Genomic DNA, 288,358 nt, shown 5'->3' on the forward strand with positions numbered 1-288,358 from the left:
TGAAAGTTCCAACCATCTAATTCTGCAGGGTTACTCTGGCTGGGCCAGCTGCTCCCTTGAAACATCTGAGGGGCCACCTTAAGTCACCTTTTTAGCATAAACTCAGATATAGTTGAGAAGAGCTCACTATAAATAACAAAAGACACTCCTTTATTTCAGGAAATTCCAAGGGTGTTAGGAATTCTGTGCAAAGACCAAATCTACAGTATATTTTTGTGATATTAAAAATTATATGCTTGGTCCTCATCCCAGTCTCCTGGCATACAACTCCTAAAATCCTTGGAATATTTAAAGTGATAAGTGTTTTTTGTATGCTAATGATTGACTGATGGTTGGAAGCCCCTAGTTGGTTAGCTTCTGGATGGGGGCAGGTCAGCAGAAAGACTGAAGCCTGATTAGAGGGTTGGGACTTCCCAATCACACACTCATCCCACTCTCAACTTTGGGGGTAGAGAAGCACTGAGGGTAGCTGAAGTTGATCACCAATGGTCAACTATCTAATCAATCATGCCCATGTAATGAAGCTTTCATAAAACCCGAAAGAACAGGGTTCAGATGAACTTTCGGATAGCTGAATATGTAGAGCTTCCTGGAGGGTGACATCCCAGGGAGGGCATAGAAGCTCCATGCTCTTTCTTCTATGCCTCACCCTACTCATCTTCTTCATCTGTACCCTTTTAATATTCTTTATAATGAACTGATAAGCATAAGTGTTTTCCTGAGTTCTATGAGCCCCTCTAGCAAGTTAATCAAACCCAAAGAGGGAGTTGTGGGAACCCCAATTTATAGCAGTTGGTCAGAAGCACAGGTAGTAATACAACCTAGGGCTTGTGATTGTCATCAGAAGTGGGGACAGTCTTGTGGACTGAGCCCTCAACCTGTGGGATCTGACACAATGTGCCCAACACTATCTCCAAATAATACTAGAATTGAACTGAATTAGAGGACACCCAGCTGGTATCCACTGTGGATGTATATTGTAAGAGTATAGTAGCAGAAACTACAAACAATTTTTTATTACATCACAGGCACCTATCTCAAAGAGCTGTTATGAGGATTAAAGAGTTCATAAGAGTGATACACTTAGCCCAGTGCCTGACAAAAGTAAGTGCTCAATAAATGTTAGCCATTGTTAACAAAAAGAATCAAATGCTGTAAAATGTTTGAAGAGATTTATTCTGAGTCAAATATGAGTGACCCATGTCCTGTGACCAACCCTCAGGAGGTCCTGAGAACATGTGCCTGAGGAGGTCGGCCTACAATTTGGCTTTATACATGTTAGGGAGACATGAGACATCAGTCAGTACATGTAAGATGTACATTGGTTTGGTTCAGAAAGGCACGACTTGAAGCAAGGGCTTCCAGGTCATAGGTAGATTCAAACATTCTCTGATTGGCAATTGGTTGAAAGAGTTAAGTTATTGTCTAAAGACTTAGAATCAATAGAAAGAAATGTCTGGATTAAGAAAAGGGTGGTGAAGACCAAGGTTTTATCACTTAGCCTCCACCATAGCAGGTTTCAGAGCAAACAGATTGTAAATGTTTCTTATTAGACTTAAAGAGTCTGTTCTATCAGTCTTCACGTCTGTGTTGATGATAATGCTGGTCAGCTTTTCCTGAATTCCAAAAGGAGGGTAAAATGAGGCTGACCTCATTTTACCTCATGTCTGACCCCCTCCCCACTCTCACTCCCATGATGGCCTGAACTAGTTTTTCAGATTAAGCTTGGAATGTCCTTGGCCAAGAGGACCAGTCCATTCAGACGGTCAGGGGCTTAGAATTTTATTTTTAGTTTATGTCATTAATATTATTATTGAAAATAAGGTGGAAGTACTGAGGAATTTAGATTCTACTCCATAGTCAGTGATCAAACATGCTTAAGGAGCTGTAATAAGCTGTCCTTAGGGAAAAGTATTTGCACAGCACATAAAAGACAAATAGTCAGGATAGGAAGCTTCTATTTATTGAACACCTACTGTATGTAGCACATGCTGAAATTACGCACACATTTTCTCATTTAATCTTCGAAAGGAATATATTAAGTACATTTTACAAATGAATCTGACAAGTGATTTCTTACATTTCCGGTTTAAACTTATATCTATCTGACTGGAAGAAACCAGTGGGAGGTTTTTTGTGTGTGCGTGTGTGATAGGAAGACAGGTTACAAAGATTTGTTTGTATGAAAGAGGAGAAAGACGCAAATGATGGAGAGGCAATGGGAAAGAAACTAGGGTGGTTTCCATGTGTTGCCCCGTGTTGCATGTCTTCTTTGTGTGTGTGACAGTCTGCTTCAGTACACTACCTTATTTTATACCTGTATCTTTCATGGTACCTGCCTCATAATAGATCACAATAGCTAACATTCATTACTAATAGTGTGCTCAACATTGCTCTAAGAGCTCAGTCTGTGAGCTCATTTAACTCACAACAGCCTTCCAAGTGGGTGCTATTAATATAATCTCCACTTTACTAGAGAGGAAACTAAGGCACTAAGGTGTTGAGTAGTGATCATCGTCCAAGCTGGGATATGAACATGGCGGTTTGGTTCCCTATTCTGCCTTTTACTATGACACCCACTGCCTTCCAACTCCATTTCAACAAATACTCACTAAATTAAATGATAGCTCTACTTTCTGATGTCTTGATTTTTACCTTGCTTAATATTTGTAACTAAAATAATGGAGCCTATGGGAATCAGCAAAATCAAGACTGCTGTTTTCTCCTCTGAAAGGAAGAATAAGATGATTGTATCTCCTGAAGATATTATGCAGGAAAGAGGCTCTCTCCTTCAGTACCTGCTCCCTACTTCTAGGATTTGGTTTGAGACCCTGGGTATTGGCACTGGTTTTTATTGGGATGGGGATGACTGGGAATAGGTTGAGGGCAAGGGTGGGGAAGTCAAGAGTCAGTTTGGACTTGGTTAAGTTTGAGATATCTTTTAGTCATCTAAGTGGACTTATTAAGTGGGTAGCCTGGAACTCAGGGGGCTAGAGATATACATTTGAGATAACAGGCTATTTTTTTTAAAATTTAATTTAATTTAATTTAATTTTATTTTATTTTTTATTATTATACTTTGAGTTCTAGGGTACATGTGCATAACGTGCAGGTTTGTTACATATGTATACTTGTGCCATGTTGGTGTGCTGCAGCCATCAACTCGTCAGCACCCATCAACTCGTCATTTACATCAGGTATAACTCCCAATGCAATCCTTCCCCCCTCCCCCCTCCCCATGATAGGCCCCGGTGTGTGATGTTCCCCTTCCCGAGTCCAGGCAACCTTAGAGGGCTTATAAGGGAGTCATGAGTATTCCAACATTTTGAGATAAGGTACAGGCAGAGGGGGTGGCAGAGGAAACAAAAGAATATGTATGACTACTAAGTGAACATAGTAGGAAAACGAAGGCGTAAAGCAGCTAATAAAAATTGTATACTGTTTCAGTTTACAAACTTAGGTACGTACAGATGAGAAGATAAAGCAGCATTAGCTGATCTATATCAATAAAAAAGGTGACTATCTCACAGCATCTTCCAATGTAGGAGAGAAGAACTATTGAGATATTACAATTGCCCTAAGTAATAATGAACCTATATGTAGTAAGAAACAATATATGAATAGAGTTAGCTAAATAAATATTCTGCTAAACTATTAGGCTGGGATCAAAAGAGAACAAACAAATAAGGAAGCAAAGCTCCCAAACAGTTCATAACTGCTAGTCCTTCTTTGATGAAATTTAAGCCAAATTCACTCTTGTGTCAGTTCTTTTTTTCTTTTATTGGGGGACTAGAAATACAAGACTTATAATGCAATAGTGCATAATCACCAACCCTTCAAAACCCTTTCAGGAGAAAGCTAATGTATGCTGGGCTTAATACCTAGGTGATGGGTTGATGGGTGCAGCAACCACCATGGCACATGTTTACCTATGTAACAAACCTGCACATCCTGCACATGTATCCTGGAACTTAAAATAACATGAAATAAGACAATATTCCAGGAGGAAAATATCCTTTTCAGACTTAAAAATTTTGTGACTCATCTTGACCTAATATTTAGTAAAAGAGAAAGACCACCTATTGTAGGTTCTTGTCTTCAACACATTCTATATCACCTTTTTCTTATATTTGGAGCAAGAATGAATTTGAGAATAGACACAAAAAAAGCCCAGAGGCCAGGCGCAGTGGCTCATGCCTGTAATCCCAGCACTTGGGAGGCCACGGCGGGCAGATCACCTGAGGTCAGGAGTTCGAGATCAGCCTGACCAACAGGGTGAAACCCCATCTGCACTAAAAATACAAAAATTAGCTGGGTGTGGTGGCAGGCGCCTGTAATCCTTACTCAGGAGACTGAGGCAGAAGAGTTGCTGGAACCTGGGAGGCAGAGGTTGCAGTGAGCCAAGATCACACCATAGCACTCCAGCCTGGAGTATGGCTCTGTCTCAAAAAAAAAAAAAAAAAAAAAAAAAAAGCCCAGAAATTAATTCTTGTATAATGGTGAATGCATTTTTTGAGATCAGATAACATCAGGCACATTCAGGGTGGTATCACCATAAACAAATGGATTTTCCACAAGGGTGCCCAGATTACACAATGTCTTTTCAACGAATGCTCTGGGAAAAATATCCGCATGCAGAAGAATGAAGTTGAACCTTTACTGTACACCATATACCAAAAAAACTCAAAATGGACTAAAGAACTAAATGTAAGAGCTAAAACTATGAAACTCTTAGATGAAAACAGATGAAAAGCTTTATGACATTGTATTTGGCGATGATTTATTGGCTATGACACCATAAGCACAGGCAACAACAGCAACAAAAAAGCATAAACTGGGACTTCTCATCACAATTATAAATTTTGTGTATCAAAGGACACTATCAAGAGTGAAAAGACAACTCACAAAATGAGAGAAAATATTTGCAAATCACATATCTGATAATGGATTCATATTCAGAATATATAAAGAACCCCTACAACTTAATAGCAGGAAAACTCAGACAACCCTATTCAAACATGGGCAAAGGACCTGAATGGACATTTCTCTAAAGAAGATATACAAATGGTCAGTAAGCACATGAAAAGATGTTCAACATCACTAGTCAGAAGAAAAATGCAAATCAAAACTACGATATCACTTCACACCCATTAAAATGGCTGTTATCAACAAAATAAAACAGAAAATAATGAGTGTTGGTGAGGACGTGGAGAAATTGAATTCTTGTGAAGAATTTTACATGCTAAAGGTCATGTAAAATGGTGCAGCCACTGTGGAAGACAGTTAGACAGTTCCTCAAAAAATTAAACTTAGAATTATCATATGATCTAGTAATTCCACTTCTGAGTGCACATGCCCCAAAATTGAAAGCAGGGACTCAGATACTTGTGAACCATGTTCATAACAGCATTATTCACAGTAGTCAAAATGTGGAAACAATTCAATGTCCATCAAAAAATAAATAAGGTGGCTCACACCTGTAATCCCAGTATTTTGGGAGGTGGAGGTGGGAGGCTTGCTTGAGGCCAGGAGTTCAAGACCAGGCTTGGCAGCATAGAGAGACTCTGTACAAAAACAAATAAAAAATTATCTGGTTATGATGGTGTGTACCTGTAGTTCCAGCCACTCAGAAGGCAGGGGCTGGAGGAGTCTGAAGCTGCAGTGAGCTATATAAATAGGTAAACAAGATGTGGTATACACAAAATGGATGGAAATTCTGAACTATGCTGCAATATAAGTGAAGCTTGAAAATACTATGCTAAGTGAAATAATCTAGAACCAAAAGGATATTGTATGATTCTGCTTATGTGAAATATCTGGAATAGGCAAATTCATACGACAGAAAGTAAAATAGAGGTTACCAGGGCCTGGGGATAGGAGAGAAGGGGTAGTTAGTATTTCAAGGGTACAGAGCTCCTGTGTGGAATCACGAAGAAGTTCTGGAGACGGATGGGGGTGATGAATGCAGAACACTGAGAATGTACTTAGTGCCAATGAAGTGTATACACTTAAAAATGGTTAACACGGTAAATTTTACCACAATAAAAAAATACCAATCCCAAAAAAGAAATAATAGTTTTGAGAATCTTTGATCACCACTGGCCAGCAAGTTTCTTCTCTTTGTTCTATTGCAGAACTAGCTCTCTTCTGAACTTAGTGACTGCCTCAGCGAAGGGGAAAGACATCTATTACAACCTTCTTTGTTTGTCAGCCTTCCCTCGATAACATGTGCCAGAGTAAAGCAATCTTCACATTTAATCATAGGCCCCTCAGTGGCTTCTAGAGAGAGCCTTGCTGAAAGAGTCAGCTTTGTGAGTAGTTACTACCTGCAGATTTTGTGTTCCACTACCCTGTCCACTTCATAGGAATGTTGTTAAGTAATTCCTAACACACAGCGGATACCTACAGCGTTCCAGTATTAACCTTGACACCTGATGCGGACTACATATTTCTACTTTTTTCAGCTTCTGTTTGTGTAGCTGAATCAAAGCTAAGACATGATTGTCCTCCTGGGATGGCTAGATGTCCTTATCACTTGTTAGTAGAGAACAATAAGTTGATGTATACTTGTGTATGTGTAAGCACATGTGTATATGTGTGCATAGAGACACACACAGGCACACACATGGTCTTAGAGTTCTTCGTCTACTTTTCCAAGCGTGCTTTCTTTTTTTTTTTTTTTTTTTTTTTGAGACGGAGTCTTGCTGTGTCTCCCAGGCTGGAGTGCAGTGGCGCGATCTCGGCTCACTGCAAGCTCCGCCTCCCGGGTTCACGCCATTCTCCCGCCTCAGCCTCCCAAGTAGCTGGGACTACAGGCGCCCGCCACCACGCCCAGCTAGTTTTTTGTATTTTTAGTAGAGATGGGGTTTCACCATGTTAGCCAGGATAGTCTCGATCTCCTGTCCTCATGATCCACCCGCCTCGGCCTCCCACAGTGCTGGGATTACAGGCTTGAGCCACCGCGCCCGGCCCCAAGCGTGCTTTCATAGATCTTGCCATGTATTTTAGTGTATCTCTGAGAAGTAGGTTGAAGCAGAAAATTTCCCCTCATTTAAGTCTGTGAAAAACAAAATCACTGATGAAAAATTATATGAGTTAATACTGACACAAGCTCTATGATTTGTTTACTTTGGGAATCATGTTCATCGGATGAAATTATTGTGCATAATTCATAGGATTTCTGGTGATTTTATATTGATGACCCTGAACATTTTCTAGCCGTAATTCCTTATTTTGAAGATCTGGAAAGCAAAAACTTCTTGAGTTTCTAATATTAAAAATGAGTTTTATGCTATCATCATCTAAAATTAACTATACTCTTGAGGAAAGCATTTTCTAAAAGTCACTGTATTTCTAAAATCCTGTCTTTTTCAAATGCATAAGCATCTCAGGTGAATGTCAAGTCAGTATACATTGCCAGGCCTGCCTCAGTAGTCTGGGTGCTCAGATCTTGGCTTACATTTGGGCCAATCTAGGGCAGGTCTGGAGAAGCTCCAGGGTTGTGAACTCAGTTAACACCCCCACCCCCCCAGAAATGTTTGCTGTAGGAAACAGTTCTCGAACACGAACTGCTAGGTTCAGGTTCTGCCCCATCTCTTTCTCTTCCACCAGAACAGCTCTGCTTATACATGCTTCACACATTGGATTTCCATCTCCTTTTTCAAAAGTTTGAAAATGATTTCCCTCAAGTAATCCCGGTTTGGAGTAGCTCCAGAACTGACCTAATGCTCTGGACAGTCTTTGAATCAGAGATGACATGAGGACAGCATCACAGGTCTGGGTTTCAGCAATAGTAGAACACAGCATTTTCTGAAGATACCGATGATTAAAAACATGTAATTTGTAATTGGCCTTGAAGATGCCTGTACTGAAGATATTTTCTCCCTTCCCACCTTCTAGTATTCTAAGACTGAAAGAAAATCAAATCTAATCCAGTAACAGAAATATGATTTACTGAACAAAAAAGGGCAATAAAACTCAAAATGTATTATTAGAACATAAAAAGAGTGCTTACTATTATGCTTAGAATATAAAACAAGTACTTTTGGTCTGTTTTTAATTAATAAAGGAAATGAGGGTTATGTGAGGTTGACATCAAAAAGGATAATCTGTCTTCCAGATTCTAAATTATATACCTCTGTTATTCTGACGCACTGTAACCTTTTCTATAGTTTAGATATTGTGTAGAATTAAATCTACTTTGGCCAAAAAAAGAGAAAAAACCCAACATCTAAAAGCAGATGTCATTAGAATGTCTATCTTAGCCAAAGTAACATCCCAACAAGTTACACTCACAAATGCTTAGCTTTCAGAAAGGATAGTTTTCAAAGGTAAGTTGTGAAATGTACAGCAAAGTCACTAAATGAGATAATTCATTGTATGGAATTATTATTTATAAAGCAGATTAAAGTTAAAAATGTTTTCCCAAGACTTAACTTTAGAATAACATACCGACCTTCTTCTGAATAAAATCAGATTATTTTTATGTAAAAGTACATTTGTATTTTTGTTTGAGCCTGCAACTTTTGCTTTCTTATAGCTTCAGGGATTGAATTTATTTTTTGATTGTCTTAATACATTCTCCTGTGTGTTTAAAAATCAGCTCTATTGAGCTATAACCTGCATGCAAAAAAAAAAAAAAACCCGTGATTTTAAACAGGCTAATTTGTTTAGTTTTGACAAATTTGTTTACCTATATAGCCACCACACCATCATGTTACACTTAGCATATCTATTTTTGATATTCATCCATGTTGTTTGTTGTTTATTGTTGTGGTATTCCGTTGCACGGATATAATGCAATTTGTTTATTCATTTACTGGTTGATAGACATTTGTGCTATCTCCAGTTTGGCTATTATGACTAAAACTGCTAAAACTGCTATGAACATATTAATACAATTCTTCAGGTGGATATATGTTTTCATTTATCTTGGATGAATACCAAGGAGTGAGATTTTTGCGTTGTATGTTAAATATGTGGGTTTTTAATAAGAGACTGACAAACTATTTTACCATTTTAAATTCCTACAAGCCCTGTATGAAAGTTCCAGTTGCTCTATATCCTGGCCAACATTTGGTGCTTGTTACTGACAGTCTTTTAAATTTCAGCTATTCTATTGGTTGTGTCGTGACAGCACGCTGTATTTTTTTTTTTTTTTTAGACAGAGTCTCGCTCTGTTGCCCAGGCTGGAATGCAATGGTGAGATCTTGGCTCGCTGCAACCTCTGTCTCCCGGATTCAAGCAGTTCTCTGCCTCAGCTTCCTGAGTAGCTGGGATTATAGGTGCCTGCCACTACGCCCGGCTAATTTTTGTATTTTTAGTAGAGACGGGGTTTCACCATATTTGCCAGGCTGGTCTTGAACTCCTGACATCGTGATCCACCCATCTTGGCCTCCCAAAGTGTTGGGATTACAGGCGTGAGCCACTGCACCCGGGCCAGTGTATGTTTTAATTTGTCTTTTCCTAGTGACTAACGGTGTTGATCATCTCTTCATATGCTTATTTCTCTCTTGTATATCTTCTTTGGTAAAGTGTCTGTTTAAAATTTTGCCCAATTAAAAAATAGTGTTTTCTTCTTTTTATTTAGTTGTAAGAGTTTTTAGACATTCTTTATATATTCGACATATATAAACACATATTTTTAACAGCTTTATTAAGATACAGTTCACATACCATAGTTAACCCCTTAAAATATATAATTACATGGATTAGTATATTCACAGAGTTGTGCAAATATCACCACAATCTAATTTAGAATATTTTCGTCACCCCCAAAAGAAACTCACACCCATTAGTAGTCAGTCACTCCCCATTCTCTCCCCACCTCGAGCACTACACAGCCACTCATCTACTTTCTGTCTATATCGATTTGCCTATTTTGGACATTTCATATAAATGAATAATAGAATATGTACTCTTGTGACTGGTTTCTTTCACTTATTAGGATTCATCCATGTTGTATAAGGTTGCATAGTATTCCATTGTATGGATATATTACCTTTTAACTATTTCATCAATTGATGGATTTGGGTCATTTACATTTTTTGGCTATTATAAGTAGTGCTGCAATGAACATTCATATATAGACTTGTAGACATGTTTTAAATGTCTCTTGGGTGTATGCGCATATGTTTGGCAAATATTTTCTCCCCATCTGTGTATCCCATTCTGATTTTCTTTTCTTTTCTTTTCTTTTTTTTTTTTGAGACGGAGTCTCGCTCTGTCGCCCAGGCTGGAGTGCAGTGGCGGGATCTCGGCTCACTGCAAGCTCCGCCTCCTGGGTTTACGCCATTCTCCTGCCTCAGCCTCCTGAGTAACAGGGACTACAGGCGCCCGCCACCACGCCTGGCCAATTTTTTGTATTTTTAGTAGAGACGGGGTTTCACCGTGTTAGCCAGGATGGTCTCGATCTCCTGACCTCGTGATCCACCTGCCTCGGCCTCCCAAAGTGCTGGGATTACAGGCGTGAGCCACGGTGCCCGGCCCCCATTCTGATTTTCTTAATGGTATCTTCTTAACAGATTTACATTTTGATGAAGTCCAGTCCAACAATTCTATGATTCATGCTTTTAGTGTCTTATCTAGGAAACTTTCGTCTAACTCAAGATCACAAAGAATTTATCTTCCTCTAGAAGTTTCATAATTTTAGCTTTTGTATTTAAGTCTATAATCCATTTTGAAACAATTTTTGTACATACTATGAGGTAAGAATCAAGTTCATATGGATATCTAATATATGAATATCTAATATCCCCATTGCTTTTTGAAAGGACGATCATGTCACCATTTAAACCTTGAAACATTTGGCAAAAATCAATTGACTATGTATATGTGGGTCTTTTTTCTACTATTATTTCTGTTTTCTTGATCTATATGTCTATTCTCACACCCAGCGCAACTTTGTCTTGATTACTGTAGCTTTATAAAAATCACTCCAGAAATCAGGTAGTGTAAATTTAAGTCCTCCAACTTTTTTTTTTTTTTCAAAATTGTTTTGCCTACTTGATGTCCTTTGCATTTCCATATAAGTGTAGAACCAGCCTGTCAATTTCTACAATATGTTGCTGAGATTTTTAGTGCAATTGCACTGAGTCAATAAATCTTGGGGGAGAATTGACATCTTAATGATATTGAGTCTTCTGATTCATGAACATAGAGTATCTCTCAATTTTCATTGCATCTTTAATTTCTTTCCAGCAACATTTTGTAGTTTTCAGTGTACAGGTTTTGCCCATATTTTATTAAATATGAGTATTTTATATTTTTGATATTTAAAAAATTTCCATTCTTATCACTAGATAGAATATGATTGATTTTTGCATAATGGCCATGTATCTTCTAACCTTACATTTACCTTTTCTAGTTTTTTGCGAATTCCTTGTTTTCTACACAGCCACTCTATCTGCAAATAAAGTTCTACTTATTTTTTCCCCAATGTGTATTTCTTTCATTTATTTTTGTCGTGTTGCCCTGGGTGGAATCTCCAGTATGATGTTCAATAAAGGTGTGAGAGCAGATATTCTTACCTTGTTTTTAATTTTAGGGGGAGAGCATTAAATCCTACACACTGAGTATGATGTTAACTATAGGTTTTTTGTTGATGCTCTTTATTAGGTTGAGAAAACTCCCTTCTATTCCTGGATTACTGAGAACGTTTATGGCTTGGTGTTGAATTTTGTCAGATGCTCCTTCCACACCTATTGAGATGATTGTTTTTCCTTTTTATGCTGTAAATACAGTGAATTACACTACAAATGGCCCCTGCCTTATGATGACTTGACTTTATAATCTTTCAACTTTATGATGGTGCAAAAGCAATACACATTCAATAGCAACCATATTTTGATCAAAATATTTTTTGATCAACCATAATTCTGATGTATTTTTGGGCTAGCAATATGCAGTACAATACTCTTGTGATGTTGCAAAGCAGCAGTGAGCCACAGCTTCCAGTCAGCCACGTGATCACGAGGGTAAACAACTGATACTCCACAGTGTACTGTGTTGCCAGCATTCAACACTTCCTTATAAAATAGGATTTATGTGCAATGTTTTTGCCCAACTGTGGGCTAATTAAGTGTTTTCAGCATGTTTAAGTTAGGTTAGGCTAGGCTATGATGTTCAGTAGGTACACTAAATGCATCTTTGACATGGTATTTTAAACTTGTGATGGGTTTATTGGGCTGTAACCCCTGGGAAGAAGCATCTGTAACTGATTTTTGAATGCTTAAAAAGCTTGCACACCTAGGATAAATCTCACTGGGTCGTGATGTATTTTCCTTTTGATACATGGTTCAAATTGATTTCCTAAATTTTGTTAATAATTTTTGTATCTGTGTTTATGAGCAACATCAATGTGTAGATTTGTTTCTTGTAATGTCATTGTCTGGTTTTGGTATCAGGTTAACGCTGGCTTTACAGGCTGAAGAGGGAAGTGTTTTCTCCTCTTCAATTTTATAGATGAGTTTGTGTAGAATGGGTACAGTTATCTTCCTTAAATGTTTGGTAGAATTCACCAGTGAAATTGTTTGGGCTGGGAATTTTCTTTTTGGGAAGATTTTTAACTAGAAATGTAATTTCCATTGATAATAGAAATTTAGGTTATCTATTTCTTCTTGAGTGCGTGTTGGTAGTTTGAGTCAAGAAATATGTCATTTTCATCTAAGTTGACAAATTTACTGGCATAAAGTTCATAATATTTCCTTATAGGCTCTGTAATGATGTGCCTCTCTCAGTCCTGGTGTTAGTAATTTGTATCACTTTTCTCCTTTCTTTGATCTATCTTGGTAGAGGTTTATCAATTTTAGTAATCTTTTAAAAAATAGATTCTGATTTCACTGATTTACTCTCTTTTGTTTTCTGTGCCATTGTTATTATTTCCTCTTTCCTGCTTGGTTTGGGTTTAATTTTGTTTTAATTTCTTAAGATGGAAGCTTAGATAAGATTCAATCCTTTATTTTTTCTAATATAAGCATTTAATACTATACATTTTCTTATATTCACTGCTTTTGCTGCAAGCTACAAGTTTTGATATGTTGTATTCACCTTTAGCTCATATTTTATAATTTAGTTTTAACCACATCTGGGCTAATGTATTGTCAACTTTCCAGTAATTTGGGGGATTTTTGAGATACATTTGATTTACTGATTTCTAGTTTAATTCTTTTGTAGTCAAATAAAATACTTTATTTGCAATTCTTTTACATCTAAGAGTTGACTTATGGCCCACAGTATGGTCCCTCTTCATGAATGTACCATGTGTTAGGAAAAAGGTGTGTATTCTGCTATTGTTGAATAGAATGTGAACTAGAGCAGAGGACAATGTTCACATATTGAATGTCCTAATATATTCTCCCACTGATAGGAAGACATGAAATCTGTTCTAAGGTTACGTTTTCATGTCAACATAATCACTGCACTTTAATAGTATCCTTTTCAAAGTTCTTTTTTAGTTTGCACAGATTTGAAAAATCTCATTCCCCATCCATTCTTTTCTACCAGGCTATGAAATGTATATTGGTCTTATATTTTCTAGTCATATACTTCAAGGCGAAGCTTGAGATACTGTCAACTATTCTCACGTGGGATGTGATCCAGGCTAGATAAGAGCATGAATTTCAGGCTGAACATGGTGGCTCACGCCTATAATCCCAGTACTTTGGGAGGCCTAGGTAGGAAGATTCCTCCAGCCCAGGAGTTCAAGACCAGCCTGGGAAACAGTGAGACTCCCTAACTCTCCAACAAACAAACAAACAAACAAACAAACAAACAAAGACAGGGTGTATGCCTGTTGTCCTAGCTATTCAGGAGGCTGAGGTGGGAGAATCACTTGAGCCCAGGAGGTTTGAGGCTGCAGTGAGCCATGTTCACACCACTGCACTTCAGTCCGGGCAATAGAGCAAGACCCTGTCTCAAAAAACAATAAAAAAAAGATGATGGATTTTGGAGTCAGATAAGCCTATGTTTATATCCTCATTCTGCTACTTAAGATGCATGTGTTCATGGGCACATGGTCTTTATTTGTATTTTTTATGAGGCTTTTGTGAACATTAAGATAGTAGTGAAATACCTGTGCATGGCATGAATCAATAATATATGGCCCTGCTAATATTTTTGTTGTGTGTCATATGAGGGAATACTGGGAAAGGTCCACATACATTTTCCTTCTGAAAACTTCTGGTAATGCGTAAATTCCTTTATTAGCCATTTATCCATACATATCAAGCACTGCCCTCACTGAGCTTTATATTACAGTGTGGATACCTCCTAAGAGTTTATTCTTAGTTCCTAATCCTTTTCAGTGCATCTGTTTGTTGGTAGCTGCTCTCAGTGACAGGAGAAATCAGGCAACATGGTAACAAGCACCTAGGAATGTGGGGTCCTAGAAAAGGAAGTGAATTCTACAAAAGGAGAGCCGACTAGGATTGGTCCTATCACTCCTATTGGAGGTAGTCATGTCCACAAGCCAGCAAATACCTGTGCCATATACCATGAGGTTAAGCACCAGGAAGACACTTAGAAATACACTTTCAAAAAATCAAAATAGTAAGACAATAGAAAAAGAAGGCATAATTTATTATGTCTATTATGACTAATGTTTAATAAGACTTATAAGAAAATTATTAGGATCATTTAACATATATATTCTGGAATTAGAAGCAAAAAAAGTGAGAACATAGCTGAGCCCCCAAAACATGCAAATTATATTTTTATTCAACAAATATCTGTTGTCCCAACTTGTGCCAGGCACCCTGTTAGGCAGTGAGGAATGAGAGTGACTGTGACAAACGTGGTTCCTATTCCTAGTGGGGAAGGAATAGAAATAATACTATCAGAGGTATGATGACAGAAGTGCAGGAGCCGAGAGAGTCAGAAAGGCATCTAAACCCAGGCTTCCCTGAAATGACCTGAAGCATGAGATGTGGAGGATTAAGGATTTCAGGAAGAAGGAGCAACCTGTGAAGAGGTTTTGTCAACTCTGACCCCTCCAGAAACATTTAGCCACAAGAAAAATCCATAATTTAGTGGAGACTGTCTAAAACATTAGTGTTACCCAAATTCAGCTCAAGATGAATCAAATGCAGGATGACAACGTACCCCATTTCACAATTTTCCAAAGAAAATACTGATAATGATGAAAAGAATGACAGCAGTTCAGGCTTGTTGATGCATTTTATTGTGAGATGGGGGGAGTCTGGTAAAAAACTAGAAAATGACCATGATGTAACAAGGAACTTAAAAATGAAGAGTCAGATCTGTAACTTACATACATGAATACAGGAACAAATTGGCACAAAATGTTAAACATTGTTCCCAACACTGTTTATAGAAGGTAATCCTAATTTGGCTTACTAAGGAAATGAGAGTTTTATGGTTAGGCTAATTTCTTAATAAAACTGCAGAGCATCATGCTATTAGTCACACAGTGAATTTCAAAATTTAAGTTTTATATTAAAAACTGGGTAAAGGTAAAATGACTTGATTGTAGTTGTAAAACTAATACATTCCCATTTAAGTTCTGTTCTACAGTCCAAGGCAAGTATAAATGTTAACATAACACTGTTAAATCAAATCTCAATGCAGGAGAACCAATTGCATCTCTACTTTAAATCTTATCAACTTTCCAAATTTTCATACTAAAATATATTATTGTATTAATACAAACTACAGTATTATACACTACACTGTGTAATAAATAAAGAAATATAAAAATAAGACACATAAATATAAAAGTTTTCTAAAACTAAAAGTACATATGTCAGTAAGAAGGGTATTAATACTGCCAGGTTTGAAGACATACAGTACAAAAATGTTGCACAGATCTATAAACTAAAAGAAATAAAATAATACTGATAGGTAAAAATCAGCTAATGTTGTTAATAAATTGGGTCCATAATAACTAACATTTGGAAACAGTTATGAGTCAAATAACAATGGCATGTCCATGTCTGAAATGCAAGTACATGGATAACGCAGATTAGAAAATTTCCCTTTCGTTTCTGTAGAGAAATTCTGAAAGTCAATTAACATAAAATCAATACTGAGGAACTGAAGGGATGAAATATCCCAGTGTTTCAGTTTCTCTGACAGAGTCAGTGGTTTTAAGTTTTATTTGGGAATTTTGATACAACAAACAAATCAACAAATGCTAGTTATTGTAGGCCACACATTGGATGAAGGCGGGTTAGAGCCTTGAAAATACTGAGAAATGGCACTTACAGCACACAGGTCTTGCTTAAGGCCAAAGGAGATACAAAGCTTCATGTCATATCCTTCATATGTTACCACATATTCAAACACAATCACAAACACTGATTCTGACGATTTTGCTGTCCTTACCAGATTAACACTGTTAGTCCCTGCAATCAGAACTCAATGGCAATCTTTTGAACTCCATTTTAAACCACATGAGTAAGAAACTTCAGTTCTTCTATCAGCTGCTTTCTTAAGGCTAACAATACACTTTAAATGATAATACGCTCTACTAAGACATCTAAATATTAGAAATTACTACCTTCTAGATTGAATTTATAAAAGGTAGTTAGCACGGGTTGGAACTACATTATACTTCTCTGTGAAGGGAATTTTGTAGTGCAGAAGTTCTCACATTTTAAAAAACATAATAAAATACTGAAGCGGATTTAGCATATGTTTACCAATAAAAAATTATAAAATTTCTCCCAATTGTACAGCTTAAGAATAAACCAACATAAGAGTGATAATTAATACTGATAAAACAATGCCAGATGCATATCTAATTAATCAGCTTCCTTTAACCTCTTATATCGTTGCTCTCTGAGTCATTAAGGTTTTCTAATCTGCTGCATGTTACAAACTTGTTCCTAACTTTGAAAACTGCATGAAAAATTACTAGGTCTGAGGTTCAGGCACACCCGGATTTATTTTGTGTGTGTGTGTGTGTGTGTTTTTTTTTTGTATTTTGTATTTTTTTAGTTTTTACTTTACACAGTAGTGAACAGGAATCACAGGATACAGGTTACTGTGTTTCCATGAAAAGCAAGGATAATATTGAACAAAATTCATTATCAATTAGAATTTATTTTCCTTCTAGAAAAACGATTAGGCTTCATTTGTCTTTTCTTCAGATACTTGCTCACTACTCTCGCTTACTTTTTGTCCTAAGCTGCTTGCTTGACTTTCAGCCCTGTCATCCTTCATCAGACCTTCAGGTTTTGCTGCTTCTCCCTCATTCTCTGCATCTTCTACCTCTTCTTCTTCCACTTCTTCTTCCTCCTCCTCCTCTTCCTCATCCCCTTGTGGTTTTTCACATTCTTTTTCTTCCTGCAATTCTTCCATCTCTTTATCCTCCTCCTCTTCCTCTTTTTCACTGTCTTCATCGTCTTCCCTTGTCAAACTCTCTCTCTCGTCCGAGTCGCCCTGTGAGGGAGATGCCCTGGCACCCACATGCTCATTCGAGAGGATTTCAGGCCCTGCCTCTTCCTGCTCTGTGCTGTCACGTTCTTCCGCTTCTCTCTTACAGTAGGAGTAGCGATGATTCATGTGTTGAGAATAAGACCCAGAGTGTGAGAAGCGCTTTCCACATTTGTCACATTGATAGGGCTTTTCTCCAGAATGTAATCGCATGTGTTCAATCAAATGATGTTTGTGTTTAAATGCCTTTTTACAGATTCCACACTCATGAGGTCTTTTACCTGCAAAATAAGAATTCTGTTAAATAAAATGGTGGTATTCAGCAAATAAAATCCTTATATGGTTTTTGGGGTACTTCAGGTTGTAGAAAGGGGAGGGTTGTTAGTTTCATTTTTAAAATATTTCCAGGTCCCAAACTCTTTGTAATATAATACTGCAATTTGGTTTGTTCTTTGCATTAAAAAAGTAGTGCTCTACACTCTGCTGTGCAGTTGATTAGGTCAATGGGAGCTACATGAGATTGAAATGCCAAAAATACAAGCATCATGACAGTGAGGTGGAAAATGGGCCAAGTGCAGCTGGGAGAAGATGTCTGGTAGTGAGTGAGCACGGTGAGGGCAGGCAGGGACAGACGTGCTGCTCACCTTGTGTTCTTCATTATCACTACCAGTAAGGTCCCTAAAAAGTCATTTTTTTTTTCCTAGTCACAAGCTCTGCCCCCAATGAAATTTTAATGTTTACTATATACTTTTTATATATGATAAAACTCATAAATATACAGTGTATATGCTGAGCTTCTTTAGAAAACCACAGCCATTGTAGTATCTCAGATTTTTTTGCCCCCTAAGAAACAAGTTTTGGCCCGTGAGGGCAATACTGCCCCTCCTGAGAACGCATGGGCTAGAGGAGTATTGCTGCGCAGACACGAAAAGGACTGGCAACAACAGATCACAGTCAGGACTGAGAATGTCCAATGCCAGAGCTATCAAGCAGGTAACACTAACAAATGCAGAAATGATTTTTAATTTTAGAAACAGTGTAGTTTTTCATATATATTTTTCACTTTGATAATTGCTAATATTCAACTTTGCCTGAAGAGGAAGGGGATTTTCTAACTTTTCTTAGATCTCTGAGAACCAGAGGACTGAGTTACAAGGGGCTGGTTTTGAGAGGTGTGACTTTCTGTTATGTAACACTAGTTTTTAGCTCCAAGAACCTCCCAAGTGTCACTGTATAAATCCACAGATTGAAGAAGGAAAAAACAATTTTATCTTTTCTCACAAGAGTAAAAAATACACTGAAACAGTTTAAGAATATGAAAGATAAATATGGATACTGTAGTCATAATGGCTGGTAGTGGGGGCAGGGAAGAGCGGGTAGGGGATTAAAGAGCTTAGGATGAATCCAGCCCCTTCTACAGCAACCCATGTTAGAGAGACACAGGAGTGTGCTGGAGCCAGTTTGTACTGGCTGGAGAGTCTATTGCTAAATTTTCAGGAATTCTGCAAGCTGATTGACATCACATTCAAGTTTGAAATCCACCATGATTGGAGTATTTATGCCGCAAAAAGCTGCAAACACCACAAATCAGGGCTTCCTCACCCTTCAGAAAACCAGGTGTTAAAATTTATCAGTACTTCACTGATGGAAGGAATGAAATAGGCCGGGAGTTGGCAACTATTTTCCGTAAAGGGTAGTGAGTATTAAAAGGCTCTGCAGGCCAAATGGTCTGTGTAGCAGCTTCTCAATCCTGCCATTGTAGAACAGCATGAAAGGTGACATAGACAAAATGTAAATGAATGGGCGATGCTGTCTTCCAACTCATTTTATTTAGGGACGCTGATATTTGACTTTCACATAATTTTCATCAGTCATAAATAGTCTTTTCATCTTTTTCAATCATTTAAAAATGTAAAAACAAAAACAAAAATGACCATTCTTACCTCACAGGCCTTAGAAAAACATGGGTATGCTCGTCTTTGGCCTGTGTGCTATAGTTGCCATCCCTGAGTCAATCTAAGGAGGCACATTTTGTGGCAGAATTACAGGATCTCAGAATTACAGGATCTTAGAATCTTCTAGTCCAACCTCTTAGGCAGAACTTCTTACTTAAAACAAAAGATCTTGACTTGCCAGGACAGCTTGCTGCACACTTATGAAGAAGCAGCTTTTTCTTTTATGAAGCCAGATCCTGTCTTCCTATGACTTTAGCCCACTGGTCTCATATTTTTTATTAATGGGTACTATGTACTGTTTTTATTAATATAGCATAAGTTTGCATTAAATGAATGTGGACGTAATAAATGCTGTGTCAGCTTAAAGGAATTAAGTCATGGGAAAAAAAAACACAACAAAAAAAATCAGATGAAGCAAAAAACCAAATGGCCCAGACCTTAAGTACTAGGTAGAAGTGGGCAAACAGGTGAAAATGGCCAGATCAGAGAAGTAAAAAATAAGAAAATTAACTCTGGGTTGAGCGTGGTGGCTCATGCCTGTAATCCCAGCACTTTGGGAGGCCGAGGTGGGTAGATGGCTTGAGCTCATTAGTTCAAGACTAGCCTGGGCAACATGGCAAAACCTGTCTATATAAAAATTGGCCGGGTGCAGTCGTATGTGCCTATAGTCCCAGCTACCGAGGAGGCTGAGATGAAAGGATGGCTTGAGCCCAGGAGACGGAGGTTGCAGTGAGCCGAGATCAAGATTGCGTGCCACTGCATTCCAGCCTGGGTGACTAGAGCCAGACCTTGTCTCAAAATAAAATAAAAAAATAAAAAAAAAAAAAGAAGAAGAAAGAAAATTCTAAAACTTATTTTTTTAATTTTGCATCTTCCAGTATATCATATCATGGACACTTTTGAATATGTTTGTGTTCACTGACATACCTGTGTGTTCATATTTATGTCTCAATAACGAACTACTCTTTTGGAATATCTTATCACACAAGTCACAAGCATACATTCCATTTTCTGTCTTCCGCATTTTCTTTTTGGGTGGTGTAGAATCAGAGTCATTCTGATCCTCTACATTTGATACTCCTTCTGAGCTAGTATCTTGTCTTTCATCCTAGAGGAAGAAAGGTGTGAGAAAATTTAATTTAACATTAAAAGATAAACAAGAGATATACATAAAAGTATGAGATAAAGAACTACTTTAACTTATACTTTTATACTTTCAAGGACTTGACCAAAGCAAGTACACTGATCCTCACTGCACATGCGCCCCAAGGGTGGGGCCAGATCACAGGTGGAGGTGACAAGGACAAGAGTGAGGTTGGGGATAACACGGTCAAAACTATAGCAAAGACATATACTCAACTGGTACTGGAAAGAAAGCAAGGACACCCAAAAGAAAACATGTAAAATATATAGTAACAGAGTTTATCTGGTTTCAAGTAAATGATTACTTTACGAGAAATTTGCAGGTTTTAACTTATTAGTTTGCTCATTAATCACTCATTACTAACCGCATCAGTTGCCTTCATTTTTTCATTCTGGGTTTCACTAAGCAAAAGTTAACATTCTATTTTTAAAACCTGGTCTTTCAATTGTATCCTCCAGACCTTCAGGGTTCTTTAACCTCCACGGTCTCTTTGAAAAGAGAGGTGTGCTCTACCACTTGTCTAAGGAGCAAGATGGAAAAACAATGCAGGAGGGTCTTTTTAACAGAAATAATTGCTAGTCAAAATGAACCTTTAGAATTCCAGGGCGATGAAAAGGAACTCCAGGCAGTCTCATGGAGATAATTTTGGGCAGCACGTTCTTATGTAAGCCGAATAACCCTGCAGGGAGCCTGTTGTGGAACTGGGTCCCCTAAGATCTTTCTACCTTATCTAGAGTGTTCCATGCCATTGCCTCAAACCTACAAATTTTCTAAAAGTTGAAGGTTTTTCACAATATTTCCTATGGCTTTATGAGGCAAGAGAAGTGCAGCCATTTGTTCTTGTCACTTGTGAGTGGCCCCAGTGCTGAAGTAACTTGACTCTCACTGCTATTTGATCTAGTCACGTGACATGTGATTCTATATGAAATGCTAAGGATGGCTCTTTTTCTATTCAAAGGCATTCAAAGTGTTCTGTACACTAAAAATTTAGAGGAATTCAATGATCATGTAAGAAATTTTTTTCAAGAGTTATCACAAATACAGGAAACCCAATCAGTAGCAATATTTAAGGGAAAACAAAAGCAGCAAATACACGTTTGAGCAGGATATTGAAATTATTATACTTACAGAAAACATTTGCATAAAATACCAAATTTGTCTCTAGTATTCATTTGATTCCATCAGAAATTGATGGAAAAAATGGGAAAACATCAACATTAGTGACATGGAAAAAGTCTGGACAATGAGGCATACAATAGCTCTATCCAAAACTATTGTGGATTTTGGGGTAAGACCAGTTCAAGGGTTGTTCCTGGACAGAATAAACACTGTTCTCGTAAACACTAGTGATAGTTAAGGAGGAAAATGCATACATATTTTTAAGTTCACAGCCACACTTCCTCATATACATTATGACTGAACACTGTTTATGCACAGTTCATAAAATGATCAGTAAATTCACAAGGTGCATTCTTTGCATACTTCATTCCTGTTTAATTAAAACCTTTTATAAACAGATGTATTAGTATATAAAAGTGATAGATAAGTTTGCCTGGTATGAACCTGTGAATGGGAACATATTTTCATTTATTAATGACCATAATCAAGGCAGAAACTATTACTAATTTCAGGAATTTAGCTATACAAACAGAAACCCAATTAGCGAGTATTTCAATTTTGTTTTTTTATTTCTAACTTCAAACAGGTTTTTAGCTGAGACTTACAAATCATCTTTCACAATAGCATAGCATTTCAAACTTCAAGCTGGTAACAATACCCTGGATTAGCAAACAACCAACTGAAGACATCACGCCAGAAAAGTTAAAGCAGACACTGATCCTTTTAAAAATGACCTAGTTGGCTCTACAGGACTGATATTTATTAGATAAACTTAATTGAAATTAATCAAATAGCATTTTACTAGCCAGGTTCAGGATTGGGGGTTTTTACCTGATTTCCATTTGGCTGGATCACTTTCAAGGGTGGTTCTTGGACTGCAGGGCTGACTGTAGTTGAGTATGTGTATGCCACCTGGGGAATCAGAATCGTTTGCTTATTGGCAGCTAGTGCTCGTAAGCATGGAACACTGTTCTGGTCAGCAATGGCCACGATTGTGGGTAACTGGGCAGTGACTGTAGGTATAGCGATATTTATGGGGTTGGCACTTGGTGGGATTACATTTACAACTGGTTCTGAGTCTGTAACACAACTGTCCTTTTGTGGCTCCTTTTTTGCGCAAGACAAGTTCAAGGGTTCTTCCTGGACAGAATAAACACTGTTCTGGTAAACACTAGTGATAGTTGACCTTTCTAATAATTCTCCCTGTTGCTTTGGTAGTGAAAGATCAAGAGGTTCTACTTGTGGCTCTTCTTGTGCACCCTCAGCTGTGTACAAGTAACCCTGTGTATTTCTGGATGAGGAAAGGTTTAGAGGTGATGGGGATGGTGTACTACTTCTGGAACCATTGGTGGTTGATCCCACTGGTAAAACTGGGGAGTTAGTCATCTTCAAAGGACTTTGTAGGTTTACTGTGCTGTCCTGGGGTTCATTTGCATTTGCAGATTGAGGCTGATCATTGTTCTTGGCAGGGATATTTACTTTGCCTGGTTCAGGAGAAGATGGTTCAGAAGACTGCACTGAAATCTGTCCAGCTTGCATCTTTTCAAACCACTTTTTTACTACATCCAGTGGTAGGTTTACTGAATCAGCAATTTTTGAGAGCTCTTCTGCACTTGGTTGTGCATTCAAAGCATAATATGCTTTTAGGAGAGACAAGAGGTTCTTTAAAGGTGGCTGACTGGGAGACAAATTGCCATCTCCAGTAGCTGATGAAACAGAGGACTCAGGTTTCTCAGCTTCTGCTGCAGGGAGTGGAGGAGGCTGAGTAGGCTGCTTTAGGTCATAGTGCTTTAATTCTGGAAGTGCATTAATATCTCCTGGACAATCATCACACAGAAGACAAGTGCTATCATTCACCCCCGCTTCAAAGCTTTTGTCCTTCTCAGACTTAACAGTAAGATCTTCTGGTAGCTTTTCACTTTTACAACTGTTTGTAGCAACTGGATTTTCTTTTTTTAAATTTTGAGGAACAACTTGAAGTTGGCTAGGCTGCTCAAGACTATAGTTGATGATAATTTTGGTTGTTCCATCTTGATCAACCAAAGGAAGACTGATGGCTGAAATAACAGAATGGCCACTTTGTTGTATGGGTGAAGCATTGATTGTTTCTTGTTCTTTGGATGCAAGATTGGCTTGATTATTCTCCAACACTTGTCGTATTACATTACCATCTACTGCCACTTTAAGTACATTCTGAATATCACTTAAATTGATACTTATGGGAGACACCAAACCAACTGTTGGCAGAACAACAGCTTGCACCACGCCCTGAGGAGAACTGGTTGCCTGTAATGGGCCACCACCAGTGAAAACCCCATTTTGTAAAGGGGTTGAACAGTTGATTCCTGAAGCAACCACTATGGGTTTGAATTCATAATCCACAGGTTCAGTTTTAATTTGGTTAACAGAAAGCTGTTCCTGAAGGGGTTTATTCTCTATCTTTTGCCGTATCTGTGGTCGTGTGGGACTGCCTGGTGACGCTGAAAGAGACGGTGAAGAACACTGAGATGTCTTGAGTCCTGTTCTTGGTCGCCCATTCACAGGTATCAAGCTGATACATTTCTTACTGCTTATGTGTGAGCTATAGGAGCCAGAATGGGAAAAGCGTTTCTTGCAGTTTGGGCATTCATATGGCTTCTCTCCTAAACAAACAAAAAATTACATTCACTGAATTATTACATATAAATTTTTATGTATCCTCATTTCCCTAAAACAAGCGATATCGATTTTAAAAAGAAGACTGCCATGTATGCTTGTGAGAGAATTTTATTTAGAATCATCCTTTTAGCTTCAAAACCTATATAAATGTGATGAACGCTAGTAACTTAGTCTGAGGTACATGTTCTGCTAACCAATCATGGAATCTTCGCAGCATATGTGTATAATATTTCTGCCAACCTTTGTAACTTCAAATAATTCTCAAGTACCAAAAGTAATTACATTCTACTCTTTCAAGTATGTTTTTTCTTATTCCATTTCACCAACCTATATCATTTTCTATATTTTACTTTATTCAACCATCTGTAGGAGAAACATTAAAGAAAAATAAGTAAAATGTTCCTTATGACTTAACAAGTATGAATATCTATCTTTGATTAATAAAAATTCCTGTACCCATAGGGCTTTCTTGAAAATAGTTTTTCCCTAATGGGAGGAAAACTTTAAATATAAGATATTCTATAAGCATTGGCTTATTAAACTGGAATGTATATACCCCCAGGATAAACACTGTAGTGGGTATCAAAGCATCTTGGAGTTTCAATTTTAGTGACGGTGGGTATGATAAAACTCAAGCTGCTTCGCTAGACTCTGTGGGGTACAAGGCATTTATTCTCCTTGGCTGTTAGGGATACTTTGGTAGAAAATTTTGAAAGTACTGAGCTAAATGGAATATTTTCCTACAAACCTAATGTTTCCTTTGAGTTTTAAGTTATAGTTACAGTTCGCTAACTTATAATTTAAAGGTTACAGACTATAAGCTCTAGTAAAGCAGAAGCCTCTGAGGCTTGTTTGCCATTTATCCCTTGCACCCATCAAAGCACAGGTTGCAAAGATGCTCATTAAACCTTTTTTGGATGAATGAATGCCTAATTGTTGAATGATGAGATGTGATGAGATGTGATGTCTACTAAGTATGAAAATAAAACTCTCCACCTCCTGTTCTTTTTAAGAATTAAAATGAAAGCAGTGAGGAAGTCAACTTAAGCCCTACTAACAATAGCTTCAATAGTAACTTCAATGCTAAAATGTGTTCAAAATGTGAGTTATATTTTCTAATAAATATGATTATTTGAAGAATCAAAAATAAGAATTGGAAGAGATTTAAGAAGCCCTGTAGTACAGCCTCCTTTTCAATGAAGAGTTCATTTCATATCATTCCTGACACTAGCTCATCTCTGCTTGAGCTTCTTTAATAAAAGGGGAGTTAGGACCTGCTGGACAGCCCTGCACAGGAGGGTCCTGTCTGGTTCTGCTGAGGTCCATGGATTTGGGTTCCAATCCTGGCTCTATCACATACTATTTTCTTAAGCTTTCCAAGCCTTAGTTTTTCAATGTGCAAATGCAGATACATTCTCATTGGACTGTCATAGGGGTCATATGAGATTATATAGCAAACCTCTTAGTATGCTCTCAACAAATGCTAGTCACTTTTTAAAAAGGCAATTCTACTAAGAGACAGGCTGAGTTTCAGCCAAAGTCGGCTTGCTATGATGCCTAGTTCCCTATCCTAGTTTGTCCTTCTGATGCCACACAGAACAAGTGTAACTTTTCTTCTCAAGTCAAACCTTCAAATGGATCAAGAGCTGCTTTATGTATTCTTAAACTTCTCTTATGTAGGTTAAATATAGCTAGGTCCTTCAAACATTCTGCACAGGATGTGGTTTTTAGAACCCTTACCTGTTTGTTAACCCACCTCTGGAGATTCTCCAATTTATCAATATTTTTCCAATGCGATGCCTGGAATAGGATTCAACTCTCAAAATACATCAGACAAAAGTTTCCAGTGGGGGTAAAACAAGGAATATAGTATATCTCTATTTTAACACTTTTAATTACTTGATAACATTTTTACATGAACTACATGCTTATTTTCCTTCTAGAGACACAGACTTCTAGATAATACAGACTATTTCATTTTTTAAAACAGGGAGACAGAGAAGAATGGTAGGTAAGGGAATGACTATGGGTCAGGATGACTACATCACAGCCCTAGCTTTGCCATGTACTACCTGAGTGACCCTAGACAAGTTAATTAAGTCCTCTGAGCCTCAATTTTCTCATCAGTAAAAAGAAGAAAATAATAAAATCTACTGCACAGGTTTATCCTGTGCACTATATGAATGAATGCATACAAATAACTAACATGTGGCTGTACATAGCTAAGGGTCCAATAAGTGCTAGTTATCATTATTATTGTTAAAAATTATCTTGATATTTTATCATTGACAGAAAGGAAGTTTATACAACAATTATTCTAAAGCCAAAGCAACTATATTTGTTATAAAACTCCTTGTTTCTAGCTTCATAGCTTTATAGTTTATAGCTTAGGCATATCACCTAATTTATCTATTGAGGTTAGGGTTTACAAGTAGTTTAGCCTGAAGGTTACATCAGGAAGTTTTACTACTCAACGTTCGGTATGCTATGTATAATGACTTTTTTTTTTTTTTTTTTTTTTTTTTTAAATGGCTGAGGTGGGTGTTTGGCTGCATCTGATATAAAAATTTTCCAGGCAAAAATTACTAAGACCACGGAAAATTATTTTTGGGGGTGGATCACAGCCATGTGCAGGTGTTCTTTTGTCTCTAATCTGAGTGGAGGTCTGGTGGCCTTTTCCTCATGAGAGCTCAATTCCTACGTGAAGAATCAACTAATTATCAACACACATGGTTCGGCATAGGGTCATGATCAAAATATTTTGGGTACCAGTATTTAGCAACAATATAGGAAATTTTAGGGGGTATAATTTTGGATCCTGATTCTTAACATCTTTTAAAAGTCATGTGAAAAGAAAGTTATGGAGGTTTCCTAAAGGATATTCAGCTCATCCATTATTAGATACTCCAAACAGAACTTTTCAAACTAATTGTGGTGAACGACCGATTGGTTTTGTTTGGTTCTTTTTTAAGTTTCCAATCTACTGTGGACCAATATTTTATAAAATATAGTAAAATGTCTCAAAGTCTTGGTATAATAAATGCTAAATGCTTACTCTCATTTTCTGTACTTATCTCTTCAAGAATGAGTAACACATGGTTTGCAGACTGGTACCAATCCTGAGCTGACACTTTGGGTAGCCTTTGCTCAAAAATCTTCTCTTGGAATAAACCAGACCATCAGAGAGCTGTGTACTTGAACTGTATCTACGTGGTCACCCTGGAGCAATGCTTTTCCTAAATTGCACTTTGGTGATCTATGACTGGCTTCTATTGAATAATCTGATTTAAAAAAGAAACCCTATCAAATTCTCTGCTGTGTTATTTTAAGAATATTTCTGAGGATTACATAACTTCTGTTTTGTTCTTTTCTCTTTATGTTGTTCCAAGGAATAACATTTTCTATGGACTTGGTATCAGGAAGGAGTAGTCCTTTTTCTAGCAACTGATCTTTTTTTTTACTTACAGACACCCTGGGTCTTGGTTACTGATTGTCATTTTCTTACTTCCTAAACCTTAGAGCTTAATTTGTGGTCTACTTCCAGCATACGTATGGCATTTCTCAGCATTCATTTATTCCCCCACAATTTACTTCATGTTAGTCTTTCTTAATTTTTCTTACATATTTTTAAATTAAAATTACTTGCTATGGTAAAGGTATACAAGCTTCACATTCGATGTTTCAAAAGCAAGACAGAAATAAGTACATAATGAGGGGACAGTGCAGAGTACAGTGGGAGCTTTGTGTTCCATGATCTGGCCTAAATTTGCATTAGCTTTTGAGCAGTAGCAGCATACATTCAGCTCATATTAAGCTCTGGGCCATTCAAATTTACTACTTGATTGAGACTGATTTTTAAATACCAATGCTTAACTTTCAACTTCTTATTTCTAGACCAGTATCTCAATCCTTGTTCTGATTTATACTTCCCAACTTTGTATTATTTATAGATCTGATAAATTTTCCTCTATGACTGCACTATGACAAAATGAATATGACTCATTATATACATGAATCTTACTGTTAGCTTTATTTTCCTTCTTCTGCCCTGATTTCGACATTTAAAAATCCCTCTTGAAATTAGCTATATCTCTATTAACAACTTTAAATCATCTCTGGTAAGAAGGTAGGTTGTTAAAATATATTATTATTGATAAAAACTGTTCAATAGCATAGGAGCTAAGAAATAGGATATTGTGGCGGGCTGCAAAAGACAACCTCTACTTTTTAGAAACATTAATCAATGTGTGAAAATAAATGTTTTGGTAAGGATCTTGGTTTGAGCATTTTCAAGTGGTAACTTCAGCACATTTAACACTGAGGGTTAGCTTTAATGAGAAATACAGTAAAACTTTTAGAAATCTAGTTCCAAAATAAAACATAAATATCACCAACTATGCTTCACAAAGCTATCCAACTATACTTTTTTTGTAAGAAGATGTTTGTAAAATGTAAATGTCAATACATAATTTTCACAAAATAAGCAATGTGTGAGCACCCATAATTTCCCATTCATGGTTAATAATTTTTGCATTAAAATTATTTAAATCTAAAATAACATATCAAAATTTATTAGACGAACAGATTTCATAAGGCATCGTGGGATGCTAAAGAGTTTTCCTTTTGTGCTTTTGTTCAAGTAGAGTCTCCAAAGAAATGTAAATATAGCTCTCTGTTTACTCTGAGTTTCTAAAATAGACACAACACTTTCATCACATAATAGTATTAACCTTGTAAGTAATATAGAGAATGACATGGAATAGACAGGTGAAGATGGTGGGTGAGCACATTTTTCTTTTAGATTCTCATTAATGCTGTAATCCTTTCACCCCCTCTCATTGCCTCCATATCATCTCTCCAATATTTTCTAATCTTGAGTTCCATTTCTACTTCTCTCAAATAAAGGACATCCTTCACTTCTCTATTTTCTTGTGCAAATCGTATCTCTATACTCTTTTCCATTCCCCTGTTAATTGTGCAAAAGAGGCAATGACATTTACATTCATCAGAAAGTTAACGTGTTTTCAGGTTGTACTTACTAAAACATGCTATATTATCTTCTCATTAGGAAATGTGGAGTATGTCATACTATATTAATTTGATATACTTTAGTCAAAGGTTAAGACTCTAATAAAACAGAAAATAAACATACAATTTCTCTCTATTAGTGTATGCCAAAAGAAATGCAAGGAGTTTCTGATCATGTACATAGATCACATGTTACGATATTTATTTATTACCACATATGCTGATATTCAGGGTGTAGAAAGAAAAAAAATATTTACCACTGTGAATTCTTAAGTGCTCTTTTAGGTGGTGTTTGTATTTGAAAGCTTTTCCACACTCAGTGCACTTGAATTTACGATTACACCCAGACTGCGTCACATGTCTCTGTAAGAAAAGAATTGGTATTTTATTTGTAAAGCAAAAGATTTTTAGACTAAAGAACATCCAATCTGCTAAGAGTAACATTTTTGTGAGCCTGATGGTTGTTTTGTTCCTTAAAGACCTCAAATTGCAGCAGTCACAAAAATCTACCTCTTGAAATTACTAGCAGTTGTAGCAGTCACAAAAATGTAACTCTTGAAATTATTACCAAAAAGGATAGTGACAGTGGGGACAGAATTTGATACAGAAAAATATCAACTTTCTAAAGTATCAGAGTTCATCCTTTATTAAGCAATATTCAAAATTAGCAAAAATAAAGTAATATATACTTTGCTAGGAACTAGAGGTTAATTTGTTTGCATTCCAATTTATAGATATAGAAATCACATCCACAGATACTGAATAACCTGTTTAAAACTCACTCAATAGAACAAGGTCCTGAAGAGAAGACGGGCTTTTCCCTGTACTTTATCCTGTCTTTTCCATTTGATATTTCCAAAAATGTACTTTGATGATTAAAAAGATACTTCTAGTTTTTTCAGCCAAATGGGATTATAATAGCTTTCTGTCTGGTTTATCAAATTCCCATTTTCACATATTTCAAATGTATTCTTCATACCTAGATTAATCTTACAAAAGCATTGCTTGAATTGAATTCTATCAACTCCTGCTCATAAACCGCTGAAGGATCCCCATTAACCCCTCAATAAAGATTCCGAGTCTATAGATTCCAAGATTTTAGTCCCTGAGTTTCCAAGATGATTTTTCACCAGTTTTTTACGACAAGTCCATGTCTCAGTCATTTGTGAGCCATGGTTTCCTGCACACATATTGCTCCTCTTTATCTTTTGGCTTTGGCTTACATAATTCCTTACTTCTTCACTGTGCTTTCCCATAATTTTGACTACTAAGATTCTACCCATCCTTTAACGGCTTAACTCAACTACTGCTTCATGCTCTCCCAACTGGAATCTCCCTTCCTTTGCCTTTTATACAGGAAGGAAAGAGAATTAGTACTTACTTTGAATCAAGTCCCACTTCATTAAAACCCATTACTTAAAATACCAAATATATGGTGACAACTCCCAAATTTGTATCTCTAAACCTCTCCCCTTAACTCCAGACTTTTACAACCTACTGCTTCTTTGATATTGCCAGTTGGAAGGTGATAGAGATATGAAACTTTACATGATTAACACCAAACTCTTAATTTCCCTCCTATAAGCCAGCTCCTTCTCTAGTATTTCCCATCTCTGTGAATAGCACTCTCATTTATTTGGTTATAGCTTAGGCCTTAAACTTTGGAGTTATTCTTGATTACCCTCTTACTCATGTACCCTCACCCAATCCATCAGCAAGCATATGAACATATTCTGAAGCCAACAATCTTATTTATCTGTCTGCCACCAAACTCTCTGGCCTAGATTACAGCAAAAGCCTCTAAATGTTCTCCCTGCTTCCGTTCTTGTCTCTCTTATCTATCATCCAACAGTCAGTGTTCCCCTAAAAATAAAAATTAAAAATTCCAGGATCCTTGACAGGCTTCCCCACTGCACTTGAGAATACAATCCAAAGTCTTTATCTTGGCCTACAAATCGGCCTATAATATGTAGCCCCCAGCGCCTCTCTGTCCTTACCTTTCTCCCTTTCACACTGGCCTCTGCTGTTCTCAGGGTGTGCCCGGCAGGTTCTGGCCTCAAGGCTTTCTTACGTTTCACTGTTTCCTCTGACTGGAATACCCTTCTCCAATATTCCATGACTGGCTCCTTAACTGTATTCAGATGTCCCATTCTCAGAAAAGTCTCCCTTCTCTGTGAAACCTAGCAGCTTTCATCATTTTCTATCCTCTTATCCTGCTGTATTTTTCTTCATAGTACATATTATTTTATTTCTGTTTTATATAATCTACTAATGTATGGTCCCTACTATCAGGGACTTTCTTTTTCACTACTGTGCCTTTAACACCCAGAAGAGGGCCTCACATATAAAAGAAATGCAAATGTTTGTTGAATAAATAAGTTAGTAAGACTTGAAAATGCTTGTTAGTCACAGTATGATTCTCAAGGGCCAACAAAATACACATTCTACCTTTTAGTTTGCTACCTTGCAAACTAAATTGTTTCCAAGACCTGTTATATTTCCTCACATTACTGGTCCCCATATTTATCACAGCTCCTTCCTGACCTTAGTCTGACCCACAGTTTATATGTAAATCCTACCACGTTTGCACCCACTGGAAAAATCATCATAGAATTGGTTTTCATGCTCATTAAATATTTTGGAGTTTGTTTTTATAATGGCATCTTCTGCTTTCACCACCAGTTCAATCTGTCCTCTCCTTTTATGATGGCCCTTGGAGTAGAGGGAATATGGTAGCAGCAGCTCAGGATGGGTCTGCTTCCTGAATGTCACGTGAGTAGGCTCTTTCCCAAGCCTTGTCTACACTGTGGCCACATCAGAGCGCTAAGGTATAAGACATACTCTTCTGCTGGTCTGTGTCTGATAAGATTCATTAATAGGGGCACTTAGAAGGAGACGGTGTTTGCCTTCAGTCATCCCTTCTCTGTATTAATTTCATCCTTCTCTTGGAGCTTTTACCTGTTTCAAGTGCTCCTTCATGGGCTTATGGACCATTAACCTATAAAATCTTGGTTCTATTCTCCCTGATTGCCACCCTCTTCTTATTATCTTGTTATCATGAGTACTGTTGCCAAAGTACTAAGGAAATAGGTTGACTCTGCTCAGTCATTCTTTTTCTGTTACAATTTTTTGTTGTTGTTTGTTTGGCCTAGCCATCACCTTAGCAAATGGTCTAACTTGTTCTCTATGGGATATGTGACACATATTAGGTACATCCATAGGACAGAGTTCAGGTATATAGATATACATCATTCTTTGATGTAAGAAACTGGAAATGTGCCCTAACCCCAACATATACGCTCACAAACCCTATGTGGTTGAAAATTTATTTAATTTTTAAAGTTACAATTAAGGCAATATTAATTTCATTGTTGATGGTTGCTAGTTATGAGGACCTTGTAAAAGAAGAACAACTGATAAAAGCTTTCTTGACTTTAATCCTAAATATAGAACCAGCAATTTAAATGTAACTTACAGTTACAAAACAGTCTTGGTTTATACTCTACAAACTGTGGCACAGTGACATAGAAATAGAATAAACCATATAAAAATTGAGTTTTCAGAATAAAAAAATCTAAACTTCAGATTTTTAGAGGAGGCAACTCCCTTTACTATGGCAGAAAAAAGAAAAAAAAACCAAAAAAAAAAAAACCAAAAAAAAAAAACCCCACAGCAGTTTATACTGAGAATACATAGTAACTGGTTCAAAGAAAATTAAACTTTTAAATTTGACTTTCTTGTTAATTTGGTTAGTAAAATGTGGTTTATATAGTCAGCATTTATTTTTCCTACACTGAACATTTTAATAGAATGCAATTTAAAATCTTCTAAACTTAAAGAATTATCTGTTATGGCATAAGCAAAATAATTAAGTCAAGATGGAAAGGGTCTTATCTGAAAAAAATACTGAGTTACCTCTAAAATAACGTTCATATGTGGTTTTTAATCTCAGGAATGACCGGATAACTCAAATAAATAATCATTTTCACTTTCATAAGGCTGCAGATATAGCACTGTTTAGTACATTCTTTTAATGTTTAAATATATTAAAATCCTTGCCTTCCATTGAGGGCTGAGTTGTCAAAATCTGGAAAGTTAGTGAACTCTCAGTCATTGCACTTACTTGATCTCTTCCTGATTTATGTGATGTCATGTGACGTTCAAGTTGGGTTCTGTATGCAAAGGTGTAACTGCACAGGGAGCAACTAAAGTTATCTTCGTTCTTTTCATGACGATATTTAATGTGTTCTTTTAGAGAGGTAAAGCGTTTATAGCCTCTATCACAATATGGACAGGTGAGTAACTGTGAAAATGCATCTGGTGTTCCTGTAAAAGAAAGATCATATATTTTAAACTTAAAACATTCAGAATATATTACCAAAGTTTCCACTGACTCCCTATGCTATGTTCCAGATATTGTGCTGCCCATTTCATATTTGATCCTCAAAACAATACAATGATACCTCTATTTTGTAAGAGAGAGAACACTGGTGCCCAGGAAGGCTAAATAACTTAAAAGAAAAGTCACAGAGCCAGAAAATGATGAAGTCAGGGTTCAGATACGGGCTGTCTGACCTTCAAGTCCCATATTTTTCCCTAAACCATAATTCTTCCCTTTTGTCATGTGATTAGCCAGAAAATAAAACAAAAGTAAAATTAGAATGTAGGTTGCCCTTTGTAAGTGTATACAGATTAAAGGGGAATTGTGCTCTACAACAGGGTCTACTGGTAACAATGGTATGTATCATTATTTATCTAAGGTTTATTCCTCTGATTTTGAAAATGAAACTACCAACTCATTATCATCAAAGAGGAAACAGTACACAGACTGTTTCCAAGAGCCCCTTGCAGGTAGGTGTGGCCACAGGACTGAGTTCAGACCAAAAAGGAAGTGTGTAAGGTGGGGAAGGAAAGACTGATGGGGGCCAGATCTAGGCCTGCTACATAAACACATCCCATGCATGACCCTGCTTATAACTTCCCCTACTGAAATACACTGGCAAATATGCTATATAACTGTGTATGTATGAATATATATAGCTTTTAGAAAACAAAGGCATTCTGAATAGAGTTTACTGAATGAACTTTATTTTTACACTTGGAGCTGTCTAAGCCTGATAATCCTAAAATGTAGTGTTTTGCCAATTAATACTATTTAACTAAGAGTAGTTTTCCATATTTGATATTTCTTCAATGAAATAAGTTACTAAGTGATATCTTTTTGTAAATATCATCTCTATTTTCATTTTGAATTCACTATAGAAAAACAAACCACCAAAGATAATTTCATAAAATCTCCAAGTGCTTTCTAAACATATACTCCTTTATTAAGTCCATATAAATCAAATGTCTTGCTCAAGGACCAGCTTGCAAATAATAGACGGAGCACCTGAATGTTAAACAGTTGGTCAAACATGTTGAGAGAGGGGCTTCAAGATGGCTCAATAGAGGCATCTAGTACTCACCTTCTCTACAAGGAAAAACCAAAATAATGAGTAGATAATCACACTTCACATAGATCATCTAAGAGAGAACACTGGAATTCAACAGAAAAGTGACAGGAAACACCTCGAGTAAGGAAGAAGGAAGTGAAGCAACCTGCAAAGGCTCTCCAATGCAGGGAAAGAGTAAGTGAGAGACCCCCAGGGGTCCACATTCCCACCATGGACTCCTGCAGTCCTAGCCATGGGAGATTCCTTGACCATTGTGGGCTCTGAGACTAACACAGGGAGGTACCTGGAGGCCACATGACAATGCTGCTCCGGAGAGGGAGCTTATGCTGAATCTGTATATCCCCTGAGTTCTAAGTAGCTACAGCACAGCACTATTTTGAGAGCCCAACCCCCAGCAGACTACATCTTGTTCTGGGACCCAACAGCTCCTTCATCTTCACATGCCTGGAGCCCCTCTGACATACCTCCCTTCACAGCCACCACTGACGCTGGTTGCAGCTGCTAAGGCTGAAGTGCAAACCATTGAAAGTGACCATATTTCCCCCCAGCAGAGGAGCTGCAGACATTTTTACATGCCCCGAGGACAGACTTCCCAACAGACTGCTGCCACTGTGAGCTTCCACCGCTGGGGACAAAGTGCTAGCCACTGGCAGTGACCCCAATTTCCTCAGCAGTTGAGCGGCCATGAATTTATAAGGGACCTGAGGACAGGCTACCCCATCACAGCCGCTGTCTGGGGCTAAAGCACACATTTCCCAGCTCCCTCCCTATGGCTGCTGCCACTGAGAGCAACCTTGCCCTCCCCAGTAGGAAGGCTACAGTGCAAACACTGATGTCCTTACCTGAGCACTCTGCTGGTGGCCTGGGATCATCCTGCCCCTACCATGATAGCCAGTGCCTACATACACCACCAAGAGGCCTGAGGACAGGTCCATCTGGCCCAGCTTACCTCCTCCCCAGTTTCCGAGCATGCTATTCAGGGACCTGGGGGATCACCCAGCCCAGTCCAACACTGTTGCCACCTGAACACTCCTCCTGGAGGCCTGAGGTTGGGTCCACCCAACTTGCTACTATCACCACAGCTGGCATGCTCCTGCATGCACCACCAGTAGGCTTGGGGACTGACTCACCCAGCCCATTGCAGTCACTGCCAACACCAGCGTGAATCACTAGGGAACCAGGGGGTTATCCTGCCACTGCTACTGCCATTGACCAAGTGACATCCACTGCCCAGGAGCCTGAGAACCTGCCTACCTGCCCAGCTTAGCACTGCCACTAGCAGCACCCAAGCAAGCCACCTGGAGGTCCAAGGATCAGCCCACCTGGACTTGCTAACACAAGGTGTCAGTGAGCCACCCTGTGGTCTAAGGACAGGTACCATAGGCCCGTTACTACCACGACTAGGACCCAAGGAATGTTCCACCTGGCATCCCTGTCCCAGCCAAACTTCACCTCAGCCTCCACTAACAATTGCACCATAAGCCAAGAAGGAAATCACAGACCCTACTCACACTACTTATAATCAGATATATTACACAGAAATTACACTACCACATATACCCAGAATCAAAGCCAAAGTGCCCTACTCAACCAACGAAAGCAAATCCAAAAAACTAGAATAACTGACTATTATACCAGATGTGTAGATATCAAGGTAAGAACATAAGAAACATGAAAAAGGAAAGAAAATGACAGCTCTAAATATACAGTAATTATCCAGCAACAGATTCTAATCAAAATAAATTTATGAAATCCTGGGAAAAGATTCAAAATAATGATCTTATAAAAGCTAAGTGAAAGAAAACACAGAAAAGCAACACAAGAAAACACAGAAAAGCGACACAAAGTAACCACAAAAACAAATCAGGATATGAATGAGAAATTTACCAAAGAGGTAAGTTTCATAAAAAAGAACTAAACAAATTATGGAATAGAAGAATTCATTGAATGAAAGACAAAAGATATCTGAAAGCTTCAGCAATAGACTAGGTCAGGCAGAAGAAGAATTTTAGAACTTGAAGACAGGTCTTTTAAAATAACCTAGTAAGACAAAAAGAGAATAAAAAAAATGAACAAAACCTGCATGACAGTAAGAAACTATAAAGCAACCAAATACTCCAATTTTTGATGTGTTATAAGGCAAAGAGGAAACAAAAGGGATAGAAAACCTATTTAATGAAATAATAGCCAAAAATTTCCCAAGTCTAGCAAAGGATTTAGACATCCAGATACAGAAAGCTCAGTGAATCCCCAAACAGATACAATTCAAAAAGATTTTCTCCATGGCACATTATATTCACTGTCAAAAGTAAAAGACAAAGAGAGATTCTAAAAACAAGAGAAAAGTGTCTGATCACTTGTAAGGGAACCTCCATATGACTAACAGCAGTTTAGCAGCAGAAACTTTATAGGTTAGGAGAGAAAGAAATGATACATTTGTTCAAAGTATTGAAAGAAAAAAACCCTGCCAGCCAAGAATCTCATACCCAGAAAAATTATCCTTCATAAATGAAAGAGAAATAAAGTCTTTCCTAAACAAGTAAAAGCTGAGAGAATTCATGACCACTAGACTGGCCCTACAAGAAATGTTTAAGGGAGTCTTATCCCTGGAAGTGACAGGAAAATATCTACCATAATGAAAACACATGAAAATATAAAACCCACTGGTAGAGCAAGTACAAATAAGAAAGAGAAAGAACTCAAATGTTACCACTACAGAAAACTACCAAACCACAATAATAATCAGTAAGAAAGGAACAAATGATATACAAAACAACCAGAAACAAAAATAAAATGACAGAAATAGGCTCTAACATATCAATAATAATAACCTAAATGGATTAAACTTTCCGCTTAAAAGATTGGCTGAATGGATAAAAACTATAAACCAGCTATGTACTGCCTACAAGAAATTCATCTCATCTGTAAAGATACATATAGAGTGAAAGTAAAGGGACAGAAAAAGATGTCCATGCAAATGGAAACCATAGTGAGCAATAGTAGCCATAATGAGATAAACTCCTAAATCCAGTAAACAAAACAGTATAAGGGGACAAAAGAAGGTCATTAAATAATGACAAAAGAATCAATTCAGTAAGAAGATATAACAATTCTTAACATATATGCACCCAACACTGAAGCACCTGCTTATATAAAGAAAATATTATTAGATCTAAAGGGAGAGAGACTCTAATACAATAATAGTTAGGGACTTCAACACCCCTATCAGCATTAGACAGATCATGTAGAAAGACACTTAACAAAGAAACACTGAATTTATACTGCATTTTATACCAAATGGACCTGAGACATTTACAGAACATTTCAACCAACTAAAGGATACACATTCTTCTCATCAACATACAGAACATACTCTAGACTGTATGTTGGGACACATGACAAGTCTCAAACAAATTTTTAAAAACCAAAATCATATCAAGTAGCTTTTAGACCACAAAGTAAAACAACTATAGATTTTAATAATACGAGGAACTTTGGAAATTCTACACACACATGAAAATTAAACAACATGCTTCTGAATAACCACTGGGTCAAGGAAGAAATAAGGAGGAAATTTTAAAATTTCTTTAAATGAAATTAAAATTAAAATTTATTTAAATGAAAATGAAAATCAAAACAGAACCATACCAAAACCTATGAAATACAGCAAAACCACTACTAAGAGGAAGTATATAGCAATAAATACCTACATCAAAAAATAGAAACATTTCAAATAAATAATCTAACAATGTGCCTCAAGAACCTAGAAAAGCAAGAACAAAGCAAACCTTAAATTAGTAGAAGGAAAGAAATAATAACAATCAGAACAAAATAAATGAAATGGAGACTAAAAAACAACACAAAGAACAAAACAAAAAGTTGGTTTTTTGAAAAGGTAACAAAACTGATAAACCACTAGCTAGACTAGAAAAGAACAGAGAAGATGCAAATAAAAAATGAAAAAGACGACTTACAAATGAAACCACAGAAATACAAAAGAGACAATTATGAACAACTATACATGAAAGAACTGAAAAACCTAGAGGATATGGATATTCTGGACACAGACAGCCTACCAAGATTAAATTTGAAAGAAACAGAAAACCTGAACAGACCAATAATGAGTAATGAGATTGAATCCATAATGAGTATCTCCCAACAAAGTGAAGTCCAGGACTGGAGGGGTTCACTGCTGAATTCTACCAAACCATCAAACAAGAACTAACACTAGTTCTCCTCAAACTATTCCAAAAAATTGAAGAGGAGGGAATTCCCCCTAATTCATTCTGTAAGTCCAGCACTATCTTGATACCAAAACCAGAGAAAGATGAAACAAAAAAGGAAAACTATCCAGGTTAATATCCCTGATGACAATAGACACAAAATCCTCAACTAAATATTCACGAACTAAATCTAACAGCACGTCAAAAAGATAATGCAATATGATCAAGTGGGATTTATCCCATGGATGCAAAGATGGTTCACCTCCATATACTAAAGGCCATATATGACAGAACCACAGCTAACTTCATACTGCATGGAACAAGCTGACAGACTTCCCTCTAAGAAGTGTAATCAGAAAAGGATTTCCATTCCTTCACCACTCCTACTCAATACAGTATTGAAAGTCTTAGCCAGAGCAATTGGGCAAGAGAAAGAAATAAAAGGCATCCAATTTGGAAAAGATGTCTAACAGTCTCTCTTTGCAGACTGTATGATCTAATATCTAGAAAAACCTAAAGACATGACCAAAAACCTCTGCAATCTGCTAAATAAATTGAAAGCTGCAGGATACAAAAATCAACATAAAAAATCTGCAGTGTTTCCGTACACCAATAATGAACTAGACGAGAAATAAATCAAGAAGACCATCTCATTTATAGTAGCTACAAAAAAGTAAAATACTTAGGGATAAATTTACCCAAGGAGGTGAAAGACCTCTTCAAGGAAAACTACAAAATATTGATGAAAGAAACTGAAGAAGACACAAGTAAATGGAAAGATCAGAATTAATTAAAATTCTGATCTCATGGATCAGAATTAATTAAAATGATCATATTGCCCAGAGCAATCTACAGATTCAATCCAATCCCTATCAAAATATCTATGTCATTTGTCACAGAAGTAGAAAAAACAAACCTAAAATTTTTATGTAACCACAAAAGAACAATATAGCCAAAGCAATCCTGAGCAGAAAGAACAAAGCTGGAGACATTGCACTACCTGACATCAAAATATAATACAAGGTACAGTAACCAAAACAGCATGGCATTAGTATAAAACAGATACACAGACCAGTGGAAGAGAATAGAGAACCCAGAATGAAATCCACATTATTAACAGCCATTTGATTTCGACAAAGGCACCAAAAACTTACACTGGGAAAAGGACATACTCTCCAATAAATGGTGCTGGGAAAACTGATTATTAACATGTGAAGAATGAAACTGGACTCCCATCTCCACCACATACAAAAATCAACTCAAGACCAATGAAAGACTTAAACATAAGACACAACACCATAAAACTACTAGAAGAAAACACACAGAAAACACTCAGGACATTGGGGTAGGCAAAGATTTTATTGCTAAGACCTCCAAAGCAAGGCAACAAAAACATTTGACAAATGGGACTATATTAAACTAAAAAGCTTTTGCACAGCAAAGGAAACAACAGAGTGAATATCTGCAAACTACTCATCTGACAAGGGACTAATATGAAGAATATATAAACTACTCAACAGATTAAGAAAACTCAAATAATCCTATTGAAAAGCAGGCAAAGGACATGAATAAACATTTCTCAAAAGAAGACATACAAATGGCCACAGATATATGAAAAAATGCTCACCATCACTAATCATTAGAGAAATGCAAATCAAAACCACAATAATATATCATTTCATCCCAGTTAGAATTGCTATTAAAGACAAAAACTAATGAATGCCAGTGAAGATGTGGAGAAAAGGGAACTCTTATATATTATTGGTGGGAATGAAAATTAGGACAGTCATTGTGAAAACAGTATGGAGATTTCACAAAAAAACTAAAAATAGAACTATTATATGATCCAGCAATTCTGCTACTGGATATTTATCCAAGGGAAGTCAGTATATCAAAGAGATGCCTGGATCTCCATGCTTATTACAGTGCTATTCACAACAGCAAAGATATGGAATCAACCTCAGTGTCCATCAATGGATGAAGAAAATATGGCATATATGCACAATTTAATACTATTTGGTTATAAAAAGGAATAAATATGTAAACAAATGTTGTGGATATGACAGAATACTTCAAATGCTTTATTAGCATTGAATTAGATTACACTAAATATCTGAAAGTAATGAATAACAAAATCAACTAATTCTATAATTCAAACTGTTTACTAATTCAGAATGGTAGTTCCTCAATTTTTAGATTGTACTGTGTGGACTTGACGAACTTTAAAAGGTTTAACCTTTATTAGAACCACATAATGGATCATTTCTTCAGATTTCATTGTTTCCTTTCAGTGAGGCTTTTTGAAAGCCTTTAGTCACTAAAAATTTTACATAAATACATATATATTTTTAAATTTTGTATTTCCCTTTCATTTCTTTGATAACCTACTTTCTTCTGGTGAACAATAACATAGTCTTTTCCTCCAAAACTGTAACACAGCCTATTTCTTCTCAGGAGAGTCTGAACACATTTTTATTGTATTTTCCACACTCTGTACACTGACTATTCATATCCGAGTGGAATAAGGCAGATTCAGAAAAACCACTGTCTCCAAATTAGTATGTTCTTGTACAAAGCAGGCAACCATATTTTTATTTGCTACAAGAAGAGTGAGAAAGAATCAAAGGGCAGTAAGGGTTATTCTATTTCTCGCTTCTACTGCCTACTGCCATGTAAGTAAATGGAATTTGATGTCCAGATACTGTTCTAAGCATTTCATATGCAGTGGCATTACTACCACAATACATGAGCAGCTAATAATTTATTACTGTGTGGTCACCATAGTGTTCCATTAATGAAACAGACTGCTCTCTATAGGCATCTGTAATAAAGTCTGGTCCTCAAGAATGTTCCCAATAGTAGAGCAAGTTCCATAGTAGAATGGTAGAAACAACAATCCTTTAAACAGGGAAAGAAACACAGTTGTTAAGATCCATTTACCATTTTCATCATGACCACTGGCTTCTGGTGTACCCTGCCTCTGGTCCTCTTCAGGTGCCTCAGGAAAAATGACAGCAGTGTCTTGTTGTTGCAGAAACTCTTCAACATTAGGATCATGGTTTTGCTCATTTTCTGCATCTGACTCGCATTCATCATCTTTTACTAAAAAAAAAAAGCATACTTTTAACAAAGCAATCTCACCACTAAGTTATTACAAAGGTTTTCTAAATAAGAAATTATTTATGTTGAGAGAACATGTGATTGTTCTTGAATCTGCAGAAAATATTTCTTGAAAATTAAAAATGAATTCCACTCATTTTGTAATCTACTAAGATAGCTCTTTGCTTTACAAGTTTAAAGTGTTATAAATGTGTGAAATTCTCACAGTATCCCTTTTAAATGTTAAAGTCATACTTCTATTGCATGTTACTAATAAAACACAGAGAAGGCAATATAGTTGACTGAATTATTTCCCAATTAATGATAAAGCAAGAAAAAAACTTTAGTTCTCAAAGGTCACCTTCTTAGCAACCTATCATATCACAATATTTATTTCAAGTTGGACAATAGACAGCCCCTTATCTGTGGCTTCATTTTCCATGATTTCAGTCACCTGTGATCAGCTGCAATCTGAAATCAGGTGAACACAGTACAAGAATAATAATCTGAGAGAGAGCGAGGGAGACTACATTCATATACCTTTTATTACAGCATATTGTTATAACCATATTTTATTATTAGTTTTTGTTGCAATCTCTGTATAAAATTTATAAATTAAACTTTATCATAGGTATGTATGTATAGGAAACAGTATAGTGTATGTAAGTATTTATTTCAGACACTTGATGGGGGGTCTTGGAATTTATCCCCCATAGATAATGGTAGGGGGGGGACTGTACTTTAAATCTGAATCATTCTCATATAAACCATTCTGACATTCAGTTCAGTTATACGATTTCTTAGAACATAGTTTTTAATAATTACCTATAGTTAGAAGGATTTCTAATAAGCATCAAAGGGTATCAAATCTATGAAAACTGTTTCTTAGCTAAACTAGTATTCATATAAAACAAGGCTATTCTTTCTCTATTTCTGCCTCAGTAAATGTTTAACTGTGGGATTAAGGCAGAGGCAATTTTTCTTGAATTAGAAAGGCTTATGCTTTGAGAAGGTAGCCCCAAGTGCTGCCAAGTTTCTAAAGCAGTATTGCTGTACTACGGTTTTCCTCCATTTCCTCCACTGGCTCCAGAGGAGGGCCTCTACTCCATGCTGGTAACTGCAATGCCTTAGTATGGCTCCCAAATGCCGCAGGGATGACTTCTTTATAGACTCTGACTGAACTGTCAGGTCTAAATTTGTAAAACAGCACTTCCCAGCAGGCTGACATTTGGCCAAATTAAAATGGGGATGTATGGGCATCTGTTTGTTTGATGGTTATTAAAACAATCTTGCTAAATCTCCTGCACCGTAGTGGTAACTGAACTCATCAGGGTGACTGCTGTTTAAAACCTGAGAACCAATGACAGTAACAAATGGTGACTGTAATTTTTTTCCCTACTTCTCAATAGCTATCAATTATTTAACATTTGCTACATACCAAGAACTGCATTATTTAGTTCATGTCAGTAGTTACCAAACTGGGATTACTGGATCCAGAGGTAAGTGAAGACTTTTAAAAGGTAAGCTGAACTGTTGGTTTTAAAGGAATCAACTCCCAGATCCTCAAATTCCATGTAAACTCTTTTCTAGCATCCTTGAAAGTTCTTCTCCCTGCTCTCCCTTTTTCACAGTATCCCTTGTTCTTTCTTAAAAGAAAAAAAGAGAAAAGGCATATTCCTCTATCCATCCATGACATGATTATGGTACACTGCTTGGAGTGTCAAGTCCTCCTGGGTGCCAAAGGAGTAAAGTTCAAAATACTGATTAGGGAAAGCCTTCTTTACTGACAAATACAGGCAACATAGAATCACTATAGGTTTTCTGGTCTTCCCTGTTTACATGAATTTCTATTAGGCATAAAGCACAACTGAAATGGGGGTATACTGGTCCTGGTTGGGACGCCGAAATTAACTATATAATATGACCAGAGGGAGTGAGGGTAATCTTCCCTTAATGACCCTAACTATTATTTAAAAATTCATTGCTCTTCAGGAGACCGATAAGAGCAAAGCAAATAATATTCTCAAACATCATTCCTAGGATTTGTCATTAGGTAGAACAATAAGCAGTTCTGAAGAGCTAAAGCAGAACAAATCAGTGGCATTCTTTTCAAAGCAACTTCAATTTTTTAAATTTAAACTAGATAAAAGTCATAAATGAAATTAACATATTATGTGATTTCTTACAGATTCCATGTTGAGTTGCTAAGAGTTAAAATTATTTTTATCAAATTATATAAAATATTTATTTCAATTAAGCAATCTCCATCTTATATTTTCTACATCCTAATAAAAACTATAAGTGTGCTAGCTGTTGGAATGAGTTTTTAAATAGTATACACTTTTCAGAACTGCATGATCTGTATTTTATATATGAATTTTGCTACTTCAATAAATTCTAGCTTTCCTATACATTGATTAGGTTTAAAGGTACACAGTTGGAGATGAAGATTTTTTTTAACATAGAAATTAGATTAGATCTATATAATCTTAATCTTGACTTTACTACTTAGTATTAGTATAAGATGTATTTACTTATACATTATGTTTTCTTCATTACTGATAATTTCTTTTTTTCTTTTTTGAGACTGAGTTTCACTCTTGTCGCCCAGGCTGGAGTGAAATGGCGCAATCTTGGCTCACTGCAACCTCCACCTCCTTGGTCCAAGCAATTTTCCTGCCTCAGCCTCCCAAGTAGCTGGGATTACAAGCGTGCACCACCACATCTGGCTAATTTTTGTATTTTAAATATATCCTTCATACACTTCCTTATTGATGAGATTTTATAAAATTCCTCAAAATATGTATTGTCACACTGAGTTCAAAAAATGAAAAAATGCTTTTTTTCCTGACTGAAAGTAAGTCTGAATTGTCTGGCTGGTGTGATGTTGATAACTGGTTTTGCTGGGTAGATTATTGGAAATTTTCCAGAAATTGGGTGAACTAATAAGGTATTGCTCAAAATACAGTTCATATAATAAAAGTGTTTTTCATGAAAAATATACTGGTAAAAGATACTTAAATTAACCATATTTCAGTTTCCTAAATCATTTCTGAATACATTAAACAAAGTGACTGTGAGAAAAAAAATTTTTAAAGCCCAAAACAGATATCATTAGTCCTTTGATAAATAACTATTGGTAAAGTCTTTCTGGTATATGTCCCAGAAAATGAGGGAATAGATGATTGTAATGACTGGGAAATAAATCTTTTTGCAAATTAGATGGCTTTAAATTTTGGTTTTCAACAAAATTGAAGAAATAGTTAATCAAAGTATAAGCTGACAGGACATTAAAATATTTTCATTGACAAATAACTTTTGACATTATGTCTGAAGACATATAAAAACTGAGCAATTCAGTTATAACAAAATTTTATTTCATCTTTTAATTTGAGAATAAAGGTACCTCAATGCTAAAAAAATAGAAACCAAATGATGAACACTTTTCCTTCTAGAAATAATATTAAGCTATTACAATTACTATTTATGAAGTAATTTTAAAAATTAGCTCCTTTAATCTCATTTCTAGTAACGTTTTTCTTTAATAATTAAAATTTAAAATATACTTATGTTGTGATCAACTATGAACTACTAACAATTAAATGATAAATCCCTGAATTTTCTAAAAAACTAAGATCCTTGTGGTCCCTGGAAATTAAAAAGAAATTTTAATTTATACACATATTTTTCTTGTAAAGAAATACGACAGTTGATCAAAAATACCTTCAAACAGGAAATATATGTTGGCATAAAATTCTATAGTGTATATAGATAGAATGGAAATATGAGCTCAAAAAGTAAACATTATGACCTAACATTTCTTACTCTTAAAGAACATTTTCATATTTTTTAAAAAACGATAATAGGTATTAATATACTACGGGTTTCATATGTAATAGTGATGTTAAAATGTCAATGTTTTACTATGCCAGAAATTAAATTGTAACTACTGACATTTAAAATGAAAAATTTTATATGTCCATTAAGAAATTTGTGAGGCAGTATATAATCAGTTTACATCCTATAAAATTTATATACAGTACCTCTTAGGTTGTTGTAAGAATTAAACTAATTAATACATTAATGTACTTATTAGGAGGGTACCTGGTATGTAGTAAGTACTATGGAATTGTTAGCTATTTACACCTTAAAGAAGTCTTGCAAAGTGAACATAATTTTGCAATTAAAATTTTTCTCAATAAAAAAATTAGGGTCAGTAAAAGTTTTCTGAGATCACAGAGAGAAAATGTATTACTGTTAGAGCAGACAAGTTGGTATTAGGTGTCAGGTATAAAATCTGAGCTCTTTCTATTAAACTACACTCTATCTCCATGAACCCACATTTACCAGGCTCAATTTCAAACTGAGACCAGAATTTCTGCAGCTTTTTAAAATTTAAAGTGTTGGGAAATGCACATCTTGAAAAGGTCAATTATAAATGTCCTGGTCTTTAGATGATAAACGTATACATTTAAATATTAGGGAGCAAATATACAGAGCATAAAAGGGTAATTGGGTTTTCTTTAAATATGACAAAACTCAAAATTGACAATCAAAGTATAGAATTAAATGACTATATACGTGTATTTGAGAGAGCAAATATTTAATATAAACACTAAATATTTTTAAATCAATCAATCAATCAATTTTTCCATCCTGAATAAAGTGTCCTCAGGCTTCCTCTTATCTTTATCCTCCATGTTTGAAACTTTCTAAAATTATCAACTATATAAACAAAAAAAGGGATGCTCAGAAGGAACAAAGGATGTTTTAAATGAATTTCTTACTCTGAATACTAACTTCAGACTATAGTTCCTTAACTTCATGAGCTGCAAAATGAAGTCTGCTATAACAAAGATGCGACAACGTTCTGAACTAATGATGGCGACCGCTGTACAATGTTTTTACTCATTTTGTCAGCATATTATTCCCTAGAAGTCAAGAAAGTAACAAAAACAAAGGCATGATGTAATTTTACAGTTTAACTGCTCAAAAGTCTCAAAAGTTAAATTTCCTTTTAAAGCTACACTCACTGGAGCTTTAATGGAAGTTTGCTTACTCCTAACTCCCCATGTTCCAGGTGAATAATGCAGCAGGGATCATCATTGTGTACATGGGGGAGATTTTACATTCCAGCAGCAACTTTCGTTAAACACAAAATTTGAGAAGGTTACTCTGCCTTTCAGATGCAATTTTTTTTGAGGAAATTTACATACTATTCAGTACTTCAAACTGAAAGAATTTATTTATTTTTATAGTGAAGAACAGCCTGACAGATAAAATACTGTAAACCTGTATCTTTTTGGATAGCATTTTACCTAGAAGGGGAAGTAGTCTTCTGTAACTCTGGTAATATAAGTCATCAAAGTTTAACAACACTAGGTAAAAGTAAATAGTGTACTCTTATGTTTATTAACATTACTGTATTACTACTAACAAATGTCCGGCTTAAATATTTTACATATTCTATAGTTTAGCATTGCAAATATATGATAACAAGCATATCTGAAAACATTATTCATGCAAGTTACACAGAACCAAGTTAGGGGCAAAACATAAAATCGTAGGCTATAGGCACCACAAACTATCACATACTCCATTATTATTTAATTAACCTGGAATTCACTTTTAATAACAGCACAAAGATTTACTGTTTTACAGAAATGACTGACAAGTATAGGAGTGCTATTGTTTATATTATGAATAAAAATCTAATCTTGACACTTTTAGGCCATGAACCGTACCTCATCTTACCTAATGAAAGATAAAATTTGTAAGCCTTTATGGAATATTCCTAAAATGCACAGCAAAGTAAAAAACAAATCTATAGATGATAACTCACAGAAGAGAAGGAAAAAGAAAATGTAATGTAAACTATATGACAGAAATATCTAATTTATGGTTGAATATACAAAGTACAATTATACTACGTTTAAGTATAATATTGTGAGGAAATGTTTTAATAATCTGGAATTCATTTTTGAAGTTTACATTTTAACAGTTCTGGCTCTTTTACGGAACACAATAAAAAGTGACTGGTATTATTACACATAAGATCTGATTTAATTTTTCCACTTACTCTTTTGTTTCTTAAATCTGATCTGAATCCATTACAGAGGAATAACCTTAAGTCTCAGGGAGTATGTACTTTTTAGTCACCTAAAAGCAAATTTCCTTGTTTACGATAATTCAACTTCATTTTACCCTTTTTCAATCACAGAAAATTTAAGAAACATTTTTGATTCTCGTTTGCCGCGACATGTTCACTCAACTCATTAATATTCATGATTCTCATCTGATTTATAGATAATCCATATTTGCTTTTTCTATTTTCTTCTGCTTTTTGTCTTGTGGGCAATTCAAAGCAGACCCAGGTAACTAATAATGAAACTCAAAAGTTAGATCTGCATTTCTCTAACTTTGGTCAAAAACTTGACAGAAGTTCAAATCATCTTTCAAACACTTATTTTTTGGATTATCTGTAGGTTATACTTGTCATTCTTATAGAACAGAAAAATCTGCTACGTAATATGAATCTGTAAGTTACTCTGTATTTAAGGAATATTTACTTCTTTTTATGTAGTGCATCACACGCCTAAGTATTTAAACATTTAAGGAAGGTAAGATAAAAGAGAAGGAAACGGACTAAATTCAGGACTCACAAATGCGAAATCAGTGACACAAAAGACCTTCTTTTAAAGGCTATGGTATGAAAGTAAGCTGCAGCAGAGTACCTGTACATCCTGCTTCATCTGCCTGAGCTTCAGGCCCCAGGATTTCTTGCCCTTCCTTTCCTGCTGAAATCAAAGAAGAAGAAATTAAAATAGATCTATAGTGTTCCTAATACATGAATGTTCCTAATACATGATCTATAGTGTTCCTAATACATGAAATAGATCTATAGTGTTCCTAATAAATGAAAGACACATGTTTAAAGTTTTGGATATCCCAATTACTCTGATCTGATCATTACACATTGTATACATGTATCAAAATATCACATGTACTCCCCAAAAATATACAGCTATTATATATCAATAAAAAATTAAAAAAATAAATCCAGGTATCACAAACATTTTAACTTTCCAAAATCTGAAAAGGAAACTTTCAGTACAGATTATATTTAATTTGAATTTTTTCCTTTTATGAATATGGTAATGTGTCCTTGAAAAGTAAAGCTGTTTAAATAAATTAAGTAGACAGTCTTATCACAAAAATAGAGAAGTAAAAGCAGTACAGATTTAGATATTCTGGAATTATACATATTTTAGGATTATAAGCAAATTGGAATTTTAGTATTATTTTGGTAAAAGAGCTCTACCTATAGATGGTAGAATTATATATTTTTATTTCTTCTCTAAAGCACAAATTCTATGTTCTAGGCACTGTGCTAGTAACTTACTTCTTTTAAGCTTTGTAACAACATATTTTATAAGTTAAAAAACTTGAGGCTTGGAGAAGTTAAATAACTTGCCCATAGACACACAACTATTAGGTGGTAGAAATCAAATACAAATGCAGGTCTGATTGACTTCAAAGCCCACTTTCCATCACACTCTTGCTCATTTAACTAGGGTACCAGAAAACTAGAAAGAAGACTGGACCAAACGTTGCTGTGCCCAAAGTAAACACCTAAGGCATTATGCTTTTTCTTTCACTTTATTCATTATTCTACTACATATGTTGATATGTAGTAATCAACAATATAGTGCTACTAACAAATATTTTTAGATATCTGTCATCTTCCCTTGCTACTTCTACATTTATAGTGGGCTATCTGTAGCATTTCATACAGCATAGGTTCAGAATAAACATTTTGTATGATAAACAAATGCATACTTTCTGAACAAGATGTTTTATATTTTCAGGTACATTTTATTTATTATAATAGTGTATTAAGAACACGTGCATATATGAAAGGCATGAAGAAGTTAAAAACTGTTCTTTTTCTAACTAGTAGCAGAGTATATGTCATAATTATGATCAGAATACTTATACGGTCACACCAAAATAGTGTAGTTATCTGCACCCTAATCAAATTGCACTGAATATGTCCGTCAAAAGTCTTGATTTAAATTTCTTTTAGGTTTGGTTGTTAAATTGAGAAATAGAGCACTAATCAAGTAAAATCTTTGCATCACATTATAGCATGTATTTCCTTTAAGTGCCTTGGGTTATCAGGTGGATTTATTCAGCAGATTTTCTTTACTCATTAACTTTCATACTAGTACTTAAAGATGATCATATAGGAAAAACAGTCAAAATATGCACAAACCTCTTTAGATCAATGTAAAAAACACTGTTTTAAGTAGATAATGATGAGATTAACTTCTGCTGAAGTCTCATTTTATACTTTCCATCAGCAAAATGACAGTTTAAAGATTCTTGGTAAAGTGCTTACAAAGCTGTAGGATAAACATTAATGTTTGCTAAGTGTCTGCAAACCTCTAGCACCCCCTTTTTCTCCCTTCAATGTGTCTCCTTAAACTAAAATAATAAACAGTATGCCAACTGGGTAATTATATGATGGTAATATAGTTATTGATTATTGTATACTTATGTTCCTTATTCTTCTAAAATGAAAATCAAAACAGCCAGAGTTACTACCTGATAAGATGGAATATGACATTGATATTAAAGGTTAAAATGACATTTTTAGACATTGCTAATTTTTCTACTTATAACTATTTTAGGAACTGCAATTTGATTAATTTATTTGTTTCTTCATTTCTTCATCCACCTTGGGATAAATTCTAGGCTCTTTTTTTAAAAAAATTATTAATTTATTATATTATTATTATTATTATTATAATACTTTGAGTTCTAGGGTACATGTGCATAACGTGCAGGTTTGTTACATATGTATACTTGTGCCATGTTGGTGTGCTGCACCCATCAAGTCGTCAGCACCCATCAACTCATCATTTACATCAGGTATAACTCCCAATGCAATCCTCCCCCCTCCCCATGATAGGCTCCGGTGTGTGATGTTCCCCTTCCCGAGTCCAAGTGATCTCATTGTTCAGTTCCCACCTATGAGTGAGAACATGCGGTGTTTGGTTTTCTGTTCTTGCGATAGTTTGCTAAGAATGATGGTTTCCAGCTGCATCCATGTCCCTACAAAGGACACAAACTCATCCTTTTTTATGGCTGCATAGTATTCCATGGTGTATATGTGCCACATTTTCTTAATCCAGTCTGTCACTGATGGACATTTGGGTTGATTCCAAGTCTTTGCTATTGTGAATAGTGCCGCAATAAACATACGTGTGCATGTGTCTTTATAGCAGCATGATTTATAATCCTTTGGGTATATACCCAGTAATGGGATGGCTGGGTCATATGGCACATCTAGTTCTAGATCCTTGAGGAATCGCCATACTGTTTTCCATAATGGTTGAACTAGTTTACAATCCCACCAACAGTGTAAAAGTGTTCCTATTTCTCCACATCCTCTCCAGCACCTGCTGTTTCCTGACTTTTTAATGATCGCCATTCTAACTGGTGTGAGATGGTATCTCATTGTGGTTTTGATTTGCATTTCTCTGATGGCCAGTGATGATGAGCATTTTTTCATGTGTCTCTTGGCTGTATGAATGTCTTCTTTTGAGAAATGTCTGTTCATATCCTTTGCCCACTTTTTGATGGGGTTGTTTTTTTCTTGTAAATTTGTTTGAGTTCTTTGTAGGTTCTGGATATTAGCCCTTTGTCAGATGAGTAGATTGCAAAAATTTTCTCCCATTCTGTAGGTTGCCTGTTCACTCTGATGGTAGTTTCTTTTGCTGTGCAGAATTTCTTTAGTTTAATGAGATCCCATTTGTCAATTTTGGCTTTTGTTGCCATTGCTTTTGGTGTTTTAGACATGAAGTCTTTGCCCATGCCTATGTCCTGAATGGTACTACCTAGGTTTTCCTCTAGGACTTTTATGGTATTAGGTCTAACATTTAAGTCTCTAATCCATCTTGAATTAATTTTTGTATAAGGAGTAAGGAAAGGATCCAGTTTCAGCTTTCTACTTATAGCTAGCCAATTTTCCCAGCACCATTTATTAAATAAGGAATCCTTTCCCCATTTCTTGTTTCTCTCAGGTTTGTCAAAGATCAGATGGCTGTAGATGTGTGGTATTATTTCAGAGGACTCTGTTCTGTTCTATTGGTCTATATCTCTGTTTTGGTACCAGTACCATGCTGTTTTGGTTACTGTAGCCTCGTAGTATAGTTTGAAGTCAGGTAGCGTGATGCCTCCAGCTTTGTTCTTTTGACTTAGGATTGTCTTGGAGATGCGGGCTCTTTTTTGGTTCCATATGAACTTTAAAGCAGTTTTTTCCAATTCTGTGAAGAAACTCATTGGTAGCTTGATGGGGATGGCATTGAATCTATAAATGACCTTGGGCAGTATGGCCATTTTCACGATATTGATTCTTCCTATCCATGAGCATGGTATGTTCTTCCATTGGTTTGTGTCCTCTTTTATTTCACTGAGCAGTGGTTTGTAGTTCTCCTTGAAGAGGTCCTTTACATCCCTTGTAAGTTGGATTCCTAGGTATTTTATTCTCTTTGAAGCAATTGTGAATGGAAGTTCATTCATGATTTGGCTCTCTGTTTGTCTGTTACTGGTGTATAAGAATGCTTGTGATTTTTGCACATTTATTTTGTATCCTGAGACTTTGCTGAAGTTGCTTATCAGCTTAAGGAGATTTTGGGCTGAGACAATGGGGTTTTCTAAATATACAATCATGTCATCTGCAAAGAGGGACAATTTGACTTCTTCTTTTCCTAACTGAATCCCCTTGATTTCTTTCTCTTGCCTGATTGCCCTAGCCAGAACTTCCAACACTATGTTGAATAGGAGTGGTGAGAGAGGGCATCCCTGTCTTGTGCCAGTTTTCAAAGGGAATGCTTCCAGTTTTTGCCCATTCAGTATGATATTGGCTGTGGGTTTGTCATAAATAGCTCTTATTATTTTGAGGTATGTTCCATCAATACCAAATTTATTGAGCGTTTTTAGCATGAAGGGCTGTTGAATTTTGTCAAAAGCCTTTTCTGCATCTATTGAGATAATCATGTGGTTCTTGTCTTTGGTTCTGTTTGCGAATGTTGAACCAGCCTTGCATCCCAGGGATGAAGCCCACTTGATCATGGTGGATAAGCTTTTTGATGTGTTGCTGAATCCGGTTTGCCAGTATTTTATTGAGGATTTTTGCATCGATGTTCATCAGGGATATTAGCCTAAAATTCTCTTTTTTTGTTGTGTCTCTGCCAGGCTTTGGTATCAGGATGATGTTGGCCTCATAAAATGAGTTAGGGAGGATTCCCTCTTTTTCTATTGTTTGGAATAGTTTCAGAAGGAATGGTACCAGCTCCTCCTTGTACCTCTGGTAGAATTCGGCTGTGAATCCATCTGGTCCTGGACTTTTTTTCATTGGTAGGCTATTAATTATTGCCTCAATTTCAGAGCCTGCTATTGGTCTATTCAGGGATTCAACTTTTTCCTGGTTTAGTCTTGGAAGAGTATAAGTGTCCAGGAAATTATCCATTTCTTCTAGATTTTCCAGTTTATTTGCACAGAGGTGTTTATAGTATTCTCTGATGGTAGTTTGTATTTCTGTGGGGTCGGTGGTGATATCCCCTTTATCATTTTTTATTGCGTCAATTTCATTCTATTTTCTTTTCTTCTTTATTAGTCTTGCTAGCGGTCTGTCAATTTTGTTGATCTTTTCAAAAAACCAACTCCTGGATTCATTGATTTTTTTGGAGGGTTTTTTGTGTTTCTATCTCCTTCAGTTCTGCTCTGATCTTAGTTATTTCTTGCCTTCTGCTAGCTTTCAAATGTGTTTGCTCTTGCTTCTCTAGTTCTTTTAACTGCGATGTTAGAGTGTCAATTTTAGATCTTTCCTGCTTTCTCTTGTGGGCATTTAGTGCTGTAAATTTCCCTCTACACACTGCTTTAAATGTGTCCCAGAGATTCTGGTATGTTGTATCTTTGTTCTCATTGGTTTCAAAGAACATCTTTATTTCTGCCTTCATTTCGTTATGTACCCAGTAGTCATTCAGGAGCAGGTTGTTCAGTTTCCATGTAGTTGAGCGGTTTTGATTGAGTTTCTTAGTCCTGAGTTCTAGTTTGATTGCACTGTGGTCTGAGAGACAGTTTGTTATAATTTCTGTTCTTGTACATTTGCTGAGGAGTTCTTTACTTCCAATTAGGTGGTCAATTTTGGAGTAAGTGCGATGTGGTGCTGAGAAGAATGTATATTCTGTTGATTTGGAGTGGAGAGTTCTATAGATGTCTATTAGGTCTGCTTGCTGCAGAGATGAGTTCAATTCCTGGATATCCTTGTTAACTTTCTGTCTCGTTGATCTGTCTAATGTTGACAGTGGAGTGTTGAAGTCTCCCATGATTATTGTATGGGAGTCTAAGTCTCTTTGTAAGTCTCTAAGGACTTGCTTTATGAATCTGGGTGCTCCTGTATTGGGTGCATATATATTTAGGATAGTTAGCTCTTCCTGTTGAATTGATCCCTTTGCCATTATGTAATGGCCGTCTTTGTCTCTTTTGATCTTTGATGGTTTAAAGTCTGTTTTATCAGAGACTAGTATTGCAACCACTGCTTTTTTTTGTTCTCCATTTGCTTGGTAAATCTTCCTCCATCCCTTTATTTTGAGCCTATGTATGTCTCTGCATGTGAGATGGGTCTCCTGAATACAGCAGACTGATGGGTCTTGACTCCTTATCCAGTTTGCCAGTCTGTGTCTTTTAATTGGAGCATTTAGCCCATTTACATTTAAGGTTAATATTGTTATGTGTGAACTTGATCCTGCCATTACAATATTAACTGGTTATTTTGCTCGTTAGTTGATGCAGTTTCTTCCTAGCCTTGATGGTCTTTACATTTTGGCATGTTTTTGCAATGGCTGGTCCCGGTTGTTCCTTTCCATGTTTAGTGCTTCCTTCAGGGTCTCTTGTAAGGCAGGCCTAGTGGTGACAAAATCTCTAAGCATTTGCTTATCTGTAAAGGATTTTATTTCTCCTTCACTTATGAAACTTAGTTTGGCTGGATATGAAATTCTGGGTTTAAAATTCTTTTCTTTAAGAATGTTGAATATTGGCCCCCACTCTCTTCTGGCTTGTAGAGTTTCTGCCCAGAGATCTGCTGTTAGTCTGATGGGCTTCCCTTTGTGGGTAACCCGACCTTTCTCTCTGGCTGCCCTTAAGATTTTTTCCTTCATTTCAACTTTGGTGAATCTGGCAATTATGTGTCTTGGAGTTGCTCTTCTCGAGGAGTATCTTTGTGGCGTTCTCTGTATTTCCTGGATTTGAATGTTGGCCTGCCCTACTAGGTTGGGGAAGTTCTCCTGGATGATATCCTGAAGAGTGTTTTCCAACTTGGTTCCATTTTCCCCCTCACTTTCAGGCACCCCAATCAGACGTAGATTTGGTCTTTTTACATAATCCCATACTTCTTGCAGGCTTTGTTCATTTCTTTTTCTTCTTTTTTCTTTTGGTTTCTCTTCTCGCTTCATTTCATTCATTTGATCCTCAATTGCTGATACTCTCTCTTCCAGTTGATCGAGTCGGTTACTGAAGCTTGTGCATTTGTCACATATTTCTCGTGTCATGGTTTTCATCTCTTTCATTTTGTTTATGACCTTCTCTGCATTAATTACTCTAGCCATCAATACTTCCACTTTTTTTTCAAGATTTTTAGTTTCTTTGCACTGGGTATGTAATTCCTCCTTTAGCTCTGAGAAGTTTGATGGACTGAAGCTTTCTTCTCTCATCTCGTCAAAGTCATTCTCCGTCCAGCTTTGATCCGTTGCTGGCGATGAGTTGCGCTCCTTTGCCTGGGAAGATGTGCTCTTATTTTTTGAATTTCCAGCTTTTCTGCCCTGCTTTTTCCCCATCTTTGTGGTTTTATCTGCCTCTGGTCTTTGATGATGGTGACGTACTGATGGGGTTTTGGTGTAGGTGTCCTTCCTGTTTGATAGTTTTCGTTCTAACAGTCAGGACCCTCAGCTGTAGGTCTGTTGGAGATTGCCTGAGGTCCACTCCAGACCCTGTTTGCCTGGGTATCAGCAGCAGAAGCTGCAGAAGATAGAATATTGCTGAAGAGCGAGTGTACCTGTCTGATTCTTGCTTTGGAAGCTTCCTCTCAGGGGTGTACTCCACCCTGTGAGGTGTGGGGTGTCAGACTGCCCCTAGTGGGAGATGTCTCCCAGTTAGGCTACTCAGGGGTCAGGGACCCACTTGAGCAGGCAGTCTGTTCCTTCTCAGATCTCAACCTCCGTGTTGGGAGATCCACTGCTCTCTTCAAAGCTGTCAGACAGAGTCGTTTGCGTCTGCAGAGGTTTCTGCTGCGTTTGTTATTGTTTACTATGCCCTGTCCCCAGAGGTGGAGTCTACAGAGACAGGCAGGTTTCCTTGAGCTGCTGTGAGCTCCACCCAGTTCGAGCTTCCCAGCGGCTTTGTTTACCTACTTAAGCCTCAGCAATGGTGGGCGCCCCTCCCCCAGCCTCGCTGCTGCCTTGCTGGTAGATCACAGACTGCTGTGCTAGCAATGAGGGATGCTCCGTGGGCGTGGGACCCTCCCGGCCAGGTGTGGGATATAATCTCCTGGTGTGCCCGTTTCCTTAAAGCGCAGTATTGGGGTGGGAGTTACCCGATTTTCCAGGAGTGTGTCTCAGTTCCCCTGGCTAGGAAAAGGGATTCCCTTCCCCCTTGCGCTTCCCCGGTGAGGCGATGCCTCGCCCTGCTTCAGCTCTAGCTGGTCGGGCTGCAGCAGCTGACCAGCACCGATTGTCTGGCACTCCCTAGTGAGATGAACCCAGTACCTCAGTTGAAAATGCAGAAATCACCGGTCTCCTGTGTCGCTCGCGCTGGGAGTTGGAGACTGGAGCTGTTCCTGTTCGGCCATCTTGCTCCGCCCCCCAATTCTAGACTCTTTAGATGAGTATTTAACATACTTCAGAATCTACTCCAAGACCTACTTTCCACAATTTAAAAACTACAAGTCTATTTTTTCCCGTCATTATTGAGGCTGGAGTTTTGGTTGAACAACTAAGACCATGGTGCCTAATGAAAACAGAAAACATTCTAATGCTGGCCTTCAGCACTGCAAAAAAATGCTGCCTCGGTATAGGCTCGTTTCTGCATCATCCGTGGACTAGCATGAGTGTGTCTGCAAACAGGCTGTGCTAAGTATTTTTCAAGCAGCAGTATCTCTCATGTGTTCTCATCTTACTTCTGATGTAGGAATTAAAAGGGGAGTAAAGTAACAAAATCAACTTGTATGTATTTTTTTCCTGTAAGACTTAATAATGTCAACAGATTATGACTGGTTAACCTAAATGCAATTTTAAAAAGAACACTAGAATGCTCCTAAGGTTTTTGTTTTTAGTATAAATTCTAAAGCAAATATATAAGTGAGAAAAATGCCTGAGTAATAAGACTTTGTTTTTACAAAATGCAAAATAATGGAAAAAGTTGGCCTAAAAAACAAGTCATGAAATAACTACTCAGCAATAAAAAAGAACGAACTATTGATACAAGCAACAGCTCAGATGAATTTCCAAGAATTGAAAAAAAGCCAGTCTAAAAGGTTACATACTGTATGATTTCATTTATGTAACTTTCTTCAAATAATACAATTGTAAAGATGGAGATGAGTGGTTGCCAGGGGTAAGGAATGGGGCAAGGTAGAGGGACGGGGTGAATATGTAATGGGAAATGAGAGCCTGGTAGTGACAGAACTGCTTTGTATCTTGAGTGTATCAATGTCAATATGCTTGTTGTGACATTATATTATGTTACCATTGGAGGAAACTGGGTAAAGGCTACACAGGATTTCTCTGTATTATTGTGAATCTATCATTAGGTCAAAATAAAAAGTTTAATTTAAAAATAAGTCAAAGGCAAATATTGCAAATTCAGACCAAAAGAACTTATGGCTTGTTCTTTTTAGTCATAAGATGAAATTCCTAGTAAATAAAAACAAGAATGGAAAATGTGATTAATTCCAATAAAAATCCAGAAGACTTTCTATCATTTGCAGGATAGCATAGTTTAAGCTAAAGGACTGGTTATTTAGCATATGTGTTAAATTCAAAAACTTGTGTTTTTTGAAATTCACACCCATGTGTTTCTAACCATTTCAAATGTGTTCATGGGAATATCTTATAGCAATCTCTAAGAAGGCACAGTAATTACCTAACTGAATCAGATTTCCCTTTCCTGGTTTGCCTACTCCTCTTTGATACACATTCACACATGCCAGGCACATTTTACCTGTATAAATACTCCTTGACTTATGATGAGGTTACATCTTGATAAATCCATTATAAATGGAAAATATCATGTCAAAATGCATTTAATACACTGGTCCTACTGAACAACATAGTCCAGCCTAGTCTACCTTAAAGGTACTCAGGACAATTACGGTATCCTACAGTTGGGCAAAATCATCTAACATGAAGCCCATTTTATAATAAAGTATTAAAATCTCATATAATTTATTGAACAGTATATTGAAAATGAGAAAGGATTTCATAGGTCCTTGGAGTGTGGTTTCTACTGAATACACATTTCTTTCACATCACTGTAAAGTGAAAAGCCTTAAGTTGAAGTTGTAAGTTGGGGACCTTCTCTATACCTTTTCTCAAGTTGTTCCCTCTGCCTAGAAAGCCATTACCCAGTCCAAATGAGTAACTTCCACAGATTTTTTAAAGGCCAATTCACATCTCTCTCATTCTGTAAGTCGTTGCTGGGCCAGCTTTCTGCTATTCCCACCCTACTGTTTCTGCTAAGAGAAAACTATCAAAAAAGAGAATGCCAACAGATTCCTGAATTCAAACCTAAATGTGTTCAAACTTTAGAGATGAAATGTTTCACTGTATACTTTTCTAGATAGTTTCATTTTCCCACTCCTGTATCTTCTAATTTATAATATGTATGTGAATATTTGTGGTATAACTGTCTAGCAAAGTTAAAATGAATATAACTCACAATCTCCATAAATACCCATTACCTTAGATAACGATTAAAAATATATACCTGAGGTCAGATCCAGCTAAGATGGAGAATGTACAAACCGTTTATGTCTGCTACTGATTCTAGCTAATAAAACCTGGGGATAATGAAGGGAACAGTTATTTAAAGACTCTAAAGGGTAAGTCACAGCAGGTGGACTGGAGAAGATGACATGACAAGAATTCAGAGTAGCACAGGGTGATTCCCCTTACCTTTTTCTTCTTTTTTCAAAAGGTACCCCTGGCCCGGATTCAAGGGAGCTTAAAACCTGAAGGTGGGCCCTCGGGCATGGCAGTGAAGTTTAGGTTCAAGGAGCAGGAAAAGGCTTAAAGAAGAGAAAAACTGCCCTTTTCTCCTTTATTCTCTTGCATCCTAACCTTCAAGGTAGTAGCAGAAATAATGATGACTGCAAGAATTTAAAACTTTGAGGGAGGGAAAACTTCCTCTCCAGTAGGAGGAGCTGTGGCCCTAAGAGTATAATATAACCTCCACTGCGCTTTCTCTGTCTTCTTTCAGCTCTTCCACAGGCACAGATGCAGGAAGTATGTGGCAAAGTAGGGTAAATGAAGTCCCAAAGTTTTGGCTAGAGGACTGAAAAGCAGTCTCTAGGAACTCGAAGTACTGAGATTACGAAAGAGAGAGGCTCAGGAAAGTGACCTCATAAGGCTGTTTATGAACTCTTGGGTTTATGCTCAAACTTCTCATATGTGAATCTGATCACAGATTGTGAGAAACTAAGTATGGACAGACCATTACCCATGTTCTAGATTGGACCTTAGGTGGTACATGAAGGACAGATCTGAACAGCATTTCAAAGGCTTTGAAAAGTGAACCAGTTGTGGAATCACAACCTATATACTGGCTGGAGATTGCATCCTGAATACAACTGGATAAATTGCCTGTTAAGCAAAAAATATCAAAATTCTCTATAGGATTTAAATAAGACCAAGTATTAGTCTTATTTAACTTATTAGCCTCATAATATAATACTCGAAATATCCAGGATACAATCTCAAATTACTTGGCATGTGAAGAATCAGAAAAAGTCTCAAGTCACACAGGAAAAGATGATCAGAAAATGGCAACACTGGGAAGAAAAAGATGTTGAAATTATTAAACTAAGACATTAAGACAACAATTATAAAAATGCTCCAAGAAGTAAGGGTAAACACTGTTGAAAAGAATGAAAAGACAGACTGTCTCAGCAAACGGAAGATATTTAAATAAAAATTAAAAGAAAATTTTAGAACTATTAACATAAAGTAACCAAAATTTAAAAATCACTTGATGGGCTTCATAGTAAAATGGAGATGAGAGAGCAAAGACTGGTGAACTTGACAGTACATCAATGGAAACTATCCACTTTGAATAAGACAGAGTAAAAATATTTCTTAAAAAATAAAGAGTCTCAGGATATGCAGGACAATAATAAAATATCTAACTTTGATGTCACTGGAGTCCCAGAAGGAAAAGAAAGTTGTAGTAAAGAAAAAAACTGAGTAATGTTTAAAAATTTCCCAAATTTAGTGAAAGACATAAACCAACAGATTTAAGAACTGAACCTCAAATGGTAACCTCCTAACCCCCCAAATCTAGGCTCGAACCCATCAATCAAACACTAGACTCAAACCCATCAATCAAACTAGTTTTAAAAAATATTAAAAAGAGCCAGATGAAATAATATATAATTATAGGGGATCAATTATTTAAATCATAGATTTCATAAGAAAGTGGAACATGTTTAAAACAAAAAATATCTGTCAGCTCAAAATTCTAAATCCAATGAGAATATTCTTAAAAAATGAAGGTAATATATGAAGACATTCTCAGATAACAAGTATAGTTCATTGCCAGCAGATCTGTTCTAGGAAAACTGTCATAAAGAAGGTGAAATGAGGAACACTTGGAATGTCAGAAATAAAAGAAGAGAAATGATGTAGTGCATATAACATCTATAAAATAAAGGAGGGAGAATAACAAAACTTACATGAAAGAGTTATACATTCCACTTGGCATGGTAAAAGACTGATTCTAAACAGACTGAAAAGTTAGTATGTACATTCTAATCCATAGAGCAACCACTAAAAGAAATCTATACAGAGATACACAGTCAAAACTAAAATAAATTAAAATGGAATACTAAAAAATATTCAAATGATCCAAAACAAGGCAAAAAAAGAGGACCAGAAGAGTGAAAATACAGACAGAAAAACAGAAAACAAATAATAAAATGATAAACCCAAATCCAAACATCAAACATTTTACGAAATATAAATGGCCTAAACAAAAATTAAGGGCAGAGATTATCAGAATAGACCAAAAATAATAAAAACAATCTCCACTAATATCCTCTCTACAAAAATTACTTCAAATATAATGACATAGTTTAAAAGTAAAAGGATAAAAAATGAAATATTATATCATTAACCAGAAGAAAGCTAGCGTGATTACATTAATATCGAAGTAGACTTCAGCGATAAGAAAATTATCAGAGATCAAGAAAAACATTGCATATTGATAAGAGGGTCAATTTGCCAAGAAAACAGAGTGATCTTAAATGTGGATGTATTTAACAACAGAGCTTTAAAATAAGCAAAGCAAAAATGAACAGAACAAAAAGTAGAGACAAATCTACAATATTCTTGCAGACTTCTGTACTCCTCTTGCATTAACTGACAGAACAAGTAGACAAAAAATTAGCAAGGATACAGAAGAACTAGGCAACATTAACAACTAGATCCAAATAATTAACACTCACCCCAATGACGGAATTCACATTCTTTTCAAATGTACACAGAATATTCATGTAGATACACCACTTCCAAGATTATAAAACAAAACAAATGTTAAAGGATTGAAATTCTATAAAGTATGTTCTATGATCATAATGACCAGATGTCAACAGGAAAAAGATAAGAAAATCTCCAAACACTTGGAAATTAATAAAACCATTTAGAGAGAATCTATGGATCCAAAAGGGAAATAAAAAACACATCAAAATTTGTGGAATGTTCCTAAAACATTGTATAGAGGGGAATTTATAGCATTAAATGCTTGTGCTATAAAAGAAGGTCTCAGATCAAAATTCTAAACTGTGTATTAAAAGAACAGTAAACAAGGAGCAAAATAAACCCAAAGCTAGCAGAAAGAAGTAATACAAATCAGAAATCAATAAAATTAAAAAGAAAAAAAAATGAGACAAAAAGCTGGTTCTTTGTAAAGATCAATGCAATGGACAAAACTTTAGTAGGACTGGTAAGCAAAAAAAGAAGCCACAAATTGCTACTATTGGGAATGAAAAGACAATACCACTGTAGAACCAGCAGATATTAGAAGAGTATAAAGGAATGTATATTCTTTTTAGAAGGGTATAAAGGGTATAAAGGAACAACTGTGCAAACATAAAACTAAATAACTGAAATAAGTAAAATCCTTGAAAATCAGACACTAAACACATCCAAGATGAATACAAAACCTGAATATTCCTGTAAATATTACAGAAAACCAAACACCGCATGTTCTCACTCATAGGTGGGAACTGAACAATGAGATCACTTGGACTCGGGAAGGGGAACATCACACACCGGGGCCTATCATGGGGAGGGGGGAGGGGGGAGGGATTGCATTGGGAGTTATACCTGATGTAAATGACGAGTTGATGGGTGCAGCACACCAACATGGCACAAGTATACATATGTAACAAACCCGCACGTTATGCACATGTACCCTACAACTTAAAGTATAATAATAATAAATTAATTAAAAAAAAAAAATCTTCCTCCCAAACAAAACAAAACTCCAGGCCCAACTTGTTTCACTTGCAAATTTTACCACATATTTAAAGAAGAAGTAACACCAATTTAAATATTTTTTTCAAGGCCAGGATTACTCTAATACCAAAACCATAGGACAATAGTACAAAGAAAGTAAAAGAAAAAGAAAAAAAGTTATAGACTAACATCACTTATGAACATTGACACAAAAATCTTCAACAAAATATTAGCAACATACAAAAAGAAAATGATCAAGTGGGGCTTTTCAGAGAATAAAGCCTGATTCAATATTTGAAATTGATTAGTGCATTCCTCCATATTCACAGATTAAAGAAGTAAAACCATATGATCATTTCAATTGATGCATAAAAAGCATTTGAAAAAAAATCAACATTTATTCATGATGAAAACTTGCAGCGAACCAAGAATAGAAGGGAAGTTACTCAATTTGATAAAGCGTATCTACACGAAACCTACAGTTAACATTATATTTAAAGGAGAAAGACTATGCTTTCTTCTCAAGATTAAAAAAAGCCAAGAATGTCCATTATTACCACTCTTGATGTCTTGCAATAAGTCAATAAAAGAATTATAGGCATACACATTAGAAAGGAAGAAATAAAAATGGCCCTATTTGCAAAAAACAAGACTGTCTACATAGGCAATGAACTGGAAACCAAATTAAAAGAAAAAAACTTCAAGCCATTCACAGTCCTTATTTCCAAAAAAGAAATACGTAGGTGTAAATTTAACAAACTATGTACAATATCTGTATTCTGAAATTATCAAACACTGATGTAAGAAAAAGAAAATCTAAATAAATGTAAACACACACCATGTTCATTAATTGGAAGACTCCTCAACATTTTAAGGAAGATGTCAGTTCTCTCCAAATTGATCTGCATATTTAACACAAATCAAGTCAAAATTTCAGCATGATTATTTTTTAATATAAATAAGATTATCTAAAATTTATATGAAAAGCCAAAGGCACTACAATAGCCAAAATGATTTTGAAAAATAAAATTAGAGAATAACATTCCCCAATTTTAAGACTATCAAGCTATAGTAATCAGGATTACATGGTATTGGCAAAAGAATGGATGTATTGATCAACAGAACAAAGTCCAGAAACTGACCCACATAATAGACAATTAATTTCTGACAAAAATGCAAAATATATTCAATAGAGAAAGAACAGTCTTTTCAACAAGCAGTATTGGTACTACTGGACATCCAGATTGAAGAAATGAAACTTCACCTCAATCTAACGTCTTACAAAAAAATTAGGTAAAAATAGAACAAGCCCTAATAAAAAGGTGAAGAAAACAAAGAGAAAATCTTGATGATCTGGAGTTAAGCAGAGTTCTTGTACATGACACCAAGCATGATGAAAATCATGATCCATACAAAGAAAAAGTGATAAACTAAATCTCATTTAAAACTTCCGTTCTGTGAAAGACTAGGATAAGAGAATGAAAAGACAAGCTACAGTAGTTTTTACTACAACTCTAAGGAACTCTCAAAACTTAATAAAATAAGTAACTAGAAAATACACAAAGCAGACACGTCACTGAAGAGGACATAATATAACAAACACATGATAAAATGTTTAACTTCATTAGCCATTAGGGGAATGCAAATGAAAACCAAACCTATTATGAAAACACACCTATTAGAATGGCTAAAGTAAAAAAAAAATCTGATAAAACCAAATGCCTGTGGCCGTGTAGAGAAAGTGGATCATCTCTTATTTATTATTGGTGGGATGGTACAACCACTCTGGAAAAGTTTGGCAGTTTCTTAAAACATTAAATATATACAATATATTATGCAACAATCACACTTCTACATATTTACCCTAGAGAAATGAAAACTTAACTTCACCCCCAAAACCTGTATTCATAATCTCTGTAAGTTGGAAACAACCCAAATGTCCTTCCACTAGTGAATAGATAAACTGTGGCACGCCCATACAATGAAATACTACTCATTAAAAAAAAGGATCAACCTGCTGATACATGCAACAACCTGAATACATCTGAGTGAAATAGAAATGTTTCATATTGTATGCTGAGTGAAACAGAATTATGTTTCATGTTGTACGATTTCATTTTTATAACATTCTCAAGAAGAGAAAATGATAGCAAAAGATCACGGTTGCCAGGGTTTGTGGTAGAAGGAAAATGTGACTAAAAAGGGGTAGCACGATAGTGCTCTGTTCTGTGCCCTGTCATGGTTGCTACATGAATACACTTGTGTGTGTGTGTGTGTATTAAAGCTCAAATAAATGAACATCAAGTCAATTTTATAGTATGTTAATTAAAAAAGATTTTCTGAGATCTTAACACTCAGAAAAAAAGAAATTTACTTTTCTAGTTCTAGGTGCTAATTTTGTAAGAAGAAATCCAGAAGAATAGGAGCGTTTACAGATTTTTAAAACTGTTTTAATGTTTTGGTCTCAGTTATTTGAGAGACAAACTGGTAATAATACACAACAATGTTTTTGTAATCAATCAATCCACAAGTAGTACAGAAATCAGATCCAGAAATCTTATGAGTAGTTTTACTTTAGCAATAAAAAGAAATAAGGAGGCAGTGGATAAGGGCAAAAGCTTTAGAGTCAATTATTCCTAGGTAAAGACACTGGCTCTACTGGGTCTGTGAGTAGACTTGGGGGAGTGATACAACTCAGTTAGTCCTTAGTTTCCACATGTATACAACTAGAACATTACATCACAGGATTGTTGTGAATACTGAACTCTCGTTTAGCCCAAAGCCTAGCAGAGTGCAAATGCTCAATAAGTAATGGCCATTATTAGGGATTCTATAAATATACAAATTGTTTGAGACTCTTAAAATTATCTTTATTACATGTAGAATTTGAAGATCATCTTGTCTAAAACATTTTGACCTCAAATTAATTCATTACATTTTAAGAGCAGGGTATAAGTGGATTGACAATTACAGGAATGATTTAATTAATTAACTAATCCATTCATCCAATTCACTATTTGAGGATCCATGAGTCAGAAATTCTGCAGATGCTGAAATACAAAATTGTAAAGACCACTAATACCAAAGAACAAAGCTTAGGGGGAGAGAAACACAGAGAATTACAACATCATTGCAAGTGCTGCAACAGAGATGTATGTCAATGGATTACATGATAACCTAATTACCATCTTTTTTTTCCTCTACGTTGTTCTGAAGGAACTTATTTAACAGTGACATTTCTTATACAACAGTGATAATGAGTAAAATAATCTAAGGAAATAACATTCATTTTCAGTCATCCGTGTACCCTCATTATCATTCCTTTTCTCTCAGCCAGCAAGAAAAAAATATTCATTTACCTAAAATACTAAGAATAACCAGCCCACATACAGTATAGATTTGCTAAACATTTTGACCCTAGTTAAGTAAAATATCCAAAGTCCTGAATCATCTGAGTGACTTATGATAGTACAGAAGTTAATGGCATAGCTTACAGACTCAGACCGCCTGGTTGAAATTACAGATGATACTTACTATCAGTGACTCTGGTAAATACCTAATGTCTTTTGTACTTATTTTTTTCTCATCTATAAAATGGGGCTAAGTAACCTGCTGCATTACAGTACTGCAATGATTAGATTAATATATAAAACACAATTTAGAACATTACTTGACACAAATAAACTGCTCAGTAAAGTTATGATTATTATTAGCCAGTGGTTTATGAACTTGTGTGATTTTTTTCATGTAGTGGTCTGCAGAACAAGGGATCCAAGAAGATGTCCACATCCTAGTACTCTGAGACCCTGTGACCCTGTGACTATATTACTTTAAATGGTGAAATGAACTTTGCAGATGTGATTAAAATTATGGACCCCAAGGTGGGGAGATTATCCTGGATTATTTGGGTGGGCCAGTTAATCACATGAGCTCTTAAAAGTGAAAGAGAGGGAGGCAGGAGTGGAGACACCATATGAAAGAAATAGGACTTGACCTGTTTTCCTGGCTTTAAAGATAGAGAAAACAAGTCACAAGCCAAGGAATGCAGGTACCCTCTAGAAGCTGGGAATGGCCTTCAGCCAGCAAGGAAATGGGGTCCTTGTATGACCAAAGGATCTGACTATGCCACCATCTGAGGAAGAAAATGAATCTTCCCCATGAACTTACAGAAAGGAATACAACACTTAGATTTTAGCCCAGTGAGACCTGGGATGGACTCACGACCCACAGAGATGAAAGAAAATAAATTTGTGTCATTTAAATCTTAAGTGTGTTGTCATTTGTTATGACAGCAACAGAAAACTAATACAAGTGGTTAAATATTTTTACAGCAGAGAGAAGAATGAAGATAACAGCAATCTACCAGCTAGCTGCAGGTAAGATTGCCCTGTTGAGGTCAATATTGTTTCTTTTTGCTGTTTTAGTTTCATCAGACACTATGAATCTGAAAATCACCAATAATGTAATTACTGGATTCTAGCCTTATTTGAAGCCATGGAAATTACAAATAATATATGATATGGTAACTTCTCTTAAGATGTTTCTATATGGATGGGCATTGATACTGGCAGAATTACCTCTGCACTGCTCTATTTTATGTATGGATATATTTAACGTATATATATTTTTCTGTTGGACCTGTAAGAAAAAAAGAATAGCATGCTTTGGAATCAAATAGACCTGGGTTTGAATCTTGGCTTTTCCATTACTTAATGTACCATGTTGGCAACATATTTAATCTTTCTGAGCCTCATTTTCCTTATTTTTAAAAAGGAGCCAACATCTATCTCACAGAGCTATTCTAAATATGAAAATAAATAATGTATGGGAAAGCAATTAACATTAGGTCTATACAGGTACACTCAGTAATATTATTCTTACCAAATATGTGAAATGTGGGATTGCCACCGACTGTTGTGTAAGCCTTCCCAGTCCTCTAGTGTTTTAGAGAGGCATATTCTCTCAAACCCCAACCAGGCCTGAACAGAAAAGCCTAATGAAAGCAGAATTAGCCTGATTTATCCTTGCCCCTGAAGTTCAAGGTATCGTGACCAGATCTGAAATGGGCAGAAGTAAGCTGGCGCTCTGCAACATGGAGACAGATCAGGAAAAGTATAAAAAACTTTCCCGAGTCCTTTGGGGCAAGGTATCTGACATTCTATTAGGCTAAGGAATGGGACAAGAGTCAGAGATCTAGGAATGATCCTCTAACCTACTATGCATTTTGTAAGCTGAATTATTATTATATTCCAATATTTTCCCTTTTGTTCTATTACTGCTTATTAAAATATTTTTGAAAATTCCAACTTTTTTCAGATAACATATACTAACAAAGCCCAAGGAAAGGATTTTACTTCATTTTGATCAGAAATTTTCAAAATATCTCAATTTCAAAAATTTTAGACTTACAGAAAAGCTGTAAACAATAGAGTTCTTGTATACCCTTTAACCAGTCTCCCCTAAAGAGAACATGACATAATCACAGCAGTATTATGAAAGATATAAAATTAACATTATGCAATGCTATTAACTTATCTAGGGACCTTATTTGTCCTTTTCCAGTTTCCCCACTAATAATCCTTTTTTTTTTTTTTTTCTGGCCCAGAAGCCAATTTAGTATGCTACACTGTTATCATGTGTCCATAACCTCCTGTAACCTCTACCAAAATTTGATAATCCAATCTGTTTGTCTTTGACAAGTTGCTTCTGTCTTTATTTGTATTTTATGACCTTGACATTGACACTTTTGAAGAGAACTGGGCACTTATTGTGTCATATGCCCCTCAACTTGGATTTCTCTGATGTTTTCTAATTATTAGATTGAGGTGATGTATTTTGAGCCAAAATACGACTAAGGCAATAGGTGCCCAGTATACCACATTAGGGGCACATGGTATGTCACTATGTTATTACTGGTGATATTCTCATCTGTAATTGATCATCTCGTTAAGGTGGTGCCTGCCAGGTTTTTTTTTCCACACCAGTTACGATATTTCTCTTAGCAGTTATTAATTATCTTCGGGAAAATATTTCAAAATTATGCAAAAGCTCTTTTTTCCCATTACACTTTCACCCACTTACTTTAATATCCACTGATGGTTCTTTTAAACAATTATTACCACAATATTTGCCTAATAGTGAGTCTCCATCTCCATATTTACTTACTAATTTATAATTGGATTTCTACTATAAGGAAGACCTGTCCTTTCCCTCCCAGGTATTTAAGTATTTATATCAGTACAGATGGATGGATATTTCTTTTATTTTCTGGATTTTAATAATGCTATCATTATTTATTTTGCTGCTAAAATTGTTCCAGAATTGGCTATTGGGAACTCCTTCAAGTTGGCTCCTGTGTTTTTTTGATATGCTCTCATCATTCATTCATTTAGTCATTTTTTGAGATGGAGTCTTGCTAAGTTGCCCAGGCTGGTCTCAAACTCCTGGTCTCAAGCGATCCTCCTGCCTCAGCCTCCCGAGTAGTTGGGATTACAAAGCCTCCTGAGTAGCAGGGATTGCAGGTGCATGCCACTGCACCTGAAATTTATTTATTTATGGGTACTTACTATTCCAGGCTCATCTTCTCTTTTCCCTGCCCTAGATATAGAATCAGCCATTTCTCCAAGGAGGCTTAGTACTTTCTACTGGAGAATGGTGTTTGAATCCTAGATCTGGGTATTATATATGTTCACTACTACTGGGTGTCACGGCTTTCATGTCTTGTTAGTAGGCAGGGCTTGGAAACACATGTATGTACACTAACACCCGTTCTATATTTTCATATTTATCTGTTTTTATATATATTCAGATCCATGAGTTCATACTGATACCTCCAATTCCAATTGAACACCATAGCCTTTACACTAGCCTTTTCTCTTACAGTGAGAAACCTGGGTCTTATTGTCTTAAACATATTTACTTACTTGTTATATCTCAGTATACACTTAAGTAGTTTCAGAACAACCCAAATCTCTATGACAAACAAATTTAACAACTGGAAGGAGAATGGAAACAGGGTAGTCGGCACAGGGAGTGACACTTCCCTGAGTACGCCTTTTTGTAGAGCTTATTTATATAACTATGGCAATGTTTCCTATTCCCCCCAAAAATAATTTAAATCATCAGCAGATAGGGAGAATGAAAAATACAATACCAACAGTAATAAAACTATTATGAATGAAGTATGGAAAAAAGAATTTACCTAAGTAACTTTGGAAAATATTTTAAATGACTACATATTATAAGGCTAATGACCAAAAGACCTATACACACTGTACTCTAGGTAGCAAATTTGTTTGATTGGTTTTTTAAAGACGACAGAATATACACCAAGGTTCAACACTGTAGGGAAAGCCTAAACTCCGTCTTGAGTGCCACCTCTGAACACTCAGATACTCAGAAATACTTAAATATTCATACAGTATGTTTAGTGCAAATGGAAGTGTTCCCTTATAAACAGAGCTAAAAAATAAAACAACACTCAGGGGTCATCTGGCCCATTGTTTTCATTTTACATATGTACAAGTGGAACTCAAGAGATGGTACAGTGAAGACTAGAAGCCATGTGCTTAACTTTTTCTAAACCATACACCACCTCTGGCTGAAAATGATTCCAAAGAGTAGGTTCAACTGAATCTTGAAGGATGAATACAATTTGCTTCAAGGCTTAGTGATTGATATATTCTTTACATGTATTACTTATAGTATTTTATTATAATTTACGCCCAAGAAAGCATTATTACTATGTGCTATATGATCAGAGTTTTAAACATTTTTAACATAAAGAAGTTTAATTGTCTTGGCAGTTTTGTAAACATGTAAATTTCCAGAGAGTTTTAAAAACTACATGTGAGAAAAATGTTTTTAAATCGCTGTTAACTTGGGACAGTTTTAAAACTCACCAATTTCAAAATATTCAGAAATAGCTAACATACTAAACAATATCTCACATTATCAGATTAGTTTTATATATGTTTTAAAAACTGAAAGCATATTCATCAATTTCAAAATATTAAGAAATAACTAACATATTAAACAACATTTCACATTATCAGATTAGTTTTATATATGTTTTAAAAACTGAAAGCACAAGGAAGCCTTTAAGACAGGTGTTTCAAAAGTTATACTTAAAAAGTTTAACTGACACAAGCATGAGAGTTTCTGGCTGAACCACAAGATCTTGTAAGATTAATACAGACATTTTGGGACATTGCCAACTTACACTTTCTTCTCTACAGAAAATAAAGTTGATAGTATTTTAAGACAATAAGACTTACTGTATAAATTTTATTTTTGATAACAAACATGTCCTAGTTTAATATTTACAATAAAATACTTTTTTTCCATATAATTCTTCTTTTAAGAACTTAATCCTAATTTGGAGTTTCATTCACAGATAATAGCTTTTTGAAGGTACTTACTACATACTTAAAATTTCAATAGCATATTATATTTCCTAATATAATTTAGATCTTTGACTACATTATGTTACAGATCTATGAATATCAGAATATTAATGTGTTATGTCACATTTTTTATCTGCATAGGTTAAACCATTCTTGCATCCCAGGAATAAGTCCCAGTTGATCATGGCGTATGATATTTTAAATTTCCTACTGAATTCAGTTTACTATTATCTTGTTGAGGATTTTTGCATCTACCTTCAACAGAGATATATACTGGCCTATAATTTTCCTGTGTTCTTATTTGAATTTGATATCACAACAATCCTGGTCTTATGGAATGAGTTTGGCAGTATTCCTCCATCTTCAAATTTCTAGAAAAGTTTGAGAACTGATTCTACAAGTTGACCACTTGTCATTAATTCTTCCTTAAATGATTAGTACAATTAACCAGTGAAGCCAGCTCATCTCGACTTTTCTTTGTTGGGAGATTTTTGATTACAGATTCAATCTCCTTACTTGGTCTATTAATATTTTCTCTTTCTTCATGGTATATCTTGGTAGGTTGTATGTTTCTATTCATTTATCCATTTCTTTAGGATTATCCAATTTGTTAGTGTGTAACTGTCCATAATAGTCTCCTATCATCCTCTGTCTTTGTTTAGTATCAGTTGTAGTGTACCTTTTTCCTTTTAAATATGTATATTTTTAAAATTTTAGATTTGGGGGGCACATGTGCAGGTTTATCACATGGATATAGTATATAATAGTGAGGTTTGGGCTTCTAGTGTACCCATAATCCAAACTGAACAGCTGTACCCAACAGGTAATTGTAAAAATCCTAATTCCCCTTTTACCTTCCCCGCTTTTGGAGTCCCCAACGTCTGATATTTACATCTTTACATCTATATGTACCCACTGTTTAGCTCCTACTTACAAGTGAGAATGTGCAGTATTTGATTTTCTGTTACCGAGTTATTTCACTTAGTATAACGGCCTCCAGCTCCATCCATGTTTCTACAAAGGACATAATTTCATTTGTTTTTATGACTGCATAGTATTTCATGGTATATATGGACCACATTTTCTTTATCCCATTATCCACTGATATACACTTAGGTTGATTCCATGACTCTGCTATTGTGAGTAGTTCTGTGACAAACATACGAAAAGGTGTCTTTCTTATATAACGATTTCTTTCCCTTTGGGTAGATGCCCAGTAGTGGCATTGCTGAATAGAATGGTAGTTCCCTTTTCAGTTCTTTCAGGAATCTCCGAACTGTTTTCCACAGGGGTTGTATTAATTTGCATTCCCACCAACAGAGTATAAGAATACCCTTCTCTCTGCATCCACGCCAACATCTATTTTCTGACTTTTAATCATAGCCATTCTGACTGGTATAAGATGGTATCTCATTGTGGCTTCAATTTGCACTTCTCTGAAGATTAGTGATATTAAGCATTTTTAAAATGTTTGTTGGCAATTTTATGTCTTCTTTTAAGAAATGTCTATACATGTCCTTTGACCAGTATTTAATGGGGTTGTTTTTCTCTTGCTGAGTTATTTGGGTTCATTGTAGATTCTGGATATTAGTTCTCTGTCGGAGGTATGACTTGCAAATGTTTTCTCCCATTCTGTAGGTTGTCTGCTTACTCTGTTATTTCTTTTGCTGTGAAAAAGCTTTTTGGTTTAATTAAGTACCACTTGTGTATTTTTGTTCTTGTTTTATTTTATTTTGGGGTCTTAGTCATAAATTCTTTGCCTATGCCAATGTCCAGAATAGTTTTTCCTAGGTCTTCTTTCAGGATTTTGAGTTTCACATCTTACATTTACGGGTCTTTAATCCATCTTGAGTTAATTCTTGAATATGATGAGACACAGAGGTCCAGTTTCATTCTTCTGCATGTGGTTAGTCAATTTTCCAGCACCACTTACTGAATAGGATGTCCTTTCCTCATTGTTTATTTTTGTTGAATCTGTTGAAAGTCAGTTGGTTGTAGGTATGTCACTTTATGAGTTCTTTATTCTATTCCTCTGATCTATGCGTCCATCTTTATCATGGTATCATGATATCAGTATCATGCTGTTCAGCCTTGTAGTATAATTTGAAGTCAGGTAATGTGATGTTTCTGGCTTTGTTCTTTATGCTTAAGATTGCTTTGGCTATTCAGGCTCTTTTTTTGGTCCATATGAACTTCAGGATTTTTTTTCTAATTCTGTGAAGAATGACATTGGTAATTAGGGATTGCTTTGAATCTGCAGATTCCTTTGGGCATTATGGTCATTTTTAATAATATTGAGTCTTCCAATCCATAAGCATGAGATGCTTTTCCATTTGTGTAATCTTCCTGTAGATCTTTCACCTCTTTGGTTCAATGTGTTCCTAGCTATTTTATTTTTGTGTGTGACTACTGTAAATGGGATGGAGTTCATGATTTGCTTCTCAGATTCAGTAACAGTATACAGAAAATGCTACTGGTTTGTGTATATTCATTCTGTATCCTAAAACTTTACTGAAGTTGTTTATCAAGTCTACGAGTCTTTAGGATTTTCTAGGTATGGGGGCTTGTCATTAGTGACCAGAGATAATTTGATTTTCTCTTTTCCAATTTGGATGTCTTTTGTTTCTTTCTCTTGCCCAACTGCTCTGTCTAGGACTTCCAGTACTATGTTGAATAGTAGTGGTGTGAGTAGGCATTCTTGCCTTGTTCCAGTTCTTAGGATGAATGCTTTCAGCCTTCCCCCATTCAATATGATGTTGGCTGTGAGTTTGTCATATATGACTCTTATTATTTTTAGGTATGTTCCTTTAGTGCCTAGTTTTTGAGGGTTTTTAACATAAAGGGATGTTGAATTTTACCAACAGCCTCTTCTGCATCTATTGATTGACATGATCATATCGTTTTTCTTTTTAATTCTGAATATGTGGTGAATCACATTTACTGACTTGTAAATGTTGAACATCTTTGCATCCCTGGAATAAAATACACTTGATTGTGATACATTTTGTTTTTGATGTGCTGATAAATCTGGTTTGCCAGTATTTTGTTGATGATTTTTACATTTATATTCATCAGGGAGATAACCAGTATCACAGAATGAGTTAGGGAGGTATCCCTCCCTCCTTGGTATTCTGGAATAGCTTCTGTAAGACTGGTAATCTGCTCTCCTTTGTAGATATGGCAAAACTGTCCTGTAAATCTCTCTGGTCCTGGGCTTTTTTGTTGTTGGAAGGTTTTTACTATTGATTCAATTTCCTTACTCATAATTGGTCTGTTCAGGATTTCTATTTCTTCCTGATTCAATCTTGGTAGGTTGTGTGTTCCCGGAATTTACCTATTTCTTCTAGGTTACCTAGTTTGTGCACATAGAGATGCTCATAGTAACCCCTGATGAGCTTTTGTATTTCTGTTGTATCAGCAATACTGCCACCTTTATCATTTCTGATTGTGCTTATTTGAATTTTCTCTTTTTCCTTCATTAAACTAGCTAGTGGTCTACCAATTTTGTTTATCCATTCAAAGAACAAACTCTTCACTATGTTGACGCTTTTTATCACTTTTTTTGGTCTCAATCTCATTTAGTCATTCTCTTTGTTATTTCTTTTCTTCTGCTAGTCCCTTTGAGTCTGTAGTTGTCTTTTGCCATTAGGAGGGTCTCTGGTAGGCAGCAGATGGTTGAGTCCTTCTTCTTTTATCCAGTTTGCTAGTCTTTATCTTTTAAATGGAATATTTAGGCAATTTATGTTCAAGGTTAATATTAATGTGTGTGTTTTTTTCCCATCATAGTTTTGTTAGCTAGTTGCCTTGGAGTCTCAGTTGTGTAACTGCTTTATTGGATCTTTGAGGTTTCTACTTACCTGTGCTTTTATGATGGCAAGTATTATCCTTTTACTGCCATGTTCAGAATTCCTTTGAGCATTTCTTGTAAGATGGTGTAGTGGTGATGAATTCTCTCTATGTGTGCTTATCTGGGAAAGACTATTTCTCCTTCATTTATGAAGCTTAGTTTGGCAGGATATAAAATTCTTGGCTGACATTTTTTCAAGGTGCCCAAAAATAGGCCTCTAATCTCTTCTGTTTTACAACATTTCTGCTGAGAAGTCTACCATCAAGATGATGAGCTTCCTTCATAGTTGATTTGACACTTGTCTCTAGCTGTCTTTAAGATTTTTCTTTCACATTGACCTTGAATAGCCTAATGACTATATGCCTTGGTCATGTTAATGTTGTACAGTATTTTTGAGGTACTCTCTGAATTTATTGTATCTTGATATCTACATCCCTGGAAGATTGGGAGATTTTCCTATATTATTCCCTCAAATATTTTTCCAAGCTTTTTACTTTTTCCTCTTCTCCATCAAGAATGCCTGTAAGTCGTAGGTTTGGTAGCTTTACATTATCCCACATTTCTTGAAGGCTTTGTTCATTAAAAAATTATTTTTTTCTTTGTCTGATTGGGTTAATTTGAAGACTAGTCTTCAAGCTCTGAAATCTTTCTTCTGGTTGGTCTAGTCTATTGTTAAGGCTTTCAACAGTGTTTTGATGTTCCTTCAGCAAATTTATCATTTTCAGATGTTCCATTTGCTTTTTAAAAATATATATATCTATGTTATCTTTCATTTGTTAGATTGTTTCTCTAGTTGGTTTGGTTTTCAACTTTCTCTTGGATCTCACTGGGCTTCTTTACAGTCCATATCTTAAATTCTTTATCTGTCACTTCAAAGTTTTCATTTTCATTAGGATTCACTGCTAGAGAGCCAATGTGGTCCTTCAGGGATGTCACAACATTCTATTTCTTCATGGTGCTGGACTTCTTGTGCTGGTTCCTTCTCACGTGTAGAAACACTTATTTTTGGATTGATCTTAATTTGGGTGGGATTATTTTTCTTTGCCTCTTGAGGGTGTGACTCTTGCGTATGTTGGGTTGTGTCCTTTGGCTTTGCTTATGTGCTTTTAGGGGGCCAAGGCTCTGTATAAATTCCTTGGTTATAGATAGCCTTAGTGTAGTCGTTTTCTCAAATGTTAATTGTTTGTAGTTTGTAGTAGTGGAGCACTGTATGTGTAGAAAGGTTCACTGTCTCCTAAAGAGACGCAAAGTTGGAGGTCTTTTGGGGGAAGATTATCTCTTTCCTTAGCACTGTGTACTTGTCAGCAGGAATTATATTGGGTTGTGCAGTTCACCCTACAGGCCAGCAGGTGATGCCTGCAGGGAAGAGCTGTCTAAGTGCTGTGCAATGATATCAACAGTTGTTGTGACAGGCCATGAAGTTTGACCTCCTGGACAGTAGGTGATGCTGGCAGGTGAGAGGCAGCTGCAGTGATGACAGTGGGATTTTTACTTGGCCTTTGTTGATAGGAAATACGAGGGTGTCCCTGGTGATGGGTGGGGGTGTGGAGCTCTCAGTGGTCCCATTCCATGCTCCGCTCCCAAGGCTGGCTAGAGGGGGCAAAGCTGGGTGGGACTGTGTCCGGTAAGCCTGTGATCAAGCTCTCTGAGGCAGATGGGACCTTGGTAGGGCTGTTGGGGCAGTTCTCAGGCAGCTGTAACAACACTCTAGGGAGGGGTGGAGGCATCTCTCCTGTGCCATAAGAGTTGGTTCAGGGTAAGAGGGCTGGCCCTGGGTTTTCATTCCAGCAGATGGCCATGGGGCCCACCCAGCTTCTACACCCCTGACTGGTGGGTCTCCCTCCAGTGTCCACCCTGGCAGCCGGCCCAATTGGTTATGCAAATCCCAAACCACCTGTGTCCAGACTGCCATGCCATTCCAGGCATTCCAGAATGCAAGGCTTCCTGCAACAGAAACCAAGGCTATGAGGCTACACCCTTCCTAGTCTGTTCTCACGAAGGGAGGAGTGCCCAGCTTCTCTACCACCTGAAAAACCCGCACCACACTCTTCTCTGTGTTCTGACAGTGGGGGTTCCTCCCCTGCTTAAGATCAGGCCACAGATCTCATCCCCATATTCCTGGGTGGTATGCTTGAGTCCTGGCAAACTGAGACCAAGCCAGTGGATCTGTCCTCTGGCTCCTTAGGATCAACCACTGGCAGTGATGGGAGGAGTGAAGTGTTCCCAGGTAGCAATAAACCACTCAGGTGGGGCAACGGAGGCTATGCTGTGGGTCCTACTCCACAGCAATGGCCAGGCAGGCAATCTTAGGAGGGACTGGCAGGCATGGTCATGTGTGGTTTAGATTCACCTCAGTCCTGCAGGAATGGTGGTGGATCCTGAATTGGGCATGTGAGCATTCATGGGCCCCACTCTATCCCGGCCTGGCAGACAGCAGATGTAGCTGCTTGGGCCTCCCTCCCTGTAAAATTCTTTTTCCATATTGCACCAGACTTATTTATAAATTACATTAATGATGTTCTTCTCATAACTTCCATGATAAGGTTCAAATTCCTTGACACAGTACACAAATCACTTCATATTTTTTCCCTTGTTTACTTCTCTGATCTCATTTTCTGTGACCACTTTGCTCAAGTGTCTGTGGTTTCATGTGTGTTGCCTCTTTTGCCTGAAACACCTTATATTCACTCTACTTTGCCTAATTAACCTCCATTGGTCCTTAAGAACTAAAGACCAATTCTGTTTCACTCAGAACTCTTCTAGGACTTCCCCTTCCTTCTCTAATTCGGATGCCCCTCCTTGATGCTGCCACATAATGTATACCTGAATAAAACTACAATGTATGTGTGACTTATTTATCTCTCTTTTCCATTAAGCCCTATATGCATCATTCATGCAGAGAGTCTTATCCACAGTTGCAACCAATTTCTACAGAGGTTGCTGAATGGACAAATGAACACTATAAAATGAGAGGGCTGATCTACATTATTTTCAAAGTCCCTTGTTAACCATTAGATTTGTCATATTGTAGAAATCTTAACTTCTGCCAATCTGTGCCTATTATCTGAGCTTTTATCTATACTTCCACATTTCATTATCCAGATGATATCCTGACCTGCATGCCTGACCCACTTTTCCAGATTTTAGTTTTGATATCTTATCTAGATGACCTCTTTGAACTTGAACTCTTGCTAGGAAGCTTCTCCTTTGACTGGTCTTGGATTTGAGTTATTGCATGCACTTGTTTACCTTTTCTGCATGTTCTTGTTCCTGATCCCCAACCTCTCGAATTAATACTATGCCACTTCCATATCTTATTTTTGTATCACTGGTGCTTACCCTGGCAAGACAGGCTAAATAATTTAATTAGTTTATTAGGAAAAGTAGAAAGAAGAAATTTTAGAGCTAGAATAAAAGACTAAGTCCAATTTCTCCATTTGATAGGTGAGGAAGAAGATTAAACTTTCATTGTTTACTCATTAAAAGTGCAGCAAGTAGAGGGTCTCCTTACTTTCACTGCTCCTTCCACTCAGCCATGCTTTGAGTAAAAGTAAACATATAAAGTGAAAAAAAACCCCACCTTACTTAAAGGATTCTGATGTATGTATAAAGAGGCTTACAAGCACTAAAAATACCTCCATGATTTATATGTGTTTGGGATTTTTGCACATTTAATTATAATTTCACTATATCAATATAATATTTATTGGTTTCTAAGTACAGTATTCATTTGGGGTTACAATAAAAAATTAAAGGTAGGTTCAATTATATCAACAATATTTGGAAAGTTTGATCCTGGTTAGTAAATTCTACTAAATTTCAATAAATTATATGCATTGTAAATATGGTCAAAATAACTTTCTTACTCTGCTTCGTAATCTACTTTTTAGTAAGTAGGACACCTAATATTTATTGATAGCCAAATTTACTATTGATTTAAAACTTTTCATCCAATTTATCTTTTCCATTAATATATAGTTTAAAAACTAATCATGAGAATACAATATTACCAAAAAAATCAGACTTACTGTCATCCTCCCAGCAGTTCTTAGCATTCCCTTCTCTTTCACTGCTCCTCCCTGGTAACACTGTCTGGTCTGTTGGCAGGTCATCCTCTGGTACACCTTCACAATCAGCTGCATCTGTAACACTTTCTTCTTCCACAATATGGAGTTTGTCTTCATCATCTGAATCTGAATTTGTTTCTACCACAGTATTATAATTTGTAACTGTAATACAAACAAGAAACAAATAATCAAAACCAACTAGTAAAAAAATCAGTTTTTACATCTCACAAAAATAAAAGTAAAAAAGATACTTAAAACAGATTGTAATTCAATAATGTTCTTTTAAACAATAATATGTAAACAACTAATTTATTTGACAACACACATATATAACACTAGATATTACATGACCAAACTGATGAATAGTAGCAACCCTTATTGAACACTTACTATATGTAGACCTGCTTTATAAATACTAACCCATTAAATTCTTACAACAATCTTATAACAGCCTTATGAAATAAGAGTTGTACCACTTACTATTTATATCCTTGTTTTATAGGTAAGAAAATCAAGGCAGAGAGAGACAGTAACTTGTCCAAGATCACAGCCAGGAAGTGGCAGAGCCAGGATTTTAACACCAACGGTCTGATTCCATATTTCGTGCTCTTAAACTCTATATTAAACCTCCCCTCCAATGATAATGAGCTTACAGCATACAATATTGCTTATGTACCATTAGGGCTTTGAATCCTTAAAGGATTGCAACTTAAGAAAAGAGGCCATCTTTCCTAACAAAATAGCATTACATCATCAAGTTTACCACAAGTATTTTTAAGTCCTCAATAGACCCATGCATGACATTATTAATCCCACACTGACTTTAGAAAGAATCAACCAATTTAGTCAATTTCTACGTAATTAAGTTTGTCATTCTGGAAAACTGACATTTGGAAGTTTTCAAATGAGCACCTTTTTCTACAATTTTTAATGAATTTCAATAAAATATAACATCAGCATTTTAAAGATATATAATTATTCTGAATGAGTTCTCCAGTTCACAGAACCAAGACTATAAGCTGAGAATAAAATTCTCTAAAATAAATAATCTAGCATAATCAATGTTTTCCTTTAGAGTCCTTGTAATAATCACTCTAACAGGATGAATATTTAGTACTTCATTGGGTATGGTCACTAGAATGTCTCTTTTAAACTACTTTCAGGGTGATTCTTATTTGCTAAGAAAAGATTCGGAAGAAGGGAGAAAAAGAAGCTTAAATTATTTAGATAACTAAGCAGTAATTATTATCATTATTCTTTCTATTGCTTTCCTAAATTTTCCAACAATTCTTGAAAAACAATCACCTAAATGCTTAAATAATATGTATACATATCCCTCTCCTCCCCGCGCCGCTCCCACACTCCTGATAACACGAAGGAAGAAATACAATTAAAAATACGGGTAGGTATTTAAAGGTGAAAACAAATAACCAAAACTCCAAAACTGCTTTTATAGACTTTAGGAAGACTCCTTGTCCAAGAGTATCAGAGGTCACCACTGTGCTCACATGTTAGGAGTTCTTCAGTATCTTGTGTCAGAAGAAAAATGTCAAGTTTTGTTATGTCATTAATATTTTAGTGTGAATATACTTTTCCAGATCTTCTCCCAAGAGTAAATGGTTTTCTCTCTTATTGTACTAAAATAATACATGTAAAATCATTCAACGCAAAACATGTAAAATAAGTAAAGGCAGCCCTATTTTTCCTTCCTCTATCCACTCCATAAAGGTAAAAACAATGGCAAATTTTATTAATTATTTCAATGCACTAAGTAGGCATGATGTAAATCATTTTATATACCTTTTCTTACTTAGTTGCAACACAAACCTCATCTTATCTTACATTTAATATAAATCCAGCATCACCTATATACAAATTTGTGTATATATAATTCAAAATACACATGATCACATCACACTGCTTTGCCACTTATATTTTGCCACTTTATAACATGTCTTGGAAGACTTTCTATGTCAGTACAGACAGTCCCTGACTAATTATGGTTTGATTTACAATGTTTTGACTTTATGATGGTGCAACACTATTCTGTTTTTCACCCTCGGTACAGCATTCAATAAATGACATGAGAAATTCAACATCATATTAAAACATAGGTTTCATGTTAGATGATTTGCCCAACTGTAAGCTGTAAGTGTTCCAGGCATATTTAAGGCAGGCTAAGCTCAGCTATGATGTTCGATATGTTACGTATATTAAATGCATTTTCAATTTCACAGTATTTTCAACTTACGATGAATTTATCAGGACATAACACCATCATAATTCATAAGCTGAGGGGCATCTGTGTATAAACTTTCTTATCTCCCTCTGGATAGTTACACAGCATTCTATTGTACAGATATACTTTAACCTATGATCTACTGATAAATTTTTTGCCTGTGTTAAGCACTAGCAAAAATGTCATAATTTTTCTTGTAAACATGTATAATTTTGGCCATTCCTTAAATATACTTATTAGATTTGTAGGGGTGAAACTATTGAGTCAAAGGGAAGACTTATGAAGTAGTTATTGTTAAACTGCCTTCCGGAATGGTTTTATGTTTCCATAAATATTACCTGAGAAGGTCTATTCAGTATATCCATATAATAAAGAAAAAAGTCACTTTAATATAGTAATGGGAAAGTAAGTGTTAAGATGGAAACAGTCATACTATCCGCAGCCACACTATAAGCAGAGTGAAGTCTGTGTGTGGGTAAGGGAAATGATTTTAAAAGCCGGGTTCACAGCTGATTATAAGAGTTTCCTGACTATAAGAGTTTCCTGATGGGCCTCTAACTCATAGTAACAGGCAGATACACACACACACACTTGGAATGGAGATGCTTACTGGCAAATGATGCACAATGTTATTAACTTTCATTTTTACTTTCAGGACTTATTAGCAACCTACTTGTTAAAGTCATTTTAAGTTGGCATGTATATATGACAAGCTAAAATTAGAACATGGTAAGTATTTGCCGAGGATTACTCAATTCTATACTCCACTGAGAGCTGGCTATCATGTAAGGTCTGGCTCACTGCAAGGCTCTCAAATATGCTTGACCAGTGAAATTGCATGCCTAGATAGCTGACATTCCTGCTGTTTTGCGAAGGGAGGCTTCTGGACATCTTTGGTATCTTGAGTTAGCCATGGTTTTATGCTGGTGCCATTCTTACCTTTTAATGATGCAATATTGCAGTTTAGCATTATATTATCAATTTTGTTAGCTGTAGGTTCTCTGGTTGACCTTGGATTGCACATTTAACACATTTATATCTAGAGTATTTTGGGCTTGAAAATTTCCCCCAAATTAGGCTTTAAGACATATATGCATTCTGGTTCAAATGCTTGCTTGCATGGTTCATATTTTTCTACTGAGTTCTTTTTAACCAGAGATACTGGGTGTTCTATTCTGCCTGAGTCAACCATAGCTCAAAGCATTGTTAAAGATTGCCTATCACTTTCTGGGACTCTAGCAAAACTCCTTACTGTCCCCTGTATAAGCTGCCATTGTAAGATGGAAGATTATGTCATATATCCAAAACACAGGGATTGTATATATTTTATAACTGTCTCGTGAATTTTCCCAGAGCATGTTTGATGTGTGTCTTTTGCTTCTGTCACTCAGCTGAGGAAAAAAACAGTAAAAACTGTTGATACTGATGACTGAAACTTAAATTAATAGTCAAGCTTACTTGTATTTCTGAATCTATCATTTTGTTTGTGGATCTACACAGCTTATTTAAAAAATGGCCCACCACCAAAAGCATACAGAGTAATGCAGGCCCTTGATAAATTCTAGTAGCCAGTGAGGGCTTCAGTTATCTAAATGTTCTGTCCAATTATCTCTATACCCCTGAACTGTTTAACCTGTGGCTGAAAATACAGTATAGCTTATCTGAAGACAGGTGATCATCACATCTTAATTCTGATTTTAATTAAAGTATCAAGAAAGCAAGGGTAAAAAATATAGTAAACAGAGTTTTAAAAATCTTTAAACATGACTTTAGATAATATGAATTTAAACTTCAATAGAACATGGTAACATTTTCAATGCATTCTTATCGTCATCAGAATGTAGTTGACTTCTTGATGGTGGTAGTTGTTGGTATTATTTGCTAATATTTAATGTCAGACACAACAGTACCCACTGCATACAGTGGTTGTGGAGATATTATGATTTTTAAATGTATTATGCTTAGATCAGTGTCTGGTACACAGTAAGAACTAGAGAAGTGTTTTCTGCTACTACTATTATCTTGGTAAATCTTTACAGCAGCTCCTAAGAAGTATTATTATATATCCCTCTGATAGACAAAGAAAAATAGAGTACCTAAGTAGCCTGTCTGAGGTTATGTAGCTACTAAGTAGAAGAGTGAAAGCCAGGTTGGGTAGATTCCACAGCCTACATACTTTGTCATGGGCAAAGGCTCCTGACTGAAAATTGTTGCACTGATGATAAATATTCTTAAATTTTTGTGTGTATACCTATTTTGGGGTACTGAAATTCCACACTTAACAATTTACCACTGCAGATATTTACAAATGACTAAACAATGCTAACCATTAGAATCTCATAATATGTGAACAGTATATTACAGCATAACATCCTCCTTATAGTCAATAAATCTTTTTTTTTTATTATACTTTAAGTTCTGGGGTACATGTGCAGAACATGCCGGTTACATAGGTACACACATACCATGGTGGTTTGCTGCACCCATCAACCCGTCACCTACATTAGGTATTTCTCCTAATGCTATCCTCCCCTAGCCCCCCATCCCACCAACATGCTCCGGTATGTGATACTCCCCTATGTCCATGTGTTCTCACTGTTCAGCTCCCACTTATGAGTGAGAACATGTGGTGTTTGGTTTTCTGTTCTTGTGATAGTTTGCTGAGAATGATGGTTTCCAGCTTCACCCATGTCCCTGCAAAGGACATGAACTCATCCTTTTTTAGGGCTGCATAGTATTCCATGGTGTGTATATGCCACATTTTCTTTATCCAGTCTATTACTGATGGACATTTGGGTTGGTTCCAAGTCTTTGCTATTGTAAATAGTGCTGCAATAAACATATGTATGCATGTGTCTTTATAGTAGAATGATTTATAATCCTTTGAGTATATACCCAGTAATGGGATTGCTGGGTCAAATGGTATTTCTAATTTTAGATCCTTGAGGAATCACCACACTGTCTTCCACAATGGTTGAACTAATTTAGACTCCCACCAACAGTGTAAAAGCATTCCTAGTTCTGCACATCCTCTCCAGCATCTGTTGTTTCCTGACATTTTAATGACCACCATTCTAACTGGCATGAGATGGTATCTCATTGTGGTTTTGATTTGCATTTCTCTAATAACCAGTGATGATGAGCATTTTTTCATATATCTGTTGGCTGCATAAATGTCTTCTTTTGAAAAGTGTCTGTTCATATCCTTTGCCCACTTTTTCATGGGTTTTTTTTCTTGTAAATTTGTTTAAGTTCTTTGTAGATTCTGGATATTAGCCCTTTGTCAGATGGATAGACTGCAAAAATTTTCTCCCATTCTGTAGGTTGCCTGCTCACTCTGATGATAGTTTCTTCTGCTGTGCAGAAGCTCTTTAGTTTAATTAGATCCCATTTGTCAATTTTGGCTTTTGTTGTCATTGCTTTTGGTGTTTTAGATATGAAGTCTTTGCCCATGCCTATGACCTGAATGGTATTGCCCAGGTTTTCTTCTAGGATTTTTATGGTTTTAGGTCTTATGTTTCAGTCTTTGATCCATCTTGAGTTAATTTTTGTATAAAGTGTAAGAAATGGGTCCAGTTTCAGTTTTCTGCATGTGGCTAGCCAGTTTTCCCAACAACATTTATTAAACAGGGAATCTTTTCCCCATTTCTTGTTTGTGTCAGGTTTGTCACAGATCAGATGCTTGTAGATGTGTGGTGTTATTTCTGAGGTGTTATTTCTGGTTATTTCTGGTTATTTAGTTCTGGTGTTATTTCTGTTCTGTTCCATTGGTCTATATATCTGTTTTGATACCAGTACCATACTGTTTTGGTTACTGTAGCCTGGTAGTATAGTTTGAAGTCAGGTAGTGTGATGCCTCCAGCTTTGTTCTTCTTGCCCAGGATTGTCTTGGCTATATGGGCTCTTTTTTGGTTCCATATGCTTAGTTTTTTCCAATTCTGTGAAGAAAGTCAGTGGTAGCTTGATGGGGATAGCATTGAATCTATAAATTACTTTGGGCAGTATGGCCATTTTCATGATATTGATTCTTCCTATCCATGAGCATGGGATGTTTTTCCATTTGTTGTGTCCTCTCTTATTTCCTTGAGAAGTGGTTTGTAGTTCTCTTTGAAGAGGTCCTTCACATCCCTTGTAAGTTGTATTCCTAGGTACTTTATTCTCTTCATAGCAATTGTGAATGGGAGTTCACTCATGATTTGGCTGTTTGTCTGTTATTGGTGTATAGGAATACTTGTGATTTTTGCACTTTGATTTTGTATCCTGAGACTTTGCTGAAGTTGTTTACCAGCTTAAGGAGATCTTGGGCTGAGACAATGGGGTTTTCTAAATACACAGTCATGTCATCTGCAAAGAGAGACAGTTTGACGTCCTCTCTTCCTATTTGAATACCTTTTATTTCTTTCTCTTGTCTGACTGCCCTGGCCAGAACTTCCAATACGATGTTAAATAGGAGTGGTGAGAGAGAGGGCATCCTTGTCTTGTGCCAGTTTTCAAAGGGAATACTTGCAGTTTTTGCCCATTCAGTAAGATACTGGCTGTGGGTTTGTCATAAATAGCTCTTATTATTTTGAGATATGTTCCACCAATACCTAGCTTGTGGAGAGTTTTTAGCATAAAGTGGTGTTGAATTTTATTGAAGACTTTTTCTGCATCTATTGAGATAATAATGTGATTCTTGTGATTGGTTCTGTTTATATGATGGATTATGTTTATTGATTTGTGTATGTTGAACTAGTCTTGCATTCCAGGTATGAAGCCGACTTGATCGTGGTGGATAAGTTTTTTGATGTCCTGCTGGATTTGGTTTGCCAGTATTTTATTGAGGATTTTCGCATCAATGTTAGGGATACTGGCTCGAAATTTTCTTTTTTTTGTTGTGTCTCTGCCAGGTTTTGGTATCAGGATGATGCTGGACTCATAAAATGAGTTAGGGAGGATTCCCTCTTTTTCTATTGTTTGGAATAGTTTCAGAAGGAATGGTACCAGCTCCTCTTTGTACCTCTGGTAGAATTCGGCCATGAATCTGTCTGGTCCTGGATTTTTTTTTTTTTTTTTTTTTTTTTTTTTTTTTTTTTACTGGGAAGCTATTAATTACTGCCTCAATTTTAGAACTTGTTATTGGTCCATTCAGGGATTCTACTTCTTCTGGGTTTAGACTTGGGAGGGTGTATGTGGCCAGGAATTTATCCATTTCTTCTAGATTTTTTACTTTATTTGCAAGGTCAATACATCTTTACAAGAACGGTCACGTATTTATCTTTAGCACATGATTGTATGCATTACCTGTATCAACTATAGTAATTAAAGTCTCACATAAATATCTGTTTCTTAAGTAATGTATAATCATAAAAAGCATTAGATAACTTATATGAGTATGGTTCCAAAACAAACCAATACATTCTCAATTTATTATTCATTGGGATGAAAGCAAGATCACCTAAATGCTTCACAAAGAATCTCGCTATAATCATTTACTGTAACTTGGAATAGCAGGATAGGCCCATGTAGAGGAAGAAACTTCGGGAAGTGGGGAAGGAGGATGGAAAAGATTAACTTTGAGGTCTTCAATTCTTGTCCAATGATAACTGGCATGTGTTGGTTAAAGCCACGGGCTAAGGCTACATTTTTACCTATTTTTGGTTGTGCAAAGGCTTTTCTTTCCAGAGGACACTCTTATTATGTTACGCCATTAATATATGCTTAACTATATCCCACTTATTGCCATCAAGCCACTAAGCACACACTCATTTGCATGTTAGAAAAGAAAGAGAAAATCTTTCTTAGAAAAGAAGACTAATCCTTAAAAACTAAAAGACTACTTTTAACAAACTGGTTCCACATATAACAGATTAGCATATTGTCATAATTTAAGAAACACCAGAAAAATATACACTTTGACTTGTGTTCTACAGAGCCAAAGACTGTACTCATATTGAGTATTAGAATATTTTACACGCTACCACAATGCTGAGAACACCACAAATTCAGGCATGAATGCTGAGCAATGCGAAGATATGGGTGGAGACACTGACCAAGTGTTTCCATCTATTATTCTTTAACATTGATTGGGACTAAAATAACATCACACACACACACACACACACACACACACACAAATATTTTATCCTGAACACAGTCACTGGCATACTGCCTTCTACATAGTAGGTATAGAATTATTTGCTAAACTGAACATGGGACCACACTTCTTTCTTTTCTCAGTGAGGAAACAAGTCAATATGCTTAAGTGTTAGCAATAATTCAGGAAAATGAAAACAAAACTGCAGTCATAACCAGACCAGGAAAATAGGCACACAAAATGGAAAGGAGAGGTCATGTGATAATTCATAGGATCAGAGAAAACTTCTGCATATAATACTACTCCAGGAAAGAGGAGCTTAAGTTGTCTATAAATACTAAGCATGTACTGTAAATTTTTGTTAATCTGGCTTTTGACCAAACTGATAATGTAAGATTACAGTCTATATATATATTTTACTGTATAATGAAGGATATAATGTAATATACAAATGTAACATGTTATATAATAATGTACAATGTGTATATTATCTAATTTTAAATACTCTAAAAATAGGTATCATAATGGTTTTAGAGTACCCCAAGTACCATGAACATGTTAGATTTTAGTAATTCTAATGATTCAGTAAATTTTGGGTGAAATTTTAAAATCCTTCTCTAGGTAAATATTCATAAACTCTTTTTATATTTTCAAAATATCTTTTAAAACATAACTCCAATAAAATCAATTATTCTAAATTTTACCCCTGCAAAAGGGTTGGTGGTTTTTAATATCTTCAGATACACGCTATTAATAGAATGAAAACTGATAGGCAAAGGCAGGGAAAGGGCTGTCACTGCTCACAGAAGCCTAGTTCTTATTATCTCCTGTCTCTTATTATATAAAAGTTAATAAGGATTCGCAGGATTTGTCTTTGATACTCTCTCAGTTTTTGTTCTGGCCTCTCTCCCTTCCTCCCCAGATCCTGTATCTATCTGCCCCCAACAAGAGCCATCCTCCCAGATTACCTTTCCCTTTTCTTGCCTTATCTAAACTCCCATCCACTCAATGAGCTAATTTCAGCCAGTGTTAATACAACTCACAGACAGATGAAACACTGAAAAAGTAAAGTCCTCAGGAGATTAAATTAAATTCAGTCCCCAAAAAGATGATACCTTTTTACATTGAGGAAAGTATTTGGATTAAAATATTTCACACTAAATTACCTATAACTAATATTTCCTTCATAAGTAAAGTCTGCTTTTATAAAAGGATGATTTTTAATTCATAGAAACTGTTACTTATGGAAGATAGGACGTATGACAAAATCTAAGAAGAATGTGAAGACAAAATCAAAAATACAAATGCGAAAAATACTTAATCAAAAAACAGAGAAGCCATGTAATTGATATATCAGTCCAAAAGCCCAAACTTTAAAGAATCAAGAAAACAGATAAATCACCAGCCTACATTAATCCTAGAGAAAAAATTAAGTGGCATGAATGTTCAATATTAAAATGCAAATGGAGTTAACTACAACTATAAAGAAATTTAGGAAACTTACTTTATAAATATTTTGTACAAACCTAAGCCACCTAGATGAAAACCCTTTCTAGGATAATGTAAATAATTATCACTATATTATAGAACTTGGAAAATTATTTAAGAGACATAGACAGACACATCATAGAATAAATTTAGGAAGATACTAGTTAACCACCCCGAACTGCCAGGTATTTTCACAGGTAAATGTCTCCAGATCTTTAAAGGACTGTTAATTTTGTAACTTTTTAAAGAGAGAGGGAAATGAAAAGTCTAAATTCTAGGAAGTTAACATAATAATAATTAAAATCTGAGAAAGGATACACATGCATGTGCACACACACACAGAGGCATGCACGCACGCGCGCACACACACGCTCAGTCCTAAATAAAATATGCAATGGTCTTAAAGAAAATATTAAAACAATGAAGCAAATATTACTTAACATGAGAAAATATGAGCATTTACTATATTAACATAAAGGAGAAACGACATTTAGAGATACAGAAAGGCATTTGAAAAAAATTCACCATTCCCTTGCTGATACTTATGCATGAAAAGAAAACTGAAGTTAGTATAATAAATATAAACATAAAAAACATAATAATAAATTATTATGAATCAGAGGCATTTGTAAGATAAAGATGTTTAGTTTCATCATTATTAGTTAACAATATTTTAAAAGAATAAACCAATTTTTAAAAAGAATAAAGGAGAAAGTATAAATATTAGAAAGGAGAAGCAAAATTATTTGCAGAATAACATTTATAGAAAATTCAGGAAAAATCAATGAAAAAGCTATTAGCAGTAAGAACATTTGGTAAATGGTTACTTACAAATTTAAAAGAAAAAAATCAGTATCTTTCCAACAGAAAAAAATCAACAGCTTTCCAATGTATCAACAGTAACCAGCTAAAAACATGAAAGAGGAAATAATTCTATTACTAGCAACGCAAATGAAACACATGAAGAAAAAGCTTAAAATAAAACATGGAGGACCTACATGAAAAAAACTAGCATTCTACGTAAAAGTCATCAAATATTTGAATAAATGAAAAGCTATATCTTAGTTATGGATAGAATGATTTTGTATAATAAATATGTCAATTCTACCTAAAATTTTCTATAAATTCAATGCAATTTTGATCCAAATGCTACACACGGTATCTTGGATTCTAAATCTAAATGACTTAGATCAACACATCTACAGTTTATATAGAGAAGTAGGAGCACCGTCTCTGGAACCCAACTGGCTGGCTCAAATCCCAGCTTCACTGCTTACTAGCCTTGTCACCTTGGGGATGTTATATATTCTTCTAATGTCTCAGTTTCCTCATTGCCAAGATTGAAATAATAATAGTATATCCCTGACATGGTTCTCACAATGATGAAAGTAAGTATATATGCAAAACACTTAGTAATACGGCACATATATTCTTGATACATACTGTTGGTATTATTATCTGAGAAAATAAACACATTAAAATATTCAGGAAAATTCAGAAAAATAATAGTAATGGTGGTGGTAGGAAAACATGAACTAGATATAACAGAGTATAAACTTTATCTTGAAGCTATAGAAATGGAAACAGATTTGTACTGTTACAGGGATGGGCAGACAATCAATGGATTTGAACATGATACAAAATAGACCCTAAACAAATAGGAGTCTTGCAAATTAGTGGGGGGAAAGATGCATTATTTAATAAAAATCATTTGGAAAAAAAATCAGATCCCCATGACTTTCATCAAAATGAAACCCACATGAATCAGACTTTAACTCAGAAAAAAACTGAAACCATAAAAGTATTAGAAGAAAATATAGGCAAATCCTTTTACAAACCTAGAATAAGGAAGGCTGTTAAAAGCATGACATGAAACCCACAACTACACACAGAAAAAAATCAAGTGAAAAGACAAACGACAAATTGTGAAAAATATGTGCAACACATATGACTAAAGGCTGACATCTTTATTACAGAATTCTTAAACACTCATAAAAGATGAACCACCCACTAAGAATATGCATAGGCAATTCACACACACAAAGATGAATGCCCAATAAACATGTAAAAAGATGCTCAACCTCAGTAACAGAAGAAATATCCATTTTAATCCTATATTTTTATAATCACTTCTCGCATGCACTCTCAACTTTCTTGCTCTCTCTGGCTTCAAAATCTCTATTCTGGCTAACCTCTTACCTTGATTAAACTCCACCATTCCTAATTCTATACCTCAGTCCCTCTATACTTCAAAGTTTTTTGAAAAAGTTGCCTACATGTGTCTCTAATTTGTTTCTTCCTATTTTATCTTAAATTAGTCCAATTACAACACTCCACCAAAACTGTTCTTGTCATGACTGTGAGCACTGCTAAATCCAATGACAATTATCAGTCCTCATTTGACTTGACCTTCTAGCAGCATTTGACATAATTCATTACTCTCTCCTTTTCAAAACAATCTCTTCTCTTGACTCTATCAGTTTTCCTCTTAACTCACCAACTGCTTCTTTTCCGTTTCTTTCCTCCATTTCCTCAATCTGTCTCATGGCTCCAAATACCATTTGTTGACTCCCAGTTTTATATCCCAGCCCGACTTCTCCTATGAATCCCAGACTTACATACCAAATTGTCTACTTGATATCTCCACTTGGATTTCTAATGGGAATTTTTTTTACCATAGCCAAATCCAATTCCTGGTCTCTCAGTCTTCTCTATTTCGGTAAATGGCAACTCCATTCTTCCAGTTGTTCAGTCCAAAAGTCTCAGTGAGTTTTGACTCCTCTTTTTCTCTCATATTCCATGCATCTAATCTGGAAGGAAATACTTACAAAAATATATTCAAGATCTGACCACTTACTCACTACCAATTCCCTGCCACTAACTACCTGGTGGTACCATCATCTCTTACTTCGAATACTGTCACTGGCTCCTATCTTGTCTCCCTGCTGCCACCTTTCTCTTCCTGGAGTCAGTTCTCAACACAGCAGACAAAGAAAACCTTCTAAAACATCAGTGGAATCTTGTTGAACCATCTAATGGCTTCCCATCCTGTTCACCGTAATCCAAGGCCCTTCATGGGCTGACTCTCCTCACCTGTCTCTCTCAGACTTTGCCTTCTACTTTACCCCTGGTTCACTGCATTCCACGTACACTGGCCTCTTGTTTCTAGGCTTTTGTGCTTCATATCACTCTACCTGTAATATTCTTTATGCACTGCCCAATTCCACCTCCTCAGGGAGGTCTCCTATGACTGCCCTATTTAAATACCACCACCCCACCCCATTGCACTCCCTACTCTCTCCCTCAATTTATTTCTTTTAAAAATACTTGTCACTATAATACACAACAATGCAAGTTCCATTTGGACAGGAATTTTTTCTGTTTTGATCATAACTGTTCCCCTCATCTAGAACACTGGCTGTAGATACTAATCCCTAGATAAATGATACTTAGTAAACTGGCAAAAAACATCCCAGTAACACCTGGCATATGCAAGGTTTAAATAAAAGAGTACACTCTTACATGCTGTGTTAATTTGGCAATATTTATCAAAATTTAAAATGTCAACTTGTTGATCTAACAATTTCTTGGTACCCTACAAATTAACACATGTATGCAAATACACATACATGTGTTTATCTGAAAGCTTGTTTTTAACTATAAAAAAACCTTAATAGTCACCTAAGATATATTGTTTGGTACTGATAAAGTTTTCCAACATAGTTTCATTCCATTCTTGCAGAAAATACAGTAGATGCAGTATAGTATCCATACTACACATGCACCTTAACATCAATTCACAATGTCTAGGACATACAAAGGAGGAAATCAGGTACCAAAAGAGCGACCTGTTTTTCTGCCTTATTCCTTTGATATTATTTGAATGTTTATGTTACTTTAAAAAATTTTAAGATATATTTTAAATGTGCAAAGAAAAAGCCAAATAATGTTCAGCATAATGTTGCCAGTGGCAAACTTTAGAAAACTGAACTGGGATTGGGCAAAACATTTGCTGGCTCTCTATGTATGTATGTATGTATGCATGTATGTGTATATATTTCTATATATGTATGCATATTTTAGACACAGGGTCTCACTCTGTCACCCAGGCTGGAGTGTGGTGGCATGACGGTAGCTCATTGCAGCTGTGTACTGCTAGGCTCAAGCGATCCTCCTGCCTTAGCCTCTCAAGTAGCTGGGACTAAAGGCCTGTGCCACCACACCCAGGTAATTTAAAGAATTTTTTTTTTTTAAATAGAGACAGGGTCTCACTATATTGTCTATGGTGGTCTTGAGCTCCCGGTCTCAAGCAATCCTCTGGCCTGGTCTTCCAAAGTGTTAGGATTACTGGTATGTGCCACTGCACCCAGTTCTCTTCCTTAACATTTTTATGTTATTTGAATTTGGTATCACAGTGAATGGGAAGTACAATTAAAAACACTAATCAGGATACTGAAATAAAATGTAAAGAATAATGAAAAGTAAAAAGGACATTTATTAGTTGATGAATACTATGTTGTAAATAAACATCTGTGGATTTTGAAATAAAATGATTTTTATTTTACGTTTCATGGGACAATAAGATCTATTTTCTTAATTTTGAAAGATAGCAGTCTATTTAAAGTATGAAAAACATTTACCTTTCCTACTCATGGCTACATAATATATAAAATGAAAAGGAAGGTAATACTTGCTGAACACCAGGACAAGTGACTTCTCCTTCCAGCTAGCACTGAGGGAAGCCGCTCTCATATTGCACAGACGCCAGGAGGGAGGCCTTGTGGAAAGCGCACGCTTTCACTTGTCAAGGGCAATAAGCGTCCCCAAAGTACAGGTTATAGTATCTCACATACACCCAAACATACAGTCAATTATTTAAATAGTTTCAACCACAGGAGTTGGCATGATTTTCAGTTTTTCTCATTTTATGAAAAAATTTTAAGAAATATTTTGACATTTACTAATCCCAGAAGGCAATTTTCCTTTGGTCGGCTTTGGGCTCATCGATTAGTAGCAGAACTGGTTGTGAAAAATAAGATGAAGGAAGAGGGCAAGAATTATATTCTAATTCATTTCATTTGGTTCTCCAAGATTCCTTCAAACTAGTGATGCTGTATGTGTCATTTAAAACTCCTGACCATGGGAAGGGAATCATAGGAAAAGTGAAAAGAAAAAGATCATGAACCCCAAGGATGTAGTTTGAGGACGGATCTTCCCTTACTTCCATGGGAATGACAACATACAGTAATCTAAGTAAGGCTTATTGGTCCCAAACTAGGAGACTTCCTTCCAGGAAGCTTTCCTGAGAGCCAAATTTCTTTTGTTTTCTGTTTGTTTGTTTGTTTATTTTTATTTTTATTTATTTATTTTTTTGAGAGCCAAATTTCAACACGGGGTACTAATTCCCTGAGTCTAGTCTTGTAAAGAAAGTCTTTCTACTCTCCTTCATTGGAAAGACATGAAAGAACAAGGGGGATAATTAATGAAATTTTAATTGGAATTTATTTCCTGATGAAGTATTAAAAACAAACAATTTATAGGTAACTAGAGTTTAGTTTTATTTAGCTCTTGTAAGCATTATAATATGTTACAAGCTTGTGAGTTGTCAAATTAGAATGAATAATTTAGTTCCTTTGACTTAAGTGCTTCGGAAGATAGGAGAATGAAGACATTTAATATCTATAGTCTCCACCTCTAAGATGTGTAATCTTTGCAAATATGAGTAATATACATGAAGTATTATACAAATGTCACAGTACATAATTAAATGCTAAATTAAAAGTGATGTAGAAAATAAATACTATAAGAGTCCTTACCTAATTATGTTAATCTCTCTTTTATGCCTTGCTAATGAGCCACAGAGGTAAAATTAAGTACTTTGTTTCTTTTCGATTTGAAATATATTGTTGGGAAGTTAAATAAATTTAAACTGTAGTACCAAAAAAATCCTGATGTTTTGTTTTACCTATGTTACCTGAGTAGCAGTGTGAATTATAATCATCTCTGGATATAACTTCTTCCAGAAAATAAATAACATCCAATAAACCAGAAGATCATGCAAACTCTCATTTTCTTATATAAATTTTTTTCTTGGAGAATAAGTGGGCTTTGTGATGAAAGAAGTGGACATTCTTGGAAAAACACACAAATAGCAAATTTAATACCATATATAAAAATGAACTGGGAAATAGGTATTTTAAACATACTTTAAAGAAATTATGACCTGTCACATTTCTACTACTGATAAATAGAAAAGCTTACAATCAATGCTCCTCGTGTACTTCTGCACCCTGCTCCAACCCTGATCCACAAAGTGCTTATTACATATTCAGTGTTTTATATGCACTGAATCCATTAATCCTTACAGGAGCCACTTGAAGTAAGAATTATTATTATCCTTATTTTATAGACAATGAAATTAAGACTTAGATTACATAACTTAACAAAGGTTGACCAGTTAGTACTGGTAGCCAGGATTGTACCCTAGGCCATATGGCTCTGGACATGCTCTGAACATGTTACTGTACTAGCTCTCCAAAGACAGCAGAAGAGTAGAGCCCATAAATGAAAAAAAAAAAAGGCCTCACAAACAAAAACAAAAACAAAACAAAACAAAAAAAACAGAATAAAAGTTGGTTCCCAATGAATTATTAAAGACTTCACTGACAAGTACTTAATCAAATCTTTCTGAACTTCTCAGAATCTAAGACGATAAAATTTAAAGTACCCCTATTATTCTCCTTTACTTCAGAATGAAAATGAAGGACATACATAATAATCACAAAACCTCAGGTCAAGAGATTGTTTTGTTCTCTTGATTTGAAATTTCTGATGGATCTCCACTGCATATGCTATAAATTCCAAACTCCCATGCATGGCAAATAAGGGTCTCCTGACTGCATACATTATCGCTTAAACAACCTCTTCATCTTCACTTGCTACTGTTCTGCAAAGTATATTCAATTTTCCAGACATCCTGAACCTTCATGCTTCTGCTATGTATTCTTCCTCTTCTCTAGGGCCAAATTCCTACTCATCTTTTGGAACTCATATCCCATCTATCATCAACAATCCTCTCCAGGCACCAATGCCACTAGTTTGTTTCCGCCTGTAAATTTCCTCCTCCGGACTACAATATCCATGTCATTGGTCCCTTGTTTCCATTTACCAAACAGTAGCCAGAGTGATCTTTCAAAAATGTAAAGCAAAATGTATCACTCTCCTTCTTAAAACCTTTCAATGGCTTTCCATTGTTCCATCATTCCTGCAAGGCCCCACATTTTTGGGCCTGCACCTTTTCCACTATTCTATTCATTCTCGCTAAATGACCTGTTTGTTCTTCGTAAATGGCAAGCCTTCTCTACTCCATGCCCTTGCACTTGCCTTTCCCTCTGCCTGGGATTGTTTCCAACTCCACATGGCTGGCTATTTATTTTCCACTCTAGTGTCATAGTTCCAAAGATGACTTCCATGATCACCTAAACTAACATGTTCTATCCTTTACTCTTTCACATCATCCTATTTATTTCCTTCAAAGCATCCATCGCAGTCTGTAATTATCTTGTTTAGTTACTTGTTTACTTTCTTCTACTCTGTATTAGTATTCTATTGTTGATGTAACAAATTAACATATTTCTAAGAGGCTTAAAATAGCATACATTTATTATTTCACAATTAGATGCCCAATACGGGTCTCACTGGACTAAAATCAAGATGTTGGCAGAACTGTGTTCTTTCTGGAGACTCTAGGGGAGAATCCACTTTCCTGCCTTTTCCAGCTTGTAGAGGCTGCTGCATTCCTTGGCCCATGGCCCCTTCCATCTTCAAAGCCAGAAATGGCCAGTTCAAACTTTCTCATGTCGCATTATTCTGACACTTGACCCTTCCTCAAACTCCAGCTTCCACTTTTAAGGAACATTGCATTTTGCCTAGCCAGGTAACCCAACGTAATCTCCCTATTTTAAGGTCAGTTAATTAGTGACCTTAATTCCTTTGCTACTTAATACTCCTTTCTCAAGTAATGTAACATATTCACAGGTTTTAGGGATTAGACATGCATATTTGGGAGGTCATTATTCTACCTACCACACTCCCCCACTAAAATGTAAGCTCCATGAGGGCAAGGACATAATTTTGTTCCCTCCAGTAGTCTAAGTTCCAAGCTTTATAGGGCATAACAAAGGCATATAAGATATCTGTTGAACTAATGAACAAACTAAAACACTGCTACTTTAGTGATGCTCTTCTTGACCTTTCCCGACTCTTGTTCTTTGTGCTTTTGTATTACGTTTTATTCCTCTACAATAGTGACCATATCCCATCATGTTTACATTATGTTCACATCTATCATTAGGTCTTTGGTCAAGTGTTCAGTGTTCTGATCATGTGTCAGTAAAGAATTAAGTGCTATGAAAAATGTATTGACTCAATGAATTTTAAAATGAAAGGGACATAAAGTTTCAAAAAGTTTATGTTAATGATTTGGTAATTGTTTTTATGGCTTCCTAATCAAATGTGGAGTATTCAGATAATGTGTCAATAAAGGGTTATCCTGCTGTGAAACACGTGTTTATTTAATGAATTTTAAGCCTGGTAAGGATCTGAAGATAAGTCTCAGCTTCGTCTTTTATACTTGAGGGAACTGAAACCCAAAGAGGCTAAGTAATTTATCTAGTTATACAAAAATTGTGAGCCGGCATTAATTCCAGTTAACTCTCTATAAAACCTACTTCCTAAGGTTACCATGAAGATTCCGTGAATGCATTTAAAAGCACATAAACACAGTGCCCAGCACATAGCAGTGCTCTATAGTGGGGGCACAGATGCTTTATTGGCATGATCATTATTCTAAACATTACGTATTTCCTACTTATCAACAACAAAAATAACTTACGCAAAATAGTTAATAATTGCTGAATCAAAGAATGATTTTAAAAGTAACACGGTTAAACAATTTTTAACATGCTAATTGTTTTCCTACTTTTATTTTTATAGAAAAAAGTAAGTAAAGAAAAATAAATAAAGAAGGGCATGCATATTACACTGAATATTACATTGATCTCTATCATGGAGTCTTCCCTAACTTATTCGAACTGAAAGCAATTTCTTTCCTCCATTATTGTCTTTCCAGCAAGGTCAAAACCATTTTTATAATAATACTAAGGCATTACTTGCCCTTTTCACTTCCTTGGCATTTGCACTGATGCTACAAAGACAATGGTAGGTCAAACTATTGGCATCTTAGCACTTACCAAGGCAGCAGCAACAAACTATATCGTTGCAGCCCTCACTGCCACTCATTTCCAGTTAAAATATTTGCCAGTTTCACTTAAGTACATCCTTGAAGTAGTAGTAAAAATTACTTTAATAAGTTTTGGCCTTTTAGTATACGCATTTTTAGTGTTCTGTACAACAAAATGGGATGTATACACCAAACATTTCTGCTGGACATCAAAGTATAACAGCTGTCTTATGGAAAATCACTCCTGGAATTAAGTTGCTAGCCGAACTATCTGCTTTCTTCATGGTACATCAATTTAACTTGAAAGAATAACGAACTGACAAACAATGGTTTGAGTCTTTGGCAGATATTTTTTCAAAAATAAAACAAATAAGCCTGTCATTTAAAGGAAAACAAATTGGCCAAATTTGTTGCCAATAAAATTTGAGTTTCAGATGTAAATGAGAATTTTGGAAAACATGTTAACTGCAGTTGAGTTGAGTTTTGCAATTTCCTAATTTTGAAGACCCTTCTGAAGAGACTGGTGCTGCTATTAGTGATTTTTTGGTTGGGCAAAATGGAATGTGTCAACATTTGGAAGATCTGGACAATTCAGTGAACCAATACCTTCCAAATAACTAATGCATGATGTTGCAAATTAATAAGTGGGTAAAAGGTCCACTCAAAGTTCAAGAGAGCATTGATTTTTTAATGTAACAAACTATAAAATTCATTGATATGGTTTCATATTTTACATCACAACTAAACTTTAAGAAACTGCTACTTGATGAGTTTTGGCATAGTAATCACAGAATATCCACAATTATCTAAAAAGGCTAATTCCAACTATGTATCTTCGTGAGGTTAGGTTTTAATGCAGTTCAACACATTGCAACAGCTGGAATGTAGAAGCAGATATGAGAATTCAACTGCCTTCTATTAACCCATACATAAAGAGATTTGTAAACATGTAAAACAATGCCACTCTTTTTTAAACAATACAGTTTTGCCTCAAAGATATTTTATGTTAACATATAATAACTTTATTAAGAATGAATATTTAAAATTTTTCTATTTTTAATGCTGTAAATATCAATAAACATAGCCCACACAATCAAAAGCACTTTGGGGCCATAAATGACTTTTAAATGAAGGGTTCCTGAGACAAGCATCTTTTGAGAATTACAAAATTTAATAAGGTTAGCCACTAATCAAATGTATCTATTCACCCTGAATTTTTTTTTAAAAAATTTGAGACAGGGTATTGCACTCTGTTGCTCACGATGGAGTGCAGTGGCATGATCACAGTTCATTGCGGCCTGAACCTTCCAGGCTCAAGTGATCCTCCTTCCTCAGCGTCCTGAGTAGCTGGGACCACAGACACACAACACCACACCTGGCTAATTTTTAAATTTTCTGTAGAGACGGGGTTTTGCCACGTTGCCCAGGCTAGTCTCAAACTCCTGGGCTTAAGCAATCCACCTGCCTTGGCCTCCCAAAGTGCTGGGATTATAGGTGTGAGCCACCATGTCTATCCTTAAATTAGTTAATTAAATTTCTAAATAAAATAAAAAATTAAATTGCTCATTTATACAGCATACATTTCAAGTGGTCAAATAACCACAGGTAGCCAGTGGCTATTAGGTAAAATAGAGAATATTTCTTTCAGCCAAGAAAGTTCTACTAGACAGTGTTGGTCTATACTATATTCTGAAGGTAGTTATTAGCATTTACTAAGTATCACTGGTAATATTCTTTCAGTATTTTATCATACCTGTGTTAACTCCTTAAAAAGAACATATGCTTTTTGAGGACAGGAACCAGAATATTGATATCTGTATCCACATACACATGATATTTCAATATATTCCTGTCCAAATTTACAACCACTGAGTCTCCACCTTTTCCGTTCTTATGTGTTTAAAATAAACTATTTTGTCAACAAATTAATGTTTATGTTGCTTCACTTCACGTTTTCATGAAGATTTAAAGACAATCCTTTTATCTGTTAGTTATACTACATAGGTCTTAGTTATAATTAAGAATTTTCAAGTTTTCCTGAGTTCCGTACATGTGATTGAAAGTAATGTTTTCATTAAAGTATTAAAATTATTCCATTAGATTATATCCATAAATAATAAGATAATTAAATTTATCTTGAATGAATTAGTAGCACCTAGGTTCAGAGGATTTTATTTTCCGTATGGCCTTGTAGGGTTTCTAACTTTTTGGGATGCCAAAATACTAGGCATGTCCTGTAGTGATCTATCTGCCCTCTATTACTCCTCAAACAATAGAGATTTATAGTATAAAGAATGATTGCTTCTTGGCCTTTTGGCTAAGATCAAGTGTACAGTATAATGAATGCTGCTTCTTATTTCCAGTTTAGTTCAAGGCAATGCTCCCTGGCAGGCAAGGCCACATTTATAGGAAGGAAAATAACAGGAGAGGTATGTGGGCTGGTCAGGTACTTTTCTGGTCAACAACCAAGAAATGTACCTGGAACTAGGTGAGAGATTAGCTGCTTACATACACACCCAAGCTCTGTGCCAATTTAGGGTTGTGGATCAACCCCTCCACATCCCCCAAAAGATTCCTTTTGGAAACAGAAGAAAACTTTTTCTTTTAAACTTTTGTTCTGGGTGAAAGAACCAAAAACATGATCCATAAAACAAATATACTCTTTTTACTGATTTAAGCAGTACTGATTGGGCCTTACAAAATCACCCCTCCATGCAAAAGACTGTATACTGTAAGCTGAATCATAGGATTTTATTTCTTCAATGAAAATAAATAAAAATAACTGCATTTAAATGAAGTAATTTTTGTAAATTGTAAACTTTATATTATACTAGCTTCTAAACCCTGTTTTCAGTTTTGTCTTGCTTTGTAAGTTCATTCTAAACAATTTTGTTTCTGTAGCTAAAAAGGCTTATAATCTAAATATATTTCCATAGACTGATTTATTTCCTATATAAATTATGTGTGTAAATGTGTAGCAATTTATTTCCAAAGTAATATTAATCTTAAGCTAAGCCTAAAAATTTTACATTGTATTAGCAGTGGTAGAAATTGTTTTTATTAAAGTAAATTCAAAGTTCTTAGTTCAAATAGGTTTACATTTTAACATGGCAAAATTAGGAAATTTAGATAAAAGCCATATTACTAAGTAATTATTAAACTGAAAACAGACAATTTTTAATAAGTTCTAGTCATGTCTGCAGGTAGTGGCAGTCTAAGATGCAAAGTTTAAAGGCAGTGTTTGGTTTGCAAAAGGAAGCAGTTTCTTGTATTTTCCCCACATATAATGAAAGAATAATAACTACTCATAAGATTTTTTAAAGACAGAATGAGCAATTTACATAAACTGCCTATCTCAGTAACTGATTAAGAGATGACCCTATAAACCTCCCCATAGTTTCCCCAGTACACAAACACACAGTTTACCCTGAATTCATTCTAACAGTCTATGCCTTAACCAGTAGGAAATCTTACATTGCATACGATTACAAACATCATTTAGAAGTTTAATAAGAAATTTAAAAGACTTATATTTCAAAATCATATGCAATTATATACAAAGAACATAAAAAACAGAATGTCAGAATCTTAAATGAATCCTTCCCTCAAGTAAGAGTTCTGCCTATGGCTGGGCGCGGTGGCTCACGCCTGTAATCCCAGCACTTTGGGAGGCTGAGGCGGATGGATCACCTGAGGTCAGGAGTTCAAGACCAGCCTGGACAACATGGTGAAACCTTGTCTCTACTAAAAATATAAAAATTAGCCAGGCGTGGTGGCAGGCATCTGTAATCCCAGCTACTCGGGAGGCTGAGGCAGGAGAACTGCTTGAACCCAGGAGGCAGAGGTTGCAGTGAGCAGAGACTGTGCCATTGCACTCCAGTCTGAGGGACAAGAGTGAGACTTCATCTCAAAAAAAAAAAAAAAAAAAAAGAGTTCTGCCTATAAGTATTCCTAACAGATTCACTGGCTTTTTTTTTTTTTTTAACTTTTAAATTCAGGGGTACATGTGCAGGTTTGTTACAAGTTAAATTTGTGTCATGAGGGTTTGTTGTACAGATTATTTCATCACCAAGGTATTAAGCCCATTAGTTAATTTTTCTGATCCTCTCCCTCCACCCTCCACCCTCCACCCACTGTTAAGCCCCAGTGTCTGTTGTTCCCCTCTATGTGCCCATGCTTTCATCCTTTAGTTCCTACTTATACGTGAGAACATGCAGCATGCCTGTGTTAGTTTGCTAAGGATAATGGCCTCTGAAACCCTACAAGCCAGAAGAGATTGGGAGTCAATATTCAACATTCTTAAAGAAATTCTAACCCAGAATTTCACATTTAGCCAAACTAAGCTTCGTAAGTGAAGGAGAAGTAAGATCCTTTTCAGACAAGCAAATGCTGAGAGAATTTGTTACCACCACATCTGCCTTACAAGAGCTCCTAAAGGAAACATTAAATAGGGAAAGGAAAGGCCGTTACCAGATACTACAAAACCATACTGAAGTACACAGACCAGTGGCACTATAAAATCAACCACATAAACAAGTCTGCAAAGTAACTAGCTAACATCATCATGACAGCATCAAATCCATACATATCACTATTAACCTTAAATGTAAATGGGCTCAATGCCCCAATTAAAAGACATAGGATGGCAAGCTGGATAAAGAACCAACAAGACCCATTGGTATGCTGTATTCAAGAGATCCATCTCACATGCAATGACACACATAGGCTCAAAATAAAAGGAATAAGGAAAATCTACCAAGCAAATGGAAAAAAAAAAAAAAAAAAGCAGGGGTTGCAATTCTAGTTTCCGATAAAACAGACTTTAAACCAAACAAAGATGTAAAAAAGACAAAGAAGGGCATTACATAACGGTAAAGGGTTAAATTAAACACGATCAAACTATCCTAAATATGTATGTGCCCAACACAGGAGCACCCAGACTCATAAAGTAACTTCTTAAGAGACCTTCAAAGAGACTGTGACTCTCACAAAATCACAGTGGGAAACTTAACATTCTACTCACAATATGAGATCACTGAGACAGAAAATTAAAAAAGATATTCAGGACCTGAACTCAGCACTGGGTCAAATGGACCTGATAGATATTTACAGAACTCTCCACCCAAAAACAACAGAATGTACATTCTTTTCATTGCCACGTGGCACTTTCTCTCTAAAACTGCTCACATAATTGGATGTAAAACCCTCCTCAGCAAATGTAAAAGAACTGAAATCATAACAGTCTCTTGGACCACACTGCAATCAAATTCAAAATCAAGACTAAGAAATTCACTCACTCATACAATTACATGGAAATTGAATAACCTACTCCTGAATGACTTTTGGGTAAATAATGAAATTAAGGATGAAATCAAGAAATTCTTTAAAACTAATGGGAACAAAGAGACAATGTACCAGAATCTCTGGGATGCAGCTAAGGCAGTGTTAAGAGGGAGATTTATAGCACCAAATGCCCAGATCAAAAAGATAGAGAGATCTCAAGTTAACAACCTGACATCACAACTAAACTAGATAATCAAGAGCAAACAAATCCCAAAGCTAGCAAAAGACAAGAAATAACGAAAATCAGAGCTGAACTGAAGGAGACAGAGACAAGAAAAACCATTTAAAAGATCAACAAATCCAGGAGCTAGCTTTTTGAGAAAAATTAATAAAACAGACTGCTAGCTAGACAAATAAAGAAGACAAGACCAAAAATTCAAATAAACACAATCGGAAACAACAACAAGGGGGATATTACCACTGACCTCACAGAAATACAACCAACCATTAGAGATTCATTGCCTTTTTTGTTGTTGTTGTTTTTGAGACGGAGTCTTGCTCAGTCGCCCAGGCTGGAGTGCAGTGGTGCAATCTCCGCTCGCTGCAAGCTCTGCCTCCCGGGTTCACACCATTCTCCCGCCTCAGACTCCTGAGTAGCTGGGACTCCAGGCGCCCGCCACCATGCCTGGCTAATTTTTTTTTTTTTTTTTTTTTGTATTTTTAGTAGAGATGGGGTTTCACCGTGTTAGCCAGGATGGTCTCAATCTCCTGACCTCATGACCAACCTGCCTCGGCCTCCCAAAGTGCTGGGATTACATGCATGAGCCACCGCGCCTGGCTGAGATTCATTGCCTTTTAAATCAATCAGTTCAAGCCCTATATGTCTTAGATGGAGGAAGGGGAGGAAGAAATACAAGGGAGGTGGCAGGGAGAGAAAGAGAGAGAGATATAATATAGTTTGAGCCCTGGTATCAACCAGGGGTCACTGAAGCTATCACTTTTTATACTTTTCCGTCCTTCCCTTTTTTGGCTTATACCTGCTGAGTTGGGGTTCCAAAACAAATGATTAATTTTGAATAATTCACAAATTATGGGTAAGAATATGGCAATTGGAAGAAAGGCTTTACTTCCACCATGCCTGGTAGAATTCTTTGGTAAGTGGTGGATTTACCATTTATACCCAGGATACTGACTCTAGAGCTTGTGCCCTTTATCACAATGCTGTAGTAAATGCCAGCACTATTACACATCTTTGAAATTTAACAATGCAATTTTGTTCTGAATTACGACAAGCTTGCACACACCTATATGCATCCGGGTTTTTCTTTAAACATTATTTTGATATCTTGTAAAGAGAACCCAAGAAGTAAGAGAGACTACAATGATGCAAATGGTATTTTCCTATTCTTAATAATTTAGATAAAAAAGATAATTTAAGAAGAAATTATTTCTTTTCCTACAAACCTGTCTTCTATATTCATGGGAAGAGGTATACAACTCAAAATCTACTGCTTCAGTTATACAGAAAAACAACACCCTGAAATTGTATTTTACATATGTCTCTGATCCAGACCAATGGGAAGTACCATCCAAAGCATGACTATGGAAACAGAACTATGGATCTATGTTACATAATCCTGCCTTTTTGAGAATAGAGGCTCACCTATGAGAGGTGTTTGTTTAGGTAGAGGGTAAATCAACTCAAACTAGAGATTTCTGTTGTAGAAGGCACTATACAATCTGGCACTAGATTTTCCAGGCATCCATCCAATTACTCACAAACAGGATATGGGTGGGATTAGCTTGTGCACTAGGAACAGTTAGATCACAGGATGTGCCCAGTTGGAAAACCTAAACAACATTAGAGTTCTCTGTACTACTCTAGGGTCATAAAGTTAGACTGACTCTATAATCTGAATGTCCTATTATTCTACAGACTTCAGAGTAAGTTACTGATATAAAACTGTCCTTTAAGAAAAAAGTGTCTGAGAAGACCAAAATGAACTAGAAGTCAATGAATATCTATCTACAGGAAGCTCTCTAAACTGTCTTCTTTTCTCCAAGTATCTCTTAACTAAGAATAGCTGTCAACCTGAGTCATGGGGATGGGGTGAGGGTAGGGGGCAGAGTAATGTTTTCTCTAGTCACATACTTTGTGTTCAACTTATAGCTTGAATCTTCAGATTGGCAACAAGTGCAACATTGGCAAATCTTACAATTCCTTTGCAATTCACACGTTACAAAGCACTTTCACCAGAACATCCTTAGAACAGTATACTGTGACATTGGTAGAGTTGATATTATCATCACCTTTTAAGGAAAAGATATAGGAAGCTTAGTAAAGTTAAGCCAACTATTCAAACTCACACAGAGAGTAACTGGAAGAAAAGGATTAAAAACAGGTCTCTAGAGTTCTCTCCAAAGTACCATGGTACTCCAGAAATAAATTATTGCAGCCTTCTTTGAATATATCATCACACTTTATTTTTATAAAACCTTTGGGCTATTTCATACGTATGCATATACAACTGATACTTTCAAACAATTATACCATCCTTTCATAAACATTTGTACTCCAATTTTTTAATAAATGAGGTCAGGTCTAGAAAAATATACCCTTAAGTACCACCAAAATATAGACTGCTACACAAGAATTTCTCAGACTTGATTTTCAGGGGAAAATCAAGACAAAAATTAGATTTCAAGCCAAATAGTTTAAAAACTTTAAAATGGGTGTAATTTACATAATTCAAAATTTATGGGTGACTAATGCTACAGATCACAACTGAATAAATGGGTCCAGTGATGAATTAGTCTAGGAAGTGTTTCATGTTGAGAAATGTGGTTAATTTTGGATTTTTTATAAAGAATTTATCAGATTTATTGTAGAACATATACATAGTAATTTTTACTTTTATTTCTCTAAACTTTGTTGTCTATGAGGCCTGATTTTCTCTGCCACAGTTTTCAACTACATTCTTTTTAGAAACATTACCTGCTGGCTGGTTAGGGAAAATTGAATTGCGATTATTAAAATGCATTTTAGTAAATCTTGAGAATACTTGAGAAAACTACCAAATGACAATGCTCTGAATCCATGAGAACTAGCAGTGGAAACTCATTAAGTAATGGTTTACTCAAAATTTTAAAAATGCTTTCCTAAATTTCTTTTTATTCTCAAATGAAAAGGTTGTCTAACTCAAATTCAATTGATTCAAATTCATGGTTTTCTGGTGTTTGTATTTAAAATTAGTGAAGATTTAATGAAATACCAAATACACACCTCTTCTTTTTATGGATATATTGGCTAGCCCAAATTTCTTCAGGAGTTCTAACATTCCTCCCAGAGTAACAACTGCTGAGTGTTAACCCGCCAAATATTTTCCAATGTTCTGTAAGAGTTTTTTTTCCCATTTTATAAAAAAACTTGATTGTATTATAGGATAGCTTGAAATGGAAGGCTGATGCTCCACGTAAGGACCGTACTCTGTCTACACTGACTGTTTTGTTTATAGCCTATACTAAGGTTATTCTTATTAAGCATAAAATGTTGATTCATCAGGCTGAAAATGTAAAATAAGGCAATAAAATATCAAGATTTGGTAAACCACTTAAAAGAGAAAAACCTATGTAATATATTATACCAACAAACCACATGTCAAAACAGAAATTCTCACCTAAGGAAAATAAGGTGCATCTGAGCAGCATAAATGATCTAACACTAGTTTAGCAAACCATGAGCTGTCAAGTTCCAATAACCTATTATTCATACCTCTTTAATCACTTCCAAAGAGTTGATTATAAATAGCCTCATACATTTTTAAATAAGGTCTTTCTGAAATGAAACAAAGAAGGTAGTAAATATTTTTGTACATAAGGGACTCAAATCCTAATGTAAAACAGAACTGTGTATTACTCAAATATTCAATATAAAGAAAAGTAACAAAACCTTTTCTTAACTATGTCAAGTATGCACTATATGTAGATTCAATGGAATAGCTAAATTGCAGCACCTTTAAATATAGCAGCTTAAATAAAATATCACCCCCAGTAAGTTTCACTCATATTACTAAGCCTTTGGGCATTATTCATGATATAGTAAAATATAATAATCAATTTGTTGATCTAGCTGGAACAATGTTATGCAAAGTCATGATGAAGCAAACTATCACAAGAACAGAAAACCAAACACTGCATGTTCTCACTCATAGGTGGGAACTGAACAATGAGATCACTTAGACTCGGGAAGGGGAACATCACACACCGGGGCCTATCATGGGGAGGGGGAGGGGGGAGGGATTGCATTGCGAGTTATACCTGATGTAAATGACGAGTTGATGGGTGCTGACGAGTTGATGGGTGCAGCACACCAACATGGCACAAGTATACATATGTAACAAACCTGCACGTTATGCAGATGTACCCTAGAATTTAAAGTATAATAATAATAATAATAATAATAATAATTAAATAAATAAATAAATACATTTTAACCTGGGGGAAAAAAAAAATTTATAGTCTGATGGCGGCATTGGTTTGCAGTAACTCCACAAAGCTGATAGTATAAAGGCATTTCTTCAAAGTGAATTTACATAAACACATATTAGAGAAAATGTAAAATGTTGTAATGAAAAGGAAGAACATTTTTCAAAACAATTAAATTAAAATTGAGTATAATGGGGTAAAGTACTGTTTAGTAGGCAAGGGTCAAAAACAAGCTGAAATCAACCAGACAAAAGAAAAACAACAACAACAACAAAAACAAAAAGCAAATATTTGGCTTTGTATGAAGTGTACTTTCTAAAAATTGATTATTACAGAATCTCTAAGAAACATATAAACTATCCTTATTATTCCGGAGTTGTTTTTTACCATTACAGCATCTTAATGATTATCTGTTGAAATTAGAGTAGCATACTCCTAAAATTTCTCTTTTAAGAACTCGGCCTGAAGAACAACTGATACCAAGTAACTACAATTACAGTTGCTTTTAACTGACTATTTAAAAATTTCTAATGAAGGTTTCAAACTAAAAATCCTGAAGTTTTCTGGATAAACAAACTTCTTATAAGGCCAACTTTCTTCATTTTTTCCTACAACTGTCTGCTTATAGATAACTCAAGAGATAATACATTTGGGAAGAGGTAAATTAGAGGTTTTGACTAATTGCTTAAACACTGATCCTCATGCATTTACATTATATAGTAACAAAACCTTTTGGGAGTATACCTATTGCATAAACCTTTGTTACTGGAATAATCTGAAAATAGGAAAGAAGTTGGACACATGGATAGTATTAATAAGTTTCACAATCTTTTAAAAAATTATATGCAAGTCCCAATTTCTACTTAATCATTTCCTTCACCTGGATGTAGAAGTGTTTACTTAAAAACATTATTTACTGCACATAAAAAATTAGTCACCTCTGTTCTGTTTTCCATAAGACATACTTTTTAAACAAAAGTTTTTAGTTAATTGTGATAAATTAAATATCTTCTGACAAGGTGAGTATAATAGAAAATGGCTGACCATAGACAAAACCACGACACTAATTTCTGCCCACATTCCAGAAGAGCTGCATGAAGATCCTTGGGGGTAGAAACTGATTTATTAATTTTCTTAACTATATAGTGCCTGACATATGACAAAAGCTCAATACATGTTTTGAGTAAATCAATCACTGCACCAACTCAAATCACAGTATTTCCCCCCTCCCCGCTGATTTCAGGTGACTGCCTCTGATCCCCTTAGACACAAAACATTGACCCTGATTAAACCTGTGTTTGCTTTGATCCATAGATACACATTTGAACTACTGGCCATCCTTTCTGGAGGGGGTTTTGTTACTCTGGCCTACAGTTCTTTATCCTTCCCCCCCCCCCCACCCCACCCCCACTGACCAGCATGTATTAAAATCAGAAGACTTCTGAAATGTATGCACTGTTATCCATATCAAGCACTTCTAATTTTACACTCCTATGCCACAGTCATCAATATTTTATTGGATGAATTATCACATGAAAAAGTACACACACACACACACACACACACACACACACCATGGAATACTATGCAGCCATAAAAAAGAATGAAATCACGTCCTTTGCAGCAGCATGAATGCAGCTGGAGTCCGTTATCCTAAGCAAATTAACACTGGCACAGAAAACCAAATACATGTTCTAAGCATTGAACACACACAGATATAAAGACTGGAACAACAGACACTGGGGACAACCAAAGGGGGAACAAAAGAGAAGGAGTAAGGGCTGGAAAGGTACCTATTGGGTACTATGCTCAGTATTTGGGTGACAGGATCTTCTGTACCCCAAACCTTAGCATCACACAATATATCCACATAGCAAACCTACACATGTACCCCCGACTCTAAAATGAAAGCTGAAATTATAAAATTATTAAAAAGGAAATACAGATTTTTTGAAAAGTACATTTCTGATATGAAAGCTATGTTCTTCCAAGGCCATACATCTAATGATGCTACTGCACCATCTTTAATGCTGCTTTTCAACAGTAAAACCAGGCAAGGGTCTTCGGGAGAGATGATAATCTGAAGACTCTGTCTCTAACTTAGTTCTCTTTTAAGAATGAATATAAAATTATCCTTAGGGCCAATATTCTACAACCTTAAACATGTACTGTACATTTCACAATATGAAGATTCCTGAACATTTTCTTTGGTCCACACGTCAAAACTAAGGTAACTGAGATGATAATTCCCACTTTCTATTTCATAGCTTCAGAACTTCATTCACATGTGAAGAACTATAATTAAGATCCTCTGCTACTACCACACCCTATGCCAAGCACTTTGCTTTTCCCATACTCTCTGGAGTGACTTACAGGGCTTCAAGACAAGAAGGCTTTGCCCTATTCAAAACATCTGTTCGAAAGATTGGTCTTCTGACTTTAATACATGCTGGTCAGTGGGGGAGGGGGGGGGAAGGATAAAGAACTGTAGGCCAGAGTAACAAAACCCCCTCCAGAAAGGATGGCCAGTAGTTCAAATGTGTATCTATGGATCAAAGCAAACACAGGTTTAATCAGGGTCAATGTTTGTGTCTAAGGGGATCAGAGGCAGTCACCTGAAATCAGCGGGGAGGGGGGAAATACTGTGATTTGAGTTGGTGCAGTGATTGATTTACTCAAAACATGTATTGAGCTTTTGTCATATGTCAGGCACTATATAGTTAAGAAAATTAATAAATCAGTTTCTATCCCCAAGGATCTCACTAGTAGGGTAGACAGACATGTAAGTAAATTATAATACAATATGGTAGTTTTAATTGACAGAAACAACTTCAATCCAGGTAGAGAACAAAGAGAGAAAAGGATTGACTTTCTCAAGGATGGACACTGGAGATAGGTTTCTAGAAATGGAAAGGCTTTAGCAGGGAGACAATGTCTAAGCTTTTTTTTTTTTCTCCTAAGCTGGGTTTTAACGGGTAAACCAATCAGATAAAAAGAGAGATGAAGGTCATCTTAGAAAGAGAAAAGATAACTGCTCCCTCCATGCAAATTCCACCAAGCTATCCTTAAATTAGCAGCAGAAGCCTGACAGCCTTAAGTTTGCAAGATATCAAATTTTGCTAGATAGCAGATGGTTGAATTCAGGTGAAGGCTACATCTAAATTGTAAGAATGTATTTATTTAATCAATACAACTTGAAACCATTGGTAGATTAATACCACATGGTTGTCCCAACTCATGCATGTGTAGCCCCTCTCATAAGTCACAACCCACACCCATACTCTTTCGAGGTACCCTGGCATAAAAGGACAATACTCCTCCATGCCATGGAGGGTGCATCTGCTAGAACCCATTGACACAATTGCCTATCCCCCATCTGGTAAGGTTCTCCCAACCATCCATGCAGCTTTCCCTACCTGGAGTGGCTGGAGCTAAAACCAGTCATTCTCCCCTAGGCTTCTCCCTAAATTGGTACAAGGTTGGCAAGAAATAGGATTTTGTTTTATCATCTGATGAGTTTATGTTCTTCAGCAAATGACTGGAGGAAAAAGTGCCTGCTCTTAGCTTTATTTTTAGAACAAGAAAATTGGTCCCCAGCCAATGAAAAATAAGAGGTACAGAGTCAAGAAACAGGCGGGACTGTTGATGAGATGTTTTGAGAAATCTCACTATCTATGGAATGAAGGAAGAGAAAGAACAGTGAAGAAGTCATCAAAGATATGATGAGACTGTGACAAGCATGACTTGTTGGAAACTAAAAGATGTGAGTTTTTTACAAAAAGGCAAGTGAGGTAGCCAGAATTCTAAGATGACGGACCTCCAATGACCCATGGTCTTCTATCATCCCCTTCCCTTGAGTACAGGCAGGATCTGAGAATATGATGGAATATTACTACTGTGATTATGTTATCTGGCAAATGTGAAGTGATTCTGCATATGTAATTAAGGTACTCAATCAGCTGATTTTGTGTTTACCAAAGGAGATTATCCTGGGCAAGCCTGATTTAATCAGGTGAACCCTTAAAAGAGGATTTAGGCCTTCCCTGAATTCAGAAAGGCAAAGCAGTATACTCTCTCTATTCTGCCACTTTTGAAAAAGTGAAGAGTCATATTGTGAACTGCCTGTGGAGAGAAGCAGCCTTCCTACAAAAGGAAGGGAATGAATTCTGTCAAGAACTTGAATGAGCTTGGAAGAGGACCCTGAGCTAGATATGAGAATGTAGCCTGGCTGGTACCTTGACTGCTGACTTAAGCAGAAGAGCCAGCTAAGCAGTACCTGGACTCCTGACCCATGGAAACACAAGATAATAAATACGTGTTGTTTAAATCACTAAATTTATTGTCATTTGTTACGCAGCAATAGAAGGTTAATCCATTAAGGAAGGTCCCAGCTTTTCTAAGAGTAAAGAAGAATCGGGATTTAATTTTTAGGTTGTCAGGTCCTGGCACATGTGTTATAGGACTTAAAAGTGGCTGTATTTTCAGCAAAGGTCATCGAAGTAGAAATTTAGTAGTATACATTAGAACAAAGAGGAGGTAGGAGAAAATGTAATTAAATTATTAAGAGATCTCATCTTCATCTAGGATATTCCAGATACTGAGGCTGGGACAACAGACAGGCTAATTCCAGACATATTACTTCGGAGGCATGAGGCCAACATACAGCCTGCTCTACTCAGCTCTGGTTACCCAGACTACAAGCCACTTGATGGCAGATATCATGCCTAACTTATTCATCCAGTCTGTATCCTCAGCTCTCAGCCAGTACCTGGCACAGTTTACGCACTTCTTGAATGAATAATAAATGCCTTGTTTTCACCCTGGGCAAGATGGAGCAGCAGTTCAAAATATCTAAAGTTTTATGAGGAAAAATTAGTAGAATCAGTAACACTTCATGATTCCTCAAAAATATCCAACTTAACTCATGGTTAAAGTACAAATAATTTGAGATGTTACAACAGAGGCAGTGATCTAGTCATCATTAAGCTAACTACAAAATGGCGAATGAGTGCCCACTATGTGGCAGATGTGAGAATACGATTCCTGCAACCGATGTCTCTGTACTCACTCATTCTAGCTGTTCTCTTAGCCATTTGCCACACATTAGCCATAGTAATTAATATTTTAGTAAAACAAACCATCTTATATCATTCCACTATTCAAAACCTTTTAATGATTTTTTTCATTACACTGAGGATAAAATCCAAATCCTTAACTTGGCTGTCCATAATCTGGGTTCTACCTCCCTCTCCAGCTTTACTGCTGCCATGAACCTTATTCCCCCAGGGCATTTATGCATGTTAAAGCCCCTGCCTACAGCACTGTCTACCACCAGCTCATTGTTCAGATCTCCACTTAAGTTTATATCTAAATGTCATTTCTTTTTTTTTTTTTTTTTTTTTTTTGAGGCGGAGTGTAGCTCTGTCGCCCAGGCTGGAGTGCAGTGGCCGGATCTCAGCTCACTGCAAGCTCCGCCTCCCGGGTTCACGCCATTCTCCGGCCTCAGCCTCCCGAGTAGCTGGGACTACAGGCGCCCGCCTCCTCGCCCGGCTAGTTTTTTGTATTTTTTAGTAGAAACGGGGTTTCACCGTGTTAACCAGGATGGTCTCGATCTCTTGACCTCGTGATCCGCCCGTCTCGGCCTCCCAAAGTGCTGGGATTACAGGCTTGAGCCACCGCGCCCGGCCCTAAATGTCATTTCTTTACAGATCTCTCAATGTAAGTGACCTCTTCTGTACAGCACTTATCACATAGCTTGAAGTTACCGGATTACTTTTTAATATCCATCTCTGGCATTATACTGGAAACTCCATGAGGTCACGGATTATGTCTATTTTGCTCAGAGAAACATTACCAGTACTAAGAATACAGGTTGAGTATACCTTATCCAAAATCTTTGAGAGAAGTGGTGTTTGGATATCAGATTTTTTTTTGTAATAATGTGTACATTATACTTACTGGTTCAGCATCCCTAGTCTGAAAATCTGAAATCTAAAAATGTTCCACTGAGCATTTCCTTTGAGCATCATATTGGCATTCAAAAAGTTTCAGATTTTGGAGCATTTCAGAATTGGGACGCTCAACTTGTATACACATTTTTGTTGAACAGATAAAAGTAAAGGCCTAGGAGACTACTCAATAACAAAGGATGAAACCTATTGCTACCACCAGTCAGAACACAGAGTCCCAGTTAGTAACATGATGTGACTCTAGAACACAACTCCTAACCTCAGTAGGGTACAGAGAGAGGCAAGCAATCAAGGAAACTAACACCTCTACCACCCCATCAAAACACACAACAAAATAAACCTTAACATCAAAACCAAAGTAGTTCTGTTTTTATTATTTTTTAAATATTGAGCTACAAGTTAAAATTTAAGAATTCTTAAGAATTCTACTGCTAAGAAAATACAGGTTTTAAAAACCACTGATTTAAAATCCTTTATGACCTGGCTCCTGCCTTCTTCGGCAGCTCAATGGCCCTGCCTATATCCCTCCATCCACTCTGTCCAACCGAATCTACATTCTGGCCTTGGACAATGACTTCTTCCAACTCACCTTAGATTTTTCTTTTTTTGTCACTGGACATTTGTTCATGTTCCCCTCACAGGAATCCTCCTGCTCTTGTCTGCTGCTTGCCTCTGTTTAGCCATGCCTTCCTCTCAGAGGTGGCACCAGCATCCCTACATGGGAAGGTTTAGGGTGACACTCCTGAGGGAGTGCATGCTGGATATTTGACTTTCAGGTGTATTCCCATAGCAAACACACACTGTTACTTTGTTTCATTTGGTGTAATTTAGGAGACTGAAGAAGATTATCCGGCACTAAAATTTCCTAATTCCCTCCTTGGTGCCGAGGTTGCTTCTACTAAAAAAGTTTGCTTGACACACCTATCCTAGAAGAGACTAGGTACCCTATACGCCTGTATTTACCTGTATTCAAGAACTTATACTATATTAGGGTTGTCTGTCAACCTATCTTTCCCACTAGACAATAAGCAGGCTGAGAGAACAGACGGTCTTTTCATGATTGTAGTCCAGAAATCCAGCAAAATGCCTGGAACATAGTAGATGTTCAATATTTTTTTGACTGAGTCAAGCACTTTATGAAACCCTATTATGTTCAAAGTACCATATTAGGTGTTCAGAATGAGGAACAGAGAGCCTGGTTAAAAACATGAAACGCAAAATATTTAAAATAGCTTAAAATAAACAAAATATCAGCAAATATGGAAGACAGTAAATATTAGAAACTTCTATTAACCAGCATTCCTACAAATCTAAATTTCTAAGGAGAATACCTTATATATCACCAAAGAAGCACTAAATACATTATAATATATTTTTCTTATGGTATGAATTTTTACTGAATAAAGAGTACTTAATGTTGTTAAGAGAGTATGTGATAAGCCACTCATTAACCAGAATACTCAATTTCCTCTAGATACTCTCAGGATCCAGAACAAAAAGAATGATCCGGATCAGATGACTACATCAACCTTAACCTCACATCTCACAGGGCAGTTTTAGTTGTGATTTTTAAAATTTCAGAGGAGGAGGAGGAGTACATCCTTGAAGAGGAAAGATGATGCACTAGGACAAGAAGTGGGAACAGACACCATGCTAAGAATGTTACCATGAGGAGACCGGCATGAAAGAACAAGAATAAGTGAGATTTGGAGAACTCTAAATGTTTAGGCTGAGTTTAGTTTAGATTTGATAACCAACTGGGGACTATAAGTCCTAGCCTGGGGATGGAAAATATATAAATATTGTTTAAATAAATTGTTGGCACATTGTAGGTCCTCAAAGGTCTGCTAAATAAATAAGTTCATGACTAAATGTATTTGAAGAGTGAAAGACTGAGGCATGGTTCTCAGCATGGATGCTGATGTGGTAAACCAGGTATAAAAAGATGAGAGCCAGGCACTACGGTAGCAGCTGTAGAACTGGACAATAATGGTGTTGTAAGTATTCTAACAGCTCAAGTTTTTGCACTGAAGCTCATTTCATTAATCAGAGTAATGCTACCAATAAAAACTTTGGGGGCTTTATGGTATAATCAAGAAGATGTTTGATGAAAGCATTTAAGTTTTTAAATATGTGCCCATGTTGTTGAGTTATTGGATTAAATACAAAATGTGCAACTGAATTTATTCCTTCTATGCACTTCTAGTTTTCTCTCTGGTGCTATAAAACAAGACTTAGGTATACTGTATTATCTTTATAAGGCATTTTGATATCTTTAGTCTAATGGCATATTTTAAAATTCGCTTCAATATCTAATAGGAAAAATGACTAAAGAGGTGAGGATTCACATTCCACATTTTACACAAAAACCTACATAATAGTCTTGCATCACACTGATTAAAATGGAAGACCAGAAATTGTCTTCCATTTTAATCATTTAGTTCAAGACCATTATGTAGGTAATTGTGACCTTATGACAAGACTGGAAAATATACATCAGCACATCATCATCTGAGGGTAAGAAACAAATTAGTATTTTATTCCGCTTTGCATTAAAGTAGTAAGCCATAAAAAATGAAAATGCTTAACATTTAATTATATCAATTTTAGCTTAGAAGTCTACAGCACACAAAAAAATTAGGAACTCGCTTATAAATACATTTAGAACTAAATTGTCTTTCCTAAAATATGAAGTATTAAATCATAATCAAGAACACCAAAAATAGTCACAATAGTCTTTGTAACTATATGTTAGTATTAAACAATACTTCATATTTGAAATCTGAAAAAGAATCACTTCTTAGATAATCACACTTCTACACAGGGCATAACTGTAACTTTGAAAATAATTTCAAATGTTTCAACCATTTTTATACTAGGAAAGATAAGAAGACTAATAAGACACTAGTATTTACATCTAAGATTATTACAAATAATTCCAGTCTCAACCGTTAGATATCCCATGTTCTAATGCTCTCTTAAATTTTTGGACGTCAACCTGCACAGCTTTTAAAACACTGGAGAAATTCTGAGTAACTTTTTTGTTATCGTTTACAATGAAAGAGAAATCAACCATTTTTGCCAAGAATCAACTAGAAAGTATTATGAAACAAAATAACCAATCAATATAAGTGTTTCTAGATTACCCTTTAGAAGGCAAAAAAGACAAATATCCCAAATACAGATTTTTGCTTTCGAATGAAATTTTTCCTTTATATATATTTAGAACAGTCCTTTCAAACTGTATTTATAAAACTGATAAAGGTATGTTAAAGCAGGGCAAATGGTAAAAGTCTATGTATGCCAGAAATCAATTACATAACTGAAAAAATCTGATAATTTAAACAAGTCCAACAAGATGTTATTTTTTAAATTATAATTTTTAGAAGTATAATCTTTTACTTGAGAAAAATTAGAAAACGAAAATGGTCGAAAAGACTTTAAAATATATGTGATCCCATCACCCACAGACAACGGCTTCTCCCAAAACCTTACCACCACACACACAGGATCGAAAGAGATATTTTTCTATACTAGTGATTAGTAGTAGTAGTAGCAATAGTTGTAGCAGCATCAACAGCAGCAGCTAGAATTCTTAGGCAATCATCCTTGCTTAATGTATAAAGGGGCTATATCTTTCACCAGCACTGTACTGTCTTTGCACAAAAATCCTGTTCTTTCTCTGTTGAACAGTTAATTCTATTGAAAACACAGACTTTGTATTTCAAAGGGAAACTTTAAAGGCATGGCATTCTACCATCAGCAGTGCCTAGCAGATCAAAGTTCTTTGTAACGTAAGGAAGATGGAGGTGGGCAAAGTGGATTGTAAAATGATTTTGAACAAGAAACAATTTACAACTGATAAAACTGGACTGAATGAAGTCGATGATTCCTCGTTCTCAATAAGCTTCTGTGAATGAGTCTGATCCCTTCATGTTAAGTTTTAGTTTCAATCTCTAATCAATGATTAAGTTTTACAAAGTATGAACAATGCTTTTATCATTCTTTGAGATTTGTGTGTTCTATTTAATATCAAAAATATGGTTTATAATGCTATTTATAACCAAGTGAGGACTGAATTTTACCTTGCTGAGGGAATCTGCAAAATAGAAAGAAGACAGTTATGACAGGTAAAGGGTTTAGCAGAAATATCATGAAGTGTCCACTATGATGCTACATAGAACAGGATATCATGATCAGACATTCTGTAATGAGTAATCATAGGTAGAAATGTGAAAATATCAACTCACAACCTCTAAAATCACTGAGTCATTAACGCAGATACAGAATTAGAGATTTCGCCTTAGTTGAGAAGTAAATTTCATAACTAAAATTAGAACTACAACCAGCTGCATGTAGTAGCCCCTCTAATTTTCAAACTTATTTTTAAGTATTTATGTTTTTATAGGAGCTACATAGGATAGGTATGCATTTGTTATGCTCCAATTAACCTTTTAACAAAACAACTGAGAGAAAACACCTGACAATCTCATGAGGACAAATTTATAAAACTGTAATCCAGTGTATACATACAAACCAAAAATTTCGGCAAACACCACGATGCATTTAATTTTTTTCATTAAATTACATTTTTAGTAAAGTTATTATTACCAGTTGAGAAGAGAGAAAAAACAAGTAACACGCACAATTAAAGCTCAACTATTATGTGCCATGCACTATGTTTAGTGCTTTTACATATTAACTCATTGAATTCTGAAAATGGCAATAATGTTTTATTAACTCCATGTTATATATGAAAAAACTAAGGTCAGAGAGATTAAGCAACTTGCAAAAGATTGTACCTAGGATTAAAAAGGGTAAAAGGATATGATAAGTCAAAAATGATTCTGAATTTGCTAGTGCTTGGATGTGCCAGCAAGGAGGAGAAGGCAATCTGGAAGGGGCGGTATTTGCAGGGCTCATAGAAAGAGAGGGGCTTGTGGCCATGGACAAGCTTAATGCAAGAGCAGGCGACCAACAAAGTTGTTTATGGTCAGTTAGAAACACAGATTGGCAGAAAGACCAATAAATTTTACCTTTTTGTTTAAGAATATCAAGTTAGTAGATAAGAAATTATACAAATGTTCAGCCTGTCAACGAAATTAAATTGTACTAAATCTCAGTCTTAAAGACACAGACTGTATCTATAGTCTTAATAATCAACATTTTTTATGAGTAGTCTTATTCAGAGATCATACTTTTCTCTTTCAAAATTTTTGCCCTGAAGGAAAACCACTAAATGCCTCTTGGTGGACTCTGCTATCAGTGAGCTCACCAGCCTGTATCAGCTTAATTCTTATCTTTCGTATGTGTTTGTCCCATTCCTTTTTCTTTTGACAAATCTGTTCAGTTCCTTTGTCCAACAGGTTGTGCTTTCTATTTCTACACCACTACCAGTCTATGACCCAGTGTTTCTCTTCCTATCTGCAATGACACACTCCCTTCCTTTTTCACTGAAGCTTGTCAAAAGCAATTTCTCCCATCATCTACACAATACCTAAAATTCCACCTCCTGTGAAAAGTTTCCCTAAGCTAAAGAAAAAAATGTATTTTCTGCTAGACTATTCTGGCAGATAGAAGGGCTTAGTACCTAAGAAGCCCAAAATGCACTTACCACTTTATCAGTATAATCCTTGATTTATGCTACTTGTTTAGTTGCTTGCAGATCCTTCTATATGTCTACACTAATGTTGTATGTTTTAGGCATCTGGTGAACAGATATCTACTTAACTTCATTTTTACAGTTAATACCTTGCAACAATGTCATGCAAATGAGGTGCAGACCTAATGCTTCTAATGCTGATTTTCCATATAACCTAAGTATATAATCAATCTTGTGATTTTGGATTAAGATAAATGAAAATCATTTTGTCCATAGATTCTATGGCATTTAAAAATTTCTAAATATATGAGTCTTTAAAAATTGTCTGTTTGCCAGACAAGCAATTGCAGGGTAAGTCAGCTGGCTTTAAATAGGGCCTCTCTCACTTAGTTATATTTCCAGGATGCAGGAGAGTTTTACCACTTTCGCTAGACGAAGAGCAATACTCCCCACTTAAATCTTCAGCCAGATGCTTTCTGGTATCTGTTGGTATTCTTTACACATCCAGGAGAAACTTTCTGAAAAGCTTATTACACTTTGGACTGAAACCAAGGAAATAAAAAACTAAGCCAATGAGTTCATAGAATTGGCTGTTCTTATAACAGTCTTATAAGACTGCTTACAAGCAGTCTTAAAGAGGTGTATTTTACCAATTTTGAAACAAATTCTACAAGTGACATCATAATTTAAAAATTAGTATGCATGTCTTCTTTTGAGAAATGTCTGTTCATATCCTTTGCCCACTGTTTAATGGGGTAGTTTTTTTCTTGTAAATTTGTTTGAGTTCTTTGTAGGTTCTGGATATTAGCCCTTTGTCAGATGAGTAGATTGCAAAAATTTTCTCCCATTCTGTAGGTTGCCTGTTCACTCTGATGGTAGTTTCTTTTGCTGTGCAGAAGCTCTTTAGTTTAATGAGATCCCATTTGTCAATTTTGGCTTTTGCTGCCATTGCTTTTGGTGTTTTAGACATGAAGTATTTGCCCATGCCTATGTCCTGAATGGTACTACCTAGGTTTTCCTCTAGGGTTTTTATGGTATTAGGTCTAACATTTAAGTCTCTAATCCATCTTGAATTAATTTTCATATGGCACATATACACCATGGAATACTATGCAGCCATAAAAAAGGATGAGTTTATGTCCTTTGTAGGGACATGGATGCAGCTGGAAACCATCATTCTTAGCAAACTATCACAAGAACAGAAAACCAAACACCGCATGTTCTCACTCATAGGTGGGAACTGAACAATGAGATCACTTGGACTCGGGAAGGGGAACATCACACACCGGGGCCTATCATGGGGAGGGGGGAGGGGGGAGGGATTGCATTGGGAGTTATACCTGATGTAAATGACGAGTTGATGGGTGCTGACGAGTTGATGGGTGCAGCACAGCAACATGGCACAAGTATACATATGTAACAAACCTGCACGTTATGCACATGTACCCTAGAACTTAAAGTATAATAATAATAAAAAAAAAGAGAGGAGAAAAAAAAATAAAAATAAAAATTAGTATTCTCTTATCTAGTTTTTAAAAGTTCTCTATTATATGTGTAAAAAAGAGAGGAAAACAGACATTTTGTAAAAGTGGGACATACTTTCACTAAATCTGCAAAGAAATAAGGAATGTTGTAAATATTTCTCCCTATCCTTTTTACAATTGCGCTCCTGAAAAAATGTTTTAGTCTATATCGGGTGGTGTAAACATAATGAATTCTGGTTGAGATTGTGAAATGGAATTACAAATTTTCAAAAAATAATCTTATACCAACACATTCAAGTTTGCAAGAATGCTTATGAACTTAAGCAATTCCCTACCCAACCCCAGTTATTCCACAGTTTATTAGAATAAAAGGTAACTCTCACATGAAATGATGTAAAAAATTTGGTTTTAGTTGGATTGTGGAGTAAATAAAATAAGCAAAACTTTAGCAAGAAAGAGACCTAGAAAAAGAGCCTAGGTTAGGGTATCAATTTTAGTTCTTTCCTGCTTTCTCTTGCGGGCATTTAGTGCTAAAAATTTTTCTCCTAACACTGCTTTAGCTGTGTCCCAGAGATTCTGCTACGGTGTGTCTTTGTTTTCACTGGTTTCAAAAAACTTATTTATTTCTGCTTAATTTAATTATATACCCAGTAGTCATTCAGGAGCAGATTGTTCAGTTTCCATGCAGTTGTGAGGTTTTGAGTGAGTTTCTTAATCTTGAGTTCTAATTTGATTGCACTGTGGTCTGAGAGACTGTTATAACTTCCATTCTTTTGCATTTGCAGAGGAGTGTTTTACTTCCAATTACGTGGTTGATTTTAGAATAAGTGCATCACAATTAAAACAACTAGAGAAGCAAGAGCAAACAAATTCAAAAGCTGGCAGAAGACAAGAAAGAACTAAGATCACAGCAGAACTGAAAAAGATAGAGACATGAAAAACCTTTTAAAATATCAATGAATCTAGGAGCTGGTTTTTTGAAAAGATTAACAAAATACATAGACCACTAGCCAGACTAATAGAGAAGAATCGAAAAGACACAATAAAAAACGATAAAGGGGATATCACCACTGATCCCACAGCAATACAAACTACCGTCAGAAAAAACTATACACACCTCTATGCAAATAAACTAGAAAATCTAGAAAAAAATGAATAAATTCCTGGACACATATACCCTCCCAAGACTAAACCAGGAAGATGTCAAATCCCTGAATAGACCAATAACAAGTTCTAAAACTGAGGCAGTAATTAATAGCCTACCAACCAATAAAAGCCCAGGACCAGACAGATTTACAGCTGAATTCCATCAGAGGTACAAAAAGGAGCTGCTGCCATTCCTTCTGAAACTATCTCAAACAACAGAAAAAGAGGGACTCCTCCATAACTCATTTTATGAGGCCAGCATCATCCTGATACCAAAACCTGGCAGATACACAACAGAAAAAGAGAATTTCAGGCCAATATCCCTGATGAACATTGAGGCAAAAATCCTCAATAAAATACTGGCAAACTGAATCCAGCAGCACATCAAAAAGCTTATCCACCACTATTAGGTCGACTTCATACCTGGATGCAAGGCTGGTTCAACATATGCAAATCAATCAACATAATACATCACATAAACAGAATCAATGACAAAAATGACATGATTATCTCAACAGATGCGGAAAAGGCCTTCGATAAAATTCAACACTCCTTTATGTCAAAAACTCTCCACAAACTAGGTATTGATGGAACGCATCTCAAAATAATAAGAGTCATTTATGACAAACCCACAGCCAATATCATGCTGAATGGGCAAAAAATAGAAGCATTCCCTTTGAAAACTGGCACAAGACAAGGATACCCTCTCTCACCACTCCTATTCAACATAGTATTGGAAGTCTGGCTTGGGCAATCAGGCAAGAGAAAGAAATAAAAGGTATTCAAATAGGAACAGAGGAAGTCAAATTGTCTCTGTTTGCAGATAACATGATTGCATATTTAGAAAACCTCATCATCTCAGCCCCAAATCTCCTTAAGCTGATGATCAACTTCAGCAAAGTCTCAGGATACAAAATCAAAGTGCAAAAATCACCAGCATTCCTATACACTAATAATAGACAGCCAAATCATGAATGAACTCCCATTCACAATTGCTATGAAGAGAATAAAGTACCTAGGAATACAACCTACAAGGAATGTGAAGGACCTCTTCAAGGAGAACTACAAACCACTGCTCAAGGAAATAACAGAGGACACAAACAAATGGAAAAACATTCCATGCTCATGGATAGGAAGAATCAATATCATGAAAATGGCCATACTGCCCAAAGTAATTTACAGATTCAACGTTATCCCCATCAAGCTACCATTGACTTTCTTCACAGAATTAGAAAAAACTACTTTAAATTTCACATGGAACCAAAAAAGAGCCCATATAGCCAAGACAATCCTAAGCAAAAAGAACAAAGCTGAAGGCATCACACTACCTGACTTCAAACTATACTACAAGATTACAGTAACCAAAACAGCATGGTACTGGCATTAAAATAGATATATAGACCAATGGAACAGAACAGAGGCCTTAGAAATAACACTACACATCTACAGCCATCTGATCTTCGACAAACCCGACAAAGACAAGCAATGGGGAAAGGATTCCCTATTTAATAAATGGCTTTGGGAAAACTGGCTAGCCATAGGCAGAAAGCTGAAACTGGACCCCTTTCTTACACCTCATACAAAAATTAACTCAAGATAGGTTAAACACTTAAACATAAGACCTAAAACCATAAAAAACTCTAGAAGAAAAACTAGGCAATACCATTCAGGACATAGACATAAGCAAAGACTTCATGAACAAAACACCAAAAGCAATGGCAACAAAAGCCAAAATTGACAAATGAATCTAATTAAACTAAAGAGCTTCTGCACAGCAAAACACACTATCATCAGAATGAACAGGCAACCTAGAGAATGAGAGAAAATTTTTGCAATCTATCCATCTGACAATAGGCTAATATCCAGAATCTACAAAGAATTTAAACAAATTTACAAGAAAAAAAAAAACCCCATCAAAAAGTGGGCAAAGGATATGAACAGCTACTTCTCAAAAGAAGACATTTATGCAGCCTACAAACATAAGAAAAAAAAACCTCATCATCACTGGTCATTGGAGAAATGCAAATCAAAGCCACAATGAGGTATCATCTGATGCTAGTTAGAATGGCAATCATTAAAAAGTCAGGAAACAACAGATGCTAGAGAGGATGTACAGAACTAGGAATGCTTTTACACTGTTGGTGGGAGTGTAAATTAGTTCAACCATTGTGGAAGACAGTGTGGCAATTCCTCAAGGATCTAGAACTAGAAATACCATTTGACCCAGCAATCCCATTATTGAGTATATACCCAAAGGATTATAAATCATTCTACTATAAAGACACATGCACATGTATGTTTACTGCAGCACTGTTCACAATAGCAAAAACTTAGAACCAACCCAAATGTTCATCAATGATAGACTGGATAAAGAAAATGTGGCACATGTACATTGTGGAATACTATGCAGCCATAAACAGGATGAGTTCATGTCCTTTGCACGGACATGGATGAAGTTGGAAGCCATCATTGTCAGCAAGCTAACACAGGAAGAGAAAACCAAACACCACATGTTCTCACTCATAAGTGGGAGGTGAACAATGAGAACACACGGATACAGCGAGGTGAACATCACACACCGGGGCCTGCTGAGGTGTGGGAGGCTAGGTGGGGGATAGCATTAGGAGAAATACCTAATGTAGATGACGGGTTGATGGGTGCAACAAACCACCATGACACATGTATACCTATGTAACAAACCAGCAGGTTTTGCACATGTACCCCAGAACTTAAATTAAAAAAAAGAGCCTAGGTGTAATAGAAACACCTTCCACTTTAAATAGGTGCATATTAAGTAGTTATCAAATAAAACTAGTAAACTGACAGATCTGTGTAAAAACCACAATGTTTTGGGTTTATACATTTCTAAATTTTAATTTCCAAAATCTTTAAAAAAATAAAGTTTATAAGCACTATAAAGGCAAGAAACAATTACCACTTTAGAAATAATACTAGGAAAGAATAATTACTAAATAATGAAGTACTGTACTGAATATAAAGCATCAGGCTTTATGGGTAAAGAAACACTTCTCTGGGTTAAGCCCAGCACATAGTAGGTAATTCAGACATACAATTTTGTAATACCAATTGTTTTTACTTCTCAAACTGTATATTACATATTGATTTGGTAAAGTCTATTGGAAGTCTGACCACCTTTGACACTTCTATAAGAAAATTTTAACAAGCTCCTTTTTTTCCCTCTCCAATGTTTTGGTAAATTACTAAATAACATACATGCACACACAACTGCTTTCAAATTAGGTTAATTTTTCACAATTTTTTTAATGTCTGTAAGTCATCATTTAAAAAATAATTCCCATTTTGGCTAATCTGGGAAAAGGAATTAATAACCAAAGAAACAAGAAATTTCTGCTTCCTGTTAATTCTCATCTGCAGAACAGGCTAGAAAATTTGTGCGACTCAGTGCAAAATAAAAATTCAGGGCCTCTTGTGTGAAACTGATTAAGAATTTCAAGATGGCAGTAGTAGAACATTAAAAAAGCTGAGCCTTGTGTGACTGTACAGGTTGCACACCCATGAAGCCAGCCTGCTCTTTTCTCCGTGACCTTGACTTTGGTTCACACCATGACCCAGTCCAGTCTCCTGTCAAACACTTATTTCCTCTGAAGTCATCCATCTCTGCCTTCTCTGTCTTAGCCACCACATGGCTTACATTCATGCTCTAATCATGCTACTATCTTCAGATTGAAAAAAATAAAAAGGAGAGATGCAGTTTGAACAAGACAAAAGGCAAGATCCAACCCACAGTTTAATGCAATATCTCCCAATGATCTTTGCATTATTTTAATTGTAACTTAATCTTTACAAGAAAAGAATAGGATATATAAAATGCCTGGGTTAGTGATTATTATGTGAAAATAAGCAGTGTTTAAAGTACAACTAAACATGTATCTTTTTTTTTTTTTTTTCAGTAAAGGTGAAAACAAATTCCCTCAAGTAGAAGGTATGCATTTTGCTTCTAACCAGAGTATCCAAGTCAGTTAACATATTTTTAAAATGATTTCAAAGCTACAAAGTTGGTAAGTTTTTCAGTAAATGAATACTTGCATAGGCAAATGCTACATACAGGCAGGTAAAGAATGTACAAAGCAGGTAAGCAGAGGCTTACATTAATTATTAACAAAAAACTATTCATTTATTCTTTCTAAAACAAGAAAAAGAATCACTGTAATAGAGCACAGACTTTAAGAGTTAAAAAAATGGCTACGGAAAAGGGTACACAGCAATCAGAGAAGGATTATACTGATATATAATCTTCAACTCTAATTGCAATCATAAATTTGTTGCTTCAAGTACATTGTCCCTGCTCTTAAAAAGAATGTGTTCTACTATTTTTTAAATTTCCAAAAGGATAATAAACTGAATCTTTATAACTTTGTGAAAATTTAATATACTAAATATAGACTAGTCTATTCACAGTCAACATGTACATAGTTTACTCCTTAAAGACTATGTGAATTTCCAGCAGCAATCTGCCTTTCACATTTTCTGCATCTGTTTTAAAATGTTATTTTTATTATTTCAGAAATAAAATATGACTTCTGCAGACTTAACAGTTTACCATATAATCAGCATTATCAATGTGTTTTTATTTAAGGCAAAAGTATAAGAGATGTTAAGAAGTACCTAGTTTTAAACTATTTCTTGGAAATGTTTACAATCAATTTATAAAAGGAAAGCTGAATATATGATATACATAATATACTAGTAATCACTCTTTAATATCCACAATATTGGGCATCTTTTAAAGCAGGCAGTGTAAACCAAAATCTGTAAGAATGTTGATTCTATTATTTTGTCCAAGCTAGCAGATAATTAGGATGAAGACTCTTACGTTTAAAAATGAACTTTTTACATACTAGTCTCATCTCTTTAAAGATCATTATTCCATCTAAGAATTGAATATGCTGACACTCTAAATGTTTTAAAAATAATTCTTTAGTTTTGTCAAATGTTTTAAGCTGCCAGAAAACTGAGTATTAGATAACCCATCATTACACACATGTACACAAGATTCTGATTACAAGAGAATGTAGGGTAAGTGTTTAATACAGGTAAGAATTTGAAAATTTTTTACCAAGTCCTCATACTACAACAATAACTATTAATAACAATAACTATATTAACTATAAAGGTTACTGTTTATTAAGTATCAGGTTGTATACTTAGTTCTTTACATTCTAATCCTTACAACAATTCTGAAACTTAGTATTACTATTTCTATTTTATACAGAAAGAAATAAAATCATCCTCCAAAATCCAGCTTTTCATTTCTGTTTACCTAAGGTTACATAGTTAGTAGAATAATAAAACCAATATTTGAATTCAAGCGGTTTAATTCCAAAGCCTGCACCTTTTCTATGGTAAGCCTCTCCTACATTATATTTACTATATATATATATATATATATACACTTCTATAACATTATTATATTTGTACTGAATTTCTTTCCAAATAATTTATTGGGATTTCTGACAGCTAATAACAAATAGAGCCCCAAAAGATTGTATTAAGAAAAATTGCAGAATGCTTTTTCCAAGTTTGGCTTTATACATCCAATTCTCCTTGCTCCCAATTTTGATCTGCAAGAAGCTTCCTCTGGCAGAAAAAAGATAAAGTGAGATGGCAGTTGTGGCACTTCCGGTGTCAAATCAAGCATTTCAGGAGTCAGGAAAGTTTAATCTCCAACAGACTCAGGACTGAGCATTTTATCTTCGCTTCATTATAAACCAAAGTCTTCATAAAAGGTCACTAAACAGCAATCATGAACAAACAGTAATAAAGTTCCAATTAAAAACACACACACACACACACACACACACACACACACACACACACAGAGCAATTGTTTCAAAGCTGGAAGAAACTTCAGCAGTCACTAGTAGTTCAATACTTATTTCACAGGTGAGAAAACTGAAAGCCAGAGAAGTAAACTACTGTCCAGGGTCCCGCCAGTGATAAATTAAAATTTTTCTTAATGCTTAATCAGGGGCTGTGTCCACTCAGTCAGGCTTCCTTTCAAACTAAACTCATCATTTCAGGAATGCTTTCTCCTCCCACACATATAGATCTTCTTCTTGATCATCAATTTTTTTTTTCTAGGAAGGATTGTTATTCTTTAGCCACTTGAGATAATACTCTGGAGTAATCTTAGACAAACATTTATTTTACACCTTCTTTATCATTTAATCAGGAGGCAAATCCTACAAACATTTATTTTACATCTTCTTTATCATTTAATCAGGAGGCAAATCCTACAGCTAACAAAACCCTTACATTTATACTTTCTTTTCTGTTCTTACTGGATGGTAACCATACCATCTCCAACCTACACTTTTCCCACGTCCTCCTCGTTGGCCTTTCTTCCTATCTGGTCTTTCATCTTTCCTGTTCAACAACAACAACAACAACAACAACAACAACAAAATCCTGACTTTTGGTTGCCTTCTGAAAGCTGAAACTTTCATCTGGTATTCAAGGCACTGCTCTACCTAGGTACAAACTCCCTCGCCAGGTTTTAGGGTTTCTTCTTCTTGTATTTTCTCTAACCTCTATTCTGGCTTTAGTCATTCTTGGAAGAAACCTGTCCTCCATTTTTTTTTTTTTTTTTTGTCTCTGTGCAATTAACCAAGCTTAATTATTATTTTAAAATAGCATCTCCAATGCCCATTATGGCTGGAGTTATATCTGTAAGACTGCACCAAACTGTATTCTAAAGGCATTTGGTTAAAAATATATCAGAAAAATTACCATATAAAAACCTAAAAACCTAGCACGATGCTAAAATTGCAGTAAAATTGATGGGATAACAAAGTAGTGTAGTCTCTTCTGCCATAACACTTATTTTGAAAATGCAAATTTGTTTCAATGCAGTTGGTTTATTAGAGAACTATGTGAGCATAAAGAGAATTTCACCTCTGCTTATGCATGATTTTATCTGTGAGAAACACTAGGTGAACAGAGAAAATTGCTGCCAGCTTAACTAAGTCACATAAGAATAAACAAAAAGCACACTGTGTTTCTGTTATGAGCCACACCCACCACATGCAATGTTACAACTTTCCTTCAGATTTCAGATAATCCTCCTTCCACCACTTCACAATAACTTGGAGATCACAATCCCATACCTACTTCCACAAGTAAACATCAGCGTTTGTTCAAGGTAAAGTGTCACATGTAGAATAGTGGTTATGTATTTCTTTATCATTTAACATATGTAAAACTGTGCTGCACTTATTAGTTTTTTAAAAAATATGTCACTGACAAAATTATTGTGGGCTGTACTCCAACCCCATTTTCCTCACAAGCCCTGTGATTTTTATTGCCCAATCTAATTCTGGGTAATTAGCTAAAGGAAACAATTTAGGCAAATGCAAGAAGTTATGCACAAATATATCATCTACTATATTATTAATAACAGTAAAACAAAACAGCTGGGACAAAACAATTTATGAATAATGATACATCAGCAAGATGGTCTATTATTAGTCATTTTAAAAGGCTATAATGAAACATGAAGAAATGTATGTCATAATTGAGAAACAAAATTTATATTATGACTCTATTTAAATCAGTTATGCATACAGTCAAGACAAAATTCATATGAAATTTGAAAATAATCATTTGGTAGTTTTATGTATTTAAAAATTATTTTAAAAAGAAGTTACTTTAACAAAAGCTATGATAGTAGGCTGAATTAGTATTTGTGCCATGCTTTTTGAAGATATAAACTTACAAAACATAAAACAAGGATCCTGAAGAGTTCAGTCTCTGTACTGCCTTTGCAACTCTTCTGGAAATTTAAATTATTTTATAAGTTTTTCTGTAAAAAGTTCCTATTGTACTAAATGACTACTTTTAATGATAAAATATTCTTTTAAAAAGCATCCACATCATAGCATACTCAAATAGTAATCATATTTAAATTCAAATAACATTTATTTTTTGAGTATTCCATACTTAAAAAAATAGAATAAATGGTCAAAGCTAAGGATCTGTGCAAAAAAGAAGGTTCTACATATATAATGATATCAATGTATACAGTCATATTTCTAATACCTTTAGCTCCATGCATGTCATTTACTGGAATATTTGAATGCTTATTCAATGATCCTGGGAGCTCCCCAAAATCCCTGAACTATGTTAAAATTTTGTGGTGGCTATTTTTAAATTCCACTCATTTATTAACTCATCAGTAATAACCAAGTGTATAATATGGGCCAAACACTATATTTCTATGTGCTGAGGATATACCAGTGAACAAAGGAAACAAAAAGCCTTTATATTCTAGTAGAAGGCGGCAAAAAATAAATGAAAAAAGTAGGTAAAATATATGGGATGGTAGATGGTAATAGGTCTTCAAGAAAAGAAACATAAAGCAGGAAGGAGAATTGGTGTGAAGTAGGGGAAATCTGCAATTTTAGATCAAGTGGCTAAAGAAAGCTTCGTTAAACTGACATTTGAGTAAAAATCTCAAGTAATGAGAGAATGATCCCTGTAGATATACAGGGAAAGAGTATTACAAAGAACAGCCAGTGCAAAGGCTCTAAAGCAAGAACTTGCCTGGCATGTTCTAAGAACAGCAAAGAAGCCAGTGTGGATGACTAGAGCAAAGTGGCTGTGAGCAGGCAGGCAGGAGTGGTTGGCAGTGGCTGTCTGGGAATGACAACCCAGAGTACAGAGCTTGGTAGGCTATTTTAAGAACTTTAGTTTTTATTCTGGTTGAGATGAAAAGTCAATGTAGGATTTTCATCAAAAGAGTGACATAATATGGCTTATATTTAAATATAACTACTTTACCTGCTATATTAAGAATGGACTGAAGTAAGTCAACAGAAGAAACAGGAGGCTTTTTGCATCAATACAGGTGGGAGATGAAGGTGATTTAGATCACGGTTGTAGGAGTAGAGATGGTGAGCAATAACTGAATCTCAGAAATATTTTTGGGACAGAAACAAGATAGTATTTTGGTAACAGAAATGTGAAGAATTATCATATGTGGAATGAAAGGACAGGAATCCTTGGTGATACCAAGGCTGATAAAAAGACAGCAGATGGGAAAAACTGCCGGAGGTAGTTTTGGTGGGGGGAAGATGAGGAATTCAGTTTACTATATCATATTCTAAGAAGACTAAAGGGGCCGGGCACGTTGGCTCACACCTGTAATCCCAGCACTTTGGGAGGCTGTGGCAGGCAGATCACCTGAGGTCAGGAGGTCAAAACCAGCATGGACAACATGGTGAAATCCCATTTCTACTAAACTTACAAAAATTAGCCGAGTGTGCTGGCACACACCTCTAATCCCCACTACATGGGAGGCTGAGGCAGGAGAATCACTTGAACCCAGGAAGAGGAGGTTGCAGTGAGCCAAGATCGTGCCACTGTACTCACTGCAGCCTGGGAAACAGAGCAAAACTCCCTATCAAAAAAAAAAAAAAAAAAGGCCTAAAGGACTTCTGATCATTAGCAAATGGATGATCATATAAAGCCATGGTACTATATGAAGTCACTAAGGGAGTGAATGTGCAGTTTTAAAGTCCCCAAAATTCCAAATGTTGGAGCATTTCCAATTTAGAGATGGGGGAGGCAAGAAGAAATCAGCAAGAGATTGAAAAAGCAGCAGCCAGAGGGGTGGGAGAAAAAAACCAGGAGAGTGTAATATCGTACCTAAAAGGCCAAACAAGGAGTGTTAAACACCATTGCCTGGTCAAATAAGAGAAAGACTGAGATGATCATCTGATTGGCAGCATGGTAGTCATTACGAAGTGCAATTCTGGTGAAATGGCAGGGGTTATAGGAGCTGAATTCAGACAGCACAGGCAACTACATACTTCAGAGATACTGGCTGTAAATGAAAGACATGGGGTAGTAACTAAAGGAGGAACTGGGAGTAAGATTTTTTTTCAAGATGGGGAAAAAAACCCAACATTATTTTTATGTTGGTAAAAAAGATCCAGTAGTGAGGAAAAATGATGCAGAGAGAGAAGGCAGAATTGCCCCAATTTTTTGAGACTCACTAATTCTCCCATTAAAAATAATTTCAATATTTATCCAAAATTTAGAACCATAGTATCTCATACAATAATATTAATAAAATATAATACAAAGAAGCCAAAAGTATAAATGTTGAAAAAAACAATGAATAATATAATTTTTAACAGCTGCCCTTCCCAACACATTAACAGGTACGCATGTTTTCTTTTGCCTTACTTGCCTTAATTAAGTGGTGTCTTCTAAAACCAAGATTATATTTTAATATTTTTCACTTGCTCTGATTTCTGGTTGCTGTGTAACATATTCACAAAAAACAAAATCTACTTTCACATTCACATAGTTCTTTGAAATAGATTACTAAGTCCACATTTTGTTCTTATACTTTCAAATCTAGACTTTAGAAAGCTAAACTATTAGCTGAATATCCAGTAGAGAAAAAAAGCTTTCTTATTCAGTCGACTTTGCTAAAATTATATAAATACACTCCCAACTTAAAAAATAATATCTATCCACAAGCATTGTATCTGCTTGTAGAATAACACATGCATCCAGGAAAAACTGTACTTTAAACCATGGATTGGGGTTTAAAAAAACGGCCAGTCAGTAAACACATAGACTTTGAGGGCTACATAAAAGCTCTGTTGCATATTCTCCTTCTTTACAATCCTAATCCCTTACAATCCTTTTAGAAATTTAACAATTTTAAAACGTAAAAACAATTCTTAGGTCATAGGCCATACAAAAACAGTTTGAGGGCTGGATTTGGCCCATGGGCTATAATTTGTTGACTCCTGCTTTAAACGGTTGTACAAAAGATTAAATATGATCCAGGTGAGTCAAATTTCAGGATTGAAGGTGGACACACTGAAAATTATTTATATTCTGCAGAAAGTAGATATATGCCTGTCAAAAAATAGGAAGGAATTTCTACTTGAAATAGCATATTCGAAACATTCTGTATCTAAAAAAGCAATTGAGCTGTCCTTTTACTGAAAGCCACTGTATTGATAAAACAGCCACTATCTCTGGTTACATAATCAACCCAACTGATACACTTTTCGGGATTATCTCTTAAATACTGTATCAGTAAATACTGAAATAAAGGGAAAGCAGTTAACTTGTTTTAATTTCCCCTCTTTAATTTACTGCATTAAAAAAAAAAAAACAACCCCAAGACGAAGCTTCTGGGGAGGCTGAGGCAAAGAATTGCTTGAACCCAGGAGACGGAGGTTGCAGTGAGCCGAGATCGCACCACTGCACTCCAGCCTGGGCGACAGAGCAAGACTCCATCTCTACAAAATAATAATAATAATAATAATAATAATAAATAAAAGTTTTAAGTTAGGAGAGCTCAAGCTATTTTATTAACTTCTTCTGGACTGTTACATACTCATAAAGGCAATGGATCCTTCCTCCAGAAAAAGAAATATATCCAAACTTTTGCTTTAATTTCAGAGAGATCCAGACTCCCTGAAGCCTATCCATGGATCCTGAGCGAAGATACTCTTAAAAGCACAAAAACTTCATTCCTTCAGGTAATTTCACATCAGGTTTCTAAAAAGATAAAAACCTACATAGCTATCACATGGTGGTGAGTAAAGTAAAATTATATTCGTAGATAATCTAAACATCAAGACAATAATACATGCTCTTATGACTGGTGGATTTTTCAGTAATTCAAAGCTTCTTTAATGAAGTTTTTCTCTCTCTCCTCACATCAGCTTGTGATTTCTGCTACAGTCTGGCCAGTTTCTCACTCTGCCAATACATGCTGTATTTTTTTCTGCATCAATTCTCATGAGATGTTACCCTTGCCTGCAGTGTTCTTGCCGTACATGTTCAAATCCTACCTATTTGTCAGGACCCAAATTAAATTCTACCACTTCCATCATTTCTTTTTTGATACTGTAGCCCACAGTTTATTTTAGTGGGATTCACTGCTTTTATAAACACTACTAAAACAGCGAGTCATATAATAATTTGTGTTATCACACTGTTTTTGTATGTTCTGAGTATCTCCACAATGGTGCCAGTAACAAAAGGTAGGAATACTTCTCACTATCATCTTAGGCTATAGTACTATTATACATGACATATTTCATAAGTAATTATTAAATAAATGAATTAACTTAAATGGCTTCTGAAAATACTGATTTGGTTGCTCAATGTAAACCTGAATTAGAGGCAAAAATTTAAAAGAAAAAACAACTCAATGTATATTTACAGTGTTGTGCAACAACAAAAAACCTCAGTGAAATGCAATTGAGCATTTAATTTTTAAAACTGTATTATCTGTTAAGTGACAATGCCCAAAGCTAGAGAAAACTCTATAAACTGAAGTACATGATCATGATTACTTAGCTGTTCCTCTCCACCCCATGGACATGATGGGATAAGAATAAACTGCCTTGATTTTAGTTCCAGTTTTGTGGTCTAAATATAGCACTGAATCATAACTGGCTGGCATAAAAGTCTATTTAATGTTCCAGTAGGTCTTAGGCATTTGTTTCATTCAGTGCTAGACTTATTAGTTATTTTCATATAAAATTTTCCAAGAGTATAACTAGTCCCAGGCAGCATTGAAAAGTGGTGAAGTCCCTCCTTTACAGCTCCTACATCACTCTTTTGGCATCACATTGCTTTAAAATCAGGTGTGTTCAACCTGCTCTCTGATGCTGAGGGTTCCCCCTGTGGCACCCTGCCTAGGTTTGTGCTCAGGTCAGACCTCATCCCTAGCTTTCTTTTCTTTCCCCTGCCCAAATCTCATGAATATTTACTTCAGTCCATTAAAGTCTTACTAAATAAGTAGGTTATTTCCTATAAACAAACTCATTTTAAGGTGTGTTTATTGTGCCAATTAAAGGAAAGACTATAATGTTGGAAAAACAATGTTTTTAAGTTTGAAGGCATTTCACCAATGCCTTTCATATCATCAACCTAGGAAGTGCTACTCTTCTTGCATAAAGTTAGCACTAGTTTAGAGGAATTATATTCTATAAATAAAAAGAAAAAAAAAGCATGAGTTGTGACAAAACCACTCCTAACACATTTAGGAAAAGTATCTCGTGAGATTCAGAGGTGAAGAGCAGTGAGAATAGACAAGATGTGCAGTTATCCATATGTAGAACTATTTGTTAGCACACTGTTGTTAATGAAGGTAAAGTTATTCATTAATTCAGTTAATAAAACAGTTAATTAGCTGTATAAAGCAGATCTGTGCAATGTTTCACAGGTGACTTAACTGTATCAGAAATTGAATTCGTTAATCCCCTCTATTACTAAAGCATGAGCAACAATCTACTTCCTCTCTAGTATTTGGACTTAATGAAGGGCACTGCCATTAACCCCTGCCCAAGTCAGGACCCAGGAGTTATCTCTGGTGTATCTGATTCTTCATCCCCTCATCCAATTAATTCCCACATCCTATAAGTTCTAACTTGTAAATATCTTACTATATGCCCACTTCTCTTCATCCTCATTGTCACCACACTAGTCAAGCCCCAGTATCTCTTTCCTAGATTTACTGTGAAGTTTACTAAATTCACACCCTTCTATCCTTCATGATGCAGATTCAGTAATCTCAGAAAAATGCAAATCTGTGGTACATGCATACGACGGAACATTACACAACTATGTGAACAATTAGCAATCATAGTCAACAATACGGACAAATCTCATAATCATAATGCTTCTTTCACCCAAGTGAGTACACATTGTATGCCCCTATTTATATAAAGTATAATGTAGGCAATACCCTCCATATACAGTGAGAAGTAAGGCAAGAGGTCTCCTTGGTGGGCAAGAGACAGGACTGACTGGAAGGAAAATGAAGGGGAACTTTTAGGATGCTGGTATTGTTATTTTTCTTCATCTGGGTGTTCATCACGAATTTTCACGTCTGTGAAAATTCATAAAGCAGTATGCTCACACTTCCAGATGTATTAGGCATTAATAAAAAATTTTAGAAAAAATACAAATCTGATGGTCAATGTCTTCCCACTGTTCTCAAGCTAAAGCCCAAAGGCTAATATCTAATACTGACTTGCAAGATATTTCACCATACAGTGTCATCTTTCCCTCTCTCCAAGTCTTTTATCTTGAATGTGTTTTGTTCTTCTTCTTCCTTTATGACTCTCATATCTGCTGTGCCCTCAGCTCAAAACACCACCTCGCCTTCTCATTTGGTTTAAATCTAATGTGCCTCAGATTCAGTTAAAATGTCATTTGTGCAACCTGAAATAGATTGTAGTTTTGTTTTCTGACCCCAGACTGGGTTCTCATCACCTCCATCTTCCCACCATCACTCCTCTTTAGCTGTGAGGGCAGGCAATGTGTTTTGTTTACCACTCTATTCTCACAGTTCTCTATAGATTTGATGACTGAATATACTTACTTATATCCCATACAAGGACATGGCAGGTAGCTGTGGCAAAGTTTCAAAGTCTAACTACTCCAGTATAAATGATTAGATTGCTGAGAGTGTTTGATATGCAAACTTAAAGGAAATAAAAATTAAACATTAAATTGTTTATACATAAAAAGATATAAGCCATCCATATATCTTTCAAGCACAGGGAGAAGTCACTTTTAATGGTTCTTAAATGTATTTGAAAGTTCTATTTTAAAAAATAATCTATGGCAATAAAACTCTTGAAACAAAATCATAAACTTTTAGTCACTGTCTACACACAGATGTTGAATTATTTTTAACGTCATGAAAACCAAGAACCCAGTACTGTTTTAACGAATTGAGTGAGGTCAACTAATTGCTTCAGTTTCTTTTAATGAGAAGTCACAAAAATACTTAATATCTGTCTACCTCAACTTTTTTGAAAAAAACTATTTTACAAATATTTGCAAACATTCCTAAGAAGATTTTAAGTTTTTCTAAATTAAACATAAAATAATTGGATGAATACAAAGTAAAAATATAACTTTTTATTTGTTAGAATTATCCATGGAAAATAACACAGGTGGCCTATTAAGTGGCATTCACAAACTGTTCTTCCTGGATAAAAAAGCAAAATCTGGTCACTTTTTATAATGGCAGAAAAGCATAGAGTGATAATTACCTTGAGTGAAAATGTCCAAAGGAATAAAAACAAAACCAAAACTATAATGTTTCAGAAGCCAGTATCATTTTCTATAATGAGTTTTATACTATGCATTTTAGAATCTTTAAGCATAATTTAATTTAAATAAAAAATATAAATAGTACAGCTGGGCATGGTGGCTCATGCCTGACAGTCTCAGCTCTTTGGGAGACCAAGGTGGGAGGATCGCTTGAGCTCAGGAGTTTGAGACCAGCCTGGGCAACATGACGAGACCCCTGTCTCAACAAAAAACACAGAAAAATTAGCTCAGCATCTTGGTGCACACCTGTGGTTCCGGCTACTTGGGAGGCTGAGACAGGAGGATGGCTTGAGCCTCAGAGGTTGAGGTTCCAGTGAGCTGTGGTTGTGCCACTGCACTCTAGGCTGGGTGACAGAGTGAGACCTTGTCTCAAAAAAAAAAAAAAAAAAATATATATATATATATATATGGATATATAATATCTATATAAAAGTATAGTAACATATTTTACATTTATATATATGTAGTGTTCCAAGTTGCCTTACTTTTTTTCTACTCCTTTCAGAAAATAATTGTCTTGTTTATCATCCTCTAAATTGCTTTTTATTCTAATATTCAATTTATGGCATAAATGCACTAGATTTTAAACTAGACAGATTTTACTGGTTAGTACCAAGAAAAGAAAAAGAAAAATGGTATTTCTTTTAATTTGACAAAAAGGTATTAGTTTTGCTAATTGTATTACAGAACTTGCTTACTTACCATTTCTAAAGTCCTACTATAACATTAAAAGCATCTTAAGATCAAAAAGACCTAAGAACGCCCTATCACTGAAAAACAACATGAAGTGTACACAGGCTACTGGAGAATTTCTTTAACTAGGGTTCAGAACCAAAACTGTCCCAATAATGCCCAGTGTAATGTTTATTAAGGCAATTACCTACTTTTTTAATATTCTAGAAATACAAAAATAACATTATTCACCTATTTTCTTGAGTTTTAGTTTTGGAGACAGAATTTGAAAAGAGAAAAAGGGATTTAAATTATAATGGATAATTCGTTTTCTTTTTAATCTATCTTCAAGAACTTATCACATAGTCTCGTACTTTATTGGAAGGCCATTTTAATGTTAACTAGTAGAGTTCACTCAAAGGGCAGAACAGAAGAAACCATTAGCAAACTGACGCTCCCATTTAGGCTGGTATTTTCAAGTTTAATTAATTGAAGGTAAATGTATTTTTCTTTTAAAAATCAGTATGAATTTTAAAGAAATAAACTTTTCACAAGTATTACTTTTCAAACGAATGAAGATAAGTTACTTAAATTCTTTAAACTTCAGTTTATCAGTAAAATGAACACATTAGACTAGATCACAGTGGTTGCTGACCAATTTTTTTGTTATGAAATCCTCTGAGAATATGGTGAAAATTATGGACATTCTCCCCAGTAAAAACACATGTATACAAAATATGACTGTAATTTTAGGGGATTCGCAGAATCTCTGAAATCCATCCAAGGATCCCCAGGTAAAAAGGGTACTAGATTATATTTCAGGTCTTTTGTAGCTTTAAATTATGGTTTCAGAAATAAGGCAAAAGCCTTTAAACAAAAGGAAGTCAGTCTTGAGAATAAAAGTGAAAACGCAGACACAACTCATTAGTTTACTCATTGCTGTTGAAGACATTAGCTAAGAAAGGCTGAACACCTTACTTATATATAGATGTGTTAATCTGACAAAATAATTCATACCTGAGACATTAGAGGTTAGGCAAAATCAGATTCTTACATAAACCCAGGATATTTCTAGACATGAAAATGTGTGACATTCACAGCTTTCAAATGACAGTAAATTGTCTTCCTCATCCCAACTCCACCATCACCACCAGCTCCAATTCCTTCCCTCTTGGAGTGAGGAAATAATATTATATACTGAAAGCTATATTTGAGACCTTTCAGGTGACTGTTTTGGGAGAGGGGCAATATTTTCAGATTCTGACATTTCTTATTTAAAAATAATTATTGGATCACACATACACACACAAAAACTTACCTGTAGTTCTTGTTCTCTGAAGGAAATGCAGTAATTGAAAACATCCCCACACTCTTGGGTACATTCTCCTAAGCGTGAATGGATTTGGAATGCGCCATAGCTTAACTTTGGAACTGCTAAATTATGCCACTCTGCATTGGCAGTTGGCATCCACCTGCCTACATAAATAATAATGTAAACCCGTCACCTAAAGTCATGCACCTTGTGAAGGAAAAGTATTCTCTGGAGGGAGAGGGAGGTGGTGCAATGACTATCTTTCGAGACAAATAGTCTCTCTTCTGTAGCGCTTAAGGAGGGCAGATCCACACTACTAAGGAGGTGATTATATGCTTCAAAAATAGTGCTAAAATTAATACATTAAAAATGTTAAAGAATGAAAACGGAAAGATGTTCCTCTGTAAAAGAAGCTCTTAGGAGGCCAACTGTTGAACTGGTCAGGATCCAATGGTCAACACCAGAGCAAAGAATTACAAGTACTTAAATACTTGTAACAAAGTAGGCCTAATCCTGGCATTCAGTAGCCTTGTATTTTGTGTTAATGCTTGACTACCAGAGATTTATGTGACAGATGCAATGGAAACCAATGGTAGGAAAATACCTTGAAATGGCCAAAACCCTGAAAACTGCTATGGTTACTGTCAAGGGAGAATTAGTTTTCAAGAGAAATGATAGCAGCAATGTGCTGTTAGATGATCTACATTTTATAAATTCAAGTAATCATTCAAATTATAAAATTTCGTAAACCTTACACGTTAAGGTAATAATTTAGATTTAAAATGTTTAAATATGTATGGACTAAATCCTTGTCATCTGACCCCTCTTCTGTCTTAAACGTACTAGATCATTAGGAAGAAATGGGCTACAGATATTTTCTACTTTACAGGCTGATTTTTGGAGGGTTGTTAAAATCCTGTGCAGAGGAAGACATGCTCTATTTTCTAGTCCTCCAAGATCAGGCAGCCTGATGATGTCTTCTTCTCAAGTTAAACCAGAGAAGGTTGTCAGATAAAACACAGGACACCCAGTCAAATTTGAATTTCAAATAAGCAGTAACTTTTTTGGTAAAAGTTTGCCCCAAATATAACATGGGACATAATTACACTAAGCTATTATTTGTTATTTACTTGAAATTCAAATTACACTGGACATCCTGTTTTGTTTTGTTTTTTTCCTTCTGCTGAATTTGGAAACTCTAAACAAGGGGAGTTCGCAGGGTCATCCAGTGGATTTTAGCATGTATGAGGCTAAAATGAGAATTCCACTCATTGTCTAGATCTGAACTGTGGAATATGGTAACTACTAGCCACGTGTGGCTATTGAGCACTTGAACTGTGGCTAGTCCAACATAAGATGTGCTATGAGTATAAAATACACAGACTTGGAATGCTGAGTATGAAAAAAATCTTATAAAACATTCTATTAATTATATGTTGAAATAATATTTTTGTATCTATTGGGTGAAATAAAATGTAATGAAAACTAATTTTGCCTCTATTTTCTTAAATGGCCATTAAGAACTTAAAATTACATATGCGGCTTCTATTTATGGCTCAAATTATCTTTGTACCATATAGTGCTGGTCCAGATGCCTCCAACGGCTAGAATTTCTTTGTTGTCCCATTTCTAAAAAAAATCAGTATTGGTAAACACATAAGACTGCTTCTCTCACCTCCCTCCAGCTATCAGAGTAGGTAAAGAGCATGATCATGCCAGGTGAACAAAATTTCTAGTAGGGACTAGCATGAAGTGGCTAGGAACACTTCAAAAACAAAAACAAAATGTGGCATACTGATACCGATGAAAGACAAATCAGAAACCTGATCTTTGACAAATCATTCTTACATGATTAAAAAAAAGAAATAAACTCTAATATGGGTATGTGTATATGTACACATGAAAATCAAATCTTCTCCCACATATTAGTTTCAATGGAAGAAGCCCTCAGTACCATTATTTTGGGTTTTCCCTCCTACACATGATCAAAATCAGAGAACAATAGTTGATTTTGTCACCTACTATGAATTGAGATGGATAAGTTATTAATAAGAATTATTAGGAAACGATCTTATTTTTGATACTTAGTTACAGAGGGCAAAATCTCATAGATCTCATAGGTCCCCATTTTATTTATACATCCTACAAAGAAGTATGTTTGGGGAGATTACAAGTATTTTAGTTAGAATAAATCTTTAGTTTGGTTAAGACATAATAACCTGTTTAGTTATTTCTATAACCCACCTTACAATTTTCATTAGGTTGGAGATTTAATTCCAAGTGTTTTCTCAACTGGCTAAAAGAGATAACACATTTGTCCATTCTATTCTACGCTGTTATAAAGGCTAAGATATTTAGCATGCTCTTGCAAATAAAAATTCAAAAAAACTGTACGTATATATAGGTTATCTCTATACACCCAATAATCTATATTTCTTTTCTAATAAAACCTACATGATAATCTGTTTTGAAGATTTAAATCTTTTAAGTTTACCTGCAGTTATAATAACCAAGACTAGTTCTAACTCCTCAATCATTTACATACAAAAAAAGTAAATTGGTTCTCAAGGTTTTTCAAAAAGGTCCAGTTTGCATTTTTTCCTCATTCTAACAGCAAACACACAAGTATTTTTTCTCTTTAATATCTTTTATTATACAGATATAGGAAGAACAACGGTCTTGAAAAGACAAAAAAATTATCCTGCATCAGAGGCAGAGTTCCTAGACAAAAATCAGCAGATTACTCCCCAATTTAATGGTCCATAAGTTGTTCACATTTTGTAGAACTAAAGTCTTCAGGATCACTTTAAGAGCTTTAAGAAAAGATGAATGAAATGAAATGGACATATTTAATTTCTTCATCAGTACTTTAAGTCTTCATTGTTAATACTATAGAATACTGGGAATTACAATCTAAAATGTTTTACTAGACATTTAGTCTCTTGTTGTTCAAAGTATTCTTGTCTAAGACTGATCTAATGCTAATATTAATGACATTTTTGAAATCAGCATGCTTTTGTTCTTCCCCATAGTCAATTAATGATATCCAAATGACATTTTAATTTAAGACTGGTCATTCTGAGAGACATCTATAGATTATATAAGTGAACAATAAGGTTTTCTGATGTTAGAATTTGGAAGTAAAGCACAGACATTAATTTGTTTATCCTTCATAAGGTTTCCCTGATAGAACCAACATATTTATTCTTCATTTCCTGAAGACAGGAAGAAGTTGTAAGATGAAAAAGAAATTGCCAATTTTAAGTAATTTTTTCAAGTTTTAAGTAATCTTTTTCAATTAAGATCTGACATAAAAAATTTTATGATTACATACCTTTTAAAGATTAGACGGCCTTTGCTTCCACACTTTCTGAAGTGTAATACAGAATACAAAATGGTTTGAGGGGCTTTCCCTGAAGTAAAGATAAGATACAGCTTCAAAAAGATCATGAAAAGTAATTCTTCAAAGCTGGTTCTATCAACTGAAACTATTATGTCACTAGAGGGCCTAAATGGTGTCATTGTTTCAAAATTCTTAATCCATATCTCAAGACATACAAAAAAATTCTTGATTAACCCCAGCAGTTATTAACTGAATACAAAGGCAGACTAAACTAGAAACAGGTTTTATTATGACTGGGATTTTTTTTTTTAAAGTAAAACAAAACAAAAATATCCATACCTCCACAGGGCATGCTTCACTTCTAAATAACAAAAAGCACCTCTTGATGAATGTGTGATGTCCTATCCACAGGTAGCTGTCTGGGTCTCCCTTCTGTGAGAACATCTGAAGGTCTCACACCCTCGATGGAGCATTCCAAAACCAGTCTTAGGTTAGGAGCCTGGGCCCACGAGTGCGCACTCACTACACAGTGCTTACCTTTAGAGAACAAGGTGGCTGACACAAACTGATCAAGTTCTCACACCCCACACCTCCAAGAACACTGAAAAAGACCTGCAGATCTTTCTTGGTGCAGGAGGGACCTCTTTATATTCCTCTTGCGGTGGAAGTTTAAGGTTGTCCTGAGGGAGGAGAGAAGAGTAGAAGATTATACTGAGATCATACTATTAGGATCAAGCTTATCTTTCCATATTACAAAATGAAGTTTTGAGAACAGAAATTAGATGAAATCATGAGTATGCTTAAAATCACATTCTCTTCATTCACAAAAATATCTCCTCTAAATACTGCATGTTTCAAATATTACTCCTTAGACCCAAAACCTTAAGTGACTAGTTCAATGTCTACCCCCATCACTGGGAAGTTGAGAAGTTGAAAAAAATACAGAAAAACTGTAGGCTGCCAAATGATCATAGTTATAAATTCCGTTTAAAAAAATATATACAGCTAAACTCATTAAAAAGCAATGAGTTAGAGCCAGCGGAAATTCTGTCCTCCCTTTGTATTTCCAAGATAATGGCATATGCTATTTCCTAACAACTAACAGAAAAGTAGCCCTTTGAATTGTGTTAAATGCCACAGAATCAATAAATTACTCTACTATAATCCATACATTAATTTAGTATGAATCAACAGTAGAATCAATCTACTAGAATATAAAACTCCATGAGGAAAGGAAGTCTGGCTTTGTTTTTTGACACACTATCTGTAGTACCTTAAATAGGTCCTGGTACATAATAAGCATTTAAAAAATTTTTGATTATTAAGAAGAATATTAACCAATCAGTCAATATTCTTAAGGTGAAACTTACATAAAATGAAACAAAAGGCTACAAATGTTCTGAGGAGCTTGAAAATATGTTATACAAAATAATACTAATATAAATGTTTGATTATATATTAAATAACTGTTAGGAATACAATATTTTAAAATGCCATATCCTAAAATGTGAATGAGAAAATACTATAAATAAATTATTATAATCCAAACTCCTTGAAAGGAATGGAATGCTTTAAGATCAGGAAATCATGCAGAGTACTTTAAAATATATTATTAAATACCAAATATCAGAAGAAGAATATTAATACAGATGAAAAGTAATACACCTTCTTAATGCTTTAGTATTAACAGTTTTTGTCCACAGAGTGTAGAGCAATATAAATCAAGTGATAAAATGGTTGTCTATAGATATAATTCTGCCTAAGTAAATCATTACCATAATATTAAATTGAAATCAGAAGATGCTATTCTATAAGTATGATTTTCTTACGTATTTTAATATGTACATTTTGTCTAACTGCAATAAACAGAATCTTATTCATTTGTTTTCCTTTAACTTAAACTATTATTAAAAACACAGAGACTTATTTCCTTTAAATGTTTTCCAACTGTTTCCAAATCTGATAAATTAGGGAGAAAAAGAAGAAACGCTGGTAGGGTGTGGTGGCTCACGCCTGTAATTCCAGCACTTTGAGAGGCCAAGGCGGGTGGATTACAAGGTCAGGAGTTCAAGACCAGCCTGGGCAACATGGTGAACCCTATCTCTACTAAACATACAAAAATTAGATGGGCGTGGTGGCAAGCACCTGTAATCCCAGCTACTTGGGAGGCTAAGGCAGGAGAATTGCTTGAACCCGGGAGGCGGAGGTTGCAGTGAGCCGAGATTGTGCCACTGCATTCCAGCCTGGGTGACAGAGCAAGACTCCATCTCAAAAAAAAAAAAAAAGAAGAAATGCTAAAATCAACATCAGATGAATGGTACTGATGAAGGACTGAATGTGTATATTTTAAAAAATCTAATATGTAAGGCCAATAGAATCAGAAGAAACAGCTATTTATAAAGTACTTGATTCCATTTGACCCCAAAATCTGAAAATGTAGAATTAAAACTCAAAACATACTGGACAATGTGTATGGTGCATTTCATTTCAGAGTAGAAGATATCATTTGCTATACGGTCAAAACCACAGTAAGAAAACAGGTAGTAAACTTGGGATGTATGTCCACCCTTCATCACTAAAATAATGCTTTAATGGACAGATTATGGTTTGATTACAGGCAGTAAAAACCTTTCCACATTTCACACATAATTCAATTTTATATCTTGTCTTGGGGAATCAGGTTTAAATTTGAAAAAAAGAGATTTAAAACAAAACTTTAGGCTAAAGAAATAAGTGTACACAAAACTCACTTAATTTAAAAACAATTTTCCTATTTTCAACATCCTGTAAACCTCTGAACTAACTCTCGGGGGAAGGGGTGAAAACGGTTACCAAGTACTAAGTGCAGATAATATGACAAAAAGAGCTAAAACGGGGTAAAGGCCAACACAAAGTTGAAAATCCTACTGAAAGGAAAAGACTGCTAGCTGGTTGAATCTCCCAGGCCAACAAGGGCGAAAAGGGAAAACAAACTCCCAAGACAGAGGAACTGACTAGAAACTTATTCATGCTGTGGATAACGGATCCCTTGCCTCATTTCCACCTCAGAGGATGAAGTCTAAGTTTACCACATTCAGAGATTTCATGCTGAATTTTTCATTTCACCTGCAAATACACACTACTAAGCCATACTAACATCTCACTTTAAGTTCCCTACAAAACTTCCCTGAGCAATCTACTTTCCTTCTTTAATGCTGGCCAGTGTTTCTCATGCAATCTGTAGTGAAGGACTGTTTTCTCCCCACTGGGGACCCATGTTCATGGACTACCATTATGACTATACTCAGCTCACTCAACATAAAACTCTCCAGGCAACTGAGTTAAAACTACTGGCCTGCACTTCAACCAGGGAGACAGGTGATGTGTCTGAATGACAGAAATATGACATGACTGTAAGAGTTTCTAAACCAATACAGAAATTGAGAGTAAGCATTTAGTCATGGATTGATTAACAAACCAGCACCAGTTCACAGCCCATTCTTCAAGGAGCACTGGTGTAGGCCAGGCGCAGTGGCTTAAGCCTGTAATCCCATCACTTTGGGAGGCCAAGGCAAGTGAATCACTTGAACTCAGGAATTCCAGACCAGCGTGGGAAACATGGAGAAACCCCGTCTCTTCTAAAAGTACAAAAATTAGTCAGGAGTGGTGGAACATGCCTGTAATTCCAGCTACCTAGGTAGCTGAGGCAGGACAATCACTTGAATACAGGAGGTGGTGAGGTTGCAGTGAGCTGAAATGACGCTACTGCACTCCAGCCTGGGCGACAGAGTGAAACTCTATCTAAAAAAAAAAAAAAAAAAAAGCACTAATCTAGGTTACAGGAGTAGGATCTTATGATACTCTTCCTTTATATTTTTTATTGAATCTAATTTCCAGTTTTAATTCTCATGTGCCCTTAGAAACTACTCACTAATAAACTATCAGTGACTTATTCCAGTATATTCCTTTTACCAGTTCTTTCTACAACACTGTACAATAGAATTTTTGGCAATGGTAAAATTGTTCTATAGCTTCATTGTTCGAAAAGGTAAACATTAGCCATATATGACTACTGCCCATTTGGAATGTGGCTAGTGTGACTAAAGTACTGAATTTATAATTTTACCTAAACAGATATAAATTTAAATTGCACATCAGGCTGGTGGCTACCATACTGAACAGTACCAGTGCAGTGCTAAAGTGTTACATTATTGTCATGTAACCTTTTAAAAATTTAGCATTTAAAGAAAAATCACTTATTTCCTTCAATTCTAACAGAAATATTTTAATTGTGACTATCACTTTCCATATGTACATCTAGTTATGTACATACTTGTAATCATGGCATATAAATTTACTATTTTATTTTCACTTATATCAAACATTTCTCCTTATTTCTGGAACTACACTATCTAAACTTGTGGTCATTAGTCCCATTTATCTATTTAAATTTAAATAATTAACATTAAATTAAAAATTCAGTTTCTCAGTTGCCTTAGCCACATTTTAAGGGCTCAGTAGCCACATGTGGCAAATGGCTACCATATTGGACAGTGCAATCATAGAATATTTCTATCACCACAAAGCTCTCCCGAACAGTGTTGTTCTATAGTCTCCAAAAATAATCATTTAAATGTAATATTTTATGTTGCCGTGCTATAATTAGTCTTTAAGCTGGGAATTTTCTATATATATATATGAGAGATTGATAATTAGCATAGTATTTCCTAATATGTTGTTATGATATTTCTAAACATTATTGTGACTCTCAGCATGTATTCCTGCATTATTTCCCAAAAGGGTCTGTTAGTACTGCTTACTTGCAAATATTAGATTTCTCTTTTTAAAAACTGATGTCCTTTAATACAATGAAAAAAACCCCATATTTATTTTTCATATGTCTTTATTTTCATATACTTAATCTGTCACATTCATTTCTCATTTATGTTTCAGAATCTTGATATCTAAACTTGCATATTTACAACAATATATAACTTATAGCCATTATCACTTTCCCTATAATTTTTAATGTAGTTTCCACAATTTTCTATTATCCTTTTAATCATAATATTTTGGTCCAACACAAATTTTTAATATTCAAGTATCTTCTGGGTGAGTTCTACTAATTCTTCAAATACGAGATGTAAAGGTATTCTCTCTGCTACCTTTTCTAATTCCTATGGATGATTTTTGTGTAATTAGTTTTGAGGTGTATCACTGAATAGTACTATCCAACACCGCTGAACAAATATCCTTTAAGTGCCCCTCTCTTAGGAAAGAATATTCTGTCACACATTTAGTTATTATGTATGTTAACAGATGGGACAAATTTTGTATTCCTCATAGTCCTCCAGTAATCTATGTTTTACAAAATGAAAACAAGCTGATTTTTTCAGTATTCCTCTTAAGAAAACAGTTATATTAATTCAGGGAAGTATGAGTAGAAGAAAAGAATGAACGTAGATAGCATGTTCTACTCAAAAATTAAGAAAATAATTTGCTGGTCTATCACCTATTCAGGATTTCTTAACTCACAAAATGTTAAATGTTTGAAACTAGTAAAGGGGCTGGTTTCACATATGTATTGACATTGGCAGAAACCAAGGTGGCATGCAAGCAGAAGCAGAGAAACTGAGGTCTGAGTCAGCCACAGGGATTTGCATAAGTCATGGGATGCAGGCCATGTCTCTCCACTCTCACTGGCCATGAAGTCAGGCTTCAAATGAAAATAACACCTCTTTTTTTTTTTTTTTGAGACAGAGTCTCACTGTCGCCCAGTCTGGAGTGCAGTGGCACAATCTCATCTCACTGCAACCCCTGCCACCTGGGGTCAAGTGACTCTTCTGTCTCAGCCTCCCGAGTAGCTGAAACTACAGGCGTGCACCACCTACACCCAGCTAATTTCTCTATTTTTAGTAGAGATAGGGTTTTACCATGTTGGCCAGGCTGGTCTTGAACTCCTGATCTCAATGATCTGACCTCCTTGGCCTCCCAAAGTGCTGGGATTACAAGCGTGAGCCACTGGACCCAGCCAGAAAATTTATACTTAAATCTCCAAAGGACAGAGAGGTCTCTTCTGCAATCTGGGTAACACACCTATTCCTGCATCATTGTCACGGTTTTAGACACTCTTGCTTTAAAACTGATATTTAGTAGGACAAGACTTCTCATTACAGAATCACTATAAAATAAATCACTAGAAATTTTGGAAGTTAGAGATTCAACCCAAAAATCTGTAAATTACTTTTAGTCAAATAATTTGCCAATATTCCTGATTTAGAAAGTTTCTCTCCTTTTATTTGAATCTTAAAATTGTTTCAAATACACTGAATGTTAACTTATTTTCCAAAGATCTAATATCTCCCTCAAATGTATTGCTAGATATTACATCTTGTTTGTTGCAGTTCGGAATGGGATATTTACCCAGAATGATTTTCACATGATATAAAGATACAGTATATTTGGTACTTTATTAAATTTTTATTATTTAATAAATGATTTTAGAGCTGACTACTGTAGATTTTTCTAGGTAATCAATCATGTCATCTACAAATGAAATATTTTAGTTTTATTTCTTTTTCAGATTTTGTTCATTACAAGTATTAAATAAAAATGGGGTTAGTGATGATGGGTGGACAAATTAGTAACAAAAATGGTGATTGTTTTGTTCCTGAATTTAAGTTTGTTACCATTCATTCTACAGCTTTGGTTAGATGATACTATTCAGCTTGTTGATTTAATGAAGTATCGTGTCCTTTGAAGTTCAACTCATCACTCACAGTTAGTTCATCACAAAATTATGTATTTGACCAAATAAAACTGGGAAAAGGTCTCCAACTCCTTTAGGACCAACACTGTATATATGTTGACTACATAAAATTATCCTAATACTGACAATTTTCATTAAAATAAAATAAGAAATATCTTTATTCTGTGAAAGTCCTCAGAGTCATATGTAAAATGGGTACTCAAGGTGCTATGTGGTCCCTGTAGTATCTCAAGTTACCTTTGGAATATTACACTAGGTATTTTAACAGATGATATTTAAGACACCAGGCTTCTTTCCAGTATACATTGTTTCAGGTATATCAAAAAGGTGTAATTTATGAAGGAAATTTCTTCTTATAGAAGAATTTCCACTAATAAATGTGTAAGGGGTGGCAGATTTAAAAATTCATTCTCTTGCAAACCCTAATGACAGAATTGATTCAAAGAACAGTTAGTAACTTTTCCCACAGGAGAAAAGATTGGTAGAAAACTCTCAATAGAGAGATTGGGCTGGCACCACCGCCCAATTTTAGCATTCATAAAAGTATGACAAGCAGACATATGCTCCTTGATGTGATGCAGTATAAAGAAACAGTTCCATGTGTGAAGTATTCCTGCATGCCTTCCATCCTCAACACCTAAACCAAAGTCGAACCTGAAACTAATTAAGTCTTTCAAGCCAACTTTTAATTCACAGGAAATTCAGAGGCTACAGGAATAAGTTAGAAGCCAACAGAGAAATTCAGAATGGAGGATATTCTACAGGATAGTTTACCCAGTTTTGTCATTAACACATGAAAGGGAAAAGGGGAGGGAAGGAGGAAGGAGGGGGTTTGGGAGTGAGTGAGGTAGACAAATGGTGGGAAAGAAAAGACCTTTTAATTATACAGCAGTCCTAACAAACAAATGCTATACAGATCTTGGTTGGATTCTGAAAGAACAATCTAAACGTAAAAATGACATTTTTCAGTCAAAAGCAGAGAAATCGAATACAGAGAGAATATGAGGTGGTTAGTAGTTAATTGTTAATTCTGTTGGATGTGATAAAGGTATTGTGGTTATATAAGAAAAATTCCTTCTTTTAAAGAAATGCATATGAAAGAATGTAGGAGTGAAAAGACTTGAAGTCTGGGATCTACTTTAAAAATAGTCGAGGAAAAAGAAGACAGTAGATGAAGCAAGTGTGGCAAAATTTTGCTGATTGTTAACTCTAGGCCATGGGGTTTATTACACTAGTCTCTCTTAAGTGTATGTCTGAAATTTTTTACACTAAAGTTTTTTGTTTTTTTTAATTCAAGCCTTTGGAACATCATCTATTAAGCCAGATATATTCTAGTACAAGTAAAAATGGAATTACCTACCCTACTACATAACAAACATTCACAACCAATACAAAGCAAGGATGCAAAAGATATGACAGACTGCCCTGTGTGTGACTGGTACAGATTCACCCATGCTTTAAAAGATTCATCTTAAAATTAAATTGGACTTGTACATACTATTGCTGTGTGTGTGTAGAAAGAATACATATATATGTGTGTATATATATATGTGTGTGTGTGTATATACATATATATGGGGGGGGAAGAATTTGTTAAGTTTCAGTCCAACAACACTTTAGGAAAGAGAATATCAGAAAATGAAATAATTTGTACCCTCAAAACAAACAAACAAAAGAGATGACAGTTTATGGGGTACACTGAACCAATACAAAGAAGGTTATTTTATGTTGATACCTTCCTACCTCCATTTCTCAACAAAAGCATGCTGCCTTCTGATTTTATTAGAGCATATTACTTGGGTATGCATTCTCACAAATTATCTCATGATTCAAATGAGTCCTTCTGTAACTAACTGATACTCCCTTCTCTAAAAGAGACCAACTGGTCTCAGCTACATAATAGGGGTGTAAACTGTTACAGCCTCACTGTGCTAAACATAAAATAACGGGGTATTTTATACTTAGTAGGTACTCAGGTATTTACGTAAATGATAGGTATATATATCAACAGAGATATTTGGATTTATACGCTCCTCTTGAAAATGTAAATGCATTTCTACTGGGTAAAGTACATGGTAGAAATACATTTGAACTAGAAAGACTTTCTTATACCCCTTATGTACCTACCACCTGCATATCCACCACTGTTCTAGTGGTTATCAAGTATCCCCTCTTATACAACGTATGTTACAGAGTAAGATGGGATTGTCTATTTGTCACCTCATTTTCACAACAATTAGGTTATTTTTGTTGGTCCTTGACTTTACTTTTACCGAGTTAATGATTACTTAATGATATGTAAGATTTTTTTCCCCAATACACCACAGTAAGCAAATCCTCCCAGGAAAAAAAAAGTTTTTCTTTATGCTAATTGAATTTTCTTATAAACTTCAGTCTTCTTTCATATCATTGCATGTTAATATTTAATATTATATATTTAACATTATATAATCATATCCTTTTCCTAAAAATGTTTGCATTCAAACTCCTTGCAAATATTTTAACATTTAAAATACAGTAATTCAAAACAGAGGTATTCTTAAATCTTCTACTAAGCCTATAAAGGGCATCTATTTTAGCTCTCATTTTTTATCTGAAAAATTATTCTAATTATGACTATGTTAGCATCTAGTAGTTCAATAATCACAGCAACTAACTTCTGATGAGTATGTATGTATGCATGTATGAGTATATACATACACATTTTTTACTCAATGTTCACTTGATGCTAAACCTATCAGAGCATAGACCTCCCACGACACTAATACACAACTGGATAATAGAGTGGTGCTTCAATGAGCAGATCACAAATACTCCCCCGCCTTTTGAGGAGTAGTGATTCAGTGAGAACATCTGGTAAAGCAGACGTGTGTATACATACATCCAATATATATGTATTATCCATACATCATATAATGTATATATTATATATATTTATATTATCTATTCATAATATATACACAGTATATATATGTATAATATATCTATCGTGCTTGTTTTAGTTCCTTTCCCTTAAAATGCTAGTCTGCTATTTAATGAATTGGTAAATTATTCTGAGAACTCATGACACTATTTCAAGAACTAGAAATGCCCTCTAGTATTGCCAACAGCAGAGTTTGTAATGACTGCTGTCATTATTCATTTATAAAAAGTTAATTCAAAGGTAAAAAAATAATTTAGTAAATGTTGAAACTTTAAAAAAGGAATTTTAATCAACAAGAAAATGTCTGAAAATGAGGCACACTAAAGGAATTTCATGTTTCCCTTGTGAAGTTAAAAAACATTACACTTGACATTAATGAAAAGATCATAGAATGATGCAGAAACACTAGATAATTTATGTGGGACTATCTGAGACGCCTTGAAATAGTACATGTAAAACTCAATTTGAAGGCATTATACAAAATAATTTTTAGAACAGAATTCTTTTACTCAGTAAATTTGGAAATTAAAACAACCCTAATGAATTCCTTTCATTTGAATTTGGAAAAGGAATATTGGATGGCCATGTGTGTATACACACGACATATATAATAAGGATACTGAGATGCTAAGATGGCCTCATAATTTTTACAGGTTTGTATATCTAAGATAACTGTTTATTAGTGGCACAGCAGGAACTAGGTCTCGGATTTTGTGCTTTAAGTATTCTTTACATGGCTCTTGTCTCCCTAGGGCCTAAGTAGAATGATAGCATAATTCTTTTAGGCTACCATGACACTATATTAATAGCTAGTGGTTTTCAATAGACAACTGTTGACTGGTTACATTATAACTAATTGTGGTCATGGGAAACCATACTTGTATTGAAATAATTTTCTCTCATTCAGCATCTTAAAATGAAAACAAGAATTTCTGTATTGCAAAAAAAAAAAAAAAAAAAAAAGGCACTAGCTTATAAAGTATCTCTAGATGGCATCTCTAGAAAGCCTTTGAGTGACTGCTGAAATTCAGCTACAGAGGTCCCAAAGCTTAGATGAGAATTTCCCAGACTTTTTTTTTTGTTTAGCAGTAATAATAAAAGCTCTTTACATACCACTCTGAAATATATATTGTATGTATTTTAAGCACCATCTGCAATTATTTCAGTTGGCACAACTTTATGAATGAAGTAGGATATTTTCAAGATGAAGAAATTATCATTATTGTTATTATTAACTAAAACAACATTTGGAGCCCTTTCTATGCACTTTCCATATGCTAGATACTCTTTTAGCATTTTTATATATCAAATAATATATTTTTTCCACAAGATATATACTCTTATTATCCCCATTTTACAGGTAAGGAAACTGAAGCACAGTAGAGTTATGCAGCTTTCGTAAGATTGCAAAGCTGGTAAGTGTCAGAGTTAACACTCACACCCAACCAGTATGACTCTGGAGCCCAACTTCTTAACTACTCCAACTTGGTAGTTTTAAATGTAAAACTGCTCCATATAATTGTCTTAAATGACATTTATAATGTATATAATATGCATGACAGGCATTATGTGCTTGTTCTGCTCATATTCACATTTCTTGGTATCTCAGAAACTTGCAGATCTTTCCATAGCAGTTTCTCATTTTAAATAAGCTATACAAATAATAAGACTTTTTCAGTCTCTACTAACTGTAAAGAAGGTCAGTCTAATTTTTACATCAAAATGAACAATCTCATTTCATGAGGAATATGAACGGATTAAAATTAATATACTACAGATCAATTTCAAGATATCCTTAAGAAAGGACTGCTTTGTTTTTATAATATCATAAGCCACTACACTTTATTGTAATTACTTGCTTAATGTCTATGTTCCCTGCAAGACCTATGGAATCACATCAGTCTTATTTATGACTATGTCATGCCTAGTGCAATGACTGACATATAGCAGGTTGTTGGTAAGAATGTATTGAATGAATAAATGTGATTTGCTATTCTATCTGTTAAATTTACTTAAAATTTACTAAAAATTTACTTAAAAAATAATGATCTCACTATAAATAGTAGCTCAATATTTTTAGTAATACCTATTTCACATAAAGTTTTACATATTTATAATTATCAATATCATGATTTTACAAGATGTAACATAAATTTCCTTTAAATAATCCTTGTGACTTATATCAGCAGGAACTCCTTCTTTTAACTTCTTTATAACTTCTGCCAAATTTTTAAGAATGGATGTAGAAAGACACCCCATTTTATTTTCTACATTTAAGAGGTTCTTTCTCATATTGAACTAAAACATTATTTTCCTTTCCATATCTTTAAACCGTAACTTTTATTTAAATTTTTCTCATTCAAACTTCCAATTCATTTCTTCTAACACCATTGTAATTCACAACTCCTTTCTTCTGACAGTAGAAACTCCCAAATTCAAAACAAAAGGCATTATACTCCAACATACACAGCCAATCAGACATTGATTATTTCCTATACTGAGAAGTTATATAGTTAAAAACTGACGACTATTGGTAGAATTTTGTTTTAGAAAGAAGTTATTTCAAATTCATTTCAATAAAAGAAATGCTATGTATCATCCTCCATCTGCAATATTTACATAATTATGTGTTTTAAATATCTTTTTGGGGCTAAATACCAAATTCTTCACTCGGCATCGTAAGCCCATCAAAGCCACTTAAACAGAATCAAAAAGAGCTGTCAAAGAAAAATGAATATCACGTACATTCCGAGGCACGTTACCCAGGAAGGAGTATTTATTCAAGACACTCTGGAAGGTATGGGAAGGACATCTTTCTCCTAGCACTGACAAGGGGGACTGCCTAGTTCTCTAAGTGGAGACCTTCAAATCAGAATACTTGAACTCAGGTTGGTGACTGAGTATATCCAGAAAAAAGCTAAATTTGTAAGTCACTGCAGAGATGAAGCGTAAACATTCAGATATCCAAATGCTCTTTGGATTTTATTTTCCAAAACGTAATCGACATGTATGCTTCTGCGTGTGTGTATATGAAAAACATAAATGTTACATTCCCTTCTTTAAAAAAGAGATAAAGTTGACTTGATTAAGGAAAAAAGTATACTACCTTTAAAAATGTCTGCATGTAACAATTTTAAGTTCAGCTGAGGAAATCAGTGTCCCTCTTCAGGGCATTCCTTCTTGAAATCCTATAAGAACTCTCCCATAAGTGAAATTCTCACATAAGAATGCTGCTTTGACAGGGCTTTGTTGTAAATTCTTAAGAAATCTAAGAAAATAGAATAGCAGCATAAAAATGTATTTCTCTATGGTTAGAATTTAGTCTTTCTGATGCCTAGCTTAGCAGATATTAATAGAATTAACTTTAAAAGTTGAAAAGCAAGTTATCAATTCACTCTAATAAATAAATGGGGTAGGTTCTATGCTTTATTTATACACTAACTTTATTGTTCCTACCCTTGTAGAAACTTATGCCATTTCACAGTATTGGTTCCAGTTGCAGTGTGTAATTATACCTACACTGTAATTACCATTGGCACCGGAAGTTCAATAACAATTAGGGAATATCTGTTTTTAACCCCACCATTTTATTCTCAGCATCTACCTAAATGGATGACACATAGTAGACAGACTATACAAATATGAATTACTAGACAGATGGACTAAAATATGAATGTTGCCATCTCAAGTACTTAGTTCACTGTAAACACTGGAATGATTACATAATGACAGACGCTGTGCTGGGTGCTTGTCACAAGAGCTCTTCCTGATATGTTTGTTATTAAGCTCTAGAAAGCAGCTAAGAACATGGCCAGATTCAATTAACATAATTTTGACATCTCTAATTGGGCATGAAAAATTACTCCAACTATGTGAATCGCAAAAATCACACATTTGACAATAGAATGGTTAACAGAATTATAATCTATTATTAATATGCTAATCTTCATCAGCCATCATCTTGTTATCACAAAACTACTATGTCCATGGACACACTGGAATAATCTCAGATAGACAACAATCTTAAAGATTTCAAACTTGCTAAGATCCTACCTCCATTCTTGTCCAAAGTTAACGTGACTAATCATGGATCTGATTGGACACAGACGTCCAAAAAAAGGGATATTCAGGAATCAAATATATTCAGGAGAAAAATATAAATTTAAGGTCATTTGAAGCATATGAAAATGTAACCAAATTTAGAAATTATTTTCTCAGTGGGAGTATGTGTAAGGCAGGAGAGAGATGTCTGATTTTATCACCAAAATTTGATTCTGTACCATATTATGAACAGCTACTCCACTTTGTTTTGGGTATACAGTATAAACGTCTAATCTTACAAATTCAATAGTTTCCACCAAAGTATAGCAGCAATTATACATTTTTAAAGAATTACTGTTAAACTAAATGGATTTTGTCATATATTATACTTTTTTCTTTCCTATTTTACAATGAAAGTAAAAAACAAAACAGCATTCAACATACTACTGCAAAACTTATGTCTACTTTAAGAAGCACTTATGAAACTGAACAGAAAAACTCAGTTTAGTATAAATTTTTTAAAAGTTAAACTTTAGTCAAGCAACATTTGTAATACACTATCTTAAATAACTACAATAAAACTACAAAATTTGAATTTTTAAACCAGACATGAACTATATAATTGATTTTCCATACTTTTATACTATTTATAGACATTAAGTATGTAAAATCTCTTATCTATAAAACCATTCTTTGCATATATTTTATTAAAATATAAGTGACAGACATATAAAATTCAAACACTTGTCATTATGTCCTAGATTTTAAAAGTTCTAAAATTTTAATTCAAATATAATAAATTGGTAGGCTTTACACACACACACACACACACACACACACACACAATTTAAAAGAAAACTCTTACCATTGACTTCCTTTTGATAGTCACTCCATTAGTCTTTCTTGATAGTGCTTTCCTATATCAAGCAGACAGTAGCCAAATCACAAAATGACATTTGGATGATCATGTCTTCTGATGGGAGTTTTCGGCCAATTGCCAGTTGAGAATTTAAACTGAAAACTAAATTACCCAAACTTTATTAAGTTGTTCCCACACCCACCAACTGATAACAGCAATAATTCTAAACTGGAAAATAAGGTGAATATGATTTACCTCCTGTTCAAACAGTCCTAATATTATATTTGAGAAGACATGCTATATTAAAAGAATCCCATAAAATTCTAGTATCTTCTGAAAATGCTTTTAAGAAAATTTCAATCCCTCACCAAAAAGTTACCCCAATTATCCTATAACCCAAATTAATACATGATAAAGATGGTATTAGATGACATAATAAATTATGGAGTCACAAACCTAGGTTCTGTCAAGCACTGCCTTCACCTAAAAGCTAACTGTAATGTCTGGAAACACTCTGACAGTATCATCTATATTTATATTTATTAAATCATCAACTAATTGTAAAACTACATACTACAAGAAGTTAGACGTTACACTTTAGTGTAACCCTGCCTGATCATGATACTTTCTGACAAAATTTATGGTTACCAACTTCTAATTATAGTACAAAAATGACTCAGCTCCTTTTCTGTTCCAATTTAGACTCTTTTTCTCTTGATTCTTACGGCTGCTCTTCATAGGGTCTGTCAATTATATATGATTTTTGACCATAGGCTTTATGATTATTGGGTTGTACAGTCTGTTTTGATCGTTCTTAAATATTAGACACATTAAATTATTCCCAAATGTTAAGATACATCTCAGTGCCCTAACATAATTTGTGCTCAGCTATAAGTTGGCTCATTTCAATAGTTATTATTGACAATTCAAGTCTTTAGCAAAAATACAATCAAATAAAGCTAAACTGAAAACACGAAGGAAAGAAAAACATGTCCTTATCTTCCTTAAAAATTGTTTCTGAATTTTAACTATAAAAGATCCAAAATTAAGTGTACATAACTAGACAGCTATGTAAGACTCAGTTGAGTTATAAACATTACACACACCTCAAATTCTCATATATTCTATGTGTAATCCTTCTCTCTCTCTCTCTCTCACATACATGTGCATGTGTACACATGCATACGTATCTATCCAACCTATTCCTGATGTTTACCTATCAATAACCTGATACCAAGGCATTATATAATATAATATAAAGTGAATAATTGGCTTATGATTAAGAAAAATGGACTTCAGAAACAAAGCCTAGAGCTTAAACTGTTGTGTCTTTGAGTTAATAACACCGACCCCCTGTTAGATATACTAGAAACAGCATTAGTCTATTCACTCCAATAATTTAAATCCAAAATTCTCAATAGCAATAACATTTATAAACTATTCAGAGACTAACAAAGTTCTTTCCTGGGTGCTATGAGATATAAAGGAAAGGAGTTTATAACCTAAAACATGATGGGGGAGAGTGAGTGGTACATAAAGACACAGAAATGGATAGATTTCCAAGAAAGAAGCAAGCACCTTGGGGCAGTTTAACAGTTTGAATAGGTTTATCACATGTGGAACTGATCTGAGAAGACTTTGTAACAAGAAGCATTTTTAAAGCAGAAAATATATAACTACGTTTTTCTTATTTAGCCTAATGAAACCCACAAAGCAAACTGTGATTAATACGGAATACAGCTATGGAAGTATTCATGTCCTCACTCTGGAAAAAGACCAAAGGTAAATTCCTTAGTCAAATGAAATTACAGAACATAGAGATTATCTCCTCCATCAACCCCACACCCCCAAAAATCAGGCCTTCAGTATTGCAGAAACAATTCTAAATTGTTCATTTTAACTCTTCCCAGTGATTCCAATCATAATGGCTGTAATTTAATTTTAAATCAGGAGACATAATGAAAAGTCACTATCAGAATACAAAATCATGAATTAAAAACCACAGAATGATCCTCTTGGTGTGAATAACATTGCTGATAACACATCTACACAAGAAAGCTGGTTTCATATTCCAGCAGATGATGATCATGAAGTGACTTGTGTTTTTATATAATCTTAACTATATTCTACTCATCCATTATAAGAGTCTTACAATTTGGTCAGGCATGGAGGCTTATGCCTATAATCCCAACAGTTTGTGAGATCAAAGTGGGGAAGACTGCTTGAAACCAGGAGTTCAGCAAGCCTTGGCAACAAAGCAAGACCCAGTCTCTACAAAAAAATTTTTAAAAACAGTCTTGGAATTTAACACCACACACAATTTTACAAATAAAGAAACAGGTCCAGTCACGTGACATTATTTACCCAAAGTCACACAACTAGCTGGCAGCAAAATTAAAACCTCTGAAGAACCACAGATGCTCCTTTTACTACAATCAAAGAAAGAAACAGTTATACCTTAGAAAGAGATATAATTTTATTAGGAAAATTTCAACTTTTTAACCTACATACTCAGTTTCAAACATTCAGCACGTTAGCTCCAGAAATTGCAAAAAACCAATTCATAAAGTTAGGGAAAGAAAGTTGTATGATTAATTTAAATTTTATACTTCTCTTTTTATACTATTAGCTTTAAGACACACACTCAGCGTTATATCCAACTCTTCAGACTAAGAATATGAGTTTTAAAAATATGCAAAATTTTAATCAAAATTCTCTCTAAAAAAGATAATTCCCTAGAATGTTCCATGGCATCACATCTATTTTTCTTTCACATCCTGGCACCCTTTTTCACTGGATTGGGTAAAAAAGTAAGCCTGCCACATGGATAGCAGTAGAAACAGTCTTATCTTGACTGCTTCAGGTGACATAACTCATCCCAACTTTATATAAATGAGCAGCAAGAGAAGTTCAGAAAATTTGTGAACAGGATATATAAAAAGAAATATCTGCAAATCATACATTTAACAAGGGGTTAATATCTAATATATTTAAGTAACTCAAACAACTCAATAACAAAATAACAAATCGCCCAATTTTTAAAAATGAGCAAAGAACCTGAACAGACATTTCTCAGAAGACACATGAGTAGCCAACTGGTGCAAGAAAAAATGCTCAGCATCACTAATTACTAGAGAATTACAAATTAAAACCACAATGCAATATAACTTTACACCTGTTACAGGAGCTTTTATTAAAAAGATGAAAGGTAAATGTTGGACAGGGTGTGGAGAAAAGATAACTCTTACACAGTACATTGTTGGTGGGAATGCAAATTAGTTCAGCCATTATGGAAAATAGTATGGAGGTTTCCCCAAAAAAACTAAAAATAGAACTACTGTATGATCCAGTGATCCCAATTCTGGTTATATATCCAAAGGAACTGGAGTCAATATGTCAAAGTGATATCTGCACTCCTATGTTCATTGTTGCATTATTTACAATAGCCAGGATATGGAAACACCTAAGTGTGTATCAATAGATGAAATCAAGAAAACGGGGTACATAAACACAATAGAATACTATTCAGCATTTAAAAAGGGGAAAATTCTGTCATTTGCAACAACATGGATGAATCTGGAGGATATTATGCTAAGTGAAATAAGTCAGGCAGAGAAAGACAAATACCATATGATCTCACTTATGTGTGGAATCTAATAAGGTTAAATTCATAGAATTCTGTAGAGAATAGAACAATGGTTACCAGAGGCTAGGGTAGGAGGGCGGTGGGGGAAGCTGATCAGGGAGTACAAAGTTTCAGGTAGAGAGGAAGAATAAGTTTGAGATCTATTGCGTAGCAAGTTGACAAGAGTCAATAATAATGTATTATTTCAAAATAATAAAGTAAATTTCAAATGTCTCACTATAAAATATTACAGGTGAGGTGACAGATATGTTAATTAGCATAAGCACATCACATTGTATACATATATCAAAACATCACAGTGTACCCCATGAATGTATGCAATTATGATTGGTCAATCAAAAATATTAATTTTACAAGAAAAATAAACAGGATTAAAAAAAGAAATAGTTGAAACACTTTAGACTTAGTTGTAAAGATATGTCCTCCACTAACTCAATTTAGATTCCATTGTCTATTCAGAATCAGAACTTACAAGATGTTTCTAGTAAAGCACAACATGCTTGTTTGTTCAACTGGTTTCAAAAGTCAGAGCACTTACTAGGCAACACCTAAAATCATTCATCAAAACTATTTTGGACAGGCAGTGATGTTAAACAAATTACTTTCACCATACTACCACCACAGTCACCACTTTCACTACCTACTCCACTTCCCATAGTCTATGAACTAAAAGGGTATAAAATATTATTATCATTTATTATTAAAAAGATAAATATTTTAGCATATAAAACCAAGAATTATGCTACTAAAACAGACAATATATGCTTAATGAGTTTTACTTGAATTACATTAGATCACAAAGTAACATCTCAATACATACACAAATATTCAGAAAAAATTTAAAAAACAACACAACAAAAAATAATACAAATAAAAATCAATATAACAGCGATTTACATAGCATTTATATTATATCAGTTATTATAAGTAAGCTAGAGATGATTTAACGTATACAAGAGGATGGGTGGGTGCAGTGGCTCACGCCTGTAATCCCAACACTTTGAGAGGCCAAGGTGGGAAGATCGCTTGAGCCCAGGAGTTTAAGACTAGCCTGGGCAACACAATGAAACTCTATCTGTACAAAAAAGTTCAAAAGTTAGCTGTGCATGGTGGTGCGTGCCTGTGGTCCCAGCTACTTGGGAGGCTGAAGTGGGAGGATTGATTGAGCCCAGGAGGTCAAGGCTGCAGTGAGCCATGATTGTACCAGCACACGCACTCAAGACTGCATGACAGAGCAAGACCATGTCTCAATAAATAAATAAATAAATAAATAAATAAATAAATAAATAAAGTACATGAGAGGATATGCATAGGTTATATGCAAATACTATGGCACAGTATTTGGATTTTGGTATCTGAGGGTGTCCCGGCACCAACCACTTGAGGATACTGAGGGATGACTCTATATATATATATATATAAATAAAATCATGTATTTCAGAAAGTGTAATTATTTAAAAAGTTTCCTCAATGTTCTAAGTTTTTGGGTGCATGCCTACTTTTTCACCAAGAATTGTGACAGGTTTCCTAAAAGCAAGAGCAAGTATCTATATTTAGGTCTAGTTGTTAAAGTATTCTATATAGAGCTGGCATATTGCTATTTCAACTTATATAAGAACCAGTTTACATTCATATTATTCACATTACTTAAAGCAATCCTTTAGAAAGTGAGTTTAAAAACTATCAACCAAAAAAATATGCCTCACCCTTTTCATGAATTCTTGACCTATTTATAAGAAAGTCGTTTTGGTGACAAGTTACTTAATTTATATCTGCCTCAGTTTCTCCATTTTTATAATGAAGATAATAGCATATTACTACATAGGCTTGCTGTGAACATTAGGTTAATAGCTGCAAACTGCCTAGAAAAGTGCAGTAAGTACATCATAAGCCTTCAAAAGCAGAGCTATTACAATCATCATCATCATCACTACCATTATCATTACTACCACCACCTTCATAAGCATCTCAACTGATTCTTAGTAAAAGTGTAGAGTCCTAGGCCACACTCCTAGAGATTCTAATTCAGTATCACACCAAAGTTCGAGAATATTGTGTTAAAGAGAAAGGGGAATAAATAGCCAAGACACTACATATACCAGTATCATCTTATAAATACACTGATGGGAAGCAAAATACTTTAAAACACAAAAAGCTTGTTTTAAAAGTCCAGTAACACCTTTACTTCCTCCTCCAAAATACACACAACTTATCCCGAAAGCCAGTGGTTGCTTTCCAATGACCCTACTACTCAAGAGTAGATAGGATACAGAAATAAGTAAGAGACCCGGGCTCAACAAAGAGTTGAAGAAGCTTATACACTTCATTACTTCTTGGATAGAGAATAGCTAGCAATTTCGCACAAAAAAATTTGTGAGTAGGTCAATTATCAAATATTTGAGCACTAACTGTATGTGGAACGCTAAAGGGGACTGAACTATAAGACATTAAACTTTCCTGGAATCTCACTGGGAAAATAACCTCCCACTTTCTTCCAAGGATCACTGAAGTCTTGCTCCAGCTCAAGCAGTATATGCTGGGAACTCAGAGAAGAGATTTTAGTTAGGGTCGATAGGAAGGCTTCATAGAAGAAAAAGATCTTTGCTAGACCTCATAATGACTAAGATTTTTATAGATAGAAATTGCATTTCAGGTCAAAGAAAACAGTGTGAGCACAAAGCAGAAACTTGGAAGTACTACAGGTATTTCAGAACAGTACATTGAGTATTTGCCAACGCTGGAAAGGATGGTTTTATTCTCTGCTCAAAAATCTAATTAGTACTTCAGGAAGATTGTTTTAGCAATGGTGTGCATCATGGGGTATGTTATGATAGTGTAACCCTGGCTTTGAAAATGGACAGAGACAGGAATCTAAAGGATTATTTAAATTATGACCAGTCGCAGTGGCTCACGCCTTCTAATCCTAGTACTTTGAGAGGCTGAGGTGGGAGGATTACTTGAGTTCAGGAGTTTGAGAGGAGCCTGTGTGACACAGCAAGACCCTGTCTTTACAAAATTCAATAAAACAAAAAGTAAAAATAAATTAACTAATTGGCAGTGAGGACAAATTAGGTAGCAAAGACGACTTAAGTATTATGTCTGTTTTTTTCTGGAACGTCCCAGTCTGTCCTGGTATATTCAAGATGAAGGAGATGGTAGACAGTGACAGCTATAAAAAATAAACTCAGGGCTAGTCAGAGAGAGTTTAGATTAGGGGGAAAGGACCAACCTGTGGTAGTGGTAGCAAAGGCAGAGAGCAGTTTGATCAAAGACTTGGAAGTGGGAAAGGGCAAACATTATCCTCTGGTTGATTAGCTCTGATTTGCTAGAGCCTGCAGCTTGCAACTGCCTTTTCTTTCCAATGCATCAAAATGCCCTGAGGCGGGCGGATCACGAGGTCAGGAGATCGAGACCATCCTGGCTAACACGGTGAAACCCCGTCTCTACTAAAAAAAAAAATACAAAAAACTAGCCGGGCGAGGTGGCGGGCGCCTGTAGTCCCAGCTACTCGGGAGGCTGAGGCAGGAGAATGACGGGAACCCGGGAGGCGGAGCTTGCAGTGAGCTGAGATCCGGCCACTGCACTCCAGCCTGGGCGACAGAGAGAGACTCCGTCTCAAAAAAAAAAAAAAAAAAATGCCCTAAAAGTGTTACTGAGGAAAAAAGTAGAGGCAAAACAGTTTAATGCATAGAATGCCTATAAATGAGGGTAATCTGGAGGTTAAATTAAATATTAAATTATGTTTCCTATATTCAGTAGAGCATACAAATGTATTTCAGTACAGCTGATAATGTAAAATGTTCACAAATTTGGCCTGGCCAACAAAAATCAACAATAAAGCTTAGGTATATTCCATCTCACCCCCACTTTTTCAAAAATTTTTAACAGGCAATTTTTGTGGAACTCATTATATTACAAATATGGATCTTCTCAATCAAGTGATTCATACGACTGTTAAACAGTTCCTTAAAGATAGAGGCCATGCTTTTCTTCTTTTTTCCCTCTTGTACTACCAAAACTCAATGGTATAAGGTATGGATTTAATGTACTTACTAAATGAAAAATATCCTATAATCTGACCTGTGAATGCATTAAATAAAAGGTATGAACAGTTATAAAATTCCATAATAACAGACATGCAATTTATTAGAGCATCCATGCTGTACTGTTTCAGGTTACTGCAGCTTACTCTAATGCCACTACTGTGGCACTAGTAAATGCAAAATGGCCCTCAGAACTCTGTGAAATTTTACTTTAAGTGTATACACGTTTCTAGGTATTTACCGTTGCATTAAAAAAATAACTCACTAATTTACGTACTCTCTGAGGATATTAATAAAATATTTCAACATGATTAGACCTGGATAAAAAACCTGTATTTTTTTGCATCTAATTTTATACTTTGTCTCCAAAATATTTCAGCACATTTTATTAATCTGATCCACCAAATTAACCATAATATCTTGTCACATACTATTCATTTCCGAATAATTAAAGAGAGCTTAACAGCTATCATATTTTAGGGATACTGACGCTTTAAACTTTATAGCATCATAATAAAATAGGCAAATGCCATTTCCAAAGTAGTGCATCATTTATCTTAAAGTATAAGGAAAGGAACTAGCATTTGTTAAAATACCTTCTAAACTAGATCTATTATATTTAATCCTTACAACCCTGAGAGATAGTATATACAAACCCATTTTACAGCTGTGAACTTGCTTAAGGTCCCACAGCTATTAAATTATACTGTTTTAGTTCCCTTCATGTCTGTCTAGCTCCAAGTCTAAGTTCATCCTTCTTACAATAACTACCTGGAACATTGCCAAGTACCATGTTAAAAAGAGGCAAGGGTATAAAGGGACAGGGGGAGGGGCACAGGGCAGGACTTAGTGAAGTAAAAGCAAACATTGTAAAGTCCAAGTACTTTACTCATTGAAGTGCTCTTCAAACCTATTATGAACATTCTTTCTCTTATTTTATTCACAGACACCCTTCTCTGCACACTAGTAGCTATAAGAATATCAAGCTTTGAAAAAACAGACACTTTATAAAAATGCAAAGCAACAATAGCTACTGAGAATTGTTTTTGAAAGGACAAACGGCCCTATGACATACTTCAGTAGCCCTGAGGTAGTGTCTTGCTGAAGACACTGTCTTAAGAAAGTTTCATCAACAATCCAGTCACTATGATATTTTATAATAAGAAGGGTTGAGATTAACTATTCTAGCAATCAAAGAAGATAGGTATTTGTTATCTGGAAATTTTACTAACTGAATGTACAATGATGCTATGAATAAAGATGAAAAAAATTTGATTTTTCTAGAAAACTTCAGGAAGTATCTATGGTATCACTTTGTACTTTCAAACAGAATAGAGTGTACAAATGATAAACACAGTTAATAACATCAGTTAATAGTAAACATAATTAAAAGCATTATAAACATAGAGAAAAAATATTTAAAATTCCAAAAGGTATAAAGTTCTTAGTTTTAACAACAGAAAAACTATGGTTCCTGTGTTAACAGAAGCTGGCACTAAACATACCCCTTTCAAAGTCAGAACAGTATTTCAGAATGGAATTTTAGAGCCTATAGGACTTTATAAATGAAGGTAGAATTTCTGTTACTCCAATGTACTCCTTTCTTCTTTCCCTCTCTCTCCCTGCCCTTACCTCTATTATCATAACACATAAGACTTCTCATTTTACTTTAAGAAAAATGTTATCTCATCTAGTATTAAAAGGTGAAACAACTTTGCATTTTAAATTAACATGGGGTCTTTAGGAGTTTTGAGGATTTCAATACCAAAATGCACACAGGTTGGATCTTTAAAAACTGTTACAGTAGAAGTGCCAAAACAGACATTTTGAACAAGGTTTCACAATAATTAGCACTGCAGTAGGTAATTTAACATGTGTGACCTTTTGTACAGTAACAATTCTAAAACATAACAGCCAAGAGCACAGTCATTTATTTGTTTGTTTCCTTGATTTAGGGCAAAATGACACAAGAAGATCAGTTCCACACAAAGAATTAACACAGTACTGTGCTAATATAAGTAAATAAAGTTTAGTTCAAAGAAAAACAAATAATAAAAAGTCAAAGAGAGAACTGAGCTGGCAACTGAGAAGCATAAACCATTTTGGCCTAGATTTGTTTGTAATGACTATGTGACCCAGATACTAAAATATTTGGCTAACATTCAGAAATCTAGCAACTGAAAGAAATAAGATATATGGTTGGCTGGTTAAATATTTTAGCCAAAATAACAGATTCTTAAAATCATGCATTATTATAGTATTTTCTACACAGAAAAATTTTAAACTTTAAAAATAAGTATTTCTTTTTTGCTTTGTAAATTATCCTATAAATTATACTTCACCTTTACAATCAGACAATAAGGATGACACTATTTACTACAGAGGTTATGATACAAAACACCTTTGGAGAGAAGAGCTGAAAGAAAATATACTTTTTAAAAGTAATTTATTTAAGAAATTGTATTTTCCTAAACTAGCTTTGTTCCATTTATGGTCCACATAGTTTACTGTACAGATAGGTGTCTGTTAAATGAGAAGAGAATTTTTGGAAAAAAAAAATTATTCAACTCCAAAGCTATACAAGCTCTGCTAACGAGAGTGCTTGAAACACAGGAGACAGAGAGTAGATTGACCGGGACTTGACTTCATACTTACAGGCTTGATAGGGGAAGGTGGTATTTCATGTAAGTAAAAGACATAATACACAATCCTTAATGCACCCATGGTGGACCATGCTGAGTGCCTATCCAACGCTTCCTTCTTCCTAATGATCCATGATTGGATTTCTATATCCACATCTCTCCCAGTAGTCAATGTGCCTCAGGGTAAGCTGACTGTCCTGAGCTGCAAGGGTAGACCATTAATCTAATCCATTATGGTAAGCTCATCCCTCTTGCCAATGATTAGTTTAGGCATATTTAGAATTAAGTTAATTTAGGACAATAAGGAGCAAGTTAGGGGCAGGAGTGCATGAGGACTTCTCAGGGAAAAGAACATATATTACCCATGAGAATGCCAAGAGAAGTGTATTATTCTCTCTTTGGATCTGAAGGAGGAAACACAACCCTGATTACAGCCAGCAGCCATTTGGCAACTACAGTGCTGGGATAAAGGAAATACTATGGATAAAGCATAGAGTAGATGACAAACTGAGTCCTTGAAAAAAATCACTGAGCCATTGGCATAACTAATCCTAATATATGTACTTTCTTATGTGAGCCAAAAAATATTCTTTTTATTTAAGCCAAATTAGACTAATTTGGAAACTAATTAGCTATTAGGAAACTAACAATTGCCAAGTTCTATTTTAATTACTTTTAGAAAACCTCAGAATTTTACCTATTCCTAGCTTTAAAAAAAAAAAAAAACCATACGCTACCTTTTGTATATTTTCCTAATTTCCTACAGTGATTGTGTACTACATGTGCTATTGGGAGCGAAGTTATTCAATCTTAGTGTACCAATATGACCTCTTCTTGATCATCAGTATAAAAAATTATGCTTTTAGTCTAGTAATGCTTTCAGGGGTCCATGATGTACTCAGATTGCTATGTTCTTACAGAATGATTTTGCTCCAATATCAACTGTCTCTTGTTCCTGCTGTACTCTGCTCACAACAGTTTCAGAGAACCACCACACTCTCATCTTCAATTCATTGGCTCTCCATGCCCTGTGCATTCTCATCCTCCTCTGAGTTGCCAGTTAAACACATGCAGATGGCTGAAGTTGCTAGAAGTATGCTCTGAAGCATATGAAAATTATTCTCAGGACAGTGAATTTCTTTTTGAACTTAAACTAAAAATATAACCTAGATAACTGGTTTTGTACTTCTTTTAAAAAGTATCTCAATTATTCCTTCCCTTCCTCCCTTCTTTTGGCATTCACTTTACCTAGAAATACTTTTGACCTCTTACTTTTAAATAGATATTGAAGATTTCTATAAGGTCAAGGCTATGAAAGAGAGGCCTATTGGCCAAACATATTCTACAGGTCGATTTTGCCCTGTAGAGTTATTGTTACAGAGTACCTTAAAAACACCTGAATTAGTTACCAACTAATTTACATAAAAATCTGTATTTTAGGATCCTTTGGAAAAACTGAAATACTGGGTAACAATCAGCCTGAATACTCCCATGATCACCATCCAATGGAGCAGAATATTAGCTGTCCCTTTACCCAGTTAGATGAGCGCAGATTCTCCAGTCTCATTATTATTTCCCTAAATGGCCTAATTCTTTATAGTTAAGGCCCTTATAGGTACTTGACTGTGGTATCCCTGATACAACAGGCTAATAACAGCCATAGGTACATAAAAGAAATAAGATTGGTTAAGAAAGTACAGAAATTCATAAGGAATTTTGTAAAGTCTGTTTTCAAAGTGTTTCCTCTGGCATTTTTAAATTTAACCAGCAGTCTATTTCTAGAGCCAATGATCCAGCAATAAATTCTTTGAATAATCATGAAAAAGTAAAGCTATTTGAAACAAAAGGATTAAATTCTTCATGTAAGTTTCAATCAACCAACCAACAGGAAAATCCCAAAAAGTCACCTTCCAAATCTGATATTCATCAACAAGTGGTGTAAACAAGATGACCTGCACTACATATATATACACATTATATGTGCACAGAATTACTTATGTTTTATGTATAAACTAGGAAGTCAATTTGTCTTTTAAAACTAAGTTCTCCCTATACTCCCTATATTATTTAATGAAGTCAAAAAAACAATAACAAGAATTAGCATAATTCAAAAATTATTTTTTAAAGAATGATGTTTTCTAAATTCTATTTATAATATAATCACTTCATCCTAACATTAAGTACAAGTTACTGAAAGTATTTTAGAGATAATCTTACAATCAAATTCTATAGGTATAACAATAACAATACTATTAATAATTTTATATTTCTGTCAAATACAAGGCTTTGTCCACATCCCAAATTTCAAACCTATTCCTTTCTCTCCAAATCAACTGCTGTAACCGTCATCTCCAACCTGGCCTACAGAAATAGCATCTAACAACATTGCATCTATATATACTGTAGTCAGACTCATGATTTTCAAATGAAAAATTTAATCATGGTATATACCCCAATGCTTAAAATCTTTCCATGGTTTCCCAATATCCCTCAGGATATAGGTCAAAAAATCCTGAAGAACGCATAATCTCCTTCCTACATTCTTCTCTACATTTACTTATCCTTCTTTTCAATGCTCACACTGGAATCCTTCTAGTTCTTCCTTTTACTTTTGTAGATGCTATTTCTGTTGCCTGCAATGTTCCATCCTAACCTTTCTCCTAATTCCTAGGCTTAAGCTAACTCATGCTGATTCTTCCAATCTCAGCCCAAAAGTTATTTCTCATGTCCTACCCTCAGTTAACATTCAACACTCCTCTACGATCCTAGAGCAGGTTAAGTCGGCCTGTTATATTCTTTCCTATTATCTTATGATTTCTCCCTTAATGTTCATCTTAGTTGTAAATTATTTGTTTAGTTTTAGTCTTTTCCAAAGCTGCTGGTTTTGTGAGGACACAGAAAGGTATCTGTCTTGTTTATTGTCTTACACTATCATTTAACACAATAACTGGCAATAATAGCATTTAATAAATATTTGTTGAATAAATTAGTCTCATTAAATTGAATTTAACCCACAGATAAATGAATCACTGTTGAAAATGCAGCATAGTAGACAGCACAAATATCTGGAAGTCCTGAACACCTGGTTCATAATTCCAGGTGGACTACTTGCTGTGTGACCTCAGGTCTCAAACAACCAGATTCTTTACCTTAATAAGAATATTATCCAATGCCTCCTCTGTTTTCCTTAAACAGCTGCTGTGAGAAAAAAAGGAATAATTCACTTTCTCAACTCTTAAAGCACATTTTTTCACATTAACATTTTTCAAATCAATAGGAGTCTTACCGAAGATATCAAAAGAACTTTTAATGACAACAAAAAAGACATTACACAAAATACTATAATGCTTTGTATTATATCCATGTGTATTATTGTATCTCTGTGTGAACTTAGACATGACCAAGAATTTACCTTCGGTCACTTATCAACATCAATAGAACTATGCACAGCTAAATTTTAACTGCATTTTAAATCTGTAAATTACCTCTTAAAATGTCTTTTTAAAGATCAGTATAATGCAGCATTGAAACAAAAAGTTATTATATATGCAGAACTTCCTGTGACATGTGGCTGAATTATATTTAATGAAGGTTTCACAAGTGATAATTCTGAGCAGATACCAAATATCTGGCTGTTAAAGTCTTCTGGATGACTTTCAAGAGAAAAAAAGTAAAAAAAAAATTTTTTAATTAAATAGGAAATGGAAACCTCGCCAAAGTAATTCCTGGACATGGCTCAGAACGACATTATCAATCCTAAAAGTGTTAAAGATCAGGAAAAGCAGCATTTGCTACAGTTACTATGGCCCAAAGGAATTCATAATAATCCTTAGATAAATGCTCCTCCTCCCCCATGAAAAGTGTTCTATTTTTCCAAAAAGAGACATTAAAAAGTTGTTATTAAATCAAAGAATGTGCCTTACAATCGATGAGCTCTTAGAATCGAGAAAATATAGTAATATGTATGTACATATTCTTTAAATTAACTGCTATACAAGTAGGTAATTTTAAAGGTGCCCACTTAGTGCTATGCACAAAAAAAAGTGCTTTATATAAAACGTAAAAGCTTCTCCCAAAGTCACTTATAGTCAGTGTTTGAAAATGAAAAGATGGAATGGGATTCCAATATCATTGTTTCAGAAGAAATAAAATGTTCCCCCTAACTCTGAATACACACTTGACAAAACTAAATCCACTTATTTTGCTCTGTTCCCACTTTAAGCACTGCCCACATAATTCATAACACTGCCATTTGTTAAATTCTTTAAAATAGTCTCCTGAGAAACTTATTCTAATATCTAATCAGTAGCATCCAAAAGTCCTTCTTTATGTCTATCCCCATTCTTTCAATTGTTATATTTAATGTAATATTTTACTTGATTTTGTATTTTGCTGATACTGTTTTAGGCAATATTCACCTCAGTCTTATCTTCATGAACAAATCAGGACATGTGCTTTCAGTTCATTTTCTGTAAGTAGTAGTACTGGTTTTCTATGACTCCTTCACCTGGTGACCAAAACTATGTATTGCCAAAATGACAGGTTGGTGGTGCTGGTGACTACTGAGACTAAAACCAACAAAGCTGACTAATAATCAAACCTTTGACTGCGACTATTTAATACCTGTTTTAAAATATTTTATCTCTATTCCTTCTTTAGAAATGATCATTGGAAAATTATCTCTTTAGACTTCTTTCTCTGATTCAGTATCTCAATCTCTCTGGCTAGGGACTTGTCAATTAGATATTAAACACATTCTGGAATTGATCTAAAAAGATGGCTTAGGAAAGTTGTAAGATTTTTCTGCAAAATAGAAGGTAGAATAGAATGTAGAACTATGGCAAATAGCCACTTGTTTATCTCTACCAATTAGTAGCTCATTACATTGTGAATAGCCTATATACAGTGGTTTATAAGAATTCTAGCATTAGATGCTTGTATTAGAAGATCTATAAATTATGCTAATGTTATAAACTTTATTCAGATTTGATCTATAAATTATGCTAATGTTATAAACTTTATTCAGATTGGAACTACTGAACTATCTTGGTAAGACAAAAGACTTTAGACAAATTATGATTTATGATTTATCTTTAAAACATACCTTTAAGTACTATAATCACAAATATAAAAATCAATCAAACATGAGGGACATGGGAAAAGAAACAAGATGGGAGTACTGGAATTTCCAGCACTATGTTGTGTACTTCCAAATTATCTCACTTAACTGTCAATGCTGTGAGGTTGATACTACTAGTGTCATACAGATGAGAAGACAGTGGCTGATGGCTCGTAAGTGACCCTAGTGTAAATCCAGTGCTCAAATCCATGTGGGCCTGACTATACCAGTTTCTGAAATGTGGTAATGGCAAATACCCATGCTCAGCAAAAACTGCACTTCCTTGCGGTAGTTTGCATTTCCATAGATGGCTGCAACAATATATCCCATCCTATTTGCTCTTCTACAGTGTAATCTTGCTACTCCATCTTTAACAAATGAAGCCTATTTCTCTTCCTGTTGATCTAGGCTGGCCTTGTGACTTGTTTTGATCAACAGAACGGGCAGAAGTAATGCTAAGTAACTTCTAAACATGGCCCTTTAAAAGGCTACAGCTTCTTTGCCTTAGGAACATTTCTTTTTGGAATCCAGCTACCATGTTGTAAGGAAGCCCAACTAACTTCACAGAGAGGCACACTTAAGGAGAGTTGAGGCACCCAGGCCACCCCCAACTGTGCCCCAAGCCAGCAGCCTGCGTCCACTGCTAGCCATGTAAGTGAGGCCACTGCAGACTGCCCTCTTTCCTAGCACCCCAGCCAAGACCACGCAAAGCAGAAGACTCACTCAGTCAACTCTCAAAATTATGAGAAATAATGAATTACTGATGTTTTAAGCCATTAAACATTGGGGTGGCTTGTCATGCAGCAACTGGTAAAGTGAAACCCATCCTCCTTAGAAATGTATTTCAAAAATGCCAGTGTTGGCACTAAAAGGGCTAATAACAACCCAAATTTTTGTTTTTTGTGACTACTGAAATAGAATTATTGAAAATCATCACTGGCCATCAGAGAAATGCAAATCAAACCCACAATGAGATACCATCTCACACCAGTTAGAATGGCAATCATTAAAAAATCAGGAAACAACAGGTGCTGGAGAGGATGTAGAGAAATAGGAACACTTTTACACTGTTGGTGGGACTGTAAACTAGTTCAACCATTGTAGAAAACAGTGTGGCGATTCCTCAAGGATCTAGAACTAGAAATACCATTTGACCCAGCCATCCCATTACTGGGTATATACCCAAAGGATTATAAATCATGCTGCTATAAAGGCATATGCACACGTATGTTTATTGCGGCACTATTCACAATAGCAAAGACTTGGAATCAACCCAAATGTCCATCAGTGACAGACTGGATTAAGAAAATGTGGCACATATACACCATGGAATACTATGCAGCCATAAAAAAGGATGAATTTGTGTCCTTCATAGGGACATGGATGCAGCTGGAAACCATCATTCTCAGCAAACTATCACAAGAACAGAAAACCAAACACTGCATGTTCTCACTCATAGGTGGGAACTGAACAATGAGATCACTTGGACACAGGAAGGGGAACATCACACACCAGGGTCTATTGTGGGGAGGGTACACGGGGGAGGGATAGCATTAGGAGATATACCTAATGTAAATGACGAGTTAATGGGTACAGCACACCAATATGGCACATGTATACATATGTAACAAGCCTGCATATTGTGCACATGTACCCTAGAACTTGAAGTATAATAATAAAAAATAAATTTAAAAAAATTTAAAAAAAGAATTATGAAAAATCAAAAAGCTTAAATTTGAATAATTCCTAATAGTTACACTCATTTTACATCAAAAATGGTTCAGCACTTAAAATCACAATGTTTCATAAAATCACAATGACTATGGATAAAGTTAATACTGACTGAAACACTAAATCTTATGAAAATAAGGGCAACACTTGAAGTTTGAGAAATGCAAATAGGTAATAGAATAAAGTCTGATTATATCAAAATAAAGCTCATATATTAAATTTGTATCCTATGTATTACAGATTATATGTTTTACATGTATTATATAGAATATGTATTATGCTTATGGACTATATAAAGAATTAGTATACAGTAAAACACACCACATTCAATTTTACTAAACATAATGTTTTGTCTTATTTAGAAACTTCTTTAAGGATAAACATTGTAATTGGTGAAGTATCAGTATACCAGCAAAATACTACTTCATAAAAAATTTCCAGTTAACAGAAATCTGGATTACAGTCCATTGCTTTATTTTAAATTTCTGTTACATAACTGTAGAAGTCTTGTTATACCATGAAATGTGCTGAATACATGCAAACTTAAAGGAATATTTTTAGCTAACCTCTAAAGGATATCAGATAATTTATTACAAAAATAAGGATGTAGTTAATTTACAAAGGATAAACACAATTTTCAGTAGTGACATTGTCAAAGAAGATTATTGTGCTAAAAAAGACAATTGCCCTGACCCAATAAAACAGAGTCTCTTATGATTTAAACAGCAGAGAGAAAATAATCTAGCATAATTCCTATGTTGGTGCTATAATAAAAGGTAGGAAAAAAAGAAGTCCACATAAATACCTAATACAGTCTTTGTATTTCTAAGAAAATAAAGAATTCTAAAATAGCAAGTAAAGAATTTTTAAAATTCTATGCTTATCAGACTGATGCTGAAAAGTTATTTAGTCTAGTAAAAAAGAGTTTCTGAAAAAACTAGAAAAAATTAAATGATTTACTCAATTTTAAAACTTAATTTTGTTTTGAAGCAGACACTACAAAAGATTCTATATTCAGAAATAAAATCCTATTTTGCTAAAAAGAGATTTCCAGGGCAACTGTACCATAAGGGTAAGGTCTAGCAATTTATAATTACTATATTTATTTTCAGTTGCTACTGGAAAATATACATTCAAGACAGATTCTTAATTCTCTTCCATGACTCCAGATACTCAGCTAACACTGAGGTTGAAACTATGCCCAAGTCCTTGCACATTCACACAAGGTTGCTATTTGGCTGTAAAGGAGCCTTTTAAAAGACAGAAAGTGAACATAATGGGGGAGAAGGGAACTGAGGAGAAAGAAAAGCTGCTTTTGTGCCATATGAATTATTTATTCAGTCAAGCAATGAACTCACTACTTCTAACTCTAACAATTTATCAGAGAACTCTAAATAGTGAACTCAAAGGCTAAGTTTAAAAATTATCATTATTCAGCCAAGTTGTAATTTTTTCCACTTGAAAATGTTTTTAAAACATAAATTGTATTTTATCCAGTAATTTCAATTTCCAATTTATAAATTTTATAAATCAGACCCAAAGTGTTAATTTTTAAAACAGACCCCAAAAAACCCCAGATAATAACTTTTATCACAGGCTAATAGGAATTAACAAACTACTCATTTTTTGTTCTTAGTTTAGGAAGCTAATTATAGACATGTCAATTCATGAAACTTTAATTACTATTTGTGTTCAACTGATAACCAAGTATCTTAAACTAGTTCGAGAAAAGCTTTCTTCATCTGGTGAGTGCTGTTGAGATTTATTTTACCAAAGCTCCATGAGGTAGTCCTAGTTCTTGATCAGTACAGACAGACTAGAGTCAGATTTCTCTTACAATCAGTAATGTTTGGTTGCCTAAATTATTAATAGAGAATTAAGTCACTTTGGAATAAGAACAGAGATAAGGTACTTCCTTCTTGAAAAGAGAAATAATCAGGTCCAATCTGTGCCCAAATGGCCTTTTCTTACATATCAAAGATGATGCAGAATTTTTGCCACCTTTCTCATCACAAAATAATTTACTTAAAAAATATGAATAGAATAGAGAGATCACACATTTATGGTCAATTGATTTTCAATAAAGATGCTGAGAACACACAATGGGGAAAAAACAGTCTCTTCAATAAATGGTGTTGGGAAAACTGAATGTCCCCATGCAGAAGAATGAAATTAGACCCTCATCTCACATCATTTACAAAAATCAACTCAAAATTGATTAAATACTTAAACATGAAACCTGACACTATAAAGCTCCTAGAAGAAAACATAGGGAAAAAGCTCTGACACTGGTATGGGCAATGATTTTCTAAATATGACCCTAAAAGTATAGGCAACAAAAGCAAAAGTAGACAGATGGGATTACATCAAACTAAAAATTTCTGCTCAGCAAAGAAAACAACCAAGAGTGAAGAGACAACCTGCAGAATGGGAGAAAATATTTGAAAACACACCATACAGCTGATAAGAAATTAGTATCCAAAATATGTAAAAGTTGAAACAACTAAATAGCAAGAAAATAAATAAACCTAATTAAAAAACAGGCAAAGGGTGTTTGCCTGTTTTCTCAAGAGATGACATACAAATTGCCAACAGGTATATGAAATAATGCTCAACATGACTAATCATCAGGGAAATGCAAATTAAAACCCCATGAGACACTACCCCACACAGAGTAGAATGGTGATTATCAAAAAGATGAAAGAGAACAAGTGCTGATGAGGATGTAAGAGAAGGAAACCCCTGTACGCTGTTGCTGGGAATGTAAATTAGTACAGCCACTATGGAAAACAGTATGGAGGGTCCTCAAAAAACTAACGATGGAGCTATCATATGATCCAGCAGTCACACCACTAGTCATAAATACAAAAGAAATGAAATCAGTATGTTGATGAGGTACCTGCACTCCCATGTTCATTTCAGTATTATTCATAATAGCCAGGATACGGAATCAACCTAAGTATCCATCAACAGATGAACTGATAGAGAAAATGTGGTATATGCACACAACAGAATACTATTCAGCCTTCAAAGAGAAGAAAATCCTGTCAGTTGCAACAACATGGATGAACCTGGAGGACATTATAATAAGTGAAATAAGCTAAGGCACAGAAAGAGAAATGCCAATGATCTCACTTATACATGGAATCTAAAAAAGTCTAATCATAGAAGCAGAGAGTGGAATGGTGGTAACCAGAGGCTGGGGTGTAGAAGGGCTGGGGAAATGTTGGTCAAAGGATACAAAATTTCATCTAAACAGGAGGAATAAATTCAAGAGATCTATGGTACATCATAGGCCTACAGTTAATATATTGTACACCTGAAAATTGTGAAGAGTAGATTTTAGGTGTTCTCACCACAAAAAAAGTATGTGAGGTAATGCATATGTTAATTAGCTTGATTTAGCCATTCCACAATGTGTACATAACGTTGTACACCATAAATATAATTTTATCAATTTAAATAAATAATAGAAGAGAATGAAAATATTTTGCATTTTGTGTAAATGAATGAATAACATGCTTTTTTTGGCTTAAACTGAGTCATTCTGTAATCCAAAACTGACACAGAACACAACTTCTTTTGGAAAGTTACACACTTGTCTCCTTATACTTTCATTTTCTATTTGAAATGGTTTGAAAATACCTAAGTCTCAGAAGTGTCTATCTGACATAATTTTACGGGAGTCTATTCCTTTTTTTTTTTTTTTTTTTTTGAGACTGAGTCTCACTGTCACCCAGGCTGGAATACAAAGGCGCAATATCAGCTCATTGCAACCTCCACCTCCCAGGTTCAAGTGATTCTCCTGTCTCAGCCTCCTGAGTAGCTGGGATTACAGCAGCCTGCCACCACACCTGGCTAATTTTTGTATTTTTAGTAGAGATAGGGTTTCACTTTGTTGGCAAGGCTGGTCTCAGACTCCTGACCTCAAGTGATCCACTCCCTCCCAGAGTGCTGGGATTACAGGTGTGAGCCACTGCATCTGGCCTAGACTTTTTTAAAACAAAAAAACCAGAAGAGCAATCCATATGTTTTGTGTATTTTCCCCAATTTGCTCCTTTTTCTAGGTACAACTGATATTCCCTGCTTCTGCTTTTTTCCCAGACAAATCACTTGGTAATATATAGGCACTGATTCTCCTTGATTATACCCATATTTTACAGAATGAGAATTAAGGCCGGTAGAGTAGTTAAAATTCACCTAAGTTACGGTGAGGAAAGTAAGGCCCACACAACCTATGCTACTAACCCAGATATCTACAACTAGTATGTGGCACAGCAAAGATTTAAAAACATGTTTCCAGACACCATCTGTTGCTCTTTGCAAAATGTCCCCATTAATTTCCCTGAAGGACCCTGGAATTCATATCTGGGAGTCTATACAACTGATAAAATCTTTGCAACACACTTTAGTAATAATTCACTGTGAGGCTTAAAAGGGTATGCCCAATAATTCTACTCCTGGGACTCTATCCTATCATAAAAATCTAACTCATCAGACAAGCTTCATATATAATTATCCTGTCTAGTATTTATGATAAAAATTGTTTTAAATTTTTTTAATTTTTCAAAATGTCCCAATAATAAGAGGAGATACTATTTCCACTATAATGAAGAAATTTAAAATGTTTGTTAAAGTTTTATGGAAGTGTTAAAAGAGGTACTTTCCTATGTCAAGTGACCTGTCAGGAGGCAACAAGTTATAAAAATACATAAATGTATGCTAAATAAGTGTTTTCAATCAAATAAATCATCAGATCTTACCCAGGCATGGTGGCTCATGCCTGTAGTCCCAGCTACCTGGGAGGCCAAGACAGGAGGATCACTTGAGCCCAGGAGTTCAAGGTCAGCCTGGGCAAAACAGCTAGACCTCAACTCTAAAAACATTAAAATTAAAATAACACAGATGTACGCTAAAAAATGTTTTCAATAAAATAAATCCATAGATCTTCACTGAGTGAGATTCTATCACATTAAGACTGACAGAGGCAAGACTGGAACCTTCTTTTAAACAGGTGGCAGTTATACAGGGAGAGAGAATGATCTACTTTATCTAAGAAATACAGGGCTTTAGTTTCTTTAAACTGGCATTGCACAATTCATTTTCTCCCTCATAGGGATGAAAGACCTGCCTCAATAATCACCTGAAGGTAGTAAAAAAATGAGTTTCCTAACACCTCCCCAACCACATAAAAAACTTCAAGGTCCTCATTATTAAAGCTGAGCTGTATCTTACTTTGGAAAACTGTAATAAATATCTTACAAGCATTTTTGAGAGACTAAAGGAAAGTCCTCCTTTAAAGCACCACATCTCACTTATCAAAGCTTTAAACCATACTCAGTAGTTACAGGCCTTAAACTTAAAAATCTGTAAATCTTGTCTTATCTTAACCCCAAGGAAAAGACTGAATTAGCAAAAGTACAGTCTGAAGATGGTAACTGACTTAATTGAGCATGCATGGTTATACTTTTAGGACAGAAATGGGACTTAAATGTATGTAATTTGACAAGACTTAAGTTCCCTTCACACAATAAGAACAACCAGACTAAAGGCAGTGAAAAAAGGGTGAAATTTTTCCTAAGAGTATGTTTTTCTATTTTAGATGGTATTTCATTATTTTTTTCAATAAGTGGTCTGCTCTGGACTTATAAAGACATGATAAAGAATCACATTAGATGGCTTTATCTCCTCAAAAAGGAAAAAAAAAACTCTATATGCAAAAGTTAAAGTTTCACTTATATATTTATTTTTTGCTAAAAGCAGTATTTTTAGTGTGAAAGCCATCTAATTTAAAATAAACCATTAAGGGCAACTACTAAAACACCTCAAAAAGGTACTATTTCATTCAAATTTGTAAGTACTAAACTCACATCATCCTAACTTTATTTTGGGCCTAAGGTTTCCATGTATCAACAACTCATATTCTTTTACTAGTTTCTGTAACTAGAATTCTGAAAACCAACTATCCAGTTACTTAAAATAACCCTGAAGTAGCTGAAACATCCAAGTTACCAAGAAATTTCCTATAGTTCTGTTCACAGGGAGGTAAGAGTTTTCCACACAAGACATATAATTTTTCTTCTGAAACAAAGCAGATGAGGTACAGTGAACAAATTGTAAAATTAACTAGTTGTCACAAGCTTCCCTATAAATTCCTTACATTTTAATGATGACTATTCCTACTTCTAACCAACTGGACCCAGTAAGAAAACGGTAGCTTCTGCTTCAAACTAGCTCTTGTGATGTAAACCAAATTACATAACTTTTTGAGGTTCTCAGTTCTATCTCTAAAATGAACCAGACCAGATGGATTTTTAAGGTCCCTTTACACTTTAAGAATCTATATTTCATTTTCTCTGAGACTTTTAAAAATCTTTTTCAAAGGTGGTAAGGCATGTTTGGAAGAAGGAAAAAAAATTCTTTCTTTTCACAGTAAAAAAATATTTTCACCTTTTTCTGACAATCTGCACAGAAAAGTTTTTTAGGCTCTCTCTTAGCATTTTCAATACCCCCTTGGGATCTAGGGAAGCTAATTTCCCTTTTAACAAGATGATCTCTATAAATGAATGAGGCTGTTTCTGCTAATGGCCTCCTTTTCACCATTCTCCTTTTAGAGTATCAGCTACTAATTCCAACTGGGCAGGTTTACCTAGATGTCCTGCTTAATCAAGGTTGGCCTCATAACCCACACAAGTTGATCTCCCATAAAAGGTGTTAGCGGTTGATTTGGTTTTGTCTTTAGCTCTTTACGGGAACATCAAGGCTTCTGGGAAGTAGTTTTATACAGGTGGACAACTCATAACACTTAGGATCTACATTCACCACATAAAATGCTGCAAACCTACAGAACAAAATGAATTTTAGGTTACCAGTTTACATTCCTGTCATTAAGAAAATTCTAAAACGTAAAATTAATGTTTCTACTTTAAAAGGTTTAATAGGATTTATTACATTACATAATACCATCCCCCCACCAATCTGTTTTCTTCTATCACAGTGTATACTTTAATCTTCAGCTAAATGGAGTAACTGACAAATGGAGTGATTTAAGAGCACTATAAATGAAAAAACTAGTCAACAAAAATGCTGAATACATAAATGGTTTAGTGAAATGTCTGTGAATATGGATATTGAACATGCTAATTTGGGCTTGACCGCCTCCCCAACTCACTTCTGCCTCTCCCAAATTGTAAAATCCAAACAAATTCTTCCAGTAGAAAACTAGTCAAACATTAACATCTGGATAAATTTTTAAATATTTTTATTTTCTGTATTTTCCCATATCAGAATATTGGACATCTCCTCTGGTAATATTTTTCATCAACTTAAATTTCAAGTTAAGATTTCTTTTTCATTGAATCTATTAAAAAGAATCTTAAGCTTTAACTACTAAAACTTAACTACTTAAGCTTTAATCACTAAACTACTGATTCAGAAAAACAAACATGAATTAGTTCTCAACTATTCCAGTAGTCCACCTTAATATGTTCAAAATAACCCAGAACAAGTTAAAATGTCCAAGATAGCAAGAAAATTCCCACAATCGGAGTCTAAAAGGAGGTAAGGGTCTTTTCACTCAAGGTACTGAATAGAGCTTTTCTTCTAACACAAAGTGTATGAGGTACAGCGAACAAACTGTAAAGGTAACTAGTTCTTTTGTCATATGGTCCCCTACAACCTTCTTATATTTTAACAATTAATGACTATTGGCAGCTTCTAACCAGTAAGGATACAATAGTTTCTGCTGTGGAAATTGAAGTGAGCCTAAGCATATTACTAATTTTCTAAGATTATCAGAACTCGTAAACCAGAAAATTTAAATGAGTAACATTCAAGAATTTTCTATTTCATTACTGTAAAGACATTTAATCTTAAATACTTATTTAAGTATATTTATATGCATTTTATACTTGAGTTGACAAATTGTCAAAATTACCAAATTTACATAAAAATACACAAATAATCTTTTAATATATCCTACTTATATCCATGAACATATGAAAAACTTGTATTACTGGGAAACAATCTAATCTAATTATTGATTTTAAAAAGTGAGATTTTAAAAAGCCCATGGCTATATATTTACTTAATATAATTTGTCAGTTAATGTGCCTATTACATAACCAAAGACACCGGATCGAATGGGAACCAAAAATACCAACCAGCAACCCATCTAGTCGGGTCTGCATTTATGTATGATATCATCAGGATCCAGCGAGGCTGTTAGAAAAAGTATGGAGAAGACAGAAAGTCCACCTACACTTAGCCTGCACCTTTTCCTCAGAAAGAACTATCACCCCATTCCCCAAGAAACCTCTATAATAGAAAAAGACAAACGTGGGGATTATGCCAAATTGACCCCAAGCTTTATTCTCCCCCTCAAGGCACATTCAGTAAAAACATCTAAACACACATCTGATTTGACAGGCAATTGGGTTTACAAAGAACGTGGTGAAATGAAATCATACTTGGAGCATTCATGGGTTCTGTGTCAAAGGTCACTTAGTAGTATTTCAGTTGCTGCCTACTAAGATTTAAAGCGGGCAGAGCACAGAGAGCCACCAAACCATAGCACATCTGCTCTAAAAGGCACCTACAGAATCATCTCCTCCAACCTTTTCATTATACAAACACATTTTATAACATATTTGATTAACTCTGAATTTCCTAAGAGCTATGATAGAATGATACTAATTTGTGTGAAAGACATACACACACAAAAACAAAGATAAGCAGGCACAACCACAAAATGAAAAATTCTATAAATCAAAGGCTGTGCTTTAAAAGTATATGATAAGAAATAAAATTTTAAAAAGTCTATGATAAATAATGAAATCTTAGGCTTAACACAATACTATAATGGATTACTGGATTTTTATATTTCTCTGAAGGGAAATATTCAGGAAACAAATTACAATGCTATGGAAATACATGAAAAGAAATTAGAGCCTTTAAAAGCAAATGAAATATCAGATTGAATCATCTCTAAAAATGAAACAGGATTAATTGCTAAAGTTATCAAACATTCTAAAAATGATTAACTTAAAATGTTAACTACAGTTTAGTGCTAAAATGAATTAACTTTTTCCTGTGCCACAATATAACATAGAAAGCTCTCAAGAGCTTCACGAAACAAAACCACTCAGAAAGAAAAATGGGGGAGGGGAAGGGTAAAAGGATCGGCAAGGAAACTGAGAATAAATGCAATCCACTAGGCCAGTGGCTAAAAATTAGAAGAGCAAGTGCATTTTGTTTTCACCGTCCTTGGAATGTGTACCCAACAGCTATGAAACAAAGAGGTGAGATGTGCTGCTACAAACACAAACAAAAATTTTGCTCTACTACTATAAAAAAAGGAGGTAGCTTTTCTCGCAGGGGAGAGATACAAGATTTAGAATTCATACTTTAAGTAGAGCTGGCATGTCAGGTAAAATTTGAAACTTTTGTATTTATATTCTGAATATTTCTGGAACTTTCCAACAAGCTTATCCATATGGGGGAATAAATTATATGCAGCAAGTCCAATTTATTCCTGTCTTTTCAGCAAACCAGATCTAACCTCAATCTATGTTTAAAAAGCTAGAGTTGAAGTAAGAAAGCTTATCTATTCCACTCTCTGCTGCTTCTTATCTGTAGATCTCCAATTATACCACCTCATTTATGAGGATGGTATCATAATGTTCCTCTCTATTCAAACTTCTATTATAACCTTAGGAGCTTTCAACATCTACATAGATGACTACAGAGATTCAATAGTAAACATCCTTTACTCCACTGCTAAGACTTGACCCTCTGTCACAACACTGAACAACCCTATCTCAAAAAATCATAAACTCCACCATTTTACTCTCTGATGATAACTTTCTCCCCTTCTACATCTCTCATGACTTCATTTCCACTACCCTCAGAGAGATCTCCAGACCTAAAATTTCTCTATTTTCCATCAGCTCCCTAATCCTGGGCTCAATTCCTTTCCTACTGGCTCTACCACTAAATAGTTGTGTATGTAAGTTACTTAATCTCTTCTTACCCAGTTTCCATATCTGTAAAATGGGAATAATAGTATGTACCTCATATTCTCTCATTTATTCAACAAGTATTTGGGCCTATTCTGTATGTCAGGCACTGAGAATAGCACAGACAACAAAACACACACACCTTGCTCTTATGGAACTTACATTCTAGAATCTTCTGTAACAACTATGGTTGTAGTGAGGGTTAAGAGTTAATATATGCAAAGAATAATGTACAGCACATAACTTGCAATATTTGGCACAGCTGATCATCTAAACTGCTCTAACTTCAACAACTTGGTTTCCCTAAACTCACAACTTTTACTGTACCATCTGGTAAAACCTCAATCCTAGACTAATGTTACATTCTGATCTCCCTCACTAATTTAAGGCTTCTAAGGAAATTATAACGATATAGATTTGTTCCATTAAAAATGTGTGGTTTCTAGTCTTGCTTGGATCTTCAGGTTGGCCCATTGATTATTTCATTTTTTTCCGTTCCTTTTCTTATCTTTGTGGGGCTTCTTTTTCTCTACTTGACTCTGAAACACTTCTGTTCTCCAAGCTCCTGTCTTCTGCCCTTTCTTTCTCTTCAACCCACATACCTTCCCTTGATGGTTTTATGCTTTCAATCACCTCCTGCAAACTGATGAACTCTTCAAGCTGAATTTCCAGCCCAGGACCCCCATCTATATTTGACAGCATCAAGTTGAAAGGTCAACTGCCTTGTTAGCCCTCCTCCACTAGTGATGTCACAACCATCTCAAACTCAAAATATCCAAAACTGACTTCCGTACTGTCTCCTCAACTGATTATTCATATATTCACTCTTTGTTTGGTGTCATCACTATTCCTGGAATCACCTCAGCTAGAAACTTTGGAGTTACTCTTGTCTATTTTTTCTCTCCCACTGGTCATTTCCAAGCATCGAGTCCTACTAAATTTACTATTTATTAAAAAAAAAAAATGTATAGACTCTGAATCTACTCCCTCTTCTCTATTTCTACTAACAGTGTCAGTTTAAGCCCTCGTCACCTCTTACAAAGCTAACTACTTCCCAAATGGCCTCTCTGCCTCCAATCTTTTTCCCTTCAAATGTATCCTTCACAGCAGCTATCAGAGTACTAAACCTGCATGCAATCAAATTGGGCCCCTACTTAAAACCCTTCAATGACTGTCCAACTCACAAAAAAATGAAGTTCAAGCTCCTAAACATGGCATTTAAAAAGCTCCCATGATTTGGTTCCGAATCTCTCCAGACTCACCTCCAATCACTCTCTTACCCTTATCTCGTATTCCTGCCAACAGAGATCTGCTTGTATGTCCAGAACATTCCATGTTGTTTCTTACCCATGTGCCTTTGCTCCTGTTCTCCTTTAGGCTATTCCTCTCTTCCTATTCCCCTGTGCCCTCTCATTTCAATGCTCATACACACACAATCAATATCTACCCTTCCTTGTCTCTCCCACTGACTTCCCTTTAGTATTCAGTTCAGGCATTACGTTTTTAAGTAGGCTTTTTCTGGCCATTCTTTCCATTTCTCTGTATTACAGTGACCACACTTTATACAAGTATCTGTTTTGTGACTGTATCCCTCATTGGACTATGAACTCCCTAAGTATAGAACCACAGCTTTACCTACCATTCCATCTCTAGCACTTGGCACAGTTCCTAGAACATGGTAGGCAAACATCACATGTTTGTAACATCACACTGTCTAGTCTCATACCAATACCAAGTCATCAAGTACCAAATTGTAAAGTTATATAAAACTGAAGATCAGAAGCTGGATGATTTGTTTTTCCTTTCTGAATGTTAAGTGCTACTACTAAAATGTTATCAATGGGTCTTAAAGATTAGCTGCTACTCCATTCAACAAAAAGCAGACTTCTATATTGCTAGAGTTTGCCCTCTAAATGATTTCAAGTCTATCCTAAAAAAGTAAGTTAGTAATTCATAAAATGTATCTCTAGGTGTTTTGACATCTGAAAAAAAATACATCATGTACCAAAAACAGGATATGCTTGGCATGGAAAGGGAGAAACAACATTTGATGCCACAAACAATGCAATCATCCTAGATAATTCATTTAACCCAATTTTTAAAAGGAAAAATTTAATATGAATACATATAAACCTTACAGTAATGCACACAAATAACTTATGGGGTAACAGAGCAATTTTACATTAATTTTAAAGACACAATCAAGAAATATTTCTCACTTTCTGAGAAACATTTCATGAAGTTTATAAACCAAAATTTACCAGGGGTATAATTTATTCTCCTGTGATGTGTTGATATGGATTTATCTAAAATAACATAAAAATACCATATATTATATGACCTCCTCTCCCTAGCAGAGAAATGAAGCAAAACAAACACCAGATGTAGGTGGTACACCGTCATAATTACCCAGAGCTCTTTGTGAACATCCCAAATTACCTGACCTGATGGTCACAGCTATAAACTCCTATAAATTGTTTTATGTAGGTTTTTTTTTTTTTTTTTTTTTTTTTTAATTTGAGATAGAGTCTCACTCTGTCGCTGGAGTGAGTGGTGCAATCTCAGCTCACTGCAACTTCTGCCTCCCCGGTTCAAGCGATGCTCCTGTCTCAGCCTCCTGAGCAGCTGAGATTACAGGTGTGCACCACCATGCCCGGCTAAGTTTTTGTACTTTTAAGTATAGATAGAGTTTCACCATGTTGGTCAGGCAGGTCTCGAACCCCTGACCTTGTGATCCACCCACCTCAGCCTCCCAAAGTGCTGGGATTACAGAGTGAGCCACAGTGCCTGGCCTTATATAGGTTCTTAACAAATTAAACTTATCTTTACTTCACTGAAAGAGCTTTCCTTTTTATTTAAAAGTAAGTCCTTACAATATGCCACACACGTGCAAAGAGACAGGAAATACTTTCTCTTCGAAGAATCTCTAAAAGTGAATTTAGGCCATATACACCATTTCTGCTCTAAAGAAAAATCATTAACTGTCATGTGTTTTGCCTGTTAAAACCATGTGTCACTGAAAGTTAAGCTATTTAAAGTAGCTAACAAAAAGCATAAAGAGAAGCTGAAATTCTTAGAAATGTTATATATATGGTGAGCATATATGCCTATAGGATGAGATCTCTCAAGAAGTTCTAAAGTAAAGGCTCTAAATGGAGCGTGGGTCTAAATGGGTAAAGAACTACTACTCTAAAGGATTTGTCTGATTCTTCTCTCTCTGCCTGGTGCCTCACTTTAGACTACTACTACTAGTTTCTTCACAAATCACTTAGAATTTTCTCTATTGACAGTCTAACTCTATTTTACCATGAGAATTTCCCAAAGGTATCATGTCAACATCCCTGAATCAAATATCACTCTCCCATAAATGATTTATATACAACTTAGGATGTAAAAATATCAAATTTATACATGCTACTGTTAAACTTTCTTATTTTAAATCATGACTCCATTAACCCACCTTTGGAAGAAGAAAGTACACTATCACCATTTGTGCATTACGGGTAGATCTGCAATCAGAGTAACAGGTACTTCTGCCTATCTATTTTTCTCATCTCATGAACATATGGACACAAAATTCATTGAAGAATAAATCTAAGCAATGTCCAGCAGTGTGTAATTTACCAATATTACTTTTTATATTCTCAGATAAAACAAAGGGAATAATATGATTATTTCATCATAATCTGACAATATGCTGGCACCGCTCAAAAATAGTACCCTGTTTATTAAAGAACACTGAAATAGATGACATACTCCTCTTAGAAACCTACTTCATATGGTCTTTTACGGCTTAGTGGTTAAGTGCACAGACTGTGGAACCAGACTGCCTAGGTTTGAACACAGGCTCCACCTACTAGCTAAGTGACCTTACCCAACACTTTATGTGCCTCAGTTTCCCTTGACCTATTAAAAAAAGATAGCAGTATCTTTCTCATAGAGTTGCAATGAATACTAAATGAATATTTTAACAATATTGAGAATAGTGCCTGATACAAAAATACTATTGTTTGATAAACAAAATAAAATGTAAGTATTCTAAAATGAAATGTTATATCCACAAGTGCAATAGTAAGAATACACATATTTTAAGTTAGAAAAAAAAAATATGGTAATATCTTTCTCAAACTTCCTAAAAGGTGGTCAATAAACTGAAAATATGTAAAGGTAGAAGCCATGTAAATTTAGTGATCAGAAAAATGTAAAAGAATTAAAAATGCCTATATCCCTAAAAATAAATGAATACATTTTGGAGTATCACACAACCAGGGTTAGAAATTATTATGCTTAGGCCGGGTGTGGTGTCTCACACCTGTAATCCCAACACTATGGGAGGCTGAGGCAGGTGGATCCTGAAGTCAGGAGTTCAAGACCAACCTGGCCAAGATGGTGAAACCCCGTCTCTACTAAAAATACAAAAATTAGCCCAGCGTGGTGGCAGGTGCCTGTAATCCCAGCTACTGCAGAGGCTGAGGCAGAGGCAGCAATGAGCCGAGATTGCGCCACTGCACTCCAGCCTGGGAGACAGAGCAAGACTCTGTTAAAAAAAAAAAAAAAAAGAAATTATGCTTTGTCTGCTATATTAAATACAAAGACAGTACAAAATACTAAAGATACTCAAAAGAAATTGATTACATTTGAGAACTCAGAAAAATTAAACATACCTATATAGGAAATACATGGCAAATACTGAGTTCTCCCAAAAATCATTCACTTTTATTTTTTCAGTTACTATTCTAGATTAAATGTTGATTATCAGTAGCCATAAATTACTATCAGTAATTAATATCAAATATTAAAGAATTCTATAAATTTAAGGTATAATGAGTAAATACAATAAATATCTGAGTATTCACCATCATTTTTTTTAAACACACATTATCCTGACCTGTGATATCTACTCTGTGTCCAGACTCACTCATTTCTAAATTTTATGTTTATCATAGACTTGTATTATGTGTATCGGTATCCTTAAACAATATATTACTTAATTTTGCATGTTCTTGGATTTTATATAAATGAAACCACACTATATTCTTCAGTGATTTGTTTTGTTTGAACATTATTTTCCTAGGATGAGCCAGGTTGTTGACCACAGGTGTAATTCACTCATTTTGAGTATTGTGTTGCATTCCATTGTATAAATATACTACAATTTACCCATCCTACTACTGATATTTATTTTTTGTTTTGTTATTATGATCAGTACTGTATAAACAACTACATACATCACCTGGTATGTCTGTATAGAGATTTCTCTAAGACATATACTAAGGAATACTGGATCATAGTGTATGTGTATCTTCAACTTTAATAATGTGAAATTATTTCCCAAAGTGAATGTAGCTACTTACATTAGCACCTGCAAGGTTTAAGTGTTCAGTTATTCCATGTCTATACCAATAGCAGTATCAGTTGGCTTTTAAGTTTTTTTTTTTTTTTTTTTTTTTTTGAGATGGAGTCTGGCTCTGTCGCCCAGGCTGGAGTGCAGTGGCTGGATCTCAGCTCACTGCAAGCTCTGCCTCCCGGGTTTACGCCATTCTCCTGCCTCAGCCTCCCGAGTAGCTGGGACTATAGGCGCCCGCCACCTCGCCCGGCTAGCTTTTTGTATTTTTTAGTAGAGACGGGGTTTCACCGTGTTCGCCAGGATGGTCTCGATCTCCTGACCTCGTGATCCGCCCGTCTCGGCCTCCCAAAGTGCTGGGATTACGGCTTTTAAGTTTTGAGAATCTAGGAGATGTGAAATGCCTTCTTAATGTGGTTTTAATTTGCATTTCCCTGATCCCTAACGAGGTTGAATATCTTATAATACACTCCTTAGCCAAACTAGTTTATTTTTTTGTGAAGTGCCTATTCAAGCCCAGTTTTCTATCAGATTGTTCGTCTTTATTTCCCTGGGTGGTAGATTTTGATATGTGCTAAATACTGGATTAGGCCCTCTATCTATTAGTGAAACAAAATTCTTAGTTTTGATGTAGTCATATTTGCCAATCTTTTGCTCTGTTTTATGCCTTTTTATCTTTACTCAAAGTCATTGACATATTCTAGCCCATCATCTTTAGAAAATGTTACCATTTTACTTTACCCATACCTTTACCTTACCTACAGATTTAGATCTATAATCTATCCATTGGTTTCTCTAAACAGTGTTAGGTAGCAGTCCAACCCCAACTCTTTCTGTTTAATTAACCAACAACCCCAATTATTGAAAGGGTCATCCTATTTCACTGATTGGCAATCCCAGTGCCATCACAGATTCATTTCATGAATGAGTATCTTGCTGTTATCTCTTAGCTCTTCCATATAAGTTTTTGAATTAGCGTGTCAAATTCCACAAAAACCTGTTGATATTTTGATCAGATGGCACAGAACCTACAGATAAAATTGGGGAGAACTGGCACCATTACAATGTTCAAGTTACCTTCTATAAACATGGTATATTATGCTATTTAATTAGATCTTTATGTCTGCCAATGTTTTATAATTTCTCCATAAAGATATTGAGCACGTTGTTAGATTTACTCAGTGTTTTATACTTTTATAATGATATAACGCTACCTTTTAATTGCATTTCTATGCCAGCAAAGAGTGTGAAAATGTAATTGAATTTGTATGATAATTCTGCATCCAAATTTAAACTTTGAGTAATTCATCTGTGAATTTTTCTGGGTTACACAGATAATCATATAATCTACAAATAATAATAGCTTTTTCTTCCTAATCGTTGTGTTTTGTTTTTGACTTACTGTACTAGCTATACTTCTAGTACAATGTTGACTAAAAGTGGCATTAGCAGGCACACTTGTCCTTTGATATCAAAGGGAACCAATGCTTTCAACACTTTACCATTAAGTGGAAAGAAAGTAGGGCTAGAAATTTTCTTTGAAAAAAAATGCCTTCATCAGGTTAAGAAAGGGGCCTTCTCATTCACTGACTTGCTAAGAGTTTTATCACAGATGGATCTATTGAGATGCTCACATGACTATTTTTCTTTAAACAGATGATGTGGTAAATTCTATTAAGTAACTTTCTAATATAAAACCAACTTTGAAATTCTAGAGTAAACCCAACTTGGTTATGATGGGTTACTTTCTTATACATTATTAGTCAAGTACAGTAATTTCCCTTTATCAACAGGGGATACATTTCAAGACCCCCTGAGGATGCCTGAAACCATGGATAGCATGGAAGCCCTATAAATACTATTGTGTTTTTTTTGTTTTTTTGTTTTTTTTTTTGATCTGATAACCAAGATGGCTACTAACGGTAACCAATGGGCAGGTAGCATACATAGCGTGGATATGCTGGACAAAGGAAGGATCCACATCCTGGGTGTACAATTTAAAACATATAAATTTTTATTTTATTTTCCATTTAATATTTTTGGACTGTGGCTGAGCATAGGTAACTGAAATCATGGATAAGGGGTTACTACTACGTGATGATATCTAATCTATGAATTTTTGTACACAGGTCTGAGTTAAAGACAATCATAATTTCTCATAATTGGAGCTTCATGAAAAAAAGTTGAGGACAGTCATTTCTTTTTCCAAACTGTGAAATACTCTCTGTACAACTGGAATTATTGTTCTTTGACTGTTTTGTAGAATTTTCCAGTAAATCTGTCTAGAATTGGTATTTTTTTCTTTGTAAGAATATTTTTCCTTTATGTTTTAAGGCTATTCCATTTTCTATTACTTCTTGGGCCAGTATGAGCTACATTTTTTTAAGGAATTGGTCCACTTAATCTTTCAACTACATTAAAATAAAATTGATCATTCCTGAAACACCTGTAGTAACATTCCCATTTTCATTCTTTGTGACTTCTTTCCCCACATATTAATCTTACCAGTGGTTTGCTAATTTTGTTACTCTTCTCAAATAATCTATTTTTAGTTGCATTGTTTCCTCTTTGAATTACTTTACTTTCTCTAGTTCATTAATTATTCCCTTGTCATATCAATCAGGGAGAACGCTTTTTTCCTAATTCTTAAAATTGCATGTTTATTATTCATCAACCTTTATTCCTGTAATATAAGCATTAAAATCTAATTCCCACTTTAGCTATACATAAGTTGTCATGTACAATAATTTACTGCTATCATTACAAGTTTTTCTTTGACCCACAAATTATTTGGAAATAAACATGTTAATTTCCAAAACACACACACACAAATTTTCTATTTAAGTTAATGGCATTGTAAACAGAAAGTGTAATGTGATGCCAATCCACTGGTATTTGTTAAAACTGGTTGTATTTAACCAGAATGTGATCTTCTAAGTGTTCCTCCTCTACTTTAGTTGTGGGGTACAATGTTCCATGCATGTCCATTACAGCAGGCTTGTAAGTCCTGTTATTAAAATCATCTCTATTTTTGTTAATTTTTTTCTGCTTGTTCTCACATTAACAGAGATTATTTTAAATAACCTATAATAATGATAAATTTACCTTTTTCTTCTGCAGTCCTCGTTTCTGCTTAATGTATTTTGAAAGTGTATTATTAGGTAGTCACTTATGCAAAATTATACCTTCCTTTTATAACTATTTAGCGACCCTCCTCTCTCGGACAGGTTTTCTGCCTCAAAGCCAACTTTACATTATATTAACATAGCTAAACAACATTTCTATTGATTAGTAGTGTCAGGAATACATTTTTAAATCCTTTTTACTTTCAAGTAAGAATATGCATTTTGAGATATTGCTTGTAAACAGCATATATTTTGTTATTTTATCCCACCTAATAACCAGTTTCTGTTAAGTGGAGGATTTTTTCAACTCATATGCACTGTAATTACTAATATATTTGCACTTACTGCTGCTATATGCTTTTGTGCTTTTTACTTGTCTTCTCTTTTCCACGCTTTCTTTCTTCTGCTTCTTTACCTTTTTTTCAGATTGAATATATTTTCTTTTTCTACTTCCCTTCTCTACTAGTCTGGAAGGTACACATATCGTCTAGATTTTTATTCCTTATCTTAGAAATTTTAACATGCATGTGTAACTTACCAACCCTACCCATAGCTAATCAATAATTTTACCCTCCTCCCAAGCTGTATACAATGTCTATCTGAACCTAAACATATTTACCACTTCTTGTGTTCTTTGTCCTTTTTACTTTTCAGACATCTACAACTACTTTCCTTATCTGTGAGAATGTGGTGATCAGAAACTCAGAGAATGTAATGGTGGAAGTATGATCCAATACTGTTACTTGCACTGCTGACTTTACATTAAAGACATACAGCAATTCCTAGGTTCTATACAACTCAAGTGAAAATGAACAAGATGGGGGTGTGGCTGTGAAACCTTAAAATAGCTAACACCTTGTTTTTCTCTCCACATGCTTAATATACTGTCAAAGAATAGACTGTGAAGATCTGCCTTGCTGCTTTACACCATTTTTGAAATTAGTACAGTAAAAATCCTTTATCTATTAGCAACAAGAGGAAGATGATGTTCCCCACCAAAAAAGTCGGCTTGACTTGATAAAATTATATAGCATTTTATAACCATTCAGTTTCATTACTGTCACAGATAATACATAGGCAGGTTAAACATGTAAACAAGGTATAGTAAAGTATAAACAAATACTAATGAAATGGGGTTAATTTTTAAAGTTTTGGTTAAAAAATACACTATATAATAACATCAAACACAAAAGTCTCTGAATTAATATACAAAGTAGATCACATGTGAAATGTTTAGAAAATTGATGCATAAATCAACCACTAATTTTCACATGAGAATTATTAAACTTAAGAGGTTGAAACATGACAAAGATTATATCCTCAGCAGTTGGTCTAAGAAAAGGCACTGGTTTTAATCTATCTAGTAGTATATGGCGTAACTTCCAAAAAAAACGTGAACTATTTCTATTCAAATAAAAACATATACCAGGCCTGAATTACAGCTATTTTGAATAAGAAACACTCAGGTAAACAAAGTTTTATTTTATTTATTAAATATCTATGACAGAGAACTGATATCAAAGTACAGTAACAGGTTCACAAGGTGGAGCTCTATGCAGAACCATTAATAAATGCCAGAAAAAAATCCAGAAAATTATCTAGTAATAGTGAGTGAAGAGTATTTTATGTCTTTGGAGAGTCATAATTGATAGAAGTAAAAACATTTTATTCCATAGGTTTATAAATCCACAACACATTTGTTTGCACTGATTTACTGATTTCAGAAAAGGAAAAAATATATATATACACAATTCCCCTTAACAGTGCAGGGACCAGAAATGCACAGTTAACTTGGTGCATAGATACCAGCCACTCTAACATAAGGCTGCTTATGCTTCTAGTAGCATAAGTCTTTTATGAATTTATGGTGGTGGTAGAAGTGGTAGTGGCAGCACCATTTCAAAGCAATTACTATGCAAATCTATTAGTATTATCAGAATAGATAAGCAAAAACTCAGGAAAGCAGGCTACATCAGGTTTTACAACTTTTTTCACTTTTAGTAAAGTATATATATTAAATTTTTAATCATATTAACACTGCATATATAAAGAAACAAAATATTATGAATTACTGTATATAAATGTAATCATGTCACTCTTTGCTTCAAGACCTGTGGTAATTTCCCATCATGTCCAAGATAAAATCTAAATTCAGGATAGCAATATAAAGCAAATTCTTACGCCAAATTCTTCATTTGCTTACTATCCAATTCTCGAGCCTCATCTCTAGCCATTCTTCCACTCACCCTATACAGTTTTACCAAACGTGACTTGAGTCCCACAATATGTGTATGCATCTGTGTCATGCCCTTTGCACATACTATTCCCCCTGTACGGAATATTATTTTCCACTAGGATATTTTACTAGGATAACCTACACACATACTTTAAGACTTGGTTTAAGCACCATCCCCTCTATGCATATAAGACAGAATATCACATCAGTTACCGAACTGTTTTCTAAAAGTTCTAAAGATTTCTTTCCTCATTTTTCTTCCCTACCACACTATAACCTCCTTAGGGCAAGGTACTATATCTCTCATCTTTAGAGTCTCATTACCTTACATACAATAATCCATCATATTCATTCCACAGATGAACAAACATAGGCCCAGATAAATTGAATTATTTTCTCAATTTCAGAGGCCAAATAATGGCAGATTCAATATTAGAATTTAGCACTTTGGGCCAGGCATGGTGGCTCACGACTGTAATCCCAGCACTTTGGGAGGCTGAGGTGGGCAGATTACGATGCCAGGAGATGGAGACCATCCTGGCTAACACACTGAAACCCCATCTCTCCTAAAAATACAAAAAATTAGCCAGGCATGGTGGCATGCACCTGTAATCCCAGCAACTCGGGAGGCTGAGGCAAGAGAATCACTTGAACCCGGGAGGCGGAGGTTGCAGTGAGCCAAGATGCCACTGTATTGCAGCCTGGGCAACACCGCAAGACTCTGTTTCCAAAAAAAAAAAAAAAAAAAGGAAAGAAAGAAAAAAAAGAAAAGAATTTATTTAAGACTTCATCTCAGTTCAATGCTTTTTCTATAAATGCACCTAAGGATACCAGCTCATAAGGAATTATATTATGCAATAATATACAGAACGTTCAAGACAGACACAGAGCTAAAAGGAGTATTAAAAAGTGAGATCTTTAAAAACAAAAATAAGACACAAGTTACTTATAATGAATTTTCAAGGAATAGGAATAGGTGATAAAATAGAAAAGTTAAAAAATTATCTTAAAATAATTACAAAGGAATAACTAATATCTATATTTTCTAAGAAATGAAATAAATATAAACGCATCTGTAATCAACTTACCAAAGTTAAAAGTAACTAAAAACTTTTTCTTTAGCTATAACAAAGTGAGGGGGTAAAATATGTAGCCAAATATCAGTAAGATCAAGCATTTATCTCAAGGAGAAAACTACATCCCTTAAAAACTCAAGATAAATGTTAGGTTTAAACAAACTCCCCGTCTAAAGATAAAAGCTACAAAACATGAAAATGAATTGGTATAGTGCTAAATTCCTTAAAACCTTGTAGGAAATAAGAAATCTTGAAGACAATACTCACATTCCGCTAACTATGGCCACTCTCCTTAGGCATCTTTCTCTGAAACTGTATCTTCATTAAAGTATATTTCAGTGAATTAAAATGTGTCAAGGACACGAAGAATCTTGAAAACCCTGACTAGGCACAATGTACTCACTCTCAGTTAAAAATGTTCAAAACCAGGGAAGTAGGACTTGTGTTCCTCTACAATCCTGAGCTTTGGGTCTTAGTTGGGCCCTAAGAAACATTTTTACAAATTTCAAATAAAAATTCTTATGCCAAATTCTAGTGAGTTAAGACCAAACATTAACCTGAAATGGATTACAGACTTAAATGGTAAAGCTACAAGCTTCTAAAAACACATGGGAGCAAATCCTGAAGATCTGGAATAGGCAAAGACTTCTTAGAAAGGACACAAAGCTTAAATTAATAAAATTATGAATTAAACTCCATCAAAATTTAAAGCTTTGGCACTTCAATGGTACCATTCAGAAAACTGATAAGCCAACAGGAAGAGAGAAATATCTTTGATACCTGTATCCAACAAAAAATTTTCGTCCAGAATATACAAAGTTAACTCTTACAACTAAATAATAAAAAGACAATCCAATTAAAAATGGACAAATTATTTGAACAGACGGTTCACAAAAGAAAACACACAAGTGGCCAATACATACACCAAAAGATCTTCAAACATCATTAGTCACCAGTGAAATCCAATCAAAACCAAAATGATACTACCACTCATGTACTAGAATGGTTAAAATTAAAAACACGGACAACTGTTTGCAAGGATGTGGACAACTAGAACTCTCACACATGGCTGGTGGAAATGTAAAAATGTTTGTTACAAGCAGTTTGCAATTTTGCAGTTTCTTACGAAGTTAAACATACACTTACTATATGTACTTAGGGGTACAGTTACCTGTACTATAACTGTACTTGTAAGTATTGACTCAAGAAAAATGTAAGATATATAGCATATAAATTTTTATGTAAATGTTCACAGTAGCTTTATTCATTAGAGCAAAGAACTAGAAACAACCCAAGTTAATAGTTCCATTGGAGATGAAGAGCAACACAAATTGTGTATTTGGTAACACAATATTCATACAATAGAATACTACTCGGCAATACAAAAGGAATGAGCTACTGATACTTATTAATTTTGGTAATACCCTGAGCAAAAGAAGGTGCACAGAAAGTACATACTGCATGATTTGATTTATATGAAAATCTAGAAACACTAAATCTAACCTCTAGTGACCAAAAGCAGATCATTGCTAGGGGCAATAGGTGGGGAAGATTGGCTGAGATTGAGTACACAAGAACTCTTTAGGATGATGGAAATAATATTCGACTACATCTTGATTGTGGTAGCAGTTACACATGTATATAAGTATGTCAAAACTCTATCAACATGTACATGCATAGTGGTATTAATTGTACATAAATTATACCTCAATTAAGTTCACATGCACATACACACACACACCAGGGTATGGTTTTAACTTTTGTCTTAGGATAGTCCTGATCTATAACCATAGGAACATAGTAAGACAGCCATCTTCTTAAATATATTCCCAGCCAAATGGATGTATGAGAAGGTGCAGACTCCATGTTGCTTAGACTATTCAAATAGAGAACACACAGCTTTTATTCCTGGGCTTTGGTTCTTTGATTTATGTAACAGAAAAACAAAGGGACATTATCCTTGAAGTTCCTATCAATGTTATACATAAAAGTGATATGGTAAGGTCTCTCTCAATATAATGCCCCTTAAAAAGAGTCCAAGGAATCCTTCCTAAAGCTGAAAGACATACCAAAAGTAGCATTAAGATGAAGCTTCAGTGTCTATTGATCATTTAACAGCTTTGTCCAAGGTCTGAACGAAGCAATGTTAAACGTCAAAGCTACAGAAACAATGAACAAATTTTACAGCAACCCCCTTTCAGATGGTAGTTACGTTAGCTGGAGTTAATACTGGACAAAAGGATAAAAAATTGTCAGTTGATTCAAAACATATTTAAAATAAATTAATTTAATAAGTAAAATTTTAAATGAACATGTGTTGAAAACTTAAAACATGTATTAGGCACAATGCCTCATACGCTTCATTTAAACTTTCCCAATTCTGAGACTGTCATGCCCAATTTACATGTAGAGAAACTCAAGCATAAAAAGACTAAGTAACCTGGCCAGGGTGATAGCTAGTAAGTTACAGGATCAACCCAAACTCTTAGCTGCTATATTTGTTCCTCTTAAGAAAGGCTGTGTTTCTACATGTCCTGATGCATCAGACATATAACTATGAAAAATACAACTATGAAACTAATGGAAGAAAATTCAGGAAAATATCTTTATAATGTATAGATTAGGAAGGACTTCCTACTACCCATAAAGTCAATATTTTGACATTAAAATTAAGGATTCCTGTACCATAGTCAAATAACTGACACATTGGGGATTATTATCTCAAATACACAAGGAATTCTGGGAAATCAACAAGAAATGGAAATGTATCCAAAAAGAGGGGTAAAGGGTATGAATAGGCCAGACATGGAAAGCGAAATCCAAACAGCTAGCTAGGATATGAAGAAATGATCAACCTCCCTGATAAACAGAGAAACATAAATTAAAGCAACTATTAGATTACATTTAGCAACTGAAAAATTAGCAAAATGTAGAATGTTCTACAATACCAAAGGCTGGCAAAAATGTGAGAAAATAGTTCTTTTACATTGTTGGTGAGTGTAAAAAATGGTGTTGCTGTTTTAAAAATAATTTCACAGAATTTAGTAATTATTAAATATGTGATTGAACTATACTCAGCAATACTATGTCTGGACAATGCCATGTTCCTAGATATGGTAGTGCCCGAAACTCTTCCACAGCCATTAGCAACATGTAGTAGGATGTTTATTACAGAATTATTGGTATCCAAGAATTAGAGTCAATCTGGGAATCTGCGATTAGGGGAATTGATAGGTAATTTGTGCTTACTACATAAATGAAATATTGCAAGGTTAAAAGCAATGAACTAACTGTACATATAGCAACATATCTAGCTATCAAACAATGCTAAGTAAAGAAAGTAAATTGTAGGTCAGGTGCAGTAGCTCACGCCTGTAATCCCAGCACTTTGGGAGGCTGAGGCAGGCGGATCACCTGAGGTCAGGAGTTCGAGACCAGCCTGGCTAACACGGCAAAACCCCGTCTTTACTAAAAATACAAAAATTAGCCAGATGTGATGGTGTGCACCTGTAATCCCAGCTACTTGAGAGGCTGAAGCAGGAGAATCGCTTGAAACTGGGAGACAGAGGTTGCAGTGAGCCGAGATCACGCCATTACACTCTGGCCTGGGTGACAAGAGTCAAACTGTCAAAAAAAAAAAAAAAAAAAAAAAAAAAAAAAAAAAAAAAAGAAAGAGAGAAAGAGAAAGAAAAGGAAAGGAAAAGAAAAGAAATGAAGGGAAAGGAAATTATATAGCAAAGTAGCACTTAGTAAATACAAAACACACAAAAGAGGTACAAAATTTTACAAAGCTAGCTATAAAACCAAGAGCATATATAAAACAGATTGGGTCCAAGGTAGGAAGGATAGAGTGAATTGGAACTGAAATTGGGAATAATGACCAAAAGTATAATCCAAATGAGAGGATGCCTCTAAATAATACTAACATTCTGCATCTGAAATATTTTAAGTGATATAACTACATCAACTACTAAATTTGATAGATACATGAATATGTATTAGAACTCGCCTTTTGTTCAGATGATGAAGCATTCTACACTTTTTGGTTTTAACTATAATAAATCTGAAAATTCATGGTATCTAGTTTTTGTTACCATCTTAGATAAATATGCTCAAATGACCTAATAAAAAGAATACTGAACTAGGAACCCAAAAAGCTGTGACTTAGTCCAAGCTAACTAGCAACGTAAACTTGGCAAAGTCATCTTATCTCTTTGATTGTTTGCTTTCCTGCAAAATGGCTTTGGATGATTCTCCCAAATCTCTCCAGTCCAAAATTATTCCACTTTATTTTCTTAATGAATATTTATTCATATAAAGTTATTTTCTGCCTACTCCAATTCCTCCTTCCTTTACTTTCTCCCTCCCAAATAAAGCAAAAACCAAGAGTATCAAAAGAGATTCAGAAAAATGATGTAGCAATAAGAGTGAATAGCAACTTAGTTTTAGGGTAGAAATGAGAAAACATTAAGAGAGATACAGTGATTTTGACAGCCTTTTCAAGTATTCAAGGCAGAGCAAGGTTAACCTGAGCCCAGGTTCAGAAAATCTACTCCTTGAAGGATTTCACTATATGCTATTCCATATGTCACTGTATCTGCCTGGCATTATCCCTTCTGAAAACACACATTAAAGTCTCTTCCAGAGTTTCTACTTAAAGGCCCTAAATTTCAGCTTATCTGTGTCAGTTTTCAGATAAAAAGTTACCTTGGAAAAGATGATCTTCCATATTAAGAATGTACAATTCCAAGAAAATGAGGTTTTTCATCAGCAAACTGGTTACACTCAGCACTATCTACTTAAAAAAAGACAAACCCAAAACCAAACACTCTGCTAGAATTGTGGATTAAATGAATACAAAGACCTTAAGAGTAAGGGAAATCAGAATATATTTTAGGTGAATAGTAACAGGTATCTAAATAATGGCGTCACATTTTATTAAAAGAAAATTGAAATCAGAACACTTAGAATATCTTAAACATTTAAAATTGGAATATTTTAAAAAGAGAAAACGGGACTTTCAATACAGAATAAAACAATAAAAAGAAATTAACATAATTTATAAATTTATCTTCCATTCACATTTAATTTTAAATATGAATGGGGGAAGGGAAGGGAGAGGAGGGGAATTAAGAGATCACAAAACATCTGTTATGAATAATTTCAGCACAGATGTAGTTGTTACTGCAAAAGAGATGAAGGTTTTCCCAGGCTGTCATACTGACAGGTTTTCTACAAATAGTCATAGTTCATACCTCAACGTCCAAGTACCAAGTCTCAATAAATACATAATGTTGATTAGGAGGAGAAATGTGCATATGGGCAGATCAATGCAATCCCTATGTATAGAGGGAACATGTATTAAACAATAGGGAGCTGTTTGAAGAAACAGAGAAAAGTAACTTCGTAGAGAATGAAAACAGAAGACCTTAAAGTTTCACAGCTATAATACAAATAGACACTTGAATTCAACTTTTTGCTTTTCCTTTCATAATCTTTCCATTTATCTACATCCGTATTCTATACTACAAAAATATGTTTTAACAAAATTAATGAAGTTCTAAAAATTAAGTTGCTTTCTCTGAAAACAATCATAAAGCAAATTTTACTTACTAGAGAGCATTTTGCTACTTAAGTACTGTATTATATTGCCATCTTTTTTAAGCAACCCAGTTTTAGGTTAACAAACTGTGTAACCCACCTCCATCAAGGCTAAAATCCAGACATGCTCATAACATACTGAAGCTTTTATTTAGTAAACTGACATCCTAAAGATGTTTCCTTTAGTGATACAATACTCAAAACACTGCCCCATGCAAAAGAATGATTAATTTATATGGCAATGCCTACATAATAGATCAAATTTAATTTTAACTAGGGTTGCTACAAAACTTTCTCTACTACATATATTTCTATTTGCTTTCTACTTTTAGTTCATACCTAGTTGAATGATTATTTAGCCAGTAATATGCACAACATCTATCCTTTTAAAAAGTATTTAAAAAAATCATTTTATCATATTTCCTAATCAGGACGCTTTTCTAGTTTAAAATTTTTTCAGTTTTCTTTCAACAATGCACTTTTATTTTAGCTTATCTCTCAATTAGAAATAAACAGCATGCATTTCCACATAAATTAGTGACCGTACTGCAAAGAAACCTTTTTAAATCCTAGTTCTACAGCTTCACGTTTTCTAACGTCTTGTTGTACTCTTGCACACTAATGCGTATCTTCTTCCAACATCTGCATGATTTTTCTCCTCCTCCGCTGCAATTCAATACAGGCAGTTAAGAGTAGCTAACAATATAATTCCACATGATACTGCATCTGTGTTTACATCTGGCTCTAACCACATGCTTAAAAGTGATTTATACAGGTAAATCCAAAAGGAGGAAAAAGCAAAATAAAAACACAACTATGAGACATCATTATGCTGTCATTTTAAAAATATAATTCTCAATTTAACAGAAGTTTCTCAGCACATGCTTCAAAAGCTACTACATAGGAGGGTATACCATTTCAAACATACTGGAGACTAGAGAAAGGAAGAAAACAGTACTAAACAAATATTTCACATGCTTTTTATATCAGGGTCATCTTAATAAATGATTAATACTTTCAATTTATAAGATACTTTAAGTTTTGCTCCATGCTACAATGTATCTCATGACTTTGTGGCAAAGTTTCTGAGTTCATCAACACGTAAGTGAATCACACCTATTCACTACTGAGCCCTCAGGAATTAGAATACTAAATTAAATAAATACCTGTCAGGAAATGAAAAACTATTTACACACACACACGAATAACCATGACATCCTAAAATAAGAAATTAACACAGGCTTACCTGGCAATTCAATACCTACTTAGTTCAAGATAAACACTATGGCTATTCCATTATGGTACTGATATTGATGCATTTATAGAAACACTACTACAAATAATTAAGGAAATAAATACTTTAATGTTCTACTTAATGAGAGGCTTAAAATTTACAGTTATATTAATATACCTATAAGGACACAAAATGAAAAGACATAACTAAATACACTGTCTCATGCAATTATTTACATCCAATTTATAGTTTGTTGAAAGGAGTTATTTTAATACAACCATACAGCAACGAACGAACTAAAGAGACTTTTTACTGCATTTAAGATCTCAAAGCAAACTTATACTCTTAATTTACAACTGACAAATTTAAAACGTATGCACTATGCACTAACCGATTCTTAACTAAAGAGGTCGAGGAGCACTACCAGTAGGAAAAGACCTGAAGGGGAAGGACAAGATAAAATCTAAAAATCGCTAACATCTGAGTGACTGCTAGTTACCACCTCCTTTAGCAGCTCTCTGCCAACCCATCCATAGTCTAAGTCTACATAAGTTACATAAAAATAATTACATAGTACTATCAATCAATTGTAATTCTTACTACTCTTAAACTTTTACCATTTTAGATGTATTTTAACATCTAAAATATGTATTTTAAGGGATCTTACTATTAATTTTAAAAAGGGGTGATTAAAAAGTATTCTAAATACGCAAAATAAATATGGGTCAATTATTACATATTCTTCTCCAAACCTAAGAACATAAAACAAAACCTTTTTAAAATAAGGAGCAATGCAACTGCTCTAAAACAAAAATGAATTAGTAGCAACCTCAATTAGAGACTTAAATAACTCAAATTTATAAAATTATTCAAGTTAAAACAGTCCTGCTTCTTTCTAGTTTTGGCAAACTAGAAAATGCTTACGCCTAATTTAACCAAGGCTAGTTTTAATTAACAATAAGACTTAGAATTATACTGAAGGTCCCAATCAGCACAGTAGAGAGAGAGACTTATGATACTACTACACCAATAATCATTTTTGTTAGCATCCTCTACTGGTGGTTTCCAATGACAGCAAGGGGAAATGGTGCTGATGACAGAAGGATATGTACCTGCTATTCCATCTAAAGAGAATTAATTAGCATGTAGTCATTAGTAGCTCTCTCTCTCTCTCTCAAAAAAAAAAAAAAAAAAGGAAGAAGAAGAAAACCACATAGAAGAAAGCAGAAAAAGAGAAAAGACAGATTTTTAAAACACAACAAAGCATGAAATTATAAATGGTAAAAACTAATTCAAGCAATTCTAATGTCACTCCTTTATGGATGACTAACATTATCATAAAGTTACCACGCAAGGCTTGATGCTTTGGCCAAACCTTACCCAACTGGTTTACCCCTGTCAGTTACATTACCTGATACTCCCTTTAATATCTTACCTTCAGACATATTCCCGAAAGGAAATTAAAATATTTTAGGAAGGCTTAGCAGCAAAATCCACATATCTTATTTCAAAATGAATAAGACATTTATATATATAAAAAACAACATAAAGTATCTCTCTACGACAATCTTCCACTGTATACATCACGTATTTCTTCATTAAAAAGATTTGAGAGTTAACATTTTGCCAGGCAATTCTCTCCAATAAACATCTGCAACTTAAATATGACTGCACTGCTAAGAAATATTAACCAGCACATATTCCGAGGTTTCACAACACAATGGAATATAACTTCATTTTTAATTTGCAAAATATAAGGCTAAATCAAATAGCATGACTACAATCACCAGCAATGGATGAAATGCATTTGAGAACAAAAAGAAATACAAGGACAGAGCCAAAAGTGATGAAAATGGAAGATACCTGTAGTAGTACAGTGCTACCTTAAACACCTTTTGTTTTCTGAGAGTAATGCATACTGCAGACAAGACGTTTTGTGCTAAACAGACGCAAATCTGTTTTTCTAATATTAAACACAAAGGAAAAACACTGACATCAAGCATGGTAAATAAATCCCTCCCTTGAGAATGAAAGCAGCAGACAGGAGGGGGCTGACATACATGCAGGAGAAAACTAAACACCATCTTTTTTCTACCTGCACAAGTTGCCATTTGCTGCAGCGATCAAGAACCTCTCTTTCTTGTTGATTTCAAGTACCTTTCAGGATCGCTTTTCCCCCCTTAAGTCATCTGTTGATATGCCTTACAAGTGTAATATTCATATCACAGGATCTTAAGGAGAAAAATCCATTCTTTCCTGTTCAGGTAAACATGTTTACAGCAGCTGCACAGACGCTGGGTGGTTCAGACTCACATGTCACACACATGTCGTCAGCAACAAGAAAAGCCCCTTTCTCTGGCGATCAACATTTTAAATAAGGTAAAAAGCGAACAGCTCTTTCCGAACCAACTTACCTTTCATAAAGCCACATCAGCAACAGCGGCAACAGCTCAATATAGAACACACACTATTTGACGCTAAAACAGGAAATTAAAATTGCAATAGCCTATGCTCCACTCCTTGCTATAACAAGTCATCTCTCCACAATGAGGATACCAAAATACCTTTTGATTATAACCAATATACGTCTTTAAAATGCAAGTGTTTATTTGAATAATTAAAATCACTCATGAAAGCAGTGATTTTAATGTCGACTCGAATATATTAAAAATATATTTATGGATTGAAAGGAAACATCTTGAAACAGCTTAAAAATCTTCGTATCTGCTTCTAGACAGGAAATCCCACACAAAATCTAAAATTGCCAGGAAAGGTTACAAAACCTCGCGTTTCGCATCCCAGAGGGGAGGGAGAAAGGGAGCCCAGGCGCGGGGGGTGGGGCGGGGGAGCAAGAGAGTTTTCTCCTAAATACGTATTTCCTCGTTTTCTCGACGCTGCAGCGGTCCCATTATAGACGCATTTATTGCCCCTCTCTTAAAAGTCGTTTTAAAAATAACGCAGGAACCAAAGCGAGCCCCTCGGTCCGAAATGTACGTGTAATTCCTTATATAGCCTGGGCTGCGGCCGGCGGCAGGGCCGTTGCCGCCCATTATTATACAAACAGGTACCCGGGCGGCGCTGGCGGGGGCTGCTCTCCCCGCGCTCCCGCCGCCCCCGGGCGGACAAGTCTCGCCCCTCTCGCCACAGGAACTGTCCAGACAATAACAATCAGCAGACATTTCGCTGCTGCACGAGAGGGAGAGAAAGCACAGCATCGCCCCGAGATAACCAGAAATACAATCAACTTACAACGTCTCTCCAAACTGGAAAAGGCGACTGTGCAACCACCACCACATGTTCAGGTCTCGATCCCTCGGGCTGTGTGTGTCTCTCTCTCTTTTTTTTAACTCTCACGCCAGGCAGAGGGGTGTGTGTTTCCCCTGGCACAGCAGCACAAATCAATAAACACTGCAGCTGCGGCGCGAGTAGCAGCCCCGCGCGTCCGTCGGTCCGTCCGTCCCCTCCCCCCACCCTCCTTCCACCCGAGACCCAGAGCGCCATCCAAGCCCCATTATCCGGCTTCAGCGCTCCGTGCGTCCGGCCCAGGTAACAACTTCCCCAAAAAGCGAAAGAGAAAAGCGCGAGGCGCACGCACACCGGCCCATCCCGGCGCAGAGACCGCGTCTGCCCCGGGAGGGGGATCTGTCTGTGGTGCTTCCCGGTCTCTAAGCCCAGGTAACAACTCCGCAAACACACCCGCCGCCCAGCTCGCCTCCATCCGCGCGGCTCCCGGTGGCGTTAAGTGGGTGCCTTTCCTGCCCTGTCCCCGCGCCTCCCCGCCGCGCCCCGCTAAACGTGGACCTCAATCCTGGGGCTCGCAGCGGCGTCCCCAGGCCGGGGCTCTGGGCCGGGCGGCGGGAGGCGCCGGAGAGGAGGGGCGCTTAGGGACCCGCGCCCCCGCCTCTAATCCCCGTTCCGCGAGCGCGCCCGGCCCGCGGGTCCCAACTTTACCGCCGCCGGCCAAGCCCTGTCCGCCCGCGGCGCGCACCGCCGGCACCCGCGCACACGCGCGCACGGACCCCACGCAACCCGCGGCCGCCCCGTCCCGCCGCCGCCCGCCCGCCGCGCGCCCACAGCCCGGCCCGAGTCGCGGGGCCCGAGCGACGGCGCCAGCCGGGGCCGCGGCGCGCGGAAGCCACTTTGCACGGTCAGCGCCGGGCACAAGTTTGTTCCGCGGCTCCCGGGGGCCTGGGCGCTGAGGAAGAATCCCGCCGAGGGGGCCGGGAGGAAGTGCAGAGGGAGGCGCCGAAGGGTACAAGAGTGGGGAAAAGTGCCGAAAGAAGCAACAGCCGCTCCACCCGGGACCAGAAAAGTGGCCAGCGCGTCCCGGCCGCCCGCCCTGCGCCGGGGATGCGGCGGCGCCGGCGGCGGCTAACGGTCCAGGGAGGCGGCAGGGGCGGCGGGAGCCGCTAGGCGGAGAGAGACCAGGTAAGAGACATAACGGTTCAGGGAGAGCGAGCGGCCGCGGCGCGGCTCCGGCAGCGGCGGCAGCGGAGGGGGGCAGAGAGCACTACTTTCTACTTTCCCACTCCACTTTGCCGTCCCTGCCCCGGCCGCCCCCAGCCCGGCTCGCCCCTCTCACCCCCGGGGGCGCCCCGGCTGCCCGGCTCCCCCTGACTCCGCTGCTCCCCGGTCCCCTCCGCCACTCACCGTTATTGCGCCGCGGGTTCGCCTGCTTTCTGCGCTTACACCTGGGGCCATCCGCCATGATCCTCTCGCTTGTGTCTAAATGCTCGAGTCACCTCCTCCCCCTCCCTCCCCCTTCCCCCCCACCCCTCCGCCTCCACCCCTCCCCCTCCCCACCGCACCTGGTTTACGACACTCCCGGCTTTACGACATCACCTTCCTTACACCTAGAGGCGCTCGCTCTACGGCCGGAACCTTGTTGCTAGGGACTGGGCGGTTTGCGGCAACCGTGGGCACTGGTGAATTTGAATTGAGGGGCGAGGGAAAAGTTTTCCTCAGGTGTGGTGGGGTGAGGGAGGCGGGTGTTGGGAAACCGTGGGGACGTGGTCAGAAAGGCGACGGGCTGTCGGAGTTGGAAAGGTAAAGTTGGAGGCTCGGCGGCGTCCTGCCTCCGCGCTGGCCACACCCGCCGCGGCTGCCCGGGGCAGGGAGAGATCTGGTTAATTCTCTCTGGACCCTGTGCCCTCGGAGCTGCCCCTCCGAGCGCCCAGAGGTCCCCGCCTGCCTGCTTCCTGGAGGCAGGGCTACCATCAGTCCCACGCCTCGCGTGTCCGCCCCGCGCACCCCGGGGCCAAGGAAAGGGATCGCGGTGTGGACTCCCCGGGGAGTTCCCTTGATGAGGGGAAGGGCAGGTTCGGGGACGGCGAGGACATGCGGCGCCCGGAGAGAGGCTACCTGACCCGCGCAGCCCGGACTCCCTTCCTTTCCCTTCCCTTCCAGGGACGCCCGGTTTCCCCCCAAGCGAACCGGGATGGGAAGTGACTCTAATGAGATTGAACTTCAGCTGGACTGAAAGAGAGGCTAGAAGTTCCGCTTGCCAGCAGCCTCGTTAGTAGAGCGGAATGAGTAATACCCACACGGTGCTTGTCTCACTTCCCCATCGGCACCCGCCCCTCACCTGCTGTCACCTCGGCCTCCCCCACCCGGCCCGCCCTCCTCCTCGCGTAGATCCCTGGGATCCTGGGTGGCAGGACTCAGAGCTAAGCCTGTATCCACAGGCCATGAATTCCTTCCTAAATGAGCGGTCATCGCTGTGCGGGACCTTAAGGCAAGAAGCATCGGCTGACAGATGTGATCTCTGAACCTGACAGATTGCTGATTTTATCTTATTTTATCCTTGACTTGATACAAGTTTGGGGATTTCTGAAAAGACCACGCAGATAACCACAAATATCAAGAAAGTTGTCTTCAGTATTCAGTAGAATTTAGATTTAGGTTTCCTTCCTGCTTCCCACCTCCTTCAAATAAGGAAACGTCTTTGGGACCAACTTTATGGAATAAATGAGCTGTATTCCAAGTAATATAAATTAACAACGTAGGAGTTATTGATAGAGAAATGGAGAAAACTGAAACATGACCAGAGTATTGGAAATAACGTAGTACATCACCTAGTACAGTGACACATAATAGGTGCTCAATAAATTTATGCTTACAATTTTTGCCACATCATGGCAGGATTTTTTTATTAGATTAAAATTATCTTTTAAACACCTTCTGGAATTTTGGAATATTCATTAATAATGTCTTCAAACCTTTCAACTGAAATAAATATACAACTGAAGTCTGGTGATTTAAAGTTAGAAAGTTTAATCTTGAATATAGATGAACATTTTCTCTCCCACATTTTCTTGGGCATTTTGAGAAGTAAATGCATTATTTATTGGTCCATGAAATGTGACTGTAAATATTCTTTGCTATACACTATGACTATATATCTGCATTCATCCTCAATGCCAAAAGTAGAATCATTAGTCTTAATGATCATTTTAAGTACAGGCAGTCCTTGTTGTCCTCGATACCATGTGAACCGAAACTTGTGCATGTCAACACGGTGTCCTTTGCTGGGTTAAGTGTGAGCTCTTCCTCCCTTTTTAAGAGTGTACAATGTTTTTCAGTCGCCTACTGAATCAGGTCATAGACTATGGAATTGCCCCCACAGAAAGGAAAAAAAAAACAAAAAACTTTCCAACTCTAGCACACATTTTATCTACTCTTAAACTTAGGAAGTATTACAAATAGCATTTTCTCATGTTCTCTGGCCTATACCTCCCCTCTAAGCTTCCTTCAGTGTTCATTCTCACCTCGTAAAGAGATGAAGTGAAGAGACAAACAGAAGTCATTTTCTTCCTTTAGTGGTTTCTGGTTTAGTTAGTATAGGCCAGACTCTGTGGACAAGTACCTTTTCAGGCAACTTTTTTTTTTTTCTTATTTCTATGTCCTCAACACCTAGTGGAGTATGTAGCCAATAGTAGATGCTTAATAAACATTTCTTAAATTAATATTGTTGACCTTTTCTGACCCTGTTCTTGACAGTAAGATACATAATCTGCCTTCATCCCCTTAGTCCTTAGGAACAGCTAGAGTCATGGATGTGAAAGTGATTACTGTCATTAATATCCAGACTAAAATTGCTCTTGATTTTAGTTTCTCCACAATCATTTTCCCTAAACAATGAACTCTGTTCACCTTATTTTTAAAATATGCACAGTGAATATTACTGGTAGCCCAAATCTTCTAACATAAAATTTCCATTTTGTAAAAGCTTCTGATAAGTATGTATGTTATGAATTGAATGTTTGATTATTATACTTTACTGTAATGTTCTTGAAAATATTGATATCTGGACTGGAAAGAAAACAGATGAAAGTAAATCTCAGAATAAATTACTGCTTTAAACATGATGCATGTGTGATGGTTGCTTCTTATCTCTTAAATATAACTAAAGAATAAGGGAAAAGTCTTTAGAATCTATTTATAAAAGAAGATTGTTAAAATTTAGGCTTATTCAAATCCAGTGGTAGGGGATACTAATATATGAGTTTAACATGTATCCTGCATTCTTGATTCTAGTAATTGTAGTGCTGTCATACAGCATACATGCAATATATATGCTTATTTTTAATATGTCAATGAAATGTTAACACTCTGCTTCTACTGAGCACTGGGATTATGTATGCTGAAAGGAAGATATTCTAAAAATGAATTGCTATACTAACTTTTCCAAATTTACGGGGAAAATGTAAATGGATAGAATAGTTCCAATACTGAGTTTTTTCTATAAATTTTTCATAAACCCTTGCACCTGCTATTTGCTTTTCATATATGAATCATGTATAAATTAGGATAAAATTTGACATAAAATTATCTTAAATTTAAAATGTAGAGATTTCATGGTGATCCACATGAAGCATATCATTCCCACATACCTCTTCCAAAACACATTGAGAAGTGCAATGTATAATTCTCTAGTCTTCATCGAAATTTAAAGTTGGTTAATTTCATGGAAGGATAGCATGTAAATGCAACTCTTGAATTCAATACCTAATTTTAATCTTAGGGATTTTGAAGGAAAAGAATGTGATACATGTTATCCCTCAAAGTACAGAATTTAGAGGTCCCATAAAGCCGCCACTCAATTCTTGGCTCTGACCATGGCTCCTGACCTACGGTAATTCTGGATTTGTGGTTCACCGTGGAACAAAAAAGGGCAATGGTCATTTCACTGTTGCAGTCTCACCAAATTCTGCAGTCATTGAGTCAGGAAGGAAACATGACTACAGGATGATGCAGAACCTACAGTTGGCCATAGGACCCATGCCAGCCCTTCGAATACAGCCTCCCAGGAGGTATCACAGGGACAAATGTTTTCTCCATACTTTTTGATTTTGTTACATAGTTTACCACAAAATGGTTCTTACCCCTCTGGGGAATGAGGCTCCTATTTTTAATATAAGTCAATGAAATGTTAACACATGAAGTTTCTTACTTACGGGTTGATTTTTCAGGAACATGTCTAATACAGAGATAGATGTAAGTACAAATATATGGAGAAAGAGATTTGCAGGATATCGGTGAACATCCAAAAAGTAAAACTAGTATTTTCCATGAAGTCACAATAATTAAAAAGGATTTCTTTCAAAGGCTGCCTCCATAGAAGTTAGACTGTAGTTTCTATTACTAATATTACTTACGAATATGAATAACATTTTTTTCTATACTTAATTATACGTTAGGTAACTTGAGAGGAAGCAACACGCATATTTTTGATTTAAGTGAATTTTAAGTATTCACCATGATATCGGGTCTGATCGCTGGTTTCTACTGCTGTTTTTTCTCTTTTGTCTTCATGTATTTCTTTTTTCTGTCATCTTGACTTCTTTTAGCAGCTGATTGATTCTGTTACAGAGTATGGCTGTTTCTTTGACCTAAAGTGCTGGCATTCTGCAAACCACAGATCCTCAGTTACAGTCTTTGCCTCTGTTCAATCCTTGGTGTACAGGCATTTATAATGTTTGCAGTCAGTAACAGGTTTTAGATGTTCTACCATTATATTAAATTCACATGAGAAAGTTGGTGATAAATACCCTGTGTCCAATTATATGCACAACTTTAAGATCCCTGGTCACACCCTTCTCATTCTCTTCAGACCTCATGCCTCTATTTCTTTGCTCACTGTCTTTATCCTACTTATATAAATAGATCAGACACTGTGCCCCTCCCCACTGTTTTACTTTATAATCATTCCCTTCCTCTGTCTTTCTTTGTCCCCGTTCTGTTTGGATCATTTCCCTTTCTCTTTTTGTTTAAAATTTTTTGAATCGTTCCAACTCTGTGAAATGCTTTGCTTTTTCATATTATCCTTGTTATGCTCTGTCCTTCAAAGTCCATTCTCTGCTTTTCCATGCTCTGCGAGGCTGACTTCTGTGGCAGTCACATCACCCAGGCTTCTTTGCCCTCTGGTTCCTATTTGGTTTCAGCCAATTTGGAGGCTTTGGCAAATGATCAGAGAAAGGAAAAAGAGAGAGGTCAGGATATTTATTCTATTCCCTGCTGCCTGGCTGTGGCTCTAGCTTCATTCCTCTACCTGAGGTCCCTGGCTCCTGTCTGACACCCTCATCCCATGGCCACAGGTCTTGCCAAGTTCCAGAAACTGCTTATTCTCTTTGTGTCTTCAGGCCCAGGGTGGTAATGGTTGATTGCTTCATCACTCCTTCTCCTAAAATCTGTCCACACCTTGTAAATCGTCTCTTCATTAAACTCTCTTCAGTGTATCCTTTGAATGTGCCATCTGCTTCCTGCCAGGACCCTGAGTAATATGCATATAGAAATAAAGCATTTTAACCTTATTTCTTATCAACCAATAATTCTGCTATTTCCATTAATTACAGTACTAATGTTAAATGTGATACAAATATCTTATGTCATTTGTTGAACAAGTATATACTCATGTTCTAATGTACGTACTTGCAAAATCTGGCAAATATTATCACATAGTAATTATTCAATAACCTATTTGTGGAATAATGACCTCTGCCTTAATCTAAAATCTAGGCAAGACAACTTTTACATATTTAAAACAATGAGAGAAAAAAATCATACCACAGTATTAAGACAGACAGAGCTAATTGTCCCTAATATGTTTCTTCCTCTTTTTAAATGATAGAACTGTCCATTTTTATCACATGACCACTTGAAATAACTCTTAGCTGGGTGTGGTGGTTCATGCCTATAATCCCAGTGCTTTGGGAAGCCAAGGCAGGAGGATTGCTTAAAGCCAGGTGTTGGAGCCCAGCCTGGGCAACATAGTAAGATCTACTCTCTACAAAAAAATTTAAAATTAGCTAGGCCTCATAAAACACACCTACAGTTCCCAGCTACCCAAAAAGCTGAGGCAGGAGGATCACTTGAGCCCAGGAGTTCAAGGGTGAAGTGAGCTCTGATCACACAACTGCGCTTCAGCTGGGGCAACAGAGTGAGGCCTGCCTCTAGGGAAAAAAAAAAAAAATGGTTCTCTTTCTCTACTTGTGTGTATCTAGGTCTCACTATGCTGCTTAGTTCTGGCCAAAGAGATGTAAGTGGTGTGCACAACATTGACGAAGATCTTCAGAAAGAGATGCTTCACCATCCTTTCCCTTCTTCCTGTGGATTGAAATCCTGCTAGATTTTCTCAACTTGGGCAGAGTTGTCTAGAGCCCCTTAAGTCATGCAGAGCAAAAAGACCCAAGGAGCCTGATTCCTTGACACTGTGGAATACCATTACCAGCCCTGAACTTCCTTTTCCAGATTTCGCTTTCTCTTAGAAAGAAACAAATGTACATCTTGCTTCAGCTGCCATTCTCTTAGGTTTTCTGTCATATGCAGCCAAAGTTAATCCTGTTCCTTGTGGGAATGTGTATTTGTTTCCTATTGCTGCTGTTAAAAATTACCACAAACTTTAGTGGATTAAAATAACATAAATTAGCCAGTCTCAGTGGCTCACACCTTTAATCCCAGCACTTTGGGAGGCCTAGGTTGGCAGATCGCTTGAGCTCAATGGTTCGAGACCAGCTGGGCAACATGGCGAAACCCTATGTCTACAAAAGATATAAAAATTAGCTGGGCATGGTGGCGCAGACCTGTAATTCCAGCTACCTGGGAGGCTGAGGTGGGAAGATGACTTGAGCCCAGGAGGTGGAGGCTGCAGTGAGCCATGTTTGCACCACTGCATTCCAGTTTGGGCAACAGAGACCTCCAAAAAACAAAAAAATTGTTTTAATTAAAAGAAAAGTAAATGTATTGTCTTACTATTTTGGAAGTGAGAAGTCCAAAACAGGTCTCACAAGACTCAAATCAAGGTTTTGGCGGAATTGAGTTCCCTCAGAAGGGCCTAGGGGAGACTCCATTTCCAGGCCTGCTTAAGCTTCTAGATGCTGCTCACATTCCTTGGTTTTAAGCCACTTCCTTGGTCCTCAAAGTCAGCAACATCCAACAGAGTCCTTTGCATCTTGCCAGCTTGCTTGTTCCTCTGTTCTGCCTCCCTCTTCCAGTTATAAGGGCCTTAGTGACTGAACTGGGCCCACCCAGATAATGCAAAATATCTCTTCATTTAAAGGTCAGCTGATTAGCATGCTTAATTCCCTCTACAATGTAAATTCCCCTTTGCCATATAACCAAACCTTTTCCCAGGTTTGGGGAATTAGGATGTGGGCATCGTTGGGAGCCACTATTCTACCACTCACAGTATGCAAGTTTTGTATTTCATGATTGAGAAATATGTTTTATTTGTTCATCTTTAATTTGCAGATTTATAGCATTATGCTAATTGGTTATTACTCTGTATATAACATTTAGCATTGTGCCATGTAGAAGTTTTAATTGTTCATTAGTTCATTCAACTCATATCCTTTTTTTTTCTTTTTTTTTTTTTTTTTTTTGAAACAGTCTCCCTGTGTCACCCAGGCTGAGTGCAGTGGCAGGATCTCGGCTCACTGCAACCTCTGCCTTCCAGGTCCAAGCGATTCTCCTGCCTCAGTCTTCCGAGTAGCTGGGACTACAGGCGTGCAACACCATGCTCATCTAATTTTTTGTGTTTTTGGTAGAGACGGGGTTTTACCGTATTGGCCCGGCTGGTCTCGAACTCCTGACTTCAGGTGATTCACCCACCTTGGCCTCTCAAAGTGCTGGAATTACAGGTCGACTAATGTTCTTGAGCATATTCTATGTGGCAGACCCTGCATGGAACTATAAATGCCTAATATGGTCCCTGACCTCAAGAAGCTTACAGGTTTGTGGGAGGAACATATTAAAAGGTTGATACACAAATGTCAAGGAAATATGGTGTACCTAAGAGAAAGATCTAAACAAACCCAGAGTCAAGGAAATCTTTCTTGGAGAAGTAATAGTGTTGTCAGAAGAGTAGGAGAAGAGAGTATTAAAGGCAGAAGTCACAGCATATGCAGAAATCTCACAACGAAAGTATAGTGCTTTGCAGTACAAATCCAATAGCATTAAAGCATTGAAAAAAATGGGCTCATAGTTCTAGATGAGGCCTCAGAGGTCGGTAAGCAGGAGCTAAACCGTACAAAGGTGCTAAGGACGTGGGATGTTACATTGAAAGCACCTGTAGGCCGTGAAGGGCCTTGAAGTTAAGAGCGTCTACCATGTGGAAGATGTGAATTAGTGTTATGTGAGGGAAACGACAAAGTGAGCAGGACAGCATCAAGAGAACTTAACTTTTTACAAAATTTCAGTTGTTATTTTAGACACGGGATACATGTGCAGGTTTGTTACATGGATATATTGCACCCAGGTAGTCAGCATAGTAACCAGTATGTAGTTTCTCTAGTAGTCTGCAGTGCCTGTTGTTCCCATATTTATGTCCATGTGTACTCCATGCTTAGCTCCCATTTGTAAGTGAGAACATGTGGTATTTGTATTTTTCTGTTCCTGCATTAATTTTGAATAATCATGTAAGAAGGACTAATTCTGCAAGGAAAAGCAACACAAAAATAAGATATGACTTTGCAAATTAAGCACACATGAACAATAATATTTGCAGATTATCTTTTTTTTCTTTTTTGAGACAGGGTCCTGCTCTGTTGCCCAGGCTGGAGTGTAGTGGTGTGATCATGACTCACTGCAGCCTTGACCTCCTAGGCTTGAGTGATCTTCCCACCTCATCCTCCCAAGTACCTGGGACTACAGGCATGTACCACCATGCCTGCTAATTTTTTGTACTTTATGTAGAGACAGGGTTTCGCCATGTTGCCCAGGCTGGTCTAGAACTCATGGGCTCAAACAATCCTCACACTTTGGCCTCCCAAAGTGCTGAGATTACAGGAATGGGTCCGCACACGCAGGGTGGATTATTTTAACAAGTAGTGCTGCACTGCTGCTAAAAATTCAGCAATATAAAGCATAATTAATATTTCCCATGTTTACAATATTAATGAAGTTGTTCCAGGTGATACATTTTTATAGTGGTCTTTCCAGGTCCTAATACTGCCTTAGTACATGGCATGCCCTCAAAAGTATATGATATATGAATTAATATAAAAAGGAGTCCCCAATGTATTTTTTAATACTTGCTATTTTTTCACTATTATATTTACTGCAGCCTAACATATACTAATGTCCTGTCATTCAGATTCTGCATCTTCTAGATTACCTGACATATTTCTGAGAAGGCAAATTAGTTTTCTTTCCCTGGATTTCAGATTATCTCAGCACTTCTCCAGGTGTATCAGAATTCTTGGGGATTAGACAACCACCTCCTGGTATGGACTCAGAATACCCAAGAATACCCAGAATAGCTAGTAATTCCCTCACATACATCAGGGTACTTTGTACATATCACTACTATGGCATTTATCACTTTTGTTTTGTTTTTGTTTGTTTTTGTTTTTAGACAGAGTTTTGCTCTTATTGCCCAGGCTGGAGTGGATGGCACGACCTCAGCTCACTGCAACCTCCGTCTCCCAGGTTCAAGCGATTCTCCTTCCTCAGCCTCCCGAGTAGCTGGGATTACAGGGCACCTGCTGCCATGCCTAGCTCATTTTTGTATTTTTAGGAGAGACGGGGTTTCACCATGTTGATCAGGCTGGTTTCAAACTCCTGACCTCGTGATCCGCCTGCCTCGGCCTCCCAAAGTGCTGGGATTACAGGCATGAGTCACTGCGCCTGGCCACATTTATCACTTTTATTATTATTATTTTTTTAACATCTGTCTCCTAGTCTGAGCTTTCATTTTTGCATTTCTTATTCGGAAAGCATTGTCTGATGAAAAGTACACTGAATAATTGTAGAAAAGAGGGAAGGTTTCTGCAGTTGGTAAAACATTCCAGCCCAGAAGTTTTATGAAGGGCAAAAGGGACAGTGTATGTGAAGTGTTTTATGTAGGATCTGGCACATGGTAAAAATATATGAAAGGTAACAACAGCAAAAGCAGACTCTCAGGAAAGATTAGAGTCAAATAGTAAGGGCATAATCCACTAGATTTCTACACAGTGCCTTTCTGTTCAAGGCTTAACGATGAGATCATTTGTATCCCTGAAAATGTCACTTCAGGCATAGTTGGATTAATTCTAACCTAAAGAGCAAAAAGAAGAGATAGTAACATGCTGTTTGTTTAACATTTGTTGGAATATTATGTTGTCTAGAAATACTATTAGCTTACATTAGCTTTATTATTTAAGAAACTGTCTAAACAATAAGTAAACTTCCAATTTGAATGGTTCTAGCATAAAGAAAAAACAGATAATTAAGGTGTTGGATATCCCAAGTACACTGATTTGATCTTTACAAATTTTATGAATGTATTAAATTATCACATGTTCCTCAAAACTGTGTACATCTATTCTGCATCAATAAAAAATAAGTAAACTTTTTACCTTAGGATAAATTAACAGTATTTGCAATGCAGTTAGATGGCATAGGATTCTTACCATTCTTACACAATTCTTTTTAAAAATACAAGTTGCTGGGCACGATGGCTCATGCCTGTAATCCCAGCACTTTGGGAAGTCAAGCCAGGAGGATTGCTTGAGTCCAGGAGTTTGAGACCAGCCTGGGCAACATAGTGAAACCTTGTCTCTATGAAAAATAAAATTAGCCAGGCATGGTGGTACATACCTGTAGTCCCAGCTACTCAGCAGGCTGAAGCAGGAGGATCCCTTGAACACAGGAGGTCGAGGCTGCAGTGAGCTGAGATTGTGCCATTGCTTTCCAACTTGGACAACAAGTGAGGCCCAGTCTCAGGGAAAAAAAAAAAAAAAAAAAAAAAAGGCACAAGTTAAAGACTATAATATAAATATTAAGACTTATTTTTGTTTCTTGGTTTGCAGCAATTCAAACTGGTCCAAGCCAAATGATAGGAATTTTTAATAAGGATATAAGAGATTTTGTTTTTTTCACAGACCCTGAGAGTAGACGTGTACGCAGGTCACACAAGTGAAGAATCGGAACACCTTTAGATAGGCAAAAAGCACCCCTCCATTTCTTGCCTCTGTGTCTGTCTGTGCTTCTGTTTTGTTTTCTTTCAGGGTCTACTGCTGTGTATGAAGGTGGTATGGACTCAGAACTCTGAGGTCTGAGGAGACAAATACCCACCATAACAACATCACACAATACCTAGAGTCAAAGCAATTATCCTTATTCCTACCCCCAACTGAGTTATTCAGTAAAACCTGCATTATTGAATCTTTTTTCCCATGTATAGTTTATATAGTTACATAACGATTAGTCTTTTCCATACACTTAGGAGAACTACATGTAATTTATTATTATGCTGTTTTAACTGACATATCACATACATTTTCCTGATACAGGTACATAGCCTTTATATTTGTCCTTTTTCACTTGACTGCTATGTTTCTCAAATTGATATACTGTCATTTCCTAAGCCAGTTATTTATTGTTGAACATTTAAATTACTCCCTTTTTTGTTTTGTAAATAAACATTGTTATGATATAGTTTTTGTTTGGTTGGTTTTTGATCATTTCCTGGGAAAGTGTTCTCAAAACTGAAATTACTGAATCAGTGGGAGTGAACACAGTTGTGTCTTTTAAAATATTTTATCAGCTTCCTCTCAAGAAGGATTGTACCAATGTGTGTTGCCAGTAGAATTATATGAGTTTGTCTCACCATGCTTCAAAATTTTTCAAAACTGGTAGCTTATTCACACTGGAACATATGAATTGTTCAACATTTTAGAATATATATACATATATGGAATATATATAGTCCATATATATATATGTATGAAAACACTTAAGTGGACCAATCACAAACATATGTAAATATCTAATAAATTTAATCACTGATTAAGCCAGTGATCCTGCTAGCTAAGTATCTTGAGACCTAGTTAAGGTCTTTTGTGTTAAATTCACCAATAGCGTTTCAAAAAAAAATGTTACTTTTTATATCTGAAGGCTTTTGCAAAGGAATGGCTTTCATTTTATGACCAGTTTTGTCTCTGAAATTATCTGCCTAGACTTTGGCCAAGGTGTTCTATTAATTGTCAAATGTGATTGAATTTAATCACATGTTTCTTTCTAGGTTACTTTATAAGGTGTTCCTGCACATCATAAAAAATGCCCACAAGGAGCCAAATTACTTTATTCCTAGATTTGATACTGTTTTATATTATTGCTATATAGGCTTAGATAAGTATGTTGTTTTACCTTCAGAAGCCATGTTTTAGCTACAGGTAAAGCCATTCTTAATTATAATAGTATATAAAGCATACACATGGGAAACCAACATTATTCAGCATGTTTTACTCTTACTGACAACAATTTATGTTTTTTTAATATTGTAAATAGTTCTGGAATTTTATTATTTTCTGTATATTGAATTACATTAAATAAGTAACTTTTCTCTTTAGTAGCTTATTTCCCGAATCTGCCCATTTGATATCATGCTTTTGATTGGTAAGCACCAATAAATATCTATATTAATTTCTAAAAAGTAATGTCATAAAATATGGAAGATTTTCTGGCAGACATTTTCATTAGCCAACTGGTGACATTTTTAGTAAATGCCAAAAAGTAATGTATGAATATATAAAACATCAACTGTTTAGCATAAACTTTATAAATAACAGAAATGGCTAGTAGAAGAAAGTATACAGATATTGTCTGCTAAAATAAATATTTATAAATTGACTAGATGAAAAAATATTAGTCTCTTGAACTGACTGAACAAATTGATTATAGTTCTGGTTTTGTTTTCTGTGTCTGTGGAAGTCATAGTAAGTCAAGAAAACGTAGAGTTTTAATTCTGTTTTTTTCCTTACTACCTAGTTTGCTTACATTTTTTTTGTCCTCCCTTGAACTCACTTTCTCCAGACTTTGGGTATGGCATGGGCATAAATCAAACCACTCAGATCCACTTTTGGAGGTTGGTGTTGCTTTTAAAGCATGTCCTTGTATCTGTTCTCCTTCCACTGCTAGTCATTACAGAACTGACCAAAAGCTATCAACCAGACAAAAGCTTCTGATGCAAAGAATTTGACAACACATTAGCTAGAAAACTATTCCCTGAATAATACAAAATCGATTGAAGCCTTTCCCCCACATATAACATTATTCTGCCATTCCATTCATTTCTGCATTCCTCCTTTGTATAGTCTTGGGAAACATAGATCAGTGATGTAGCAGCGAAAGACATCATGATACCAAATAGGAAACAAGGATTTGGAAGACACTTTGGACCTCTTAATTTCCTGGCCACTTGATAGCAGATACAGTTCATTACACAAGAAAATTGCTTGATCTTGGGAAAAGAGGGTGCTGGAGGTGAGGGAAAATGAGTTAGTCACCAAGACGGTTCACCTTGCAATTCAATCATTTAGATCTAACTGGAGAATGATTGCTGCCATGTTCCAGAAAAGGAATGAAAGCCTCATTTCACAATAAGATTGTGAATTATACATCTTCTGAGTTTAGATTCTAGAAGAAAGGAAGGTTCTTTATTCCCCACCCTCCTCCCCTCCCCATCTACCCATTATTATTCATAACTACAAATCCCATGGTTAAATTCTGTTGTACTCAATAAACATAAACTCAGAGCTCTGCCAGGACAATATTCTAAAGCATAAAGTGTAAATACTCAGAAAAAAAAATTAGAAGTATTTTATTGGATATTTTGTTATATGTTCAGTATTTATATAAATGTTTCCATAATATACACAATTTTGAATGACTTAATTCTTTCTGTACCTCCTCTTCTCTAGTTGGGCAGTTCTGTGAACACAAAACATCTCCTTCTCTGACATTTCACTTGTCAGGAAGATCCTTTCATTTCCCACCTTTTACCCCTCTGCATCTGTCCTTTATTCTTTTTTAATTCCCCTGGTCTCTGACCAGCCTCCTCAAATTTCTACCATATTTATGTTATAATCAATTGTTCCATGCCTTATGCTATAAACACTTTTATGATAGACATCATAACTAATAACTTCTGTTATAGTGATGAGCACATCTGAAAAACATATTTTAAAAATAGATATACCATGGATATACCATCTATGGCTGGTATGGGACAAGAGTTCTAATTGGAAACTGATATAGAAGGAGATCACAGTTTGTCTCAGAGGAGTTAATAACCCGAACCTAACCCAATAAGAAGCACAAAGGCTGAAGAAGTGATAACTTTTTTTAAAAGAGCTACCGAGGATTAACCATTACATTTTAGAACCATTGCATATGGTATTTGTATATTGTATATCTGAGTCCTGTGAGCTAAGGAAAAAAGATGGATTTTTGAAACAGGCATCTTTACCATGGTTAGGCAAAATCAAACAGGGAAATAGTGGTCAGAAGTTGATAGATGTCCACTATCAAAAACAACTTAAACTGAATTAGAGTTTAATAGCTCTGGAAGAAAAATGGATCTAGATTGCCCATGAATGTAAGGACACATAACAATACATCTCTGGAGTTATGGAGACAGAAAAGGTCAAGAGTGTATCTTCTCGAGAGTGTACCTTTCATGGAGACAACTAAGCTGGGAGAAAAGCTAATATTCCATTGCTAGTAGCATAACTCACAAATATCATTAAAAAATTCTTTTGGAACATAAAAAATTTATGTTAATGTAGTATATGGAACCAAGAGGTAATAATTATAGTAGTTCCTTTTGGACCAAAATAAATTGCCAACCACATATATAATTAATTTTCAGAACTCTCAAGGTATTATATCTTCAATATGCACATTCTAAATTAGTTAAATAGACAAATCAATACATGGGAGAAATAGGGGTGAAGGAAAGAAAATTTTTTAAAGATATCACAAGACATAGTTGTCATAGGAAGAAATTTAAACAGCAGGGTAACCTTTCTCAAAAAGATGTATCACAAGATTATCGCTAGTCAAAAATGACTGCAGAGTAGAAAGAAATCTCAGAAGTCTACCAAAAGGGTAATTTAGGCAAAGGGAAGGAAGGAAGGGAGGGACGAAGGGAAGAAGGGAGGGAAGCAGGGAGGAAAAAGAAAAGAATTCCCTACCACCACATTTAAAAAAAAGTTTTAGGACACTTAAAGAGTAAAATGAAACAAAGTGTGGATTAACTGAATATCTCAGAAAAATGATTATGATAAAAAGATAAGGCCTAGCGACATATCCAAAGGGGAACAATAAACTGGAAAGAACGTAAATATAAATACAACTAATACAATTTTTCCATAAAGAAATGTCAACAGAGAATACCTTTTAAAAGTTGTTCCAGTGCTGGGAAACCTAGATACTCACTTGCAGAATAAAATTAGACCCTTATCTCATATCTTATACAAAAATCAACTCAAAATGGGTTAAAGACTTAAACATAAGATCTGAAACTGTGAAACTACTCAAAGAAAACATAGGGAAACAGCTCTATGACATTGGTCTGGGCAATGATTGTTTTGGATATGATGACAAAAACACAGGCAACAAAAGCAAACATATAATAGACAAATGGCATTACATCAAAACACAAAGCTCTGCATAGCAAAGGAAACAATCCACAGAGTAAAGAGACAACCAATGGAATGGGAGAAATATTTGCAAAGCATTCGTCTGATAAGGGGTTAATATTCAAAATACATAAGGTACTCAAACAACTCAGTAGAAATAAAACAACTCAAAAAATGAACAAAGTACCTGAATAAATAGACATTTCTCTAAAGATGACATACAGATGGCCAATAGATATATGAAAAAATGCTTAACATCACCAATCACAAAACTACAATGAATTATTACCTCCTACTTGTTAGAACGGTGATTAACAAAAATAAAAGAGAACAAGTTATGGCAAGGATATGGAGAAAAGGGAACCCTTGTACACTGTTGGTTGGAATGTAAATTAGTACAGCCACTGTGAGAAACAATATGGAAGTTTCTCAAAAATAGAACTGCTATATGGTCCAGCAATCTCACCACTGCCATATATATCTGAAGGAAATGAAATCAATATGTTGAAGAGATATCTGCACTACCAAGTTCACTTCAACATTATTCACAATAGCCAACTTGAGTTTCCATCAAAGGATGAATGGATAAGGAAAATGTGGTATATGCACACAATAGAGTATTACTCAGCCCTAAAGCAGGAAATCCTGTCATTTGTGACAATGTGGATGAACCTGAAGGGCATTATATTAAGAGAAATAAGTCAGGCACAGAAAGAGAAATAATGAATGATTTCGCTTACATATGGAATCTAAAAAGTTGAACTCATAGATGCAGGGAGTAGAATGGTGGTCACCAGTGGCTAGAGGGTAGAGAAGTTGGGGAGATGTTGGTCAGAGGATACAAAATTTCTGTTAGGAGGAATAAATTCAAGAGCTCTGTTGTACATCATAGTGCCTATAGTTAATAACAATATAGTATATATTTGAAAATTGCTAAGAGAGTAGACTTTAAGTTTTGTCAACAGAAAAAGTATACGAGATGAGGCATATGTTAATTGGCTTGACTTAGCCTATCCATAATGTATCTGTTTATCAAAAGATGTTCTACATCATAATTATATACAATTTTGTCAATTTAAAAAAAGTCATCCAAGTCATTAACAATGGTCTCAGAAAAAAAGAAATCACAGTGAAATTAAATGATTATTTAAGGGATTCTGAGTAGAGCTAACTATTGGTTTCAGGCATAGTAATTATTGTTCTTTCAGTCAAGAGGAAGGTCAATGTAGTAGGTCATTGCAGAAAATACTGCTAGAATGTTTTTAGAAAACTGGATAGAGCTGCATACCTATGTAGGATAAAATATTAAGAGAACAAATATTAAGCCAAATATGTCCAAACGTGCCGTTTAACCTTCTAACCCTAGTTTGGATCCAAGGGAAAGTGCCTAATCTTTTTTAAAGAGAGATACTTAAGAAGAATTCCTTTATTCATTTATCTGACAAATATTTATTGACCTGCTTCTACGTACCCAGGCACTGTTCTAAGTTCTTAATATTCATTAAGGAATCAGATAGACAAAAATCTCTGCCTAGCAGAATTTGTATTATAGTAAATAAGACACATAACATGCAGCAAATGCAATAAATAGGTAAATTATATAATGTGTTTGAAGAGGATTAAATGCTATGAAAAAATAGAGCCGGGTAAGAGTGATTGGAGTTGCAGAAGTATTGTGATTTCCTCTTTTAAGTCACAAGACATGAAAACTTGAGTGCCTCTCCATGTTTTCAGAAAGGTGCACACCACGTATATCAAGGGGAATGTCTGTGGAACTAGTTATGTCGAGGGCGGGGGTTGTCCAGTAAATGAGTGTTTGATTTTTAACTACTCAATAATTATTGATTGGTTCAAAACAGTTGTTACAGCAGAAAGTAAGTTGTAGAATTCTCATAATAGAAATACATAGTTTTTCACGAGTTCTATAATAAACAAAATCTGTGATGTCTCCCATTAATTGAATCCCTAACACCTGTTCTCTTTATTTACCTTACTTTTATTTTTCATTTTGTCAGATACTATTTCACTACTGTTTTAAAACAGAATAATTGAACATATGTGCAGTTTCAGTCACAAAATATTTACATTTTTTCATCAGTGTTAATGCTAATATAATCATCTATGTTTGTATGTTTATGAGGAATAATTTATTTAACTACCATGGATAAATATGTACAGCTCCTCTGTTTGAGCAGGGACTGAAGAATATGAAGAGATTTACTAACTTAGGGATAGGCCAGGGCCCTTTGGCTTGGCTTCATGTATCTTTTTGCTTAGCTCTTTTAATTTTATACGCCTGTGTTACTGCAGTAATAGTCTCAGTAGGGGTTATTGTTAATGACACTCAAATTCAAGACCATATAGATATTGGAACCTCTGTTTTTTTTTCTCAACCCTTGAAAAAACATTAGAATTAAGAAAGTAATGTATTATTATTAAACTACGGTAATAATAGCTCTAAAGAGCTTTATGTTCTTTACCAGTTAAAATCTCACTTAATCCTCATAGTAACATTATGATGTCAGGATGTCAGTGTTCCTTGGAACCTGAGAATCAAAGAGGTGACTTTATCAAGGTCACCAAACTGGTGGGGTTAGTTAGGGGTTGGGTCAAGAAGAATACTACACAGTAACAAACAACAACAAACACCTAAGTTATTTCTGTTTAAGGGACTTGGTTTGTTGTAAAACCTGAAAAAGTATTTAATAGAGTTTACCAAATCTAGATTTAGCATATTATTTAAGTCAGTGCCTGTCATTACATGACTAAGCATCTTTCCTTTCACTCCACTGTTCCTGTTTCCTGCCCCAGCCAGCAGCTCTGCTCACCTTATCTCACCTTTCCTTTTCATCTCAGGAGGGCAGGGACAGAACTGTTCTAATCTCCAGCAAGGGAAGCAACCAAGTATGTAAAAAGAATTGTAGTTGGCTTATTTTTAATCTTATGCTCACTTAGTTTATGAACTGTAAACTTTTTAAAAGGTGAAATATAACTCTTACCCGGCTCTATTTTTTCATAGCATTTAATCCTCTTCACATACATTATATAATTTATCTATTTATTGCATTTGTTGCATGTTCCGTGTCTCATTTACTATAATATAAATTCTGCTAGGCAGAGATTTTTGTCTCTTCTATATCATCTCTTCTATAATAATTCTTAATCATAATTTTTAAGCTTGAAAAATTCTCAAATGATATTGTAAAAATTAGTATTTCAAAGCTGGTCTTTAAACACTCTCTCTATAATTTATGAATGAAACCAAAATTTTAGAGTTGAAATTTGTGAAATATTCCAGTCCCAATTATTACAGATGTAGAATTGCTAAACACTGGGTCATTTTAGTCTTCTACTATCAATTAATGAGTTTCTAGAAGATTAATTGCCATAGGCTTTGCCTCAGTTCTCTCTTTCCTAAGTCCAGTTGTTAACTAGACTTGTGAAAGGATAACCTACCGCATTTTGTTTTATGAAACAGCAGCAACAAAAATTACTATTCTTGAAATGTAAAGGATTTTTTTCTTGCAGTTCAAAAATTTTAGAGTCTTTTAAGACTTTTTTTGCACTCTACTAAGAAATTGGTAAACAAATTTAATTGCATATTGAATAATGAGATAAATTTAGCATTATCCAACAGGAATGACCCACCCACCCACTCCCAGGTGAAAGCATCGTATTATTTATTGAATGTCTCTAAAGATTAAACTAACTTCCCAGGTAAGGAGACTTAGCCTCATTCCAGATCTTTACAGGATTATTAGGATAGTCTTCCTTATTGTTCAAATAGGTACTACTTATGGATTTGGGGATTTTCTGCCTGGTTTTCTTCTTAACTAGAAAGAAGGTAAATCCCTCTCCTTGAATATGGAATTCCATAGCCTCTCATCTACTCAAGGACTTTGATCCTGAACTTAACCTCCTTTCTTCTGCATCAGTATCCCCCTCAGTAATACAACATGCTGTAATGTTGTTCCATCCAGTGGTTGGTTCTCTGTCTTCGTACTCCTTCTGGGGGCAAATCCTCACAGTTGGTCCTCTATCCTCTTTGAAATATTTCCTGCACTTGGCCCGTAGGACACCATGCTGTATTCTCCTGGTTTTCCTAATGTTGTTCTAGTTGCTCCTTTCAGGCTTCCTTACTTGTTGGTTCTCCTCTCCCCAAACTATCAACATTAGACTGCCAGGCCCCAGTCCTTGCATATCTTTCCTTCTCTGTCCATATACCTTCTCTGAGCAATAAATATTCTTAGCTTTATGCCAATCATCTATATGCCAGTGGATCCCAAATAAATATCTCCAGTCTGAATCAATTAACTCCAGGCTTAATTGGCCTCTTTATTTGAATGGCTAATAGACACTGCAAACTTAAACTTCCCCAAACTGACCTTCTGATACCAACCCCACTCACCAAATCTGTTCCTTCTGCAATCTCAATCTTTTATTTCACACAGTAGTAATTCCATCCTTTGAAAGGCTTGGGCCAAAACCTTGGGGGTTAAACTTGATTATTCTTTTTCTTAAACCCCTTGTTCAATTATTTAGAAAACTCGTATATTCTTTTTTTAAAATACATCCAGAATTTGACTATTTTAAATCAGTTCCCCTCCCACTACCTGGACTTAGCCACTGTCATCACTCACCCGTATTGTTATCATCTCCCCTGCTGGCATTTCTTGTTTCTACCTTTGTTATCTTTCAGCCTATTTCAATAGAGCAGCCAAAGTAATTCTGTGAAAACTTAAGTAGATCATGGTTTTTGTTCAAAACTTCCAATGACGTCACCTCTTAGTAAATTATAGCCAACGTTCTTACAATGGTCTTCAAGGTCTGCATGGTCTGTCCACACCCAACTTTCCAACGTTACGTCCTGCAGTCTCCATCCTTCACTATTCTAGCCACATCCATCTCCTCAATGCTCCTTGAATATACCAGGTATGTTCCTGCCTTAGAGCAGGGGTTAGGCTTTTCAGATTCCAAAGACTATTCTAAATCTAAATAATTTAATAGAGACTCTCCAGAAATCCTAATAAGAGCATTCTCATAAAATGTACTACTACCTTAATCATATACTCGTTTTTAAATGCCCTTATTAAAAGGAATTCTAAACAGAGGACTTCATTCTCCTGGGTTATTTCCAAAAATCTGATATAAACAATTATGAGACTAACTAGAAAAACATCTAACAGAGTTATTTGACGTCTGATATGTATATGCTAACTATAAGTGATTTAACTAAAAGCATCTAAATACGGTCAGCAAGTGTTTATTATCTATTAAATGCTAGCATCTACTCTAAACTCAGATTTCAGGTCGTGTGTTTGGGGGATACAGTGGTAAAAGATACACATACACATATATATACACACATGCATGTACATACACTATATATGTATATATATGTATGTGTGTGCATGTATATGCATGTGTGTATATAGAGAGAGAGAGAAAGAGAGAAAGAGAATGAGAGAGAAACTGGGAAGGCCCAAGTGATTCTGAAAAAGGGACTATTAAATGCCTTTGTGCAAAAGGAAATATAACATATGGTTATTAAATGAATCCAAGAATGTAAGTTTTGTTCAACATCATAATATTAATTAATGAATTCATCAGATTAACAAAATAAAAATTATCTCAATCTTGATAATTTTAAGATCACCTTGATTACTTCGATCTCAAATTTGCATAAAACACCTCTGATAAATTCAACGTTCATTAATGATGTAAAGAAAACTCTTTAAAAACTAGGAATAGAAAGAAATTTACTTAATCTGACAAAGAGTACCTGAAAAAACCTAGTATCTCTCACTAGGATCCAAGTGAAATAATGATGTCTGATCAGTATTATAATGGATGGTCTAGCCAGTGCAATAAGGCAAGAAAAAGACATAAGATGCATAAGGATCAGAAAGTAAGAAATAAAATTAATCATTCGCGAGTGATATGATTGGGTCACAGAAAACCCAAAAGAATCTTCAGATAAAGTTTTAGAATGAATAAGAACATTTAACAAGAATGCTAAGTACAAAATCAATACACAAAAATTGGTTGTAATTCTCCATACCAGAAATAAACATCATCTAAAAAAAACTTAAAGATGTCATATAGAACAGTTCTTCAAAGCATTAAATACCTAGGAGTAAGCCTAATAAAAAATGTACACCTCTGTACAGAACACCATAAAACATTTTCAAAAGCATAGAAGACCTTAATAAATATGTATGCATTGGATGATTCAGTATTATAAAGATGTGAATTCTCCCTAAATTCATTGGGTTTAATGTAATGAATATATTCAAACAAATTCAATAAAAGTTCCAGTAGGTTTTTATGAAAACTGACAAGCTGATTCTAAAATTTACATGGAAATGCATAGGGCCAAAAATAGCTAAAATTCTTGAAGAAGAAAAGGAATTACAGAGAAATTTTAAAACAAAGTAATTAAAAGTTTGGATTCAAAAAAAGGCTAATGAACCAGAAAGGAGAGTTCAAAAACTAATTTATGTATATTTATAGACTCTTGATTTGTGACAGGTGGCATCTTTTCAATAAATGATATTGAGTCAATTGGCTATCCATATGGTAAAAATGAAACTTGATCCTGAATTCATACCATACACAAAAATCCATACAAGCAAATTATAGTGATTGTATATAAATCTGAAATTTCAAACATTAAGCCTTCCAGAAAATAAAATACAAGATATTTTCAGGTTCTTAGGAGAGGCCAAGTTTTGTTAGAGTTAAAAAAGCATTATCTAAAAAGAAAAAAGATTGATAAATTAGACTGTATTAAAATTAAGAACTCCCATCATTTAAATACATCAAGAATGTAAAATTGAAAACCACGGAGTATAAGACCGTGACATTTGCAGCTTGTATAACCAACAAGGAGCTCATACTGAGACTATGGGAGAACTACAGATGAGTAAGAACTATTTAACCAAATAGAAAAGCAGGCAGAAGACTTCAACAGAGCTCCACAAAGCAGGATATCCAAATGGCCAATAAAACTATGGAAAGGGTCATCATTACTCTTTAGGGGAATGGAAGACAGAACCATAGAAGAGATGCCACTTCAAATCCACCAGAATGGATAAAACAGAAAAGCCTGGCAAGGCTCTGTGGAGAGGATATAGAGCAGTGGACACTCATATATTGCTGGTGGGAATGTAAATTGGTACTGGCAGTTTAGAAACTATTTTGTATTATATACTAAAGCTGACCAGACTCATGCCTTATGACCCAGCAAAGTTCCACTCCTAGATGTAACTGCATATATATGTGCACCTGCTTACATAAGTGCAAAGACATGTACACACATGTCCACAGCAGCACATATATAAATAGCAGTGTAAAATGTCCGTTCAAACAATGGACATTGAAAACACTAACCATTGTGTTTCCATTTATGTTAAGTTCAAGAATAGACAAAACTAATCTATGGTGATAAAAATCAGAATATTGGTTACTTCTCAGAAACTGAGAGGATTTAGATATGGAGAGGGACGAAGAGGAGGATTTTGGAATCTTAGTGTTACTGACATTCTACTTTTTGACCTGGGTGGTGGTTATAAAAATGTTTGCTTTGCGTTAATTTGCTGAGATAGACACTTATGATTTATACTTTAATATGTCTCTATTATACTACAGTATTTCTTAAAAGATTTCTTTAAATCCCCATTACAATATAGGAACTAAATAGGTACCATGTTTACCTGTTTTCCCAATTGATTTGTTTCTGTTTCAGTGTGCTACAATTGTTGGAAAAGGCGTTATGTGAACTAATAAATATAGTAGAACCTCAGGAAAACATACCCTTGGCCGTACCTATTACTGTATGTTTTCCTGGATATTTTGGGTTCACAAGCATGGGAAAACAATGTTTTAAGAGGCACTTAATCAAATAAATACTTTTTAAAATAATATTTTTATTCCAAATGAATACATTCTTCTGTGGTCCAGACATTAGTCTATGCCTGCATTTTCAATACATGTAAAATATATTTTTAAAAAATGAAGTGTGATAATACCTTACATATTATTTTGTGACCTATTTTATACCTCAGATATGTTTGAAATCTATAAAAACAAATGTCTGTCTACCTAATATATTTTTATAAAATAAATGTTAAGATATTAAAACTCATAAGACAATAGAGAGGAAATAAACTCCCTTTCACCTCTGCCCTGCTACATTACTAATTCCCAGAATCAAGCATGTTAAAAGATTCTCTGTGCGTATGCCAGTAAGGGTTTTTGTTTTCGTTTGTGTGTGTGTGTGTGTATGTGTGTGTTTTACAGAGTTTGAGATCTTCCAACATTTTTTTTTCACAAATACGGTTTCAGCACTTTACCTATCAATGCATAAGTATTTACATTCATTCTATATCAGTCCTTTAACTATAGATAATATCTGTATCGTTCTTTTTAATGGCTGTATAATATTCCAACATAGAGAAATTTCATAATTTATTTAGCTTTTCTCCTACTAATAGTGTTTTTCCAGTTTTTTTCTTTACAAAAATGATATGACAAACATCTGTGTACACGTGTGTGTGCATATGTATGTGTGTATCTTCATATATTTCAGAAAATACAAGAACTGCTGGGTTAAGAGTATATTTTTAAATACTAAAAATAACTCAAACCATACTTCTGTGAGTAGTCATTGCTATTGGATACAACATCACAGCAAAACAAATGTAATCAAGAATTTAAGTAAGGCACCAACATGGGAACCAATGTGTCTCTCTTAAGGCAAGAAGACTATTAAAGGTTGATGTGAGATTTAGTGGAAAGGAGTACATATGGGAGATAATTTACTGCTGCCCCAAGCTTATAGCCATATCACCCTTTTTTTCCTTAGTAGTTAATAAAAACTAATGTCAAATGTAAAATGGACAAACAAAACTGTAGCCAGCATTGATAGATAGAAATTATAATACAATATAATTAAGTGACCAATTTATAATACTTATAGTCAAGTAAAATATTTCACTTAGATTCCTTAAAATTAGAAATTGTCTTCTCAAGATTAGGCCACATTTTCTCTGAAAAGCCATCATCCTTGAGTCATGCTGTTCTAAGGATGAGTTTTTCTTCTAATGGACAATTGTTGATCATTTAAATCTGTACCTACCGCTGACAGTAGGTTTTAGTTTAACCCCAGGACATGAAGACATCAGAATCTCTTAGAGATAAAGCAGTGGATATTACATGTATTAATGTGCTCTAAAGATAGTTAAATTTAGACGGGAGCAAATAAAATTTTTTCTTTACAGCCAGCAAATTAGTACTGTGGCTCCTTGTCATTTACCTCCTCCATGCCTCAGAATAAAATCTTTCCTTGACAACACAAGATCACTAATAGTAAGGGAACAGGAGATGTAGTGGAAATCTAGATCACTGAATGACTTTGAGCCTTTCTGCATAATAGTGGCGGAGATTTGAGTGCTTGTTATGTGCAAGGTGCGTTTGTAAGTGCCTAATTTGTATTATTCCATTTACTCATTATAATAACCCTATGAAGTAGATGGAAAATAAGCACTAACAGACTGGTAATAGACGCATAGAAAAGCTAAGCCAAGTCAACAACTGGTATGTAGCAAAGCCAGTATTCATACCCAGGTACTGTGGCTACAGAACCTGTACCCTTAACGATTTCACTAAAGTTGAAGATTCATTTGGTTTAAACTTGTGAACCCCCAGGCTCCATCTTTTCCCCTGTGTCTCACTTTGAAGCCCACAGAATCTCAGTGGGTCATAAGCTATCCCTCTGCCATTGGGAAGAGGAGCTAGGAAAGGGCAGATGTCTCTACAGATCTGTTATTGGGAAGTTGGGTGTCTAACCTTGTCTTGCCATTTAACTTTGTGATTTTTTGCTGAAAGCCAGATGTGATATATCTGGTAACAGGAACTAAGGTAATCAGGCATATAGTGTGAGAAATTATGTTAATCTGACTAGAAGCTGAGCTATGTTTAATTTGTTGTAGCTGTGTCAGGGGCTTATGTTTCCTCTAGGTTTTGTTTTTTGGTTTTGGGTGTTTTTGGTTTTTTTCCTCCCCTGTTATCTTTGAGCTTCCCTAAGAACTCCTTCTCAAATAGAGTCAGTAATGAGCTCTCTCAACTGTAGTCCACTGCTATTATTTTGAAGTCCTGTTGATGCAATGGTAACATATTGGGGAAGGGAAGTTGTGTTCTAAGCTTATGATTCAATCTTGGGGATTGTTTTAGTGGGCCTGGGTCTCTGGACTATGACTTTCAAAAGCATTTCTTAGCCTTTTTTACCCTTCTCACTGTGTGAGAAGGTTAGGGAGAGCTCAATTTGTCTAATTGCCCTTACTTAGGTCAGATAAGGCTCTGGTAAAGGAGTTTTCCTTGAAGTCAGATCTTTGCTGAAGAGAACAGAACACTCTGAATGTATCTAAAAATGGTTACTTATCCCCTGGATGTACTGAAAAATTCTTATTTTTCCCCTCTCCCTGCCTAAAGAAGAAAGGAATTTTTCTCTGATCTTCACAGTGAGAACCTGATGAAGCTTCTGGAATTAAATTCAGGAAAGTGTGGGGAATCCCCAGTTAACACTGGGGCCCCAGGAGTTTTCAACTGTCAAGCTAGTTCACCCTTAGCCTCTGGAAATTTATCAATTACTATTAAAGTGTTCCTGCTAGTTACTTATTTCAGTAACTTCTGCTTCTGATAAGCTGTGATTCTTTGTATTTATCTGCCTTTCCATTTTCAGAGGCAGCGGTTTGCCCTGTGACTTCAATTTTCTGATGGATCTAAGAAGAGATGTTGATTTTCAGTTTATTTAGCTTTTTTCTTATAAGGAAGCTAGGTGACAACTTCCAAGCTCTTCACATGTTGGAGTGTGGTGAAGGAGAACAAATAATCTCACAGAACTTAGGTAGTGTCTTAATTCATTTGGCCCACTGTAACAAAATACTGCATAATTTAAGAATAATAGAAATTTACTTCCCAGCAGTTCTAGAGGCTGGGAAGTCCAAGATCAAGTCACCAGCAGATCTGGTGTCTGGTGAGGGCTCACTCTCTGCTTTGTAGATGGTGTCTCTTGCTGTGTCCTCACGTGGCAGAAGGGCCGGGAAGCCCCCTTCAACTTCTTTTATCAGGGCATTAGTTCCATTCATGAAGACAGAGCCCTCATGACTTAATCACTTCCCAAAAGGCTCCACCTATTAATACCACCACAATGGGGATAGGTTTCAACATGAATTTTGGAGGGACACATTCAGACCATAACACACAGTATCTCTAAACTTTTCCTAATTTTTTAAAAATGTAAGTCTTCTTATTTCAATGACAATACACAGGAAATGTCACCATCAAATGGTAGTTCTTAATTTTGCCTGCACATTTGGAGGTTTTGTTTTATTTTTAATACCAGTGCTTGGGCCCTTCTCCAGGCCAACTGAGTCAGAATTTTTAGGGTTAGGCTTGAATATTCACCCCCTGCCCCCACCCAGCCTCTTACATGTGAAAACCATGCCATAGAGCAATGGTTCTCAAACTTAAGTGTGCATCTCAGAATCACCTCGAAGATTTGAAATTCAGATTGCAGGGCTCCACCCCCCAGAATTTCTGACTCAGTGGGTGTGGTGTGGAGCCCAAGAATTTGCATGTCTAACAAGTTACAGATGATGCTGGTGTCGATGGCACTGGACCACATTTAGCACACCATTACCACAGCAGATCCTAAAAAGAAATCACAACCTTTGACATCCATGATCTGCTTATTCCTCTTGCAAAATGAGACACCATAACTTCATATTTTTCCTGTGAATTCTCTGGTTGATTAGGTCAAAATGCTCAGTTTGAGGTCTTTTTTTGTTTTTACTTTTGGTATATTAAATTTTGCTTTTATTCAGGGTTCTGTCTATGGCCAGCTTCTCTTTACATGCCACCCAACTTTCCTTCTGGGTGATCTTATAGATTTACATAGTTTATTTCATCTAAATGCTGATTATTCAGTTGGATTTCCCTCCTGAGCTTCACATCTGTATATTCAGTTGGTTACTTGACATATCCACGAAGATGTTCCCCAAAAAGCTACAGTCAGTGCGTCTACATCTGAGATATATTTCAGCCTCAGGATCCCCTTTCTTTGTGAATGACACCAAAATGTATCCTATTTTTTCAAGCCAGAAACCTGCATGTCGACTTTGATTTATCTTCCTTATGCCTCTCTCAAAATGGTCCCCAAAGCCTACAAATACTATCTCCTTAATCTCAAGTCCATTTCACTCCATTTATGCCACTACTTTCAATGGCAAAAACCGCAATTACTTTTGCACCAACCTAAACCTCTGACTGAATGCTCCAATGAGATTATCTCATTTTATAAAATCTCAAGCTGGAACTGTATCATTGGTGAGAAGGAATACAAACTAATTTATTACAGATACCTCTTGGACCACCCATGAACCAGCACTCTCCAGCATGCTAGTGTGAGAGAAGTTCCTAATTTGAGCTAGTGTGTATCGCACTGGAATGCTGGCTCTTTGGGGAAAGGCTGGAGTAGGTCCAACCGAAGTCTATTTGCATGAATGGCCAAGGAAGCTCCTGGGAAAGAATTCATTGGAAGAGAAGAGAATCTGAAAGAGAGAGTCATATAGGGAAGTTGCCTCAGCAACCAAAACTCAGTTATTGAGAAAAGGAAACTATTAAATATAGCAGATGATTTGTTACTCTCCACCTCACGCCTCTGTGAACTTAAGTCCTCTGTAGGTGTTAGACCTGCAAGTAAATAAACTAAATGAACCATATGCCAGTTGTTAAGCACCAAACCCTCTTCTAGCCTCTGCTTTGTGATGCTGTGGCTGGGACCCTGCAGACCTCAGTTCTGCTTTGCCAGCTGGCATCCTGCTAGGCTCTGCCAGTATGGGGAGGGGAGCCACTGTAGGGAACCTGGAAGGATGGAAGGCTGCTATAATAAAATACCATAAACTAGATAACTTAGAAACAACAGACATTTATTTTTCACAGTTCTGGAGGCTGAAAAGTCCATGATCAAGGGACCAGCATATTCATTGTCTAGGGAGGGCCTGCCTGCCTTCTGGTTCACAGATGGCAACTTCTCACTGTGTTTCACATGGCAGAAGGGACACAGCAGCTCTCTGGGGCTTCTTTTATAAAAGAGCATTAATCCCATACATAAGGGCTCTGCCCTAATGACCGAATAATCTCCCAATGGCTCACTCCTAATACCATCACATTGGTGATTAGCTTTAATATGTAACTCTTGAGGGGAAACAGACATTCCAACCATAGCAGCAATCCTTTATGTTAAATTATCTTTGTTCAAATAACTGGAACAGGTTTTGTCTCCTGATTGAACCCCAACTGACTCAAACCATTTCACTAACATCACTATAAAATATTGAGACACAAAAAGTACTTACTTGGTTCCCTTCAATGATACTGTAGTACACAATAGGAAAAAGGCATTCTGTATCTCATCTCATGGAAAACCATGCAACTGTGTTCTGTAGATGAAATGGTACCTGAGTGAAGAGACAGTAGTGTCCAGCTGTGCACATATAATGTGGTGCTGCCTTATGTGCCTGGCAGGCTTGGCCTGGATATGCCCAGGGGACACAGCAGTGCCTCCTGGATGTGGTGATAACCGGTGGAGGGACACACAAAACAAAAAGGGATTAAAACCATTTATGATGGTGAATTCTCTTCTTCTACTCTGACTTTCTTGGTGAAAAATAACCTGATTTGCTAGTGAGCTCATGTAAGACAGCCTTTGGGAACTCCTAGAAACACTTGGGGCAGGTTTGTAGAAAGCTAGGAAACAGTATTAGCAAGTGACAGAAGGACCCATTGAAATCAGGATTACCCTAGTTAACTATACGTACGTTTTAAATTTTAGTATTAAAAACCATAGCCTTTAAAATAGGAGCTATTAAATATACTTATTTTTGTCTCTCTAGTTTTGCCATTTTACTATCCTTATTTGCCATTAATCTAGTTCTAGAACACAAATCTACAAAGTGGTTTAGTTATCTTGATTCAGAGCTCTGATCCACATATGAGCCAGTATAGGAGAGAACCAGGGACTTGGAGTTTCAAATGCAAGCACAGGAACTTTCAGCATCTTTCAAAGCTCTTGGCTCAGAGGGTAGCAAGAAAGTTTGAATGCTTATCATCTCTTTTCTGCCCCTTCCCTGAGCCCCATTCTTCTTCCACATTCTATGGTCTTGTTAGAGATTATGGATGTTCAAAATGAAATATTGACAAATGGTGTCTGCAACTATACTTTCTTAGCTTCTCCTTTATGAAAGTTTATATCCTTTCTTCCTGAATAATTGGTGTGATTTTTTTTGATTGTTGACTTGGGAAGTCTGGATATGTGTGGCTGCCACCCCATCAGCCATTACCCTTACACTTCCCAAATTGTGCACTGAAGTGTTCTGGGGCACCACAGAGAATTCAGAGAAGGACTGTGGAATATTTTTAATTTTTAAGAGAAACATTGTGACTTTCATTGGACACTGCATGAACTACTATTATTGAGTTGATTGACTGTTACTCCTTAATAAAAGGAAGAAAAAAGGACCTGTTTGAGGTTTCTTTTGATTCATGGGCACTATGAAAAAATCATTGAGGCACTAAGGGCATTGGGAAAGAAAGTAAGTTTGGAAACCTCCGCATCACCCTCTTCCAAACAACTCATGTCTCTTTAGGGGTTCCGTATAGATATGGGACCATTTTTGCCCCCAGATTCAGGAGATGCAGCATAGGATCAAACTAAATTAATCAGTTCAGTCTACCCTCCTGGCCTTGTTAAGAAGTGAACTAATTAAGAGGTGAACATGTGATCCAAATCAGACAGATTACAGTAAAACTCAGGTTACTTGCTTGAAATGCTGTAACAATCTCAGTATCTCTTCTCTTCTTTCAATGTCCAATCTGTTGAGACATTTTTAATGACCCATAATATTGTTGAATTTGGTAAATACTTCATGCACATTTGAAAATAATACAAATTCTCCTTTTTAGGTATTTTCTTTAAACCAAGTTGTTAATTGTGTTGTTTAGATTTTTATAATCTTACCTAAGTTTGATTTGATTGCTCTGTCAACTGTTTAGACAAGTGTGTTAAAATTCCTCTGTAACTGGCCGGGTGCGGTGGCTCACACCTGTAATCCCAGCACTTTGGGAGGCCACGGTGGGTGGATCACAAGGTCAGGAGATCGAGACGAGGCCATCCTGGCTGACATGGTGAAACCCTGTCTCTACCAAAAATACAAAAAATTAGCCAGGCGTGGTGACAGGCACCTGTAGTCCCAGCTACTTGGGAGGCTGAGGCAGGAGAATGGCGTGAATGCGGGAGGCGGAGCTTGCAGTGAGCCAAGATCACACCACTGCACTCCAGCCTGGGTGACACAGTAAAACTGTCTCAAAAAAAAAACAAAAAACAAAAAACAAAAAACTGCTGTAATTATAATTTGGTTAATTTATTCTTTTAGTACTATTAATTTCTGATGTATACATTTTGAATCTTTGTCTTTGAGTGCATACAAATTTAGAATTTTTATATTTCCTGGTGGATTGAATCCTTTATCATTATGAAAAGTTCTTCATTATCTCTTATAATGCCTCTTAGTATAACTGAAACAACTATTTTTTCATACTTATACATTTAACCTGTGCCTTATGTTTAAATATGTCTCTTATAAAAGGAATATAGTTTTGTTTATTTGTTTGTTTTGTTTTTCTTTGTTTTCCTCTAGTCTGAAAATCTTAGTCTTTTACTTGGAATATTTTATTCATTTACATTTATTGTAATTATTGACATTGTTGGGTTTAAATCTTTCCTCTTTCTTTTTTTTTCCCATTTAACCCACTTGCTTCGTTTTTTTCTTCTCCTTTCTTGTCCACTTTTTTATTAATCATTTGATTATTTTGTTTCAACTGTTATCTTGTTATTCATTCTTTAACTCTTCTTTAGCAACTACCCTAGAGATTGCAATTCACATTTTTGACTTATTATAAGCTAATATAGATTATTACTTTTAATACTTCTCAGAAAATGCTAAGACCTAATAACTTTTAGATTCAATTTATTCCTGCCCACTTTTGAATTTATTCTTATTTGCCTTTTAATTCTTTATATAGTTTAAACTCTGTAAATACTCAGCATTATCATTATCATCATCTTATACAGATAATATTCAATTATTAATATATTTATCAAAAATTTTACTTTTTCTCTTGCTTTTTATAACTTATTGATATTTTTGTCTATGATCATTTTCTTTCTGTCTGAAGAACTCATGTATTTCTTTAACTGCTTGTCTATTGGCAACAAATTATCTTAGTGTCAGTTTTTGTATTCCTGAAACGTCTTTACATCACTTTAAATTTTTGAAGGACTTTGGGCATTACAGTTTTTGATCAGCAGTTACGATCTTTCAGCACTCTTAGCTCTGTCATACTATTGATTTTTGTTTTCCATTATCACTGTTGAGAAGTCATCAACTAATCAGTTCTGATGCTTTGAAAGTAAAGTTTCTTTCCGGCTGCTTTAAAAATTTTTTTTTTTGTCTATGTGTCTTTTAAGCGGTTTTATTCTAGTGTGCCAGGAATATTTATCCTTTTTTGTATTTTTCCTTTTAAGGCTTTCAGAGCCTTAAGTCATTAGATTTGTGTTTGATGTCTTTCATCTTCTGGAATAGTCATGTTTATCTCTTCAAATATTGTTTTAGTTTCATTCTCTCTTCCTATTCCTTCTGAGACTTCAATTACATGTTTCTTGGACATTTTCACTGTGTTCCACATGTATTATTTCATACTCTTTTGTATCTTACACTCTTTTTTTTTTAGCTCTGTTCTTCAGTATTGAATTGGCCTCACTTTGGGTTTCCTTATACTTTTAATCTCACATATATAATCTGTTGTTAAATCCATATGCTGAGTTTCCAATTTCAATTTTTGCCCTTTTTTAGTGTCTTAGTATATTTTTGTCCTTTTCTTCTATTTCATTGACCATATTAATCATAATTATTTCAAAGTCCCTGTCTGCTAAATCCCATCACCAAATCATATAGGGATCTTTTTTATCTACCTGTTCTTGATTTTGTGATCTTTTTCTTGGCATGTTAAGTAATTTTAAAAAGTGAATTCTAGACATTATACATTAAAAATCATAGAGGTTCCAGATCACATAATCTTCTCCAGAGAAGTTTCATCTTTCCTTTCTGGGTAGATAGAATGAAGATTGATAACGAATACAACCAGGAACTAAGCTTTATTTACACAGGTAAAGACTCTATTTACCTCCCTAGAGTGTAGCTCTCTAAGGCTTCCGCATGGAAACCTATGTACACTGGAGCTTCTCCTGGCTAGTTCTTAACTTTATTATTATTATTGTCCTGAATCAGAAACGCAGACCTTTTCTGGTGCTGTGTTCTTAGTTTCTTATTTTTTCCATCTCATGCAGCTTCAGAATTCAGTACTTATCGTGGGGGAAACTTTCTTGTGCCAACGCTAGTGCTTCACTCATTCCTTTCAATCAAACACTAGCCCTTCAAATCTCTCGTTTTCTAGCCCCAGTACTGCAAGACCACCAAAAACACTGCTAGTCTCCTTCTTTCCCAGTAGCCCTCTGTCCAGGCAATTCTCAGATTTTAGAATCCAAAATTGGCAAATTTACCCATGGTAAAAGCAGCTACAGATTTCAAGCTAGTCTCTCCACTGTTGTCTCGACTTCTCCAGAATCTTCACAGTCTTGGACTCCCTTCTTTTTGATTGCTTCAGGAAGCAAACCACTGATGTGCTGGAACAGATATTTTGTGTATCTCATTAACTTTTTATGTGTGTTCTCTGTGGGTGCATTGGTGTATGCTAAGCTCCTCCATCATATCCTAAAATGGAAGTTGATTTTTCACATTAAACTTTGCAATTAAGCCATGTTTTATGACAGTCTAGTTTTCCATGTATTGCTGAGGAAGGTCAGTAATACTGTTAAATACTGAGCACTTTCTGTCAGATATGTTATCTGTAATTTAGAAGAATTCTAGAAGCGATGCTTAAAGAGAGATTATAATATTTTAAATGTTTGCAATTGTAACAAGGCCTTTCGAGAAAAGTCTGTGAAATTAAAAACAAGGTAAGAAAATCTATGTTACAGGAAGGAGGTGCTACTCAACATACAGAAAACACATTATCTCTTTTCCTCCATGTGATACTTCCTAGGATTAGGGACAGGGAAACATCTGACCAGTTCCAGAAAGATAAGGAATTCTGCTGACTCATAGAGATAGCCATATTTCTAATGACCAGCATAGGAAAAGCAATCTGAAAATTTGCTGTCCTTAGAAAAGGAAAGCCAAGGAAATAAAAATCCCCTCTCAGTGAACACCAAATTGGCAATGAAGATAAGTTACTGGGATATAGATACCACGTTACATTTATGTGTAAGTGATAAAGGTTATGATAAGCTGTTTTTAGTACACGTAAACAGCAAGAGAAATATAGAGGAGGTTTCCAATTTGTTGTGAAGGTTATCTTTCTAAGTACGATGGAGTCCTGTGCCTCATATCATCACTGCTATTCTTTTTTTTTTTTTTTTTTTTTTTTTTTTTTTTTTTTTTTTTTTTTTTTTTTTTTGAGACGGAGTTTCGCTATTATGGCCCAGGCTGGAGTGCAATGGCTCGATCTCGGCTCACTGCAACCTCCACCTCCCGGGTTCAAACGATTCTCCTGCCACAGCCTCCCAAGTAGCTGGGATTACAGACATGCACCACCATGCCTAACTAAATACAAAATTTGTATTTTTAGTAGAGACGGCGTTTCTCCATGTTGGTCATGCTGGTCTCAAACTCGTGACCTCAGGTGATCCACCGACCACAGCCTCCCAAAATGCTGGGATTACAGGCGTGAGCCACTGCACCCAGTCCATCACTGCTATTCTTAATATTCCCAAACACACATGTATAAAGTCAAGGTACTGGCCAGGCACTGTGGCTCATGCCTGTAATCCCAGCACTTTGTGAGTCCAAGGCATGTGGATCACCTGAGGTCGGGAGTTCGAGACCAGCCTGGCCAACATGGTGAACCATCGTCTCTACTAAAAATACAAAAATTATCTGGGTGTGGTAACACACGACTGTAATTCCAGCTACTTGGGAGGCTGAGGCAGGAGAATCACTTGAACCCGGGAGGGCAGAGGTTGCAGTGAGCTGAGACTGTGCTGCTGCACTCCAACCTGGGCCACAGAGCAAGACTCTGTTTCAAAAAATAAAAATAAAAATAAATAAATAAATTAATTAATTAATTAATTCGAGGCACTATAAGGCTCTCGGAGCAATCCTGGACCTGTTAGCAGAAAAGAAGGATTTGAGTTTGGTAAATCATCAACTTAATGTCCAGTCAGTGAATTCTAGTCCCACTGACTTCTATGGACAGGCCCCCATCATCCACTCCTGCTTGCTTCTCCCAAACACTGATCCTGCCTTAACATTTAGAAACCCTTACTAGTGACTGTTCTGATCCTATCCTCCTCCTGCTCCACCACTGGTTTTGGTACTGTAGCCGTACTAGACTACTTGCAATTCCACAAATATGCTCTGTATTTTTCACACCTGCAAGCCTTAGTCTATTTGATCTCTTTCTGTCTCTGGAATATATGATCCCATTTTATCCATCCCCTCTGCTCTTCTCTCTCCTATCTCTCTGCCTGTGGTAATCTTATTTTTTAATACTTTCTCCCATGCCTCTTTATTAAATGTTTCCATTCCCAGCCAGATGTGACCTGTTCTTCCTTAAAATGTTATAACACTTTGCTTATGTCTCTCCTAGGACTCTTAGTGTAATTTGCCTTGAAGAAAAATTCTTTGTGTTCTTATGTTACCCTTCTTAGTAGATAGTTAGCTTTTTGAGGAAAAGAACTGTGAATGTTTTTTAACTCCACAGTTAGGCCCAACAGAATCTTGCAAACACTAGTCAGTTAATAAATACTTGGCCAATTAAATATAGGTGACATGTGGCTCCCCTAGGCAGTTCACAGCATGGATATTTTCTTCCAAGCCAGCTGGATTGGCCTCTGACTTGTCACCTTTCTTTAAAGGCTCACGTAATTGGGTAAGACCCAACCAGGATAATCTCTCTTTTGATTATACAAAGTCAACTTCTTATTAACCTAATTGTGGTAGTGATATGCCATCATGTTTACAGGTTCCCCTGTGCTCAAGGGTAAGGACACACAGATAACAGGGATCATCATAGAATTCTGCCTGTCATCTCCTCCTCCCTTTTTTTTTTTTTTTTTTTTTTTTTGCGTCTTTTTGTATATCTACTCACCCAAATGGTTGTCAAAATATGATCCCTGGACTATCAGTACCGGCATCACTTGGGAATTGTTAGAAAAATAAATTCTCAGGCACCACACCAGATCTGCATCAGAAACTCTGGGGGCCCTACCATCTGTGTTTTAACAAGCCCTCTAGGTGATTCTGATGCACACCAAAATTTAACAGCCACTGCCTCACCCATGGGTCTTTTATTTTAGTACCATACTATAAATAACTTCCTCTGTTCTCTGCCTCGATTAAAACAAAACACAATTTAAAAAACCAGCCTAACCATATTCCGCTAGCTGTCTTAATCCTTACGTTGATGAGCAACTTAGGAGGAACATACATTCCGAAACTTGTCATGCTGGGGGCTCTCCCATATTGACTGTGACTCCCTGGCAGCCCCAGATTCCACCTTCTTATCCTGGTTGCCATTTGCCTTACAAGAAGAGGCACAGTAGTACTACTGTGTATAACATGTCAACTGAATTAATTGGGTACTTTTTCACCCATCTTTTCCCACATCTTTGTCCCACTTAAAAAATCGGAATGATTATTCTGACTCCGGGTTTATTGTTCTATTTCTTGCTATTATCACTGCTGCTGTGTAGGGAAAGTAGAGGATTCTCATGTAGTAAGTGTAACACCTCCTTCAGCTGATAGTAGTTGATTAATCTCAGACATTAGCACTGAAATTATATAAAACCCATGTTACAGAAACAGATCTTGCTACGTCTAAGTAGAATCATGTTACGATATGAGAATTGGGGTACAGCATTTTATTTTTAGGTTCTCCATGGCATAAGAAGTTAAATGTAAACACTGCATGTGTTTGCACCAGAATCAAATCAATAGTATAACTGAGTTGCTGAATAATAGGATTTTATTACGCTTTAATAAAATTTTAACCGTAAAAGTTAACCAATCTCTAACCAGAAGTTTTCTAAATCAAGAAATATTTTACTTAGCAAATATCTGTATACATTTTTGACATTTTATGAGAAGCATCTTACAGACTGACTCACTGGGACATTTCTATAAAAGGAAATCTGCTTTTCCGTCGACTCTCCTCATGTCATCTTCCACCCCAAGGTAGGTTTCAGGAGGGTAGGGCTTTCTGTACATTTTGGCTTCTTACTGAATCCTCAGCACCTCGAAGATGGTGCTCACAAATATTTGTTGAATGAAAATACTTTTTCTGTCATTTTATTAGTGAAGTCTTCCAGTGTGGGAAGATAAAATGGACCAAATTGCCTGAGCATCCTCTATGACAAGTGAGGACCACTAGCTGTTCTCGTAAAAACCAGTTCTCTGTAAGAACATGGCCTGGGTCTTATTCATGACTCAATCATGTAGATTACGTGCTAAACTGAATTTACAAAATTTAATCCAGGCTTCTTTACTTGGAACCAGAGGTTTTCTAATGCAGAAGTGTATACCACAGAGTATGTGCATGTATGGGTGTGTATATAAAGGAAATACATTTTATACACTTTCTGTGTTTATGTTTATTTTCAATCCCATTAAACTAAAATTAGTGGTGAGGTGTGGTGGCTCATCCCTGTAATCCCAGCACATTGGGAGGCCAAGGAGGAGAGGATTACTTGAGGCTGGAAGTTCAAGAGCAGTCTGGACAGCATAGCAAGACCCTATATCTTAAAAAAAATTTTTTTAAACCAGGCATAGTGGTGAACATCTGTAGTCCCAGCTACTCAGGAGGCTAAGACAAGAGGATCCCTCAAGCCCAGGAGGTTGAGGCTGCAGTAAGCTATGATCGCACCACTGCACTCCAGCTTGGGTCACAGAGCAAGACCCTGTCTCTTACAAAAAATAGTTAATTTATGTGGTACTCTTTGCGGTGATTAGCCCCAGCAGGACATTGGAAGAGATGAGCCAACAGAGCCAACTGGCTGGTAAAAAGCAATGGTAAGACAAGCTGGGTGAGGAGAGCTATCAGAACTTTAGGAAAGACTCATTCCTTGCTCTTCCACTTCAGAGGACAGAAGCTGAAACCCAGACTTAGAACTTAAGATAAAATAATACTCTAGAGCAGGGCTCCTTTATTCCTAGAATTCTTGTTAATATAGTTAGAAATGATTAAAAAATAAATGGCTGTATAAATTGTGGAATAAACAGTCAGTGTCTATATTTGTCTTACAGAAAAGCTAGTGTATTGTTCTTTTTTCATAGCTGAAGGGACTTCAAAACTTCTGGTACCATAAATAATGGTGATATCAAAATGGCAACCATTGCTTCAGAATAATCTACCTGTGACCCATAGTTTCCATAGTGGTGCACAAGCCTTCAAATTTCATAATGCATTGGACAAATGGAAATGAGGCTTTAAATATCATTTTACCCAGAAACTCAGAACACTTGGAAACATATGTAGCACAAATAGTTATTAAAGCATAGCAGGAGAGGAGTATTAATTCAGAGACAAACTTATCTCCAATTAGGAAAGAAGGAACCCTACATCCCTACATTTTTCTTTCTCCACGTTCTTCATTTGCCCTAAACCCTCCCCTGTCCCAAAGAAGACAACAGACCTCCAACCTGTGAGTCCCTGTTATGCACACCAGCAAGAGCTTTCAGCCTGTTTGGAAATGTTCTGTTTCCTCCTCAATGTATTAGTTCTTTCCTCTCTTATAGGCACGTGTATTCATGGATTTCCTTTCTAAGGCACAAAGAGAAAGAATAAATCTTATTAGGAACTCATTTCAAATCGGTAACCAGTAATTTAAAAAAAAATGATTTGTTATTTGCCTGCCTTAAATATTTCCCTTCCCATTGCTTTATTTATTTATTTATTTATTTATGAGATGGAGTCTCACTCTGTCACCCAGGATAGAATACAATGGCACGATTTCAGCTCACTGCAACCTCTGCCTCCAGGTTCAAGTGATTCTTACTCTGTAGTCCGCAGCCTCCCCAGTAGCTGGGATTATAAGTGCATGCCACCACGCCAGGCTAATTTTTGTATTTTTAGTAGAAATGGGGTTTCACCATATTGGCCAGGCTAGTCTTGAACTCCTGACCTCAAGTGATCCTCCAACTTTGGCCTCCCAAAGCGCTGGGATTACAGGCGTGAGCCACTGCGTCTGGCCCGTACATATTTTAAAATTAAAAAATCTAAAAGCCTTATTGTTGAAAACCAACAGTCCCCCTCCCATTCCTCTTTACTTCACGAATAGACTACCCAGCAGCAGCCATGTTCAGTTATTTCAGCTGTTTCTCCACATTTTAGGTATAGTCTCTTGGTTTATGAATTTTAGAGAATGTAAGTTTCATATTATGGTAGGTGAGGCTGCCATTGTCTTATGCCCTACCTTCCATTTCCATATCCCATCTGCCCAGTAGAGTTAGATTTTAGTTTTTGTCAAAAACAGCGATCATTGTTTATGTTAGTAAGGCTAGGTAAATATTTTTTGTTCTCCTTCAGTTAGTATATTTTGATTGTTTCCTTTTTGTACAATTTTTATTCTTCCTAGAATTAATAATTGCTTTCTTTATATTTTTATTTGCTTAGTTTCTTTGTATCTATCAGTATATATTTTTTTCTAATGCTGTAACATATCTGTCAAACAACTAAAAATAACTTTCCCCAAACCTAAAGACAGCAGATCAGTCAGTTCCGTTTTCCTCCTCTCTGGAGATTTCTCTCCTACAGCTTTTGCCCCAGTTGGTCAAATATGAATGTGCTATCTAGGGCTGCTGCACAGCTGTCATTCTGGAACATTCCTTCACTATCTTCTGGGAATTTTCTTAGTTTGCTACATATTCTATTTCCTGTATCTCAAGTATTCCTGTTTCTTCATTTACTTCCTCTTTTTTTCTGGAACACATTCTCCAATATTTTTCTAAGAGAGTATAGGAGGTAAAATTTTGAGCCTTTGAATATCCTATAACAATCAAGATTAACTGATAATGTATCCATTTTTAATATTCTAAGTTGGAAATAATTTTGCCTCAAAAATTCAAAGACATTTCTCCATTTTCTTTTAATTTCCTGTTGGAGAGTTTAATGCTATTTGACATCTCTTTGTATGTAAGCAGCTTTTCTTGACTTGTTTATCCATTTTGGGAAGATTCTGGGATTTTGTCTGCTTTTTGGTGTTCCTAAAGTCTTTGATGCTGTGACTTGGGATGGGTCTTTTCTTGTTTGGTGTGCTAGTCCGTTTCAATCTGGAGAAAGACGCATGGGGTAAAAATTCAAGTGTAAATATAAAGAATGATGTGTCTTTCCCCTACTATTTTTTCATATAAATCTTGCTTTTATAATATTTTTAAGTGAAGAAATTCCTGTTAGTTTTACTTCCTTTCATTGTTAGCTGTCAATGTTGTCACAACAATATTAGCACCATCATGATTATTGATCATAGTGGCTCCCTTTATGGCTCTTACTGTGCCGCAGGTTCTTCAGGATCACAATAGAACCTATCAGTGTGGTTAAGAATATTAAGTGAGTTATAACACATATAGCACTGGGGCCAAACACTCTACATAGTAAGTGCTCAATAAATAATAGCTAGTTCTATCACTATTCATGATCCAATTACATAAGACTAGTATTATCCTCACTTTACAGATGAGGAAACTGAGGTCAAACAGGTTACATTACTTGGACAAGGTGACACAGCCAGCAAGTAAGGAGCAGGGCTGGAACCTGCTTTGCCTGGCTTTCAGTCCGTGCTCTTTCTGTTCTGCCACACTGCCAGAGAAGGTGATATGGTTTGGCTGTGTCCCCACCCAAGTCTCATCTTGAATAGTAGCTCCCATAATTCCCATGTGTTGTGGGAGAGACCCCGTGGAAATTAACTGAATCATGGGTTTCCCCGACACTGTTCTCATGGTAGTGAATAAGTCTAACGAGATTTGATGGTTTTATAAGAGGTTTCCCTTTCACTTGGCTTTCATTGCCTCTTGCCTGCCACCATGTAAGATGTGCCTTTTGCCTTCCACCATGATGGTGAGGCCTCCCCAGCTAGGTGGAACTGTGAGTCCACTAAACCTCTTTTTCTTTATAAATTACCCTGTCTGAGGTATGTCTTTATCAGCAGCATGAAAACGGACTAATGCAAAAGGCATTGCTGTCTTTCTTTGCATGTCTTTTTTGTTCTACTCGTGGATACAACTCACTCTAGCACAATATAAATCACAATAGTGTGCAAGGTCAATGTCGGATCGCAAACACTGGAGATTGTGGACTTCCTTGAAGATACTCAAGTCATGCATAAAAACGTACTGTGCCCTGAGTAAGTTAAATACTCACCGTGTGAAGGCGGGAACTGGAACAATGCATTTTCCACATGTGATATTCCATGACATCATGGAAAGTCTAGGGTTGGTTTTCAAATTAAGGCTGCAGTGATGTTCAGTTGGCAGTGGAATAAGAGCTTTGCTAACTGATACATGCAGCATGTGTTAAAATAAGCAAGACATGTTGTCCTGTCCAGAAGAGGTTAACAGATTTGCTGTCTGTATTATTTATGACACTTTCCCAAAAGTTTTAATGTGTGATTGTGTAGGCAGAACATTTTCCCAGTCAGTCACACAAAGTTCAGTCCTTTGCGGCACTCCTGAAATATCCTCACACTGTGCCAATAGCTGTGGGGGCTGAACACCTTCCAGATCCTCAGACCTTGCCTGGACGGAGCCAACTCCTTCCTCCACTGAGGAGTGTGGAATGTTCGGCAGAGCTGGGTACAACAGGTTTCACCTCTAATTTTGGAACTGGAAAGTGTTCCTTTTTGACAAATGTGGACACCCTTTTGGACAGGTCTGTTGCGCTAGACAAACATTGAACTAGGAATAATGACAGAAATTAGCTTGAGTAGAAAAAGACCATTGCCTTTCTCATCATCCAACATCAACTACAATTTTTGATAAATTAAAAATAAGAACAAGCACTGGAGGAGGTGGTGGGCTGTATTATTCTTGTGACCTCGAGCATATGTCATAGAAAGGAAACCACCCAGAACAAACATTGTAAGATTTTTGAGGCTATGGGAATAGACGAAACGAAAATATACAACAAAATTTTACATACTGGTCAATTTGTTTCCTTATTCTACATCATCCCTTTCTCACTGAAAACTTAGGATAAGGATACATAAGCAGTCATAAGGAACTAGGTTCCATATATATATATGTGTGTGTGTGTGTGCATGCATGTGTGTGTTATATATATCTATATTTATGCTTCCATATATATCTATATTTATATTTCTATATACATATTACTTCCATATATAATATATATAAATATATATACTTCCACATATATTTAAATATACTTCCACATATATTTTTATATATATACACACACACTTCCATATATATATATGGAAGTATAAATATAGATTAGATAGATATTGAGACGGGGTCTCATTCTGTAGCCCAGGCTGGAGTGCACTGGTGTAATCATAGCTCACTGCAGCTTCAAACTCCTGGGCTCAAACAATCCTCTTTGGCTCAGCCTCCCAAGTAACTGGTATTACAGGTGTGTGCCACCATGCCTGGCTAATTTTTTCTAACTTTTTGTAGAGACAGGAGGTCATGCTTTGTTGCCCAGCCTGATCTTGAACTCCCGGTCTCCAGTGATACTCTCATCTAGGCCTCCCAAAACACTGAGATTACAGGTGGGAGCCACTGTACCTGGCCAATAATCTCATTTTTAATATGACTGGTTACTATGTATGTTTATTCATAAGAAAAGATACCCATTTCAAAGAATTTGCAAGCTGATAAATGTGGGCAGGCCTCAGCAAGGCAGCACTACTACAGTAGGAGCTGTGAAAACAAGAAATAAATAAATAAAGGGCCCTTGGAGTGCCCCATTTATGAGGACCTGCTGTAGTGGTGCTGTGAGATTTTACCCTTCCAACTGCAAGAACATTCTGAACAAAACCCCCCTGGACTGGTTGATTTATTTCATTATAACATTGATTATAACACACCTCAGTGAATAATTCTGAAGCCATTTGGTGGCTGTAATCTCTACACATCATCTTTTCATGGGCCTGAAAATTTATCTGTCCCACCCACTTGCTGGCCTAGGGGAGGAACTATAAAGAGGGAAGGAGGTAGGAGACTTGGGGAGGGGGAGATGAATGCTCAAAGGCCCAGAACGGGCCCAGCATGGTGGCTTACTCTTATCAACCCAGCACTTTCAGAGGCAGAGGCCAGTGGATCACTTGAGGTCAGGAGTTTGAGACCAGCCTGGGCAACATGGTGAAACCCCATCTCTACCAAAAATACAAAAATTAGCCAGGTATGGTGGTGTCCACCTGTAATCCCACCTACTTGGGAGGCTGAGGCAGGAGAATCGCTTGAACCCAGGAGGTTGCAGTGAGCTGAGATTGCGCCATTGTACTCCAGCCTGGGTGACAGAGTGAGAGTCCATCTCAATAAAAGCAAAACAAAACAAAGTCCACAACAACCTTCCTAAGAAGCCCAGAGCCAGGGAGCAAAAAATGCCGTGATTATGTGTCCTTCTCACCTCCCCGGCTGGCTGCTCTCGGCATGAATAGAGAAGTAGCACTGGGCCTGAGGATTGGGACCACATCATGCACATCCTATTGCACACAGAGATATGGGCGAGGCGTCCTGACACTTGGACCCACAGCTCAGCCGCTGGCTCTATGAGATCCAAGCAAGTCATGTGAATGTTCGGGCTTCCAAAAGCTAGGGCAGCAACCTCCACAGTGCCTTTTGCTTCTCACAGCCTCTGTCTCTGTTCTAGGATTCTTTTGCTTTTTGGGCCTGGAATTAATCTGGTCAATCCAAGAAAGCATCTGGTTCTACAAAGATATACAGGCAAGAGTATGAGAGCCAAGAGCCACCTATCATTGCTCTGAATCCCTTTTGTCAGTTCCAGGTGGTGTGTCCTGCCCCCGGGATGATCTGTCCCTCTCAGCCAGCTCCAGAGTAGCCCTGGCTTGGAGAACAGGGAAGACGGATGTTTTCACCTTGACCTCACGCCTCCCTTCCCGGCATATCTTCTTTATTCCCATTCTTTGCAACCTTTACTCCTCTTCCTCTTCCCCATCCAAGGGGCAGTAGAATCAAAGGCAAATCAAGACAGATTCTCTGGCAAATCCTTTCCTACTGTGATTTATTAAATTACACAATTGTTTTCCAAGTCCCTGTGACCCAAAGTCAGGAAAACTGGCTGAGTCCCTCACAGGAAAATAAAATACTAAGAAAAATGCAATCCCAAAGGTAGGCAAGGGGGGATAAAAAGAACTTTGCATTTTCAATTCTAAATGTCAAATGACCATTCTAGTTTTTATTGTAGGGCAAATAATTGTTATTTGTTGAAATTCTTCAGCAAATAACAGTATGTAAAGGCTTTTTAGGAGAAATTGTTTGGGGAATGTATTTAACTCACTGTACCTAAAATTTACACTAGACTGACTATTTTAAGTACAATGAAATGCCATTTTCATAATTTCGTATAGTATTTTTGTGATGGATAGCTACTTTAAATTTACATGCCAGCTATGTAAATGGCTGGAGTGATTTTTCATTATCCTAAGTGGTAAGCAGTTTAAAATATCAATGTAAGTGCAATGTGGGCATCCCATTCATAGTTTATTAAACTAAAAGGATGCTAATTAGTTATTATATTGAGAACAATACCCATTGGCGAAGGAAACTTATTTGCTGAGATAAAAAATTATTTTTTAGAGTTAGAATGTAAGTAAATTAGTGGTAAGAATACACAATTATAGTTGATCGAATTTGACTTCAGGAAATAACTGTACCCTTATTGCTGAGTGGAGCGGGACCTGCTGAGAATTCTTTGTAGGAGTTCCCTATAGATGGGCTGGCAATTGTTTAACTCCAGTGGTATACACAAGACAATGGGCCAGGCATGGTGGCTCACAACTGTAGTTTCAGCACTTTGGGAAGCCAAGGAAGGAGGATTGCTTGAGGCCAGGAGTTCAAAACCAGCCTGGACAACATAACAAGACCCCTGTCTCTACAAAATAAAATTAAAAAAAATTATTCCAGTGTAGTTGCATGGGCCTGCAGTCCCAGCTACTTGGGAGGCTGAGGCAGGAGGATTGCTTGAGCCCAGGAGATTGAGGCTCCAGTAACCTGTGATTGCACCATTGCACTCTAGCCTGCATGACAAAGCAAGTCCCTGCCTCTGTTAAACAAACCAACAAGCAAAGACAATGATGCTGTATCACAGTGTAAGCCCTAAAACTCAAAGTTTATATACTGACATCTAGACTCTATACTATATTTCTTTGGACTTTCAAAACAGAAAACTTTTCACTGAAGCTTTGATAGCAGAAAGAATGACATCAAAGTAGAAGTAGGCTAGCCATGCGCAGCCACACAACTTCTTAAAAATCATGTTTGTGAGATGACATGAAGTTCTGTTGATTTTTCTGCTGTAAAAAGATTGACCTAGGTCTTTAAGTTAATTGCAGCAAGCAGATGATGAGTTAAATAACATTTTAAAAGTAATTATATTTTTTCACACAGCTGATTTTTCCAAGGGATGCAGGATAGATTTACAAATTGTTTTGACCAGGTTTGTCAGTGAGAAATCGGGCTTCTTTCGAAGGAGGATCAAGCTGTACTCTTTGTTTAGTATTGCTTACTTTTTATGAAACACATATTTCCAGTTAATTGTTATAGGTATGTTTTAGCTAATTTGGAAGTTGATAAGTTTTCTTTTTGAAAGAATGAAAGTATAAATTTGAATGTCAAATTAAATAGTTAATCTATAATTCATCCTTGATTGTTTTATGATTCTATAATGCTTAAAAACTTAAAAAAGCATTACTTATTATGTAGGTACCATTTTTACAAATCATTCAATTTTCTGCACTTTTTACATTACCAACTTTAATTTTAGGCATATTGTGGTATGTCAACATCAAACCAAGTAGGACTTCTTTCCTTCGATGCTATTTAAAAAATAAAAGTTCTGCTTTCTGCCCGTGGATGCCACCGAAGAAGTATCCTTAAAGTCTCTCTTCTCCCTGCCGTCATGTCTAAGTCAGAGTCTCCTAAAGAGCCCGAACAGCTAAGGAAGCTCTTCATTGGAGGGTTGAGCTTTGAAACAACTGATGAGAGCCTGAGGAGCCATTTTGAGTAGTGGGGAATGCTCACGGACTGTGTGGTAATGAGAGATCCAAACACCAAGCGTATCCGGGGTTTTGGGTTTGTCACATATGCACTGTGGAGGAGGTAGATGCAGCTATGAATGCAAGGCCACACAAGGTAGATGGAAGAGTTGTGGAAACAAAGAGAACTATCTCAAGAGGATATTCTCAAAGACTAGGTTCCCACTTAACTGTGAAAAAGATATTTGTTGGTGGCATTAAAGAAGACATTGAAGAACATCACCTAAGAGATTATTTTGAACAGTATGGGAAAATGGAAGTGATTGAAATCATGACTGATTGAGGCAGTGGCAAGAAAAGGGGCTTTGCCTTTGTAACCTTTGACGACCATGACTCTGTGGATAAGATTGTGATTCAGAAATACCATACTGTGAATGGCCACAACTGTGAAGTTAGGAAAGCCCTGTCAAAGCAAGAGATGGCTAGTGCTTCATCCAGCCAAAGAGGTCGAAGTGGTTCTGGAAACTTTGGTGGTGGTCATGGAGGTGGTTTCGGTGGGAATGACAACTTCGGTCGTGGAGGAAACTTCAGTGGTCGTGGTGGCTTTGGTGGCAGCCGTGGTGATGTTGGATATGGTGGCAGTGGGGATGGCTATAATGGATTTGGTAATGATGGAAGCAGTTTTGGAGGTGGTGGAAGCTACAATGATTTTGGCAATTACAGCAATCAGTCTTCAAATTTTGGACCCATGAAGGGAGGAAATTTTGGAGGCAGAAGCTCTGGCCCCTATGGCGGTGGAGGCCAATACTTTGCAAAACCACGAAACAAGTTGGCTATGGCAGTTCCAGCAGCAGCAGTAGCTATGGCAGTGACCGAAGATTTTAATTAGGAAACAAAGCTTAGCAGGAGAGGAGAGCCAGAGAAGTGACAGGTAAGCTACAGGTTACAACAGATTTGTGAACTCAGCCAAGTACAGTGGTGGCAGGGCCTAGCTGCTACAAAGAAGACATGTTTTAGACAAATACTCATGTGTATGGGCAAAAAACTCGAGGACTGTATTTGTGACTAATTGTATAACAGGTTATTTTAGTTTCTGTTCTGTGGAAAGTGTAAAGCATTCCAACAAAGGGTTTTAATGTATATATATATTTTTTGCACCCATGCTGTTGATTGCTAAATGTAATAGTCTGATTGTGACGCTGAATAAATGTCTTTTTAAAATAAATAAATAAATAAATAAAATAAAAGTTCTATGGGATTCTAAGTTTTAAAATATTTCTCTCAGTGCTAACATTACACATATATAGGATTTGTTCATTAATTTATTTGATATTCATCCCAATAAACAGCCACTGACTATAAACCACTGAGTTAAGTCATGGTGAGGTTACAAAGATGAATAAAATATAGCCCTGCTCCATGGAGAGTGCACTCATTGAGCTAACTACTTTGCAGGGATTCAAAATACAATGGTTTAAATAAGATTAGGTTGGTGCAAAAGTAATTGCGGTTTTTGCCCTTACTTTTAAATGGCAATTACTTTTGCACCAACCTAATAGGTACATGTCTCTTCTCATTATAGCAATCCCTAGGACCAGCAACCTGGCAATAAGAAAGTGACCTGGAAATTGGGTATATCATTTCTGCCCACATCTCATTGGAATGAATTTTGTACCACAGCTATACTGGAAATATAATCTCTAACTGGGTAGCCAGGTACCCAACTAGAATTTAGGGATTTCATTACCGAAAAGAAGAAGAACACAGCAATTAAAGAGATCGAATTGTTAACAGATGTAGCAACATGGAAGAATCTCAAAAACATTATGCTAAGCAGAAGTCACAAAAGGTTGAAAGTCAGCCATTTTCAGTGGCTGTTTATTGGGATGAGTATCAAATAAATTAATGAACAGATTCCATGTATGTGTAATGTTAGCCCTGAGAGAAATACTTTAAAACTTAGAATCCCATAGAACTTTTATTTTTTAAATAACATCGAACAAAATAGGTCCTACTTGGTTTGGTGTTGACATACCATAATATGCCTAAAATTAAAGTTGGTAATATAAAAAGTGCAGAAAATGGAATGATTTGTAAAAATGGTACCTATACAATAAGTTACGTTTTTTAAAGTTTTTAAAAAACTTAACCTTAATCCTGTGTGATTCCATATGTATGAAACTCAAGGCAAGGCAAAACTCCAGTGTAGCAGGAATATCATTGCCTGAGACCTAGGTCTTGAGGAGCACAAGGAAACTCTTTTTGGGGTGATGGAAATGTTCGAGATCTTGATTGTGGTTACATGACTATACAATTATCAAAACTCATTGAACTTAACACTTACAGTGAGTTATTATCATTGTGGCTGCTGTTGTTATTATTGCCAGTTCACAGAATTTCAAGGGGGTTAAAAAAATCACTGGTTAAATTTGGAATTCTTGAGCCCCCCCCAAAAAATCTAACATAGCTTTATTTTATTTAGAGTCCTTTTTGTTTTTTAAACCTTGGCGAGTATGTGTTTGAATTAAGATAATTTGCAATGACTGTTATACAAACAACTCCGAAGCTCAGTAGATTAACTGAGAAATAAACAGAATAAAAGATGTATTTCTCACATCTGTCACAGCCTCTCTGGGTGGTGGGTTGGGCTTCTGTCCTGCCACAGCAATTAGGGTTCTAGCTTCTTCCATCTAGTAAATCCACTGCCTTCTGGGGCCTGAGAGTCGTCTGGGATCCTGGAATCATCTGCTAGATCTTCTGCACCAATGAGGAGGGTAGGGGAACAGAGGGTCTCATGAGATTTAGGGGTCAGGCCTAGAAGCGGCACACATACCTCTACCACATTTGAATGGCCCAAGTGGGTCGCATGACCACACCTAGAGGTGCACCTGGAAATGTAGTCTTCTTATGTGCCCAGGGTAAGAAGGAAATGGTTAGTGAATATAACCTTGTGGCTATGTCTATCATTAAAAGTTCAGTTCCTGTCTTTGCAACATAATAGTTGATTGAATTTGGGAAAGTGTCTAGGCCTTAGGTTAGTTTGTTTGTTTTTATTTCTAAAATGATGGCATAAATGATACCTACCAAGCAGGGCTGTTATGCGAATGAAATGAGATTATTCATGTAGAGTGCATAATAGAGGGCCTAACACATAGCAGGCACATCGAATTTCCTGTCTCGTTCTCCTTGCATGAGGAGCAGACTGATTTAATCACTGTGGTTTTATAATATACTTTAATATTTAATTGGGCTAGTCTTTTACCAGTTTTCTTTTTTGTTTGTTCATTTGTTTGTTTTAATGTACCTTATTTTACAGAGCAGTTTTAGGTTGAAAGAAAATTTGAGTGGTAGACACAGAGATTTCCCATATCCCCCAATCCCCATATGTACCCAGCCTCCCCTACTGTCAACATCTCCCACAACATCTCCCACCAGAATAATGCATCTGTTACCTCTAGGAACCTACATTGACACAACATTATCCAGTCTTCTTTTAATAAAATAAACACTTTTTGAGATGGCTTTTTCTTCCAGGTGAACTACTGTGTAACTTTTTCCCCCTCTGAAAGTGTGTCTTAGCCTGACTTCTCCAGAAAGTACAGGCCAAGACAAAAGGCTTAATGTTATTAGGAAGTGCAACCCCAGGAGACACCCAAGAGCATCCCAGATAATGAAGCAGGGAAAGTACAGCCTATACAAGAAGGTGCTAGCTCACTGGCTGCTTCTCTGTGCACCTGCTTGTTTCTTTCTACAGGGCTGTCCCTGAGAATTTGAACAGCGTCTCAAGCCAGTCAGTCCATGAGGAAGAAGGGGCCCTCATAACTCATTGGTTTAAGTTTCACTCACTGGCCCTTATATCTCGTTATATTTAAGTTTCATCCCACAGGGAGTTCACTCCACACACACCTCAGGGTTGAACATGACTCAGAGCCTGGTGTTCCATAGTGTGTCATGCCCAGGTGTCAGACGGGGTCCTGGACAGATCCCAGGCAGAGCCAGCGCAGGACAGTTGGCAGAGCAATGGAAGGGATGCCGAGAGAACATAAATATGGAATAAGTTCCCTTCTTTCTGTTATCCAGTTTTCCCATTCTAGAACATAGCAAGACCATTTGAAAAGGAAGTTCTCCCATTTACTCCTAAAGGCATGTTCCTTATGTTCTCTTGGATTTGCTTCCATTAGGATCAAATTAACAAAAAGCTATATTATAAAAGGGAGAGGGTGGGACCCCTCAACTTAAGGAAGAAATGCCATCTCCTGATGTAACCACCAGTCCCTGTGAAGTAACCTAACTTAAAGAGAAAATGCAGACAGGATGATACTGTTTTGAAAGTCGAAGGGAGTTGCTATTGCCTTTGGGATTTGCTATTGCCTTTGGGGGAAAGACTTCACTCATTCCCTGGCATAGGAGCCTGGGGATTAGAGGATCAGTTAGCATTCTCCTGCCTCTCCCAAGCCACTTCTGAGCATCATCAAGGCAACTTATATTCTCCCTAGACGCTTATTAATGTACCCTACAGCTTCGTACTTAGCAGTAAATTGCTCTTGTTCAAAACGTGACTTGAGAACCATGTGATAGCCAACTTAGCACTGAATCCTATGGAATGTTCAGTGTTGAAAAAGACATGTGATAGATCTCCCTCAAACAGAGTATACTCCCCTGCCTGCCACCAAAAACTCAAACTCTTCCTAGACCATAAATAAGATCCTGGGCACTGTAAGTACCTCCAGTGAGCTATATGGAAGGAACTTGCCCCATCTTTTGACATGCTGGGAGTCTGAAAGTCAGTTATAGGTGATCGTTTTGCACTCAAGAGAATGGTCTCTATGAGTCTGGTTTTTCCCTCCCGTACAAAAAACTTCTAATAAGACCCAGGTGAAAAGTTTCTGGCCTACGATACTGAGGGGCCTAATATGTGCAACCAAAGATACCAGTTATTTGTCAGGATGATTATTCTGGGACACGCTGAGCTCTGGGTTGGTCCTTGTCTAATCACAGAATTGCTGCATGCCCTTTGGAGGTATTTTACTAGCTTCTCCATGTCTAGATGTACTAGTGTTATTATACAATATCAGATTTCCCCACAAAATGCCATTGCAATTGGCTATTCATTTGTGTGCACCAACATTATTATTTACTGTACTTAGTCTGTTTTGTAGTATTTAGTGACCTTCACCAGAAGTTCAGCATTCTTGGCAGGCATTTTTCCCTTGGCCACAGAGGAACCCTGTATTTCTCTGGCTCTGGCTCCTTCCAAGAGATGGGAATGTAATAGCAGCAGCTGAGGATATGAAAATAACTGGGAACAAAATAGACATCAAATTCAGAAAAGGACTGAAAAAAAAAAAAAAAACCAGCAGAAGCAGTTCTTTTTCGACACTGAACATTCTATAGGATTCAATGCTAAGTTGGCTATCACATTGCTATTTTAAACAGAGGGAAAAACATAGGTAGATCGACTTGTGATTTTATATTTTAAACACAGATATAGAATTCTGACTCCAGATTTTACTCTTAGATCCATGTGGGTGATTAATCGTAAATTCTGAAAAACATGGATACAAGAATAGAACAGACTTCTAATACAGTTCCCTTTTTAACCAGACATAAATAAAACTTTAGAACTTCACCAAAAAATGAGTCTAGTGGGGTGGATGATGTTTCTGTTAATAATTTTGGAGTGTGCTTTTTTTTCAGGTTTTTTTTTTTTTTTTAAAGCTTCACTGATTGGAAGGCTCAAGTTCATTGAGATACACAATGTCTTTGAGTGAGCCTTCCAAAAATCCGAATGTCTCCTTCTGGCATGAATTGTTCTTTCTGCAGCATTCCATGCTGACACAGCCACATTTCTTCCATTATATGTTCTGTTACCCATGAGACTGCAGGAGAGTCCCACCTAAAAGCATTAATGTTGCTACATTACCATAAAAGTCTGCCCTGTGAGTATTACTCAAAAAACAAACAAATGGGCCGCATTAGAACAGACTGATAGTAGCCTCCCCTCTTGGACTGAAGAAAACATCCACTTAACACTGGTTGCTGGAGGTTCATTCCTGCAAAGAGGATATCAACTTCCAAAGTCAAAACCTTTCTGCAGTGTAGAGAGACATCCATCACCTTTTTTGCTTTTTTGGTTTTTATTTTTTCCCTAAGGTATTTAAGATATGTGCAATCTCTTAAATCTAAAGCTATCTTTGAGATCAAGGAGGAGAAATATTTAAACATTTATGCGTTCAGTTCATGATTCAGAGATTTATTTATAAAACTGTTGATTTTGGGACACCCAACTCTTGCATTTAAACTGCTGAAGTGAGTCATGTTTGTGGGAGGTAATTACTACCAGAAAGTACAACTAACCTGTAAGCTTCTCTTTAAAATGTCCACTCACAATCTACAATTACTGCAAATAACAGGCTTACCAGGACTTTTGCTCTGTTTTATGGCTGTGTATATTTATTATGAGTGCATTAGGCAATACCCAAACATACTTTTCTCATATAGGGGTTCTTGTAGGAGAAATGAGTCCCTTTATTAGTATCAGTGTAGATTTCTGAGGATGTAGGATTGAAAAGATATAAATTCAAAGTATCCCTTCCATTACAGGAAACAGCCTGGAGAACAGCTGGTTCAAGAGTAATAATAGATTCCAATTGTCAGAAAATGTATACCTATGATTTGTGCATCGTTAAAGAGCATTTCCAACCCACTGAAATTCTAGCAGGCACTTCCCTCTTTAACACCTCCATGCCTCTCTGAGGCATCTTTGTGTCCTCTGGGGAGGCTCTCTGAGTCTTCATTTTGTGACTGATGAAGTCCACGCCTAACTGACTAGAAACCGAGTGGGCAGCTTCTTATGGGCCATAATGCCAGAGCCTCTGAGAACATCCTGCAGTTCATGGCTGTTTCCACACTGATCAGTGCCTAAAATTTCAGATAAGATGTCCAGAGGTGGCTTACACCTATAATCCAGCACTTTGGGAGGTTGAGGCAGGAGGATCGCTCGAGGCCAGGAGTTCAGCACCAGCCTGGGCAACACCATAGGGAGACCTCAGTCTCTACCAAAAAAAAAAAAAAAAAATTTAAACTAGGAACAAAGATACCTAGAGAGCTGGTGTCATAGAAAGTAGAAAGAGCAGTAGGAGGGAATTTGGTGTTTGAGTCAGAGTAAATGAGAGACTGCTGCAGCAGGGGTTGGGGAAATCACCAGAAAAGAAAGGCTGGAATTTCCAAAGACAAACTCTGGCTACCTGATGTTTTTGCCCTGCCATATCCTTAACCTGCCTTGGACTTAACCTTGCTCAAAGCAACTCCATTGGGATACCAAGGCCTCCCGGTCTTCCCTAAAGCTCCCTTGACTCCTGCACCAAACATACTCTTCTTCGGTGGGTTTGAGACTTAACCAACTAAATAACCATGCCTCTTTACACTGCCTATGATTCAACGGCCTTACTGCACCTGTCCACGTTCATTCATTCATATTGTTTCACTCATCATTTATTCAGTACTATTGACTGAGTGCCCGCTATGTGTCAATTGTTGTGACAGGCCAGGTATGGCGGTTCATGCCTGTAATCCCAGCACTTTCGGAGGCCAAGGCAGATCACCTGAGGCCCAAGAGTTCAAGACCAGCCTGGCCAACATGGCGAAACCCCATCTCTACTAAAAATACCAAAAAAAAAAAAAAAAAATTAGCTGGGTATATTGGCGGGTTCCTTTAATCCCAGCTACTTGGGAAACTGAGTCAGGAGAATCGCTTGAACCCAGGAGGCGGAGGTTGCAGTGAGCTGAGATCGTGCCATTGCACTCCAGCCTAGGCAACAAGAGTGAAACTCCATCTCAAAAAAAAAAAAAAAAAAAAAATTGTTGTGCCAGGTGCCGGAACATAACCCAATCCCTGTCTTTGAGGAGCATATTGACTGGTTGGAAAGACAGACCTCAAGAGTGGCAATTTCAGAACTGCATGACGAATGTTACATAGGAGTGAGTGGTGTTGTGGAGACACATCAGAAAGGCACCATACCTGAGCCTGGGGAGCAGAAAGCGCTTCCCACGAGTGCCCATGTTTCAGTGAAGACTTGAAACACAAGAGAGGATAGGCAGGGGACTTAAGGGGAAAACGAAGGTAAAGAGACCAGATGTAATATTCTGTGCAGGAGGAAAGGAAGAGGCCAAAGCCTGTGAGAAATGTGAATGTGCAGTTTAGGGATGTGTGATTAGTCAAAAATCGATGGAGCCAACTTTAGATCAATAGTACAGTGATGATAGAGGAGGCTGGACAGGGAGACCAGGATGTGAAGGACCTTGTGTGCCATACTAAGGAGTTTGAATGTCAGTGGAATCTATTGAAGGACACATCCTATGTGCTGCATTTTCCTTCCAGGTACTACTGAGGCCTGACCCTGCTAAGCCTCCCAGATCAGATGAGACTGGGTGCATACAGGGTGGTATGGCTGCAGACCCCATGTAGTGTGTTTCTATTGGAGCAGCCATCCATCAGATTCTTTATATGCTTGCATCTAAGCTTGCAGGCTTAATCTTGAACAAGTTTGTACACCCCCAAACATTTGGCCAGCTTTCCTCTCCTAGCTTTCCTCAATTGACATTGGTCATGGCCAGAACTACACACTCTTTGAGTCCTCTGACTTGTGGCATTGCCTAATTCGTTCTACCTCTCTCAGTCACACACTCCACACTCCTCAACTTTACGATCCATCTGGACCCACAGCTTACCTATAACCCTTCTAGTTCACATATTTCATGGAAGTCTCTCTCTTGCTCAATTTTAATTCAAATTCAGGTCTGGAACGTATAAAAATGTTACCATTCACTCAACAAATATTCAAGGAACTAGTACTACATGTTAGGAAGTGTTCCAGGCAATACAATAATGACAAATAAAGATTAAGTCCCTACCCTCATGGAGATGACATTTTAGAGGAAGAAAATAGACAAACAATATATCAGATTGCAATATATTGTTTTTTAACAATCATTGTTATTTAAAAATTGGTATGAAATAATGATTGTTATAAAGAAAACCTAAGTAAGGGCTGCTGAAGTGTGTCATTTTATATAAGATTTATATATATATATGTACACACAAATATACATACATATACACATAGACAACCACAAATAGAATTAATACGTGCTTCTATAAATATGTACCAACAAATTTTTAATGACTTCAGGTTTCAACAATTAAAAATGTCATATAACTAGTTTGAAGTTAGAGATAAGTGATGTTATTGTCACTTATAAATTTCAGGTCTCAAGAATCTTTCTGATTTTTTTGTTTATCAAATTCAATGTGTAATTATATTTTTAGCCTTGTAATATAGTACACAGAATTTTGCAATAATCTTACAGTCTTCCCTTTGTTTGAAATACAAATGTGACTCATTGTATTTCTGACTTAGCATTTTTCATTAAGAAAATATAAACATTTCATTATATTTTATTTTAATTTTCCATTTAGAATGATGGCAAAACATTATTGGTACAACCTTGTGGGCAAGAGTAGGGATTTTGATAGAGTGACATAAGTCCTATAATATGTGCCTAATAGGAGTGACAGCAAAGGGGGATGGAAGAGCAATATATGATAAAATAAGAGCTGGGACTTTCCAGAATTGTAAGATGGCAGGAGTACTCTGTTTAAAAGCACACTAGTAGCAAGCAGGATAAATAAAAATAAATGTACAACATAGTAAATTGAAGAACATCAACAAAAAAGAGAGAAATATTAAAAGCTATCCAAAAGAAGAGATTCCATGCAAAGGAACACTCAGTAGATGGACAGTGGACTTGAGATGTAAGAAGACAGTGATATCTTCCTGGCCTGAGAGAAATTAGCTTTCAATCGAGGATTTTATACCAAGCAAAACTATTAAAATACATAAAATTAGGACATTTTTATAATCACAAAGACTTAGACAAGTAACCAGTCATAAACTGTAATTACAGGATATTCTTTTAAAGAATGAATGTAAAGAGCTTTTGCATGGCAAAAGGAACAGTCAGCAGAGTAAACATACAACCCACAGAGTGGAAGAAAATCTTCACAATCTATACATCCAACAAAGGACTAACACCCAGAATCTACAAGGAACTCAAACAAATTAGCAAGAAAATAACGAACAATCCCATCCAAAAGTGGGCTAAGGACATTAATAGACAATTCTCAAAAGAAGAAGTACAAATGGCCAACAAGCATATGAAGAAATGTTCAACATTACTGATGATCAGGGAAATGCAAATCAAAACCACAATGCAGTAACACCTTACTCCAGCAAGAATGGCTATCATAATAATAATAATAATAATAATAATAATAATAATAATAGATGTTGGTGAGGATGCGGTGAAAAGGGAACACTTCTGCACTGCTGGTGGGAATGTAACTAGTACAAACATTATGGAAAACAGTGTGGAGATTCCCTAAGAACTAAAAGTAGAACTACCATTTGATCCAGCAGGAAAAAAATATGCTTGGAAACTTAAATAACACAGGTTAAAGAGGGAAATCACAATAGAAATTACATTTAGCATTAAACAGTAATGAATGTACTACATAGCAAATGGCTAAAGTTATGGTAGTCAGAGGTCAATTTACAGCACAAAATGACATCTTTAAGAAATAAGATATATTGGCTGGGCGCAGTGGCTCACACCTGTAATCCCAGCACTTTGGGAGGCTGAGGCAGGCAGATCATAAGGTCAAGGAGTTCGAGACCATCCTGGCCAACATGGTGAAACCCCATCTCTACTAAAAATACAAACAATTAGCCAGGCGCGGTGGCACATGCTTGTAATCCCAGCTACTCCGGAGGCTGAGGCAGGAGACTCACTTGAACCCAGGAGTGCGGAGGTTGCAGTGAGCTGAGATCACACCACTGCACTCCAGCCTGGGCAACAGAGCAAGACTCTGTCTCAGTGGGAGGGAAGGAAAGAAGATATTTTAAAATAAATTAGCGATTGGATTAAAAAGTTAGAAAAAGAAAAGCAAAATAAAAACAAGAAATGTAGAAGAAAAGAAATAATAAAGAATATAAATTAATTAAACAAAGGAGCAATAGATTGGATAAATAAAACCAAAAGCTTTTTATTTGAAAAAAGAGAACAATCAAGAAAAAATACAAAAGGCACAAATGTATAATATTAGCATCTAAATAAGGGACTTTCCTATAGATATATATGTTTTTTAAAAATGTATTGTGTATGTTTGAGATTTGTGACAGGATATTATAGGATACATATAGTCAAGCGGTTACTATAGTGAAGCAGATTAACATACTTGTCGTCTCACATAGCTACTAAAATCTACTTACTTAACAAAAATTCCTAATACAGTACAATTTTATTAACTGTGGTCCTCATGTTGCACATTAAATCTCTAGACTTGTCCATCCTACATATTTACTATTTTATATTCTTTGACCTACATCTCCTCACTTCCTCTCCCCACCCCACCCATGGGAACCACTGTTTTCCAGATGGAGATGTTTTTAAAACCACAAAATACTACTAGTAACAAATTTAAAATTTTAGATGAAATAATTTCTTTAAAAATAAATTACAAAAATTGGTTGAATGAAAAATTTTACAATATGAATAGCTAATCACTGTTAAAGAAGTGAAGTCAGTAACCAAAACTCTTCCCCACCAAAAAGCCACTAGGTACTGATGATTTTACAGCTGGGTGTTATATCTTCAAGGTATAGATAGTCTCTAACTTATGCACATTATTTCAGGGAGCTGGAAAAGAGGAAAAGCCACAGAGCTCATTTTCAAACCTAGTGTAATCTTGAGATCAGAAAAAATATAAGAAAATAAAGCTATAGATCCATTTCATTTATCAGCAGAGAGATAAAACATTCTAATTCAAATGTTAGCAAATCAAAATCAGCAGTGTTTATGTTCCAGTTGGGTTCATATCAGGAATGGAAGGATAGTTTCAAGAAGAGATTCCAAAATATTTTGATATGGTATGCCATATTTAGATGTTAAGAAAAGCCTTATGATTATCTCAGTAACTCCAGAAAAAGCATTTGATGAAAAATTAATATTCATCATAATTTTAAAAAAATTGACAAACTAGGAATAGAAGCGAATTTTATTTACCTTATATTCAAAATCTACAGTAATTCTGCCTACTGATGAGACTTTAGAAGCATTACCATTAAAGTCAGGGACAAGATAAAGATATTTTATGTCACCACTTCTATTCAATAATGTACTGAAGGTTATAGTCGATCCAATAAGACAAATAAAAACATAAAGATATAGAATTGGAAAGAAATGTGAAGCATATTTACATACACATAAAATCTAAGAGGTATTATTTCTAATGATTAACCAATACATAATTCTAAAACAAAGTTGAGAGTTGATCTAGATTTTTGGATACAAAGCACAGCATAATCAATAACACTCATAACCAGAAAAGCAATACAAAAAATATACTTTTCACAATGGGACAACAAAGACTATAATTCACCTAACAAGAAATCTGATAAAGATGTACAAGATAATGAAAAAGTATATAGCATTATTGAAGTAAAGGAAGTCCTAAATAAATGGAGAAGTCCCAAGTAAAAACCATGGTTTTGGATGGGAAGATTCACTATAATAAAGATGGCAGCTCTCTCCAAATTTATTTATAAATCCAATGCAATTCCATCAGATTTTTATATTTGACTTGACAAGTGTCCCTAATATTTAAATGGTAAAGAAAAGGACAACAATGGCCCCCAAAAATTTGAAGATGAACCAAGGTAAGAGATGAATAATTTTTGTAAAATTATCGTGATTGCTACAATGTGATTTTGGCACAGAGACAAGATGACAAGTGGAATGGAATACAGAACTCAGTCCTATGCATACAGGGAAACGTAATATGTTAAGAGCTGCACTACGGATCAGTGGGGTAATAAAATGGTAGTGGAGCAGTTAGTTGTCCATATGGAAAAAGATAAAATTTAATTCTTACCTCATTCCCTAGACTAAATTAAAAACTAAATGTGTAGAGCAGCATTTTAAAAATTTAGATAATAGCATACGAGAATATCTTTAAGACCTGAGGGTGGAGAGAGAGTTCTTGAACAATATACTAAGCAATTAAGAAAAAACTGATAAACTTAGCTCCATTAAAATATAAAACTTCTTTATAAAAAAGATACTATAAATAATGTTAAGATAAAATATAGACCAAAAGGAGGTATTTACAATGCATATGGCTGACAAAGGATTAGTTGCCAGCATATATAATGATTGCCTGCATATTAAAAAGAGAGAGAGAGAGAGAAATCGCTCATTAAAAAATAGACGGTTATATTAGATAGCAGTTTATAGAAGAGGATTGCCTACTGACCAATGAACATATAAAACATTGTTAAACTTTTTCTAGTAAACAGAGAAATGCAAAATAAAAGTAAGTCGCCACTTCACATCATAAGATGAAAAAAATTACTTAAAGCCTGATGATACCAAATGGTGGCTTGGATGTGAAGCAAGGTGAACTCTCAAATATTTCTGTTGGGAATGTTAATTTGCACAAAATATTTGGGGAACAATTTGACAACATCTACTAGAGATGAAACTCTGTATACCCTGTGCACCAGCTTTCCAGCCCTAAACAAAGATTCTTCACAGAGGAACATTTGAAGATTGCTGTGCAAGGACACTTTTATGTGAATGTTTATTGTAGCAGTGCTAGAAATGGCAAAAATCAGGAAATCACTTAAATGTCCATCAGTAGGAGAATAGATAAACAAATTTTGATACAAGCAAGCAAAAAACCCCACAAAACAAAATACCATTTAAATGAATGAACTGGATCCACATGTATCAACATGGATTAATTTCATAAATATAACATAGAAGGAAAAATTTCATAAAATGTATAGAAAATCGTATGTAAAATATGATGTCATTTATTTAAAGTTTATAATCCTTCAGAACAACGCTATACATTATTATGGAGATTTCTAAATATGTCGCAAAGTAAAAAAATTTACGTAATAAAGATAAACACCAAATTACTGACAGCAACTATCACTGGGGATGGAGAGAGGTGAATAAGATCCAGGAAAGGTGTCTAGGGGGTTTCAACTTTATCTGTAATATTTAATTTCTTAAAAGAGAAATCTAGGGCAAATATGGTAATATCTCAAATTTTGATAAAGCATGGGGGTACAATGTGTTTTCTATATTAATTTTGTACTTTCCCATGTCCATTCATTCAAAATGAGTATCTAGTATATCCCAAACTGCTAGAACCAAAGATAGAGCACTGAACTACAAATAGAGCACTGAACAATAGACAAAAATCTTCAGCCACATAGAGCTTATATTCTAGTGGATATTTTTAAAACTTCACATTTTTTGAAAAGGGAAAAAAGAATAAAAGAAAGACAAATAAGTGGACACAAGGGAATAATTCAGTTCCACAATAAAGAGATGTTAGCATTGTCAGTAATGGATAGAATCAGACAGAAGATAAAGTAAAGAAATGGAGGATTTGAACAACACAATAAAGCAAAGGGTTATGACAGACATATACAGAACACTCTACTCAATAATCACAGAATACACATTCTTCTCAGGTGCACATGGGACATTCTCCAGGACAGACCATAGGTTATTTAGGTCACAAATTAAGTCTTAACGGACGTTTAAAAGATGATATCATAAAACAGGATGAAGATAGAAATCAATTAGAGAAAGAAAACTGGAAAATTCACCAATTTGTGAAAATTAATACACTATTAAACAACCAATGCATCAAAGAAGAAATCACAAGAAAAAGAAAAAGAAAATACTTAGAGACAAATGAAAACAAAACACAACATTCCAAAACATATGGGATATAGGGAAGGCAGTGCTATGGGAGAAATTTATAACTATAAATGCTTACATTAAAAAGCAAGAATGATCCCAAATAAACAACCTAACTTTGCAACTTAAGTAACTAGAAAAAAAAGAGCAAATTAAACCCAGAGCTATCAGAAGGAATAAAATAATAAAGATTAGAGCAGAGATAAATGAGATAGAAAATAGTAATAATAAGTAAATAGAAAAATAATAGAGAGAATAGATAAAACCAAAAAATGGTTAAGAAGATTAACAAAATTGACAAACCTTTAGCTAGACTAAGAAAAAATAGAGAGAAGACTCAATTTGCTCAAATCAGAAAGAAAATAGGAACATTATTACCGACTCCATGAAAATAAAAAAGATTATAAGAGAATTCTGTGAGCAATATATGCCAACAAATTAGATAACCTAGATAAAATTCCTAGAAACACAAAACTTACCGAGACTGTATCACAGAGAGTTATACAATCAAAAAACACTTATGGTTATTAAGGAAATTGAACCAGTAATCCAAATCTCTCAACAAAGAAATGTCCTTGACTTGATGGCTTCACTGGTGAATTCTACCAAACATTTAAAGAACTAATACCAATCCTTCTCAAACTCTTCCAGAAAATTGAAGAGGAGAAAACACTTCATAACTCATTCTGGCACCAGCATTACCCTGACACCAATGACAGAAAAAGGCACTACAAGAAAAGAAAACTACAGAACAGTACCCTTTATGAACATTAATGCAAAAATCCCCAACAAGATATTAGCAAATTGAATTCGGCAGCATATTAAAAGGATTATGTATCATAACTATGTGGGATTTATTCCTGGAATGCTAGGATGGCTTTACATATAAAAATCAATCATTGTATATACCATATTAACAAAAAGAAGGGGGGAAACATGGATATTTTAATTAAAACAGAATAAGCATTTGACAAGATTATACAAAATTATATGATGAAAACACTCAAGTAACAAAAAATAGAAGAAAACTACCTCAACATAACAAAGACCATGTATGAAAACCCCACTGAAAACATCATACTCAGTGGTGAAAGACTGAAAGCTGTTTCTCTAAGATTGAAGACAAGGATGCCCACTTTCACCACTTTTATTCAGTAATTCAAGATAGTACTGGAAGCCACAGCCAAAACAATTAGGCAAGAAAAAATATCAAAAGCATCTAAATTGGGAAGGAAGAAGTAAAATTACCTCTGTTTGCAGGTAATATGCTCTTATATGTAGAAAACACTAAAGATTCCACACCAAAAACAAACAAACAAACAAACAAAAAAACCACCTCTTAGAACTAATAAAGGAATTTTGCAAAGTAGCAGAATACAAAGTAGGATACAAAGTCAACATACAAAAATAAATGTCATCTTTATACACTAAAAATGAACAATCTGAAAGGGAAATTTTGAAAACAATTCCATTTATAATAGAATGAAAAACAATAAAATACTTAGAGATTAACTTAACAAAGGAAGTGAAAGACTTGTATGACGAAGACTGCAAAATATTACCGAGAAGTTTAAAAAGACATAAATAAATGGAACACATCCCATGTTCATGGATAAGAAGAAAATTTTATTAAAATGAGCCATCTAGAGATTCATGCAATCCTTATAAAACTTCCAATGATATTTTGTCTGCAATAGAAAATCCATCTTAAAATTCATATGGAATCTCAAGGGAACCCAAATAGCCAAAACAATCTTTAAAAAGAAAAAAAAAACTGTATTGGGTGCATATATATTTAGGATAGTTAGCTCTTCCTGATGAGTTGACCCCTTTACCATTATGTAATGGCCTTCTTTGTCTCTTTTGATCTTTGATGGTTTAAAGTCTATTTTATCAGAGACTAGGATTGCACCCCTGCTTTTTTTGTTTTCCATTTGCTTAGTAGATCTCCCTCCATCCCTTTATTTTGAGCCTATGTGTCCCTGCATGTGTGATGGGTCTCCTGAATACAGCAAACTGATGGGTCTTGACTCCTAATCCAATTCGCCAGTCTGTGTCTTTTAATTGGGCCATTTAGTCCATTTACATTTAAGGTTAATATTGTTATGTGTGAACTTGACCCTGTCATTATGATATTAGCTGGTTGTTTTGCTCGCTATTTGATGCAGTTTCTTCCTAACTTTGATGGTCTTTACATTTTGACATGTTTTTACAATGGCTGGTACCGGTTGTTCCTTTCCATGTTTAGTGCTTCCTTCAGGAGCACCCAGATTCATAAAGCAAGTCTTTAGAAACTTAGGAAGAGACTTAGACTCCCATACAGTAATAATGGGAGACTTTTAATACCCCACTGTCAACATTAGACAGATCAATGAGACAGAAAGTTAACAAGGATATCCAGGGATTGAACTCAGCTCTGCACCAAGTGGACCTAATAGACATCTACAGAACTCTCCACCCCAAATCAACAGAATATGCATTCTTCTCAGCACCACATTGCACTTATTCCAAAACTGACCACATAGTTGGAAGTAGAGCACTCCTCAGCAAATGTAAAGCAACAGAAATTATAACAAACTGTCTCTCAGACCACAGTGCAATCAAACTAGAACTCAGGACTAAGAAACTCAATCAAAACTGCTCAACTACATGGAAACTGAACAACCTGCTCCTGAATGACTACTGGGTACATAATGAAATGAAGGCAGAAATTAAGATGTTCTTTGAAACCAATGAGAACAAAGATACAGCATACCAGAATCTCTGGGACACATTAAAAGCAGTGTGTAGAGGGAAATTTATAGCACTAAATGCCCACAAGAGAAAGCAGGAAAGATCTAAAATGGACACCCTAACATCACAATTGAAAGAACTAAAGAAGCAAGAGCAAACATGTTCAAAAGCTAGCAGAAGGCAAGAAATAACTAAGATCAGAGCAGAACTGAAGGAGATAGAGACACAAAAAACCCTCCAAAAAATCTATGAATCCAGGAGTTAGTTTCTTGAAAAGATCAACAAAATTGATAGACCACTAGCAAGACTAATAAAGAAAAAAAGAGAGAAGAATCAAATAGACACAATAAAAAATGATAAAGGGACCACCGACCCCACAGAAATACAAACTACCATCAGAGAATACTATAAACACCTCTATGCAAATAAACTAGAAAACCTAGAAGAAATGGATAATTTCCTGGACACTTACACTCTCCCAAGACTAAATCAGGAAGAAGTTGAATCCCTGAATGGACCAATAGCAGACTCTGAAATTGAGGCAATAATTAATAGCCTACCAACCAAAAAAAGTCCAGGACCAGACAGATTCGCAGCCGAATTCTACCAGAGGTACAAGGAGGAATTGATACAATTCCTTCTGAAACTATTCCAATCAATAGAAAAAGAAGGAATCCTCCCTAACTCATTTTACCAGGCCAACATCATCCTGATACCAAAGCCTGACAGAGATACAACAAAAAAAGAGAATTTTAGACCAATATCCCTGATGAACATCGATGCAAAAATCCTCAATAAAATACTGGCAAACCCAATCCAGCAGCACATCAAAAAGCTTATCCACCATGATCAAGTGGGCTTCATCCCTGGGATGCAAGGCTGGTTCAACATATGCAAATCAATAAACGTAATCCAGCATGGTGCCTGAACAGAACCAAAGACAAAAACCACATGATTATCTCAATAGATGCAGAAAAGGCCTTTGACAAAATTCAACAGCACTTCTTGCTAAAAACTCTCAATAAATTCGGTATTGATGGAACATATCTCAAAATAATAAGAGCTATTGATGACAAACCCACATCCAGGATCATACTGAATGGGCAAAAACTGGAAGCATTCCCTTTGAAAACTGGCACAAGTCAGGGATGCCCTCCCTCACCACTCCTATTCAACATAGAGTTAGAAGTTCTGGCTAGGGCAATCAGGCAAGAGAAAGAAATCAAGGGTATTCAGTTAGGAAAAGAAGAAGTCAAATTGTCCCTCTTTGCAGATGACATGATTGTATATTTAGAAAACCCCATGGTCTCAGCCCAAAATCTCCTTAAGCTGATAAGCAACTTCAGCAAAGTCTCAGGACACAAAATCAATGTGCAAAAATCACAAGAATTCTTATACACCAGTAACAGACAAACAGAGAGCCAAATCATGAATGAACTCCCATTCACAATAGCTTCAAGGAGAATAAAATAGCTAGGAATCCAACTTACAAGGGATGTAAAGGACCTCTTCAAGGAGAACTACAAGCCACTGCTCACTGAAATAAAAGAGGACACAAACAAATGGAAGAGCATACCATGCTCATGGATAGGAAGAATCAATATTGTGAAAATGGCCATACTGCCCAAGGTAAGTTACAGATTCAATGTCATCCCCATTAAGCTACCAATGAGTTTCTTCACAGAATTGGAAAAAACTGCTTTAAAGTTCATATGGAACCAAAAAAGAGCCTGCATTGCCAAGGCAATTCTAAGCCAAAAGAACAAAGCTGGAGGCATCACACTACCTGACTTTGAACTATACTACAAGGCTATGGTAACCAAAACAGCATGATACTGGTACCAAAACAGAGATATAGACCAATGGAACAGAACAGAGCCCTCAGAAATAATACCACACATCTATAGCCATCTGATCTTTGACAAACCTGAGAAAAACAAGAAATAGGGAAAGGATTCCCTATTTAATAAATGGTGCTGGGAAAATTGGCTAGCCATAAGTAGAAAGCTGAAACTGGATCCTTTCCTTACTCCGTATATAAAAATTAATTCAAGGTGGATTAGAGACAAAATGTTAGACCTAAAACCATAAAAACCCTAGAAGAAAACCTAGGTAATACCATTCAGGACATAGGACATAGGCATGGGCAAGGACTTCATGTCTAAAATACCAAAAGCAACAGCAACAAAAGCCAAAATTGACTAATGGGATCTAATTAAACTAAGGAGCTTCTGCACAGCAAAAGAAACTACCATCAGAGTGAACAGGCAACCTACAGAATGGGAGAAAATTTTTGCCATCTACTCATCTGACAAAGGGCTAATATCCAGAACTCAATCAAATTACAAGAAAAAAACAACCCCATCAAAAAGTGGGCAAAGGATATGAACAGACACTTCTCAAAAGAAGACATTCATACAGCCAACAGACACATGAAAAAATGCTCATCATCACTCGCCATCAGAGAAATGCAAATCAGAACCACAATGAGATACCATCTCACACCAGTTAGAATGGCAATCATTAAAAAATCAGGAAACAACAGGTGCTGGAGAGGATGTGGAGAAACAGGAACACTTTTACACTGTTGGTAGGACTGTAAACTAGTTCAACCATTGTGGAAAACAGTGTCGTGATTCCTCAAGAATCTAGAACTAGAAATACCTTTTGACCCAGCCATCCCATTACTGGGGATATACCCAAAGGATTATAAGTCATGCTGCTATAAAGACACATGCAAACATATGTTTATCGCAGCACTATTCACAATAGCAAAGACTTGGAATTAACCCAAATATCCCATCAGTGACAGACTGGATTAAGAAAATGTGGCACATATACACCATGGAATGCTATGCAGCCATAAAAAAGGATGAGTTCGTGTCCTTTGTAGGGACATGGATGCAGCTGGAAACCATCATTCTCAGCAAACTATCACAAGAACAGAAAACCAAATACCGCATGTTCTCACTCATAGGTGGGAATTGAACAATGAAATCACTTGGACACAGGACGGGGAACATCACACACCAGGTCCTATTGTGGGGAGGAAGGGGAGGGATAGCATTAGGAGGTATACCTAATGTAAATGATGAGTTAATGGCTGCAGCACACCAACATGGCACATGTATACATATGTAACAAACCTGCACGTTGTGCACATGTATCCTAGAACTTAAAGTATAATAAAAAAAGACCAAAAAAAAGATAAATAATAAGATTTAAAAAAAAAGAAAAGAAAAGAAAAGAAAACAACCCTGAAAGATTCACACTTCCTGATTTCAAAACTTAGTACAAAGCTATAGCAATCAAAGCAGCATGATTCTGTCCTGAAAACAGACACACAGGCCAATTAAACATAACAGAGAGCCCAGAAATAATCTCTTGCTTATATGGTCAAATGATTTCAATAAGGCTGTCAAGACCATGCAACAGAGAAAGCAGAATTATTTCAACAAATTGTTGAAAACTGGATATGCATATGCAAAGGAATGAAGTTAGACCCTTATCTACCTTATACAAAAATTAAATCAAAATGGATCAAAGACTTAAAGCTAAGAGATAAATCTGTGAAACTAAAGCCCCACAGTCTTGGATTTGGCAAGAATTTCTTGCATATGACATCAAAGGCAAGCCTACAAAATGAAAACCAATTGGACTTCATAAAAACTAAAAACTTTCATTCATCAAAGGACACTATCAATAGAGTGACAAGGCAACACAGGTTAATTGGAGAAAATATTTTCAAATCATATATCTGATAAGGGATTAATATTCAGAACATACAAAGAACTTCTGAAACTCAATCTAAAAAATAACCTGATTCCAAAGGGCAAAAGACTTAAATAGACATTACTCACATGAAGATGTACAAGTGGTCAATAAGCACATGAAAAGATGCTCAACATACTTATCATTCGGGAAATGCAAATCAAAACCACAATGAGATACCACCTCACACTCATTTGGATGTCATCTATTAAAAATAGGCTTAATGCTTGGATGATTAAATAATCTGCACAACAAACCCCCAAACACAAGTTTACCTGTGTAATAAACCTGCATTCGTATCCCTGAACTTAAAAGTATAAAAACCCCAAAGATATCAAGCGTTGGTAAGGATTTGGAGAAATTGGAACCCTGTGTACTGTTGATGAGAATGCAAAATACTATAGTCACCATAAAAAAAATGATTGTTTCTAAAAAAAAAGAAAATGAAAACAGAATTACCATATGATTCAGAAATTCCACCTGTTAGTATATACCCCAAAGAACTGAAAGCCAGGTCTCCATTAAAAAGTGGGCAAAGGGCATGAACAGACACTTTTCGAAAGATGACATACATGTGGTCAACACACATAAGAAAATAAGCTCAACATCATTGATCATTAGAGAAATGCACATCAAAACCACAATGATATATCATCTCACACCTGTCAGAATGGCTATTACTGAAAAGGCAAAAAAATAACAGATGCTGGTGAGGTTGTGGAGAAAAAATGCTTACACATTGTTAGTGGGAGTATAAATTAGTTCAGCCATTGTTGAAAACAGTGTGGTGATTCCTCAAAGACCTGAAAACAGAAATACCATTTGACCCAGCAATCCAATTACTGGGTATATACACAAAGGAATATAAGTCATTCTATCATAAAGACACATGCATGTGTATGTTCATTGCAGCACTATTCACAATAGCAAAGACATAGAATAAACCTAAATGCCCATCAATTGTAGAATGGATAAATAAAATAAAATGTATATATACACCATGGAATACTATGCAGACATAAAAAGGAATGAGATCATGTCCTTTGCAGGAACATGGATGTAGCTGGAGGCTATTATCCTTAGCAAACTAATGCAGTAACATAAAACCAAATACTGTATGTTTTCACTTATAAGTGGGAGTTAAATGATGAGAACACATAGACACATAGAGAGAAACAACAGCACTGGGGCCTATCTGAGAATGGAGAGGGGAGCAGGAGAGGATCTGGATAAATAACTAATGGGTGCTAGGCTTAATACCCTGGTGATGAAATAATCTGTACAACAAACCCCCATGACACAAGTTTACTATGGAACAAACCTGCATATGTACCCCTGAACTTAAAAGATTTTTTAAAAAAGAAACGAGGGTCTCAAAGATATATGTGTATATCCGCTTTCATGCAGCATTATTTGCAATAGCTAAAACATGGAAACAAACCACATGTCCAACAACAAATGAATGCATAAGCAAAATGTGGTATATACGTTTGTACATACGGTGAAATACCACAGAAGCTTAAAAAGTTAGAAAGCTCTGACGCATGCTACAACACAGGTAAATTTTGAGATTATTATACTATGTGAAATAAGGCAGTCACAAAAAAGACAAATACTGCATGATTCTACTTATATGAGGCACCTACAATAGTCAAAATTATAAACACAGAAAGAAGAATAGTTGTTGTCAGGGGCTAGCAGGAGGAAGGAATGAGGAGTTATTGTGTAACAGGTACAGAGTTTCACAGGACTCCTACCTATCACTACATGCAAAAATTAACTCAAGATGGATTAAAGACTTAAATGTAAGACCTAAAACTATAAAAATACTAGAAGAAAACCTAGGAAATATCCTTCTGGGCATCAGCCTTTGCAAGAATTAATGATTAAGTCCTCAAAAGCAATTGCAACAAAAGCAAAATTTGATGAATGGGACCAAATTAAACTAAAGAGCTTCTAAACAGCAAAATAAACTATCAACAAAGTAAATGGAACCTACAGAAGGGGAGAAAATATTTGCAAACTATGCATCTGACAAAGGTCTAATGTTCAGAAATGATAAGGCACTTAAACAATTAAACAAGCAAAAAATAAAACCCCATTAAAAAGTGGGCAAAGCACATGAACAGACACTTCTCAAAAGACACACAAGCAGCCAACAAACACAAAAAAAATGCTCACCATCACTAATCATCAGAAATATGCAAATCAAAACTACAGTAAGATACTGTTTCACACCAGCAATCCCATTACTGGGTATATACCCAAAGGAAAATGAATTGTTCTACCAAAAAGGCAAATACACTCCTATGTTTATCGAGGCACTATTCATAATAGCAAAGGCATGAAATCAACCTAGGTGCCCATCAATGGTGAATTCAGTAAAGAAAATTTACAAATTTACATAAATTGACATATTTACATACAGTTACATATACACCATGGGATACTACACAGCCATAAAAAAGAATGAAATCATGTCCTTTCCAGCAACGTGAATGTAACCGGAGGTCATCATCCTAAGCAAATGAAAACAGAAACAGAAAACCAAATACCACATGTTCTCACTTATAAATGGGAGCTGAACATTGGGTGCACATGGACATAAAGGTGGGAACAATAGATATTTGTCCCTACAGGAGAGAGAAGGAAGGAGGGAGGCAAGGGAGGCCAAACTACTTATTGGGTACTATGCTCATTACCTGGGTGATGGGTTCATTCCTACCCCAAACTTCATCATTATGAAATATACCCTTGTAACAATCCTGCACATGTACTCCCTGAATCTAAAGGACAAATTGAAATTTTAAATAAATAATAGGTGTAGAGTTTCAGTTTTGCAAGATGCAAAGAGTTCAGGAGGTAGATGGTGGTGATGATTGCCACCAAGTATAACATGGATGTACTTCCTACCACTAAACCGTGCACTAGAAAATGGTTATGATGGCAAATTTTTTATTTTACTGCAACAAAGTAAATATTTTCTTTCTTTTATTTTGAGACAGAGTCTCCTCACTCTGCTGCCCAGGCTGGAGTGCAATGGCAGGATCTCGGCTCACTGCAAGCTCCGCCTCCTGGGTTCACTCCATTCTCCTGCCTCAGCCTCCTGAGTAGCTGGGACTACAGGCACCTCCCACTACACCCGGCTTTTTTTTTGTATTTTTAGTAGAGACGGGGTTTCACTGTGTTTACCAAGATGGTCTGGATCTCCTGACCTCGTGATCCTCTCGCCTCGGCCTCCCAAAGTGCTGGGATTACAGGCGTGAGCCACCGCGCCTGGCCTAAAGTAAATATTTTCAAAAGAGCAAAGGTACAAGGAGGGGCCAAGGGAGTTGAGAGTATTTGCAAGAGAGTAGTTGAAGTAATGGACCGTGGAATCCAACCTGGATAGAAGGAGAGTAGAAAGTGGGGAGATGAGTGGGTGGAAGCACCACTGAGATTGCAGAAGAGAGAGTGCCATGGGGTTCTTGAGCAGGCAAGCTGGTCCAACAACAACAACAACAACAACACTGGTTGTAGAGGCTTGATCCGGTGAGGGTTTTGAAGTGGAGCATTATTATCCACTTGATGGGATACTATGAATGCTTTTCCATTTCAAAATAAATATTCCATTGCATGCATTTTAGTAAGGTATTCCATTTTATAGATGTAACATAATTTCACCAATCTATTCCTATAATTATTCTTTTAAATCATAGTGACAAAATACTATTAGTCTTATTTAAACTAATACATTTATGATTCTTACAGAAATCCTCACCAAGAAGTCTCTGACCTTCTTGAGACTGGTGGGAAAAAACCCCTGGGATTCCAGAAAAACTCAAGACCAAAGCTACTGACTGGGGCCCTCTCCAAGGAGAAACAGAACTGTAATTTTCCTTGAGGCGGACAGCCTGGAATTCCTCTGCACACTCAGTCATGTGGGGAGAGAAATCGTGTAACTGCACTTACCCCTTAATGTATATGAATTTCTTAGTTAATGCAACAAAATTTACTGAGCAGCTTCCACGTAAAAAGAACTCTCTCTGGAACTGGAAGTGTAAAAATGCTCTCAAATATAGTAGGCATAATTATATAAGTACATAAATTATTATAATAGAAAGTAAAAGCAGAGGCAGATTTTCCATGAAGCAAATGAAACTCAAGCATCGGTGCCCCTCACTTACATGGGCCCCTTCCAACACTCGGGAGAGACCCTATATGTATATTTATGTGGTCATGTATTCTGGTAAAATTTGCAAAAGTGAAATTTAAAAAAAAATCTTCAATTAGTTAAACTGCTGTCTCTTTTTCCTCTGACTTTCCCCACTGTTAGAATGGCAAAGGATATTTTTGAGAACCAAAAAAGGCAAAGTATTTAAGACACATTTAGTTGAGTTTATTGAAATACATGTCTGGGGCTTACAGATATTTTGCTGCCAAACAAAAAGTTATTGCACCCAGCACAGGAGGTAGGTGAGTGCTGGAGGAGACACAAGGTTTGACGTGTATGGAGCAAGGAGCTAGTCTGTAGAACATGCTTTTAATCAGACATATAAAACTGAACAGTGGATTTCGTTCCCATCAGTGCCTGGTCAAAACAATTCTCTGAAAAACCCCAGAATTCTCTGACTTCAGGAATACTTTCAATAACACAGCGTAAGCAGTTCCAATTGTACATGCACTATCCGTTTGTTTTCTTTTTGTTGGTTAATTACACAAAATAATATAATGTATGGATTTCTAGGGCATAAACACATAGCAGTATTTCAAAGAATAAGTGCATCTGTGTGTGAAGTTGTATGTTTTATTCATTCCAATTATCGACAGTAAAAAATTATGACCATTATGGAAGACTGAACTATCTTTCCATGTTCTCTACAGAAAATACTACAATTAAGTAACTGTGGTAGGTAGTTGACTAACACAAATGTTATTTGTTTAGATTGTGGAATGTCTGTGGTATCTGTTAACTTTTTCAAAACGAGTTTGTTGTAATTTCTCTTTTGTTGTTGCTGCTGCTGTTTAGAAACAGAGTCTCACTCTGTCGCCCAGGCTAAACTGCGGTGGTACAATCACAACTCACTTCAGCCTTGAACTTCTGGGCTGAAGTGATCCTCCCGCCGCAGCTTCCTTACAAGCTAGAACTACAGATGCTTTTCAAATTATAAGTAAATATTCATTTTCATGCCTAATTTTGTATTAATCACTTTCAATTATTTTCCCTAAAGAGGTCGCCCCAAATTGTTTAAGCTTCAAGCCCCACATAACTTGGATTTACCCCAGTACAAAGTAATGACTGTGATACAAGAGAAATGTAAGATGGCCTTTGGGAGTTCTGAGAAGGAAGAAATTATTAGTTACAGAGATGATCAGGGAAAGGTTTATCTAAGTTATGATTGAGTGGAAGAACTTGAATTCAGAGATGAGATATGGCAAATGATGCTCTCAATGAAAAATGGAATTCTTCATAACATTTTAATAATTTCTCTCCCTGGGTCTACTCACTCAAATATTCTATTATTGGCACATTCTCGTCTCTACATGCATATTTCTTTCTGTTCTCATAGCTAAAACCCTTTTCTGCTGAAGTTTTGTGGCCATGGGTTCAAGCAACAAATTAGTGCAAACCTGCTGGGTGTTCAAGGAAGAGAATTTCTTAGGATTGATTCTGGGTAGGGGTTCAAACCAGGAGGAATGTGACAATTCTGTCATGTATCCAGACCCTATTACATGAATTACGTGGCAACAAAACAAACTTTCTTCTCTGCTCTTCAATTATCGTATAATTAGTGAGCAAGATTCAGAGAAAGTCCTATTTTTAAGTTCTGTGCTGCACTCACCTTCATTCACTTGTGAGAAGGAAACAGTCATAATATTCAGAAGCCAAGCAGGGTTTCTCCTATGGAGTAATATTGTCAAGGTACCTTTACACCATATCCATAACTTGTTGAGAGAGAGAGAGAGAGAGAGAGGGAGAGAGAGGACAGCAACAGGAACTGACCATGTTCTGTGAAGGGTGGAGGTCCCCAAAGGAAGTCCCTGGTGCTCTGTGTCTGCAGTCACTTCCTTCCCCATCTGGGACCACTTATTCCACTGGCAGACTCAGCCTTCCCCAGGTCTGGTGACTCAACCTTCCCCAGGTCTGGTGGGCAGATCAAAGGGCCCTTGACATTGGATGACTCAGCACCCAGTGAGCTTACTATGAACCAAGCTGACATCAGCTGGGAGAAGACAGCATCAGGGACACAGAGAGTCAGCCCTTGGGATCTGAGAAGCAAGTCTGAGACAGGTGGAAAGAGCTGAGTAGTTGCTGAGTCATGGAAGGAAGGACTGAGAGTCATAACTCCTGGAGATGGGAATGGGGGAGCAATGACTTCTGACAATGACTTGCTCCGTGCAGGGGACTGATGCTACAGGCCCTGTTGAAATTCAGCAGTGCTCTTGTCATCTGACCAGTTCTTCCCTAACCTCAGATAGGGTGACCGGCTTCTGCTTTGTGCTTTTGACTAATCTCCCGGTTTCCATTCACTCCAGCCTTGGTTTTCCAGGTCCCTCCGGATTGGGGGCTGAGCTCTGGATTTCTGAAGCCATGTTACCTATGGCTAGGGTGTCCCCTGTCAGCTCTTCCCAGCCAGGATTGCTGGATATCATCCTGCCAAGGCTGTCATTCCTGCATTCTGCCAACCTCCCTAGTCATCCTCCTGTAAGACTTCTTATGGGCATTTAGAAGACTCACACACACCAACCCTCCCCAGGTGTGAAAGCCTATGGAAAGACTGGCATATTTGCTACTTAATGCAATCTCCTCTTTACAACTAATCCTCCAAGACAGGTTTCACAGATAAGTAAACAGAGACTCAGAAGTTGTTCCTTGTGTAGGTCACATGAATGCCTGTCCTTTCTCTGGTTTGATTTCTCTTTATTCTGCATTCATGAAACATGTTTTCCTTGCCATTCTTCAGAACTGGAGATAATAATATCCACAGGATTGTTTTGATGGTTAAATTAAATCATCAATATGAAAGTGCCTAGCACATAATAGATACTTAACAAATGGCAGTTTCTTTATTTCATCCTATTCTGACCTCTGCCTAGAGAACCAGGGTCCTCTGACAGAAGCTGAACTTGGTATATGTCTAGGACAGCACTGGAACACATAGTAGGTTGTAGTAAATATTGGATGGATGAAATTAGCTGGGCTAATATATGATGTAAATATATGATGGATGAATGAATGGATAATCAATGGAAGTATTAAAATTTTATTTGGAGTTTGCAAAAACCTAAAGATCCCTCTTTTCCCCCTACACTGTGCTACTCTTGACTTCCTGCTATTTGCGTCTATCAACTGAACATCAGATCCGCTCTTTTGCTGGATTTCTCTTCACCTGCAGTGGAAGATGCTCATCCTCACCTGCCCACAAGATCATGCTTTTTGTGTTGCATGTGTCTAGTCATTGAGTTCCAGGGTCTCCTCGCTTGCCTATACCTTTACTTTCTAAGCACAGTCCTGATACTCTGCACTAAGGAGGTTGAACACAAGAGATGTGTTTAGCTGAGTGAGTGGTCTACATTTCAGTAGACTTACTTAGGAAATGGGGGCAACATACCACTGCAGTGTGGTTAGATCTGGGCTGAGTAAGGCTACCTGCTGCTTGCTCAGCACCTTTCCAAATAATTAAGCAATTTACTGAGAGCCTGGAGTTTGGAATCATAGAAAAAAGCTTTGGAGAGAAGTACAAGTCAAAAGTCTATATATGCTTTTCCTCTAGCCAGCAGTTCCATTAAGGAAATTTATTTTCGTGTTTTGGAAGGGTGGAGATTTTAGTTCACTCGTGGACATATCCAGCCATTACTCAGTCCTCAGTCAGCAGATTTAAAGGAAGCTCAGGAGGAAAAACCCAGGGCCCTGGGCCATCTATAAGACCTAAGCACAACTGCAGCCATTCCAGGAAGAGGATACCTAGGTCTCTGCTCCAGCTCTGGGCATCCATTAGTGATCACAAAAAAGATACCTGGCAATCCAGGCAAAAACTGCCTCTAGATTATGATCAATTTATTAAAATTAAGCTGCTTTGAAAAGGATAAAGAAGTCCATAAAAGCCCTAAAGTATAGAAAGGTATAATGACCTGGAAATTCCCTGCCCCTAAAGCTCTCCTGTCCCACAACTGGGACCATGTAGTGACTACCTGGAGACTCAGCTCTGTCCCAGACTCCATGATCAATTGCATTTCTGGTCAGGGAAAATATAGGAAATCTTTAGGTATCAGTTTGGGGACTTAGCATCAAGTCATCCCTGTGCTAGCACCTACTCTGACCTAGCACTCCCGTATCTGGTAAATGTATTCTTACCTTATGCTTTTTGATCAGGTTTTCCCTTGGGACTCCGAAATTCCAGACCTGCATCCTTATCTTTCTCCTGAACACCTGAACTCCTCCTTGCCTCTGTATTTTCAAAATTGGAAGATTACCTTTGTATCACAGGAACTTGCAGAATCACACTCCTCTGGTGCTTGTCAAATGTAAAGTAGATTTAGCCCCCCCAGTACTAAAATTTTCTAGGACAACTTGCTCTCAGGCATTGAATCAGCCAGGCTTTGCATCTCAACCCAGCCTCAACTCAGTCTGCCTAAATTGATGTTTGACTACATCCTGAGCATGCGAGAGTAGAGTTTAGTGAATTAACCCATCCATATCCAAATTTCTATCTGCCCATAGAATCCTGGGGCATGGGTGAAAGTTGCTAAGGCAGCAGGCTATCCAGAAGTCTTAGGGCAATCACTGAGCATGAAAGAGATAACTACATCTTCTACATCTGAATCAAAACCTGCCAATAATTCCAAGAAGCCTGGTTTACAGTATTGCATATGTTCATTCACATTAGCTGTCCAAGACCTTGGTACTTCACCACATGCTTTCATTTTGAAGACCTAGCCAATTAAGGATCTTAAACTGTTGTGAAGCAATAAAAATTTCCCTAAACAATAACTATACAGAAGATACTTCCAAGACTGAGATTTTGTTATTTCATTTCAGGCATTCTAAATTAAGCCCTGGAGAAACATTTTCTTGCTAATAAGTAATCGCTTGTTGTAATATGCATTATTGCTGAGATAATAGGGTATATCAATATCTATTCATGTTATTGTAACTGGGAAATGAGACTTGAGATTACCACTGTGCAGTATTCTCTGTAGTGAGAGTAAAAACAAATGTTAATTTCCATACTGTCATGTTTGGTTTAAATCATCTATTCTAAAATATAGACATGTATTCACCTTCAATATAATGAATTCATTTGTTGCCCAGCCACATTTGATTTTTATCAAATTTCCTTCTGAAGCAATCTTATATGATAGGACACAGAAGCACAAAATAGCCCATGACTTATCAATTGATAAATAATACATTGAAATTTACTAAAAAAGAGTGTTAATGAAGTCTTACCTTTTTAAAGGGCGCTTTGTATAAACTTTAAAATTCATATCTTGAAGATTTAAAAAAATCCCAGCTCAGATTTTTATGTGTATTTTCTTCCTGCTGGTCTATGTTTCAGAATGTGTTGATTTTTTAAAAATATGAATCTTATATATATACACCAATTTTTAACAAATATCATCAACTCTTTAGGTGGAGAGTCGCGACCTCTGATTGACTTCAATACTTATTTTCATTTAGTTGATGTGCAATAATGGTATGTATTTATGGGATTCAGAGTGATATTTCAATACATGCATACAATGTGTAGCAATCAAATCAGGGTAATCAGCACATCCTCTACCTCAAACATTTATCATTTCTTTGTATTGTGAATATTCAGTCTTCTGTTCTAGCTTTTTGAAAAATGTACAGTAAACTATTATCAACCAGATTTACCCTTCAGTGCTACAGAACACTAGAACTCATTCTTCCAATCTAGCTATAATTTTGTCTCTATTAACCAACCTCTCCCTGTCCTCTCCTACCTCTACCCTTCCCAGTCTCTAATAACCACAATTCTATTCCTTATTTCTATGAGCTCAGGATTTTTAAAAATTCAAACACATGAGTGGGAATATGCAGTATTTATCTTTCTGTGTCTGACTTATTTCACTTGATAGAACGTTCTCCAGGCTCATCTGTGTTGCTGTGAATGACAGGATTTCATTTTTATGTCTGAATAGTATTCTATTGTGTATAGACCACATTTTCTTTATGTATTCATATGTTGATGGACATTTAGTTTGATTCCATATCTTGACTATTGTTGATAGAGCTGCAAACATGAGGTGTAGGTATCACTTTGACGTACTGATTTTCTTTAATTTGGATAAATACCCATAGTGAGATTGCGGATTGTATGGTAGTTCTGTTTTCAGTTTCTTGAGAAATCGCCATGCTGTTTCCATAATGGCTGCACTAATTTACATTCCAACCAAGAGTGTGTAAGAGTTCCCTTTTCTCTACATCTTCATCAATATTTAGTTTGTGTGTGTGTGTGTGTGTGTCTTTTTGATGATAGCCATTCTGACTAGGATGGGGTGTTATCTTATTGTGGTTTTGATTTGCATTCCCCTTACTATTAGTGATGTTGACCATTTTCTCATACATTTATTGGCCATTTGTATACATTCTTTTGAAAAATGTCTATTCAGATCCTTTGCTTATTTATTAATTGAAATATTTGTTGTTGTTGTTTTTGCTGTTGAGTGTTTATGGTTTGTTTTACATTCTGGATATTACTCCCTTATTGGATGAATACTGTGCAAGTATTTTCTCCAATTCCACAGGTTGGTTATTTATTCTGTTGATTGCTTACTTTGCTCTGCACCTTTTCAGTTTGGTATATTCTATTTTTGTTTTTCTTGTCTGTGCCTTTAAGTCTTACCCATAAAATCTTTGCCTAGACCTACATTCTGAAGTGTTTTGGCTGTGTTTTCTTTTAATAGTTTTATAGTTTCAGGTCTTACATTTAAGTCTTCAATCCATCTTGAGTTGATTTTTGTATTTGGCGAGAGATAAAGGTCAAGTTTCATTCTACTTCATATGAATATCCAGTTTTCTCAACACCATTTATTGATGTGGGTGTTCTTTCCCCAATGTATATTCTTGGCACCTTTGTCAACAATCAGTTGGCTATAAATACATGAACTTATTTCTTACTTTTTTTTTTGTTTTGTCCTTGTCTTGTTTTGGAATAAGGCTGGCCTCATAAAATGAGTTAGAAAAAATTCTTTTCTCTTCAATTTTTGGAAATAGTTTAAAAATAATTGGAGTTTATTCTTTAAATGCTTGGTAGAATTTGACAGTAAAGCCATCTGCTCTTGGGCTTTTTTTTTTTTTCAGTTGGGAAATTTGTATTGCTGATTTAATCTCATTCCTTACTATTGGTCTGTTCAGGTTTTCTATTTCTTTGTGGTTCAATCTTGGTAGGTTACATGTGTTCAGGAATTAATCCATTTCCTCTAGGTTTTCTAATTTGTTGGTGCATAGGTAGTCATAATAGTCTCTGATGATTCTTTGTATTTCTGTGATATCCATTGTAATATCTCCTTTTTTTCATTGCCGATTTTATTTATTTAAATCTTCTCTCATTTTCTTAGTCTAGCTAATAGTTTGTCAATTTTGTTCATCTTTTCAAAAAACCAAATTTTCATTGGTGTTTTATATTTTTTAGTCTCTATTTCATTTAGTTCTGTTCTGATCTTTATCATTTATTTTCTTCTACTAATTTTGGATTTGGTTTGTTCTTGCTTTTTTAGTTCCTTGAGTTGTATCATTAGGTTGTTTTTAAAAATAATGTTTTCTTTTTTTGGTATAGACATTTATGGCTATAAATTTCCCTCTTGGTACTGTTTTTGCTGTATTCCATAGGTTTTTGTTTGTTGTGTTTCCATTTTCACTTGTTTTAAGACTTTTTATATTTCCTTTTTAATTTATCCACTAACTCAATGATCATTCAGGAGAATGTTATTCAATTTTTGTAAAGTTTCTGAACATTTCTTTTGTTATTGAAATCTAGTTTCATTCCATTATGGTCTGAGAAGATACTGGATATAATTTCAATTTTTAAATATTTGCTGATATTTCTTTTGTGGCCCAATATATGGTCTGTCCTGGAGAATGTTCCATGTGCTGACAAGAAAAAAGAAGACTATAGTTTCAATGTGCATTCTGCAGCTGTTTAATAAAATGTTCTGTAAATGTCTGTTAGGTCTATAATGCAGTTTAAGTTTGATGTTTCTTTGCTGATTTTCTGTCTAGACGAATCTGTTTAATACTGAAAGTGTGGTACTAAAGTCTCCAACTATTATTGTATTGGGATCAATCTCTTTGTTTAGCTCTAAAATATTTGCTTTATATATCTAAGTGCTCTGGTGTTGGGTGCATATATATTTAAAATTGTTATATCCTCTTGCTTAATTGATCCTTTTGTAATCATATAATGACCCCTCTTTACCTCTTTTTATGCTTACTGACTTAAAGTTTATTTTGGCTGATATAAGTATGGCTGCTCCTTTATAGTTTTTATTTGTGTGGATTTTCCTTTTCTATCTCTTTACTTTCAGTCTATTTGTGTTGTTACTGGTTAAATGGTTTCTTTAGGCAGAATATAGTTAGGCCTTGTTTTTCAGCCATTCAACCAGTTTATATATTTTAATTGAAGATTTTAAATTATTTACATTCAAGATTTTTATTGATAGATGAGAACTTACTCCTGTCATTTCATCAATTGGTTTTTGATTATTTGGTGTTTCTTTTCTTCCTCTCTTATTGTTTATCTTTGCAATTTGGTGGTTTTCTGTAGTGATGAAATTTGATTCTTTTCTCTTTCCCATTTGTGTATCTGCTCTATCAGTGAGTTTTATACTTTTGAGTATTTTTACAATGGTAGATATTATTCTTTTGCTTCTAGATGTAGAAATCCCTTGAGCATTTCTTGTAGGGCTGGTCTAGTGATGATGTAATTCCTCAGTTTTTGTTTATCTGGTAAAGACTCTATATTTCCTTTATTTCTGAAGGATAGTTTTGTTGGGTGTAACATTCTTGGCTGGCAGGTTTTTTTTCTTTCAATACTCTGAGTGTATCATTCTAATCTCTCCTGACCTGTAAGGTTTCTGCTGAGAAGTCTGCTGTTAGTCTAATGGAGATTCCTTTATGTGTGACATGATACTTTTCTTCAGCTGTTTTAAAAATTCTGTCTTTGTTTTTGACTCTTGATAATTGGAATGCAATGTTCCTCAGAGATGACTTTTTTGGGAGTTGAATCTATTTGGGGATCTTTGGGCTTCCTGCATTTGGATATCCACATTTTTTCCAAGACTTGGCAAGTTTTCAGCTATTATTTTGTTAAATAGGGTTTCTGTGACTTTTTCCATCTCTTTTTCTTCTGGAACTCCCCAAATTTGAATATGTATTCACTTATGGTGTCCCATATGTCACATAGACTTTTTCCATTCTTTTTTATTCTTTTTTCTTTTTGTGTGTTTCTGATTGGGTTATTTCAAAAGACATGTCTTCAACTTCAGAAATTCTTTCTTGTGCTTGATCAAGTCTATTGTTAAAGCTCTCAATTTGTAGTTTTTACTTCATTCATTAAATCTTTTAGTTGCCACATTTCTGTTTGGTTCTTTTTTAATGATATCTATTGCTTTGTTGAATTTCTCATTTGGATCAGGAATTGGCTTC

At 35.9% G+C, this 288,358-nt stretch overlaps 1 protein-coding gene, 1 long non-coding RNA gene and 1 pseudogene across 27 annotated transcripts; 2 read left to right on the forward strand and 1 right to left on the reverse strand.

The window, feature by feature from the left end:
- Nucleotides 1-15,155: 15,155 nt before the first annotated feature.
- Nucleotides 15,156-209,368, reverse strand: ZEB1 (zinc finger E-box binding homeobox 1). 26 transcript variants are annotated; one of them, XM_037986483.2, is made up of 12 exons: nt 207,706-207,782; nt 157,249-157,404; nt 143,209-143,351; nt 142,663-142,741; nt 79,146-79,346; nt 48,808-48,867; nt 41,915-42,076; nt 33,422-33,624; nt 29,556-29,661; nt 22,444-24,254; nt 20,277-20,457; nt 15,156-17,675 (listed from the first exon to the last, which is right to left on the reverse strand). In XM_037986483.2, exons 8-12 carry the CDS (start codon nt 33,449-33,451, stop codon nt 17,083-17,085), a joined length of 2,721 nt encoding a protein of 906 aa, XP_037842411.1. In that variant the 5' UTR covers nt 33,452-33,624; nt 41,915-42,076; nt 48,808-48,867; nt 79,146-79,346; nt 142,663-142,741; nt 143,209-143,351; nt 157,249-157,404; nt 207,706-207,782; the 3' UTR covers nt 15,156-17,082. The 26 variants fall into 26 exon arrangements, with proteins under 26 accessions (XP_037842411.1, XP_037842405.1, XP_037842406.1 ...); XM_037986477.2 differs by having other exon boundaries at nt 48,808-48,870; nt 207,706-207,774; XM_037986478.2 differs by lacking the exon at nt 142,663-142,741 and adding an exon at nt 155,449-155,610 and having other exon boundaries at nt 48,808-48,870; nt 207,706-207,774.
- LOC140712372 (uncharacterized) lies at nt 206,600-210,422 on the forward strand. Its single transcript, XR_012093906.1, has 2 exons — nt 206,600-206,730; nt 208,462-210,422. It is a non-coding gene; the product is annotated as an uncharacterized lncRNA (long non-coding RNA).
- A 42,665-nt stretch (nt 210,423-253,087) lies between these two features.
- On the forward strand, nt 253,088-254,499 carry LOC103238083 (heterogeneous nuclear ribonucleoprotein A1-like; annotated as a pseudogene).
- Nucleotides 254,500-288,358: the final 33,859 nt, after the last annotated feature.

Source organism: Chlorocebus sabaeus, chromosome 9 (genome assembly GCF_047675955.1).
Source record: "Chlorocebus sabaeus isolate Y175 chromosome 9, mChlSab1.0.hap1, whole genome shotgun sequence".
NCBI lineage: Eukaryota > Metazoa > Chordata > Mammalia > Primates > Cercopithecidae > Chlorocebus > Chlorocebus sabaeus.

Coding starts and splice junctions, on each gene's coding strand:
- ZEB1 (XM_008002698.3), bottom strand. CDS start 207,763: ATGGCGGATGGCCCCAGGTGTAAGCGCAGAAAGCAGGCGAACCCGCGG. Junction 79,347..207,705: donor GAACCCGCGGCGCAATAACG/GTGAGTGGCGGA, acceptor TTTGTATTACAG/TTACAAATTATAATACTGTG. Junction 17,676..20,276: donor ACATAAATATGAACACACAG/GTATGTCAGTGA, acceptor CTTATTTTGCAG/GTAAAAGACCTCATGAGTGT.